The 270,688-nt window shown below is 45.1% G+C and overlaps 3 protein-coding genes across 4 annotated transcripts; 1 reads left to right on the forward strand and 2 right to left on the reverse strand.

Moving 5' to 3' along the window:
* Positions 1 to 8,015: 8,015 nt before the first annotated feature.
* ZZEF1 (zinc finger ZZ-type and EF-hand domain containing 1) lies at positions 8,016 to 153,571 on the reverse strand. Of its 2 annotated transcripts, none has more exons than XM_066576965.1 (55): positions 153,120 to 153,571; positions 143,526 to 143,670; positions 139,882 to 140,073; positions 137,256 to 137,427; positions 135,671 to 135,870; positions 133,623 to 133,833; positions 128,764 to 128,880; positions 128,503 to 128,681; positions 126,160 to 126,258; positions 123,882 to 123,973; positions 121,533 to 121,678; positions 118,568 to 118,682; positions 115,300 to 115,515; positions 114,263 to 114,357; positions 113,786 to 113,928; positions 113,285 to 113,418; positions 113,087 to 113,157; positions 110,390 to 110,504; positions 109,481 to 109,640; positions 105,644 to 105,765; positions 105,439 to 105,561; positions 103,821 to 103,990; positions 102,534 to 102,615; positions 100,834 to 101,035; positions 98,697 to 98,842; positions 95,442 to 95,682; positions 91,544 to 91,623; positions 91,337 to 91,421; positions 82,950 to 83,436; positions 82,426 to 82,590; positions 81,794 to 81,913; positions 74,426 to 74,587; positions 71,831 to 71,960; positions 65,715 to 65,853; positions 65,086 to 65,251; positions 64,179 to 64,441; positions 58,992 to 59,155; positions 57,221 to 57,356; positions 56,966 to 57,096; positions 56,518 to 56,795; positions 54,466 to 54,640; positions 52,829 to 52,961; positions 49,371 to 49,549; positions 47,102 to 47,221; positions 36,448 to 36,624; positions 35,255 to 35,355; positions 32,238 to 32,373; positions 26,069 to 26,428; positions 22,443 to 22,586; positions 21,065 to 21,233; positions 20,658 to 20,756; positions 15,027 to 15,192; positions 14,601 to 14,751; positions 12,145 to 12,216; positions 8,016 to 10,578 (listed from the first exon to the last, which is right to left on the reverse strand). In XM_066576965.1, the coding sequence occupies exons 1-55, from the start codon at positions 153,498 to 153,500 to the stop codon at positions 10,504 to 10,506; spliced, it is 8,832 nt and encodes a 2,943-aa protein (XP_066433062.1). In that variant the 5' UTR covers positions 153,501 to 153,571; the 3' UTR covers positions 8,016 to 10,503. The 2 variants fall into 2 exon arrangements, with proteins under 2 accessions (XP_066433062.1, XP_066433053.1); XM_066576956.1 differs by having other exon boundaries at positions 103,803 to 103,990.
* Positions 153,572 to 170,298: 16,727 nt separating this feature from the next.
* On the forward strand, positions 170,299 to 177,200 carry CYB5D2 (cytochrome b5 domain containing 2). Its single transcript, XM_066576976.1, has 4 exons — positions 170,299 to 170,604; positions 175,139 to 175,279; positions 175,565 to 175,748; positions 176,972 to 177,200. Exons 1-4 carry the CDS (start codon positions 170,328 to 170,330, stop codon positions 177,183 to 177,185), a joined length of 816 nt encoding a protein of 271 aa, XP_066433073.1. The 5' UTR covers positions 170,299 to 170,327; the 3' UTR covers positions 177,186 to 177,200.
* Positions 177,201 to 208,824: 31,624 nt separating this feature from the next.
* ANKFY1 (ankyrin repeat and FYVE domain containing 1) lies at positions 208,825 to 262,322 on the reverse strand. The gene is made up of 25 exons (XM_066576989.1): positions 262,242 to 262,322; positions 257,184 to 257,376; positions 247,629 to 247,747; positions 246,114 to 246,249; positions 245,124 to 245,247; positions 243,298 to 243,447; positions 242,835 to 243,000; positions 242,542 to 242,746; positions 240,598 to 240,666; positions 239,000 to 239,199; positions 235,915 to 236,012; positions 233,581 to 233,806; positions 233,336 to 233,434; positions 232,117 to 232,270; positions 229,561 to 229,729; positions 228,255 to 228,373; positions 226,011 to 226,167; positions 225,607 to 225,807; positions 216,937 to 217,113; positions 216,456 to 216,603; positions 215,085 to 215,175; positions 214,580 to 214,704; positions 212,273 to 212,419; positions 211,599 to 211,689; positions 208,825 to 209,739 (listed from the first exon to the last, which is right to left on the reverse strand). The coding sequence occupies exons 1-25, from the start codon at positions 262,249 to 262,251 to the stop codon at positions 209,607 to 209,609; spliced, it is 3,507 nt and encodes a 1,168-aa protein (XP_066433086.1). The 5' UTR covers positions 262,252 to 262,322; the 3' UTR covers positions 208,825 to 209,606.
* Positions 262,323 to 270,688: the final 8,366 nt, after the last annotated feature.

The raw sequence follows: 270,688 nt of genomic DNA on the forward strand, positions 1-270,688 counted from the left end.
CTATATATACTTGAGTATAAGCCTAGTTTTTCAGCATATTTTTTTGTGCTGAAAAAGCCCCCTTCGACTTATACTCGAGCCAGGCAAGGCTTAAAAAAAACCCAAAAAACTCCATACTTGCCTCTCAGCCAGAGTCTGTGTCTCCAGCGGCAGGCTGCTTGAATTCTCTCCGCTGTCAGCCCCCGCTGTCCTCTTTGCTCGGCTCTATCATCCCCCGCCGTCAGTGCTGTGTAAGAGCTGTGATTGGATCGAGCGTCAGCCAATCACAGCCGATGCTCGATCATTCACAGCCAATCAAGCTGCTTTAGAATTCTTCCTGCTCGGCTTTCATATCCTCTGCTTGTCAGTGCTGTGTAAGTAAGCACTGTGATTGGATCGAGCGCCAGCGATGATTGGCTGGCGCTAAATCCAATCACAGTGCATACTTACACAGCACTGACAGAGCCAAGCAGAGAGGACAGCGGGGGATGACAGCAGAGAGAATTCAAGCAGCTTGTCGCACAGACACAGACGCTGGCTGGGAGGTGAGTATGGAGGTTTTTTTTCTTTTTTTAACATAGTATATACTCGAGACAATAGGTTTTCCTAGTTTTTTGTGGTGAAAGTTATTGTCTCAGCTTATACTCGGGTCGGCTAATATTCGAGTATATACGGTAATTACAAAAGAGATTCCAGATAACCAACCACTTTGATATCAAAAGAAAAGAGCATGGAATTGTTCGACCAACTGCATGTAGATCAGTAGCACCAAGGGGAAACTCCAGCTCAGTCAAAGATAGAACAAGAAGTTTAAAAAGTACCTTTTATTACAACAATAATAAAAATATTGAGCATTAGGGCATTCACCACAATACACCAAAATGTATATATGCTATAACTAAGGGTGCTGTTCGCACTGAAAACGAATACCTTTATAATAAAAAAGTACTTTTTAAATTTCTTGTTCTACTTTTGGCTGAGCTGGATTTTCCCCTTGATGTTACTGATCAAATATATTTACAGGAGACCAATTCAAAATCTGCAATAAAAAAAGTTAAATTTTTGGGAGGGTTTTTCCAATTTTAAATGTGACTGTTGGGGGTTGAAGGGGTATTCCATCAATTCAAAGTGAAAGTTATATTCTTCATAAAGCTTGTCTTGTAAAGATGCAGGGATATTGCTTTACCTATGGTCTTTCCGCATCCGCTTAGTTCTCCATTGGTATCCAATGGTTACAACCTGTACGCTTCACTGTTTTACTAGTTAGACATACTCTGTGCTTTCAATATCTGTAATGACAACAGTTTGTAAAAAGTCGTGAACACGCACTCATTACTAACTGGCAATGGGGCATTGTGAGAGATTTAGTTTTTGCTCTCCCCAGGGGTCATTTTAAATAATGTGGAAATCTGACGTTGGCTAGAAAGCAGTAATGGCGCAATTTGGCAAAAAAAAAAAAGGACAATTTAGATGGTTATTTGCAATAATGGCAATAAGTGGAGCTGTTAAAGAAATTTCTGAAAATTTTGACCAATCTCTGCAATACTCCTTTAAACCCTTAATGATATTTTGGGCTTAAGGACGCAATGATTTTTGGCGGATTTTCTTCTCTATTTATCAAAACTCATAGGTTTTTTATTTTTCCGTCGATGTGGCCGTATAAGGGCTTGTTCTTTGCGTGGCGAACTGTAGTTTTTATCGGTGCCACTTTTGGGTACATTTGACTATATTGTAAAATTTTTTTTTATGACAGCAGGGAGAGAAAACGCATGAATTCTGCCATAGATTTTCTTTTTTTTTTTTTTTTTTACAGCGTTAATTATGCAGCATAAATGACACAATCCATTTCTTCTGCGGATCGGTACGATTACAACGATACCAAAATTCTTACATTTTTTTCAGGTTTTTCCACTTTTCTGCAATAAAAACCCTTTTTTCTGGAAATCTTTTTTTTCCCCCACTATCACTAAGTCCTGTAACTTTTTAATTTTTTTATGTACGGTGCTCTATCAGGGCTTATTATTTGCGAGACGAGTTGTAGTTTTTATTGGTACCATTTTGGGGTACATACGGCTTTTTTGATCACTTTTATTGCGTTTTTAGGGAGGCAAAATGCTAAAAATTTGCATTTTGCCTCAGTTTATCGCTTTTTACGCTTTTTTACGCTTATACAGCGATCATAGGCATTGGCACTACAGGACGCCAGTGTCTGGCATCCTATTGCCATGGCGACAGGTCGGGCTCTCGTGATAACATCGCGAGAGCCGGCTGAAGACACAGAGGGAGCACGCTCCCTCTGTGAACTCTTTCCCTGCCGCGATCTACTTAGATCGCGGCAGGTAAGGGGTTAACAGCGGGGGTCGCATCTCCGATGCCCCACCGCTGTGTCAACGGGATACCGGCTGTGACTGACAGCCAGCTCCCGCTGCGGGATAGCGCGAGATTATGTGTGATCTTGTGCTATCCCCAGGACGTAAGTTTACTCCCTGTTGCGGGAAGTACCCCGCTGCCAGGACGTAAACTTACGCCCTGGAGCGGGAAGGGGTTAATGAGTCAAATGGGGACCTATTTGTTCTTCATTTTTAATGGTTCCTGTTCACTTCGGTCATTTTTGGAATACAAAATATTGGTGAAGGGCTGTGATTGGCTGGCGCTCGATCCAATCACAGCGCTTAGTTACACAGCACTGATGGCAGGGGAATTCAAAACCAAGCCAGGGAGATGACAGCGGGAAGAAGTCTGAAGCAGCTTGCCACACCGCCGGGGAGAGCATTGCTCCGGGGACACAGATGCCGACTGAGAGGTGAGTATTGCAGAGTTTTGTAACCTATTATTTACTCAAGTATAGCTAGGCTTATACTCGAGTCAACACGTTTTACCAGTTTTTTGTGGTAAAACTTTTTGACTCGGCTAATACTCGAGTATATACGGTATATTAAAACTTACATTGGGAAATAAAGCCAACACTTAAGTATTGTTGCACAGGGTGAGAAATTTTACTTCTACAAAAGAATGAACTTTTAACCACAGAACAAGGATACAGAAAAGTTATTTCCTTGCTAATATGGATCAACATATTTCTTAGGCTTAAGGATATTCACCATAATTACATTAACCAGTAATGCCAGTATAGAGAACTACAGCTAGTAGTGTAAGCAAAACCAGTGTATAGTTATCATGTGACCCTAGAACTGGATTGACGGGGGCAGCATTGAAAATCTAGAGGTAAATTTATGAAACTACCTTTATCATGCTTATAGCACTTACAGGATCAGAGCTACAACCATTTTAAGTGGGGTTGGGAATATTGAATTTTCAGCTGTCATGTCTGTGTGCAGAAAGGGAAGGGGGGTTGGGGGAAAGCGGGAGAGAGCTTGCTTATCTAATCAAAGACCTAACGACCACTTGTCCAGGAGTGACTGGGTTACATGCTCTGTCCCTGATCACATGACGGTGACGTCATCACAGGTCCTTCATTGAGTGAGGAACATGCTCCGCCCCTGATCACATGATTGTGATGTAATCACAGGTCATTCATAGTTACATGCTCCGCCTCTGATCACATGACTGTGACATCATCACAGGTCCTTCAAGATTTTGACCAACTCTAACAGTCATTACAGGTCATTCAGTGAGTTACATGTGATGATGTCATTCACTATATATTATTAGTGGTGCATTGTGCCACCCGAAACACTGGTACTGTAAATACTAATACCTATCACTTCTCTATTGCTGACAATAGTATCTAAAAGTTTTTACTGGGAAATTTTTTTAACTTTTCTCCCTTTCACAAGGATTTAAAAACAAGTCTGCAAATCCAACAAGTAAATTAAGTGTGAAGGCACACAATTTTTCCATCTGTCCCTTGTACTTCAGTGATCGTATATAGATAGGTATTCAGCTTTTTAGCCCAAAGAGAGAGGTGTCTGTAGAGCTAGGGACCCGTCTATTAAGTTGTGCCTCGACGTGGCGGATGTGCACACACAAATTAGATCAAAATGTACACTAAGAACCTTGCATTTTTAAAGTTGTGAGTATATAAGGTTATGCAGAAACTAGGTTTGTACGAGTCCTGAAGCATGTGTTTGACACGGTAGAACACTGGCTGAAGTGAGCTGGTGATTGACTGCATAGATCACATCGCCCTGGTGTTCGTGACATCATCACCGATTCCCTGTATCTGGAAGTGAAGACTGAAGTTTCTGCGAGGGGCGTTAAACTGACTTTCTGCCCAGGGTGATGGAAAACCTAGAGCAGAATATGAAATGAAAGCTACACTCCGATTGGCTGCGATGGGCAACCAAGACCATTTTTCTTTTAGGCAATTTTCACAAACCTGGCCCATAGTATCCAAGATAGTATGAGTTCTTGCGTGGCAGACATTGATACCTAGTTCCTGAGGAAAGGGCCATTTACACAAGAGGATTGCCCAAAATTTGTTCAAATGAACAAAAATGCACGATAATTGTTACGTCTAAATGCAAAACAATTGTTTACTATTCGTTTACTTTTAGTTATCGCTTTCATTTCAACCTGCAGAAAAATCATTGCTCGATCGCTGAGTGTAAACGCTCCCCGCTCAGCCCTTCTCATAAAATTTAAAGTGCTAAGAGAGAAGCCAGAGAGAACCCAGTGATAATCAGCGGTGACCTGCCTAAGCGCCAACAACTAGCGGTGGCGTCGGCGCTCGTGCAGTCATTTAGCTGACAATCATCCCTGTGTAAACTAAGCACAACTCTTTCTCTTCGTGTTCATTAGATTACCGCTCGCATCATGACACTGTCTGGGCAACTGCCCAAGCACTTTTACACGGACCAATGAATAATGGGCAAATGAATGTTCATACCCAATCAGCCAACAATTGCAGGCAAAAAAAAAGTGCACTTGTTGGGAGAACATCACATGTAAACAGGGGATTCGCTGTTGACAAATGCAAGCTATACGACGACGAATGTCTGTATTAACGATAGTGTGTCCCCATAATACAGTAATTAGCACCAACCGACATATTATTGCTAAGGGCTCATTAATCTACCCATGTAAAACCTTTTACAGGAGTCTGCTTGTCATAAAGCATCATTATTGTACAATCTAGAATTTTGCAACTTTGTTCTTCATTTCCTCGCCATCTTCAAAATGTTGTCATCCATTAAGAAACTGCAAACCTAACACTGCTCACAACTGAGAGTTTGCTACATTGGCGGGATAGCTTGCGATCTGGGCACTGCTTTAGGATGCGGAGCAGCAGCGGGCATATAGCATTTAGTTTGTACAACGGTTAGAAATCAGGTTTGTTGTAGAGAGCTTATTAGAAGCTGCCTTTTCCATCATATATTAAAATTCCCTTTATTGGCAGCCTAAAATTTGTCATCTAACTTGTGCTGTGTGAAGGGAAGTAGGGGATTTGCAGCTTTGAAGACAGCCGTGTGTGGCAGTTTCCGGGACTAGAAAAACCCTGGCAACCTTAAAAAATGTAAATAAGAAAAAAGCCTGTAAAATACTGTCAAAATGTCTTGCTGTCCCCCACATTCGTACGATGACTAGTGACAGTCTAACGGCTGCAACATCCAATAGCTGCAGATTGTGGTGATGCGTCAGCCACAGGGATAAATCTAATCTAATATTAATGTGACTTGTTCTTGGCACCAGTCACTTCTATCTTTTTAGGTTTTGATCTTAATAAATTTTTCAGATAACATTAACAACTAAGCATGACAAAAATACTGACCATTAACCCCTTGAGTGGCACGCCCGGAAATTTTCCAGGACGAGCTCCACTGCTCATAGCAACATAGCCCGGAAGATTTCCAGGCTATGTCTCACTATGGGAGCTGCAGAGCACAATGCCACAAGCTGTGACAGTGTGCTCTGCCTGCACAGACCCACAGAGAACAAAGCAAGGGCTTTGAAAAACCAGCAGAAGATATTGCCGATATGCCGGCAATCTCCTGCTTTGTTTACAGGTTGCCATAGAGACCATCGGCTTGTCAGAAGCAAGCCGATGGTCTCTGTGGCAGGGAGAGCTAGTGCTTGGCTGTCAGAGGACAGCTAGGTACCAGCTCTTACAGCAGAGATCAGAGAAAACCTCACACCTCTGCTGTGTTAACCCTTTACATGCTGCAGTCTATGCGACTGCAGCATGTAAAGGGCTGTCACCATCGGACCCCCGGAATGTGATCAGGGGTCCTGATGGGTCCCTGTGGAAGTCCCCTAAAGGGACAAAAAAAAAAAAAGTAAAAAAATTATAAAAAAAAAAATTATAAAAACACTTGTCTCCCTTTACTTTGTAAAAAATCAAAAATACAATCACACATGTGGTATCCATGCGTCGTAATGACCCAGAGAAGGAAGTTAATACATTATTTAACCCCTTAATGACATGGCCCCTTTTTTTCTTTTTTCCCCATTTCTTTTTTTCCTCCCCCGTTTAAAAAAATCACAACTTGTCCCGCAAAAAACAAGTCCTTATATGGCTGTGTCAATGGAAAAATGAAAAAGTTATGGCTCTTGAGACGCAACTGCAAAATTAGTTGAAATTCAATGATTAGACCATTTTAAAAAACCTGCCCTGGTGGGCACGACAGGGTGGTAGGAAACCCGCCACTCAAGGGGTTAAATCAATATAGTCAGAAAATAACAGTGAGAAGTGACAATATAAATATGGTCATATAACAACAGTATAAAATGACAGTATAAATAATTGCTAGTGGTCATTGCCCATCGTGGGTTAATTCCCTATGCTCAGTATTATCATGCTTCAATAATACCGGAAGCGTTTAAAGACTATATTTACCTAACCACAGGGTCCCCTCCAAACCCCATTGACCCTTTATAAGAAATTCTCGTTCATCCAGTTCTAATCCTTCACAAAAAGGGAAACAAAAAAAAAATGAAAGAGAAAGGAAAAGAAAGCAAGAGAACACTAAAAAAGGGGAAAGAAAGAAAAGAGGTGAATAGCCCTGCCTCTACCTCCGAGACCCATTGGTCATTAATCCTTTTCCTATCTAATCGTAGAGCCTCTGGCCATTCAGGCTTCCCACTTGACTCTGGGTGCCTGGACCACCCAGTTTACCTTAAATTGGTACAGTTCCATCCGCGATGCCAACAGGCACATGCTTGAGGCCCCGGAATATCTTTTTAAGTCTCCTAGGTTATATTATAGGCCACGCAATCAATGTTATCTTTCGCCTAAGTGCCTACACATGGTTCTCATCCATATTTAACAACCAGCTGGTTCGTGTAGCTAAAATCTGAGAATTTCAAGATCGCAGGAATCTTTTTAGGTTTTATCAGTGTGAAACTAACCAATGTGAAGAGAGACTAAATTTTACTTCCAGATTCCCAAGTGTAATTATGTTCTTACAATACAAAGACCTTTACATGTACTAGTAGTCTACAGTAAAGAATTTGTTCAAAGTGTGGCAGAGTAAGCGGAGGATAACGGATAGGGTAATAGAGTAGTACTAATAAGGATGTATTTGTATTGTATACTTTTAAAGTGTCATACAGAATCCTACTGCACTGATGAGGGGCAAACACCCGAAACAGCTGTCTGTGTATGGATTCAGGCTTGGTTTTCAATTCCCGATCAGTTTAAAACTCAGACTAGTTCAGGTGAAGAACCGCCCATCAAACGGAGTGGATGAAGTTACATACTTTTCCATACTTCCTGTACAGTATGCCATTTGGAGAATGGACTCAGTGGAAGAAAAGGTATAGTTATAGTTTAACCACTGAAGTCCACAACTTCTGATAGTTTTACTCGTCGATGCTAAAATGAGGCAATAAACTTACTTTAATATTGCACAAAAAGACTTCCATCACAATGTAAAGCTCTGCTGTAAGAAAAAAAGAAAGGTGGGTCTGACTGACGATGGTTGATGACTAGCCTTCGACATATTGGTTTACTTGAGATACAGTAGGTAATTTATTGGAAAATACAATATTTACTTACAGGGTGTACTTTTATTGTTTTACAAGATAACAATGTGGAAAGCAAACCTCTCTTTACATGTATAATAAAATATCAAACATTTGCATTCACTATATTTTATTAGTGATTTTTTTTGTACAATATATTCCCATTATACTGAGATCATATGTATAACTTTTTACATGAGAAATTTATAATATAGTATATTTTTCTTTACAACCAAATAACAAAAATCTTCCAAACTCTTAAAAAAGAAAAACAAACAAAAACATAATAAAATTGGTTTGTAAAACAAGAGAATTTCAGAAACAAATCTTAAATACAGTGTGTATTTGTGTGTGTCTACATGTTAAATTGTATATCTTAGGCACATTTTGTTCGCATACCATTAAGCCAGCATTGTCTTCGTAATTGGAAATAGCCACATCAGAACAATTGATGTTTTTATGCATTGTTGAACAGTCATCTCATATGTGCTCTGAGCCAACGTGTAAATGACTCCAAATAATTGAATGTTAGGGTAGGGCAGAAGATATATTATTAGCAGGTAAGTGCAAACCATGCGTCTCCACTACAGGCAGGATGCCATGCACTGGCCAGTTTAGGTACAACCCAGCAATACCAACCTACAGAGTCCGTTCGTAGTCTCCAAGATACAAAACAGATTTATCTTTGGAAAATATTTCTAAGCAAATACCATCTACAGCCCGTAGACACATCAGGGAAAAAAACTGGAAATGTGGTTCAATAAAACCTTTTTGCAGTACAGACAAAAAAAATATGGCGCTAAAACACCAACAAACAAAAGTAGGTAAAAAAAAAAAAAAAAAAAAAATGACTACGATCTACCTACTGATAGTCTAGGTATTACAGCAGTGGCAACTGAATTGTATCACTTCAGGTCTCAGGGAGGTCTAGCTAGCTCCTAGGCTGAGTATTGCATTAACCCAAATTCGGACACTTTTGCTGTGTACAACTGGTAGGTCAAATGATTTTTCACCTATATTCTACAAAAAAAAAAAAAATATATGATAAATAAGATATAGGATGCATGACATTTAGTACATCCAAAGTTTTAGGTTTTCTACATCATGTAAACTTAGTATATGCTAAAACTAGGCAATGGAAAACAATATAATTTTAAGCCTGAGAACAAACTTTAGTGCCATCATGGATTACTGAAAGTGATTCATCTAATGTTACCCTTCCATGAATTAAATTTATAGGAAGCCATCTATTTTGTGCAAAACCTGAAAAAATTAGTCAGCACTACTAAAAACTGGCCACGCATGGAATTTTTTCCGACTATGGATATTGGCAGCTACTATATTCTGTACTGAGCAGGTAAAACCAGCTGCTGGGAGAAAGGAGGACGAAAGATGCTTGAATGTGAAAAAGTGGCACATATGTCACAAAACATACCCGCTACCAAGCCTCCTGCTTCACAATGGGGATGGACTAGCCTATTTGCTTGCTCTGAACAATCTAGATTATTGGCATGGCACAAGAAAGTTTCAACTGTCTAAAATAATATGGAATCCCTTCCATACTTCAGTTATCTCGAATTGCACTAGGTTACCGGAAACCCAGCATTGTTAAAAACTCTAGATCACCTGAAATATAAAAAAAAATTAAATAAATAAGATCCCGTGTAATGAGAAATTCAAGTATTTATTTTAGAGTGACACAAAGTGCCGCTAATTCTGTATGAGTGAGGGACAGTGGAGAACGTGAGCGGAGCCTGCAGTCAGCTGTGATGCATGCTTACTAAAAGAAAATACTGAAGACTAAAAAAACAGGTCCTCCCCAACATATCACAATGCTCTCTGGGAATACCATCATCCTGTAGGTTTTCTTACGTGATATGCTGTAGGCAATACATGTAGTTAGTACTATAGTTCCCTTGTTACATTAATTAAGAATTAACAGTACTCTAGGTATTGGCATGCAGTTCCTATAAACATAATGTTCTGTAGAAAACACAGAAAATGTTGATTATCCCTTTAACAGGAAAACAAGGCATACCTGTATTATCTGCAATCATTCAATGTAAATCTAATCACTAGCAATTAATATTGACCGGGTACAAATGAAGTCTGATGACCAGGATATAGGAGTTTCAACTGATATTGCTTAGGGAGAATTAAAGAAACCTAGTGCAAAATATATTGTGGCCCAAAAGAAATGCATCGGGTATCTGCTTTTAGTTTTCAAACAGAACAGGTGATACTTGGTTACTATGGACAATCCGCTGCTGCTCTCTGGACCTCTCCATGGTTTAATGTGACATCCAATAGCATGGAAAAGTTGAATTATCCTAAGTAAAAAGTGCTTAGCCATTTACCTCTCTATATAATATATATCATTTGACATCCCATCCCTATTATAGACCAGACCAACGACACACAAAGTAAAAATATTTAAGACCTAGTGTTGCACATTTATAGCAGTGGTGCAGAAAGAAAATCAAGGTGTTTTGAGTGCAAATGTTAATAGGCAGGTGCATGTATTGTCTTCAATACACATTTCCTATGTGGTGATCTTCAGAAGGATTAAGTGGAAGTTTCACAGGATATGCTACTGTGATCTCATTCAGTCCATACACTTGTTGATTTGTTTGGATAGTTGATCGCAAAGCTTATAGCAGCAATGTTTTTCAGTGCCTGCAAGTACAAACAAACAAAAGGACGGTTACATGGTGTGATCTTCTATTGGAATGAATGGTGCGAGATTTAAACTATACACCCCAAATCAATTCTGTTCTTGTGCGGCATTCAGAATGGGGTAAAACTGTAACTAGACATCGTGTTCTAAAAGAGTTCTATGTACAAAGTAACAAAAGGCAGTCATTCTCTTAGCATGAAGTGAAGGTAGCTTTGCAGAGTTGGAAGAAAACTACCTATTCGTTCTTTCATTCCTCTCGTGTAGAACAGTAATGTAAAGGTATTTTTAAAGCTTTCCCACATGATTTAACCAAGAGTGACTAATTATGATTTAACACTACACATCTCGTTAAACAGTATACTATGATGATTTTTCTTTTGTTTTTACATAGCCTCTTGATTTCCAATTCATTTCATTAAAGATATCTAGACAGAAAAATAAAGAGAGGGAAAACGAGGCGGCAATCAATTAAAAAAAGGTGTTTATCAGTTACAAAGACGGAAATGTGTAGTTTTTGTTTTAGACTGTATATATTTTGCACACAGTACAAACAACAACATTGTCAATCATGGCCTTGTTCCATTGATTGCTTTAAGTTTCCAATTGTGGGTCTTGCACTCGGTCGTGGACTTGGACAAGGGCTTAGCACAGAGCAAAGCAAAGAGGAGTGGCAAGATGATGCAAGGAAACATGGCTGTAAATCAATGTTAATAAACAACTGGTTACGTCTAACACTAAGGCCGTCTGCACACAGCAGAGCCGGATTCTGTATGTGGGTTACGGCTCTGACCGCGGTCGGCAACCCTGCGTACCCGTCGTCCTTTCTGTACCGTGGATGGTCGTGGTAAGTCGCCGGATGGAAAAAAATCGGTTGTGTGGCAATAGCCTAAGGCTCCATAAAAGTAGATCCTATACTGAAAATCATTGGCTATGCCTAGTTGATGTTTAAAGGCACCTTTACATGGTACAATTGTCAGGCGTGTAAGCAACCAACAGCCTTTCCAGTGACTATCACTCCTGGGCTTTCACACAGGAGCAATAGTCTGCCAGAGAATGGAGGCGGAGAGCATCGGAGATCTTCTGGCCATCCATCTCCATTCACTGCAAACAGGCAGTCATTCAGAGATGGAGCGACTCCTGTTTACACTGAGAGAGAAGTCACTTAGTAGTGGAGCTGTGTACACGGGCCAACAGCTGCTCATATAATTGCTCATTTGATAGATTATTGGGGTGGCTATCGGCCCGTGTAAAAGGTAACTTTGGCCCATTTCAGTGAATCATAAATTACTGGTGGAAGGTGCACAGTTTCTGCCATTCATAGAGAATCACCAAGCATATAAACGTTCTTTACAAGAGTAATATTTTAGGCATCTATGGAAGATTTCGCTCGTGTTGCATGACCCAATTGTGGTGCAAAATAACTGAAGTAAGAGCCAGTGAAAGGACCTACAAGTTCTGTATTTTGCTTCCAACAGTCAAAACTTTAATTCCTTAGAGAGATGATAAATTTTCTCCTGTAGCCACAGAGCAAGCTTTACATGTAAAAAAGATCCGGACAGACATACCTGTTCTGTGTAATGGGCGATATGATCATCAGTAGTTAAACTAATTAGATAAGCCTGTAAGCACCCCAGGTCCTGTAGTGATAAAACAAAGAATGAGACTTTATAGGTGATAGAGATACCAAACGCATTGTGTAAAACTGACATTATTGTACATTACAGTACAAGCATTGTGGGTGGGATTTTAAAAAATCCCATCCACACACCATGGAGAAAATCTGCAGCATAAACAGCGCTGTGGATTTTTAGTCTGCAGCATGTCAATTTCTGATGCATATTTTCACTCCTTCAAATCAAGGGCTGAAATCCAAAACAAATTCACATCAAAATCCACACCACTTTAGGCAGATCTTCTGCCACAGATTTGCTGCTGCAGAAAACCTGCAGCATGTAAACCCTAAAAAAGTGACAACCAATATGGCTGCAGCTGCAGTCTGCTAAATGACTGCCATGAGCAGAAAAAAATAAATGTCTTGAGTTTCCAAAAAAAGCAAAAAAAAAATAAAAAAAATCACAAACACCTAATTAACAAACATTAGCTACTGCTCTAGCTTTTGACTTACTAATGTATATACTGACCCAGATGTCAACGCTCTTCAGGTCCATAATCCCAGAGTATCTGTTGGCCATATTCTCCTTCCTTTGCCACTTTCTAAATCTCAACATAGATGAGCGAAGGATGATGAACTCCCATTTTCTCTAACTAAACTTCCCCTCCAGACTTATCAATTCCAATCAATGGCTCCACACTTGTACCGAGACAGCAGACTTGTGGGACTGGTGAAATGTATGTGTGATTTTGACGGAGAGGGCAGAGTCACAAGTCCTTGCCACCTCCAACTCAAAAACATCACTCAGATATGAACTTTCCTTAACCCAGAGTCATCAATAATGCTAGTGCATGCCCTTATCATCTGAAGCCTAGACAAACGCAACATTCTTCTCTGCGAATTTCCATCCAATGTTCTTGCAACAATCAAATCCACCCCCAACTCTGCTGCCCGGCTTTATCCACCTCTCCACTTTGCAAACACCTTCACAGGCACTCATCATTCAGAGAATCTAATTGAAGAGGTTTTCAATAACCTATCAGGCTGTTCACAATCTGTCCCCTCCATACATTGCTAACCTCCCCACTCAACCTCTGGTCCTCGCAAGACCTCCTCCACCACTCTCTTCTAGTATGTTCTTCATATAATCCTCTCCAGGATTTCTCTAGTGCTTCACCTATAGTCCGGAACTCACTACCACAACACATCACAATCTCTACCATCTTGGAAAGCTTCAAAAAGAACCCGATAACCTACCTCTTCAGAAAAGCCTACAGTAGGCCAGCTGCCACCACTATATGAGCACCTTTTAGCCTCACATGTCTGTAGTCTACTCCCTTTATAGATTGTAAGCCCTTGTGGCAGGGTCCTCTCTCCCTTTGCACCAGTTTGTTAATAATTTAGTAAATGTTTATGCATGTAATGTACTTAAACCCATTTCCTCATTTGTTCAGCACATGGAATTAACAGCGCTTTAACCCTTTCCAATCCAATTTCCCTGCAACCCCCACACTCCCCAGCTCTTATTTTGGGTGGGAAAGCACGTTACGGATTCCTTAAAAATACTCAACAGAAACACATACAAATGAACTTTCATGATGATTTTATTACAATTTTGTCTTCATTAACATTTCCCAATCCGGTGTCGGCCGTCATCAGACATTAAGATTTCCTTGCCAAGCACCGATGTTGGACAAGATCATGCTTCTAACAGTATGCAGGAAAGCGTTCCAATGTAGGAGGCTGTTCTGCACATATATTTTACAGTATATAGGACAGCGCATGTAGCATACACATGCAGAACAGCCTACAACATTGGAGAGCTGTCCTGCATAGTGTTAAAAAAACACGTGTCTGATATTGTTAGACTTCAGAGCTATGCAGGGAAATCTTAATGTCCTACAGAGCAGACACTGGATTGGAAAGTGCCAATACAAATAATATTATATAGCTACATTTTAAGAGGCACTTTAAACAAGAGCATTTATAGCATACTCAGTCTTCAACTATTAGGAACAATATGTTTCCAGTACCAGAGTTTGAGGGGAGTGGCTGAAGTCCCTGCCAGCATTGAGCTGAATAGGAGGACACTTGGTACAAACATTGTGAAGAAAAGGCTATTAGCAATTGCAGTAATGCCGTTTGGCTGGGAGCCGCTGACTGAGAACAACTGACCATGCTCCTCCCAAGTGTCACTATGAGTTTGCTGCCAGGCAGAGTTTACCTCCCCCCATTCCTGATACTGGGAGCTCTTTATCCCCAAATATAGGTGTGTTATAACTGCTTTTGTTTAAAGCGCTGCCTGATGTATGCTTTATAGATCCAAGTTTAGAAATCTTGTTTGAACTGCATTCAAATACATAAAGAGACTCCTAAAGCTTTGACTAATACCTCTGGTTATATACTTACATTTGCACAGTTCTCTGCAAGGAAGAACAATTCAGTGAGCGCTCGGTGTAGGGGAAGGAGGACTCCACAGATGGTACCATCTTGACAAGCTACATTTTCCATGGATGTGAATACTGGCCATAATGGCCTTAAGAGCCTGAGGTCACAATCTCTAACAAGAGTCAAAATAAAGAGGAACATCCAGTAAGCGTACGATTCAACATTGGAGTTGTGTCTAGTACTAAAACATGTCCAGCGCAGGTTTGAGTTGGTTTCTATCACCAACTCTTCAGCGTATATTACCGATATTCTACAGAGATCAAACTTGTAGTAAATAGGAGAATGGAAATCTAATTCTGCAGCATAAAAGTTGAAATGTCCAGCTGAAGCGTTTTACCTGAATAGAGGGCATCTCAAACAAAATGGTATATAGGATAGTTTCCTCACCTCATTTGACTAAGCTGTAACATCTTTAGTAGTAAATGAATTGCCTTTAATCTCTGGTGGCCAGTCTGCCGGCATGCTACATCAACCTGCCATTCCCATATATTGGACAGAGGAAGATGAGGGATAACTCTTTGGTCAGACAGCATCTGTTTTAAAATTTCAAATCCTAAAAGACATAATGCAAACTCTTATTTGCTGCACAGTTCACAGTCATTGAAAGTTACTAGTTAGATAAATGTCTCCAGCTGCAGAGCAGCATATGCAATGCCGTTAACCCTTACCCACCCACATCACATATGTAAGACAGCTAGCAGTTTGGGGAGCTGCCGTATATTTAAGTTCCTTCGTTCTCAGCGATCGCAGGCTTCCTGCTTCAGTGGATGTCCAGATAGGGTTGTTATAGTAACAATCTCTGGTCCAGGTGCTGAAGGTCCTAATAATGGCACCTTGATCAGAGGCTGTTAGTTTGTGCTAGACTCTCCTATACAGCAGGAACGCTGCGATCGGTGGGATAGGAGGGATCAGCAGTTATGACAACAGCAGGGCTTGAAACATTCAGACACACATGTGAATAGCACGAGATGGGGCCACCCGCTCCCCCGAAGCATCAAAGCTGCAATCGATGGGTCCCCACAGCAGCGATGAGTTACTACTGGATTTGAAACAATCCGGTCCTGACATTAACTCCCAGAGCAGAGGCTTTAATACAGTGATTGCAGTATGAGTGTCCCCCCTACAAAATGCAGGAAGGCAGTGATCACTGGGAACTCCCAATAAAGAAACAAACGCTTGCTTCCTGTTGCTAATCGACTTTCCCTGTGATTAACTTGATTGGTTCCTTCCCGAACCAATCAGAATTTGACGTGTTGCCCCCGACGTAACCAATTATGGTAATCACAGGGAAAGTTTGTTGCAGCACAGCAACCCCTTCCCCACAGCTACACTGTGTATATTTGGTCTCCCCTGGCAGATGTGATCTGTGAAAGGAGAGAAGATCAAGACAGTACAGCTGCTACATATAGAATTCTATATACTTTTTTCTCCTCTATATTATTAGTGCTTGTCAGGTAAGGATCATTTAAGTAGGTTCTCTACATTAAATAGCATGCTCATAGTATTTATGGCAATAGTATTATAGAGACAGTAAATTAAAGCCAAATTAAATGATATTTTATTGTTTGGAAAAATTAGCTAGTTCATTATATTTGATCGTTCATAAATGCCAAGTTAATCAATAAGAGGAAGCTCCCAATCCCTCCCTCCGGCAAGCACTGTGGCCTTTTCCTCGGCATGTGATGTTGTTCATCGGTTACATGGCCTAAGAGCAGAACAGTCCCATTCAAATGAATGGGATTGAGCTGCTATGCCAGGTATAGCCACTGTGAAATGTATGAGGCTGGTATACAGGGAAGGGCAGTGCTCACATGGCCACTTCAGACAGCTAATTGGCAGGGGTCCTGAGCGCCCCCCACCAATCTGATATTAGTGATCTATCCTGTGGAAAAGCCATTTAAGGCCTTTTAATGTCAAAAGCACAGAAATATGAACCCTGGGGTTTGGAGGGGCTTTTATAGATGAAAATTCTAGTGTTTAATTTAAAACCAAATATAATAAAGTCCAAAAATGAACCTCAGCACAAATACAAGTTGGAAGCCAAATCAATGCTGTTATTAGAGTGTCCTATAATGCGGCATTGAGAGCATAAAAAAGAAGCAGCCATTGCCAGTTCTAAAATATAGCTCTTCACGTATGTTATCCATCACTTGGTCATTGCAAAAAAAACACAGCGTGCGGAAACAAACCAACAATGCAAACTGAAAATCAAAGTGGTCCTCATTAGTTTTAGCCCGTGAGAAAATCACCAAGTCCATAAAGTATATATGGGGCACCCCCATTAGTAGCAAAATTATCTGTTTTGATAACAAATTTGATTTCCTCAGTGATAGGTTACCTGTGAGCAAAAAAAAAATGTACATATCTTTTAAAAATAAATAAAAAAATATGAATACACCATTTTTTTCAGCTATCTTCTATTAAAATTCTGAAAACATACCCCTCAAATACCACCAAGGTATCTACATTTGTGGGCCCGATTTTGTGTTCTGCCTCTCTGGGTCTCTACAAATTAAATATGGTGTCGAAGCATAAACCTTGTAAAAAGGAAAACTTAAAGGGGTTGTCCCGCGAAACAAAGTTGGGGTATACACATATTAATGCACTTTGTAATATACATCGTGCATTAATTATGAGCCATACAGAAGTTATTCACTTACCTGCTCCGTTGCTAGCGTCCCCGTCTCCATGGTGCCGTCTAATTTTCAGCGTCTAATCGCCCGATTAGACGCGCTTGCGCAGTCCGGTCTTCTCCGTGGTGAATGGGGCCGCTCGTGCTGGAGAGCTGCTCCTCGTAGCTCCGCCCCGTCACGTGTGCCGATTCCAGCCAATCAGGAGGCTGGAATCGGCAATGGACCGCACAGAAGACCTGCGGTCAACCGAGGGTGAAGATCCCGGCGGCCATCTTCGCAAGATAAGTAAGAAGTCACCGGAGCGCGGGGATTCGGGTAAGTACTATCCGTTTTTTTTTTTTTCAACACATGCATCGGGTTTGTCTCGCGCCGAACGGGGGGGCTATTGAGAAAAAAAAAAAAAAACCACCCGTTTCGGCGCGGGACAACCCCTTTAAAGACAAAATGTACATCATTTATTGAGGACCCCGTAAGCTGGTTAAGAAACAAAAAAAGGGTACGTATGGGATATCCCCCTTATTAGCTTTAGTAGCAGAATACTGGATCTGTTTTTCTCAGTAAAACATCACCTGTGTGCAAAAATACACATATATAAAAAATGCATGTTTTTAAAATTTTCAGGGTACATGAAGTCCATGAAGCCCTACAAATGGTCACCAAGCAGTGAACTGTAGCAGCGATGTGTTTAGGTGGACCCAACCCATGCCATGAGAACACCCCACACCAGTATGGACTCACTACCAGCCTAGACAGTGCCTGGTTGACAACTGGGGTCCATGGCTTCATGGGTCTGCGCCCCACATGCACCCCTACCATCAGCCTGAAACAATTGGTACCTTTATGCATTGGACAACGCCACATTTTGATATTTCTCTAGAGTCCAGTTAGCAACCTCACTCACAAGGTCAGGTGAGCTGGTATCCGGTGTGCTAACAGAGGTACTCTGGTGGGTCTTCTGCTGCTATATCCCATGTAAGCTAAAGCATGCTACACTGGCCTACAGGATATGCTTGTGGGGCCTCCTGCATCGAATGTGATTTATGACAGAGTCACTTGGCTGTTTGCATGGACAATTCTAGCTAGATGCTGCTGGTCGCGATCATTAAGCACCAGTGGGCAGCAACGCCTTTCATGATGTATCTCTAGTACATATGCAACACTGTGGATCAAGGAAAGTCAAACGCCCAGACAACTTTGGAAATGGAATGCCCCATCCATCTGCGGGCACGCATATCATTACTCATTCAAACTCCAAAAATTCACATCTCCTTCATGAGCACACTCACAAGTTAGAACCTCAGAATCTATACAGGTGTGGGCGTTCTCAAGCCGTCACCTGAGGCAACGTCACTCCATAATCAATTTACATACGGCTATCTAATAACTTTTGGCATGCCAGTGTATATGCAGAATACTTATTAAAACAGATGACTAAAAGAAAGCTTCTATTGTCCTTAAACAGTGGGAAAATCAATCAGAAGTTATATTTGGGTAACCTGAAGCATTCGAAGACTGTGAAATTTAGTCTGGCCATAAAAGGGATTAGAAAAAGTAAAGATGAATGTATTTAAATAAAAGACACCAAACCATCAACAGGTCATATATGGAACTTACTGGTAATGAAACTGGAGGCTGAGGCTCGTGACCTGTATCTGCATTTCTTCACATACTATAAAAAGTTGGCCTACTCTGACAGATTCACAACACCTCTTTACATACACAGACATGTGGAGCTCCAGATAGAGAATATACACAGTGTTAAAGAGGACCTGTCACCTCTCCTCTATTGTCCGTTTTAGTAAATACTTGTATGGCCAATGAAATTAAACATGCTGGAGTATTTCCTTAAAACTCTGGATTTTACCTTTTTATTCCTCTTGACACCTGGGTGTACCCATTTCCCTTAGCAAATGGATTTGTCCCTACAGCCTGGCACTGATTTGATTTAGACAATGCAGGGACACCAAACGCCAACTGGTAACACCCAGTTGCCAATTTATTCATAAGTGTCTTGGCTAGAATAACAGAGAAACAGCCCAACCGAAAGTGCTAAGAAAAGGAGTTTTTGCATTGTTATATGAAGGCGAAGTCAAGTATTTACTAAAACTGACATGGTCAGGAAAACGGATGGGTCCTCAAGAGCTGCACCACAAGTATAGTGACAAGTGGATTAGTTATTACCATTAGCCCTCCATGCACAAGGTAAGTGGGATTAATACAGAGAGCAGCCAGAATCAATATACTGTAAATAAGCCTTCTATATGACAGCGGTGCAGAGACCAGCTCTTCATGATTGCCTTTGGTTTTTTGATACCATACACGCAAGTTATTTTCAGCATTAGATTCGCTCAGTTAAGGGAGCCCATCCGTATCAACACACAAAACTCATTTAAACATTTCCTAGGATCAGTCCCTTTTACATATTCTGGTCTTCCAGGAAGATGCTTGATCACTAATTTAAGTAAATATCTGAAGACTCCAAAACATTATATACTGATTTCTGATAAAGGCAATACAAAAGCTTAAAATCAGTTAGTGATAAAATGGTGATAGCTAGGCATATTCACCTGAATTCTCAATGCAAACAGTAAATTCAGGCAAGAATTGTCAAATGCAGTTAAATCACTCACTTGCTCTAGTCCCTTAGTGACAATAGGGCAGTATATACAGGAGCTGCTCAATGATTGAGCGACTCCTGTTTACTATGAATGGAGGCGAGCAGCCAGACCGATCCCCTGCAGCTCCGCCTCCATTCACCTGAATGGTAGTCTGTGGGACGAGTTATGCACCCCACAGTCATCCTGTGTGACGTTACAAAAAAATAAATGATCCAGCTTCCATTGGAAAGATCAATTAAAATCAGTAAACTTTATTCAAAATGCTTCTTTAAAAAAATATACTGTGTTTCAAAAGATGACCATAATGCAAAAAAAAAGTTAAAAAAACAACTTTCTAATGCGTTTCTGGAGCTATACAGCACCCTTAGTCATAGCCTAAGGGTGCTAGTTGGTACCAGAAACACTTCAGCAAGTTAAAAAAAAAATTGTATGCTCTGTTACGCCTGGTCAAACATGCTCCACCCCTTTGGCAAAATTGGTTGGCGAGTGTTTTTTTTTTTCCTGTATCCCGTGTAAAGGGACCCTTTGCCTTCTATATTCATGGGAAGAACATTGATAAGGTGGGCGTCATGAGTAAACTGGACTTGTGAGCACAAAAGACAGATACATACATTTTGTCTCATTTGGCTATAAGTGACAGATCTGCTTTAACATTCTATTGAAATTGCTCAAATAGTTCATGTAGAGAAATAATCCAAAAAAGGCAGACCTCTTTCAGTAAACCACAAGTAACAAAGTTGATGCACCAATAAATGAATTATACGAACCTGTCTGAAATCGCCCCCTATGTCCAGCAGCAACTGTAAACTTGTACCCCCATTCTGTACAGCTCATGTCAGATGTAAACCGGTAGAACAAGGTATCGCCTAGAAATGTAAGGAAAATGTAAGAGATCGGACCCTCTGTACCGCACCCCACACTGCTGTCTGCAGGCACCAGCATTACATCTAACATACACACACAACCACAGCTCCAACATGTTCATAATAAGGCACTTTAATGCATATACAGGTCATGTCAAGCAAATTATACAGAGATTTCATAATATATATAACCAGTTGTATATATATTTTTTTTTTTTTTCTGTAAGGCAATTATTGAGAAAACAAAAATCATAAGCCCGAAGAGTTGTAGTAGTTACTCTGCTGGGTATGCGATTCACAAACTTACTTACCAGGAAGCTCAAAGTCTGTCCATTTTTTAGGCGGCCCACTAAACCTGTGCAGATCCTGTTTGAAGTCGGAGGAGCTAGAAATGACCAATTCATCACAACCTTCTTCTGTGTTACACAACGGGTCAAATTTGACTGACAGATAAATTGCTCCGGGGATGTGCACTTTGTCCTGAAGAATGACAATGCCAATTTACTAACACAATCACATTTTTTGTATTTCCAAACTGTTTGCATAGCCACATACCCAAAGAAGTGGTGCTAGGAGCATTTCATAAAAGGGTTGTGCCGTGTTTGAAAGTTAATCCCTATTCAAAGGAATGGAGATGACTTTCAGATTGGTGGATCCCACTGCTGGGATCCCCACTGATCCCAAGAACAGCGTCCTGAAGTGAAGGCAGCATCGGGTGCGCATGTGCACTGCCGCTCCATTCATTTTATTGTGCCCGTCAGAGAGAACAGAGTTCAAACACTTGGCTAGCTCTGTTGGTCCCAATGAAATGAATGGAGCAGCGATGCATATGTGCAACCACCGCTGCCCTCGCTTTAGGATGGGCTGGAGCTCCGTTCTCGGGTTTAGTGGAGGTCTGATTGCTGAAACTCCCTATTGTTCTGAAAGTTATTCCCGCACATGTAGGTAAGGGATAGTTCTCAAACACAGAACAACCAATGTAAGAAAATATGTGAGAATGTAACATTGTTTATCTATCAGATTTTTTAATAGTAACTCGCTCCCTATTCCATGGTGTCCAATAGGCGTATGAAAATCTCACTCTTTAGAGTGCTGTGAATGTGCACTCCCATAGAAGTCTATGACCGGGCACACGCACAGCGGTCTGAAAACAGGTATTCAGACTGCACCCGGACTTCAAGAGACACAGCAGGAACAGGGGCAATGGTGAGTATAAAAAAAAAGCATCTCCTGTCTTCCCGGCACCTCACCGACCACCACCATAACTTATGCTGCTGTTCAATGGAGTCACTTTTTCTTTAAGAATCCAGTGCGGATTTCATCCTCCATGCAGAAAACATCATGGGGATGGAAACCAGTAATGAACCTGGACAGCACCATATGGGAGAATATGTGAGACGGAGACTAACAGGGACAGAAACTGTGTGAGGTCTCCGTCTCACATATTCTCCCATATGCTTTTGTCCTCGTTTCCATTTGCCATGAAGAAAACCATGTGGGGATGGAATTGGTGCCGTTTTCACAAAACAATGTGAAACACGTCTAACCTAGAAATCAAGGCAAAACAATATATTCTGCCATGCTACACGCAGAGACAACCACACCGGCGGGAACTGCTTATACACATGCGTTTTTTAAAATTATATCCATCTAGATGGGGAGGAAAAAAAACAATGATAAGCCTTGTACCTCAAAAATAGTATTATTGTTGTAAGGGTGTTTGGATTCTCGGACTTGCACCGCGGTTCCCGGCTCTTCCATAAATTGACAAGCTGTAAGTGCTACTGTGCCCAGCATGCTCTCACTGCAGCCACCCAGCACCTTCTGCAAGATCTACAGGAAAAGAAAGGTAGGCTTTTACAACTCATCTAAAAGCTTTTCAGATTACAAGCAGCCCAGACTATTTGTCAGACAGCCCCTAGTGCTATTACTCAGAGATGTGATACTGCTAAATAGAATAGCTCGTCATTTAACGGAGGCGTTTTTGATAGAAACATGCCTCACATCTGGATGTGAATTGCACGATGGCGAGCACAATATTGGGCTAAGTTTCATGGCCTGACATCACGTTTGCCCATGTGTAGGTAGCCCAAGTCAGAGGCATAACTATAGTAAGTGCAGCCGCACAGAGACCATGGAACTTTAGGGGGTTCTTAAGCGCTCTTCCCTTTATAAGACGACCAGTACTATAAATAAAGCAATACTGTTTGGGGTCCCTACTACAAAATTTGCAATGGGATCCAACAGCTTCTACTTTAAAGAGGGCCCATCAGTTTTTTTTCTCTTTCATTTAAATTATAAGATCTATTAATTAAATATTAACATTATAAATTGGCACTCAAAAATATTTTAAAAGTCCCAAAATACTTGCTTTTACTTTACAGTATTAATGCAAGCTGTCCGACTCCACACAAGAGTCTGGTACAGAGAGCTGTGAGTGGAGTTTCCCATAATTCTCAAAGCCGCTTCCAATACGCCTCCATGACACAGTATTAGAGTTGAGAAATCTGGCAGCTCTGAAGAGCGGTATTTTGTGCAGTATTAGAGCTCCTACCCACTTGCGTTTTTTTTAAACGCAAATGTCAATGGCACTTCCTAATGTTAAAAACGCATCGAACAAAAATCGCAAAGCACCAACTTGCGATACGTTTTTAGAGCAGTTGTCCTCATCGATAAAAATGCAAATGGGCTGTAAAAGTCAGGCCCAATGCCCACATACTGAAATTTCACAGCGAGATTCCGCACACAATTTCCTCCGCTGCACATTGCCATAGGATTGCAAGCATGCACGCAATCCTATACAGGCATCCGCGATTTTGATCACGGAAAATCCGCGTGGTAATAAAATCGTGGCATTTTTTATTTCTGTGCGAGCATTGTACAGAAATATCCCCACTGACACGCTGGCTCTGCGAATGTGTGACAGAGAGAAGACACCGAACGGGTAAGCAAGAGGTCACTGTAGAGGCATGGGTGGCATCCTGCTGCAAGAATCTCGCAGTTGGAATCCGACCCAGTCGTGTACATAAGGCCTAAGGCTTCATGAAAAGATGAAAAAAACATAAGTTCTGAAAAATGTGTGAGAACATTTTACGCTGTAAACGCTGCTCTTCAGCGCTGTAAAGCTCTCAACACCTACAAGGTGCTTGAGCTGTATTGTTAACACCCTAACAGGAGAGTTTAAAAGATAAAATTGGAATACCGCTCAGGGAAGGATAAAAAGGGGATTTGAGAAGAAGCTTCTTGGCGTAGGAAGTCAACGTAATAATTCTGAACAAAGTTTTGCGAGGAACAGACTAATTGCATCATGGCATAATAACAATGTGCTAAAAGTCACTTAAACACCTGGGAAAGAAGATCCAGAGTTTAGACTACCATTAGATAAAATGTAGCTTTCCCAATTATTATATACAAGCTATACATCACCAGTATATAAGAATGGCCTGATGTCATTTACAAGGCACATCGAGAACTGTTTAGTCTATAGGTTCTAATGAAAATTTGTTTGGTTTGCATATGGTAAAACAAATACATATGCTTCAATGCACACAAATATTTGTACGACATTTTAAACAACTGCTGATTAAATTACTGACAGCTTCAAACGAAGTCCACAGTGTGGATAGGCAGCAGGGAAAGCAAGAAAAACTGTGATCCTGCTGTATACAGCTCTAGTGAGATCACATCCGGGTACTGTGTTCAGTTCTGGAGACCTCATCTATAGAAAGACATTGATGATATAGAACAAAAATACTGGAAGGTCTCAAGAACAAAATGTATTAGGAGAGACTAGGCTATGCACACTTTGTTCATTTTTTAACCCTTTTGCCCAAAAATAAATTTTTATAATTGGAATTAAAAATGTTGCACCGTTTCTCCTTCGCACTTGTAGTGCATAGCTATATATTGCAAGCTGGAGGACTTTCATTTACATTTCCCATAGAATAATAATTTCTTAGTAGAGATGAGCGAGCATACTCGCTAAGGGCAATTACTCGATCGAGCATTGCCCTTAGCGAGTACCTGTCCACTTGGAAGAAAAGGTTCGGTTGCCGGCGCGGGTGACAGGTGAGTTGCGGCCATGAGCAGGGGGGAACAGGGGGGGGGGGGGGGGAGAGAGAGAGATCGAGCAATTGCCCATAGCGAGTATGCTCGCTCATCTCTATTTCTTAGAACTCTGCAGTGTGCTGTAGCTGTGATATTCCTCTAGAAAATGTATCAATTAATTGATAGTTGTGTGTCATCACTCCCGTAATAAGACAGTGACAGACTGCAGTGACACACCCTCCCCATTGAGAAAAGGACGGATAATGCCCACTATCAAATTAATTCCTACATTTCCAAGAGCAAAGTCACTTTTACATGCACAGATAATCTTTCAAAGACTGAGTGATCTAATCGCATAAAATGTTAATAGCCATTAACACTATCATCTTCATTTGCATGTAAAAGGACCTGCAGGAGTTGTTTACAGAGCCCAGTGTGTGTTTAAACACACTCCCAGCTGTGCAAAAAGCTGCCATCACATTCCATTGTTCTCCTCTGGGCTAGTATAAAAATGCCACAGGGAGAACATCCTTAAGTCTATTGAAAGCGGAGCGAAATACATTCAAATGGAACATATTTGCTTAATCTGAACGTTGGATTTTAAGTGAACCAAAATCCATTGTTTAAACGAAAAAGTGCACGATGCCCACATTTACATGTAACGATATCGCTCATTTTCGGCCGTTTGGATGAATTTTGAGCGATAATCGTTGCATGTAAAAGGGCTTTAACAGTACAATGCAGTTTTAAGAGTAAGTGCTCCACTAAAGTTATTTATCAAAATACAAAATGAGAAATGGTGACAGGTGCTTGTAAACTATAAAATGAAATATTCTCTGTGTTATACTTACTGGCCTCATGTCCTCCACCCCTGTGCATCATACACTATATCTAGTCCATGTGTTATCAAGATACTGCGGTGAGCCGATTGTTCCCTGCCTCTTTTTGTATATGATGAAGTACAATAAAAGGCACAAAAAAGATCCCCTTGGGGTAAAATTACACTACTGCCACTAACGCTAGCATTTTACTGGCAATTGCTGGGCTGCACCTGGACTATGAATATAATCAGAAGCTTACACACAGACAAAAATCACAGCAATTACAGAAAAGTCTTCATTTTCTAAAGTCTGAAGAAGAAAAAAAAAAAAATTACAAAAACGCCCGCATGCTCCTTATTACGTTTTATGTTCACACTGCCCAGGTAAAGCAATGTGATACGGCTTCACAACAAAGGAGAAGTTCTAGAAGCTTGATGAAACTATTACCTTTTCCCACAGCTGCTTTTCTTCTAGGTGCATCAGCATGTTTAGGATATAGGTGATATGTGCCGGTCCGCTCAGCTCCAGGATGTCTTCATTCAGGGGAATACCACCGGGCCATTCTGCCAGCAGGGATGCCAGCACGTGGCGCGCATATATTACACCTGTAGCCTCATTCACATGGTACAAGTAATCCCGTACTGCCATTTTGCTGCGCGAGTCAAGCTCCTTGCGGAGGAGAACGGAGCTCTTGGTGCGCCTTTGCTTGGCATAGCTGAGCTGAAGTTCACTTTCACTTGTTACAATAAGTTTTTGAGTGACTGGGTTGGTCTCCTCTGTGGCTTTTTCACACTGCATTGGCTTCAGCTGCAAAAGAGATAGTTTCAAGCATCATGAGTTACTTTCTTTTTCATTTCTGGAATGTGTAGGTGCTTTAAATTACACGTGTGGGAAGCATGTATATGGTTTCTGCATGCAAGTTATTTTACTATGGTGAAGTAATTCATATGCTTCCTTTGAGCTGGAGAATATCCCTTTTCTTGTCTGTTATCATTGGGGGACACAGCTCTGACCTTGCGGTATAGCTTCTGCCACTAGGAGGCGACACTAAACATAAAAGGGTTAACTCCTCCCACTAGCTATATTTCCCCTGCAAGCATCGTGCTAGCTTAGTGTCTAGGAGGCAGGACTGTCTCTCCTACAGAGACTAATGTTTTTTCTTTTGCATTTTTTATTTTTTCTCCAGAAGATCAGGGAATAACAGGGAGGCAGGACTCTCCCCGTTAACCCGAGGAGGGTGAACAGAGGAGAACCCAACCCTCTGTTGTCTGCCGAGTCCCTCAGAAGACAAGGAGGCAAACTCGGCCCCCAAACTGAGCGTGACCCGCCAGCCATAGAGCCTCCCTTTCTTATGGTCCGGCATCCCCTGCCCTATCAAAGGCAGACGATGGTGTGGAGAAGCTCTGCTGGAGCCAGGAAGCCACCCTACCTCGGTCAAGAGGTAAGTATGCGGGTTTATTTTTGTTAGTCTGCCACCGTGCGGACCGTAACTGGTGCTTATTTTGCGGCTTTTGCCCCCACCTAGGGGCCAGTTTGTTGCCTGCGCTTGTATGGGCTGCGCGCCTGGTGCAGACTGCAGCTCTAGTGTGTCCCCTACTGTTTTTGATGTGCTGCCCGCGACCCCTGTAGCGCCGCCGACCGCTTGTGACCGCCTCCCGGGTTTTGCGTTTTGCTGCCTGCGGAACCCTCTGCGGTTCCGACTGCCCGCGCAGATCTTTGTGCGATCCATTGTGCCGCCCGCAGTTCTGGTGGGGCCGCCTGCCGCATCTTGGGCCGCGCCTTGATGCACAGCCCGCGGCTCCCTACGGGCCGCTTTAGTTCTGAAGCGGCCACCTGCGGTCCTTATGTGCTGCCTGCGGCTTTGGTGGACCCGCCGGCGGCCCTTGTTGTGCCGCCCATAGCTTCTTTAGCACCGCCCGTCGCTCCGGTAGGGTCGCCCGCGGCCTCTCTTGCACTGCCCACGGCTCCAGTGGGGCTGTCTGCAGCTTTCTGTGCATCGCCCGTGTCTTCTTGAGGCCACCTGCGGTCCTTGACTGTGCCGCCCGCAGCTCCGATGGGGGCTGCCTGCGGCCCTTGATGTGCCGCCGTGGCTCCAGCGGGGCCGCCTGTGGCCTCGGTCGGCCTGCCTGCGGCTTCTCCTGTGCCGCCCGAGGCTCTAGTGGGCCGCCGTGGCTTGTGGCGCTCGGCCGTCCACGGGGCTCAGGCTTGGGACTTCTGTGCGCGGGGATGTGGTCCCACCGCGCGGTCCTGGCTTGGTGCAGGCATGCGGTCGCTCCTTGGGCTGGTGCCATGCTGTTCCCGGCTGTGCTCCACAGTAGGTCAGTGGGGTACATGGCCACATGAGAGCCGCTGTGCGGCCTTTGCAGTGGGGTAATTCTGAAAATGCATGTAAAAATAAAGCGCGAGTTTCATGAAATATGGAACGTTATGTGCAGCGGCCTTCTGGCTGCAGTTTCCTGTGGATTGCTCTATCAGTACACAATGCTGAGATACACACTTTATTTTGTACAAAAAAAAACCCCACTGTCGCCGAGCGGACTTTTTAGTTCTCGAGGCACGGACGTATGATTTTCCCGCCGCGCGGTCACGTGGTTAGCATACGCTTCTCCTAGGAAAGATGCCGCCGCACGGCCACGTGTGTTTGCAGGGAGATGCAGCACCTCTTGCTGCATTTTCTGGTCGTTGCTGCTGTATGACCTATTTTCCACTGGGCGTTTGTCTAATTGCATTTGTCGCCGCCCACCGTGTACGCAGCTATACTGTACTGACTCCTGCAGTACCTTCTGTATAGAAAGAGTACTCGCACAGGAAGTCACTGGATCGCCCCTCATGTTTCCTCCGGACTGGGTCGAGCCTTGCCAGCTCCCCTATCGCCCCTCCTGCAGTTTCCTGCAGCCAGCGTACCGCAGCGTCCGTGCCCAGGATGACACGCGGACGGGGCCGACCAGAGCCACATGCCAAGTGCGCTCTCGCTGCAGTACAAGATACGTCAACAGAAGACATCTCGCCTTACTGACAACAGCGTCCAAACTGATTGTCAGCATTGCCTGGGCGTGCTGAGTCCTGTAGCACCTTCCATACACAAGGAGTGCTCATACAGGGAGTTCCTGGACTCATGGCTCCTCTTGTCTGCTCAGGGGCCGGGTCCAACATGGGCTGACTACTAGCTCCCCTGTATCGTCAGCCAGCCTGCCTCAGTGTCCACATCCAGGATGACACGCGGACTGGCCGGTCAGAGCCACATACTATATGCGCTCTCGCTGCAGTACGAGATTACATCCAGCAGAGGATGTCTCGTCTTACTGACAACAGTGCCCAAGCTGGTTGCCAGCATTACCCCGGGCTTCCTGAGCCCTGTAGTACCTTCCATATCGGGAAGAGCAGATACACAGGGACTCTCCAGATGCAGCACCCCCACATGTCCGCCCCGCACCGGGTTGAGCCTTCACTAACTATAGCTCCCTGGTTGCCCATCCTGCAGTCCAGGATGACACGCGGACAGGGGCGGCCAGAGCCACACATAAGTGCGCTCTTGCTACGATGAGAGATTACACTCAGTTGGAGAATATCGCGTCTTGCGGCACTGAGAGCTGTGGTACCTTCCATACCGGAAGGAGTGTGTGCTCAGAAAATCCTCTGAACGCATTGCTCCTCGTGCATGCGCTGGTCCAGGTCGAGCCATCCCTCATCGGCTCTCCGGGTGACTCTCCTATAGTTCCATGCAGCCAGACGTACCGCGGTGTTTGAGTCCAGGATGACTTGCGTAGAGGGGCGGCCACAGCCATGTGCTATGTGCGTTCTCACTACAGGACGAGATTACATCCAGCCGGAGAATATCTCGTCTTACAAACACGGGCTCGAACTGATGGTCAGCATGCTCCAGGCTTGCTGACACCTGTGGTACCTTCCTTCCAGAAGGAGCTCTTACACAGGGACACATCTCTCCTCATGTCTGATCTGGATCGGGTGGAGCCCTCCCTAGTGGTAGCTCTCCAAACCCCTCCCGCACTCCCCTGCTGGCAGCAGAATGTCTCGCTTTACAGGCATTGTTACTCAAGCCGACAGTCAGCTGTAATCCGGCCTCGATCAGACCTGTGGTACGTTCCTTACCGGAAAGAGTATTTGCACGGGAATACCATGCATGCAGCTCCTCATGCCGGACCAGATTGAGCCTGGCCTAACAGCTAGATACACTATCGTTACTTGCCTGCAGTTACCTGCACCCAGTCTACCGTAGTACAGCAACGTGTGCTCACTACATTTGGGATCCACCCAGAAGTCTCGTCCGAAAAACAAGATTGTCATACGGCCTGTTGACTTTTCTCCAGCCTTGCTGTGACCTGTGGTACCTTACAGATGGAAAAAGTACTATTCATAGGAACTCGGCAGACACATCGCGCCTCCTCCCCGATCTACAGCGGGTGAGCTTGAGCAACGGACCTTTACCTAACTGATATCTCTCCCTCGATGACCGCCTGCAGTTTCTACAGGAAACCTTACTGCAATCTGCGATTATAGGAGAGCCGCCCACAACCGCATACTGTGTGTGCTCTCGCCACATACGACAGGGAGGTTTCAGTCAGAGCAGCTCGTCCTTCGCACAGCCCAGTCTATGCATAGTGGCGATCTGGGGCCCAACTCCGGCAGCGAGATGGGGAAATATAGATACATCTGGAAAGTGCCCCTCCGGTCAGACCTATGACATGCTGATATGCTGTGAGCGCTCCCTTTTGGGCGGTCTCAGAACTGCAAGTCACCTTGGGTTTTTTCTAGGAATCTGGACGGCTAGTTCTATCAGCCGCGTACATTTGGACGTGGATAGCCTACAGGCATGACACCGGTTGAGACTGAGTGCCCTGCTGTCCCTGATAGGTGCAGAACAGCCCACGTTCCCCCTATATTGTGGATGGGCAGATGCGGCCCACAAGGAGAACTCTTAAGTCAGAGCAGTCTCTAATTTAGCTACTTGAGCATTCGCCACGGATCGTATAAGGAGGCTAACATGTCCAACGGAGTTTAGTTGGATGGATCCAGGAACACGCTGTGATCCTTCTGCGTTCTGCCTGCATTATTGCTTGCAGGAGACCGTGAGCCATGCTAGGCTTCTACTGTTGGCAATCCTTGGGGGTTGCCCCTTTCCACTACTGAGGTTACCTCAAAAAGGACCAGCGAGATTCCCGTATCGGTGTGCCCTTGCTGTGCTGCCAACTTCTTGTGCATAGTGGTTTCATGAGGTTGCACCAATAGGTTGGTACAGGGCCAGCCCGAGTTAACTAACTTCGTCGGAAGCCTAAGATTCCATGCAAGGGGTGCATGCTGTGGTCATTGACACAGGATTATGGGGTTGAAGGATCTTTTGGCATGAGTCCTTTTCGCTCTACAGCTAACCAAGTAGTTGACCGAATGGCTGGGGACGTACGGATATGTGGCATTAGAGCCAGGCTGCGCTTCAGCTATGCGACCTGGGTCCAGAGTTCAGATCTTGGGTCCTGAGTCTCCCACATTCTGGTGGTAGTCAGCTGCAAAGATGACCCCTTCAAGATAGTCAAAAGGTAGCCAGGAACCTTTCATCAACACGGGACTTCAAGCAGAAGCGGTTCTAGATGCTGCTGATACCAGGATCCACTTCAATCAAGTTTCAGGTGGGCACCTTTCTCGGTAGTGCCTCGTTCCAAGGAACGCTCCGGTGGCAAGTGGGTGCGGTCTGACTATGCAAGAGTACCTCTCTCAGGTAGCATTCTTCAGTCACGCTGCTGGTAATATAAGCAAAGGGGACTCCTTGCACTGGCTCTGCTCGCGGCAGTACAGGGTTACAGTGCCAGGCAGTTATAGCCTCAGGCCGTGTTATGGCTTATAGTACTCGAACGATGGGTGCCTCGTCGGATGCTCCTTATCGGGAGTTTTTCTTCTCTCTGGAGGATGGATGGGCCGGTTACTTGAGCCCCTTTATGTTCCTCTCTGAGCATGCTGGATGCCTAGGCATCCGTTAACATTAGTTGCAGTTAAGGAGCGTATTTGCTCCTTACATATACGGTTTCTTATATTTTCCCGCCCCCTTGGGTACTGCTCTAGAATGTCCCAAGGTCAGAGCTGTGTCCCCCAATGATAACAGACGAGAAAACTAGATTTTGTAAGAACTTACCGTAAAATCTTTTTCTCGTCTTGTTCATTGGGGACACAGCACCCACCCAGTCTGGTATAGGACTGTAACATATACTCCCTAGTGGGAGGGTCCTCGGTGCTGTCGCACACGGTGTTGGAATGAGTTGTATACAAACTGAGCTAGCACGATGCTTGCAGTGGGGGTATAGCTAGTGGGAGGAGTTAATACTTTTATGCTTCGTGTCACCTCCTAGTGGCAGAAGCTATACCCCAAGGTCAGAGCTGTGTCCCCCAATGAACAAGGCGAGAAAGATATTTAAGTTCTTACAAAATCTAGTTTTCTATACACAATGTATAAGATATGTAGACATATTATAAACCGTGAAGTGTAATGGTGATTGGGCTGTGCATACTTCTGGCTTTTTAAATAAGAGGATTTTCACTAAAACTTGGCGATTAAAAGCAATCTTATAAGCTAAGTTATGTAAAAATAAAGCAAAACAAATATACATACCAGGTTTTGTGGAATAATCATATCAGTTTCTGCCACATTCAAGACTGGCTCCTCTAATTTTTCAGATTTAAGGGGCTGCCATTTCCGTGCCACCTTCTTGACTTTCTCATCAACCACAACAGTTTTGCCATCAAATCTTTGAGAGGAAAAATAAAAATTCTAAAACTTTTATAAGGTCACAAAACACTTTAGCTATCATTTTTTTGCTAATAAAAACATATAGGTCACTGCTGGCGAACCTTTTAGGCCTCATGTCCACGAGGTTAAAATCCGCAGCGTTTCCGCGCCCCATAGGGATGCATTGGACACCCGCAGGTAGTAAATACCTGCGGATGCCATTTTTCCCTTCAGGCGCGGATCCGCGTGCGGGAAAAAATCCGGACATGCTCCATTTTAGTGCAGGTCTCCCGCAGGCTTCTATTGGAAGCCGTCTGGATCCGCGGAACACCCGTACCATAATTAAAACTCACCTGTCCTGGACGCTGCAGGTCTCCCTTCCTTCCTGGCCGGATCTTCTTTCTTCGGCCCGGCGGATGTGCCCGGCACGCTCCTGGCGTGCTGAGCACATCCGCCGGGCCGAGGAAAGAAGATCCGGCCGGGAAGGAAGGAAGAACCGCAGCGTCCGGAGAGGTGAGTTTATTCTTATTTTTTGGCCTCATGTCCGCGGGGCAGGAGGGACTCGCTACGGATTCTCCATGAAGAATCCGCGGCAGGCCTGATTTTTCCCATGGACATGAGACCTTAGAGAAAGAGTGCCCAAACAGCCACCCAAACCCACTTATTTACCGCAAAGTGCCAACATGTCAGGGGGCGGGGCTTATCGTGATGTATGATTTCTACCTCTATCATTATAAAACAGACAGGGCAGTTTCAAAATAGACAGGGATGAACGCTTTGTGTTTTATTTCCTAGCTGGAGCCCTGGAGTACCATTGGGGCGGATTTTGACTGGAAATCAGTTGCGTACCCGCAGCTGATTTCATACTATACTTTCTCTGTAGGCTTCCCGCTGTCAGCGCTCCTCAGCTTCCGGTTCCCAGTGGCCTGTAGTGGCCTCACCTGACCAGCGGCGCCACACCTGATTAGGCCACTGGGAACTGGAAGCCGGGAAGCGCTGACAGCGGTAAGCCTTCGGAGGAGGTAAGGGGAGCCCCGCATAGTATGAAATCAGCTGTGGATACGCAATTGATTTCTTGTCAAAATCCATAGCAATAGTGTGGATTTTAACTCTATTTTTGATGCAGAAATTGCCACAGAAATTACCGCTGCGGACATTCCGCAACATTTCCACCATGAGTAAACATACCCCAAAGTCAGCTTGAGGTATGCTGCCACATACAGAGTGGCCTCAGTAGTAACAGTGTCACCCACAGTGGCCTCAGTAGTAACAGTGTCCCCTATATCAGTCTCCTAGTAATAGTGACCCCCACAGTGGCCTCAGTAGTAATAGTGTCCCCTATATCAGTCCCCTAGTAATAGTGATCCCCATGAGCCTCAGTAGTAATAGTGTCTCCTATATTGGCCCGAGTAGTAATAGTGTCCCCCACAGTGGCCTCAGTAGTATTAGTGTTCCCTATATCAGTCCTAGTAGTAATAGTGACCCCCACAGAGGCCTCAGGAACAACAGTAACCCCCACAGTGGCCCTCAGTAGTAATATTAACCCCACAGTAGCCCCAGTAATAATAGCCCCCTCAGTAGTAATATTAACCTCACAGTAGCCTGAGTAATTATAGCAACTCCCTCAGCAGCCCCAGTATTAACTTTCAGTAGCCCCAGTAAGATAAAACCCCTCAGTAATAATAATATTGCCCACAGTAGCCCCAGTAATAGTAAATCCCTCAGTAGTAATAATATTCCCCACAGTAGCCTCAGTAGTAATATTATCCCCCCTCAGTAGCCCCAGTAGTAATATTATCCCCTCAGTAGATCCAGTAGTAATATTATCCCCTCTCAGTAGCCCCAGTAGTAATATTATCCCCTCTCAGTAGATCCTGTAGTAATATTATCCCCTCTCAGTAGCCCCAGTAGTAATATTATCCCCTCTCAGTAGATCCTGTAGTAATATTATCCCCTCTCAGTAGCCCCAATAGTAATATTATCCCCTATCAGCCCCAGTAGTAATATTATTCTCTCTCAGTAGCCCCAGTAGTAACATTATCCCCTCTCCGTAGCCCCAGTAGTAATATTATCCCCTCTTAGTAGCCCCAGTAGTAATATTATCCCCTCTTAGTAGCCCCAGTAGTAATATTATCCCCTCTTAGTAGCCCCAGTAGTAATATTATCCCCTCTCAGTAGCCCCAGTAGTAATATTATCCCCTCTCAGTAGCCCCAGTAGTAATATTATCCCCTCTCAGTAGCCCCAGTAGTAATATTATCCCCTCTCAGTAGCCCCAGTAGTAATATTATCCCCTCTTAGTAGCCCCAGTAGTAATATTATCCCCTCTTAGTAGCCCCAGTAGTAATATTATCCCCTCTCAGTAGCCCCAGCAGTAATATTATCCCCTCTCAGTAGCCCAAGTAGCAATATTAACCCCTCCTCCTTGTATTCAGCGCCGCTCTTCCTCTTCTCGGGGCTGATCCCAGGGTGCACAGTGACATCAATGTGCACGCTTAGAACGTTTCCCCGCTTGTCCTCTCCTGCAGAACTAAGGAAGAGAGGACTCAGGGGAGGAGGATACTGAGTGCACACCGACATCAGGGTGTGCGCCGGGATCAGCGCTGCCAGCAGCGCCGCTACGTGATCACCAGCAGGGAGTTGTGGCACGCCAGCTGGTAATCGCTATCGTGGTTGAGTAGCAGTTGGCTGTGTGTGCCAGCAGGGAGGGCTCCGCGTGCTGCCATAGTTACAGGTGGTGAAATATATGTGGTCTAAAAAGTCTTAAACACAAAAAAAAAAAATGTAACTATATACAGAAATAAATGAAAACAGGAAATATGAGATAGCAAAACAATATAATAGCAAGCTTCCATGAGCATCCAGTAATCCTGAAATAAAACGTAAATTCCTCATACATTACCTTGTGTGTACTTTTTCAAGGAAGGAATCGGTATTCTTCATTTCCATCTCATACATGGCACGAAGGATATGTAAAGGTACATTGTGGGACTCGTGAATTACCTGACGGAAACATGTACAGTTCATTTATTTCAAAAAACCATAAAGTGCATGATAACATCTAAGACATTTTATTTTCCTCATTTATCTCCATTTGATTTTTTGGTTTCCTGTCCACGGGCGTTTTGGTAAAACGCTGTGGGTCTTCCTGCAGCATTTTACCAGTATTTGTAAATGCCAGCTCTGCAACAAAGACCATGTATGGGCAGCTAGTGTACTGCACATGCCCGTGTACCACACGTACGCGGTCATGCACAGTGTGAGTTACGCAATTCCAACATGCTAATATGATTGGAACTGTGTAACACAATGTAACAAATTTCCTGCGAGTTACTACGTATGACACTGGTGTACTGCGCCTGTGTAATATGCAGTAATCATAAACCTGTGTGAGCCCGGCCTAATGCGTTCCCACTGCATATCCTTTACAATACATCTTAACCTTTTGCACTGCCAGGGTTTTTTTTGCACATTTTGTACCCATAATAGTCAGGACAATTTTCTCACTTGACATGTGCAAATAAAATCTAAAATTACAAATTAAAAAAAATTATAAATCATATATTTATTTTGCAAGATGTGATACAAACAGGCATGTAGGCGTACAGATTCCATATGGTATCTTGCAGCATATCGCTCCACATTTGCTGTAACTGATCTTCTGAGCGGATACAGATTGAAAGCTGTGCAAATGGTCCCACTGATCAGAAGACAGGACAGATGCTGTAGATTTTCCACAGCTATTACTAAGGACCCCCATAGTAAAATCCAAAACACTTAATCAGCTGTTCTCCTATTTATACCCCTAATTTACATGTATCCAACTTAGTTAATGTGTTTTGAAGATATTCTGAGCACTGGACAAGTTTCCCTCATCTCTCCTATGTAATACCAGAGCCAACACGAGTATATATGCAGTCCTCACACAAGGGAAATTCTACAGGCGTACTTCGTTATGTATGCGGAGAGCTGGCATACGTGTTGCAGAAAATCCACAGCATTTCCACAACGAAATAAACACACACTTACACTCCATATATGTTTGAGAGAATTGGTGCTAGAACTTAGTGCTCAGCTTGTCTTTTATTCCTTTACCTGAAAACATATTGTAGTAGCTTCATCAAGATCTTCTAAAGGATTCGTTTTCTGCTGCGTTGCGTCAGAGGGCGACTCCAAGTCTTTGTCTTGGGCCGGTTTCTCGGAATCTGATTGTAGTGTTTCAGACGCAGAATTTGCTTCTTTCTTTGATGAATACAGCATTATAGACAGTATCTGCACAGGCACAAAGAGAAAGGTTTAAAATAAAAAAGCCTATGAAGTTAGCTTTGAAGAACTAGAAGAAAATGTTGCGAATCTTCTAAACCCAGGTGTAACAAAGTTTTTAAAAGTTTTGTATTTTATCAATTTACATACAAATCCTACATTGATATTATGAAACTTTGATAGGCATGATCCATATAAGTGTCAAGTGTTTGCATAACATGAGTTACCAGTCTGCACAGACGTAGTTATAACTCTGCAGGCTTTAACCCTTTCCAATCCACTGCCTGACGTCCAAAGACGTTATGATTTAAGGCTGTACAGCTCTGATGTTGCAAGACGCCCGTCGAGGTTCTCTTACTGTATATTGCCAGCCTCTCTGCTGTTTGAGCCTATCCAACGTGTCACCTCATGCAGTACTGGCTTTAGCCAGCAGATAGCGCCGTTGTATAACAGCAGAAAAAGAGTAAGCCCCCTAGGAAAACCACGATACAAATTGGATTGGAAAGGGTTAAAGCTCACCTCCTCCAATAATCACTTGATTCAGAACGTGTAAGAGCTCTTCTAGACAAAACAAGTATTGTTCAAATAATTGTAAGATTGTGCAAAAATGAATGAGTCAGTGTAAACATGACCAAGGCCTGAACGATGAATAATATTTCATTCACTTATCGTTTGTCATTCATTTTGTGCATGCATAAAAATAATAGTTTGTAGTTTGCCAGTCACTGCAAGGAAAAGGCATCGTTCACAAACCATTCCCAGGCATTTCCCGACTCCCAATAGATGGACTGAACAAGCTCAATGAGAAAATGACAAAAAATGTTATCTATGAGTGTAAATGGTTTGTCATTTGACAGCAAAACAACTCGCTCACTTGTTCTAATGATTAACTGCTTCATGTAAAATGACCCCAAGTCTGTGCTGGTGATCTGAATTGTAGACCATATACTACACACTGCATAATATGCAATCTAAAAAGAAACTGGAATGCACATATAGGGAAATTTACAATAGGCGAAATGTCAAATTGTGACTGGTACCTGTAGCAGCCCACAGATATTTAAACAGATTACCCAACAAAAAACTAAGGCAATCGTCAGGAACTGCAAGAACACGGAAGCAGTCAGCAGTACTTTTTACAATGTAGGTAGCAAACGCCACATCAGAGAAGACAAATCCATTAGCAAACCTTAGCTAAAACATGGTAGCAAGTAAAGTATTTCATGATTTCAGCACCATATCAAAATTTTACTTTTAGCCTGGGTTCACACGGGGCAGAATCCTGGCGGAAATCTCGCGGTTTGGCCGCAGCGAAAAACCGTGAGACTTCCGCCGGCAGAAGCGCTGCTTCAAAACCCGCGGCGGTTTTGAAGCGGCACGGCCGCTCGCTCTTCCGCTGCAGCCGGCGCTCCCATAGAGGAGAGCGAGGCCGCAGTGGAGGACGAAAAAGAATGAGCATGCTGCGGCCGGCAAATCCGCGCCACAGTGCCCGTTTCTGCCGGCTTTGCCGTCCTGTGTGGACGAGAAATCTCGTCCACTCGACTGGCTAATTCTGCGATTAGCGGCCGCAGGCGGACTGGCCGCGGCGAAATTCCGTATGGAATTTCCGCGGCAAATCCCCCCATGTGAACCCAGCCTAATTATTATAATGTGTTAAAACAGATATTTTGGTATAACTTACTGTAAAATTTCTTTCTCGTCACGTTCATTGGGGGCCACAGCCTAGACCATGGGATATAGCCACTGCCCTAGGAGGCGACACTAAGCAAAAAAAGTGTTAGCTCCTCCCCGCTGGCTATATCCCCCCTGCAGGCACTCAGCTAATTAGTCTGTTTGCAAGCAGTAGGTAGCCAGTGGGAGTACATTTATACATATTGTGTTATATACATACCAAACATAAATCTGGCGTAATTCTTTGCCACCAAAAAAATGACCGAAGAACAGAGAGTTCCAGCAACCGCCTAAATAATAAGGGGTGGGTGCTGTGGCCCCCAATGAACGTGACGAGAAAGAAATTTTACGGTAAGTTATACCAAAAATATCTGTTTCTCGTCCGTATCATTGGGGGCCACAGCCTAGACCATGGGACGTTCACAAGCAGTCCCGAAAAAAACATATACTGGGTGGGCACTGCACGTGCGGTCAAACGACTGCCGCCTGCAGGATTTTCCGTCCAAGAGCGGCATCGGATGATGCGGCTATATGGACTCTATAAAATTTCGAAAATGTATGCACGGACGTCCAGGTGGCTGCCTTGCACACCTGGAGGGCTGAGGCTCCATGACGGACTGCCCAGGAGGCCCCCACCGCCCGTGTGGAGTGGGCCGTAACCCGAAATGGTGGCGAGCGTCCCGAGGCTCGATATGCTTCCGTTATCAGGGACCTTATCCATTTTGATAGGGTGACTTTTGAGGCTGCTAGGCCCCTTCGAGTCCCCTCCGGAATAACGAAGAGGGAGTTGGTCTTGCGGAAATCCCTTGTTCTCTTCACATAGGTTCTCAGCGCCCTTACTACGTTCAGGTGGTGTAGCAGTTTTTCCTTTTTGTGTACTGGATTTGGACAAAAGGAGGGCAAAACGATTTCCTCATTAATATGAAACTGAGAGACTACTTTTGGTAAAAACTCGGGTGATGGTCTTAGTACCACTTTGTCCTGGTGAAAGGCCATATATGGTGTTTGTATAGACAGTGCCGCTAGTTCCGAGACCCTTCGGATCGATGTGATGGCGACGAGGAATGCCACCTTCCAGGTTAGTAACCGCATCGGGATTTCCTTGAGCGGCTCAAACGGCTGGACCGTAATAGTGTCTAACACGAGATTGAGCTCCCAAGTTTGGACCGGAGGCTTAAACGGGGGTGTTGTATGGGCAACTCCTTGCAGGAAAGTCCGTACTGCCATCCTGTTTGCAATTGGTCTTTGGAACAGTACCGTTAGTGCTGATACCTGGCCCCTCAGCGACCCTACCCTTAATCCTACTTCAAGGCCTGATTGTAGGAATGCAAGAATCCTGGACACCGAAAATTGCATTGGTTGTAAACGCCTCTCCTCGCACCAGATGAAGAAGCGCTTCCAGACTCTATAGTAGATTGCTGATGAGGCTGCTTTCCTGGCTCGTATCATTGTCTGGATGACATTCTCCGCATAACCCTTCCTTCTCAATACCTCAGTCTCAACGGCCAGGCCGTCAAATGTAGAGACCTGGAATCCGGGTGAACAAAAGGCCCCTGGGATAGCAGGTCTCTTTGCTCCGGAAGGTGCCACGGTGTGTCGTACAGCATTTCTATGATGGCCGCGTACCAGCTCCTTCTTGGCCAATTTGGTGCTACCAATATCGCCGGTCGCCCTTCCTGCTTGATTTTTCCCAGGATCCTCGGTATGAGCGGGATTGGCGGGAATACGTATAGGAGTTTGTACTCCCTCCACGGAATTGTCAGGGCATCGGTTGCCGCTGCCTGTGGGTCCCGGGCTCGGGACACAAATGGGTGTATCTTGCAGTTCAACCGTGACGCCATGAGGTCCACATCTGGTGTGCCCCATTTCCGGCATATCGTCTGAAAAATTTCTGGATGCAGGCCCCATTCGCCGGGATCTATCCTTTCCCGGCTTAGGTAATCCGCCATCCAGTTTTCTACTCCGGGGATGTACACCGCGGATATTGAGCTTAGATGCCTCTCTGCCCATGTCAGTATGGCTGCCACCTCGCTCATTACCGACGAGCTCCGTGTCCCACCTTGCCGGTTGATATAGGCCACCGCTGTGGTGTTGTCCGTCTGAATGCGTACGCTTTTTCTCTTGAGACTGGGCCCGAAGTGTTGGAGCGTCCGGTAGATAGCTCGCAGTTCTAGAATGTTTATGTGAAGCCTTGCCTCTCTTTGTGACCACTCTCCCTGAACCGATTGGTCCCTCAGTGTTCCGCCCCAACCCGAAAGGCTGGCGTCCGTCGTCACTACTGTCCATTGCCTGGGGCCCAACGGTCGCCCTGCCTGCAGTCTGCCAGGTTTCAGCCACCATTTCAGTGACCCTCGGACCTGAGGGGTTATCTGGATCTGCCGTTCCAGGGTCAGCCGGGACCCATCCCAGCGTGACAGTATCAGGTGTTGTAACATCCTTGATCGGAACTGAGCGAAGGGGATTGCCTCGAATGCTGCCACCATCTGGCCCAGGATAGCCATGCAGTATCTGATGGTCAGTGGTTTCCCCTGCCTTAGGGACCGGACGCCCTGCCGGAGCTTGTGTGCCTTTGCTTGAGGTAGCCGGATCCGGTGGAGGCTGGTGTCGAATATCATGCCCAGAAATTGCAAACGTTGTGTTGGTTTTAGGCATGACTTTTCGTGGTTCACTATCCAGCCGAATTCTTGTAGGGTTTTTATCGTGACGTTCAGGCTCCTGACGTTGTCGTCCAACGATGGTGCTTTTATTAGTATGTCGTCTAGGTATGGAATAGCTTCTATACCTTCCGCATGAACTAGCGCCATCACTGCTGCTAGTACCTTCGTGAAAACTCTTGGTGACGTAGACAGGCCGAATGGCAGCGCCGTAAACTGAAAGTGCCTTCCCTGTGTTTCGAAGCGGAGGAATTTCTGATGTGTTTCCCGGATTGGGATATGAAGGTAGGCGTCCTTGATATCTATCGAGGACAGAAATTCCCCCGGCTGCATGGATGTTATCACGGACTTGACTGACTCCATCCGGAAATGTTTTGTCCTGACGAATCGATTCAATCTCCTTAAGTCCAGGACCGGTCTCACTCTGCCATCCTTTTTGGGTACTAGGAAAAGGTTCGAGTAGAACCCCTGCCTCTCCTGGGCTCCTGGCACTGGTTTCACAACCCCTTGTGCTAGTAGGTTCTGTACTGCTTGTTGTAAGTTGGCTACCCCTTCCGGAGAGGACGGCACTCTGGACTTGCAGAAAAAATTCCGTGGGAGGGTTGTGAATTCGATTGAGTACCCGGATGTCACAATCTCCTGTACCCACTTGTCGTTCACGCGCCTCCCCCATGTCTCCCAAAATTGGGAGAGTCTGCCCCCCACCCTGGTGACACTGGGTGGGGGCAGTGCCTCATGCCACTTTTTTGGTCCCGCCATTTTCGATGTTCCGGGTCGTGGTCGCCACGTCTGTTTTGTTTTAAATGAGGGGCCCCTCTTTGACTCTGCAGGGGTTCTCGTAGAGTGGGACCACTGCCCCGCCCCTGGGCGGGATGGAAAGCGCCGAAAGGGCCTAAAGAACGACTTCTTTCTTAATGGGGCCTTCTCCTTCCTTGCCGCCATTTGCGGTAGTGACGTGCTCTTGCCGCCTGTGGCATCCTTTATCATGACATCCAGTTTGGGGCCGAATAGCCTGTCTCCTTCAAACGGCAATTTCGTTAGCGCTATTTTGGACGCTGTATCCGCTGACCAGCTCTTCAGCCAGAGTGTTCTCCTTGTCGCTACCGATGCGGCGGACGCCCGGGCCACAAATTTGGCTGCGTCAAGCTGAGCTGTGCATACAAACTTATTTGCCTGTATGATATTATCTGTCAGCTCGAGCAACTCGCTTGGTGGAGCGCCTGCTATGATGTCTTTCCGTAATTGTTTGGCCCAGGCTGTGGACGCCTTACTGACCCATGCAGCCGCAAATATCGGTTGCAAGGCTGTGCCTGTGGCTTGAAACACTGTTTTTGCCAAGGTGTCCAGCTTCCTGTCTTGCGGGTTCGCTAGCGTCGCTACTTCGGCTGTTGGCAATGCTGTGCTCCTAGCTAGTCGTGACACGGGTGGGTCGACTACTGGAGGTACCGCCCAACTCTTTTTCAAGCCCCCTGGGAACGGGTAAGTAATTTCCCAAGTCTTCCCGGGTTGCCTGAATTTTTTATCCGGGTTCTGCCACTCCTTGTTAAGGGCTTCCGAGAAATCCGGGTGGTCCGGAAAGACCTGTCGTGATTTCCTCTGTCGTCTAAACGACACCGTGGACGGGGCCGTTTCTACTGTTTCTTCCGTAACCTGGAGGGTTTCCCTTACGGATATCACCAGGCTGTCCATTAGGCTGGCTAGGCGTGACACTTGCTCTTCGTCTAGTTCAGACATTGACGAGTCATCAGAGCGGTCGTAGTCTTCCGACCCACTGCCCTCACCTGCCGTTTGTGCCGTGTCATGGGATGCCCGAGAGCACGACGCTCGTGGGGACTCATGGTGAGCCCGGGCCTGTCTTGTAGAATATCGGGATCGCGACGAGTGCCGTGATCTATGATACGTATGCACAGATTCTCTGGAGCCGTGGGAGCCGCGAGAGTCCCCGGACCGCCTGGACCTGGGGGACCTACCTGACCTCCTGGTGCGCCGTGACCTCCGGGGGGAGTCCTCGCTACTGCGGGACCTCCTCCTCTTGCGTGTCCTCCCTTGTGCGTATTCCGAGGAGGACGCGTCGGAGCTAAGCTCTAACCGGCGTAAAATTGCCGCAGAGGATGAGGCCAGGCCGGAAACGGCAGCAGCCAGGGACCTTGCCCATTGGGGCTCGGGCCCTGGCTCCACAGGGGCGGCGGGGGGCACCGGAGTCCCTGGGGGAGCGCGTGCCGTGGTGCATCCCGCGCAGCGGGGGTCGGTTTGACCGTACGCAAATTTAACGCTGCATGTAGAGCAAGCGTAGTGCTTCACCCTCCCCTTGGCCGGGCTGGAACCCTCTGATCTGGGGTCAGACATGGTAACACAACACAATTTGCAACTGGTGGGTACCGTTTACAGGAATGCCTGCAGGGGGGGGGAGGGGAGGGCGAGGGGAGAACACCGCAAAGTGCCGCCTTGGGCAAGGCTTACCCGGTCTGGCAGCTGTTTGTGCGGTTCCCCCGGTCCAGCTGGAGCCTCTGGTCCTGACGTTTGAATGTTGTCGGGAGTCGACGCGGGTACACACACACGACCTCGTAGCGTTGGTGACCCGGCAGGCGTTGTGGCAGGGACTTGCTGCGGCGTTGTCACTGCTGCTGGTGCCCGAGACAGGAGGTGCTGCTGCTGTCCGGATGCTTCTCCACAGCAGAGGGACACTGCAGAGCCGGATGGCTGGATGGCTGCCGCTCAGAAGCGCTGCTGCCCCTCAGGCGGGCTGCTGCTCAGGCGGGCTGCTGCTCAGGCGGGCTGCTGCTCAGGAGGGCTGCTGCTCAGGAGGGCTGCTGCTCAGGAGGGCTGCTGCTCAGGAGGGCTGCTGCTCAGGAGGGCTGCTGCTCAGGAGGGCTGCTGCTCAGGAGGGCTGCTGCTCAGGAGGGCTGCTGCTGCGGGCTCGGGGAGCTGCACAGTGCCAGGCTCCGGCGTGCGTGTAGGCAAGCTGACACGCTGTGCTGCAGAGAGCGGCCATTCTTTTTCCTGGCTGCCCTTTTTAAGCTTGCCGCGCTCGGAGGGGGCGTGGCCTGGCCGGGAAGCGTCCCCGTGACCCGGAAGTGACGTCTTCCGGCCGTGACGACGGCGCTCCGCCCCCCGGAGCGCCGCGCCCGGAAGTGGCTTGCCGGCCGGCGCCCCGGCGTCCTGCCCTGCCCTGCCCCGCTCCGCTTCTATCCCTGCCAAGGGAGAAACTGCCGCCGCTGCTGCTTCTCTGCCGTCCGAGAGTTGTGATGCCGCGTATCCCAGGTAACCTGCGTCTTGTTCCGCTGCCGCCGCTGCGAGGAGGGAGTCCCGAGTGATTATTTTCTGGTGCTCTCATGTGAGGTCCCAGGTGGAATGCTGCCCTCGCTTAGTCCCAAACAGGGTATTGTTCTGGGGGCCACAGCCTGTCCACACGTCGACAGCTCCAGCAGTGCTTCCCCCTACGCGTCACCGTCAGACAGTGCGCTACTCCAGGGAGGGGGAGCCCTATGGCTGGCGGGTAACCGACTCAGATGCGCATTGCATGGTCGGGCCCCTTTTTCTTCTCTGGGTGAGACGCCGCAGTAGTGGTGGAGACACCCCCTGCCTGCGTCTCCCCCGGGAGGCCAGTAAAGCCAGGGAAAAGCCCCGACTCCCCGGATTCCCGCGAATAGCTTTTCCTACGTCTGCCTCCTAGCAGACACTAAGCTAAAGACTAATTAGCTGAGTGCCTGCAGGGGGGATATAGCCAGCGGGGAGGAGCTAACACTTTTTTTGCTTAGTGTCGCCTCCTAGGGCAGTGGCTATATCCCATGGTCTAGGCTGTGGCCCCCAATGATACGGACGAGAAAATAGTCCTCAAGGAACCTACTAAATAAACAAATAAACAAACAACGAATATATGTGTCTGGTGTAATGTGGACACCAGATTAGATCTATAGTAATATCAAACAGGAGCCCTAGATTTGGGCCGATAGGCAGATATATTGACAGATAAACTGAATACAGATATAACGATACCAGTTTATGTATACTGATTTGTAGTTATCCAGTCAACGATATCTGCATTATTTTGAGAGGTCTGAAGGCCTATCTAGCAGAGCTGGTTGGCACGAAATTGGGGAATGTTTGTGTTTATGTAGGTACCTTCTTTTTAATAATATTGAAAGTATCCAATATGTGATGTCAGGTCTACGGACCAATGTTCTGTCTAGGATATTATAATAGATTACAGAGCAGGTCAAATACAAATGATCACACTATTCTCCTAGTAGCAGCTCTGGTCATGTCCAACAGGGCTGTCCCTGCCAGAGTTTCAGTGTTAATCTAGATAACGCTGTTTAAATTATATCAGAGTATCTATATTGATCATATAATGATGCTGTGTTAGTTATTTTTATGATTCACTAATATATATATATATATATATATATATATATATACATATACATATATACATATACATACATACAACTTATGCTGATGTTCATGGTCTGGCATGGTCTCATACATATTCTATTAGAAATGTGGCGACCATGGAAGTGGGACAATGTTGTGGAGGCATTCCTGTGACCCCCTTGTATGCGGCCGAGCATTATCCTGCTGGGAAATCCCTCTTGGAAGCCGCCATGAGAGGAACACATGTGGCTGCAGGATGTCCTGAACATATCGCTGAGTTGTCATGGTCCCTTGTACCACCACTAGGGGGGACCGACTGTTGCATGTGATGGCCCTCCAGGCAGTCAGCAGTGGGGTCCGAGTGCCACTCCACAGCAAAAGGAAGGATTGAGGCACTGACCTCTACATCTTCAGACATGAATACGGTCATCGTCAGTGCCCAAACTAAACCTGAATTTGTTGCTGTAGACAACCCAGTCCTACTCTGTAGCAGTCCAGTTTCACCATTCAAGACACCGCTGCAAATGGAGTCCATGGTGCGTGTTAAAGGCAGTACATGTAATGGGCACCGTGAGACCAAATGTCCTTCAGCCAAGCGCCTGGAAATGGTTCTGACTGACACACGGGCTTGTAATGATGGTGCCACCTGTCTCTGGATGCTGGACAATGATTTGAGCTGCTTATGCTTATCAGGCGATCTTCTCTACTGGTGGTCTATTGAGGGCATCCTGAGCTGGTCTCCTTGTGTGCGTGCCCCCATGCATCCACTGGTCCCAACATCTTCTAACAGTCTGGTCAGAACGGCCCAGGAGGCAGGCATTCACCTTCTTGCATTCCAATACTGCACCCCCACTCAAACTCTGGTAACTGGATGAAATCTCTTTGATTGTGCTGTAAAGGCATCTAGTAGCCCTACACAAGAAAAAGAGGTCTACTACACACAACTTTTAGGGCCTCAGGTGGCAATCTAAATACGCCACTATTCCAATCATTTACATGTCTCCCTTAGACAACTCCTAGGTGCTTGATTTTTTTGACAAAGTGCATTTGATTTGGATTGAACTATGTCTTGATTAAAAACTGCGTAGCTTGATTAATACTAAATAAGGATGATTTTACATGTCATCATCTGGGTTATGTACTGAGATTGGTACTTGTCTGTGTGACCTTCACAGGCCGATTCAGACAGTATGGGGGACAAGAAGGTACCTTCACATGGCCTGATGAATGTTTTTGCCCGAACTGTCTGTGTTAAAGGCCCTTAAGAGGGGTTTTCCCGGGCACAAAATGTAAATTCTGAAAATGCTAAAATCTAGAAGATACAGCCAAGTAGCTGCAACCTGTACCTTTCATCTGCCGCTCTGGACCCTCTTCTGCATCCCGTGCAGCCGCCAAGTGAGATAATCAGAACCTGAACATTTGGCAACCATTTATGTCCCTGTCCATATGGCAATAAACATGTCTGACTGGCTAAGCATGCAAGTAGGGTTATAGGACAAATAAGAGGAAATTGCCGTCAGATGAAAGCTTTTCAGCCAACAGGAAGGTAAAGAGTATGGGCAGCTTATCTGGACAAACACTACCCAAAGGCTGAAGTAGGGTACATGGATGTCATAAATGGGAATTTCTCTGTCCAGATGAGACAACTCTTTAAGGGGGGGGGGGGGAATTATGAAGCAGTTCTTACAGTTATGACCGTCAGAAAAAAGAGGTTACATGTACTTAGATGTAGCATATGCATATCGCATTAACAGTGAAGTATTTCATGAGTATGGAACTGGTAATACCTCCAGATCACGAAGAAGCCACGTTTTACTGAAACCAGTTCCTTTACTACATTTTCTCACCAATAGCTTTAATAGTCCAGACTGAATGAATACAGACTGGATTTCTTCAAAATCGTGATTCTACAAAATTAAAAAGTAAAAAGGAGTCATTAAGTAGATGAATGTAACTGTATATATTAACTGTCTTATTACATATAGAGTTGTGCAGTTTAAGAACAATTACTGTAAACTAAGTATACATAGAACTAAAACATACCATTTCAACTATGCCACTAACACAGGTCTTTTAAAGAATTTTGTTCCCCCTTCTATGCAAAGCTCACTTTTAGGACCCAAAAATATAAATTCATAAAAATTAACTTTTAATAAATATTGCTTAAAAACCTTATGGACACACAAACAAACAAAAAAAAAAAAAAATCCACTATCCGGTAGGGAATGTGAAATTGTATCATACAGTAACACTTCAAGATCAGTATCGATCTTGGACGTTTTCTTTATTATGTCTTTTACGTCCAAAAGATAGCTCTTTTTTTGGGGGGGTTTCTTGGTTTTAATGTTCCAAAAAACCTATGCATTTTTTCCGAACCTGAACATGATGTCGTAATCAGCCGGAATCTACATGCAACTCATATAGTCCAATGTATAATAGACATGAGATGTTTTTATGTACAGAATAGACCTTGTAATTGCCCAGATGTTTTTATGTACAAAATAGACCTTGTAATTTCCCTACGCGGGCTCCTCAGGGGCTCAAGTATCTCCTGGGATGATTCCCTGGAGAAAGGGTTATCAGTCATCAACTGAGTATAGAAAATTGTTTATAGATTAGGACTATAATCCATTAGAGGCAATGAGTAAGTATAGGTAAGGTACTGTATTGAATTAGCACCCCACTATGAGGAGTGATCGCTGCAATAATACCTCTTAAGCTGATATGCGGTACTTAATAGCCTAATAATATTTCCTAGAGGAACAGTGCCCAGTTATCACTTAGAGTGATGTCTTGGTCAATACCCAGATAGTCTGCGCACTAAAAAAAGGTTCCCCAGGTAATACATCGCTGTCTATTAGATCCTTTTAGTAGGTGAGTTTTGATATACTCAAAAGCTATCAATAGAATAGCTCCCACCATGCTGGCAGTCCACCACCAGGACTGTCATGCTGCCGCTTGTTCTATTTATTTTATGATTTCATTCTGCTTTATCTGATCCTGATAGGGGGGGGAAACCTTACAACCCTTCACTAGGCTGAGAATTTGCCTGACTGCAGAAAAACCCTATTTAGGGCAATTACAAGGTCTATTTTGTACATAAAAACATCTGGGCAATTACAAGGTCTATTCTGTACATAAAAACATCTCATGTCTATTATACATTGGACCATATGAGTTGCATGTAGATTCCGGCTGATTACGACATCATGTTCAGGTTCGGAAAAAATGCATAGGTTTTTTGGAACATTAAAACCAAGAAACCCCCCCCCAAAAAAGAGCTATCTTTTGGACGTAAAAGACATAATAAAGAAAACGTCCAAGATCGATACTGATCTTGAAGTGTTACTGTATGATACAATTTCACATTCCCTACCGGATAGTGGATTTTTTTTTTTTTTTGTTTGTTTGTGTGTCCATAAGGTTTTTAAGCAATATTTATTAAAAGTTAATTTTTATGAATTTATATTTTTGGGTCCTAAAAGTGAGCTTAATTAAGTAATTGGGACCTTACTGCCTCTGTGAAGTGCCCTTCTATGCAAAAAAGCTACATAGGGATGGAAATCTGGCAGAAACAAATCGTGTTTAAAGGGCTCTGTCAAAAACATTTTAATATTGCTGCACCCTTTACCCGATTACCTGTCACACTTTTGAGTTCATTAGGTTTTGTGTCAGTCAGTTTGTTTTAGCTGGACAAAAAAAAGTGTCATCCACAGTATTTAAATGGGCTGATATCTGACGCAAAAGTTTGTCCCTCCCATAAACCGGCCCAGCTGAATGTGCAAGTGATCGGCTGAAGAACAAGCAAACACCTGCTTGTCACTTGACTTGATCATTTGTGCAAGCATAAAATCCCTTACTGGCTGGCTGCACATAGGGAGATATGCAGTCGACCACAGAGGTGTGAGGATAAACAAAATTATCAATTGACTGCCCCTTATAAAGCTGATCATCTGCTATGTGTGAATGGCACTGAATGAACACCGGTTGACATGCTTTTTCGACTGGCGCTTGTTAGAGCGGGTCAATTCTTGGGCCGTGCAAATGGGCACTTACCTTAAGAGTTTTATATAATCCCTTTAGCGCCAGTGACAGGACCCAAGTAGCTTCAACTGACTCAGCACAGCTGAGTAGCTGGCAGGAAATAGTGGCAAAATGTTGAAGATATTTCTTAAGATTTCGTTGAGTGGACTGCCCATCACAATCAGTGTTATGCATCAGCTGATAATCTTTCACTGGGGTGAGAAATGGACAAATATTATTAGGAAGACTTAGACAAAACCACTAAATCCCAAGTTTTTATTTCCTTGCTCACTGACCAAAATATTTAATGCATAGATTTTTGGTGAGCCAAATGTGTGCCAATACTTATTGGTATATTTGAAATTTGCTTTATTTGCAGTTTCCTAACATTAGATACTGTATGCTGTTCGGAGTGGAGCATAAAAAAAAACCAAAAAAAAACAGAGCGGGTAAATCAATTTTCACATAGCCCCTTAAGGTCCCTTTACATGCAAAGATGATTGCTCAAAATTTGTCAGAAACTGACAGTTTTGAGTGATCAATTTGCATTAGGTATAATGAGTTAAACAGCGCATTAGTCGCCAACTAGCTTCTTTCGCATGTATTTGGAGAGCAGCGGGTGGTCTTTTCTCTAAATACACCACCTTTGTTCTGCCATGGGCAGCAGGATGCATACAAAGCTATCAGCATTGCCCACGGAGAGCATGCAGTCCCTGTTATCAGGGACAATGGCATTTATGTTGAGCTGAACTCAGCAATGGACGAAGAGTGCACAGTAAGTGCACAATGGGCACACATTTACATGCAGCGGCTTTTGCTCAAAAGCTGTCGCTTGGACGAATTTTGAGCGATAATCGTTGCGTGTAAATCAGCTTTTAGCCAATACAGGATGCTTTGATATAAAAAGCTGCGTGGGTTGAGCATGCGCTGTTCCTCCCCACTGTTTTCCCATGTTTGCACTAGCTCTCCCTGTGCAATCAGTTCGTGCATGCACATTTTCCTGTCTTCCCTGCATTGGGGGTGAGTATGCGCAGAAAAGATTGCCTTGTATCTGCTCTGCAAACATCCCATACGCATCAACTGTGCATAGAAAACCACCATAAACACCAATGAAATAATTATATGAAAAAAAAAAGCCTGAAGGAGACATAGGTCACTTTTGGACAGCCATGTGTTCTGAAAATAGGATGACCCAGTCTGTTCTATGAGAAAATATGCATGAAAGGGTTATCAAGTACATTGAAGAAAGCACCTACTAAGTTTGAGCATGGTGGAGTCGAATAGAGGTTATGCCTGTACAAAGCCTGTAAGATAATACCTTTAATTGTTGGAATTCCCTAATATGTAACCGTAGGTGAACACATTTTAAGGTAACTTGACTGTGAAAATAAAATGTTTAGCAAACTTGTGTCCCCGTTCAGGATGTCCTCAATGTGCCAATGCAGCCAGTACCAGGACTAGATCCCATGGGATGTACAGACAATATTGCATTAGTTTTTTTAATTTTTGGATGTAGTCTTTGTTTTAGCTACAAATGATGCTTTAAAAACTGCAGTATGCAAGCTTGGCTTTTATGTGCACTTTATGAACATCCAAATATGTTCATTTCCCTTGCACCTTTTTGAGAAAAAGGTTGACAATTTTTATAGGTACTACACAGAATTTCCAGGTAGGCTTATAAATCTTAATGCCTATACCTTCTAAACATTTTTCTAACTACTAATGACCACCTGTCTGTGAGTGAGGAGTGACTGAGTTACATGTGATGAGGTCACCGTCAGTCACCAGGGCTCTGAACTCTGCCCCTGATCACAAGACAGTGACGTCATGACAGGTCCTTCATCCCTATGCACTAAATGAGGGATTACGGGTGGACTCCATTCCCCACAAACCCCCGCGGCCTCAGTTGCTATGGATACAGCAGTACTCAGTCTGGCAGTTTGTAGCTGGTTGTGAGACAGCTGGACACCTGTGTGGAGACTCCAATAAATGACACATCACAAATTTACCAACTCCAATCCCTTCCACTATATTACATTAGCAAGTGGCGCATTGCGCTACCAGAAGCACTGGTACTAGTCAGCTTCTAATCAGCAGTGGATCTGGAGGAGTATTTGATATGTACTGTGAATGTGAGATTATCCTAGACTTCTCCGCTGTATTTATTAGGTCAGTATATTTCTAAGGCCTTTTTTCCAAGCATATTAACTGTATAAAAATCTCCCTGTCTTGATCACCAGATCAATAGTGTTATGTGACCAGCAATTAGATCAGAAAAAATAAATATTCATTTTCAAATGATAACAAGAATTTATGAACGTAAAATAGACATGGATGTACGGGCCAGGGGGAGATAGAAGTCCATATAATTATTTCATTACGGCCAAAATCTAAATCTCTAATTAAAGCTTCACAAATGTTTTCCACAAACTACGACATTTTTATTCCTTAATGGCAGCTTTTCCTAAAAGAGGTTTACTATCCATCAGAACTGACTTCTAGCACAAAGCACAAACTATAACGTACAGCATTACAGCATGGACTAGTGGTAGGGGTACTGACTAGACCACAGTTGCACGTTCACTCCCAGAATCTCCTAGTAATGGAAAAGGCATGAAAATCTCCACAAATTTAAAGCATACCAAAATGTTTCACACAGCTTATGCTTATTTAGTAGCCTCCGTGTATGTCTCAATCTTGTAATATACTTTCATTTTTTTTTTCCACCGCCTATCATTAGGCATTCAACTTCTCTAGTAACTAGGGCCTTAGGATGTGTTCTAGCTGCGGGGAAGGGACTGTCTTGACAGACTCCGCTCCTCAGGACTCAGACTGCTCTCAGATCTGCAGTCAGTGTGTACACAATCTCTGCCTCTCCTGATCTTATCTTTACTTAACCTGCTATGTGAATTTATATTTCTATTGTAAGCAAAGCAGCATAATTCTTACTACATTGATCTTTATTAGCTGCTTTAATGGGTCTTGTGTGTTTGCATGGTCCCAGCAGAACAGTTATCTTTTTTCTTCTGCGGCTATGCAGACACACAAGACCTATTAAAGCAGCTAATAAAGATCAATCCAATAAGAATTATGCTGCTTTGCCCACAGCACACTGAAGACACATATAGGGGGAGATTTATTAAGACCAGTGTTTCATATCCTGGTTGGCTCATGATGTAAAAAGAGGCACACGGGGCTTTATATGTTAGTTGCATCTTGGCTCCTTCATGAGAGAAATTTACACCAGTTAGAATTCTCAATATCTGCTTAATATTTCAGGTAAGCTTTATTTACCTCACTGTAAATCATTTATTGTATTATTTTTCTTAGAATTCTGCAATATTAGAATCCGAATCCAGCAGTGAAAACACAAAATATAATTTTTTTTTCATAAGAGCATAAATATCTTTCTACAAAATTTCAGCTAAATAGGGAATACTACAGACTAATGTATAATGAGGTGAACATAATCATATAGTGAACAGACTTACCAGTTTTGCGTTTCCTTGTTTTGATGTCAACCACCACAGCTCTATTTTTCTCAGTGAAGTGCTTTAATATAATAACATCATGGGGCTCTTTGGCATTATCTACATATACAGATCGCGTTCCCATACATAGTACCTGCAGTGAAAAGTACATTTATATATGTAGGGAATAGATACCTTCATATAGCAATGTGCAGCAATAATGTGACAATCTAATTATAAAAAAAAAATAAGTCGGATCGCTTTCAATAGGTAAAACTAAATATTCTTGCAGGTATATCATCTTTTCATAGCTAAATAAAAAATATGAAATTACATAACTTTAACGATTGCTTAGGCCTCTTCATCATGCCTGACATAGCAAGGATCTAAATGTTTCTTACATAGAAAAAGTCAAATTAATTTAGATACTAACTAGTAGTTAAAGGGGTTGTCAGAGATCCATCTTTAAAAAAACCCGGGAATGAACCGCCAATGGGTGGTTGGTTGGTTGCGCAAGCAGGGAGGAAGGAGTATGAGCTCTTTATTATGTTCTGCACATAGCGGCCCAGGTTTTATAAAGAAACGGGATCTCGGACAACCCCTTTAAGTTGCTTATATTTCCCAATTGTACACAATTCTGTTACTACAATTGTTCTATTTACACCCAATACTGCATTATGAAAGACCAGCCAAGTGGTCAACAGTGAAGAGCTTTAATAACAATCGTTGCTCAAAAGTACATGTACCGTATTTGTTGGACTATAAAAGAAACAGATTTTAGCAACACAAAATATTGCCAAGACTATGTCTCATAGTCTGCTGTAAGGGGAGGCTTAGCAGTGCCAGACCTCCATGACCACTACCTTAATGATTGAGCGGTTCTGGTGGTACCCTGGCGCTGCAATGAGCAGTGGAGCAAGAGACATGTAACTTTCACTACAACTTGTGCATTGCTCTATCATATAGCTGCTGCCTCAGTGCCTATTCTACACCAGATCATCAAAAGAGCAGGCACTAGTCTAGAGCAGTTATTGACATTAACACATCCACTTTCTAAAACCAGGGAAACCATAATTAGTATGACATGTTTTCTGTTGCCAACGTGGGTGCATCCTATAGTTGTGTTGCCTCTAGACACAAAAATACAGCAACTGTAATGACTACAATTGAACATCTACAATAGGAAAGCAAATTAAATAATTTGCACGCCCTTAAAATGAATTTTTAATTCATCCAATGTATTCAAATATGAAAAAAGCAAATCTCCTATCATTTCATTTAATGCAGATCTGTAGGTCTCCATGGTTACAGACTACAAATAAACTCTTATTCAAGAAATGCGCACCGCACAAGGACTTTTAAATTTTGTAAAGAAAAATGCTAATTAACACAATGAAAAAAAATACTTGCTAAGCTGTATGTACCAATTTATTCCCTGGCCTTTTGGAAGAGGACGGTAATGTAAATGTGACTCTACATCTACGAAAAATATTCCCAATTTTGAAACACTAATGTGGAAATGTAAGCAATTTAAGCTGACCTGCACTACAGCTTACACATGGGAAGTTACTAGTTGGGGGCACACAAAGAAAGATTGTACAGAAGCATAACAAGTTCTAATCAAGTCCGTATATGTAATGTTTCTCGTTAGGTCTTACCTCTGGGAATCCAACCAAGACTAACAAAGTAAAGATATTTGTGTTCTTAAGCTGGTGAGGCAGCTGCTGCATACAGTGATCCGTGAAAGCGGTCATCACTTTGTGCCATTTTGGAGAGTTGTTTAACTCTCTCAGAATATCAGACATTGTACAAGCCCAATCAAGACCAACTTTGCTGAAGAAAAACAAGAAAAGATACTTAAAATCTATCCCATAAAACAGAGTTATTAGTGGAAACTAATTTAATTAACACAAACAATACATAGAATAAAAGGATTTCCCCGATGTTCCAGTTTCTGTATCCTCAACGGATATCCTGAGTGAAAGCTGCATACAACAGCTCATTCTCCTTGTAACAGCACATGCAGGGCTAATGTAATATTACATGGCACCAATTTAAAGGGAATGGTTTACACAATTTTTGTCATTTAAAAGAATATGAAACTTTTTTTTTTTTAATATATTTTCTGATAGTAGATTTTTAAATTCTATTTTCTGTACACAATTATAGAGGCTGCCAGTTTGCGTGATCTGTTGTTAACAGCACTAAAGGCCAATTTACACGGAGCGATGACCGCTCAAAAATCGCTAAAAAGCGATTGTTTGAGCGATAATCGTTGCGTCTAAACGCGCAGTCATCTGTCACTTTTCGTACACTGCTAGCTGATCCTTTACTTCCGACCAACCTAAAAATCATCATTCAGCCTTATCAGTAGTTCTTTGTGGGGAGTGCTGATAGCATTGTTTCCCGCTCAAGAACAAAAGAACTGAAAGCAGATAAGAGCCCTCGGGCTATTAACTGCTTTCAGCTAAGGCTTCATTTGCACACTTTTTTGCTATTAAGTAGCTGAGTAGCTACTTAATAGTTTATGCAAAATTATCGCTTGAGTGATCATCGCTCCATGTAAATGGGCCTTAAGACATATGCTCTTACAGCAGTCCCATGGGCCACAGACACAATGGGCAGGTAAAGCCCCTCTGGCTTCTATGGGAGAGTATATATATTATTAGGGATGAGCGAGTATACTCGCTAAGGCACTACTCGCTCGAGTAATGTGCCTTAGCCGAGTATCTCCCTGCTCGTCCCTAAAGATTCGGGGGCCGCCGCAGCTGACAGGTGAGTCGCGGCGGGGAGCAGGAGGGAGCGGGGGGGAGAGAGGGAGAGAGAGATCTCCCCTCCGTTCCTCCCGGCTCTCCCCCGCAGCTCCCCGCCCCACGCTGGCCCCCGAATCTTTAGGGACAAGCGGGGAGATACTCGGCTAAGGCACATTACTCGAGCGAGTAGTGCCTTAGCGAGTATACTCGCTCATCCCTATATATTATCTAAGAATACGTGTGCTACATTCCATCATTACCCTACCTGTGACGCTGAGAGGACTACTGAAAGGTCTTCTCTAGAGAACAGGAAGTGACACACTATTAGGCTGGGCTCACACGACCGAAGGGTAATACCCTGGGTAAAAATTGCAGCATTTTACCTGCACAGGGTACAGCGTATCTCTGCACATAATCGTGTTTTTGCGCGCGTATGAGAAGCACGTCATGCACTGGCTGCTGCTTTTTTTTCCCTACTTTTCTCTCAGGTTTCCAATATAACAGTGTATGTACTGTGTTCTGAACACACCCATAGAAAACAATAGTGCTGTACTCCCATAATACAATCTAAGATAGAACCTGCTGCATTATTTTTTTAAATGTGTAATATGCGCAATAAATACACTCACGTGTGAATAGAACAATGAAAATCAAATGCACTTTCATTGAAGTCACTCGCCATTATGCGTGCGTACATTGCGTGTATAATAGCGCAATTAAAATACGTTTGTGTGAACCTTATTGGTCAGTGTAAAATAATTCTTTTTTTAGATAAAATACAGATGGTAACATTAAAAATGTAAATAAATGTAAAAAAAAAAAAAAATCTTAAAAAATATGTTCAACATAAAAACTTGGTTTATACAATGGGTCACTTCCTGATGACATTTTTTTAAAACATCTTTTTATTTCAATCTTTTATAAAAAGCAAACATAAAAAAAAAATTATTGACAGACCTGTCCAGACATATAGCTCCCAGGCTGAAAAGCAGTTGGATTGTTATCCAGCCGTCAGGGAGAGCGCTCTCATCAGCTGCAGCATGAACACTCTGCCTAGACGACAGAATCTTCTTCACTGCAATATCCACCTCACACGGGTTTAGCCTAAGTATTAATTGTCCCAGGAGACCGAAGGTTAAATGGTAGGTTTCATTTAAATGGCCAGCATTGGATATAACAACTTGAAACATCAGTGGCAACACTTGTTGAAGGTTCACTATGGAGCTCACGGTCTCCTAGAAGAGAACTGAGAATTAGATGTGCATCTTGCATAGGATCAATGTGGAAATAGGAAATCGTGTTAATCCTCAAGTACACATATGGCAACTTATTCTGAAAAGTTAGGGACGCTGTAAATAAACTGCAGAACTGCATGAAGGCTAGTATAAAAAAAAAAAAGTCTTACCGATTTCAAAGGAGGCAACATGGCAGCTATAAGTCCCAAAATGCGTTCCTGAGAGCATTCAGCAAAGACTTGGTCGGGGCTTGGGATTATAGCCTTGTCAACAATATTTTTCTTGGACAAGTCTCCAGCAACTACACAGTAGGGAGATAAAATTCAAATGTGAATGTAGTCATTTCATATGTTCCCTTTTCACAACCAAGTGAGAACGCAGCGAGGATTAAAACTAATTACATTGTGTGTAATAAAGTAACCTACACAGATACTGCTCTTTAGGGTGTTCTGCATCTGCATCATTATTGACCTCTTTAGAGGACAGGTCCTTTTCTTGATATCCCCCTGAACAGCGGGCCTTGTTGAGGATAGGAATATTTGTGTCTGAATCCACTTTGCTCTGCAGAAAGAAAGCAAGAAAATGAACAATTAGCATTCTTCTTTAAATAAATAAATAATAATCTGTAGAAACACACAGTCAAGTCTTTTGACTGCCTCCAACTTATGACGTCGGCAGCACATAGGCCAAGAAGGAAGTAACATGTCATGGGCTGGCTTGGTGGATACGCAAGTTGTGTGATAGGTGGTCTGCTCACATATCACTCGTTGTCATGGGTAAAAGGGGTTGATTTATCAGAGTTGCAAAATAGGATGGCCAAGGATGGCAGTATTTCTCAAACAGCGCAGTTTGTGGACTGTTCAAGTGCTGCTGTGATGTGTATTAGGAGTGCGCAAATGGCCCCACTGGGAATAATAGACAGAAATTGCTGAGCATCACGCACCATTGATGTGAGAGGTGAACGTCTGCTATGACGGTGCCAACCAATATGCTCTAGTAGAGCAGGTCACCATATTGAACCAGGGGGCTACCAGACATGTGTCTATAACCATTCAGCGAACCCTACTGTGTATGGGGCTCCACAGGAGATGGATGGTTACTGCACCTATGCAAACAAAGGTGCATTAGAAAAAAAGGCTGCAGTTTGTGCATCACTATCAGAATTTGACCACTGCTGATTAGCAAAGGGTTGCCTTCTCCGATGAATCACATTTTCTGCTTCATAGTATGGATGGAAGTTGGCGTGTCAGGTGAGAAACATTACAGAACAAAACACCATGCAGCCATTGCTGGATGAACACAAATTGGTGGCAGCAGCATTATGGTCTGCGGAATGTTTTCATGGCATTCAAGTGAAAGGTACTCTGAACTAATCTGGTTATGAATCCAACATTGCAGATCATGTAAACCCACACATATTGTTGGAAGTGGTTGGAAGGGCATGAACAAGACTTCTAAGTACTTCCCAAGCCCGCTAGTTCCACAGGCTTGAACTCAATTGAGCATCTGTGGGAATTTCGTGTTTGCTCTGCAAATCCTCCCCGACGCATCAGCCAGCAACTGTAGCATTTACTGCAGTCAGCATGGCTCCAGATAGGAGACAACCTGACAGCACCTTATAGAGTCATTCCCAGCCCATCTACTTGCTGTCTGTGTGGCAAACTGTAAGGCCTCATGTCCACGGGCGGGTCGGGCTCCGTTGGCGGGAGCCCCACCGTGCCCGCGGCATGAGGACATTCCGGATGCGTGCGGGTCGTTCGGCGTCTCCTCCGTGCATGTGGAGAGGCCCGCCGGCCAGCACGACCCCCGCACATGCGCAGAGGAGATTTTGTTTTTAAAAAATCTCCAGCTTTCCCGCAGGACCAGCAGCACACCCGGAGTGACAGTTCCAGGTGTGCCGCAGATTGGATGGCTTCAATGGAAGCCATACACGCAGGTCCCATGGCAAAACGCAGCAGGCTGCCATTTGTTTTCCGGACCAGATAGTCCGGAAAACAAACCTGCATGCTTTAATTAAGCTGCGGGCGCCCATGAATTGCCTATGGGTGGCTTGAACTCCGGATCATCCACGCGGGTGTCCCACGTGGATCCCGGAATTCAAACCTGCCCGTGGACATGAGCCCTTACTCTGGATATTAGCTGGTGGTTATAATAATTTGACTTGATTCTGTAATTCTGGTAGATAAGCAAAAATACCTTTTTTTGCACAGTAGGTTTTACTGCGACATCTGGAGCCTGCACAGGCTTATTCAGCGGACTAACTTTATTGCTCTCAGTACACCCATCATTGGAAGACTCAATAGGAGACGGCTGCTGTTCATTACTGGTCCACATGGTGAGTAATGAAGACACTTTGACATCTACAGAAACATAGAAAAAATACATATTTTTTAGAAGGATCAATTTACAAAACTTACTATACTCACAGTGTTTAGATTTCACAGAAGAGCTCCACTTAGCACTGACATTTTAGCTATCCTCCTCCCATTTCATTTTAAGGTCCTGTGTTGATTAATGTAAATATTACACACACAGATAGAGTATATACTAGAGTACAAGCCGACCCACCTAAGTTTACCACAAAAACCTGGGAAAACTTAGTGACTCCAGTATAAGCCTAAGGTGGGCTTATACAAGAGGACAAGGGGACTCCCCGTGGGGAGTAGAGAATCCCCTGCCACAACTGTGACAGAGGATCGTGAAGCTCTCCCATTGCTTTCAATGTGGCTGCAACTGCTGCCGGCAGCCCCATTGAAAGCAATGGTCTGCCGGCAACCTCTGCAGTGATTTTCAGGGAAGGGCTTTAAATAGAAGCCCTTCCCTGAAAAATCATCCCTAGCTGTAGTAAAAAAAAAAAAAATTTTTATGAATTCATTGAATGGCCGAGCGCTGCCTATGATTGGCTGAGCGCTGTGACCAATCACAGGCAGCGCTCATCTGTTATTCAATGAATGGCTGATCGCTGCCTGTGATTGGCTGAGCGCTCAGCCAATCAGATGCAGCCCTTTCAGCAGGTGGGGATTTTAAATTTCCACCTGCTGAAAGAACTTTATTAAAGTTCTGGGATGACAAGCGGCTTGACGCGCCGAGCCCCAGGAAGCGGCAGAGAGGTAAATATATATATTTTTTATTTTTTACTACAGCTATGGATGATTTTCAGGGAAGGACATATTTTTAAAGCCTATAAAAAGGCTCTCAGAGGCTACTGGTGTGTAGTGACCTCTTTATCTGCTTGTGTAGAACTTGTTGACCACTAGATGCCTCTATGACGCAAAGATATTTTACCCAGTTAGGGTGCCTGCACACGAACGGAATTTCCAGCGCGTTATTTTAGGCACATTATCTGCCCCAGACCGCAGCCAATATACTCCTATGAGGATCCGCAGTTGTCCCCAGACGGACGGATTTGTATCGCGTTTTTTCACGAGCGTGAAAAAATCTGCGACCTGTTCTAATTTGGGTCGGATTCTGCGCGTGAAGCCTCCAATACAAGTGAATGGGTGCGTTTTTTCACGCAGTACATCCGCAGTGCAGCTGCGGATGGAGTCACTGGCTGCTATGACTACAGGAAGTAGGCATGGTAGGAGGCGTCCCAACACACAGCACAGAGCTTCACAGGAAAATTTGTAGAGGGAGATAGGTAGTATTTCTTGCCAATGCAGGATGTAAGAATGCAAAATCTGTAGTAATGTATTCGGCCGCCTGCAGACGAGCGGGTCGGATCCAGCGGCGAGAATTCTCGCCGCGGGACTCGACCCGAGAGCCTGCAGTGACGAGCGCGTACTCACCCGCGCCTGGCGGCCCCGGCTCTTTCATGTGCCGGCTGCGTGGCAGCCGGCGCATGCGCAGATCGTAGCCGGCGGCCGGATGAGTGCGAGCCCCGCACAAAAATAGGACATGCCGCGGTTTGTTTGCCGCGCGAGATTTCGCGCGGCCAAACCGCGGCCGTCTGCATAGGAGTGCGTATTGTAATGCACTCCTATGCAGACTTTCAGCGGCGGAAATCCCGCGGGAAATACAGCCGCGGGATTTCTGCCCGTGTGCAGGCGGCCTTCCTCTTGTGAATTTTTTTGCAGTGACTGAAATAAAGTCACGCTGGAGAAGCGCCTGAAAAAAGTTACATGGATCAACCATGCCCACAAAGACATCTGCTCACCGGGTGAAAGCATGTTGCCAGAATAATTTAACGGTGCTCGCACAAGCAAGAGGGACAAAACGGAGTCTGGGTGTTGGTTTTTAAGCTGTTTTCCAAGGAATGGGCAGTTCTCTAGGGGTTGGGTTTACAATAAGGGGTGTCTGCTGGTTTTTCTGCGCGTTTTTTTTCCGCAACACATCCGCGTGTGATTTTTCACGCATCCGCACCTATCCGCAAGCACATTTAGGTACCATACGCGCGTGAAAATCCGCTAGCGGAATCCGGAACGCTCGTGTGCAGGCGGCCTTAAGAGGAAAGGAGGGGGCGCATTATTGGAATGCGAGAAGCTGGATGGTCCCATCGACAAATTGCCCGCCACTCTGACCAGACTGTTAAGAGTTGTTGGGACCAGTGGATGCATGAGGACACCCTCGACAGAGCATCAGTAGAGAGGATCATCTGGTAGCGGGAAAAGTACGAACAGCTCCAACTGTTTTGTTGTCTGCTTTCCAGAGACAGGTGACACCATTGTTACAGGCCCAAGTGTCTGTTGGAACCATTTTCAGGCGCTTGGCTGAAGGACATTTGGTCTGGAAATGGTGTCTCACACCAGTCATTACATGTATTGCCTTTGACACCCATCCACCGTTGCCTCTATTTGCTGTGGTGTTGTGAACAAGGAATCTGAACCACTACAGAGTTGAACCAGATTTGCTTCAGGGACTAATCCAGGTTAAGTTTGGGCACTGACGCAACTATATTTGTGTCTGGGGACCTAGGGGTGAGCGCCTCAATCCTGCCTTTGCTGGAGAGCGGCACACTGCCGCCCCCCCCCCCCCCCCACTGATGGTGTGATGGTCTAAGGAACAATTACATAGGATAGTCAGTCACCAGTAGTAGTACGAGGGACAAAAACAGCTCAGCGATATGTTCAGGACATCCTGCAGCCACATGTGTTCCTCTCATGGCGGCTTCCAAGAGGCATTTTCCAGTAGGATAACGCTCGGTCGCAAACACAAGGAGGTCACAGGAATGCATCCACAACATTGTCGCACTTCTGTGGCTGCCAGATTTCTAATAGAACATGTATGAGACCATCTGGAACAAGTTGAAACCCTACGAGTTTGCACAATCTAGAGGCTCAGAGCAAATGTGGACCGATATGCTGCAGGATACATACAGAACCTGTATGCCTCCATGCCTGCCCGTATTACATCTTGCACCCAAGCTAGAGGCGGTACAACAGGGTACTAGAGCCTCCATGCCCACCCGTATCACATCTTGCAACCAAGCTAGAGGCGGTACAACAGGGTACCAGAGCCTTCATGCCCTCCCGTATCCCATCTTACACCCAGGCAAGAGGCGGTACAACAGAGTACTAGAGTCTCCATGCCCGCCTGTACCACATCTTACACCCAGGCAAGAGGCGGTACAACAGAGTACTAGAGTCTCCATGCCCGTCTGTACCACATCTTACACCCAAGCAAGAGGCGGTACAACAGGGTACTAGAGCCTCCATGCCTGCCTGTATCACATCTTACACCCAAGCTAGAGGCAGTACAACAGAGTACTAGAGCCATATAAAAACTCCTAGATGCTTGATTTTTTTATGACAGAGTATAAAATATTATGAAAGATCGATAAATAGATCTCTCTCAAAGTTCATAGAGTCGGAATCTTATTTCTTCTTGCACGGAACTTCAAACCCAAATCCTACCACATAGATGTAAAACATGACAATATGGCTGCTTACAGCCACCATTAGCAGAAGCTTACTGCATACTGTTTTATTAGGCTATTTTCACACTGGGTTTTTCTGATCCATCTGACATATGCACCAGGAAGGTTCTAGACCCTTCTCAAACTGCATGCAGAATTCCTGATGCAAATTCTGCGACATGTCAATTTTTTCCCCTACATGTCAATTTGAAATAAACTACAGAACAGATTGAGATGTAGATTTGCCGCAGGAACTATACGGTCTGCGTATCAAATTCCACTGCAAAAATCCACCGTGTCAACATACCCCTATTCCAGTGGTGGAATATTAAGGCCTCACCTTCCAGACTCTACAGACAATTGTATCATTCCAATTATACGGCAAGAGTTTGGTGAAGGCAGCTTCTTGTTCCAGCATGACTGTGTGCCATGCACAAAACAAGGATCATATTGACAAGGTTTGAGGGGTCTGTGCAGGACACTTGAGATTCTGCACACAAGAACTCCGACCTCAACCCCATCAAATAACTGTCATTGGGCGAGGTGGTCTGGTTTGCATTTGGCAATCCATTTCATTCCAGTCCTGAATTCACAAATGCTCTTTTGACTGAATGAGCACAAATTTTTAATAGACATACACCAAAATCTTGTGGAAAGCCTTCCCAGATAAATGGCGGCTGTTATAGCTGCAAAAAGGGGACCATCTATGTGTTTGGAATGGCATTTCCAACAAGCTCATACAGGTGTGATGATGAGGTGTTCATTTACTGGATATTAGGAAATTAATCATTAGAGAATTTTGAAACTATATCAGAAGAACAAACTGTCACTCAAAAAGGTGGACATTCACTTTAAAGTGGTTGTGCCATGATTGAAAGCTATGCTCTAGCTATAGGATCAGGCATAATCTTGGGATTAGTGGGGTCTTACCATTGGGATCCCCACTGATCTTAAGAAGAGAGCTCTGTCACATCCACCCTGTCCATTGCAGTCGTCCGCTTCAGATAACTGAGCACTTGACCCTGGTTTACGTTTGGCAATTCCATGGACATGAATAAAGTGGTGATGTACATTTAGGTCCTGAAGTTATGGCAGTCATACTGGACCCTATTCTAGGGACTGGTCAGACCTGCACCAATTTGAAAACTATCCCCTAACTTTCAATGATGCTACAACCCCTTTAAGGTCAAAAATAGGAGTGGGCTTTTTCAATTTGATACCAGCAGCAATTCAAGCCAACAAGCAATTTGAGCCAAGTGGTCATAAAAAAAAAATAGGACCTTTCCCTAAAAACCTTATTTCTGTTGCAGCTGTTTCATGACCACCACTGTTCCCAAAACTTCAGTCTTGCACAATTGGGATATTTTCTGGAGTTGATAGGCAAGAGACGCCCATTAAAATGCAGCAGTTGGGGGACAATCAAACAGGATAGATCAAGAGATTATACAAGTATAAGATATCAGTGAACTTAATAGAAACCATGAAGTAGCAAGGATTACCCCTTTCGAGTTAAGATTTAAAAATCTCACCCTTTCCTTTCTGCGATTTCATGAGACAACTTGCAACTAAATCCGTGCAATTAGCCTGCAAAATCTGGGCACTGGAAATGACAGCAGAATCAAGCTTCTCGCCTTCCTTTTCTTCTTCACTGGCCAGGTCTGACGAGTAGAGAGCTAGAGCAGTGAAGAGTAGCCACGAGTAGTTGTGTATATAAGGCTGGATTAGTCGCTGACGGTCACTGATTTTACTAGTGACTGTTGGATAGATGGTGATACTGTGGCTGGGCAAATGGCTGAAGACAAAAAAAAAGTAACAGGATTATAGTTGTAACCTATGCAAAACCAACAGATAAAAGGATCTTAAATGAACCCTGTTACACTTGCATTTTTAAAATATATAAATAAAAATAAATCTTGTATATTTGTATAGCCCCAACTTATTCCATAGCTTTTTTAGGTAATTTATTACCACTCATTAAGCTGGGTACTCATTTTACTGAGCTTGTAAGGATGGAAGGCCGAGTCACCCTTGAGCTGGTTATCTGAACCATGTGGGAATTGAACTCACAACCTTCAGGTCATGAGCAAGAGCTGCATTTCTGCTGTCTTAACACTCTGCTCCACACTTCGATTTCTGGCATACTGTGAATGACCCCTATATCTATTCAGACTCTGGAAGCCTGTCCTGATCTAGTCCTGCCCACACAGGTCACTGGAACGCTAATATACTTAATGAGTCGAGAACTTATGTGATCAGAACCAGGTGACTGTGGCTTTCAGTCTCTGAGTGTAAGCAGAAACCATTCCATATTAACTGAAGCAAACAGATCTGGAAACTTGAACTGAAAGATTAAAAAAGCTGCATAACTTTTAATTATTGACCTGTACACAGAACAGCCTTAAAACTTATGTCAAGAGAAATATAAAACTAGAGTACCCTTCAGGAAATCTCATGGCAGCATAACATCCGTAGCACAGATCAAAGTCATCGCATATATTGCAGTTGATTCTATGACCAATAATAAGTCCGTGGCAATGGTCACATGCATATTCCATATTAACCATTTCATGGTTATCTTCATGACCCTCAGGCTTTACTCCACCTGTTATAAACAAGGTATTAGGAATGTCAAAAGTTAAACCTTCCAAGAAATTTAAGTAGTTGAAAAGAGCAGCTAAATTAAACCAAAGTGATTTAATAACAACTAGAGATGAGCGAAGTCGATGCTCGTTCGAGTACTAGCATACTCGATGGTGCTCGTTACTTGAGCGAGCATCATGCTGTGTTCGAGAAATTTTTTTGACTCCTCCCCACATTACCACTTCCTGCTGTGACGCGGCTGGGAGGGAGAGAGCGGTAGAGAGAAGAAAAAATAAAAAAGCTCGACACCCGGCAGGTCCATTGCAAAAATGCTTGAGTCTCCCCTTGACTTCAATGGGGTTCGTTACTCAAATACAGCTCTCGAATATTATAAAAAGCTCGGCTCAAATAACGAGCACCCGAGCATTTTGGTGCTCGCTCATCTACAATAACCACACAAAAGGAAAAAAAAAAACACAACTAACCTAGGAAACAGGTTTTGCATAAATCCATGTCATTACACTGCAAACATCGGTAGCGACGCCATGGTGCAATCTTATCACATCCATCGCAAGATATTTCAATGTTCAACAGGTCACAGTATCTTGCAATAAACATGTGCATCTGTAGGCAATAAACGCGTGCTCAGATTAAAGACATACCCTATGCCATATATCGTACATCGCTAGACATTTCATGAACAAGAGAAAACGGTTGAATTTTAAAGCCTCAAATTATGTCCCAAATAAATGGAAAAAATTAGTGATCGGGGGGGGGGGGGATCCGTTAAAAAAAAAACCCCAAACAATAAAGAAAACAAAAAAAGACATTCCCCTTTGTAACTCTTTAATAAGCAGTATAATTTCCAAACAGCAGGAAAGGTGAACAAGTGGTCTGATCACGTTCAGACTGCTGCTTGGCAAATATGGCCAGTAGGTGGCTACACTATCTCCGTGTGCAAGATCAGACAATGTCACTGACATTGAGAGAAGAGAGTAATATGGTGCTTGAAACCAAACACTGGATTGTGGAACACACTATTTAGGTCCTTAACGACCACACATATGCCTCTTGACAGCGACTTTTAACCCCTTAGTGACCAAGCCTGTTTGCACCTTAATGACCAGGCCAAATTTTGCAAATCTGACACGTGTCACTTTAGCATGGAAAAACATCAGAAAGGCCAAAATTGGGGGGAAAAAAATTTAAAAATCGTCATTTTTTCACATTTCCAACTGCAATATCTCAAATATGTGCAAACATAATATAGAAATTTTTGCTAAGATTTATATTTCCATCCATTTACTTTATTTTGGCGCACATTCGAAAAACTTTCGTTTTTTTTTTTAACCATTTAGGAGACGTACAAATGTAACATTACTTTTCAGCATTTTGAGGAACACTTTGTTTTCCTACACCAATCCAAGATTGGAAAGGCTCATAGGTGTCAGAATGATAGATACCCCCATAAATGACCCCATTTTAAAAACTACACCCCTTAACGTATTCACTGAAGGGTGTCATGAGTATTTTAACCCCACAGTTTTTTTTCAGGAGTCAATGCAATTTAGAAGAGAAAAACTAAAATTTCATATTTTTGCAAATATGTCATTTTAAAGACAGGACTTTTTTCTATAGTACACATGAAAATTAGGATTTGCACCCCAGAATGGATACCCCTGTTTGTCCCGTGCTCAGAAACATACCCATTGTGGCCCTAATCTTACGTCTGGATGCACAATGGGGCCCAAAATGAAAGGAGCAACAGGTGGCTTTCGGAACAGAAATTTTGCTTGAAGGAGATTTAGGCCCTATTGCACACTTGTAGAGCCATTGAGTGACCAAAACGATGGAGAACGCCCACAAGTGACCCCATTTTGAAAAGTAGACCCCTTAACGAATTTATCTAGGGGTACGATTACTTTTTTGACTTCACAGTTTTTGAATGAATCTAAGCCAAGCCGAAATAAAAAAATTAAGATTTTCATTTTTTTGGTAATTCTGTCATTTTTTAAAAGCAGTTTTTTTGTACAGCACATATATGAATGAAGACTTGCACCCCAAAATGGATACCCCTGTTTGTCCTGTGCTCAGAAACATACCCATTGTGGCCCTAGTATTACGTCTATATGCACAATGGGGCCCAAAATGAAAGAAGCAACCGGTGGCTTTCGGAACAGAAATTTTGCTTGATGGAGATTTAGACCCCATTGCCCACTTGTAGAGCCATTGAGTGACCAAAACGATGGAGAACGCCCACAAGTGACCCCATTTTGAAAAGTAGACCCCCTAACAAATTTATCTAGGGGTATGATGACTTTTTTGACTTCACAGTTTTTGAATGAATCTAAGCCAAGCAGAAGGAAAAAATTATGATTTTCATTTAATGGGCAATTGTGTCAATTTAAAAACTGTTTTTTTGGACAATGTACATAGGAATGAACACGTTCACCCCAAAATGGATACCCCTGTTTGACCCGTGTTCAGAAACATTCCTATTGTGGCCCTAATCTACTTAAAGGAAACATAGCTAGGCCTATAATGGAAGGAGCACCCATTGGATTTCAGGGTACAACGGAATAAATTCCAGGCCCCCTTGCCCACATGTAGAGCCATTGAGCGGCCAAAACGATAGAGAACCCCCACAAATGACCCCATTTTGAAAACTAGATGCCTTAACAAATTCATCTAGAGGTGTACTGCGTATTTTGACCCCAAAGTATTTGAATGAAACTAAGCAAAGCAAAAGGAAAAAATTACGATTTTCATTTGTTTGGCAATTTTGTCAATTTAAAAACAGGGTTTTTTTTACAGTGTACATAGGAATGAAGACGTTCACCCCAAAATGGATACCCCCGTTTGTCCCGTGTTCAGAAACATACCCATTGTGGCCCTAATCTACTTACAGGACACATCGCTAGGCCCATAATGGAGGGAATGCCCGCTGGATTTCAGGGCAGAACTGAATAAATTCAAGGCCCCATTGCCCACTTATACGGAAAAAAAAATTGACTTCCTAAAAATAATCCCCCCCCCCCCCATCCCCATTTTTTGGCATTCCCTAAATATTAGATAAAGGTAATAATATAAACTGCGTTTTATGTCCGAAGACAGGGGTAATTATGGAGGCTGCTTGGGATGGGCACATGGGGCAAGAAAACCGGGTATCCCCCCCTTCGCTCATGTATTTTGGGTGGTATTTCGTAACTTCAGCGGCGGGTATGGGGTGTAAAAAGTGGCGCTCTGTGAGGCTTTGTAATTTTGCTGCGGTGCAGCGGTCTCACAGAGAAGGCGCTCAACAAGCTGCTCCTGGAACTGCAGGAAGGCGAGCGTTCCCGGGGCTTCTTGTAAATTACGGATTACTGGTAGCGATCTGAATAACGCCGGGCTCACGTAGCCGTAGGCGGAATCAGCTTGCCGAGGCCTGCAGCGGATTCCAGCTGTAAGCCCGGCTGTGACCCTGCGTACGGTTGCGTAATGTACTGCGCATAACTGCCTACTCACACAGGCGGTTTGTTGTTTGCATTTCCCGCGCCGTCGCTTAGAGATGACCCAGGTACCCGCAGCCTGTACACAATGTGTTTACATATGGGCTGCGGGTATATCCGCAGTCATACAGCACAATGGGCTCTAGGTCGCGGATATCCGCGGTAAAATATAGCATGCCGTGTTCTGTTTCTGCGAGTGGATTACGTAATTCCGACCCGCTAATTGGGGGGAATTGTGTAATTCAATGCATGCGATTGATCCGTGGATTACCACGGATCAAGCGCATGCAGAACCTGTAATTCCTCTTCGGTCATGTGTGACCGGCCTAATGTTAGTTCGCTACTTTATCACGTGACCGGGGACCGCTCAGCGAGGCCACCGGTAACTGCTCCAAGCACTCAGCGACCGTTGGTCGCTGGGAGCAAGGAGATTTAAAATTTCCTGGGCTCCCCGGCTCCTGCGAATGTGTCCGGCATTTTGCCGGCGGGCGCATGCGCAGCAGCCGGAAGGGTCCATGGAAGATAATCGCATCTGGATTCAAATGCGGAAGCCTCCGAGAAGATGTTTCATCTCCCCCCACCAATCGCATCGGTCAGGGGAGATAAAACTGCTACTTTTTAAAGAACTTTTACGTGATCGCCATTATGCATTGGATAACAGCGATCACGTGACCAGTAACCGCATGCCGCGGCTCCCCATGACACCTCCAGGCTCTTGGTTACCTTTGGTAGCCAGCAGCAGGGAGATTTTAATTTTCTTGGAGAATCTTTCACTTTTGCGCATGCGTCCGCCATCATGCTGACGGGCGCATGCGCCGAAGCTGGGGTAAGGTCCATGGATCAACATCCCACCAGGGAACAAATCCGGGACCTTGGGTATGTAATTTCATGCCCCCTTACGGATACGATCCATAAGGGGAGATGAAACTAACTTTTTTTTAACTTTTAACTTTTTTTTTTTTTTTTTTTACTTTTTAACTTTATATGATCACTGTTATCTGATGGATAACTGTGATCATATGACTGGAAACCACATACAGCGGTCCCCAGTCATATCTCCCTGCACTCGGCTATCTGTGACAGCCGGGTGCAGGGAGATTTTGAATTTGCCGGGCTCGCCGGCTTCTGCGCATGCATGCCACATCGGCATATCGCAGAAGCCAGCGGGGGGTCCCGACACCGGCCGGAGGACATCGGCGGACCTGAGGTGAGTATTTTCACCTCCCCTCATGGATCCGATCCATGAGGGAAGGTGAAACTTTAATTTTTTTACACTTTTTTTCACTTTTCCGCGATCGCCGTTATCCATTGGATAACAACGATCGCGGTACCGGCGACCGCTCACCGCGGTCCCCGCTGACATCTCCTGCCTCCCGGCTACCTACAGGAGCCAGGAGATTTTAAATTTTCCGCGCCGCCGGGCCTTCTGCTCAAGCGGCTGATGTAATGCCGCCTGGCGCGCATGCGCAGAAGGACGGCTACGGGGCCCGAAGCATCGGGACAGCGGGGAGCCGTGCCGCGGACCTCGGTGAGTAATTTCAGCTGCTCCGATGGATCCGAACCATCAGAGCAGCTGAATCTTTAACTTTTATTGCACTTTTATTTACTTTTTTGCGATCGACGCTATCCATTGGAGCTGAAGCTGTCACGTCCACAGCCCGAGGGGCTTTATTCTCTGCAGGACACATGTTTTTACGTCCTCAGAGAATAAAGCCCACTTCAGGAGGACGTAAAAACACTATGGGCTGGTCGTTAAGGGGCTTTATTCTGATGCAATTGCCTTTCTATGATACTGCATCAGAAGCCTGGCATAGGTCTCCTGTGCCAGCGGGAGCAGGTGCTCACCTGTCAGCTGACAGACTGGCACTTGCTCAAACATTGGGGACCAGAGATACCGCCGATCCCCACTATTTAAACCTGAGACCACAGCATGTAAAGGGCTGACAAAAGGGAGCCTCTGCTACCCATCGAACTCCTGCAATATGATAACGGGATCTCAATGGGTTGCTATAGCACCCGGAGGCTTGATTATGACGCTCAGACTTTGACTGAGCTTCATAGGCTTTATAATACACTACTATACTTCAGTATAGCAATGTATTAGAAGAATGATAAAAGATAGTGATTTTCTAGAATTAAAAGTTCAAGTATTAAAAAAAATAAATAAAATCATCCACACCATCTTTTTCCTTTTATCATGTAAAAGAAAAGCTAAAACAAATCCCTCCCCCAACTGCGTCTGTAATCAGAGAGAAAAATCTCACTACGTTATTTAACCCACACAGTTCGCGCCATGGAAAACAAGCTAATTTTTCCTATCTTGCTTTATAAAGCCAGCTGTCCACAGGCGATGCGGTATCCCGCGGCGTAGCTCCGCTGCAGGAGCTGCTGCCCGGGAGCAGGAGCCGCCAGCAAATCTCCGCCGGTCAACCCTATCTAATAGATAGGCTGACCGCGGAGAATGGGGGCAATTCGCCGCTCGTGGACAGGTGCCGGCGCTTTCCATAGTGATCCTATGGGAAGCATTGGCCGGCGAATAAACTGCCGTGGACAGAGGGCCTAAAAAGTGGAACAGAAAGTGTTCAAAACGTTGTAAATATCAACAACTACTACCAACAAAAAAAGTGCAAGTCAGGCCGGGCTCACACAGCTGTATGCGTATGAACAGCGCAGGGTTTTACCGGTGTGAAGCCAGTCTATTGCCACGTATGGCAGCGATATTGTACTGCGCATGACTACGTGTCTCACGCACTCTGTCATGTGCAGTTTTTCTGGTGTTTTTTGTTTTAATTTCCCATGCCGTTGCCCATACGCAATGCAATTTAGCAAAAACGAAATCCAAGAAACAAAATGGCAGTACATCATATGAAGACAAATGATATCAGAAAATGCAAAAAAAAACAACTCTCATATGGCTATGTAGACGGAAAAAGTTATGGCTTTAGGACTGCAAGGATTAAAAGGCTTTGTCACTAAGGGGTTAATATTAAGCAAACAGTAACATTTTTTGTGGCATTTGGCACAATTATACTGTAATAACAGATCTAATAGAAATAGCAAACAGAACTTTATTGCAGTAAAAGAATAAAATGGCAAAAAAAAAAAAGTATTACCTTTCTCCTCACTTCTGGTTCGGCCTGACTTATCTTTTCATACCAGGTTTCAAACATGCAATCTTTGCATTCTTCCAACCACAAAAGGTTCTGTCTGTAATCTGCTCTCTCGTCTTCCTCTTCCCATTGACTGAAATGTGAAATGAACATTTAAATACTTTACACTATTTCACACTAGATACAGCTGCAAATAAAAAAAGACTAAATTTGCTGGTACAATAGAAAAACAGAAAAGCAACTAAACGAAGAGAAAAAGGAAAAAAATAACCCACACACTAACAGCGGATTGCTAAACACCATCCATGTACTATGTCGTCGATGTTAGGCAATATCGCATTGGAAGATTCAGTGACCATTTCAGAGGACAGAACAAAGAAACAATTGGGTGAAAAACGAAGTGGGCACACTCCTACATAACTTTACAATTGGTCAGAAAGAACAGGAAAGCTAATTCAGAGTGGTAAGGGAGCAGTGCAGAGAAGACAAACTGAATACTACAGCCATAGATGAACAAGCAGGCAGAAAATGGAAAAAAAAAAAAAGGTCCGGTCAAGGGCCAGATCATGACTATAGGGGCCCGTTTACACGCAAGGATTATCACTCAAAATTTGTTCAAACGAGCAAAAGTGAGTGATAATAATTACATGTAAACGTGCGGCCGTCGTGCACCATTTATTCACTTTTCATTTATCGTTGAGTTCCAGCCTACATAAAAATGGTTGTTCGGTAGTTCACTTTTCGCTTCATTTAAATGGCAATTGTTCACTCTTGAGCGGCTAAATGACTGGAGGGGAGGGGTGTTTGTTTACCTTGTCAAACACAATGACTGCTTGTCTACACATGCCAGGAGAAGACAGCGTGTTTTCTTCACACTAATTAAAATCATGTGGGCTAAAAATTCCTGGTATAAATACCCACCCACCACATATCCAGTGTTTAGTTTAGCTAGCCAATGAGGGAAATAGAGAATCTCAAGCGATAAATGTACAGTACTATATGCAAAAAAAAAAAAAAAGTTAATTTGTTCAAATGACAATCGGTGCGTGTAAAAGGGCCTTAAGGACCATGAGTAAGGGCTTTCAGGCAGAAATGCATTGACTGAACCTCTCCACCCCCTTCCCACCCCCACTCATTTTCTGCCTGCTTGTTTATTGTGTATATGTCACGTATATTTGATGGCTTTAAAGGAGATGTCCCGCGCCGAAACGGGTTTTTTTTTTTTTAAACCCCCCCCCCCCCGTTCGGCGCGAGACAACCCCGATGCAGGGGTTAAAAAACCCACCCGCACAGCGCTTACCTGAATCCCGGCGGTCCGGCGTCTTCATACTCACCTGCTGAAGATGGCCGCCGGGATCCTCTGTCTTCGTGGACCGCAGCTCTTCTGTGCGGTCCACTGCCGATTCCAGCCTCCTGATTGGCTGGAATCGGCACGTGACGGGGCGGAGCTACACGGAGCCGCTCTCTGGCACGAGCGGCTCCATAGAAGACTACAGAAGACCCGGACTGCGCAAGCGCGGCTAATTTGGCCATCGGAGGCCGAAAATTAGTCGGCACCATGGAGACGAGGACGCTAGCAACGGAGCAGGTAAGTATAAAACTTTTTATAACTTCTGTATGGCTCATAATTAATGCACAATGTATATTACAAAGTGCATTAATATGGCCATACAGAAGTGTATAGACCCACTTGCTGCCTCGGGACAACCCCTTTAAGCTTGGGCATTGAACAAAGCACTTGAATTTTATTCATCTACACTGGATCCCTCCTTTTTGCTTTTCATATGGATCGTTTGGAGCTCCGGGACTATAAAAGCAGCTGAGATGAGCTAGCTGTTTTATTTGTTTAACTGCTACAGCCCTCTGCCAAATTTTTAAATGTCTTGGAAGTCCATTTGAGGACAGTGTAAATCTACTTTACATTTTTGCCATCACCAGTCTCATGGATATGGACTCCTAGCATCTGTAAAAGGGTTTGTCCAATTACAGACATTCATGGCATATGGCTGGAATCGGCACACGTGACGGGGCGGAGCTACACGATGACGCGTAGAAGGGGCGGAGCCAGAACGCTGCTGCTGCCGGAGAGACCCGAAGGCAGAAGACCCTTCTGCGCAAGCGCGTCTAATCGGGCGATTAGACGCTGAAATTAGACGGAGCCATGGAGACGGGGACGCCAGCGCAGGGAAGGTAAGTGAATAACTTCTGTATGGCTCATATTTAATGCACGATGTATATTACAAAGTGCATTATTATGGCCATACAGAAGTGCTTAACCCCACTTGCTTTCGCGAGACAACCCCTTTAATCTACTGTTGCCATACTTATTAATGGTGTTAATGGAAAGCGACTTCACAAGGACCCCCACTTCCTAGCCAGGATCCTTGTTTTCAGTATCTGTATAGGCCCCAGTGGTCCCCATCCAATGCTTCATGGGGAAGGCTGCCTGTTCTGAGGACAGGCCATCAATTCTTAAAGGCTAGATAACCTTTAACACAATCTTAATCCATTTCTATCTCAATGCAGCAGTCATTCCAGTAATCATTTAGATGTTAGTAATCAGAGTATCATTTGTTTTGGAGATAATCTATTTCTCACCTCACAACACTATCATGGGTACTTATGTTCTCCTGAGACATTGATAGCAGTAGTTCTGGGAGATCAATACTTTGAAAGAAGGGCAGATCTTGTGGCTCCCAGCTCATATCCAACATGTGCAGGAGTGCAGTCTGCACACACGATAATGCTGGAAGAATTGACCTTAGTACACAATGAAAAAAAGCAAAGCTTTTATATAACCATTATTAACATCCACATCAAGATCACGGCTAGAAAACAGCCCTAATAGATAACCTTGTGGCACGTCGAATATGAGACCAATATGCTAATTCTCCAAAATCTCACACCTTTTTGCTTTGCACAATTTTTGGTAGCATAGCAAGTGAGCCATTTCACTTGCACACTGATGGATAAAAAAAGAGGATTTTTTACTCACCGTAAAATCTCTTTCTCGTCTCGTCATTGGGGGACACAGCAAAGACCGTGGGATATAGCTTCTGCCACTAGGAGGCGACACTAAGCACAAAAAGTTAGCCCCGCCCTCTGGCTATATCCCTCCTGCCGACAGCAGGCTAATTAGTTTGTCATGCCAGCAGTTGGAATAGCCATGCAGGAACAGAGAGACAACAATAGTTAGTCATATGACACATCAACAAAAAATTTAACTGTAATGAAAAACACGCAGCACCATGTGCGACTTACAGAATCCGGAGTCCGACCAGGACCACCAACCGTGTCATAGAAAGAGAGAGGGGTGGGTGCTGTGTCCCCCAATGACGAGACGAGAAAGAGATTTTACGGTGAGTAAAAAATCCTCTTTTCTCGCTCGTGTCATTGGGGTACACAGCAAAGACCGTGGGACGTCCCACAGCCGTCCCCAAGGGTGGGTACAAATAAATCATAACCGCATGCGGTCAGTTTACAGCCGTCTGTAAAACCTTTCGACCCAGCGAAGCGTCGGCTGACGCAAACGTATGTAACTGATAAAACTTAGAAAAGGTGTGCAGGGATGCCCAGGTAGCTGCCTTACACACCTGTGATACTGAGGCACCGTGACTTACCGCCCATGACGCCCCCACTGCTCTGGCGGAATGTGCCGTCACCTGGAATGGCGGTGCCTCACCCTTGGCCCGGTAGGCTTCCACCACTGAACGGATCCAGCGAGCAATAGTCACCTTTGATGCCGCGAGGCCCCGTCTCGGACCATCCGGTATCACGAACAGGGAATCCGAGCGCCGGAAGGACGCTGTCTGGTCCAAATATGTCCTTAGAGCGCGGACTAGGTCTAAGGTGTGCAGAGCCCGTTCCCTAGGGTGAACCGCCTTTGGACAAAATGATGGCAGTACAATGTCCTCATTAATGTGAAAGGTAGACACCACCTTTGGGAGAAAAGATTGCACCGGTCGCAACACCACCTTATCCTGGTGAAAAACCGTAAAGGGTGGTTTTGCCGATAGTGCCGCAATCTCCGAAACCCTACGAAGGGAGGTAACTGCCACAAGGAAAGCGACCTTCCAAGATAGCAAGCGCCACGGTACCTCCGCTAATGGTTCAAACGGATGGGCCTGCAAGGCATCCAGAACCAGGTTAAGGTCCCAAGGTGGCACCGGAGACCGGAAAGGGGGTGCCGTATGAGCAACTCCCTGAAAAAAGGTGCGCACCGCCGACCTTGAAGCCAAAGGTCGCTGAAACAAAACTGACAAAGCCGAAACCTGTCCCTTAAGGGAGCTGAGGCTCAGGCCCAAGCCCAACCCGTCTTGGAGAAACGACAGGAGACGGGCCAACGAAAAATGCATCGGGTGCGCCCCTTTCTGCTCGCACCAGCGAAAGAATGTTCTCCACACCCGGTGATATACCTTCAATGACGACGGCTTCCTAGCCCTAATCATAGTCTGGATAACTGGGTCTGAGAAGCCCCTTGCTCTCAGTACCGCGGTCTCAACTGCCACGCCGTCAAACGCAGTGTAGCTAAATTCTGGTGGTAGAGGGGACCCTGAGAGAGAAGATCCTTTCGCAGGGGTAATCGCCAGGGCGCGTCTGCTACCATGTCCATGAGCTCCGCGTACCACGTTCTTCGCGGCCAATCTGGGGCTATGAGAATCACAGGTAGCCCTTCCTTCCTGATTCTCCTGAGCAACCGTGGAATGAGAGGAATTGGTGGGAAGACATAGGGGTAATGAAACCCCGTCCATGGAGCCATTAGCGCATCTGCTGCTAGAGCTCTGGGGTCCCTTGACCTGGCCAGATAGGCTGGAAGCTTCTGATTGAAGCGAGACGCCATCAGGTCCACGTCTGGCTGACCCCATCTTAGGCATACTTCCTGAAATACCTCGGGATGTAGCCCCCATTCTCCTGGGTCGACCTCCTTCCTGCTGAGGAAGTCGGCCGCCCAATTTTCGACCCCGGGAATGAAGACTGCCGATATCGCTGGAAGATGTTTCTCGGCCCATGACAGAATTCCCTCTACTTCCTTCATGGCTCCCCTGCTGCGGGTCCCGCCTTGATGGTTTATGTAAGCCACCGCGGTCGCATTGTCTGACTGGATTCGCACTGGAGTTCCCTCCAGCCGGTGCACGAAATGCTGCAAGGCCCGGAGTATTGCTCGCAGCTCCAGGACGTTTATCTGGAGACAGGACTCCTGCGTGGACCAGGTTCCCTGTGCTACCAGATCCCCCAGCGTGCACCCCCAGCCTGTCATGCTGGCATCTGTAGCCAGCACCTGCCACTGCAGGGGCAGGAACGACCTGCCCTGCTGGATACGTGGCGAGCCCAACCACCACTGGAGCGACTGCTGAACACCTGGCGGAATCCTTATCTTCCGCTCGAGGGATCGTGCTAACCTGTCCCACCTTGACAGTATCGCCCACTGCAGGGGGCGGGAGTGGAACTGGGAAAATGGAATCGCCTCGAAAGACGATACCATCAGTCCCAAAACCCTCATCGCATGGCGGATTGCCACCGGTCGCTGCGATAGAAGGGACCGCACCTGCCTCTGAAGCAGCTGACATTTTGCTTCCGGGAGAATCACTCGACCTCGTGCCGTGTCGAAGCACATCCCCAGGTACTGCATGCGTTGAGCTGGCACAAGAGACGATTTCTTGAAATTGATCAGCCAACCGAACCTGGTAAGCGTGTCCAGGGCAATCTGCAGGCTCTCCAGGTTGTCCCGCTGGGTCGGGGCTTTCACCAGAATGTCGTCTAGATACGGCATGGCAACAACCCCCCTGGAATGCAAGATTGCCATCACTGCCGCTAAGACTCTTGTAAACACCCTGGGAGCTGTCGCCAGCCCGAATGGCAATGCCGCAAATTGGAAGTGCTCTTCCTGTACTGCGAACCGGAGGAAGCGCTGGTGCGCCTGACAAATGGGGATATGTAAATATGCATCCTGGATGTCTATCGAAGACAGGAATTCCCCTGCTTCCAAGGATGCGATGACTGCTCGTACCGACTCCATGCGGAAATGACGGACCGCTACGAACCTGTTCAGCTTCTTTAGGTCCAGAACCGGACGGACGGAGCCGTCCTTTTTGGGGACCACAAAAAGATTTGAGTAGAACCCCGTGAAGTATTGTTCGGGGGGCACTCGCACCACCACCCCCTGTAAATAAAGAGAGCGGACCGCTCCGAGAAAAGCTGCTGCCTTCCCTGGGTCCCCCGGGGTTCTGGACCAAAAGAAGCGATCGTGCGGTTGTGAAAGGAACTCTATCGCATAGCCCTTGGACACGACCTCCTGTACCCAAGTGTCTGAGATCTGAGATGACCAGACCTGGCTGAATTGGAGAAGCCGTCCCCCCACCTTGTCCGAAACAGGTGGGGGCAGTCCCTCATGCGGAGGGCTTGCTTTTGGTACCCTTTGCGGGCTGGGGCCCCCGCCAGGAGGACTTTGGTTTAAAGGAAGGAACCTTCCTTTGTTCCCGCTCCTGTGGACCCTTCCTCTCCACCCTACGAGGACTCGTCCAGCGATAGGAACGAAAATGTCTGTGCTGCGGAGATGACCGCTTTGGACGGTTCTGCGGCAAAAGCGAGCTCTTTCCCCCCGTAGCCTCTGAGATTAGCTCATCTAGCTTGGCGCCGAACAGACGAGATCCTACAAAGGGCATACTGATCAACGACCCCTTGGAGGAAGCGTCCGCATCCCACGATTTTAACCATAGGGTCCGGCGAGTCGCCACCGATGCCGCGGAGGCTCGGGCCGCCAGCCTGGCTGTATCCATAGAGGCCTCACAGAGAAACATGCCCGCTTGTTCAATCTGGTGTGTAATGCCCACCAGATCCTCGGACGCTGCCCCTTCGAGGATTCCTTCTCGTAACCGCTTTGCCCAGTCAGTAACAGCCTTACTGACCCAGGACGAGGCAAACACAGGCCTAAGAGCTGACCCTGCCGCCTCAAAAACGGTCTTTGCTAAGGCCTCGACTCCTCGATCCTTGGGATCCCTGAGGGAGGAGGACTATGCCGTGGGTAGCACCGTGTGCTTAGCCAGGCGCGAAATGGGTGGATCCACTAGTGGTGGGACCGACCACTTCTCCACTAAATCCTGCGGGAAGGGGTATTTCCCGTCCAAGTAACCTATCTTGGAAAAACGCTTATTCGGTGCCTTCCACTCCTTAGATAGGACCTTGTCAAAGTCCTCATGAGGAGGAAAGGTTTTTGGAGAGCGTCTAGGCTGCCTGAAAGAAAACGATATTCCAGATGCCTGTGGTTCCTGTTCAGTGAGCTGAAAAGTGTCACGAACCGCAACCACTAAGCTCTCCACCATCGCAGAAAATTTTGGGACCTGATCCTCCTCCACAACAGAGTCTGAGGAAGATTCAGACCATTCCTCGTCCGAAACATCCTCTTCTGCCGACGAGCGCCGTGACCTAGTGCCAGAAGAGCGCAAAAGCGACGAGGAGGATGGTGATCGGGAGGGCCGCCGTGAGTCCGAAGGCCTGACCCGTTTACGTCTACGGCCACCCTCCTCATGTGAACCGGTGGCGTCCTGCGCTAACCTTTCCAAAATTGCGCCAGATGCCCGAGTGAGGTCAGACACCGCCATTGACAAGGAGCGGGCCCATTCCGGCTCGGCCACAGCTGGGGGCTGAACTGCGGGGGGGATGCCCTGCCCAGCCGCCTGTTTCGCAGGGGAACAATCTCTACAAAAGGGCTCAGCCTGTCCGCATGCGAACTTTAGGTTACAGCGTGAGCAAGCAAAGTGCGTTACTCTTGCTGTCCCTGGTCCAGCTTCCAGGGCTCTGGGGTCAGACATGGTGCTGGGGTTTCACCGGGCAAAGAAAACTGCGAGCTATCCTCTGCTATGACAACCGCCGGCAGGAGGGATACACAGCGAAAGAGGGGAGCTAGCCGCCAGGCAGAGCTTACCCAGGTCCTTGCCGAGGTCCGAAGAGGTCCGGGGAGCCGCTGGGTTGGGAGACTGCAGGTGCTGAAGGGCTTTCTTTTCCTGAAGCTTGAGCTGTGCAGCGTATAAGCTGAGCAGAAAAGGCAGCAAGGAGTGGAGCAGCAGGGAGGTTTTTAAGTCCTGGCGCGCTGTCCCCAATAGGCTGCTTCTCTGATGTCATCCCCCTTCACCTGTGCTAAGGGAGGCAGGGGGAGGGGCAGGGCGGCGTGCATTGCCGATAAGGCCACGCCCCCTACATGGAGTCAATGAAGGCAGCATTCTGCCGCACCCACGCCACGAGGCCACGCCCCCAGCGTGACACGGGCGTGGCCACGCCCCCACGGAGGAATCACCGTGAAGCCACGCCCCACACGTCATGTGGGCGTGGCCACGCGGCGTGGCCACGCCCCCTCCGCTCCCGGCATTGCCCGGGGCTGCACTGCAGCCCCTCCACTGAGCCCCTACATCGCAGGAACTCCTGCCGGGAGCCCATGCAGGGAGCCGGAAGACCAGGGCATCCTGAAGTTGTTGCTGCCGCCGCCTGAGGTGCCATGCCTACGAGGCCACGCCCCCCCGCCGGCTTGCCTGAAACCAGTGCCCTGAATATCCGCAGCCATACATAGCGGATACAACCCCCGCGAAAAGGAGCCTGTCCGCCTGCGCCTATGCCTGCGCCTCGCTGCAGCCCACAAGGTACGCATGCAAAAGCGACATACTGGGAGAGCCAGGGAAGGGAGAGGGGAGGGGAGGGGGGGTCGCCAGCACATACTTACCTCCTGCGTTCTTGCTGGAAGATAAGGCGGCTCCCCAGTTCCGGCAGCCTACCCCTGTAACATCGCCTGCCCATGGGAAGGGGATGCAGACCTCTGCACCAAACATAGGGGGGCTCACGCTGGCGGGCCACATGCGGATATATACGACCCGGATGTGCCACCTTTCCTTCTGAGGCGGGCCGGGCAAGAAGCAACCTGGACAAACCCGAGGTTGTTCGCCCTCCTCTCCGTTCGGGTTTGATGGGGAGCGTCCTGCCTCTCCGTCTAACCCTGGCCCTTAAAGCAGCCCTAACGGGCACAACCGTCCTCCTACGAGACACTAAGCTAAAAACTAATTAGCCTGCTGTCGGCAGGAGGGATATAGCCAGAGGGCGGGGCTAACTTTTTGTGCTTAGTGTCGCCTCCTAGTGGCAGAAGCTATATCCCACGGTCTTTGCTGTGTACCCCAATGACACGAGCGAGAAAAGGGTTTTTTCTTTTTAATCTAATTACATCAGTCAATATCTATTTTGACTGGTCTGTGGCTATATAGTCTCCCACACAGCAAGCTACAATGCACGGTGTGCTCTGACACCCTGCTATTACAGCCAGAAATATTTTTTGGCAGCAAACTGTGGGATTGGACCAGATGGATTAGCCTTTGCTAGTCATGCCAATCAATAAACTCTGGGTGCCCATGACAGTGTCACCAGCTCACCAGGTGTCCTTAATTGGACCACCTTCAGTAGGTACTAACTAGAGATGAGCGAGCATACTCGGTAAGGCGATATACTCGGGAGAGCATTGCCTTTTTCGAGTACATGCTGGCTCGTCCCTGAAGATTTGGGGAGGCCGCGGGGAGGAGAGCGAGAGAGATCCCCCCTCTCTCTCCTGATTCATTCTACAACCCCCCACTCACCCCCCCCCCGAATCTTCAGGGACGAGCTAGCAGGTACTCGAAAAAGGCGATGCTCTCTCCAGTATATTGCTTTACCGAGTATGCTCGCTCATCTGTAGTACTAACCACTGCATAACAAGAACACTCCACAAGAACTGACATTCTGGAGATGCTCTGACCGAGTAATCGTAATTTGGCCTTTGTCATAGTTGCTCAGATCCTTATACTTGGCTATTTTCCTGCATTCAAAACTTAAACTTCAAGAACAGAAGTGCTGCTTAATGTATTCCCCCTTTCCATAGGTTATGGCTGATCAATACATCTAAGTTCAGTACATCTAAATAAAATATTAAATCACAGTTTTAAGGCGGAAACGTACTTGTCATCAAGGTTGTTAAAACCTTTTACAGCTTTAACTAAAAGCACAACAAGCCTGTAGTACGACTCCCGGACTTCTCTATGCAGTTCAGCTCCACAGCCCTCCAAGTGACCAAAATAGCTTTAAAAAGAGGAGAAAAATAGTATATCCATTATCGCTAAATGATTACTTTTTAATAGTGCGATATAAATACCGAAACAATACATCACTACAAACAAACCATCAGACAATTTGTAGGAGACTTGCCAACTAATTTTAACAGAAGTCTAGTTCGGGACTGCTGGGATAGGGCAATACCATAAGGGCCATTTACATGGGACGATTATCGAGCAAAAGTTGTCCAAACGAATATGCGTGATCATAGTTACGTCTAAATGCAAAGTCACTGTTTACTTTTCACTTGTTGCTGTCTTTCAACCAGTATAAAAATCATCGCTGATTCGCTCACTTCTCGCTGCGCCTAGACACCCTCTGTTCAGTGCTTCCCATGCAATGTAAAGCACTGAGCAAGAAGTCAGTGATAGTCAGCGGTGATCTGCACGAGTACTAACTAGCGGTGACATCCGCTCGTGCAGATGGTTTAGCCAATAGTCGTCCTGTATAAACTCAGCATTACACAGAGGTATACTTACTTAGTGAAGTCATTTTGACAAGCAAGCAGTTCCAATATGAAGAGCACACACGGAGGCTGAAAGAAGTGAGGCTGCCCTAGAGTATCTAGACAGTCCTGAATTATTTTCAGCACTTTGAGAATGCTTTCAGCCTGGGCCCTCCTGAGGGCGAGGACCTGCAGAACACTTGTAGAAAGAAACAAAAATAATAAAATTGAACTTTTGCAAGCCTAAGATGTACAAATTAAGACATTTTAATGCCAACTACTTCTAACAAAGCTTTTGTTTAGAAAATAACTTTAAGTGTGCCCAACTTTTTAATTATTCCAATTTGCAGCCTCAAACACCTACACGAGCTTCACTTTTGAATATTGTAGGCGCTCCTATATTAGAAATTCTTTCCTCATAAAAGGATAATTAGAACACATTTATATGGATGAGTGATCTGCTTTGATCATTTTACGCTGGCATTTTTCATAATACCTTCTGCTAAAAGCCTTGAGGTCTAAAAATAACAAAAGTGAAGGAACAATTTCATTCTTTACCTTTCATGGGAAATTGTTGGATCCTTTACAAAATCTAAGATATTCTTCACAATGGGATACTTTTCCTTCACTGATGGCAATACTTTTGCTTCTTCCACGGAGCGAAACGAGAGCAGCCGTAGTCTTGCCCGACTAAATGGGGCCTTACGGGTAGGAGTAGGGGGAGGAGAGGCAGATTCCTCAGATTTTTCTGAGGTTTTCGCCTGTGTACCTGCTGGGGTTTCAGATTTAAACAGTTCTGATTCCTGCTTTTTGTGAGAGTCCTGATCAGGCACTTGAAACTTTCCAATTAGACCAGGATGAGGAGCTTCGGGGGAGGCATTCACCGGTGAGGCACTTGAAGCTTGAAAATCTGCCTCCACAATTGAACCTTTTCTTTGACTGTTTAGTAACAAATCTTCATCGGCAGAAATACAGCTGTCTAATGGTGGCCTTGATGTAGGTGTAAAACTCAGGAGCAAAAGACACTTCTCAATGCACTGCTTTGCTGTAAGAGAAAAGCATTATGATATAATTAGAAATACATTCAATCGGTAAACTTGAGAACAAGTCAATAATGGTGGGTTTAAAACTGTAAAAAAACTGCAGAACAAAAGTATGTGTCATAAGGCCTTGATGTTAATGTTCACATTGTGAGAACAAATGCACGTACATAACACAGATATTACTAATGCTCTACAGCTATTCTATGTCTGTTAAAGGGGTTCTGTCAATAAAAAAGAAAAAAATAAATAAATCAATACTTACCTATTCCTCCCCTGCCAGTCTTCTTACCGCAACCTTTACCTGACGATCTTCTCCTGTAGTCCCCCAGGTCACATCACTGGCGACGAAGCATTCATTTTCTGCAGTCTCCTTCCTGCAGGGCAATGTACTAGTGACATAACATTCACTACCTAGCGGGGAATGCCGAGCTATTGCCGAGACTACGCATGCACACTGCCTCGTGACAATAGTATATGAACACTCGTGGCGAGACAGCACGCATCCACAGTCTCTGCAATAGCTCAGTATTCCCTGCTAGGCAGTGAAGGTTACGTTACTAGTGACATAACGTACACTGACCTGCCGGAAGAAGGATGCAGAGAATGGACACTCCATAACAAGAGGAGGAGGATCCAGCCAGCTAGAGGTGAGGGGACCCGGGGGACTGCAGGAGCCAGGACATCGGTGAGGAAAAGGTAAGTATTGTATTTTTTTCTAATGACAAAACCCCTTTAAGTGGAAAAGTAAAAATCAAGCACAATAACAAAACAGCAGTTTATGCTAACTTATACACAGAAGCCAAAGTCAGTGTATTGGGCATATACAGTACTTCCATTACAGCCAGGACACTTCATGTGAAGCAACTGCTAGGGAGAAAAATTAATTAGCAGGTAACAGATCCAAATATCCAAAGATAATTTCATCTCAGTAAAGATAGGGGGTGGAGGAAGACCCCGTAGATCTGCTTTATGTTAATGGGTGTCTCAAGAGAGACCACAATTGCATACCTCCTGATGCACCAACATCATCTGATCAGTGGTGGTTACAGAACACACTGCCACTCCTGCCAACCACTAGAACCAAGTGGCAGTAACACGGTACCAGGTCAATGTTTTCTGCTGGTCCTCATGAGCTTTCTGCAGACATAGTCAACAGTGAAGCCACTGTCGTCAGATTAGTGTTATGCTAACAGTCTCTCCAGATACGCCACCTTTAACTCCCTTAGGGACGCGCTCTCCAGGATGGAACAGAATCGACTCATGATCTCCCTTCATACACACCCCGAACCAACAGGACTTCCACTGGCATGAGGAGAAACAACGTTTTGTATAGACTGAACATTGTTCTCAGCCATCCCTGTTTTGACCTCCTAATATGTTCCTGAACCAAATCTTCAGCTAGATCAGTAAAGAAGATACGTCTTTCTGGTTTTGTCTGTAATCGCATTCCAGTCAAGATTCTCCGCCAAAATGACTACGTACAACGCAACTCCGGGTATGTCAGTGCAGTCCACGAACAACGAGTGGCAGTCTACTTGTTTTTCCTTTACAAGTGTTGGTGTGTAAGATCTGATCAAGAGTATGGAAACCTCCACTTGTGTTATTGCAGTGAAGAATTATTTCTGGTTTGTAAGAGTCCTCCACAATAACATAAGGGAAGTGGTGCATTATGGGGAGAAGTACAACACCGCTTCCTGCTTCGTGCACATAGAACATTAAAGGGGTGGTCTCGTGAAATCAAGTGGGGTTCTACACTTCTGTATGGCCATATTAATGCACTTTGTAATATACATCGTGCATTAAATATGAGCCATACAGAAGTTATTCACTTACCTGCTCCGTTGCTAGCGTCCCCGTCGCCATGGTTCCGTCTAATTTCGGTGTCTTCTTGCTTTTTTAGACGCGCTTGCGCAGATCCGTCTTCTCCCTTCTTCTCCCTTCGGCTCCGCTCGGCAGCATCGGCATTTTGGCTCCGCCCCCTTGTACGCATCATCGCGTAGCTCCGCCCCATGATGTGTGCCGGTTCCAGCCTCCTGATTGGCTGGAATCGGCACGTGACGGGGGCGGAGCTACACGATGATGCGTACAAGGGGGCGGAGCCAAAATGCCGATGCTGCCGAGCGGAGCCGAAGGGAGAAGAAGGGAGAAGACGGATCTGCGCAAGCGCGTCTAAAAAGGCAAGAAGACACCGAAATTAGACGGAACCATGGCGACGGGGACGCTAGCAACGGAGCAGGTAAGTGAATAACTTCTGTATGGCTCATATTTAATGCACGATGTATATTACAAAGTGCATTAATATGGCCATACAGAAGTGTATAACCCCACTTGCTGCCGCGAGACAACCCCTTTAAGGAATGGTCTTTCGCGAAACCAAAGAAAGGAGTTTTTTACTGCCCTGGGTTTGCTGGGAAGAAATTCCTTTGGTATGAAAAGTCTTGTTTTGCAGCACTATGCCAACCACTGTTAGCCCGTTCTTCAGCAAGTGTCAGCGATTTCCATTGATGTAAAGAAATTGTCAATGGTAATATTTCAATAATATATTTGTTCCCCTCACGTTGCCTTCTTTACCCCAGGAAAGCCTTTCAGTGGATTAAGTAGCTGTAGTTAAAATGTCCTGAAGATCTTTATTCCATATTCCTTGTCCATATTATTGGGGGACACAGGAAGACCGTGGATATAGCTGCTACTAGGAGGCAACACTAAGCAGAATGTGTTAACTCCTCCTACTAGCTCTATCCCTCCTGAAGCCACCAAATCTGAACAGCCATCGCGGGTCAAAATTTAGGCTCCAGCTTTTGGGCCTACCTGAATTCTGGTACCTCGGCAGTCTGAAGACATGTTTGATAAGGGCCAGAAAACCCTCGTCTTCTAGAATTTACCATCGGGTCTGAAAATGTTTTTTCATTTGGCGCGAGGAACGTTATTTGCATCTAATGTGTTTCTCCCTAACCCATGTCTTGTTCTTCCAAGTGGGATTGGACATAGGGTTGAGTTCCTTGAAAGGTCAAGTGCCGGCCCCATCTATTCTCTTCCAGAGGCCGCACTTTTCTTCAGGAGGTCTCTCACTCTGCTCCACCGTATCGGTCGCTGACTACTATTAGGGATCTGAATCTCGTCCTGGACACTCTTCAATCTCATCCACCTGAGCCACTGAGTGAGGTACAGTTACGCCTATTGTGCTGGAAGGTGGTTTTCCTAGCGGGAATCACATCTACACTACCGTTCAAAAGTTTGGGGTCACCCAAACAATTTTGTGTTTTCCATGAAAAGTCACACTTATTCACCACCATGCGTTGTGAAATGAATAGAAAATAGAGTCAAGACATTGACAAGGTTAGAAATAATGATTTGTATTTGAAATAACATTGTTTTTACATCAAACTTTGCTTTCGTCAAAGAATCCTCCTTTTGCAGCAATTACAGCATTGCACACCTTTGACATTCTAGCTGTTAATTTGTTGAGGTAAGCTTGAGAAATTGCACCCCACGCTTCTAGAAGCATCTCCCACAAGTTGGATTGGTTGGATGGGCACTTCTGCTCCCACAACAGCTCAATGGGGTTCAGATCTGGTGACTGCGCTGGCCACTCCATTACCGATAGAATACCAGCTGCCTGCTTCTGCTGTAAATAGTTCTTGCACAATTTGGAGGTGTGTTTAGGGTCATTGTCCTGTTGTAGGATGAAATTGGTTCCAATCAAGCGCTGTCCACTGGGTATGGCATGGCGTTGCAAAATGGAGTGATAGCCTTCCTTATTCAGAATCCCTTTTACCCTGTACAAATCTCCCACCTTACCAGCACCAAAGCAACCCCAGACCATCACATTACCTCCACCATGCTTAACAGATGGCGTCAGGCATTCTTCCAGCATCTTTTCATTTGTTCTGCGTCTCACAAACGTTCTTCTTTGTGATCCAAACACCTCAAACTTGGATTCATCTGTCCACAACACTTTTTTCCAGTCTTCCTCTGTCCAATGTCTGTGTTCTTTTGCCCATCTTAATCTTTTTCTTTTATTGGCCAGTCTCAGATATGGCTTTTTCTTTGCCACTCTGCCCTGAAGCCCAAAATCCCGCAGCCGCCTCTTCACTGTAGATGTTGACACTGGTGTTTTGCGGGTACTATTTAATGAAGATGCTAGTTGGGTACCTGTGAGGCGTCTGTTTCTCAAACTAGAGACTCTAATGTGCTTATCTTCTTGCTTAGTTGTGCAACGCGGCCTCCCACTTCTTTTTCTACTCTGGTTAGAGCCTGTTTGTGCTGTCCTCTGAAGGGAGTAGTACACACCGTTGTAGGAAATCTTCAATTTCTTAGCAATTTCTCGCATGGAATAGCCTTCATTTCTAAGAACAAGAATAGACTGTCGAGTTTCAGATGAAAGTTCTCTTTTTCTGGCCATTTTGAGCGTTTAATTGACCCCACAAATGTGATGCTCCAGAAACTCAATCTGCTCACAGGAAGGTCAGTTTTGTAGCTTCTGTAACGAGCTAGACTGTTTTCAGATGTGTGAACATGATTGCACAAGGGTTTTCTAATCATCAATTAGCCTTCTGAGCCAATGAGCAAACACATTGTACCATTAGAACACTGGAGTGATAGTTGCTGGAAATGGGCCTCTATTCACCTTTGTAGATATTGCACAAAAAAAACAGACATTTGCAGCTAGAATAGTCATTTACCACATTAGCAATGTATAGAGTGCATTTGTTTAAAGTTAGGACTAGTTTAAAGCTATCTTCATTGAAAAGTACAGTGCTTTTCCTTCAAAAATAAGGACATTTCAATGTGACCCCAAACTTTTGAACGGTAGTGTATATGGCGGGTTACAGAGCTGGCTGCGCTGTCAGTCAAATCCCTGTTTCTTGCTTTCCATCAGCACAAGGTGGTGCTGCGTCCGGCCCCTTCGTTCTTGCCGCAGGTGGTGTCCTCGTTCTACCTCAATAAGGACATTGCCCTTCGCCTTGAGGACATACGTCTCAAGGACGAGTGAGTTTCATTGGACTGACTCCTTGATCATAGTCCTTGAGGGATTGCAGCATCAAAGGTGACCATCTCCAGATGGACCCGTATGGTGGTGGTCAAAGCTTACAAATCAAACGGAAAGGTGCCCCTGTTCCATGTGACTGCGCACTCGACGCGGGCGGTGGGGGCTTCTTAGGCGGTTAACCATGGGGCTTCGGCCCTCCACGTGTGAAAGGCAGCGACTTGGTCCTCCCTGCATATCTTTTCCAAATTCTACAGGGTGCATACATTTGCATTGGCGGATGCCTCCCTCGGTCAGAGAGTCTTGCAGGTGGCCGCTCACTGACTGCATGGGTCCTATTAGTAGGTAACCCACCCCTTTTGCGAGACTGCTCTGGAACGTCCCAAGGTCTTCGCTGTCCCCCCCCAATGATACAGACGAGAAAGCAGGATTTGGGGTATAACTTGGCTTTCTCGTCACATTCATTGGAGGACACAGCACCCACCCACTTTATGGTTACCATGTTTTTCCTGTTGGACCTTTTGTTTTCTGTGGTTGCATATGGCGTTAATATACGTACCATAGAGTTGATGCTTACATTGCATATTGTTGATTTAATGTTAGATTGTATTCCTACTGGGCTGCTCTTACTGCTTGCATATAAAACTGATCAGCATGTGCCTGCAGAGGGGTATAACTCGTAGGAGGAGTTCGCACTTTCTGCTTGGTGTTGACGCCTAGTGGCAGCAATTATACCCAAGATCTTCATTCTGTCCCCCAATGAATACGATGAGAAAGTGATTTTACGGTAAGTTATACCAAAAATCATGATTTTGTTGGCTTTGAACTCAGAATGGGACCAATCGCTCATCAGTAGTCAGATTCACACCTGGAAGATAATACTTTTGAAGAGTGTGATTTATCTGGTCCCGTATTTCACGAAAAGGCCCAAATTTGTCTGTAGCCCTTTGAACACTTCTTGACGACTTGCCATCAAATCTCAAAAAGTTCATCAGATCTTCAATTCTTCTTTTACTCATTGTGGCACGGAAAATTAGTGGACCGTATTTTTGCTCCACAGAATATGAACATTTGAGAAATTGCTTTTCAAGTGACCGGCAGTCCAATTAAAAGCTCAAATTCTACTGAATCACAGTTTTGCCACATGAACGATGAATTTTTTTATTTAAAAATTCTCTCTGCTTCCAAATTGGAGTACTTGACAATTTTTTCAATAATATCTTGTGTGATGTACAAATCAAAAGCACCCACTGGACTCTCCAATATATTCAAAGGGGGCAACTTTACCACGTTTGTTTGTGACTTGACAATATTGTGTCTTCCCATTTTGCATGGCGTCGGTGGATGTTTGCCCCACAGAAAGCCATCTTTTCCCTCATAGCAGGAATTTTTTGCAGCTTGCTCGCCTGGGACTTCACTCCCAACACTCCCATGATCGCCTTTAGGCTGGGTTCAGACAGGGCAGATTTGATGCGGTTTTGCTGCATTTTTTCCGTTGCGGTTTTGCCGCAGAACTGCTTCTGCGGCAAAACCGCTTCAAAGGTTATTTTTGTCTTGCGGATTTTCCGCAAGCATTTTTTTACTTTTGCCGCGTATTTTGGTGCATATTTTGCTGCGTCCATAGAGGTCTATGGACAAAAAAGCGCTGCGGAAAAGTCAAAAGAATTGACATGCTGCGTCTTGAAAAGCCGCACCGCAGCTGCATTTCCGCACTGTGGCTGTGCGGAAAAAATCCGTCCTGTGAGAACAGCTTTTTGCCCAAACACACTTGTACTGCATTGCACTGCAAACGCAGCGGTTTTGCCACAGTGCGGATATGCAACGGGTCTTCAGCAGGCTTTTGTGTGCTCTGCGATGACATATCACTCTTTTTCTGGTGACAGGGCTTTAAATACCCCACCTTCAGCAAGCGAGTGCTGTGATTACATCACGCTCGCCGCTGGCTCAACCAATCAGAGCCAGCACTCGATGAACCAATCAAACCCATTCAGTGTTATCATTCACTAAATGGCTGTGAATGAACACAGCACTTACTTGCTGGAGGCAGGGTATTGAAAGCCCTGTCACAAGAAAGAGTGATATATCAGCGCAGAGGACATGGAAGCCTGCCGCAGCACTGGCGACCAGCGCGAGAGACACAGACGACACCGACCAGGTGAGTATTGATGTGTTTTTTTTACGCGGTGTAGCTGAGGCTTATTTTTGGGGGAGGTCTAATATTTCAAGCCTCCCCTGAAAAATCGGGGTAGGGCTCATTTTCGGTAAAGCACGGTAGTCTATACTAAGGATCTATCAATCAAGGCCATCAATTCTAAAAAAACTAGAGAACTCACTCTAAAAGGGGTTGTCCCACTGTATCATTTCCATTCATTCTGGCAGAATACAAAAAGTTGAATTATTTTGGTATAAAACACCTATTAAAGACAATGCCACATTCCAAAGATAGATACCAGTGATGTACAGGATAGCACCCCTGCCACCCATATCATCTGTCTATCCAAGCCGCCCCTCTGGTGGTAGTACGCAGTGAATTTTGATTTTAAGCACTGCAGCATGACACTGTTCAGCCGGTGTAAATGTACTTTATTACCCCTCTGCTAGCTATTTGGGGGTGTTTGAAAGCAGAGCACGCACAGGAAGTGTCTGGGCCTACAATATCCTGCTGCCCCCTGTACATGGCTGGCTTTAAAATGACAGCCAGCCATGGGAGAGGGACAAAAGTACAACTGCGTATGCACAGTAACACTAGTAATAAATGCCATGAGGAGCATACCAGTGATAACTACCTTGATAATGAAGCCTCATGTTTAATAGGCATAAATACCAAAAATAATGAATTGTGAGTACATGCAATAGACAGGCAGGTTCTTGATTGTAATGTATGATAAATTGAGAAAAATATATATGATGCTTACCTAAGGTGTCTGGGTTAATCTCTGTTCCATCAACAACAAGTTTGTCACTTCCACCTGCATGCAGAGATTTCTGCTTCATTTCTAGCTGTAGATTACAATGTAAAATACCAATATATGAAATAAAATCACAACTTAAGTGAAAACTGCAGCAGTGCTGAAATGATAAAACAGTCCATATGTTCAAGGAAAACAGATATAAATGCTTACCATCCATATTCTAATCCCATCTGCCAAAGCATACACCTGTGCAAATTCTTCACTTAACCCAACATTGCCACCGCTGAGAACTACAAGGAATGCAAGAAACGTTATGATTATTTTACACCGCATCAGTAAACAAGAAGTGTTGTCTTTTAATTTGACCTTTATAAAAATAAGCATTCTGACAATAGATTCATTAACAGGTTTTCCTTCAGCAACCCATTGTGCTCATCCTTTACGGCCAAAGTAAGCTACAGTCAACTACATATTTACAACTATGCAATTGAAAAGAATGACTTATGTAATACATGGACAGGCCAGGTCCGCCAGAACAAGAGTTCTCTCTAGAATGTCCATATGCAATAACATGCACAATTTTGTGAATTTTATTTTTTTACAATAAATTGGGAATTCTCAGTTATTGCAAACCTAGTATTTTTTGATTTTTAAACTTGTAGTGATTCAAATTCTGCTTATATTGCATGGTGGCGTTGTACATATCTTAAAAAAAACCTTTGGAGTTTGATATTTGATAACTGTAGAATTCCGAAGAGGATAGGAACACAGCTGTAGGTGAAAAATTTGCTCAATATATCTGACCCCACATGTTGGACAGTAACATATTCTAGCATTCATACAGATTGGGAAAGTGTAAAGTAAGCCAGAGTGGGGTTTTAGGGGACAGCAGGCCAGGACTGCTGTTTAGTTTAGCAATCCTTCTCCTCAAACTCCATCCACCACCAGTTAGAATCAATGGATGCATTGGGCTGCAACCAGGGGCAGGGCAGAGTCCGAGTGTTAGTACCGTAGGCCTACTGAACTCCCTGTTCTGCATTCCCCAACTCACCCTTCAGCTCCTATTTCCATGTACAATGGGACGTCACTACTGATGGGGCAGGGCTAAAATCCACTTTACGGTTGTAGTAAAAATCTGGTTCATGGGCATTGCAATGGTGAATTATTCAAATTAAAAAGTTTCATGGGCTTTACTATTTATGACCTATTCTCGGGACTCAAGTTTCAGAGAAAGTACTGTGGTGTTTTCTGCTAGACAGTTATCGGTTTTTTTTTAGTTGTTATACGATTAGCTAAAAAGCATCAGATGAATACTGGGACTTCCTCTCTACTACGCAGTTCAAGTATAATTTACGTTGGCAGCCTGAAACATTTGAACGATCACTGCATTAGGTGCCTGACACCTTGTGATCAGTACTGCGGGGTACCGTGTGATGGCCACATCATTCAGGATCGGTTGAACCATGGACAGACATCTGACAGAAGATCACACATCATGTGAAGAGCTATAGAGCGAAAAGACTGGTGGACAGGCGCAACTCTGCAGAGAAGATGATGGGATAATAGGATGTATTATCCAACGTCTCTTTTATTAAGTGCCAGTCCTACGCTGTTTTTTTAAATATACTTAATAAAAGAGAAGTTAGATAATACATCCTATTGTCCCAGCATCTTGTCTGGAGAGTTGCACATGTCCACTAATATTTTTTCTTTCTATAGCTCTTCACACATCTGCAGTGCCCACCTTTGGTGGGTTCTCCTGGTTGGCAGCACCTCCACAGTTGGTTCATTCTTTACAACCCTTTCTAAGGCATTTTTGGTCTCTAGACATTCATCTGGGACAAAAGCCTCCGATACCATCTGGTTTGTTCCACCCCTCTCCTTTTCTACTAGAAGATCACACATCGGCAGGCCCCGTGTGGTTGATCCAAAAGTTGAGTGTCAGGTCTGGTATCTCAGCAAAGATGTACCACAGTAGACAAACTGAATAGTCAATACAACAGCAGCGAAGTTAGTTAAATTTCCATAATAGCCATGCGGCATACCTAGAGTCGAGTGGGGTTCAATAGACCGACAAGTGTGATACTGCATCATTGCCAACAATGCCATATAGCATCTCTGAACCATTCCTCCAAAATATCACCGACTGTCTGTCCACTGTCTCTAATACTAGGTCCTCCCTCTTTCTCAAACTTAACCTCTCTAAAAGTGACCTTCTTGTCTTTCCGCCTTCTAACCGACCTCCCCTCAATATTTCCATTCCAGTGTCTGGCACTATCATAACCCCCATACAGCATGCCCACTGCCTTGGGATCACACTGGACTCTGATCTCTCCTTTACCCCCAACATCCAATCTATGGCCCAAACACGCCACATGCACCTCAGGAATATTGCTAAAATCTGTCCGTTCCTCACCACTGACACGCTAAAGACACTCATGGTCGCCCTCATCCACTCCCGACTAGACTACTGCAACTTGCTACTAGCTACTCATCGGCCTCCCCCACAACAGACTCTCCCCTCTCCAATCCATACTAAATGCGGCAGCTAGGCTAATTTTTCTATCCAGCCGTTTCTCAGATGCCTCTGCATTGTGCCAGTCACTAGACTGGCTGACCATCCATTGCAGAACAAAATATAAACTCCTCACTCACAAAGCCCTCCATGGCGTTGCGCCACCGTAGATCGCTTCCCTCCTGTCCGTACACCACCAAGCCCGCACATTTCGATCCGCTACCACACTCAGACTAAACACCCTTCTAATACGAACCTCACATGCTTACCTACAGGACTTCACCAGAGCAGCATCCATCCTCTGGAATGCTCTAGCCCAAGGCTTATGAACAATTCCTGATGCACGAAATTTCAGACACGCCTTAAAAACGCACCTCTTCAGAGAGGCATACCAAATCCCCTGGCCTAATCCCCTGCCCCTCCCTACTGCTCCCCACACCTTCCACCCTGCTTATCGCATATACGACCTCTACCCCTGCACCTCCTCACCGCCCCACATCATTTGCTTCCTATTAATTGACTTCCACGTGTAACTCGCGTACTGCCTGTGTTCCCCTATGCCTTATCTCCCCCCTCCTTGTACCTCCTATATCACCCCCACCCCGCTGACTTCAAACTGATTGTATATCACATGTAATTGTTGTATTGTCTTGGTTCTCCCATGCTTGAAAGCGCTGCAGAATAAGTTGGTGCTATACAAATAAAGATTATTATAGGAGGTGGTTATCTGGAGTGCCATTTCCTGCTGAACCATACAGATTGCCAGGTACGCATCTGGCGTAAACGACGTGAAGCGGTAACCCATGGGTGCACGGTTAGGGTTCAAGAGGCAGGAGAAGTGGCAGTGTCATTGTCTGGGAAATGTTTTCCTGGTATGGCTTAGGACTGTTGCTTATCATACCACCATCCTTGAATGGTGAATGCTACAAGGACTTGGTAGCGGACCATCTGCGCCCCTATCTTTAGTAAGTCTTCTCAACCAATGTGCCATCTTTCCACAGGCCAATGCTCAATGTCATCAAACTTGGATCACTAGGGAGCGGTTGGAGGAACATCACAATGAATTCTTCACACTGCCTTGGTCCCCTAACTCACTGGACAGTAACCCCATTGAACATATATGAGATATGCTGGAAAGCAGTGAGGTCTGTTCCAACTTATTCACAAAACGTGCATCCCCTGACGGAGCTGCTGCAGCGGGCGTGGGTGTAGTGGAGTATGAAGGATGTTTGCAACCTTGTGGAATATGTTCCCCTGACATCGGAAAGCGGTGATCACCGAAAAGGTTGACAACCTGTTATTGAATAGATGTTCTTAATGCAGTGATCGTTCAGTGTATACAGCAATTAAAACAGAATTCCCAATCCCACCACTATTTCATAGAGGAAAACATGGTGACAAGCTTCCCTTTCACTTGACAAGTACACAATGCTTATTTCAGTCTGAGGCCAGGAGAAGCCTATAAATACAGGCGTAGCAGATCCACACATATCTCAGTGCTACAAGTGTTTGAGTTACTGTATAATGCAGAGGACAAGTATTGCAAGGGAACACTGATCCACCTCTGTATGTCAATACAATCAATGCATTCACCATATCTTTGAAGTTTTCCATACAACTGTGGTGTAAGATACACTAGTGCAGAAAAAGTGCAGTTCACAGCTCGATCAACCGAAGAACCCGCCACTACATCGTTCTTTGCCAGCTGTTTTCTAACGGCTTGTACCAGTCCTTTGAAAAGTTCAGAATTAGGGCCACAGAAATCCTGAGTAGGATCTGAGTTTGCAAAGTCAAGGAGAAAATTACGACAGTCATCTGCATGAGAGTTCTTAGTCTGGAAATAAAATAATAATGTAAAAAAGCATTTACATAACATTGCAGTTTAGCTCTATTTGACAACTATTTTTATGCACAGTGAATATATTTTGTCATTTGTCCTAGAGGGGTTGTCTAGGAAGCACATGTTTCTTTTAGCATATTTATAAAACAGACCATTAGTAGGTAACATATTATATTTGTACATTTTGTGGAGTCATTCTTAAGGTCACCTGCACACGAACGTGTCGGATTCTGAAGGCAGGAGCAAGCAGCAGAATCCGACACTGACAGCACCAGCACTGTGGTTGGCTGCGGCGTGCGCCATCAGAAATGCACAGACATGCATCAGACAGTACAGATTTGAAAAAAAAAACCATGTATCTTTCCTGCACAGTTGCTAGGTGATGAAGCGGAATCCGCAACCTGTACGCAATGTCAATTGTGGATGGGTCGCGGGTCGGACAGCTTCCATTGACTTCAAGGTTAGCCGCCCGTGCACATTCTGTATGAAAATAGAGCATGCTGCGATTTTTCCTCCGCTTGCAGAAACCACAATTGGTTTCTGCGATTGTGCAGGAAGAATCGATTTTGCATAGCATGCTATGAACAGCATTTGCTGCAGATGCCGACCGCGGATTCCGCAACGCAAATCCATTTGTGTGCAGGTGGCCTAAATCATTCGTATGACTTTGGATTAAATAAACACGACAAATGAAGAATACTATTTCAGGTGACCTTTGGCTCAATAGAGGAAAAAACTTGTTAAAATCCATACAGTGTACGTATAAATTGCGAACAGGATGATCAGCACCTCATTGTGAAGTGAGTCTTCAAAAAGATATTGCCTCTCCATAATGCGCATTTGTGGAGATGCTGCCAGAGGGACACAAGAGTCTTCCCTCTGGAGCAACATTGAGGTGTTAGGGATCGAACCCACGGCCTCGTACGTAACACAGATACACTACAGCCGGGAGACAACACAAATCAAAGAGAAACAGGTGTGCAGATCCCTCTGGCAGCGTCTCCGCAAAAAGCCATTAAGTAGTAATATCTTTAGAAGAGGCACTTCACAATGGGGTGCCGTTCGCCCTACACGTACTTTACTATATTTACGCTATACAAATATTACTTTTTTTTCGACTGTAAAGCTAAAGATCTTCTGAAAAAGTATTTTTCAAGTGAGAGCAGGACATGGAGGTCTCAGCAGTCAGACCCCAATGATCATAAAGTTATCCCGTACCCTGTGGATAAGGAATAACTTTATAACTTGGCACAACCCCTTTAATCATGAAAGCAAGTGGATTAGAAAGCTGAAGAACCTATGTTTCAATTCCTCAACATATCCTGGCTCTTCAGCGAATGATGATCCAGGTAATGCGTGAAGACTGAAAACCTGCACACCACAGGCCCTTCTCTCCATGAGAAGCGGATACAATTGTATCCAGTTACGGCAATGCTCTCTGAGCTACTCCAGCAGCGCCTGCTCAGATCTTACTGATGGTTTGCTACAAAGCAGCATTCAGGCTGTTTAATTCACAGAGCATTGTCTAGACCGCACACCACTGTATCCACTTCAGCCAAGTGCAATACTCGAAATGCAAACAATGGGTTCTGCATTCACTGACCGCAAAACAGTATCTTCAAAAAATAAGAGTAATTGAAAAAGATTAGAAAAATGTAGAACATTTCATTTGTTGTGATTAAACAATATTTTTATAAAAAACTGGAGAAGCTACTTAAAGTCTAAGTGGGGAAAAAAATTCCTTCCCTTCTACAAAACAAAAAAGCCAATGACAACAATCTAAAGACCCTAGAAACCTCAAACAGAAAGTTAAAATAAAAAAAGGAGTATATGGATGAGACAAAATTACTTCAGCCTCAGACCTGTTTTACACGGGCTACAAAATCGCACGACTTTGCAGCGATGCAACATCGCTAAAAAACCCATGTCTGTGAAGCTCATGGTTTCCAATGGGTGCTTTTAGGCTACAAAACATCTCATGTGAAAGAACCCATTGTAAACCATGGGCTTCACAGATATGCGTGCGATTTTGTAGCGAGTGTCAGGCCGGCCTAAAACCCATGTTCTTTGACAAACATGATCTATTACATTTGATGGGAAGGTATGATCTGTATTTTTTACTAATTAAAACCAGACAGTGAACACATTTTCTATTTTTGTGTAATCAGTTTTTATTTTCCACTTTTTTTCTATTGTCTCTACATGAATATTGGGGCTGCCATCTTGCCTGAGCTGCAGAGATAGGTTTTACACCAGCTTCATTGGCCACTCACACAATGTAGATAAGCTATGACCATCACATTGTGTTATCTTTCATTGTAATGCTGCCTGTGATAATAAAATGACTGTCTAGGAGGTTTCTCTACAGAAGAGAAAGTGTCAGACTATTATAAAGCTTAAGGTGCATTTACACACAAAGATGATCGCTCAAAAGATGGCTTTTGAACGATCATTTTGCATAAACTACTACTTGGTACTAATGCCTATTAGTACCAATAAGTAGCCTGTGAGCCGCCAGGAGCTGTATTCAGAGAAAAGACCACCCACTGTTCCCTGATTACATTCCCTTTGTTCTGCCATGGGGCTGACAGCTGAGAGAATGCAATAAGCGCTCCCCGGACAGAACACAGAGCGCGTTCCTTCTTACCAGCTGTTCTGCCGAACGATGGATTTCATATTGTACTGAAATCCATCGTTCGGCAGAAAAGTGAAAGATGGGCACATTTACATGCAACGATTATCGCTCAAAAGATGGCTTGTGAGCGCATTTTGAGCAATATTCGTTGTGTATCAAGGGGTCTTTAGTGATCCGTATAAAAAAAAAACAAAAGCAAGATATTGGGATTTTTTAAAAATACAGATTATGATATTGGAATAAAAAAAATGCAAAAAAGACTTTTATACAACAGGTCATTTTTTGATAACATATTACATTAAAGAGCAATCTATATACTGGTTGGTTTTACATAGAAGAAATCAATACATTGAAACAAATAAAATGAAGGTACCTCAATACAGCCTTGGTCTTGAAGGTTTGGTTTTGCTACCAAGATATTTTTCATGCACATTTGGTGACTAAATACAGATTTCCACAATGGGGAGCTAACCACTGAGGTTATTTTTGCAGATGGTAGGTCTGCAACAGCACCCAACTCTAAGAAAAAGAAATAAGTAAATACAATCAGGCACGAGCTCCAGCACTCGAATGTAACACTGAGAGGAGAGTCAAAAATCTCAATGCTTTGGGATGTATGTGCTTATTGAACTAAAAACTGCTCAATCTTCCAGCTGACTCTTAAAGTCGAGAAAGAACTTCAAATTTGGACTACTTAAAGTATCAGCCCCTTGTTTGTATGACAGTCTTGCTTACTATCTGTATCCAGTGGAACGGATTTTTCCTAGAGGGCTCCGCCTCAAACAGCAGCAGAAATCTGCAGAGGAGCTGTGGACTTCTGCTGTGGCAATACACCTTGTACACCTGCAGATCTTTTCAATGGGCAAATCACTGTGTGGATTCCCCAATGCAGAACCAGCATGAAGAAGTGTTAAGGCACTGTATTTCCACATACGGATTTGGAATCTATATGCTGGGGAAAAAAAACAAAAAAACCTCAAGCCCTATAGAGACTACTGCATAGATATGGATCGGTCACAGTTTGATGTGAAATCCTAAGGCTGGGTTTACACAGGGCGGAATTGACACAAAATTTCCGTGCAGACTTTGTGTAAAGGAAATAAAGATGTGGGAATTTTAGCACCCTATATGCTGCTCATTGATGTGTTTCATTTAGGCAATCCTAAGCCCGAGACTAAAGGCCCATTTACACTGGACGAGTGTCAGGCAAACGATGTCCGACACTCGTCCCTGTGTCTCCACACTCCTGCATAGGAGCTAGCACAGCTGGCTGGGTCATGAATCGACCAGCAGGGGGCGGGGCAGTGCAGGAGATTTCTTTCCTCTCGCTCCCCTGCCCTCTCCATTGAGATACACAGCGGCCGTTTGCTATTTAACACCGGCTGTTTAAACTTAATGATGAGCTTCATCGCTCATCTTTTATGTAGCATTTATGGCATCTTTTATGGCATCGTTTGCCCGACATTCATTCAGTGTAAATCAGCCTTAAGCAGCAAAGTGGATGAGATTTGCAAAAATCTCATCCACATGCTGTGTGTGGACAGTCTGTTGCGGCCAAGCCGCACTGAAACTGACATGTTGCGCGGAATTCAAAGCCACAGGATTTTAATTGTATGGCCGTTTCTACTGCCGGCTCTCTCCTTTCTATGGGAAAAGATGGCTGCAGCGGAACAAACTGCTTTCAAAAGCAGCACCAAAACCCACGGGACTTCCGCTGCAAAAATCCAGCAGAATTTCCGCACGGTCCCGTAGCGGGCATTACGCAAGATTTCTGCGTAACCCAGCCTAAGGCCTCCTTCCCACAAACGGATTTGAGGCCGCGTAATTCGCGGCGAAAATCCGCTGCGTTGCCCGCTGTTATTAGGTTCTATTGAACCTAATAGCACAATGCTCACGATGCGGAATTCCACCGCGGAATTCCGCACCGTGAAATCTCCCGTCCTCACCCGCGGCATGCTCTATTTGCCGCGGGTGTATGCGCTGACGGCTTCCATTGCAGTCAATGGAAGCCGTCCGTTCACGCTATCTCCCGCTGTAACACAGTGGAAGATAGCGTGAAAATGCTTCCCCGCCTACCGCCGCCGCGTTATATGACGCGGTGGGCGTGTCACATGACGCGGCGGCGGTGGGCGGTGAAGCGTCTTCACGCTATCTTCCGCTGGTAAGTATGGGGTCTCTGGGGGGCGCCGTGACGGGCTTCGCCGCGGAATATTCCTTGGCGGAGCCCGTCACGCTCGTGTGAAGCCGGCCTTACAGTCACATCCACAGGAAAAAAAATAAATAAATAAATCACAATACACTGTGTGAACATACCCTGAAGTTGCTTTCATAAAAGAGTACTTTGCTTCAGTATTCGTAAGCAAAAACCTGAAACAGGTCCCCGAGTATGGAAGAGGTGCAAATCTTTCCATTATACTTTTTCCTTTATGTTTCAGGTTGGATTTTGGCATACAAATACGGATATAAAATATGCATGTGTTAAAGTGGCCTAAGGGGCAGGAATATCTTACCACATATGGACTTCATGGCCATAGACCAAGATGCAAGACGTCCCAATAAACGTGCAACAAGTAACTGTAAATCTGAACTCCAAGACAGGGCGATGTCTGGCAGGCCATACGCAGTCACTGTAAACTTAAACCCCCATTCATTGTTGCTGCTGTCTGAGAAGAATAAAAACTGAAGTTGTGGACCAGCCTTAAACGTCACTTTCTGAAAAGTTAGAACACAAAAAAATAAAATGAGTACAGTATTACAATATATAAAATATTAAGAATGTACCAGAAGAGCCTAGTAAGGATATATGCAGATGGCATCAGATATGCAGAGAATTTAATTGAAATCTGACACAAATTTCTGATGTGAATTATTGGGGAAAGTCGGGATGTCTACACAATCATTGGATGGAGAGGAGTAGATGTTGGCCAAACAAACGCCCAGCCAACAGCTACCCCACATATAAGGCAAGCTTTAAAGGGGGATTTGCCCATATATCAATACAAGTTATATACTACTAGCACCACTGCTGTGCTGGGAAAAGAAGGGCTAGTTCTCAGATTTCATTAGTAAATTTTTTTTTGTTTTTTTACGATGGGGAAGAGGGATCAATACAGAAACGTAACATATCCCCAACAGAATTTTCTTAGGCTCTAATGTCCACAGGCGAATTTGATTTGTGCAACCCGCGTGGGAGATTCATAAATCAAGCTGCCCATAGGGATGCATTAGTATTGGCAAAACAATTTTAAGCATGCAGATGTGATTTTTTTCCCCCCAGCGTGCGGATTGCACACGCGGGAAGAAATCGTAGCATGCTCCATTTTTCTGCAGATCCTGCGGGACGGCTTCCATTGAAGTCAACCACAGCTGCCACTGTGAACGAAAGAAAGAAGATCCAGCCGGTACGGAGGAGACCTGCGCTGGATCTGGATAGGTAAGAAAATGTATTTTCCTGTCCATACTCACAGGCACGGCTGGATTCCACTGCGGGATTCAGCAGTGGAATCTGTGTGTGCAAGTGGACGTGAGGCTTTAAGTATACGTTCACATGTGACTATGTGGATTTAGGTGCAGATTTTGTGCTACAGAAAATCCGTTTCAATGCCACTAAATATGAACGTACCATTTAGCTTTAAAAAGGTTTTGCTGTAAAAAAAAAAAAAATAGTTTTTTTTAAAGGGAACCTGTCGTCAACTCCCTACAGCACTATAGCCTTGCGCATGCTATTTCCTTGACTTGTAAGGGAGAGCATGCACATGGGACTCTGAAAAGAACAGATTTCTGTGCGTGACATGATTTTCAAAGAGAAACACCGTGGCAAACAGGAGAGTATAAAAATTACATCACCTGACTCCCTATCACCTAACCCTAACAAAACTATAAAACGTAGTTTACGATGCTGTAGGCAGGTGATAGGTTCCCTTTAAACAGAAATCTATAAAAACACAATGGGAGCTAACTACTAAATGATTTATGCTAATTTTCAGGCATAGGAAATTGCTCTATTTTGAAGCACACAATTTTTTCGATACATTTTGCAACTTTTTACTTCTCTTGCAACTTTTAAAAAGTTGAGAGAAAAGTGAGCAGGATCAAGAAGGAGTGGCGGGCAACATCATCAATCTGACAGCTATGCTACTCTAATAACACACTGGTTCAAGACTGGCATATGACAACAAACTTAGTAAATTTCTTAGTTTAAATCATTTACCTTTGGCCACTTGTCAGTACCAACTTTGTGATCATAACGGACTTTGCCGCCTCTGGCATCTGTAAACTCCAAATAGTCATATCTGTACAGAAATATAAAATACATTTATTAACTGCTTAAGGACATTTTCCTTCCCCCCCCCCCCCCTGGTTTCTCCTCCCAATTTTCAAGAAATCATAACTCTTATTTTTGTTGAGTTGTACTTTTTCTCTCAGTGGTACAATTTCATGTACCATATAATGTACTAAGAAACTTTCAAAAATGTAAGTGGTGTAAAATAGAAAAAAATGCAATTTCCCGATCTTCAGGATATTGTGTTATTTTGATAGATCGTATATTTATGGACAGGGCAATACCAAATGATTGTTGGGTTTGCTTTTATTTTAAATATGGAAAAAGGCATTATTTGTTATTTTTAATATCTTTTATTTTTTACAATAAGTAAAACTTTCCCTTCCTTTCATTTCAAAGAACCGAGGTGAACTTGAACTTGCGGTCGCTTGATCGCTTATAGATTCTAATGCAATACCATAGTATTGCATTATACTGTATTCTGACAGGCAGTCTATCAAGATGTACCACAGGCACACTTCGACAGACATATAGTCATGGCAGCTCTGGCTTTGAAGGCCTCCCATACAGCTGTTAAAGACAGCCGGCACCCATTGTGTATGGAGCGGGATTGGCTCCCGGTCCATACAAAGCCAGCACCCATAGGGTGTTTATGTGCATCCTTTTGGGTGAAGAGACTATGGACCCCCCCACACATTTTAATCAAGCATAGAAACTGCCCAGCATAAAGAAAACACAAAATTATCAGTGGTTAAAATGTAACCTGCTGCTCAGCTGTCGCCCAGCCGGTGTTCTAACATGCAGAGTTGCTTTCTTGTCAGAAGCAACCAGCTTCAGACATTGCATAGCAGCCAGCCATACCACCCCAGGCAAAGTCCAATTGAAGTAAATGGGACCCAGCCTACAGTACCATACAGGACAACTCTGCACATTACAACACCAGCCCCTTTTATGGACCCTCCCCCTTCAGCTACTGATGACCCATCGTAAGGATAGGCCAGCAATTCAATCTTAGAACTGAGACCACGCCTTTAATCATTCATAACAATCATAGTTTGTAGTTAAATGTAATTGCTCATTTGGCGACTTGTGCATAGCTATCATAATGAAATGTCCATTCAATGCTCAGAATTGCTTTTCAAACCCTGATCATTTGTCTATGGCTTTAGAGAGTGAAACATGTAAATGCATTCATACATTTTTAAAGATAATAACCTCCTTTCAGTTTCACACTTGTCATCAAACTCCACCTCGAAGTAAGTGGCCCCTGGACAAAGAAAAACCGTTGTATCCCGACAATTATTTTCATAGTTGTGGGGGGATTCCATGTTCCAGGTCTGCAAAACCACCGGCTCTTGAACCTGATTCCAACTTTCCATTTCAATCTATTCATGAGAAAACAAAACCTTCTATTAAACAGGTGGAAGCGTCAAACTTTTGCAACGGACAACACACATCAACACATGTTATAAGAAGAGCAAAAATATAATAGTGATAAGGGTTCACGTAAAACACTCTTTTTGGCAAATACATCAAATGAATCCTTCAAATAAAAAAAATGTAAAAAAAAAAAAGAAAAAACTCTGAAAGTATGCTTTTCATTCATTTCCCTTCTACTTTCATTTTTCAGCACTTTAAACAGATCCATTTTGGTCTTGGCCCTCTGTGCATGCTCAGAAATAAAACCAGATACGAAAATGGAAAGGAGAATAAAAAAATGGATAAAAACAAAAACTAAATTAATAAATGGAATGGGAGGACTGGAATACCCGGAAAGGTATTGGGATCATTTACCCTGGAAAAAAAAAGCTTATGGGGCGATCAAATAACTCTGTATAAATACATGAGGGAACAATACAAGGATCTCTCCCATGATCTGTTTATACCCAGGACTGCGACGGTAACAAGAGGGCATCCGCTACATCTAGAGGAAAGTAGGTTTCATCACCAACATAGAAGGGGGTTCTTTACTGTAAGAGCAGTGAGACTGTGGAACTCTCTGCCTGAGGACGTGGTGATGGTAAATCCATAGAGGAGTTTAAGAGGGGACCAGATTTCTTTCTAGAGCGCTATGATATTACAGGATATAGACATTAGGTGACCAGCGGGGTTGATGATCTCAAATGTTGATCCAGGGATTACTCTGGATGCCATTATGGGGTCAGGAAGGAATTTTTTTCCACGGAATGAGGTAAATGGCTGTTTGGGACTTTTTTTTTGCCTCTCTCTGGACCAACAATGGAAGGGGTTGAAACAGGCTGAACTAGATGGACATTGTCTTCATTCAGCCTAACATACCATGCTAGATTGGTTTCCATTATTTTCCATCTCCCATTGCATACAACATAAGGGGAAAAAAAAAAAAAGCTGACCAGTCATTCAGTTTAAGCATGCTTAAAAACTGAAGACCACATTGTTCGGTGTAAACCGCAGCTGTTCAGTACTGAACTGCCATTGCTTACAGTGAATGAAGAGGGACAGGGGAGAGAACTCTCCTCCAGCTGCACCGCCTCCCTGCTGGCCGCGATACAGCAATACTTGCTTCTGCGCAACAGCACGGGAGCGAGTATACTCGGGGGCGAGTGTCAGGCATCAATTGCCTGACATTCGTCCTGTGTAAATGGGCCTTAAGAGTCACTGTATCACAACCAATGCATTAAGAATAACAAAAGTTTTAGTTTTTTACAATAAGAACAATTCTAACAAAAATTTTCATTCAAGCCAATAATGTCAATGTGTCAAATGGGTGGCACTTCATATGTACAGTATATGAACACAATCTAAATCACGAGTCTGCCTAAGCTGGGACTAAGGATATTTAGAAATGGATTACCTTGTTGGCACTATCACCAGGATCCCCGCAAAGGGTCTTCATTAACTTCATTAAGTTACTGAAATTTTGAAGTAGTAAACAGTGTGGAATATCAAGAGAGCAAAACTCCAACATGTATGTCATCTGTCAAAATCAAATGCAGTGTTAGTAAGCAAAACATTGCAAACCTAAAATCATTAGGCCCGTATATGTGGCTCCTACTCACAAGCTGACGTGTTGACAAGGCAAACACAGAACTGCTCAGTTTTTCAATGATCACCTTCCCATTGCATTCCTTCAACAAGGGCTCCAGAATGTTTGTGGTGTTTGTTAAGAAAAGGTCAACATCTAGAAAACATTGTAAAACAATCAGAACTATCAGAGCAAAAACAGTTGATTTAGGTAGACACCCTGCAACACTGGTTTATGATGTTGTAGTAGTAATGATGCATACGACACACAGATGTCTTGAAGAGTATTAGGAAAATTCACTTAAAAGGGTTTCTTAAAAATCTGTTCTTTATGCCACAAAATAATAAGTCCCATACTCGCCTCTCCCAGCTCCCTGCATATCTCCCACGCCAGCGACTGGTGTATCTTGACGCCACCGGAAGCTAGGGGTTTGACAGGCCTTGGATGCAGGAACTAGTGTAGCTTAACTCCACCAGAAGCTAGGGTTTGACAGGGCTTGGATGCAAGAACGCTCCTGTCACACCCCTAGCTCTCGATTGGCTGACGTGTCAAAGGTCCTGGCAGCACACTGTGTATATAGATTAGGCTGCCATGGACGGTTAGGGTTAGGGATTATTTTCCTTTTAGGTTTACATTATTAGTTGTAAATACTTCCATGTTACAGGCGTAACATGCAAGAATTTACACTTAATAATGTAAGGCTAGCGCAGCGGCGGGACGGGAGCAGCGGTGGACGCAGCGTGAGCACCAACAGCAGCGGAGAGACCCCAGGCCATGGAGTAACATCCGCAGCGGCGGCCCAGAACGCAGCACAGGAGGGAGCCGGGACAGTGCAAGCCATGACAAGAAGGAGCCGGAGCAGCATAGCGGAGACACGTCAGCAACAGCGGCCTGGGACGCGCCGCAGGAGGGAGCTGGCAGCAGCATACATCAGCGGCAGGCCGGGTCGCGCCACAGGGAGCAGCAGCAGCAGCGAAGGGCCACGGAGACTTACTGCAGCAGCGGGGAGCTTCAGCCAGGACCTGCAGAGGAGCAATTAAAGCAGCCAATGAGATAGAGGGGGCGTCACCTGGCTGTCACTCTCTTCTCCACTAGTACTTCCTGGTGGCGTGAAGATACACCAGTACCAACAGCCTGTGTATGGGACATCACAAGCTGCTGCAGCCAAATCACATACCTCAACATCCGAGGTACGGAGATCTGTGATTGGATGCAGCAGCCTGTGATATTCCATACAGAGGCTGAAAACAGCAGCTTGTAAAGACAGACTGGAAACAAGGGACGGAGCTGTGGTGCAGGAGATGAAGGGAGTCAGGAGAAGTGAGTATATTGGCTGTCTATTATTTTATGGCATGGAGCACATTTTTAAGAAAAATAAAATTATGCCCGACAACCCCTTTATGCCTCCTTCTCACGGGCAACAAAGTAGCGTGACTTTCTGGTGTTGCGACAATGCTATAAATCGCCTGTATGTGAAGCCCATGCTTTCCTATGGGTTCCTTCTCATTTGCGATGTTTTGTAGCATGCGACATTGCGAGTCAAAAACCTAGCGGAGTTCGCGATATGAACGCGACCTGCAATGTTTTGTAGCCCATGTTTCCCTATGGAGCGGTCCTCTCTGTTGCATCGTACAAAAATGCGATTTTCGTGCAGTGTGATGCAACTTTGACAGTAGGAAATCCTACTGTCAAAGCCCTAAACTAAGCCCTAGCTGCAAAAAAAACCAAAAACACAACACATACATTCCATAGAAACGCTGTCCGGCTTCGCTGCATCTTCTCCCTGGTCCCCAGGACTGGTCTTCAGCATCTCTTCTGGCCGGGAATTGGAAAATCCCCGCCTCCAGGAAGCATTGCCTCTGATTGGGTGAGGGTCGCACGACTTTGTAGCGCCACAAAAATCACGGTATTGCCGCGAGAAAACACCGTAATATCACACAGTCCACTGACGCGATATCACTGCAACATTCTTGTGTTGCCCGTGTCAAGGAGGGCTTAAGGTCAGTTTTATAAAATGGTCTTAGCCCAACGGTAAATCTTCCGATTTGAACTCAGAACAGCATAGACTCGTAAATGAGCCTGTAAAGCGCTTATTTGATAAAGTTTGCCCTTTCTTTATTTTGCAATCTGCAACAACTGGGTATTAATATGATCTGAGAGAACAAATGGCTAGATATGAATGTATTTTTTTATGAATGGTTATAAAGTAAAAGTATGCCAAAAGTGTGTCTTACTCGTATCCATTTAACAGATTTACATGAAGATAGACTGGCATGCTATTCAGCACTGTAGAAAATGTATACATAAATCACACTTGATACAAATCTGTAAAGCAACTCCCAACAGGTCGGATATATTCATTATAATACTCAAGCACAAAAAAAGAATATATATCACTTAGGGCACCATTACACAAGCACCAATAATACAGGTCTAATAGCACTAATTGCCAGGCAGGATCAGCCCAGCAATTATGTGGAAATAGCAAGTACTAGCTGTGGCTGACGGAGATCATGTAATAGCTAGTGCTTTAAGAATGCTTCTTTCTGAACCTTATTTGTAATTATTTTAATTAATCGAAGTGAATATTTCTTGCACAAAGCAGTAGACATATGATTAAAAATTGTAAAAATTTCATATAGGACAAAAAAACCAAAAAAAAACAAAAGGCTTCCTTGCTTAGATTTTCTAGAAAGCCCACAACTCTCTTTACTCCATTAGTCCACTTTGGGATTTTGGAGTGGTAAATAGACCACAGTAGATCTAGTGATCTTCAAAAACAGTGTGTTCTCAAAAACAATGTTCTCTGTTCCGTGAATACAAGGTTGTATTGTTGGCCAGAAGGTGGTGCCGATCTGGTAAAGAAACACATTGCCTGAATCCCAATAAAGAATGGTTCATCCTCCTGCACCAGTCCTCCTTCCGTACCGCGGGTTTTCATTCACTATTCTGCATTAAGATTCTCTTGTCACTTTTCAAACGTATCGAGAAAGGGAAGCTGTTCCGCTAGACTGGCGGCACCTCCCACAGTCCGCCAAATTCACTACAATTTATGCTAGAAGCTGGCATAAAGTTAAGGCTCAAATCTATGCCTGCTGATAGCAGGTGTAAATTTTCATTTATTGCTCACAGAGAGGAAAACATGCACCAGATATAGACATTAATTAACCAGAAGGGTTGATGACTCGAGGATCTTCAGACTGCTGGTCTTGGAGTCAGGTAGAAACTTTCAAATGTTGATCCAGGGATTATTCTGATTGCCACTATGGAATCGGGAAGGATTTTTCCTCCCAAAACAGGGTAAATTGGCTTCTGCCTCATTGGGTTTTTTCCCCTTCTTCTGGATCAACAAGGGGGGGTGGAAACAGGCTGAGCTGGATGGACATTTGTTTTTTTTCAGTCTTGCATACTATGTTACTATATTTATTAATAGGTGTCCTCTTATTAAATTTGTGGCATCTTACTCCAGTGCACATGGGTTTAAACCTGGCATATGAACCACCAATCTTAGTAAATCCCTCCCAAAATTATTAGCTGACATTATGACCTGCCATTTTCTTGGGTCAGTGAGGCAGGCACATAAAGAGTCTTCTTAGATTTAGCTCCTACGCCTTGAATTTCTCAAGTAAGCAGTTTTCAAAACTCTGTCAAGCAAATCTGATATCATCCAATGACAGTGAGCATTGAAGACAACCCACTTGACAGATTCAGCATCTGAAGCTTGCATTCAAATGGAATTCAAAAATGGGTAGTAGCAGTAGAAAGAACAGTTAACCCATGGTGGAGCCAGCGGGACCACAGAAAAACTACGCAGTCTGCCCTACTGAGCCAAGGACAAGACAGGCCTTGTTAATGAGAGATCACAACTTACATTTGACAAGTAATTCTCTGGCCACTAGCTTGGACACTGGATCTTCTCCTTTTAACTGGCAATAGCACCATGACAGAAGACTACCTTGGACTGCCCAAAACAAGGAATGTAGATTCGTGCCACATTCTCCCTGGGAATCATGCAGGACTAGGGTCTTACTCTGCAAACAGAAGAACAAAATCCATCGTCAACTGAGATGTTCTTAGGTACAACAATCAGCATAAGGCCTCCTTCCCACGAGCGTGACGGGCTCCGCCACGTAATATTACGCAGTGAAGCCCGTCACGGCGCCCCCCAGAGCCCCTATACTTACCTGCGGGAGATAGCGTGAAAACGCTTCCCCGCCCACCGCCGTCGCGTCGTGCGACACGCCCACCGCGTCACGTGACGCGGCCGGCAGTGTCGCGTGACGCGGCCGGCCGCGTCAAATGACGCTGCGGCGGTAGGTGAGGAAGCGTTTTTTCACGCTATCTCCCGCTGGTTACAGCGGGAGATAGCGTGAACAGACGGCTTCCATTGACTGCAATGGAAGCCGTCAGCGCGTACAGCCCGTCCTCACCCGCAGCAAATAGAGCATGCTGCGGGTGAGGACGGGAGAAATCGCGGTGCGTAATTCCGCGGTGGAATTACGCATCGTGAGCATTGTGCTATTAGGTTCAATAGAACCTAATAGCAGGGGGCCACGCAGCGGAATTTTGCCGCGAATTTACGCGGCGTAAATCCGTTCGTGGGAAGGAGGCCTAAGTCTACTTAACAAAGGTGTTGCCTTAAAAAACAAGTGTAACAGATCACCTTAATACTTTCGCAGTGAGCAAATATTGACTTTTCTTATATTACACCTGATTATACAGTAAACGATTTTATTTTCACACAACCTAAAAGTTTTATAAATGCGAACTTAGCAATTACCTCTCTCAATGCCATCACCAAAAATTTGTCCATGACAGAAAGCACTTGACTGATGTCAAAATCTGGAGAAATTTCTGTATCTTGCAGCAACAGCAGTCCATTGGGGTCTTGCTCACTGAATAAAAAAAAAAAAATATATATATATATATGTATTTATTTATTTGCCAGAATCACTGAAGCACATTGGCTTTCTTCCACATGTCCATAGGTTGTAGTTCTGTAGCTCTAATCCAGTGTGGGAGGGTGGGGATTATTCAATTTTCTTTTTAAACTTTTTTTTGATAGTTTACACATACATTTAAAAAGGCAAATTTGAGACCCAAACGCTAAAGCTGGCCAAACACATTAAAGTTCACCGAACTTGTTGACTTTAGTAGGCTAGGGCATCAGAGCCTCCAAGTGCTCTAAATTTATGTGAAAAACCTAGTCAGCGCAAAACAGACTTAACAACATCATTATGATAAAAAGTGAAGAAACACTTTAAGCTAAATGCTTTCCTTAACATTCAGCTGTTTTTATTACTATTTTAGCTTATCACAATAAAATGTCCAACACAAGTCATTCAAAAAGGGTCTACCAGAAATTTTCATAAACTGTCACTAGATATTTGTTCTCTTATTTCCGAATACACTGCTCAAAAAAAATGAAGGGAACAGTTAAAATCACTCATCAGACCGCGAACGATAGACTCAAGTTGAGAAGCTTTACTGATAAAAATTGTGTCATTTATTGAGAACAAACTGACGTATCAAGGTCAATAAAAACTATAGATGGGGGCTGGATTCCAAATAAGCCAGAAAATCAGTTTGCATGAATTTCATCATGGCAACTCATAATGTGACTCAAGCTTGACAAAGACCCGTGTTTGTATTGGGGTCGAAATGCCGCTATTCTTATGATCATGAGGTACTGATTTAGCATTCCAATGGATGCCTAAAAATCTTTTTTGCACCTGAAAACCTGCTGCCTAAAACTCTTTTGTTATTTGGACTATATACGTGTGGGATCTGGATTCCATCCTCATTTAGGCGTGCAGTAATCTCCTGAAGAAAACAAAACCTCGCCCCCCAAACAGGTTGTGGTGAGTGCTGCTGGTTCTGTTTTACTATTTTGCAGTACATATGGATGTGGCATCCTGGAGGTACAGGACTACCTGTGCAACATAATTGGGCTGCCGGTACCGCCTATTGCTACCAGGAGTGACAAGGACACCAACAAAATACAAAACTAAACAAGAAACAGGAAGGATAAGGAGAGCTCCAGTTGACCATTGACATGTTTTTGAGGTCATTGTAAAGCTTGAAAATTATGCCAAAATCATGTCCATAGCACTTACAGAATCGGGGCTACAGCTATTTGAAGTGGAGTTGGGAATACTGAATTTACAGCTGTCATTTTTCAGTGTGCAGCGCACAGCAGAGGGGCAGACTAGAGGCAGCAGAGTGGATCTGTGATCCTCCTGAATATCCTTCTGTCCCAGTGGAGGGGTGACAGGAATTTTTATTCATGCTCTATCATCGCCGATTTTCACATATGGGGTTTTTACGTTAAAAAAAAAAAACAAAAAAACTTTTCCCCTTACACAAGGCTTTAAATGTTTAAAAAAAAGGGTAAAAAAAACACAGTTGGTATTGCCACATCCATAACAACCCGTACTACAAAACAGTACATTTTTTTTTTTACCATTTTGTTTAAATTAACCCTTTCCAATCCAATCTGCATCCTGATTTTCCTAGGTGGCGTACTCTTTTTCTGCCGTTGCACAACAGCGCTATATGCTGGCTAAAGCCAGTACTGCATGAGCTGACACATTGGATAGGCTCCGAAAGCAGAGAGGCTAGCAATATAAAGTAAGAGAACCCCAATGGACGTCTTCCAACATCAGAGCTGTACTGCTTTAAATCACAATGTCTTCAGAGTTCAGACAGTGGATTGGAAAGGGTTAATAGTTTTCTGATCATTTTGCTTCCCCAGAACAGAAATAAAAAATGATTATATACACACATCAAAATGGTACCAATAAAAACTACAAGTCTTCTCACAAAATGGGCCCAATACAGCTCTTCTTGAAAAAATACTTCTGGTCCTGGAATGTGGGGACACAGAAGCAGTTTTTTTATTTTATTTTTTTAAAAGAAGTGTTTATATGATGCGAAAGTGGTGAAACATAAAACCCCAATAAATTTGGTGTCATTATTAGATCGATTAAATAGATTTTCTTTTGCTGCGGGGCAACTGAAAAAAGTTAATAAAAGTTATTTAATACATTATAAGTACCAAAAATTGGCTGCTACAGAAACTAAAATTCACCCTGTAAAATACAAGGCTAAATTGACGAAAAGGAAAGTTATGACCGTTGGAAAACAAAACGGGATACGATTTACAGGCTCTTAAGGCTAAAATTAGTAATGTCACTAAGAAGTTAACAATTCACTTAAAGGCAACTAAATTCTGCGCCAAATATATTTACATGAGACATTCAAAAATCAATAATAAAGTGACATTTTCGGGAAGGTTTTTCCAATCGTAATGTGTCTATTGGGAGGTCAAGCATTTCCTTCATTTTCTAAGCAGTGAATCTGATAGGATGTGGGCTGCACTTTTACGGGATTCCAATTGATCTTGAGAGGTCTGGATTATTCAGTGACTACTTTCAATTGAAAATACAATACATATGAAAAAAATTTAAGTTGTCACCTGAAATAAGTGCAGAGAGACTGGAAAGTGATCTGAGCCGATTGTGGCTGCTTCTCTTCGGTAATTTTCTTCTACGGAAAAATAAAATTATTAACTACACAAATCTGAAATCTGTGATGAATTTATACAAATACAAAAATGTCTATTTCTTTAGCCTGAAATAGTGTTCAGAGTGAGGTCTTTCAATAGTATTCTTACCATCAAAGAGAACAGTCGATCGCGTCTTGTGAGACGATCAGGAAAAAAAATGGCAGCTCCATTCAGTAAAGTGTTAGTAATTTCTTGTTTGAGTGCTTTGGAAGACGTAGAGGAAAAGTCCATGTTGTCCATAGCTGAAATGAAGCAGTACTGAGGTATTTAAGTAGGCCGTTAACAGATGTCCGAAGTAATCAGGTTTTACAAGAATTTAGCAGGGTCTTTAATTTTACCCCTTTATATAGAACTTACATATTTTGTAGCGCTGACCATCCTCACTTACATTGAGGCCTACATCTATATGCACCTATTAGTAGGTTATTGGAGTGTGGCAAAAAAAAATTCTATGCAGATTTTGTCACTGCTGCTTATGTATTACCCACCCCCCATTCATTACAGTCCCCTCCTGTAGTATCCTCTCCATTAATCTCCTCTTTCTGGTGGTACTATCCTTTGCAAGAATACTGAGAAAACTGGAGAAATCTGAGAAAAAAAGGAACCTACCATTACACAGGTGAGTATATAATTCCTGAGCATACTGGACTGGGTTAGAATTGGGGGTGGACGTTCCTGTAGTGAGCACCCCAGAGCAGCTCTGAAGCAGCTGCAGCAGAATAGTCTGTGCAGAGATACATTCTTCTCTGGGGCTGGAAACAAAAACAGATCCTAAATTAATATATCTCTATCCATTATCAGGGTAACAAAGAAAGAAAGCAAGTTCTCCTACTATTCCCTAAGTGCCATTGGTTGTAGCAATGAATTCTGTAATGTGTGTGGATATCCTTCTTATAAAAGGTGCAATGGATAAGTATACTTATTGCATTACTTTGTGTGGCAATATTTGAAATCAGACTATTGGACTACAGATTTGCTAATAAAATCTAAAACCATGTGCACAGGGCAAATTATTACATGCCCTGCTGGAAACCGAATAAGCGAAGAAGACATAAAAAGAAATGTTTAACCATCAAATATAAATACCTGTCCTGTAATTTCTTATAAAACTTCCAGAGGAGCTCCAAGTCAAGGCCTGATAAATCAAGAAGTGACCTGTGCCGTGATCTATTGTCTTTTTCCTGCACAAAAAAAAACAAAACAGGATTATTATATATAAATATGGAAAAAACACCACAGTACATTTGATACACATAGCAGTACCAAAAGAGAAGCAGCAAGGGGCGCAATAAAGTCACTTTCGACTTCATATAAATAAGGTTCATATGCTACAAAAAAAAAAAAAAAGGAGCGCAATAAACATACTTGTAAACCTCATCCTGCTAATTAAGTTATGAAGTATCTAAAAAGCATTGACCCTGCCTACATCCATGTTGGATGGACCTCGATGAGGACAGGATGTGAACACAACCAACATTCTTTTTCTGCTTCTACATTCATAACCTCCAATGAGTGATAAACCTCAGGAAGCAGTTTGATACAAAATCCTCACGATGCGCTGACCTACATCAATGAGATGAACACAAGTTCTGAGTGCTGTACTAGCGGACCTGTGATGCCAGGATACCAAAGAGCAAGTCAAGCGACCACTGCAAATCAAGCCAGCTCCTTCAAAGATGGGGCTTTGCGATTTGCTTACATTGGGAAAAAAATGGCAGTAGGAAGACACTGGACAAATTGTCTTTACTTCCATCATTGCACTGATGTCCAAAGGGGATTTTATAAAAAAAATTAAAGCCTTTACCATTCATCAATCGAAATGATCAATGGATCCAACAAGACATCTAATAAGTCATGTCAGATGGACTGTACCAGTTCTGTCTGAGATAACCCTTCTTATTTATGTGTCTCTCTCTGGTTTGGCTGATATTTCTAGTCATTTCGAGGGCAAATCCTGCAATAATACATTACACATACATACATATAATATACATACATTGTATGATTAAACAAATATAGTAATTTATGTGAAACCCAAACCTAATTACAGATTAACAGAAATGTTATAAGACTTTAACTATGACACAAAGGTCAGGAGCATATGAGGATATACTAGAACTCACCATATCATGTGCCAGCTGCTGAACAAACTGCAATGTTTTAAGGATCAGCGTCATACCGCATACATCTTCAGATGCCAAGTCTTTACACTTCAGACACATGACATTTATATCAATTTTTGCTTCCACTGGCCTGCGGTAACCAAAAGCACCAATTCCTTGAACACCCAAACGCTCTGCGGTATCTTCTCGTGTGCACAGGAATTTCACCATCCAGTACTAGAAGAGAGATGGAAAGCTGCAATTTAATATGCTTTAGAAAAGACGTGCCATGAAACTAATAAAACAAATGTCCCCCCAACTGAAGTATGACCCATGGTTAGTGATTTTTTGCAAATCTTTTTTTCCCCTCAATAGAATTTTTAATAGGAAAGAAAAAACACCTAAAAATGCATGTGAGCACTAAAGCCTGTTTCATACTGGCTACAAGTTCGCACAATTTTGTAGTGATGCAACATAGTTATAAAATGCATGTATATGGAGTCCTATGGGTTCTTTCAGGCTACAAAAGATCTCGTGTGAAAAAAACCATTGGAAACCCTGGGCTCCACATACATGGGCTTTGTAGTGATGTCACATCGCTACAAAATTGGGCCATTTTGTAACCCGTACGACACTGGTCTTAAGGCCAATTTCACACAGGCGACTGAGATATCAGGTTGTGAATCACGGCCCGATATCTTGCTCACCAACATGCGATTTTCTATCAAAATGTTACACATCACTTCCGGGAAGTAGCGCTCCTCCGGCGCGGGATGACAGCCGCGGCGTAGAATCGCAGAGTGTCTCTTATTGCTTTCAATGGGGAAACCTTGCATTGCGTGCACCTAGTACGCGGTTTGATGCTGCCACTGGCTACATTGAAATCAATGGACGATGTAAGATTATGCCCAGTGATAAAACATGCAGCATTTTTTTTTTCTTGCATCGCATTGAGAGGGGGGGGGGGGGGGGGGTAGAAAATCGCTCAAGTGTATGACCCCATTCAAGGGAATGTGGTTCATATCCGTGCAAGATTTGTGCGTCAGGCAACAAACAAGTCTCGCACGAGAATCTCGGCCATGTGAAACCGGCCGTTAGTGTGGGGGTGGATAAGGGGTGAAGCACACCACTTATAAAACACTTGTGAAAAACCCATGAAATTCATGGCTTTGAAAATGCCATGAAAAACCCTGTGTGAAGAAAGTCTTAGACCTCATGTCTACGGCACACGCGGATTTCCGCAGCGGATGCACTGTAGGTCATTAATAAATTTATTTTTTTTATTACATGTGGGAGATCGCAAATTGTGGTGTTTTTTTAACTCTTCTTATTGTACCATTTCTCATAAACAAAGATCATTCCCATACATTGCAATACAAGTTTGTTAATCAGGTATCATTTACATGTCCAACATTTGAATCAGGTTAGACTCGAAAATAATTTTCAATGTAAATGTATTCCGTTACATTCATTCAATATCACTGAAAATTGGTATCACACCGTTTGATATTTATATATGTAATGATAACGAAAACTTATCAACATCTGTAACAGACAACAAACAACAAAATAAAATAAAGGTGGACATTCAAGGCGTGTCTCCATGCATCCTCTTGACTCCCTATTCTTTAGGCCTATGCTATATCATACCAAGGCCTGAGCCTTCCATTTGCCTCTTGGATATATCTTCCTCATATTTTTAGTTTACCCAAAACGTTCGCCCTGCTCGAGAATGGTACTAAGATATATTACTGAATGGGCGCATTCATTCAATCTCGTTTGGATCTAGGAAAGCTTGCCATTAAAAAAAAAACAAAAAAAAAACAAAAAACCTTTGCGCTTGGAATTCTGCCCACCTTTCTGCCTGTGATCTCTCCATTTTTAGGAGGTATTTTAGCTTTTGCAATGTATCAGATATCGTTAGTAAATTGGCTTCAGGCCAACCCCCTAACAGGCATCTTTTACTTGTTATAAGGATAGTGTGTATCATATTGTTTTTTGTCTGGTTAAGGAGGGAGTGGAATACATGCGCTTGTGGGGTCAATGTTATGGATACACCTCTGATTTCCCGCACCAGTGATTGGCCTTCTGCCCAAAATGTTTTGATTTGGGGGCAATACCAAATTCCATGCAGAAAGTGTGTTTTTGGTGGGGAGCATCTAGATCATGACTGATGGGTTTCCAGGATGCGGAGGAATGTTGAAACCAGAGATCGCTGCATGTATTATTTTGAAACAAGTTTCCCTCTATCGTTCGTTATAGCTTTTTTTTTTTTTTTTTTTTTTAAATCGAGATCCACCCGTCAGTCAGTTTTTGAGATATTTCCAGGTCTTGCAGTTCCAGTTCCCATTTTCTAAACAGAGATATGTTATCTGATACAGCCCATCCTTCTCTAAATCGGTTATATAAAGCAGATATAAAAAGTGCCTTTGTGATGATGTTCGCATAAAAGTGACAATCGGGTTAGCTACCACTTCTTTAGAGACATCGGTAAGTCTGGCCTTCAAAAAGTCTCGCAATTGCGTGTATGGCAAAAAGTGTGATTTAGGCAAATCCTATGAATTACATAACTCTTCAAATGTTTTGTATCTAGGTTCCCTATGATGGAGATGATGAGCCTTCATAATTCCCTTACTACGCCATAATTCAAACATTTTATTATTGTCTTGCCTTTCTTTAAATTCCGGATGTCCCCATAGATCCATATGTTTGAACAATAGCCCATAGTTTTTATGGGATATTTTCCAAGCAGCTATAGTGTCTTTAGCCATAGTAGAGTATTTAAGGGAGGTTGAAAAAAACATGTGCAAGAGAGCATTCCGGCTCCAAGGGTGTAAATTTGAGACATCTGTAACCAGTCAAGAGAGTGTCTGATAAGACTAGCCACATTATATTCCCGGATATCTGCAATACAGCTCAGCCCACAAACCACAAGCCCTCAGGCAGCTACGTCAATGGTATACAGAGGTGGTAAAAGCAAAAGTGAAAAAAGGGGTTAACATGCAGCACAAATTTGTTGCTTTGGTGACATTCTTTACCACTTTGATTTGTCACAAACCTACCTCCCCATTTGAAAAACCATTGTGGATTCCAAGATGGAGGCATTCAAGATTAGATCACCTTTAGCCAAATGGATTTCATTTAATATTGGCATTTGCTAACTTTTCACACTGGTATTTCTATAATATTTTGATAGGTCTATCTATCTTTCTCGGTACAGAAATGAAATGTTCATCAGTGTGATTATACTCCTTTTTAAATATATACATCTAGATGTATTTCTATTCACCTTTGCGGTTTTACATTGCTGCATTCTCATTTCCACTTCATCCCATTCTTCTTCAAATTCGAACCAGGCAACAGGCTCAGACTCCTCACTATCGGGGGACTGCTTGCTATTATTCCTGGGAACAACATACTAGGTAATTACACAAATACAAAGTAGAAGGACATAATGTCTCCATGTAATGAGAACAAGCGGAAGAAGAAAATAAATATTCCAGAGCGATACTTGATTTTACACAAATGTTCAATGCAACTGAGGCTAGACTTGTGTCTGCCCAAAGTGTGATTCATCAGTTGGAAAGTTCCAGCTGTAGTGGACTCAAAATACAAGCGTACGGTATGATCGGCCAAATGCAGCCATCCATTTGCCAGTTTTCACACACTGAGTGGATTTTTTTTGTCCCTAAGGCCTCATGTCCACGGGGAAAATCGGGCCCGCTACGGATTCTACATGTAGAATCTGCAGCGGGTCCCTCCTGCCCCGCAGACATGAGGGCTGAAAATAAGAATTTAAAAGAATTTACCTATCCGTAGCGGGCGGGGAAGGTCAGCTGTTCCTCACGGCCGGATCATCTTTTTCGGCCGGCGGATGAATTCGTCACGCAGGCGGCACGTCGCCGGCACGTCGTCGACGTGCCGCGCGCATGCGCCGGGCACATCCGCCGAGCCGAAGCAAGAAAGATGCGGCCGTGAGGAAGAGAAGACCTTCCCGGTCCGCTCCGGATGGGTAAATAGTTTAAAATTCCTATTTTAGGTCTCCCGCGGATCCGGACGGCTTCCATAGGCTTCAATAGAAGCCCGCGGGAGCCGTCCCCACGGGAGACCCGCACGAAAATGGAGCATGGTCCAGATTTTTTCATGCTCCATTTTTTTTTTTAAATCCCTTTTATTGACCATCCGCGGGTATTTATCTACCCGCAGGTGGTCAATGCATCCCTATGGGATGCGGATCCGCATGCGGGAGATCCGCTGCGGATCTTAAATCATATTTTGCCCGTGGATATGAGCCCTAACTGGCTGCCTGATCAGCGTTTTAGTCTTTCGTGCTGCTGGTAGGATCTTTCATACAAACACTGATTATCATCATTTTATGTCTATGCCCTGTTTTAAAAACGTGAAATGTCATTTAACCCATTAAGGACCAGGCACAGTGAATTTACGGCGCCTGGCCCTGGGCTTAAAGCACCGCTGATAGTAAAATTACGGCGGTGCTTTAAGTCTCCTGCTCTGCAATCAATCAGAGGTAGGAACGGGTTATAATCGGTTAGTAACAGCTGTTAACCCAGAGAAGAAGGCAGGAGGGGTTTTTAACCCTTTTTGCCTTCGGCTTTCCCGAGTACACAGTGCTCAATGAGCACTGTGTACTAGAAAGTGAAAGTAAACTGTAACTTTCACATCGGGAGCTGGGGGGTGGTGTCATGTGACCGCCTGGGTTCCCTGCTACAGCAGAGCTGGAGGGTCACACTAGACCCTGGGACAGCTCTGCCAGTGACTTATGTCACTACAGGGGTTGTTTTACCCTGTAACTGGGGCTCCTATGGATGCCCCTGCTACAATGGGAAAGTGTCAAATTAAAAAAAAAAAGAATGTCCCCCAGAGGTCTTATATGACATAATGGGGGACACAGATAGTAAAAAACATAATTCCATAAATAAGTAAACAAAATAACAGAATAAAACAATATATACATAAGAAAGAAAAGAACATGAAGCAGACGCCAAAAAAAACATCGTATGTGCCCTGTTAACCAAAACCATACATACTACTGTGTTTCCCCGAAAATAAAACAGTGTCTTATAATAATTTTTGTTCAAAAAGGTTTAACTTTTTTACATGTATATCTGCCTGGACAGTATTTAAATTGACTTTTTTAATTAACTGTTAGCAGGGCCTAATTTTGGAGTGGGGCTTATATTTCAAGCATCCTCAAAAAGCCTGAAAAATCATTTTGCAGCCTCAAAAATTCTGGAAAATCATGCTATGTCTTATTTTCAGGGGATGTCTTATTTTCAGGGAAACAGGGTATATATCAAAACGTCCAAACTAAATAAAGGAACCCATTCCAATACTTTATTTTAGCATAAATATACTAAATAAAATTTAAAAAACCCTTAATGTTAAAAAAATAAAAAATCTTTTTTTAGCATTTTACCCCCAATAAAACTAAAAAACAGAAAAAAAAGGGTCAGTGAAAAAGATATTTAGAAAAAAAAAATAGTCCTATATGTGTCACAGAAAAAATAGCAGTAAAAATAATTTTAGTAGCTAAAGGAAACAAAATAAGGCAGTAAAACCGCCACATGGATCAAATCCCTAAAAAATGTCTGGACCTTAAAGGGGTTGTCCCGCGCCGAAACGTTTTTTGTTTTTTTTCACCCCCCCCCCCCCGTTCGGCGCGAGACAACCCCGATGCAGGGGTTAAAAAAGAACACCGGAGAGCGCTTACCTGAATCCCCGCGCTCCGGTGACTTCTTACTTACCTGATGAAGATGGCCTCGGGGATCTTCTCACTCGGTGGACCGCAGGGTTTCTGTGCGGTCCATTGCCGATTCCAGCCTCCTGATTGGCTGGAATCGGCACGTGACGGGGCGGAGCTACACGGAAGCGGCATCCAGCACGAGCAGCCCCATTGAAAAAAGAAGAAGACCGGGACTGCGCAAGCGCGGCTAATTTGGCCATTAGACGGCGAAAATTAGTCGGCTCCATGGAAACGAGGACGCTAGCAACGGAGCAGGTAAGTAAAAAACTTTTTATAACTTCTGTATGGCTCATAATTAATGCACAATGTACATTACAAAGTGCATTAATATGGCCATACAGAAGTGTATAGACCCACTTGCTGCCGCGGGACAACCCCTTTAAGGTACGAAACAGCTTGGTCCTTAAGGGGTTAACAATGTGTCTACATATCAATCCCCCCAGTATCCCTTACAATAAAATAAAAAGTACTCAATTATAAGAGAAATTACCTCTCTTTCACAAAGTGCCTAAAGTCTGATAATTTCCATGAATCATATTTTTCAAATCTTTGGAAATGCTCTTCTGCGTGGAATTTTTCTGAAGAGTTGTAAGCAAATACCAAGCCACACTTGGCACCAATGGCACCTCTGCGGACCTGACAGACAAGAGACATGAGCTTAATAAATTCCAATTATCATGTAACATAACATAATTGCAAACAGCTAAAAATGGCCTTGCTGGAGTCTGGAAAGGGAAGGGCAAAAATAAAGGAGCTGCCACAAAAAGTCTACATTGTCTGGATTACTGCCTCACAATGTAAAGGGCTTGTCCCACATCTAGAAGTTTGGTTGCAGGAAGCAGACAGCTCTGAACATTGCACTGTGACCCAAGTTGGAACTGCAGCCTGAGTCCTATTGAAGTGAATGGGACTCAGCCTGCAGTAACCAAAGTGGCCACTAAACAATGTACGGAGCGGTCTGCTTCCTGCGGTGAAATAGCTAAAAAGTGGGACAACCCCCTTAATAGTTAACGATAGACCAACTGGTTCGCAATGCCCTCTATAAATATGCTACTTCGCTAAGGCAATGGAGGAGATTTAATAAGACTGGTGTTTTATATGTCTGTCTTAATCAAAAGGCCATTTGAGTAAAAACATTTTTGTAGTTTTTTTTATTCCTGCTTTCCCTTGGAATCCGCAAATGAATCAAGCCCTATGGGCGGCTTGATTTGCGGATCCAGCAAATCCGTTCCGCTCGTGGAACATTGGGCCTAAGGCTATCAATTCGGTACTTATGCATTCAGTATTTAAACAGCAACAGAACATCTCTATCTGCTGTTCATAGGAAAATCTAGTGACACCATAATGGCTAAATATACCCAGATAAGTAAATGACATGCTTGTGGTGGGTGAATCACAGAGCACACTTGTTATTTAATCCAAACTTGGAATTTTCTTGGGTTCTAAACTAACCTTAAATGGACAACACTAAAAGCGGGCGAGGTTTCACGGAGCCTTCCAAAGAAAAGCAATCTCTCGTGCCAAATTAAATAAAGCCCTGAGCTCATAGCAAAACGGTGTGAAAATCTTTGAAATCTTATGTAACAAATCTGATCACAACTAATGTGCAAAACGAGCCATTTACACTGCACTTCATCCGATCTAAATAGAAGACAGTCTTCACAAAGAGGGCAATTTTAGGCAGTGAAAAATGCTATTTTGCAATATTCACACAAGATTTGCATCGGCTTATGCCCGATTTCACTGCTCTACTCTTCTGCTTATTTTTCATGTGGTCCCCCATAACAACATGCATTAAAACACATTGCATTTGCATGCAACTGATCAGTTTTTTGTGTGTTTTTTTTTTTTAACAGTCGTAGAACTAAAGCCCACGGACGGATTCCTACCACACGAAAAGCGGTGGAAATCCGTGGTCCCGCAGCTATTAGGTTCTATTGAACCTAATAGCTCAGTATTCACGCTGCAGAATTCTACCACGGAATTCCGCAGCGTGAAAGAAATCACACCATGTTCTAACTGCCACGGAAAAACGCACGGCCAGCTTCCATTGTAGTCAATGGAAGCTGCCCGTCACGGGATACTTCCGCTGTGTGCACAGCAGAAGTATTGCATGATTACGCGAAACCACCCACCGCGGTCTGTGCCACCGCCCACGCGTTCTACACTGCACATGCGCGCCGACTTGCCGAACGGGACTCGCGCTGCGGATCCGGAGAGGCGAGTATGGGGTCTAGGGGGGGGGGAACCCCGTGTCAGATTCCGCTGTGATATTCCGCTAGCAGAGTCCGCCAGGCCGTGGGCAGGAGGCCTTAAAGCGTTTAAAAAAATCCTGCAAAAATAGGATATGCAGTGACTTTTTTCAAACGCAAACTACTAGTCTAAGAGAAAAATTGCCTGTATGAATAAAGACATTTAAATGAATGGGATCCTCTCTGTGCAAGTTCTGTCCCTCCCTGGATCGTCATCCTTCAATATTCATCTTTTAGATATAGGAAAAAAAAAAACATTGAAGAAACTAGAAATGTGCCACGGTATGGCCAGTAAGAAAGCCTCAATTAGGTTTCATGTACATTTTTCTGTAAATTATGTAATCATGCAAAATAAGGCAGTCATAATAGAATACCAATTATTTCCTATGGAAATTGCTGTGGCCTAGTTTTCATCACAGTTAAAAAATTCTGTGAAAGCCGCAAGTTCATGTGACTGCCATCACAGAAAATAGAATAATTGAAATCAGTTTCCTGTGACTAAGAAGCAACTTTTAGTCGCTGTGACTCCAAGACTATGACGAAAGCTTTCAAAAGGAAATCTCCTTGATGTATATATTTAGGCTTACCCTTATCCTCATCTGTGTAACCTGAAAAGCCGAATCAGATGCAGAAGAAAGGATGATGCTAGCCCTTGTTTTCCCGGTCTCTGTAAGGAACCCTTAGGAAGCAAAAAACATGAGAACGGATGAGTATGGATACCGTCCAAAAGTGTCATGATTTTAATTTACAAAAGTGCATAATTCTGAAATTGAAACAATACATCAGAAAGTAGAAGTTGTAAATGTAATGTAAAAGAAAAAATATGCTTGGTACCGTGTTTGCTTACTTTTCCTCTGGCTATCTTGTAGATATGATACTTTCTAATGGCTCACAAAAAGAATGAGGTTTTCAAGTCTACTTCGGATTCTTCATAGGGCTTCTAACGAGAGAGATCCGAAGAATTGTGTGTATGTACACACACGTAAAATAACACAGACACAGTGTGATCAATTGCATTTAATACAGTAATAGAACAGGATAAGAGGAAGAGAAATCCTTTAAGGGGTATGCCAGTCATAGGTCATTTTTTCAAGTTTTCACTGATCCACTGAATGAGCGAAAACTGATAGATTGGTGGGGGCCACACTGTTGACACCCCCACTGATTCCAAGAATGGGGGGACCTATGTTTTCCTATTTCATAGTTGAAGATGCCATATCCCATTTTCTAAAATGTAGTAGAGCAATGGAGCTGCTGGTCACACATGTGCAGTGGCTCTGTTCCTCACAATGGTGCAGAAATATTAAAGAGCACTGTGCTCAACTATCTCTTTCTGCCCCACGTAAATAAGGGAAGAGGCGGGGCAGCTCCATCTATTTCCATGGCGCATACAGAGTTAGTTGAGCACAGTGCTTCGCCATTTCTGTATGTCCTATAGTAAAATGGAGCAGTACTGCTCCCTCCATTTCTATGGGACAGGCAGAGATAGCCAAACGCTCAGCTATGTGCCCGTGTCACAGCGAGGAATGGAGCCGCTGCTGCGCATGTGTGACCAGCAACTCCATTCCCCACTACACTACAAAAAAGGAAGCCTGCATCTTCAACTGTGAAATTGGGGGGATGGGGGGTCATGGGTACCCCCATTCTTGGGATCAGTAGGGGTCTCAACAGTGGGACCCCCACCAATCTGTTAGCTTTCACCCATCCATATCAATCAAAATGAAAGGAAGTCCAGGCAGCATCAAACGGTGCATTTAAAAGTCCTCCATGTAGGATGAAATCTTTATTGCACAACGCAGTCCCTTTGCTTGATACATTTGGATCGAGGGTCCTGGTCCGTTCCCCAGGTGTGTATTTCTGAACACCTCCCCGCATTGCTGAATCTGGGAGTGCTGCTGGATTTGCTTTGTTTGCTTAGTTTTCACCCATCCAGTGGATTGGTAAAAACTTGAAAATACGACATCCTATAAACAGGAATAACTAATTATTCCACAGATATGGACGGCCTTTAAATGGATGTTGGTCCACAGCTTTGGTGCCCTCACTCTCTGGGTCAGGTCTCTTAGATTAGAAAGCGTGCCATAAAACCCTGACAAATATTTAGTTTCCAGATAGACCAGGCAGGTGTTTGGTCCATCCTCGTGTAGGATTGATCGGCCCACATACCTCAGACGGGACAGTTTAGAGCCCAAACACATAAAAAAATCTATCATCTACAGCTAGGCCTTCAGATGCAACCGGATCTGCTCAGCCCAACAGAGGAATGTTTATACCAACTTCAAATTCCCGAGAGTTAGAATAATCTGAGAATGAAATTTATGACCATCTTTAATACGCTGAACACAGGCCTAAATATTTGTCAGAGCTTTATGGCACGCTGTAAAATCTGAGAGATCTGGCCCAGAAAGAGTGAGGGCACCAAACCTCTGGGGAAACATCCTTTTAGAGGCGATAAACCTCATCTATGGACTAATTAAGGATTTCTCTTCCCCTCATACTGTTCTTTTATGGTTTTAAATTCAATTTATCACACTACGTCTGTCCCTTTATGTTCATGAGTATATAGGATTCTTCAGATCTGTTTTGTTAGAAGCCTGATGAGTTTTCCTAGGAGAATCCCGAATAGATTTGAAAGCTTGCTGTATCATCATTTTTTTGTTAGCCATAGAAAGGATATCTACAAGATTACTTTAACTTTTTAAATGTAGTGTAAATATGCTAGGATAAAATACTACAAAAAGTGTGTACATAATAATCACACATATATACATCTTCATACATTTACATACGCACGCTTGAACTTTTATGGAGAAAAAAAACAAAAAACAAACCACACAATAAGCAATTGCTAAAATAATTGCACACCATCGCCTGTCCATGGTTCCACCAACAAATTTTCTGGTCCCGATTTGTCCTCTTTCCCTTTGACATCACAAGCCAGTAAGGTAAATTGCAATGGTCTTCCTGGAATAAAGATTAAAATAAAATAAATCAGACTGCAAACCGTGAACCTTTTCCTGTAAAACCAAACAATTCTAAGTGTTATACGCTATCTATGCAATGCTCAGAAGAGTAGATACTATTCCTAAGCAAAGTACCCCGTCTATTCATATTACATAGAAGTACCCTCAAAACTTTGGTTCATATGCTGAAAGCTATTAAAAGTAGATCACGAACACTATGCAAGTACCCGTTATAGGGGCTTTCAATGGCTAAACCATTAATGACCTATCCTCAGGACAGGTCATCAATAGTATATCAGCAGAGGACCGCCATTCGGGATTCCTAGTGATCAGCTGACTAACATAACTGCAGCAGCAGCTTTAGTCCATTCGAGGCACAGCACTATACACTGTATATTCACTTAAATGGAACTGAGCTGCTGTCATGTTCATAGAACACATGACCTGACAACAAATACCCGAGAAAAGACCACGGTGCCCACCCGAGTGCCGTGACCTCTTCAATGTGCTGATCAGCAGGGATTCTGAGCAGTAGACCCGCAGGTCAACTATTAAACTATACCTAGGACAGATTTAAGGGGGTTTTCCATGACTAAATAATTAAAGTCATTGCACGTACCCCTAAAGGCCCATTTACACGCAAAGATAATCTTTCAAACGATTGAAAGATAGAAAGTTTTAGCAATATTTTTGCCACTGATGACCATTAACACTTTATCATCTTCCTTTGCATGTATAAGGACCTCCAGGAGGTGTCTGCACAGCTCAGCGTGTGATTAATCATATGCCCCGCTATGTGCACAGCTGCATTGTTCTCGTCACGGGTGCATGCAGAATACAATGGCATCTACTGGCTCCCCACTCAGATAAGAGCCTGCAGTCTACTGACAGATAAAGCAAACTGCTTAATCTCCAGCAGCTAAAGGATGGATTTTAAGTTTACCTTAAAATCATGAACCAAACGAAAAGTGCCCGATGCCCAAGTTTACGTGTAACGATTATCACTCAAATTCAGTCATTTGAATGAATTTTGAGTGACGATTGCTGCGTGTAAATGGACCTTTAGAGTACACATTCGAGATGAGCGAGCATACTCGCTAAGGACAATTGCTCGAGCGAGTATTGTCCTTAGCGAGTACCTGCCCGCTTGGAAGAAAAGATTCGGGTGCCGGCGCGGGTGAGTTGCGGGAGTGAGCAGGGGGCAGCGGGGGGGAGAGAGGGAGAGAGAGATCTCCCCTCCGTTGCCCCCTGCTCTCACCCGCCGCTCCCCGCTCACTCAAGTAATTCTCTTTAGCGAGTATGCTCACTCATCTCTAGTATACATATCACAGGATGAGAACCTAGGGATTATTAGTCAGTTGCGCTTTGCCCAACAACAGATAAAGCCATGAGTCAATGGAATATAGCAAAAGTTAAAGTTTTTATTGTAGTTATAAATACTTGTTGGATTATAACACACTGCAATCAAAGATCAACTACATTTACATATCTGGTAGTGGCTCATTACTAAATGACCAAGACTCAGATACATAAAAAATGGCCATCAGCTAAATGCTCCAACACATCCAATCACTGAACAACATAATAGCAATGTTGTAGTCCAACACTAAGTGGTTGACTATGACCTTCGTCCCGATCAACAGAATGGGTATGGCAAACCTTCTGTTCGCGAGCAATAGCCGGGGAAATAAGGATCAGGTAACTTCAAATACGGCAATATTTTGTCTGCAAAGCTCCATTGAAATCAACAGGAGCGTTATACCGCGGCGTTTAAAACACAGCGGTAAAAAGCTCTTGTGTGGGAGTGGCCTAAGGGCTCTTTAACGTGGGTGTACTGTAACTGCTTATTACGCACGTGGTGAAGAGAGCCAATGAAAGTCAACAGACTTTCACTGATCCATGGACACTGCGTATCAATATGAGGAAAATGCATTGCATATGGGCAGCGTGTCCATACACATCAGAGCGGGGAATTAAAAAAAACAAACAAACAAAAACACACACACACACACACACACACACACGCACGCACGCACGCACGCACGTCCATGATCACGCCATTCGCAAGCATGTGCAGTGTCATACACAGCCCATACGTGGTCTCTGCTGGCAGAGCATATGGGCTGTAATGTGTACAACACTGCAGGAGAGCTGATAAATCTCCATCATTCCCACAATTAATCCAATCTGATATTAATAACAATATGCAGAAGTTTGGGAAAAGAGGGCAAAAAGGCCAACGTACCATATTTATAGAGAAGACTAATTCTAACAGATTCCATGGAAGCGATGAGAGAAGAGGCTTTGTACTGCACATCGGCGTCATCCATGATGGTACAAAGAGACGTAATCACTTTAGCTACGTTCCCTCTTGCTAATGCAAATGCTAGGAGATTTAAATCCACGTCTGGTGCAGGGCAGCAGCTGAGGAGAGAGGAAAGAAGAATTATTACATGGAGATGTTCTAGCCAATAATCAGTTATCTGCTATAGAAACTGCTTATTACCTTGCTGTCCTCATTAGGAAGCTGTTGACCTCTTCAAGAACATTTGAGGATAAGAAATTTGGGAACTCTGCAGTACCCTGTGTTAAGGAAAGTGGTGTCATGTGTTGCAAAGCCTTCCTAGAAAATAAAACAACCTTATGAAACAATCATATTAAATTTGCATAATAACCCCTTAAGGGCACGGCCCTTCCCCACATCTCCCCATTTTAATTTTTTTCTCGTAACTCCTTTATTCATCCATCAGCGTCGCTGTTTAAGGGCTTGTTTTTTGCAGGACAAGTTGTATTTTTCAAATGGTACTATTTAATGTACCATATAATGTACTAAAAAGCGTTTAAAAAAAATTCTAAGTGGAGTGAAATTAGAAAAAAAAAAAAAAGACATTCCGCCATCTTTCAGCACATCTTGTTTCTATGGTGCACAAACTGCAAAAAAATGACATAACTTTATTCTATGGGTCAGTACGATTACTATGATGCCAAATTTATATATATTTTTTGCTGTAGTACTTTTACTTTTTTCAAAGACATTTAATTTTTACAAAATTATTTTCTGCCATCTTCTGCGCGCAACTTTTTTATTTTTCCAACTACGTAGTTGTGCGAGGGCTCATTACATTACATCAGACTGCAATCTGACAGGCGGTATATTAATCCACCCAATGGGAATGGCTTGATAGGCAGTTTGCCAAGGCAGCCCAGGGGCCTTTCAGAAGGCCCCCGGCTGCCATGAAACCCGCACAGCTCGCAGCGGCATTCAAAGGGTTAAGGCCTCATGTCCACGGGGAAAATCAGGCCATGATGAATCCGTAGCGGGTCCCTCCTGCACCGCGGACATGAGGCATTAAAATAACAATTACTCACCACTCCGCACGCTCTGGATCTTCCCTTCTTCGCGGCTTGATCTTCTCTCCGTCGCGGCCGGATCTTCTTTCTTCGGCCCGGCGGATATGCACGGCACGACGGTTGTGTGCCGCGCGCATGCGCCGGCACGAAGAAAAAAGCTCCGGCCGCGACAGAGAGAAGATCAAGCCGCGAAGAAGGGAAGATCCAGAGCAGGTGAGTATATTCTGATTTTAGGTCTCCCGCGGATCCGGACGGCTTCCATAGGCCTCAATAGAAGCCTGCGGGAGCCGTCCCCGCAGGAGACCCGCACCTAAATGGAGCATGTCCATTTTTTTCACGCTCCATATTTTTTTTAATTCACTTTTATTGACCATCCGCGGGTACTTATCTACCCGCCGGTGGTCAATGCATCCCTATGGGGTTCGGATCCGCGTCCGTGTGATCCGCTGCGGATTTAAAATCCTCTTTTGCCCGTGGACATGAGGCTGATTGCAGCTATTGCCTGCGGGTATCAGCTTGCTGCACGTAAGCTGCTTTTGAATTCGCCCCACTGTCATCTCCCTGCTCGGCTTTTAAATCCCCCGCAGTCAGCGCTGTGATTGGATCGAGCTCCAGCCAATCACAGCCAACACTCGATCATTCACAGCCTGACGGCAGGGGATGACAGAGCTGAGCAGAGAGGAAGGCAGGGGATGACAGCGGGGAGGATTCTAGCAGATGCCGGCTGGGAGGAGAGTATGGAGGTGGGTTTTTTTAACCCTGCCCTGACTCTAGTATAAGCAGAGGAGGGCTTTTTGCTCACAAAAAAGGGGTGGGAAAACCCGGCTTATACTCGAGTATATACAGTATTTTGCATGCTCTGTGTGTGCGAGGCACCGTTCAAGTAATATAAAGTTAGTTACGTGCACAAAACTCCACGTGTGTAGCATGCGAAAAAATGCTCCCATTTGAAATGCTATAAATAATATAAAGTATAAGCTGCCATGCTCCCTCTAGTGGTCGCTGCAGGATTTAAAGGAACACAACCTATAATGAATGATGAAAGTAAACAGGAGATATTCTTGCCCCCAACTATTAACAGTCTACAGTATTTTCTGCATGATATTGAAATAACCAACGTTGTACATGTCCTCAACATTACTGATGACCTATCCTCAGGATAGCTCATCAATAAGTGATGGGTAGAGGTGTGTTGCTTGGGACACCAGCCAGTCAGCTGTACTCCCGGGACTGCAAGGTATACGGCTCTAACCTGCTCCATACACAGTGAAAGCCACTGGGATTCCCAAGGATTAGAGCCCCGCTGATCAACCAATGATGACCTATCCTGAGGATGTGTCACCAATAGTGTAGAAGCAGACAACCCCTTTAATCTGTTTGTCCTATTGCAAATGGGAGAGGCTCCTGCTGCAGTCCATTGTCATAGAGAATAGTGAGGGGAAGGGGGTGGGAACGTGGATGATCTCCTTGGAAACCGCTTTTTTAAAATTTTTCTCAGTCTTAACTCGAATATAAAACTAAAAAGATATACGTTAATTCACACTGCGCCTTCACACTGGTGAGAAAATGGCGCAAGATTGCACAAATCTCACACAAATATGAAGCCCATTCTTTTGAATGCTTTCACTCACACAAGTGATGTTCTCCTGCATGACACCGCAATGCTATGCAGGAAACACATCGCAGCATGTCCTATCTTTCTGTGAGATCGTCCATGATCTGCAATGGGGCCGGCGGCAGCAGCAGCACCGACCCCATTGAAAGCAATGGGAGAACTCCGCAATCCTCTGCCGCCGCAGACAATTCCCCTCATCCCCGCACTGATGTGAGCCTGTTTTCACATAAAACCACCTTGCATCCATGGGGCTTTCACATGGATAGCGAGAGCGATATCTGGCTGCGATTCACGGCCAAATATCGTCCACGCCAGTGTGAAGGAGCCTTTAGGGGTAATGTGTATAAAAAGTAAAATAAACTTTTTATATACGTTACCCCTAATAGAACAAAGGAAAATAATTTCTGTGAAAAGGGGTATTTAAAAACCTTATAGGTCATGAAAAAAATATAAAAGCAGCAATTTCTTTGGTAGTCCAAGAAAAATTAAAAATAGGGCCATAAAACCACTAAAAAGTGTTTGGGCTTTTAGGATTGGTCATTAATGGGTTAGTGTCTCTATTGCAGTCTTCAACTTAAATCACTCATCTGCCATTAAAATTAAGGCCTGGATATATAGTACGCATATTTGATTTGCATAACATGAAAATACACACAGTATCCCCACGATGCAAATACATACAGGTGCCAGCAGCGCTCAGCAGATGGATTTTAGATTATAAACCTGCTAGGCAAACTAATCTATGGGACAAAAGTAAAGGTTCTGTTTGCACCTGCAATAGTTATTTCCTACCAGCTTTCCTTTGCTTCCATGGTCAGTATAGTATAGGGTGTTACGCTATTCTAGCCATCTAGTAAAGAAAAAAAAGACAATGTTGGGGGGGGGAGGGGGGAGCTAAAAGAGAACACAGCAGACCACGATGTATCATAAGTATGTGCGTCATACAAGTCATAGAAACTTGGTATAAACATAAATGTAGCCTTAGAGCCAGAACGCAATGTAAGCAGACCCTGGGATCATGGCATTCCATCACAGGTTTCGGTTTTGATCATTGAAAACCGCATTGAGATGAAAACCTGGACCTAACCATAGGCTTTCATTACTAAGCGACCAATAAGGCGTCCGTTTGAGTGCATGTACGTCCCTGTGGCAGACTGAATAGAGTCAATCCTGTAGACTCTGATTTGAGTGGCCATGTACATGCGGAACTACTACTCCAATCTACTCCTCCAGAGGATTTCAGGACCCTACTCATAATCGTTGGGGAGCGGGCGTTACCCACCTATCCGGAGGCAGGCATGCTTCGCTAATCACAAAAGCAGGCCCACTTCTCAAATGGTACATATAAAAAAAAAAAATATATATATATATATATATATATATATATAAATAAATAAATAAATAAATAAATAATCACAACACACCAGCCTGCCAGAGCAGAAGCCACTGCTCCTTAGCAGCTCTCCGCTATTGCTTATAGAACTACGTCTCCAGCCACCTAAGGCTGGTCTCACACAAACTGATTTGAATTGCAGATTCTGCAATCGCCGTCCGCACATATGATACACTGTAATACGCGGGTGCATTGCTTTTCACTGTTTTACTGACACTTGTGGTTAGGAATTGCAGATTCCACGAGCGGAAGAAAAATCACAGCAGGTTCTATTTTACCGCGGATTTCATGCGTATGAGCTCCATTGATCTCTATAGATGCGTTCAACCTGCAGTGCAGACGCAAATAACACAGCGTATGGACGCAGATTTGTACACACGTTGCTAGGAAACCAGATACAAATGGTATAAAAGAAAGCAGGAATTTGTGGGCAGACAATGCAGGACTGGAACAACCACCCCCATCCAGACTGCTGTCTGAAACCACCGCTTGTTCTTCCGGGCTCTTCCTCCACAGGAAGAAGTGGTTGTGTTTTTTAAGAGGTTTATACTACTTCTAAAATAAGTAGTATAAATCAGTATCCCGTCCTGAAAGCTCTCAGAACATCTCACCACGACGGCACAAGAGAATCTTGTCTGAGTGATAGAAGGGTGTTTTCAGGGGGTCGGGTTGCTTTCTGATGTCATTCCCTGCTTGCGATCCTTCTTCCATACAGACTATGCGCTGTCATAGCTGTACACCCGCTGGGAAAACCGCACACGCATGCGACCATACACAATTCTCTTCCGCAGGTCTTCTGCTGCGGATATCTGACCCGTTCGTGTGAGGCCGGCCTAACAAGGCACATGAACAGGCGTTGCCCATGTATAATAAATCCCTGTTTATCATGCATCATAAGGTGATGTGTGCGATATTGCTGAGGCCACCTGATCACAGAATATGCAACTGCAGTGATTGACGACAACTAAATTCAACCTAAAAGCAAAAGAAAGGTAATGGTACATACTGTGTGTGCAGCTGGACAGCTTGTGCAAGAGCCGGGTTCGTCTCCATGGACGTTGTTACAAGTGACGTCAGCAGGGAAAGATACCAAACTGCTGAAGCATCGGAGATGGAGACTGCAGACTTCTTTATCTTTTGGTACCCCACTGCTCGGAGTCCATGAATCCTTGTATCACAGCCATCGCTCAGACATCGCTTAATATTTATCTGTACATCTGTACAACAGGGAAGGCAACATTTAGACCATGCCATTATGTGCCCCTTCTACATGTACATGTGGAAACGCATGATAAATGCTTGCAACAAAAATACACAAACGGGAGGAAAGGAAAACTATACGGGGAAACAGAAAAAAAAGAAAGCAAAAGGTTTAAACTTTAACCCTTTCCAATCCACTGTGTGACGTCTTCCTACATTCTGATTGAAGCTTGTACAGCTCCAACGGCAGAAGACGTCCGACAGGGTATTCTTACCATCTATTGCCAGCCACTCCGCTGTTGGAGCCGCGCGCACGCACGCACGCACACCCACACACTTTAGCCAGCAGATGGCACCATTGTATAACAGAAAAAAGAGAAAGCCTTTTAGGAAACCCTGAATCCAAAATTGGATTGGAAAGGGTTAATCATATGGCAAAAAGGGTTATAAAAGTGATCTCGCCGCAAGCAATCAAAGTACACTGGTTATATCAAGGAAGTGTACAAATCATTGCTTCCTCAAGAATCCGGCTTTTCATATTACCACGTGAAGACAGGCTATTGTGAAAGAGCAGGTAGGAGTTCTACTGTTAACGGTTTAACAGTATTTAATTCAGCAGTATGCATTACATTAACGGGTAACAAAACTCAGGCAGCTACAGTATTATAGTCTTTTCTTCATACTTCATTTTGTGAACAAATGCTGCCAACATATACCCCGAACGTATCGATAAGGTCGCTTGCACAGTGTAATCCGACAGTGATATTTTCATAGACACTGAGCCAGTATGCATCAGCATACTTTACACTACACCGGAGTCTACTGTACTTTCCCATACTGATGGAGACCATCAAAAGTATTGTTGACCCCGTTTCAGGTTGAACTTCGGTTCAGCACAAACCCAAACCTCGGGCGGTTTGTCTCGGCTGAACCCACTAAATCTCCGACTCCTATTACCATTCCTCTACTCAATGGTTAGAACTGCTGACTTGCAGCACTGCAGTCCTAGGTTCAAATCGGAGCAAGGACAATGTCTGCTCAGTCAGATTTGACTCCAGGACCCCAGTGCTGCAAGGCAACAGTGCTAACCACTGAGCCGCCGCGCTTCTTTTGCCTTCCTACTCCTCCTTCCTTAGGAGGTGGTGGATGAAAAGGGGAAGAAAGACAAAACACAGGAAGAACATAGAAACTCCATGTAGAAATCATTGGGCAGATTTGAAACGAGGACCCCAGCACTGTAAGGCAACAGGGTGAGGAGGACTTTCATGGCTCTTCAAAAGAGTTATACACCAGTTGTAGCTGTGAAGTTCCAGTTCAAACTAACAGAGCCAAACTTTTTGCCAAATTTCGACGAAATCAGCCAAAACTGAACTTTTCAAAAGTTTACTCAAAAATAGTAAAGAGGTCAAAACTTATGGAAGACAATGGCCAACATATGCCCCAGTATGTCTACATAGTAGCAAACATCAAAAGGCTTCCAACACCGGTATGTATTGGGGAATACTTTGACGGAAGCAAGAAAGAAGTGTGAATAGAGCCTTAGACATATAAAGCAGAGTACCTGTTAATCAAAAAAAAAATGAAATTTAGACAGTGCTCCAGCATCCTCATGTGTAGCACCTCTATATAATCTCTGTATGTGCTATGGAAATATCCAGCCCCCAGTCTCTAAGACAGTAAGGAAGACGCTGTTAGACAGTTACGATAGTCAGGCATTTTAGCGCTACTGGGTTCGCTAAGCAAGTCCTCCTCCTTGTACTTCTGTTTTACAGCCTGACGTAATCCTTCAAATCTCTGGAAATAGCAAATAAAGACATGAAAAAACCAAGCAGTTGATTTACTGGACTGACTCACACATCTGACTTATGTTAGCATTTTCCAGCAATGTCACATAGCCTGTAAGAAGGCTGGGAATGTGGACCTCTCGAACCTCCTGCAGATTGCTTGGGTTCCGTCCTACTGCCACACCAATCTGTTGGGGCATATAGCTCTGGTCTGCAGCGCTCACAGCGACTGACAGGTGCCTCAGTACAACATCAGGCTTCATTCGCAACCTGCGGGACATTAAAACAATAGCAGAAAAGAATAATAGTTGCAAATTCTGAGGTAATTGCATAAATAGACCAATAGAAAAAAAACTGAATAAAAAAAAGTTACACATGCAATACAGAAAACACTGGTAAACCGGTTTTTAGGTCTGAATTTTAGAATGGTGCTTGTTGTCTTGTCATGTACAAGACAAACCTTTTGGAAAAGTATCTTTCAGTGATATTCCAGGCATATAAAACTGGGACCAAACATCATAAAACAATCATAAAACAGTCAATATACTTTTCGTTACAATAATGCTCAGCGTCCCCCCTTTGTGGGAAGAGAGTCTCTATACAACTTGGATTTTAGCCATTTAAATTTGTCTCTGAGCTTACAGGTCCAGTGGGCGTTCCCATCAGTGATTGACAGCTATTTCTGTCCCACACATTTGTCAATCACTGATAGGACCGCCCACTGGACCTGTAAGCTCAGAATGAGAAGCAATTAAAAGGAATAACATTACATTTTTCAATCTGGTGTTGGGCCACCTTTGGACTCAATAAGTGCGGTGACCCTCCTAGGCATACTTTCCACCAAATTCTAATAGATGTGTGGAGGGGATTTGCTTTCATTTCATCAGATAGTGATCCAGGGGATGATAGATATGCATGGATATGGAAGTCTAGTTCGTCCCAAAGAAGCTCAAAGGGATTGAGATCCAGATGTTCTACTCCTCAAAGCCCTAACACTACGTGTTGTAGGACATGGTGCTCGGTCATGTTGGTAGAGGCACAGACCGGTACCAAAAAATGTCATAGGGTGGGTAAATGCCACATTGTTTGGAATGTTTCTACACCCATTGGCGTTGAGGATGGACCTCACTATAACCAATGGCCCTAGTCCTGGCAATTTCATTGTTTCTATACTGAGATAGTCTTTTTTTATACCTAATGCTCACACATTTCCTCACCTAGCAGCACAGGATTGGTGAGGGGCCCAATACTGTCACCAACACAGTATCTGCTCAGCTCTCCCTGCTCTATAGCATGCTGCTCCACAGACAGAACTGCAAGTTCACACATTTAACAGGTTCCCTTTAACACAAAAAAAAAAGTCTATGACAATTTTTTTTTATTCTGTTTACTCAGCAGAAACCTGCCTTGGTTTCCTTATTTATCAGCTTGCTTTTATTTTATAGGTTGTGTAAGATTCCTGTTATTTTCTTGGACAGGTAACGCTATATTAATACAAATAACAGATTTAAATCCAACAAACCTAAAAAAAAACGACAAGACAAGCAGGGCATACCGTATGTATGTGTTTGTTCTTCTTTATTTTAACCATTAGTAATAAAAGTTACATTTTAAATATTATTAGTTTCAAGGTCCACATAATAAGCTTCGCATACCGTATCCAGTGAGAGCGGGCACTGCCGTCCGACTGCCAGTACGAGGTTGTCTCCCCATTAGTCATCTTGTCTATATCGGAGGAGTTAGATGAGGTTTCTATGCTGCTGTAACACTTGGTTATGGTTTTATATTTCAGAGACTCATCATTGCCGCTCAGAACAGAAGACAATTCTGTAAAACAAGTACATATTGCACAGATATTACTATAGGAGAAGTAAACTAAATCTGATGTGCGCAGTCAGTCAGAATGGGCAACTCCACCGGCTGGGCACCTACTTCCAGGCCAGTGCCGTCTGGTGTTGCAAAACTAAATATGACCATCTAGAAAAGCATTCAAGACGTTGCTAGGATATTCTGTGTTACAATTATTGCAAGATGGGCTGCACTTTAACTTTTATCAAGCTCCAGCTCTTCCTGGAAGATCTCTACCCTTAAAAAGGAACCTGTCATCACCTTTGAGGTCCATACAAATACCTTAAGGGGCTCAAAGGTGATGGAACGAGGGGAGTCCAAAGAGCTGCTTTTTATACCCACTGGGTCTCCCGTCCCAGTTCTGTGTCCCTGTTAGGTTGGCAAGCGGCAGCATCTCGACTCTTTTCTGCATGCGCACCTCCTAAAGAGATGAATGGGAGATGCGTGCATAGAAAGTCAAGCTGTTGGTACGTACTAACTTCACAGGGACACAGAACTGGAACAGGGCGCCTGGCGAGTATAAAACACAGCTCTCTGGACTTCCCATTCTCTTACCTTTGAATCGTATAACAGTTTATGGTACTCAAAGGTAATGACGGGTTCTCTTTAACATCTGAACTCCTTGTGCTCTCAGTGCTAGTCCAGTGGAACAACTAGATCACATCATCCAATGGTTGTTACTGTAGATGTAAGCTCCTATAAATGAAAAAGTCAGATCAGTCTACAACCACTGGAGGATATGGCCAAGACAGCAACCTAGTGAGACTCCTTTATCATACAATTCTCAAACTCCAAGTCTAGTCCGAGTGGTCAAGAAAACCGCCCAAACCTTGGTCAGCAACATCTAACACAAGTGAGTGTATGGATCATGAGAACGCAGGGACACCCGGCCACAGGCAATCTGACTCTTTGCCACAGGGGTGAACTCCAATGTTAACCCCTTAATGACCCCCCCCAATTTCCTTTTTTTCCTCCCCCTTTTAAAAAAATCGTAACTCCTTTACTTATCCATCGACGTAGCTGTATAAGGGCTTGTTTTGTTTTTTTTACGGGACAAGGTGCATTTTTAGAAGGTACTATTTAATGTACCATATAATGCACTAAAAAAAAAATTTAAAAAAAAAATGCCTTTTTAAAAATTCTATGGAGTAAAAAATGTGAGTAAAGTGAACCCACCCCCCGCCCCAAAAAAACCAACTTCCGCCATCTTTCGGTACGTCTTGTTTCTACGGCGCACAAACTGCAACAAAAATGACCTGATAACGTTATTCTATGGGTCAGTATGATACTACAATAACAAACTTATAGTTTTTTGTACTACTTGTATTTTTTTTAAAAGACATTTTTAAATTAATTTTCCGCCGCCATCTTCTGAGCACAATACATTTTTACAGACATAGTTGTGCGAGGGGTCATTTTTTGCAGGACGTCCTGTAGATTGCGTTGGTACTATTTTGAAATATATACGACTTTTGATAGCATTTTTCCTTGGAGACAGGGTGACCAAAATAAGCGTATTACTGTCATTTTCTTTTTCTAAGTTCATCGTGCGGGGTAAATAATGCGTTAGTCGGACTCTGATAGATTGGACATTTACGGACGCGGCGATACCAAATTTGTATTTCTGTTTTATAATTTAGATTCTTTTATTGTAAATATGACAAAGGGGGGTGAACTTTTATTACTAATTGTTTATTAAAAAAAACACAAAAACACAACAACAACTTTATTGTTCTTATTTTTACTTCTTTTTTTTAAGTCCCCAGAGGGGACAACAACTTGCGATGCTTTGATCGCTCCAGCAGTATGATGTAATGCCATAGCATCACATCATACTGTGATCGGGCAGGCAGCCTATCAAGCCACACCACGGCGATGGTTTGAAAGGCATTGTGCCAAGACAGCCGTAGGGTCTTTCAGACACCTGCGCGACTCCCTGCGAGGGGAGTTAAATGCCACTGTTAGAATTCACAGCGGCATTTAAATAGCTAGTAGCTCCAATCAGCCACGTGGCTGAGCAGAGCTGTTGCCGCTGGGTGTCAGCTGTAATAAACAGCTGGCGCCCGTGCTGTATGAAGAGAGGTCACCCCGCAATCTCCCTTCATACATACCCCCACGCTGCAGAATGTAACTGTACGTCCTGGAGCAGGAAGGGGTTAAACTGTACATTTATGTAAAAAATGTAATTACAAATTCTTATAGAATTTGCTTATAGGACATTTTTTGATGTTCTCTGTTCTGTATCAGTGTAAAAAAATAAGACAATTTAAACAAAATGCATTTAATAAAACTTTATTACATTGATTTTAGTTAAATAATCTATAATGAACTAAATACAAAACTTTATGTCCCTCTACATGGGCAACGCATGAGTTAGTTTCTGTAATACGATACAAACAGAGAACAAGCAATATGATGAAACACAGAACTCACCTTTCTCTTTAAGAAGCCTTTCAAGGTACTCCTTGAGAACAGAGGACCTCATGGTACATATATTATTACAGCACTCTAGCATAGGATAAGGGATCACAGTACTGGAAATACGGTTTCGATGCAAAAACTGCAGAGTCTTTGAAGAATGTAAACTGAGACGATCTTTTGATTTGGAGAAAATGTCAATGAAACCTGAAAAATATGGAAATATAGGAGACCCAGAATGAGCACTACCTCGTCTTACAACGTGTACTAAAGCCATTGCCTTCGGTGTTGACTCAGTGGCTAAGGATGGCTTTACAATAGACAACTAGCATCCAAGCAGTCGCTACAGCGAGTTGGTGGTTTTCAAAAGACTGCGTGCGAAAGAAAGCGAGAAACACACGCAGAGCCACTTCCTGTTCTCCGTCTTATGTGTTACTAGAGACGGCCATCACTTGACAACAGGCAGTGGACAGTAAATAAGGATGGAGTAACCAATACTTTAGAATGATTTTTCAACACAAAAAAGTCATTTTACGTGAATAAAATAAGTTGCATTTTTGCTACTCATCACATTGGCTACCTCATAAACACAAGCTGCTTGAAAAGTCAGTGAGCATTTAAAGTCATGCTGCCTTTTGCACAATTGATAAGAGATATGAAAATTCCACATATATGCATTAAATGGACTATATCACTTACATTTTGTTTACTAATTAAAACCAGATAGAGATACAAATCCCATATTTTCTAATCTGTTTTTATTTTCTGATTGTAGATTTTTTTATTCTATCATCTATACATTTCACAGGATGTAGAGAGATGCTTTACAGCAGCTTCACAAGAAGCTGACCCATTGACCTGTGTGGGAGACTGTTTTAGGCCTGTTCTGTGACCTGTGCAGGAGTCGTTGTGCAGGGAGGGGGAGTAAATAAGTCACAGCTGATCAGCCATTATCAATGGCGGATCCTGTGTTATCTATATATAGGCGTTTACCTTTTAGTGTAGTCCTGCCTATGATGTTCGTAAGAAAAAAGTTCTCTCTATATATCAGGAAGTATCAGAGTATTATTGGGCTCTGTGGTCAGTGTGAACAATGTAGGATTTTAGGATTTTTTTTAAATATACATTGTTCCCTAAAATTTTAAAAAAGTTATTAAAAATAGATTTAACAAAGAAAATGTGATTTATAATACATCATTTTCTGAGGACACATTCCATGTAAAGGCTATGGACACGTTTGGGGACACTTATTTTCATTTAAATGCATGTATTTTGGGCTGATACTCATTTGCGCATTGGGGTTTAATTAAAACTTGTGCACAGTTTGTCTTCTGCAGCTTCTACATGGCAGTGTATATAGGACAGCGCAGTCTTGGGCTGGGCTCACATGAGCGGGATTTAATTGCACATTATGCACACACAGTACATGGTGAATGGAGTTATAGGGATCGGGGGGCCCGGCCTAAGTCTGAATAGGAGATCTGTCAGCGAGGCTGGAATGATGGCTTACTTTCCCCCTGCATTCTTCTGCATGTTCTTATCAGCTAGTATAGGGCCACAACAAATGGTCCCTTTTACACGGGCCAACAAACGTTTAAACGACTGCACGAGCGCTGACATCACCGAGAAGATCATTAGCTTTCGTGCAGAGCGTTTAGACTGAAAGACTTATTTCTGGATTCTACCTCAGCGCTTCACCTTCTATGTGGTAGGGAACATTTACTCGCAACGCGAAGCTGGCAATTCCGCGATAGCTTTTTTTTGCTGACTGGAAGTCAGCAATAAACAACCGCAGATGAATAGTAGCAGTAAGCGTTTTTTTCTGTTCGTTTGAACGAATTTTGAGTGATAATTTTCAGTTTAAATGGGCCAAAAGTTTCTTTCTTGTGGTCAAAAATTAGCTGATATAAAAGTCCAGAAGAGAAGAGATTAACCCTTTCCAATCCACTGTCAGACGTCTGAAGACATTCTGATCGAAGGCTGTACAGCTCCGATGTCGGAAGATGTCCAGCAGGGTATTCTTACTGTATATTACTGGCCGCTCAGTTGTCGGGGGCCTCTCCAGCATGTCCCATTCAACAGTCCTGGCTCTAGCCAGCAGATGGCGCCATCGTATAATGGCAGAAAGAGATAACATCCTAGGAAACCCTGAATCTAAAATTGGATTGCAAAGGGTTAACACCTTCAGTCCAGCCTCATTGACAGATGTATTGAGACTAATGCCCCGTTTAAACGGGATGAGCTGTCGGACAAGCAATGCCCAACACCTCGTCCCAGTGATGCTCGCTCCTGTACTGTTACACAGGAGTGAGTATCGCTGGCATCGCCCTAAAAGCGCTGCCAGCAAGGAGGCTAACCGGACCAGGTAACGTTCTTCCACCCCACGTCCATTCACCGTGAGCAGACAGTCGTTCAGAAGTGACCTGTTTACACTGAAGGGTGCGTCATCAAGCATCTGCATACAGAAATTGAATTCTAGTTCATTACCTGCATGCATTACACAGGCTGACTATCGCTCAAATTCAGGCGGTAGTGCTGGAATTTGAACAATTTTGAGCAATAATCGTCCCGTGTAAACAGCCCTTTAAGCTCTGTTCACATCTGCGTCTAAGGCTCCGCTAAGAGCCTCCAGCGCAGATCCGGTATGAAATGCTGGACAAAACAAATTTTGCATGCAGAACTTTTTTGTCCAATAAAAATGCCGGACGGGTGCAGGAACCGTACAGACCCCATTATAGTCAATGGGGTTCCCTCATCAGAGTTTGGTTCCGTTCATCCAGGAGATTTCATTTTCCTGCTCCCATAGTGTATCAGAAAAATTGAATCTCTAGCATGGAGGAGAATGTAATAAATAATAATCATCATCTTTATTTGTATAGCGCCAACTTATTCCGCTGCGCTCTTAGGCATGGGAGAAATGCAAAACAATACAATTACATGTGAAATACAATCAGTTGAAACAAATGGGTTGGGGTGGTACAGGAGGTGCAAGGGGGTGGGGAGGAGCGCGGCATGGGGAACACAGGCAGTAGGGGATTTCATGTGGAAATCAGTTTTTAGGAAGCAAACGGGGTGGGACGGTAGGGAGGTGCAGGGGTAGAGGTCGTATGTGATAGGCAGGGTGGAAGGTGTGGGGAGCCATAGGGAAGGGCGGGGGACTAGGTCAGGGGATTTGCCACGCTTCCCTGAAGAGGTGCGTTTTTAAGGCACAACTGAAATTTCGTGCATCAGGAATTGTCCGGATGCCTTGGAGTAGAGCGTTCCAGAGGATGGGTGCTGCTCTGGTGAAGTCCTGGAGGCGAGCATGTGAGGTTCGTATTACAGAAGTCTGACTGTGTTAGTGGATCTAAGTGAGCGGGCTGGGTGGTGTACTGACAGGAGGGGGCTGATGTATGGTGGCGCGGCACCATGCAGAGCTGTGTGGGCGAGGTTGAGGAGTTTAAATAGCCTTAAGACTGCAGTTTCTGTGAGCAGTGATATGTAGAAGCTGCAGAAGACAAGCAATGCAAAATTCTTAATTACAGCCTACTGCAAAAAGGATCGTCAGCCCACGATACATGCATTTAAGCGAAAAAAATAAATTGTTCCCCAAAAGGTGCCCATAGCTTAATGTTTCAGAACTTGCAGCAAAGTATAAAAATATAATGTAGCAATATTACCTGGTGTGAGAGAGCAAGCTTGCAGCTGTCGGATAACATGACTCAACTCCCCTTGAAGATTAGCACCACTGGAGGCCTTGATGGCTTCTAGCATGCTCTCCAAGTCTACCACCTCATCTCCTTCCGCGTCAAACTGCGCAAAAGCCTGAAAGAGATGCCCATGATTAATCCCATGTGGAAAGTGTTCTCGGCAACAGAATAAGAAAAATGAGTGTTAATCATGGGGAGGAATGTTTACTGCACTGCATTACTGTATATTACCGTGGCCATGAATAACCTCTGACCACACACCAGACCTCATGGCCTCTCTAGGGGGATATAAAGAAACACTCACTAAATAAGTACAATATGGATTCTAGTAATATTCACTACAGGCACGTTCAATATTATATACAGCAGTCACGTCTGATAGCAAACGCACCAAGATTGGCGCACAACAGAATCTTCACCTTTATGTATAGAGAGAGCGCAATGTACCGTACATACCTGGAGGTTCACACAGCAGACCTGGTTAAAAGGTTTCTTTAACATTAAAAACATCTTAACCCCTTAGTGACTGGCCTATTTTAATGTTTTAAAGACCATGCCATTTTTTAGGGTTTTTTTTTTTCTTTTATTATAACATTCTAAGAATCAAAATTAACTTAATTTTCCCCTCAAAGCAGGCATATTAAGGCTTTATTTATTTATTTTTTGGGGGGTAAGTGGGGGGCGGCTGAAGTAGGGGGGCGCAGCAGGAAGTGTAATTGAAGGCTTTGCTCCCATTGAAATCAATAGGAGCTAGACCCCCTATTGCACTTCTAGCTCCAACCCCAATGCAGACAGAGCTATCAACATTTGGCCCACTGCAGTGCATGCAGGGGCTGAGATCAGCTGATTGCTGGGGTCCTGAGCAGCAGACCCCTGCCGATCAACTATTGATGAATTATCCTTGTGGATAGGTTATCAATACTGCAAGAAGTTAAATGCTCAGAACACCCCTTATGGCGGGGCTCACATGAGCGGGTCGAATTCTGCGCGCGGAGCCCTACAGCGGATTCCATCTGCGAGCCCGGTCGGGGACTCTGTGTACAAACCCCTAATGTACTGCGTATGACCGCGTACTCACGCAGGCAGTCGTATACAGTCTAGTTTGTGTATTTCCCGCACCATCGCTTAGTGATGACGCGGGTACTCGTAGCCCATACACAGTGTTAACTGCGTATGAGCTGCAGGTACACCAGCGATCATAGAGCACAATCGGCTATGTGGTAAAATAGAACATCCTGCGTTCTATTTTCCATGAGCGGATTACACAATTCCGACCCGCTAATATAAGCGGAATTGTGTCATCCCATGCATTTGATTGAACAGTGTACTACAGCGGATTATACGATCACAGACTCCGCAATTCAAATCCGGCCGTGTGAGAACCTTACTCTTGAGATGTACGATGATCACACCCACCTAGAGCTAACAATATCAGTGTTATTGGTCATTATTTAGTGTATACCCAGCCTGTTCTACCCCACAGCCATGAAGTTAGAGACAGAGGATTTGGAGTGCAGCCATTACTACAGCCATAAAACAAGCAAATACAATCCGCCTAGATATGAAGCAAGCAGCTCCAACCCACCTAGATACGAATGGCATCTTGCCAGGTGCAAACAAGGTTCACCTGCAGGTACACACTAATATAAAGAGTAGGGTTCCCTGAGCCGGCACAAAGTGTAAAGTACAAGGCAGGGTCATGTCCATCTTATCACAGCTCACTCCTACGGAAACATATCAGGACTGTAAAGTTCTATGGTGGCAAAGGTCTCTGTAGAGCGGCAGCCTGAGGAGTTCCCAGGACGGACCGGTGTAGACCTTGGTCTTCATGGAAGAGCGCTGCACCGCTATCACTTCTCCAAAGATGTAACCGTTCTCATAAGCTCAGTTCCTCCTCTTACGGGAACATGACATATTTCAGCACTGAGCGATTAGCACAACACAAGGACAGTTTCTGCTTTATACCTTGAGGACGCTTGCAGTGTTGACACAAGCAGTGAATTCCGGCTTGTATATTATAGCTCTCTTCATACCTGCGTAGTCAATACTGTATTTGCATTGCCCATAAAGTAAATATGCTGGAGCTTCCTTTCTTACAACTCTGTTGTGTGTTCCTCTGTTACCCCTCCAAGAAAGGAGTCTCCCTGCAGCACTGATTGGACAATGGTAGACTGCGTGAACACGCCCCCAACTAGTAATACCTGGTTGTCAGTTCTTTCACAGATTTCTAGGAGGATTAACAGAGGATCAGTGTCAGGCTGTCTGCACACGACCAAGTTTGAATTGTGGAATCCGCGACTGTCAAACCAATAGCGTTAGCAGTGATTGGCTGAGCCGCGGCTCAGCCAATCGGAGCCAGCACTCGATGAACCAATCAATGGATGGCTGTGATTGGTTTATCAAGCGCTGGCTCTGATTGGTTCTCAAGCGCCATGGCACAGCCAATCATAGCCAGCTGAGAGAAAACTACAAACAAGTGCTAGGGACCTGCAGAGAAGATGCGGCGGAGTGAACAGCGGCTGTTAGGTGATGTATTTGTTTTATGCAGTTGGGGCTTATTTTAGAGCTTTTACAGCAGGATTTTCTACTGTAAAAGTCGCATCGCGATGCAACAGAAAGGAAGACTCCATAGGGAAACATGGGCTACGAAACATCGCAAATCGTGGTAATATTTAGCAACCTGCGATTTTTTTCTTTTGCAATGTTGCAGGCTATAAGACATCGCTAATGTGGAGGAACCCATAGGAAATGATGGGCGTTACGTACACACGATTTGTAGCACTGTCGCATTACGAGAAAAATACCATGATTTCATCGCCCGTGTGAGACCGGCCTTAAAGGCAAAGGAGAAAAAAAAATGCGCAGCACTAAAATGCCATCTGTATACAGTCTATGTGCGGTCCGTTTTCCTTAAGAGATGCAAGAACAAAAAAAAGAATTGGGTACATTCGGGGGTTTTTTTCCAGACATGAAAAACAAACGGCACCCCAGATGCCAGTAGAGATTATTTTACGGATGACGTTTATGAGATATGCACTTAGTTTATGGAGGGAAGGGCTGGGCTTTCTCATTGGCCACCAGCCCGCTACAAAAGTCCAAAGTACAGAACACAAATGAAGAGAATCCCGTCTGTATTCGGATATCGGATTAACCAGAACCTGCTTACCACAAGGGATAATGCAATATATAAGGGAATGGCACAATTCCTTAAGATACAAAAAGAGATCATTCCCGTCTTGATTAGCAGTCTTCTAGTTTTATGCAAATAAAGTTCTAATACACTATGTGATACAATATATCTCCAACTTGTAGATATTGCCGACAGGCTGAAAACCCATCCCTACCTAGCCCTCGTCTCAGCTGAGAGGCGGATATACCGGTATCCAGTCCCAGCAATGCTCTGTGAGCGCAATACAGCTGCTGCACAAATCTCTCCAAGAAAGTCAATTCAGACATTTCCGTTTTTACCGCAAGGAAAATATTCGTTACCCATAATGCATCCCAGCAGGAGCACAAGCTTTTAGCTCACAGAGCATTGTATAGACTGGTCCGCTAACAGCAGGATGAAGTATATGGGCAGCTGCTGCTTCTGACAAATGAAGGTTTTAGATGGTAAGGAATTGAAACACGAAGCAGAAATGCATTAGATTGCCTGTGAGTTACAGCGTATCACACAAGCATACAGCGCACACGTAATACGGGGTAATCTCAGGGGTGTTAGAGCCCAAAACGAAGAGAAATCTGCAGCACAATCCACATGTAATAATATGTGAATTTTGCAGAGAAGCTATTGCTAAGTTTTCCATAAGGCTAGTTTCACATGGAATATCACCGCAAGAAAATCGCATTAAAAAAAAAATTGCATATGTGCTCATGCATTGTCTGAGCGCGATTGATCCCTTGTTTTGGAAAAACATCGTACATCGCCGCTGTCCGCGATTTTCTTACACAATAGGAGTTTCGAATGTTGAAACTGCATTGCGCAAAAAATCATAAGTTTGTGTGTTGATATGTGATAAAACAAAGGCTCCTTAGGGAAACATGGACAAAAAAAAAGGCCCAAGTGATGTCATTTTTGTCACAACCCAACAGGGTGCACAAAAAAAACACAGTGAACACGGATGCTGATGTGTGTCCACTGCAGGTTTTTTTTTAAATTAATCCACAGACGTTAAAATAAATCGTACGCACTAGTACGGCCTGCAATTTGCATGCGAGTGCGACGCAATGTGATTTTTACCATTAAAACTATCGGAAGCAGTTGCGAATTTTTCACATGCGTTTAAGTATAAAGATGTGACGCGTTTTTTTGTTTGTCTTTTTAAGGTAAAACTGCATTGCGCTCACACTCAGAATTGAACGCTTAAGAGTGCGATATCGGTATGAGTTTCTTAGACTGATATCGTGCTCGCCTGTATGGATACACCCTAAAAGAAACTGCCACTGTTGCCCATACCAACCAATCACAGTGCATCTTGCATTTTACCAATGCAGTTTCAGAAATGAAAGCTCAGCCCCGATTGGTTGCTTCCAGGGAATTTTGAGAACTGAAACCTAACATCCTCATGATGTCATGTGCAGCAGGGGAACGGGAAGGTCAGTCAGAGAAAAAGAAAAAAAAATTATAAATATATAAAAAAAAAAAAATCACACGCACGCACGCGCACACACACCTTAGTACCACCTCTCCTGTAAGCCCCTAACCATTGAAGTGAATGGAAGCCATCCGTCCCACGGCCCTTCCGCAATCATCATTGCAGAAAGGCGTCGGGATTCACGTCATCGCGCATTATCTGTACTGGGCGTGCGCACCAGCCGATGCTTCCGCAGTACAGATAAAGAAGAATCCAGACAGGTAAGCGGGGGTCACCAGCCGGGCACAGGGTCGGATCCCGCATGCTGGATCCGACCGTCGTGTGCAGCAGGCCTTAGGCCTAATGCTGACAGCTGGATCGGATCCCGACTGAGATTCTCTGAAATAGGACATGCCGCGATTTTGTTATTACGCGAGTTTTCCGCGATCACAATCGCGCTGTCTGCATAGGATTGCATAAACCAATGCAATCCTATGGCAGCGTGCAACAGCGGAAATTCCTTGCAGAATCTCGCAACGGAATTGCCGCCCATGCGCATTCGGCCTTAAGTGGGTTTGTTTAAATAATGTTACAGAACAGGTTATGAGAGTTCACAAACAGAATTCATTTCTAGTATAAGGCCTCGTGCCCACGGCCGGGTCGGATTCAGACTGCGAAATATCGCAGCAGAATCAGACCTGGTGCCCTGGCAGTGACCCCCAGAGACCCATACTCACCTGTTTGGATCCGCCACAATGATCTCGCCAGGCAAGCCTGCACGGTGCAGGGCATGACGTGGATCCGCAGCGACTTGCTGCAAGACGGATGGCTTCCAGTGACTGCAATGGAAGCCATCCGTGCAATTTTCTGCAGCAAATAGAGCATGCTGCGATTCTCACCCACGAGTGGAAAAAATGGCAGTTGATTTCCACCCGTGGGCAGGGGACAATCTTTTAACATAGCAGGTCTATGGATGGACATTGCTGCGGAATTCATGGCGAGTGTCTGGATGCGAATTCCACAGCAAAAATCTGTCCATGGGCATTGGGCCTAATAGAAAAAGTTATACAATTGGGGAAGAAACTTTCTGTATCAACTCATGATTTTTATTATGTCATTGAATGGGAACCTTCATTGTTTACTCCCCATAGGATAGACACCTGCAGTCATGTGATGATCATACAGGTAGCTCATTACAGCACCGTTATCAGATGACCCTGCCCTGTGAGCCGCACATCCCATCTTATTTTTCACACTACTTGTGGTAACTGGTGAAATTCTACTCAACTCCATAAGCGTGGTTTCATGCCTGTGTTGGGGATTCTGCTATCCTGCTCCTTTCGGAGAGCAGGAAAGGGGAATCCCAGTGGCTGAACGGTTCTATCTCTAGAAAGAACCAAAAAGCGTCGGATGGACCCATTGACTATTATAGTGTCTGTCCACTTTCCACCCATGTTCCCGGGTTTTGGGTGGAAGAAAAATTAGCTTCCGGTATTGTCAGCTGCAACCGTGATGGAACCTCCGGCTGGAGCTTCCGTCACAGATGTGACACCCCCCCAATCCCCGCAGTCTTCCACTACCGTTCTATCCTCTCCCAGCTGCTGACCATTGTAAATGAAGTCTCTCCGTACAGCACTGTAACCGAGCAGCATAACTTACGGTTTGTTTCTATCCTTCACGTCTTTCAGTTGCTAAAGGCCTCAAGGCAAACACCAGTAGAGAGCACACATCTTACTAGTCAGCAGGCAGGACCGCGACAATGGCGGCGTTACACGGAATAACTAACATCCGAACAATAGTGTTCTGTGTAAATACAGCAACCAGCAGTGATCGGCAATAATTTGCTCATTCGTCGCTAGTCATTTCTTTTCAGCTCACTTAGGGCTTCTACCCACTAGCGTTTTTTTTAAACGCTGCGATATCGCTGCGTTTTTTTCAATAGGACTTTCTAATGTTAAAATCGCCTCGCACAAAAATCGCAAAAGCACAAACTTGCGATTTTTGTGCGATGCGATTTTAACATTAGAAAGTCCCCTTTAAAAAACCGCAGCGATATCGCAGTGTTAAAAAAAACGCTAGTGGGTAGAAGCCCTTAAAAAAAAAACTAAATCACCCTAAAAAGAACGCTGCACGTTCTATTTTCATGCGTTCAGCAGGTTTTTGATGCACGACATCACCTACAGCAATGATGGGGTGTGTAAAAATGTTGCAAAATGCGTCATTTGTAATTGAACAACTTGCAAATAAATTAGCATAGGGAATCCCTATGAAGTATATCGGCGAGCAACTAACAACCAAACATGGCTCTGTGTAAAAGCAAACAGACGACTGTCTTCGTACGCGTCGACTTTTCTGAGCGACTATGTGATAGTCGCTCCGTGTAAAGGTACCCTTCCAACTAATGGAAACCACTTATAGGCTCACGCACATCGCACAGCCACCTGTACTTATCCTACAGAGCAGAGGCGACACATACTATGTCCGTAAATACGGAGGCCTCCATGTAAAATCCGGGAAGTAGCGCAGAACATCCTGCAGCTCTAAGGAAGTCCTATTACAGGGCAGCAGCCAGAACGCTGAAAGTGAGAAAATTTACCAATTACACGCAGAGATCATCGCTCAAAATTTGTTCGTACTAACGAATGAGTGATAATTATAATTTGTGTAAATGCCAGAAAAAATAAAAAATTATATATGGGGTTGAAGATTGCGCACAACTTTTAGCAGCACAATTAAAACTTCGTGTGCGGGAGACGGTATCGACAACGTCTAGCTCCAGGCGCTGCCTCGCGGTATCACATCCACCGATTGCCAATGGCATCACTAACGAGACTGCAACACCGTCGTCGCAAAAATATCCAAAAGTGTTACATTTTAATTGACATGAATGTCCGCTACGCACCGCTGTGACTCGCCTGTGATTAGGCTCGTTTACGTTAAGGCCGTCGCAACATTTTTTACAGTGGCATTTCAAGCCTCGCGCTAAAAGCTGTAAAACACCTCTGTTGTTTTCAAGGGGGCTTCTCAGTCGATTGTTCTAATGCCGCCATTTTCGTGGGCTGTCTGTTCTGTTTCGATGTTTAAGCGTTCGTAAACGCAATGTGTCCCTCATTGAAATCATTGGGGAGAGTTTTCAATGCGGTCAAAAACACGGTAGAATGTGTACAGCGCTGTAACGCGTTGTTTGAACGCACCAAGAAAGTGAAAGTGGTGACATCATCTACTTGCTTTGCCTGCTTTGTTACTGCGCCAAAAGAACAGCAACGCAGGCGAATGTTCGCACTGAACACCGCACACAGCGACTCTGCCCGAGTAAAAATGCTGCGTTTACCATCACCTTGTGAGAGCAACCTAAGGCTGGGTTCCCAGGCCTTGGCCACACCGAAAAGCCATGAGATTTCCGCGGGAGAGCCGCAGATTCAGAGCCCGCAGCATTTTGCCGCAGGTTTTGGAGTGAATCGGCCGCTGGCATTCTGCTGCGGCTTTCTTTCACCATAGAGAGGAGTGAGGCCGCAGCGGAAAAAAAAAAAATGGACATGCTGCGGCTGCCAAATCCGCACCGCATCGCCGGTTACGCCCGGCTTTGCCACAACAGATTGTCCGCCCCGTGTGGATGAGATTTTTGCTAAATCTCGTCCACATGGCTGGCTAATCCTGGGGCTTAGGAGCCGCCGGATTTGCCGCACAGAAATTCCGCACGGAACTTCAGTGGCAAATCTGTCCCATGTGAACCCAGCCTGACATTTAGACTGCCGCTCATTGACAGTCATACGACAAGGCCGGACTCACATGAGCGTATCTGGCAGCGTGTAGAGAGATATACGCAAGCGGCACACAGCCAATTCGCAATGACACTGGGTACGGGCCGCACCATGTACCGCATGTGTAATACAGGCCAAGATAGAGCATGCTGCAATTTCTCTTGTGCACGCAATATACACAAATCGTGTGAGCGGCAACATGGCCGCCGATGTGACATTGGTAGTGTATTTTGAGTGCAAAAATTGCGCCCGTAATACACAATTACCGTGTGAGACAACCCTATTTTTGGGACGTCCTACACGTAACACCTACCATTGCTGGAGGATCTAGTGAACCCCGTACGGCGCCCGCCATCTCACACGCGATACTCGCAGCAGGACGTCTGCATTGCCCTAAAATTGCGGCCCAGCTGCAGGATTTAACCTTTGCATTTCAAGGTTTGGCTTCCACAGCGCCATTCCATACATAAACGGACACGCTGCGAATTGAAAATCTGCAGCATTTTTCTTTTTAAATGCTGCGGATTCGTTGCAGAAAACTTCCACACCGCGTGAAGGAAATTTCTAAAATTTCCACATCCATGCGCCTAGGAATTTCCACAGCGGTTCCACTAGCGAATATTCGGAGGCGTTTACTGCGTGAAGGCGCTCAGCGTACGTCTACACAGCAGAGTCTAAAGAGGATTATTCCGCGCAGTTTCCGCCCCTAAGACTGAATCCCTATCTGACTGTTTCTGCGGCGGTTCGGCACGCGGATTTAACCCTTGTGAATAGGCCAAGTCCCTGGGCAGAATCTGCGATACGGAGCGGCATTGGGAAATTGTCACTTTTTTCAGCAGGGGAAGAAACGTATTTGGTAAGGCAGCGACAACTATTGGCATTCGCCAAAACCCGCCACGCCAACACCCTAACTCTACCATTGGGAAAAGCAGATCGCAGCGTACACTTCACTGTATGTCTCCACACGGAAAGCGCGTCTCTCTGCGCGGCGTTTGCATCTGTTTACCGTAAACACCAGGAGTAAACAACTTCTTGGGGTGACATGCGGAGGTTGGCACAGTCATGCCAGCACAGGCTGGAGGGCAGCTGCCAGGCAATGACATACATGTCGTGAGTCATGAGCACGGGGATGTGATCTCTCCCCCAGTGCGGTGCCAGTCTCCCCGCAGCAGGTGGCACAAGCCGTGGTCTACCTGCAGCCCGGTGCCCCCCGCGGCCGGCAGCCTCACCTCCTCGCACTCCTCCCGGCCGCTGGCTCTGCTCTCCAGCATCTGGATGAACTGCTCCCGGCTCAGCGCCTCCTCCCCGCGGCTCAGTCTCTCCTCCAGCCAGCGGAGCAGGGCGCTTTGGTGCCGGGACACCACCGACTCCGGAGCCCCCACCTCCCGCAGCCGGGCCGCCGCCTCCCGCAGCCGGGCCTGCTCCAGCAACACACCGGGGGAGGGCGGCAGCGGCGGCGGGGAAGCCGGCCCGGCGATCCCCGGCTGAGCAGGACTCTGCTGGCTGGCCGATGCTCCCGTCGTCCTGTCCCCGGCTGCGGTCCCGGACTCCTCTTGCTCCATCCCGGGCTCATCTTCGTCTCCGCTCCCGGCGCTCACCACATTCCCCATGACGATAGCGGCGCCGAGCAGCTCTGAGTGTCCGCAGGGCCTGCGAGGCCCGAGCCACCCCCGTGCTGTCGGCCTGGTCCCGCCCCGGAACCCGCCCCACACTGACGGCTCAGGCCTGACACCTGTCAGCAGCCGCCGAGCGTGCTTACTGCAGGAGCTTCCTCATCCGGCACACGGGGGACTGCCACTCCCTGCACACCGGCGGACTGCAGGAGACCGCAGCAGAAGTGGCCGCAGCTCAGCCCCGTGTACATAGGGTGGCCGCATGTCATTCCCGTGTACATAGGGTGGTCGCACCTCAGCCCCGTGTACATAGGGTGGCCGCATGTCATTCCCATGTACATAGGGTGGCCGCAGCTCAGCCCCGTGTACATAGGGTGGCCGCAGCTCAGCCCCGTGTACATAGGGTGGCCGCATGTCATTCCCATGTACATAGGGTGGTCGCACCTCAGCCCCGTGTACATAGGGTGGCCGCAGCTCATTCCCATGTACATAGGGTGGCCGCAGCTCAGCCCCGTGTACATAGGGTGGCCGCAGCTCAGCCCCGTGTACATAGGGTGGCCGCAGCTCAGCCCCGTGTACATAGGGTGGTCGCACCTCAGCCCCGTGTACATAGGGTGGCCGCAGCTCAGCCCCGTGTACATAGGGTGGCCGCAGCTCAGCCCCGTGTACATAGGGTGGCCGCAGCTCAGCCCCGTGTACATAGGGTGGCCGCAGCTCAGCCCCGTGTACATAGGGTGGCCGCAGCTCAGCCCCGTGTACATAGGGTGGCCGCAGCTCAGCCCCGTGTACATAGGGTGGCCGCAGCTCAGCCCCGTGTACATAGGGTGGCCGCAGCTCAGCCCCGTGTACATAGGGTGGCCGCAGCTCAGCCCCGTGTACATAGGGTGGCCGCAGCTCAGCCCCGTGTACATAGGGTGGCCGCAGCTCAGCCCCGTGTACATAGGGTGGCCGCAGCTCAGCCCCCTGTACATAGGGTGGCCGCAGCTCAGCCCCGTGTACATAGGGTGGCCGCATGTCATTTCCACGTACATAGGGTGGCCGCACCTCCATCCCGTAAAGATAGGGTGGCCGCACCTCCGTCCCGTGTACATAGGGTGGCCGCACCTCCGTCCCGTGTACATAGGGTGGCCGCACCTCCGTCCCGTGTACATAGGGTGGCCGCACCTCCGTCCCGTGTACATAGGGTGGCCGCACCTCCGTCCCGTGTACATAGGGTGGCCGCACCTCCGTCCCGTGTACATAGGGTGGCCGCACCTCCTTCCCGTGTACATAGGGTGGCCGCACCTCCGTCCCGTGTACATAGGGTGGCCGCACCTCCGTCCCACGTACATAGTGTGGCTGCACCTCCGTCCCGTGTACATAGGGTGGTCGCAGCTCAGCCCCGTGTACATAGGGTGGTCGTAGCTCAGCCACGTGTACATGGGGTGGTCGCAGCTCAGCCCCGTGTACATAGGGTGGCCGCACCTCAGTCCTATGTACATAGGGTGGCCTCACCTCAGGCCCATGTACATAGGGTGGCCATACCTCAGTCCCGTGTACATACTGTGGCCGCACTTCAATCCCGTGTACATAGGGTCATCGCAGCTCAGCCCCGTGTACATAGGGTGGCCGCACGTCAGCCCCGTGTACATAGGGTGGCTGCACGTCAGCCCCGTGTACATAGGGTGGCCGCACTTCAGTCCCGTGTACATAGGGTGGTCGCAGCTCAGCCCCGTGTACATAGGGTGGTCGTAGCTCAGCCCCGTGTACATAGGGTGGCCACAGCTCAGCCCCGTGTACATACGGTGGCCACAGTTCAGCCCCGTGTACATACGGTGGCCACAGTTCAGCCCCGTGTACATACGGTGGCTGCACTTCAGTCCCGTGTACATAGGGTGGTCGCAGCTCAGCCCCGTGTACATAGGGTGGCCGAACGTCATCCCCGTGAACATAGGGTGGTCGCACCTCCGTCCCGTGTACATAGGGTGGCCGCACCTCCGTCCCGAGTACATAGGGTGGCCGCACCTCCGTCCCGTGTACATAGGGTGGCTGCACTTCAGTCCCGTGTACATAGGGTGGCCGCACTTCAGTCCCGTGTACATAGGGTGGCCGCACTTCAGTCCCATGTACATAGGGTGGTCGCAGCTCAGCCCTGTGTACATAGGGTGGTCGCAGCTCAGCCCCGTGTACATAGGGTGGTCGCAGCTCAGCCCCGTGTACATAGGGTGGCCGCACGTCAGCCCCGTGTACATAGGGTGGCTGCACGTCAGCCCCGTGTACATAGGGTGGCCGCACTTCAGCCCCGTGTACATAGGGTGGCCGCAGCTCAGCCCCGTGTACATAGGGTGGCCGCAGCTCAGCCCCGTGTACATAGGGTGGCCGCAGCTCAGCCCCGTGTACATAGGGTGGCCGCATGTCATTTCCACGTACATAGGGTGGCCGCACCTCCGTCCCGTAAAGATAGGGTGGCCGCACCTCCGTCCCGTGTACATAGGGTGGCCGCACCTCCGTCCCGTGTACATAGGGTGGCCGCACCTCCGTCCCGTGTACATAGGGTGGCCGCACCTCCATCCCGTGTACATAGGGTGGCCGCACCTCCGTCCCGTGTACATAGGGTGGCCGCACCTCCGTCCCACGTACATAGTGTGGCTGCACCTCCGTCCCGTGTACATAGGGTGGTCGCAGCTCAGCCCCGTGTACATAGGGTGGTCGTAGCTCAGCCCCGTGTACATGGGGTGGTCGCAGCTCAGCCCCGTGTACATAGGGTGGCCGCACCTCAGTCCTATGTACATAGGGTGGCCTCACCTCAGGCCCATGTACATAGGGTGGCCATACCTCAGTCCCGTGTACATACTGTGGCCGCACTTCAATCTCGTGTACATAGGGTCGTCGCAGCTCAGCCCCGTGTACATAGGGTGGCCGCACGTCAGCCCCGTGTACATAGGGTGGCTGCACGTCAGCCCCGTGTACATAGGGTGGCCGCACTTCAGTCCCGTGTACATAGGGTGGTCGCAGCTCAGCCCCGTGTACATAGGGTGGTCGTAGCTCAGCCCCGTGTACATAGGGTGGCCACAGCTCAGCCCCGTGTACATACGGTGGCCACAGTTCAGCCCCGTGTACATACGGTGGCCACAGTTCAGCCCCGTGTACATACGGTGGCTGCACTTCAGTCCCGTGTACATAGGGTGGTCGCAGCTCAGCCCCGTGTACATAGGGTGGCCGAACGTCATCCCCGTGTACATAGGGTGGCCGCACCTCCGTCCCGAGTACATAGGGTGGCCGCACCTCCGTCCCGTGTACATAGGGTGGCCGCACCTCCGTCCCGTGTACATAGGGTGGCTGCACTTCAGTCCCGTGTACATAGGGTGGCCGCACTTCAGTCCCATGTACATAGGGTGGTCGCAGCTCAGCCCTGTGTACATAGGGTGGTCGCAGCTCAGCCCCGTGTACATAGGTTGGTCGCAGCTCAGCCCCGTGTACATAGGGTGGCCGCACGTCAGCCCCGTGTACATAGGGTGGCTGCACGTCAGCCCCGTGTACATAGGGTGGCCGCACTTCAGTCCCGTGTACATAAGGTGGCCACAGCTCAGCCCCGTGTACATAGGGTTGTCGAAGCTCAGCCCCGTGTACATAGGGTGGCCGAACAACAGCCACGTGTACATAGGGTGGCCACAGCTCAGCCCCGTGTACATAAGGTGGCCACAGCTCAGCCCCGTGTACATACGGTGGCTGCACTTCAGTCCCGTGTACATAGGGTGGTCGCAGCTCAGCCCCGTGTACATAGGGTGGCCGAACGTCATCCCCGTGTACATAGGGTGGCCACAGCTCAGCCCCGTGTACATAGGGTAGCCGCAGCTCAGTTCCATGTGCATAGGGTGGCCGCACCTCAGTCCCGTGTACATAGGGTGGCCGCACCTCAGTCCTGTGTACATAGGGTGGCCGCACCTTAGCCCCATGTACATAGGGTGGCTGCACGTAAGTCCAGTGTACATAGGGTGGCCGCACTTCAGTCCTGTGTACATAGGGTGGCCGCACGTCAGTCCTGTGTACGTAGGGTGGCCGCACGTCAGCCCCGTGTACGTAGGGTGACCGCACCTTAGCCCCGTGTACGTAGGGTGGCCACACCTCAGCCCCATGTACATCGGGTGGCCGCACGTCAGTCCCATGTACATAGGGTCGCCGCATTTCAATCCCGTCTACATAGGGTGGCCGCATTTTAATCCCGTCTACATAGGGTGGCCGCACGTCAGCCCCGTTTACATAGGGTGGCCACACGTCAGCCCCGTGTACATAGGGTGGCCGCACGTCAGCCTCGTGTACGTAGGGTGGCCGCAGCTCAGCCCAGTGTACATACGGTGGCCACAGCTCAGCCCAGTGTACATAAGGTGGCCGCACGTCAGTACTAGCTATACCTCAGCCTCATGTACTAGTATCGGCTACACCTCAGCCTCATGTACTAGTACCGGCTACACCTCAGCCTCATGTACTAGTACCGGCTACACCTCAGCCTCATGTACTAGTACCGGCTACACCTCAGCCTCATGTACTAGTACCGGCTACACCTCAGCCTCATGTACTAGTACCGGCTACACCTCAGCCTCATGTACTAGTACCGGCTACACCTCAGCCTCATGTACTAGTACCGGCTACACCTCAGCCTCAAGTACTAGTACTAGCTATACCCCAGCCTCATGTACTAGTATTAACTATGCTTCTTTTACTAGTACTGGCTACACCTCAGCCTCATGTACTAGTACTGGCTACACCTGAACCTCATGTACTAGTACTGTCTACACCTCAGCCTCATGTACTAGTACTGGCTATACCTCAGCCTCATGTACTAGTACTGGCTATACCTCAGCCTCATGTACTAGTACTGGCTATACCTCAGCCTCATGTACTAGTACTGGCTATACCTCAGCCTCATGTACTAGTACTGGCTATACCTCAGCCTCATGTACTAGTACTGGCTATACCTCAGCCTCATGTACTAGTTTTGGCTACATCTCAGCCTCATGTACTAGTACTGGCTACAGCTCAACCTCATGTACTAGTACTGGCTATACCACAACCCCAACATATACAAGTAGTGGCCACACCTCAGCCTCATGTACATGTACTAGTTATACCACAACCTCAACATATGCAAGTAATGTCTACACCTCAGCCTAGTGTACTAGTACTGTTTATACCGCAGCCGTACATGTACAAGTAATGTCTATGCCTCAGCCTCATGTACTACTACTGGTTATACCGCAGCCCAACATGTACAAGTAGTGGCTACAAAGCAGCTCTACAGCAACCGTACGAGTAATGTCTACACCTGAACCTAAATGTACTAGCACTGGCTATACCACAGCCATACATGTACCAGTAGTGCCTACACCTCAGTCTAATGTAGTCATCATTTGTACATGTACTACTAGTGGATATACCACAACCGTACAGGCTAAGGTGTACATGTAACAGTACTGGCTATACTGTAAATGTACAAGTAGTGGCTACACCTCAGCCTAATGTACATGTACTGCTACTACTGGCTACCATACATGTAAAAGTAGTGGCTACAATGCAGTATAATGTATATGTACTACTATTAGCTATACCGCAGCCATACATGTAAAAGTAATGGCTACACCTAAGCCTAAATGTACTGGTTATACTGCAGCCTAATGTACTAGTACTGGTTATACTGCAGCCTAATGTACTAGTACTGGTTATACCGCATCCATACACATGCCTACACCTCAACCTCATGTGCGTGTACTGACTATACTGCAACCGTACATGTACATTAGGCTAAGATGTACTAGTACTGGCTAAACCGCAACTGTAAATGTACAAGTAGTGGCTACAACGCAGTGTAATGTACATGCACTACTGGCTATACCGCAGCCATACATGAACAAGTACTCACTACATCTCAGCCAAATGTACATGTACTAATACAGGCTATACTGCAACCCATACAAGTACAGTCATTACACCTTAGCAAATATATACATGTACTAGTACTATAAATGTACAAGTGGTGGCTACATCTTAGCCTAATGTACATGTACTAAAGCTGGCTATACCGCAGCTGTACAAGTAGTGGCTACACCTCAGCATCATGTACATGTACTACTGCTTGTTTTACAGCAACTGTACAAGTAGTGCCTACACCTCAACCTCATGTACAAGTAATGGCTTTACTAGAAATGGGTTTATCAGAGGGGTTTTTCCAGGCAAACACTATTGATGACCTATCCTTGGGCAGTAATCTGATCACGCAGCTCACTTTCAGTGCAGTGGGGCTAGGTGTCATGGGGGATGGAAGTGATATGTGTCATAGCGTGTCACTGCCTTTGTAAAATGAAAAAAAAGGTGCTGGTACCATGTTAGCCAGTAGAGCAATATGTGATTGTTCTCAGTAAGAAAAACCCAGTAATCTTGTAGATATGATACCTTTTAATGGCTAACAAAAATACATGATCTAGCGAGCTTTCAAACCTCTCAGGATTCTTCCTCAGGCTTAATGAAACACATCTCTACAAATGTACACATATAAAAAGGCACAGATAAAGCGAGACTAATTTGGGAGTACAAATTTATGGCCATTTTTAATACATCCAAGAAGGAATGAACTTCAGAGCGGGGTTCTTGCATCAGTGGAGAATATGAAAAGCATGAAGGAGGTCAAGAGGGATGTCCTTAAAGAGAGCATCCAGGGGTGTGTGAAGACACCTGGGGAGGGAGTGGGTCAGGGAATGGCATCGTGTCTCCCCAAGGAGAGCACCCAGGAGGGGTGCTATTCTCAATGTCAGTGCCTTTTCATATGTGTATATTTGTACAGATCTGTTTCATTATGCTTGAGAAAGAATCGTGAGAGGTTCGAAAGCTCGCAGTAACATCATTTTTTACTTTTTAAAAACTTTTTATTCACAGACCACTGTAACTGGCATACCCAGAGGCCATAGCTAACCATGGGGACTCAGCGATTACATTGTGAGGTCCGATGAGAGACAGAGGAGCTTCCTCCCTGTGTCAGCCTGTTACACGTCGTAGTCGTGTTGACCTCAGTATGTAAAGGGTTAAACAGTGAGGCTCAGAGGTTTCTCAGGTCTGAGCAAGTGCCAGGTTGTTATCCAAATGCCGAGTTCCTATGCCAGGCTTGTGATGCAGCACCATAATAAGGCGATTGCATCAGAATAAAGGCCGGTGTATGGGTGATTGTTAAGGGGTTAAAATAGCTGAAGTCACAGAGCCTCTGAGGACAATCGAAAGTTTGCTTGCTTAGTAGGTGGAGACCTGAACTTTAACAATTCTGCATAGATAGTAGTAATCAGCTGGTATGCACAATATGGTTATGAAACTCATAGTTCTCTGGCTCAAAGTCTTACAGTGCACTAAGATTCTAAACAGATTATGTATAATGAGTAATGATTGTCTTAAGCCTTCATGGACATAAGAAATAAGGATGGCCTACATAAGGGTTGCTATGAAAATAAATTCTCCTGATGTAATTTTCTTTTTTATTGATAAGCAGTCAGATATTTATCAAAATTCCATGTTCATTCTCTAAAATCACGTAATACATGTAAGTGCCGGAGACCAGAGTTTAGCAGTTCTTGAAAAAGAAGGAAAATTAAAAGTGTTGTTGCAATAGCAGACCCCATCAGGTGGTCAAAGGTGCATTAGGCTGACACATGGCACACCACACATGAAAAGCAATACAGCTCTGAATCATAAAAAGAAAATTTTCAAGGTTTAAAGCAGGGGTGTCAAACTCATTTTCACCGAGGGCCACAACAGGCTTATGGTGACCTTCAAAGGGCCGATTGTAAGGCCGCCTGCAGAAGGCCGGGTCGGATCCCGCTGCGACAATTCTCACAGCGGGACCCAACCTGTGATGTACCAGCATGCGCAGAACGGAGCCAGCGGCTGGGGAGTGACATTTCTGTGCGGGGCTCTGCAAGCCCCGCGCAGAAATAGAGCATGCCGCGATTTGTTTTCCGTGCAAAATTTCGTGTGGACAAATCATGGCCGTCTGCATAGAATTGCGTTTTCTAACGCAATCCTATGGCAGCTTCCACGGGTGGAAATACTGCGGGAAATCCCACCATGGATTTTCCGCCCGTGTGCAGGGGGCCTAAGACTGTATAGTAAGGGCTTGTTCACACAAGCGTATTTGCGTACATAATATGCAGTGAATAGAAGCCATTGATGTCAATGTGTTCATTCACATGATGTATATTTTCACACAGCATGACCTATTTTGTTGTGTACTGCGCACCACGATAGGCCATTGAAGTGAATGGGCCGCGCAAATACGTGGTGAATGCGCAGGAAACCTATGTATTCACTGCATATTTGCGCACCACCTCAGTGGGCCCATCTGCATTCTTTTTTGCGTACGCAAATATGCAGGCATAAGCGATTTTCTATTGCGCAAATACGCGGCGTATTTGTGAGACCAAAATTCAATTACACCTCTGTGAATGAGCCCTAATAGTGACCCTGGTAGTGGCCCCAGTAAAAATAACAACCCCCACAGAGGCCCAATTAGTAATAATAACCCCCTCAGTAGTAATACCCCCATAGCAACATTAACCCCCCCTCAGTAACAATATTAACCCCCCTCAGTAATAATAATAAGCACCTCTCAGTAATAATAAGCCCCCCTCACTAATAAGCCCCCCTCAGTATTAAGCCCCCCCTCAGTATTAAGCCCCCCCTCAGTATTAAGCCCCTCCTCAGTATTAAGCCCCTCCTCAGTATTAAGCCCCTCCTCAGTATTAAGCCCCTCCTCAGTATTAAGCCCCTCCTCAGTATTAAGCCCCTCCTCAGTATTAAGCCCCTCCTCAGTATTAAGCCCCTCCTCAGTATTAAGCCCCTCCTCAGTATTAAGCCCCTCCTCAGTATTAAGCCCCTCCTCAGTATTAAGCCCCTCCTTAGTATTACTAATAAGCCCCTCTCAGTAATAAGCCCCCTATAGTAATAATAAGCCCCCATCAGTAATAATAGTAAGCCCCCCTAGTCATAAGCCCCCCTCAGTAATAACCCCCCCAGTAATAAGCCCCCTATAGTAATAATAAGCCCCCCTCAGTAATAATAAGCCCCCCTTCAGTAGTAATAGTTCCCCCCCCAACCCATATACTTACCTCCTCCTAGCTGTCACCGCCGCTTCCCCTCTGCTCGCGCTGAGCCCAGATACACACTGACGTCAGTGTGTGCGCTCGGGACGCTTCCTCCCCGAGTCCTCTCCTGCGGAACTGATGAGCAGGGGACTCAGGGGAGGAGGATCCCAGCTGCACACTGACGTCAGCAGTAATAGCGCCATTACCAGCAGGGAGCTGCGGCACCCCAGCTGGTAATCGCTGCAGTGGTGAGTGGCGTCGGCACGCCATGGGCCACATAACATGAGGCAGTGGGCCGGATTCGGCCCGCGGGCCTTGTGTTTGACACATGTGGTTTAAAGGGTAAATAAAATGCATACAAACTTCTGACATAGTGATCGGGAGGGTCCTGGTGCTGAGACCCCCATAATGAGTAAAGTGAACAGGCAGAAGCGCTCATCTGAGTGCTGTACCTGTTCACCTGTCTCCCACACTATTGGAGCAGTGCATGGGCTCTATAGAAAGTCTATAGAGGCCTTACACTGCTTGCAGTGACAGGGGAATGGCGACAGTGCTCAGCCGTGCGCTCCGAACTTTTTTTTTAGCAATCGTTGGGGGTTTCAGCACCTAGATCCCACCAACTAAAACTTCAGATGTCACTTTGACACGTCAAAGGACTGTAAAAAATGTAGTTATCCTTTGAAGTGGTCTTCCGGGCCATAAAAAAGTTAAACCGGCTTAAAATGAAGAAAAAATTATTATTCACCTATCCCGGTAGCTCCATACCCAGTGCTGCAGCCACGGTGCCCGCCGAATCTGGGAAAAGTGGTGGGCAGTCACACGCACAAGATATGGCACATGATTTTAAGCCTGTATAACTTTTTTTATGGCTCGGAAATCCCCTTTAAGGTAAGGTTTGTAAAATTGGTTTAGTAGGCTGAATTAAAATGATGGCTATTACAACATAAATTTTAAAGAGGTTGTAACAAAACTGAAGGTTATCCCCTATCCACAGGATAAGGAATAACTTGCCGATGGAAGGGGTCTGACTGCTGAGACTCTTCCGATCTCCAAAATGGGACTCCTATGTCCCACTCTGACTGCGGGAGTAGCTTCTCCCCCCTGCAGTGATGTCACTGTAAATGGAGCACTGGCTCAGCAAGTGTGGTCAGTGCTCCATTAACCCTTTCCAATCCACTGTCTGACGTCTTCCTATATTTTGATTGAAGCCTGTGTAGCTCCGATGTCGGAAGATTTCCAGCAGGGTATTCTTACTATATATTGCCGGACGCTTTGTTGTCGGGGCCTCTCCAACATGTCACATACTGCAGTACTGGCTCTAGCCAGCAGATGGCGCTATTGTATAATGGCAGAAAGAGAAAGCCCCCTAGGAAACCCTGAATCCAAAATTGGATTGCAAAGGGTTAACTTCAACAAGGCTGACAGAAATGCCCAAGCGGTTGTTGCTCGAGTATCTCAGCGCTGCCATTGACAGTAAATAGAGAGCTAGTGCACTTGCGTGACCAGTGCTCCATTCAGTCGCCTCGTCACTACAGGGGGTGCTGTAACCCAGCAGTGAGGACGACAGGGGACACGGGTCCCCCATTCTGGAGAATGGCAGGGGTCTCACCAGTAAGACCCCCACCGATCAGCAAGTTATTCCCTGTCCTGTGTATAGGAGATAACTTGACACTTTGGTGCAACCTCTTTAAAGCACTACCAAATCATGCAGAATGAATCTAATCGGTGCTACAGATTCTCAATTGTTCTCACCCTTGGGTGGGGACACATTGAATAAACTGCTTAGAATAGTTGTCACTTCTACTTGAATACAGTGATGAAGAATGGAGTTCAACCAACCACGGATAACGCCTAAATAATAGAGGAACAAGATATTTTAGCAACCAAAGCTGAGATGGTAAACTTTACTCTTGCATAAAAAGAAAATATATTAAATGTGCTATTTATATATTATTAACATAATATTTCCATAATACAGTAATAAAATGCTTAAATAACACCAAAAAAGTGAACATGAGCCCCTGGTACACAGTGCTCTGATATTGTCACACAGTGCTCAAATAAAACCTTCATACACAGCCCAAATAATACCGACATACAGAGCCCAAATAATACCGACATACAGCTCCCACTTGAGTTCCATAATATGTCCATATAATACTCTCAATAAAAGGTCTACATAACAGTATAATGCAATACCCACATATTATCGTGCCATACAAGACCCAAATAGCAGTGCAAACAATGTCTATATACTACCCAAGTGTCCACATGACACAATACCAATCTTACATAATGTTATCATGCAGTGGTCGCATAATGCAGAAAATGATTATCTTAATATAATATTGTCAGGACTCGGGGTCCGGGAAACTGGAAGTCCCTGAAAATACCCACAACCCCTGTCCCTACCTACTTGCCCCCCTGGGCTAAGCCCCAGGGCGACAACTGGGCGACGGTCCCTACACTCACTAAGGAAGGGGAACACTGGGACTAACAAACGGACAGACACTGGAACAAACAACAGCAAGGAGAGTCAGACAATCCGGGTCGGCAACGAGAGGGTACGCGGTACAAGAGGGTCAGGCAAAGGCAACGTCAGGTCAAAAGCAGAGAGTCAATATCAGGAGTCAAAACACGGAGTACGCTGGTGTAGCAGGAAGACCAAACTAACACTGGCACTGGTCTGCAGACACAAGCAGGTATAAATGCTGTCAGAGCTCCCGCCCCAGCAGCTGATTGGGGCGGGGAGTCTGACAGCAGCTGAGTGCACCCAGCAGCACTGGGGAACCCGCCCCCAGCCCTGCAGGAGGAAGGAAAGGAGACACATGCCTGGTTGCCATAATACTGAGGATACGACGCGGAGCAACACCCACCGCGTGCCTAGCAACCCGGCAGCGAGGAGGAGCTCGGCGGCCAGGGGAGGTGACGAGGACCGGGGCCTCCCTGCGCCGCACAGCAGCCGCACGTGTGACAGGACTGGCGGTGCGGGCATGACGGACCCGCGAACCGCCAGTCCTTACAAGTATTCTGTATTTCCTTTGTAGGATAGAAATTCCTAGGTGAGTTATCAACACAGAACGAGAACCAATGGAGTGCCAGAGCCTTTCAGGGTGGTAGTGGGTAGTCTATATCAGTAAAACTCCCCAACAATCAGTAAATTATCTCCCACCCTGTGGATTTATTTTTGTATTTATTGATGTATTTAAAGTGCCACTCTGATGAAATTTATTTTCCATTCATTATATAACTAGCCCCCAGTATATTTGTCAGCTAGTATTACCTTGGTTAGTTATTACTTTCTGTCTGAAACTTCCTGGAGTCCTTCTCTTCAGGTGGTCACGTAAACTCATTCTGACCCGCTCAGATTTATTTGACAAGAAGTGAGTTTTTCAGTCAGCATAATTCCTGTGGGATGGACTCTACCACGCAAGCTCCTCATGGGAGGGACAGAATCTCCTATCACAGTAACTGCTGATGATTGGAGGTTCCTGTAACACAGTTATAATGAAGGAGATCACAGCTCATCCTCCTGAAGGGATATTCCCAAAATTGAATTCTATCACCTATCCACAGAATAGGTGGTAAAAGCCTGCTAAGTGGGGGTCTCACTGCTGAGACCTGCACCGATCCCAAAAACGGGAGTCCTGTGGCCCCCTCTTCTCCTCGCTGCACCCATGGTGATGTGGAGATTCAGTAGAGCAGTGGTTGAGCTCCATTCATTTTAATGGGGTTGATGGAAATAGCAGAGTACAAGTGCTCAACTATATCTGGGAGTTCCAGTAAAGATAAATAGAGGCACTGCACGTGCTCGACCGCCGCTCCATTCAATCTTCTCCTCTCTGTAGGGGGTGCATTGATCCTGCAGTGAGAAGGGGACACAGGACCCTTGTTCTCGGGATTAGCAGGGGAATTAATGGTGAGATCCCTATCTATCTGAATTTCATTGGTGATAATCAAAGTATTAGTACTGTATATGAAAGGGGTATACCCATCTTACCCAATCATGGCTGAGACAAAAATACCTGTATACCACAACTGGCTGAGGCGAGATATCTGTATGCCACAGGTGTCTGTTCTACACTGTTTCCATAACTCCCATACAAGTGAATAGGAATTACGGAAACACGTAATACAGATGGTTCAGCTGTTTCTGTAATCCTTGGCTCCAGTGGTTGCAACATACAGACAGGTATTGTTATCTTAGCAATTATTAGTAGAGATGGGAATGCCCTCTTGAGAAAACAAACAAGAAAAAAAAAAAACTGCTCCAAAGGATGTATCCTGCTGCTGGGTATGGCCTCTTGTTTCAGTGATTTGAAGTAATAGGGTTCCCAATTTCTGTACTTAACAAGGGCTGGGAGCTTTGGTATTTGGGAAAAAATAACTAATACCTGATGTTTATTATTTCTGCAGGACACATTTTGTTACACATTTAACCCTTTCCAATCCACTGTCTGACATCTAAAGACATTCTGATTGAAGGCTGTACAGCTCCGATGTCGGAAGACGTCCAGCAGGGTATTCTTACTGTATATTACTGGCCGCTCTGTTGTCGGAGGCCTCTCCAGCATGTCCCATACTGCAGTATTGGCTCTAGCCAGCAGATGGCACCATTGTATAATGGCTGAAAGAGAAAGCCCCCTAGGAAACTCTAAATCCAAAATTGGATTGCAAAGGGTTAAAGTGCATCTACTAGAATTATCTTTTGTAACACAATGAATCAAAGTTGCAAATATTATAACCATCAACATACTCTCTGCTGCACAATAGATAGAAAAAAAGAGGTCAGCACGTAAAAGGCCTCTATGAAAAACTTTTTAATTTTATTAAATAGCATAATATAAGACATCACACTACAGAAGAGACGAGTTCCCAAAATATGAAAGAAAGGGAGGAATTCAGCAGGTCATGTTAGTAAAGACATGTAAATGCAGAGAAAATCCAATGCTATACATATTCACATGTATAAAACAGTAACAAGATCATGAACATATCAATAACACCAACTTTTTCACCTGCGCCCGACACGTGTTTCGCTCAAGCTTCCTCCGTGTTTTTTTATATTGAGACTTTTGCATGCTGACCTCTTTTTTTCTAGAATTAAGTTTTGTCACCTATCCATAAGATAGGTGATAAAAGTCTGATCGGTGAGGGTCTCATTGCTGATCCCAAGAATGGGGACTCGTGTCCCCCTCTTCTCATCAACTTGGACTCACTCCTCAGATTGAATGGAGTGATGGCTGCACATGTGTGGCTGCTGCTTCATTCATTTCAATGCGGCTGATGGAAATATCCAAGCGCTTGTACTCGGCTATCTCCAGCAGTGCCATGGAAAGAGACCCCCACCAATCAGACTTTTGTCACCTATCCTACAGATAGATAATAAAGATCAATTCTGGAACTAACACTTGAGGCTACAAAATCTCGCTACAAAATCATTGCTACAAAGTGAAGCCTATGGTTTCCAATGGGTTCTTTCACATGAGTGATGTTTTGTAGCGAGATTTGTAGCCCGTGTGGATGCAGCCTTAAGGCTGGGTTCACACGGGGCGGAATTGCCACGGAATTTTGCTTGCGACTTTAATCCAGGAGTTAGCCTGCAAAGTGGACAAGATTTGCAAAAATCTCATCCACATGCTGCGGCCGATCCGTTGCGGCCAAGCTGTGCTGAAATTGACATGCTGCGCAGAATACAAAGAAGCTGCATGTCAATTCTTTCCCCGTTTCCGCGGCGGCCTTTCTCCTCTCTTGCATTTCACCTGTGGAAATCTCGCGGCATTTCCGTGTGCTCATTTCATGAGATTTCCACGGGATTTTAGTCCTGTGTGAACCCAGCATAATGTCGCTTCCACACGGGCGACAGTCATATCACTGCTACAAAATCGTTGCGATATCGCTGCTATGTACACACGATTTTGTAGTGTCAGTGATGCTTTTTTCTTGGGAAAAATATGGCACAGCGCTGCTGCTACCTGCGATCTTCTCACACTATAGAATCACACGATTTTGTAGCGAGAAGGTTAATAGGACTTTCTAAGGTTAAAAAAAAAATAGCATCGCATGAAAATCACAAGTTGTGCTATGCGATGCAATAAACAAGGAGGCTCCATAGGGAAACCTAAGCTACAATACATAGCGAATCGCGGCTGTATTATAAGGCCTCGTTGACATGGGCAACACGGCATCCCTGCAAGAAAATCACAGCGATATCACATCACTGGTCTGTGCGATATCACTGTGGTTTCTCACGGTGCCCTCTGTCACCTATCGGACCCCCGTGGTGTGCTTGCAGGGTCCCAATGGGTTGCTATGGCACCTGGAGCCTTCAATGTGGCGTCTGGGTCTACCAACTATGGTGGCTTATCATCTTATAAAACCTATGGTTGAGCTTCATACGCTTTATAACATACTGCTATACTTAAGTATAGCTATACTGTCCCCTAGTGGGGCAAAAATAAAAGGCTAAAAAGTACTACAAAAATTAGCAAAAAAAATTTAAAAACTAAAAACATCAAAACCCCACCTTTGCACCTTTACTATGTAAAAAAGGAAATTAAAACAAAGTCATAAATCTGGTATTTCTGCGTTCATAACCCAACCAGTGCATGCCTTGAAAAAGAAAATACAAAAAACATGACAAAAAAAGCGAATTTTGCTTAGATTGCCAAACAAAAAATGGAATAGAATGCAATCAAAATGCCATATGGATCAATAAATGGTACCATTAAGGTGCAATGTCCACGGGCGGATTTGATTTGCGGAATCCGCATAGGAACACCCTCGTGGGAGATCTGCAAATCAAGCCACCCATAGTGATGCATTAGCGTACGCAAAACAATTAAAGCATCACAGCATGCTCCATTTTCTGCGGACTGTGGCGATGCTGTGGATCCATGGGAAAGCAGGAGATTTTGGGGAAAAAAATGCACTGTACATGCGCGGGGCGCATATCTGCCGGGCAGAGGAAAGAAGATCCGTCCGGAACGCAGGAGACCCGCACTGCATCTGGACAGGTAGGAAAACCGTCCATGATTGCAGGCACAGGCAGATTCTGTGTGGAATTTTGCAGTCAAAATCCGTGCGTGCCGTGGACATTGGGCCTAACTCATGCTGCAAAAAAACCCTCACCCGGGAGTTGCGGTGTCCTGTGGCGGTTCTCCACTGCGGGAGCTGCCGCCTGGGAGCAGGAGCCGCCAGACGGATCTCTGCTGTCAGCCTATCTGACAGATAGGCTGACCGCGGCAAATCGCAGCATGCTGCGATTTGCCGGCCACGAGCGGAGAATCGCAATGATTCTCCACTCGTGAACTGGGGGGAAGCACTCTCCATAGCAATGTTATGGAGAGCTTTCACTGCGTTCCCCACGGCTGGATTATCGCCACGGGGAACTCAATGAAAACCCACCCGTGGACAGGAAGCTTAAGTTGGCCATTAATGTGCAAACATGCGTGGTAACTCTGGTTACATAGAGTTCATATGGGAAGAAACATGCTGTGAAGTTCCCAGCCAGACCTTTTTATGCCGCAGTTAGCAGCGAGCGTTTGTTAGTCGTCTCTCTCATTCGCTAGAAAATTCGCATCCTTGCGTTGATAAATGTGGTTTCTTTTAAGCTTGTAATTGATATTGTCGCCACTAGAGGGTGCAGTAGGAAAAGACAGAATGCAGCACCGTATCGCCTCCCTGTGTGGCACCCGGAAGAGGTTCCGAGCCGCCGGCAGCACTGATGCTGGGGTATGTGGCCGCCGTTCTGTCTCTGACGGCAGTGCTGGTGCTGCGGACCGATCTGTGGTCCTTCCTGGCGGAGGTCCCTGGTCTGGGCGCCGTCCTACCAGAGACATGCGGGGTGCAGGCAGGACGACTGCTCACGAGGGACGAGCTGTCCGCCTACCACGGGGGGCCTGGGAGCCCTGGCTTGTACCTGGCGGTGCTGGGGCAGGTGTTTGATGTGCACGGGGGCAGCAAGCACTACGGCCCCGGGGGCTCCTACAGCTTCTTCACAGGTACAGCACCTGATCATCAGGAGACCCTGGAGAGACTAGCAGAGGGGATTCCTTTAAAGGGGACATGTCAGATGATCTGCGCCACCCAAATCACGCCCAGCAGAAAACCCCGAAGACTCCTTCGTCACAACGAACTGCGCTCTGCGCCATTTTCACAGGAGTGTAGTGTAACACATGGATCCGTAGTAAGAAGGTCTTAGCGATGACGTTACCATGCCTTCCATAGCATGCTATGGAAAAGCAATCCTTACTGTACATGACCAGAAACTAACAGCGGTTTCCGCTTGCGGAGGACACATTGCAGCATGCTCCATTTTTGCTCGGATTCTGTGCGGACAGCTTCTATTGAAGTCAATGGAAGCCGTCTGATCCGCGCCCTTCCGCAATTGACATTGCGGAAAGGTCGCAGATTCCGCATCATCACCAAGCTATGACGCAGGAAAAGCAGGAGTTAAAATATAAACAAAAATCTGTGCTGCCCATGCCCGATCGCGAGGCGTGCGGACCATCCGCAGTACAGAAAGTAGAAAATAAAAGCAGGTGTGCGTGGACACCGCTGCTGCCAGAGCGGGATTCCGGATGTGGAATCCAACCCCCCGTGTGCGGACGGCCATTCATGTGACGCCCTCCTTAGGCAGTCTGTGTGCTGAATATGAACTCTAGGCCAGATTTCAGCTATAATTAAGCTAGTCTGCCGTAAATTATAGTAAGTGTGACCGGCCCCATGCCATCATGCGCCCCTTTTTTTTTTTAAAAAAACAAAAATGTTAAATTCACAAAAAGTTGCATATTTTTGCACACAACACGCTTTTTTTATGCAACATTTCTGGGCTAAAGCGTTAAGTAACTGGTCGTTTCTAAAGAGTCGTGGGTAGTGGCTACTGGGCAGCACAACTTTAGAAGAACATGGCCACTTTTTTCAAGAAGTGGCACCACTGCTGCCCACAGTTTGCCTTGCAGTGAAAGCTTCTATACTGCACAGAACCTATGGACTGCTGAGACACGGTTTTAGAAGAAAGCGGCCATGCTTTCCAGCCCCTGGACAGCCCCTCTATATGAAGTCTGTCAGCAGATTTATTTACCCAAGCTCTCAGTGGTTGGTGGGCACTTATCACCATGTGATACCTACCTTTATACCGCTCAGAGTTTTCACTGCAGAGAAAATGACCGTTAATCCGTTCTGCATATCCCGAGTGTCCAGCAGGCTCTCTGGAGCCCAGTCTTGTGCGGACTCATCACACACCACCGCAACGCCTCCCTGGGTGGTGATTGATGATTCGAGGGGTGTGCCAGAATGAAACTGCTTTGAATGGCCACAAAGTTCGGTGTCACATGTTTATAAGTCCTCCACAAGCCCTGTCAGTGGTGTAGTGGTCATAAATCATTTGATGGACTTTAAGGCCTCATGTCCACTAGCTAAATGGAATTGCGGATTCCGCAGCGGATTTCTGCCGCGGTATCTGCAGCGGATTTTGCCCATAGGGAATCGTTGGCCATCTGCAGTCCATTAAATTTCACGCACGGGAGAAAAAACGCGGCATGATCCATTCTGCCGCGGATTCCACGCGGATCGGCAACATTGCTATCACATTGATAGCAATGTGTGCGGATATCTGCCTGCAAAAAAAATACCATTTAAAGCAAATCCGCGCGGATTGTATTTTTCAAGTGGACATGAGGCCTTAGACCTCGGCTGCGGAATCCGCAATTCCATTTAGCTAGTGGACATGAGGCCTTAGACTTGTGAACGAATCACCAGTCCTCATTAATGTGGCCACAGCTCTCTGTAACGAGGTAGCCGGCCAGTATTTCCTACTGTCTATGGTTATGAATCTCCTGCTGGGTCCCCTTTAACAGATGGGAGTCATGTAAAGAGGACTCGCCCGCTCTCCTAACTTGTCTGTTTTAGTAAATGCTTGTACTCTTCTTGAAATAGCAATTCTGGATCATTTTTCTGCGTTGTGCTGCTCTTTTGTTATTCCTCCTAGAAATTTCTGAATAAATTGACAACTTGGTGTTACTATTTGGGGGAGGGGGAGAGGGGGAAGTTCCTGATAGTGTCAGTGTGCGGGGATACATCCTATTGGTACGGGCCAGTGGTAGCGCCCAATTGTTAAGCTATTCATACTTTTCCAGGAGGAATAACAGAGGAACGGTATAACACAGAGCACCAAGAAAAACTGCTGAAGAATCATTTTATTGGAAATACAAACATTTACTAAAACATGCCAAGTGCTATTTAACTTTTTTTTTAAATAATTGCGGGGTATATTTCTGTAAGGCTCTGATCAAGCTGTGTCACTGTTTCGTTTCCTTGAACTCTGGCCCTTTTGCTGACTTAAGCTCTGTTCGTGTGCGTCACCATTTCCATTTGTAATAGAAGCTATAATGCACTGCTGGATCGGTCATAAAACGGACACCACTGTTGCCTGCCAGCAGATCGAAAGAAGTCCCAACTGACTCCACCTTAGGCCTCTTTCACACGAGCGATAGTGATATCACCAAGATTTTCCGGGGGGGGGGGGGCCTCAAATAGAAGAATGGGACGGGTCTGTTATAAATCAGTGGAGTCTGTCAGCATCCTGTAGAATCTAGAACCCATGAGACCTGGAAGGCAGAGGCTTTCTGCCGTTATTCTGGGACTGGACTGATTGGAGAGGCGGTTGTGACGACTGCTATTGTTTGCAATCCATTCGCAGAGTCCCTGCTGCTCCCCGTTCCTTTATGTTTAGCATCTATACATGATGAAGTCAGATCTGGTGATTGCAAGTAGTCAATTCAAGGACCCAAAATGGCACAGATTGGCAACTCTAAACATGTGACATGATCTCCCATGGATGTCACGTCATCAGGTACAGGAAGTACAGAGACTGGTGGGTCAGGAATTGTGTGTTACAGTTTGTTTGTATGTTTCAGGCTTGGGCATAGGCTAGTTGTGGATTTATATGATTGGAGTGAGTTGCTCCATGTCCTGAAGGCATTTCATAAAAGTATAAAAATCAAAGTAGAGAACCTAATAATCAAATCAGCCCATTAAGGACCAAGCACAGTAAATTTACAGCTTGGTCCTGGGCTTTAATCCCACCGGATAGTAGAAATGCAGCGCGGGATTAACGCCTCTGCAATCAATCAGAAGTAGGACAGATTGTCCGCTGTTAGACACAGCTGATAACCCAGAGGAGAAGGGAGAAGTGGGCTTTAACCACTTCTGCTTTCTCCTTTCCCTAGTACACAGCACTCGATGAGCGCTGTGTACTAAAAAATGTAAGTGTTTCTTCCACTACGTGAGCCTGCGGTCATGTGACCGCCAGGATCTCCTGGCACAGCAGACCCTGATCAGCTCTGCCAGTGACTATTGTCACTACAGGGGGATGTTTTCCCTGTAACTGAGGCTCCTATGGATGCCCCAGCTACAGTGGAAAAGTATGTAATTATAAAAAAAGGACCATGTGAATGTCCCTAAAGGTCTTTTATGACGTCACGGGGGACATAAATGGTTAAAAAAAAAAATACATAAATAAGTGTGAGACGGTGACCGGCAAGGTGCTGGAGGGCAGGTATGTGTCGCCTAGGATGCTCTCCTATGCTGCCTTGGGGAGCGCTTGGGCAGATACGTGCCACCGAGCAGCCTGGGCTCGGTGGAGGAAGCTGGCAGTATAGTGTTAGTAGCATTAAGCTACTAACACGTTGTAGTAAGTAAGTGGCTCCAAGCCGCATAATCCGGGCCGGCTTTTCCTGGAGTGACCAAAGTGAAGGGTGGGATGGTCACTCCCACATACCAGGTGGGGCTGGTACCAGGCCATATAAAGCCTGGGCCTACAGGGCCTAGGAGCTGAGCTGAGACCTTTGCAGGTCTGAGAGTCCTGGCTGGCTGTGGGCAGGAGCCATTTGTTTACCAGTACGTAGACAGGGACACTACCTGTATAGTAAGTGCTCAGACGAGCAGGATTTACGTTATGTTTGCCTGATGTTAAGGCCTGTATTTTGCTTTTGTTTGCTTGGAAATAAACCCAGGCAAAGCCTGGACTAAAGACTTTATCCTATGTGTCACTGTCTCTGACTGCTTATGCCCAGGTTGCTACCGATCCTAAACGCTAACCCCTCACATAAGTAAAACATAATTACTGAATGAAAATATATGCATTAAAAAGAAAATAACCCAAAGCAGATGCCAACCAAACCATCGCCGTATGCACCTTGTAATCCAAAACCATACATAGTATATATCAAAACGTCCGAAACAAAATAAGGAACCAGTTCCCATACTTTATTTTAGCCTAAATTTACTAATTAAAAAAAACTATAAATGTTAAATAATTTGTTTGGCTATTTACCCCCCAATAAAACTAAAAAAATGGGGAAAAAGTCAGTGAAAAATCGCCCTATATGTCACGGAAAAAGAACGCAGCAAAAATAATTTTGGTAGCTGAAGGAAAAAAACTAGGACAGTTAAACCCCCAAATGGGTAGAATCCCTAAAAAGTGTCTGGTCCTTAAGGGGTTAAAAAATGACTGTATTTGCTTCTTTTGTGTAGCAAGAGATGCCTCTCGAGCCTACGTGACCGGTGACTTTACAGACGGTGGCTTGGTAGATGATGTGTCTGAATTATCGCCCTCGCAGATGCTACACCTCAACAACTGGCTCAGCTTTTATCAGAAGACTTATGCGGCGGTTGGTAAGTTTTAAGTTGTCAACTTGTCCGCAGTGCGACTGCTGGCTCGTCCCTGAAGATTCGGGAGGGGGGAGTCAGGGGCGGTGGCGGGGGGAGAGTGAGGGAGAGCTCTCTCTCTCCCGATCCCCTCCGCGCCCCCCCCCCCCCTCCGAATCTTCAGGGACGAGCCAGCAGTTACTCGAAAAAGGCGATGCTCTCTCCCGTAAATCAGCTTACCGAGTATGCTCGCTCATCTCTAGTTACCACCTCATGGACACAAGACAGTACTTATTGTCCTTTCCTTTTAAGGTAAACTTGTAGGACATTTTTATGATGAAGATGGGAATCCAACCAAAGCTCTAGAAGACGCATTAGCAGTCATTGCTGTTGGGTTAAAGTTAAAAGAAGAGAGACATGAAGAGAACAAGCAATTTCCACCTTGTAACTCCGAATTTAACTCTGGTGTCAGCAGAGTGTGGTGCTCCAAAAATAGGTGAGTATCAGTCTAACGGCCCCTTCGGACAGCAGTATTCTGCTTATTATTTGTGAGCCAAAGCCAAGAGTGGGTCCAAAATAAGAGGTGCAAATATTCCCACTACACATTTCTTCTGTATATTCTATTCCTGGTTTTGGCGTACAAATACTGCCCAGAATACTGCTGTGTGACTGGGGAATAAGACCAACTACAGACTGTACGAAATCCAAACTACTAAATTTGAAGCAAATTTGCTTTATTTGCTGTGGATTTAAAGGGAACCTGTCACCTGCCTAAAGCACCATAAACTAGTGCTGTTAGGACAGGTGACACGGAGCCTGTGCTGTACTTTGTATAATCCCCCGCTTCCTGTTTCCCATGGTGCCCACCACTGAAGTCTGCGCACCGGCTAAAAATCGGACTTATTTCAGAGTCTTGTGTGCTCCCTGTCCCATAGACTTATATAGGAGAGCGTGTGCATGAGACTTTAAAATGAGTCACTTTACATCAAAAATACATCCCCGGCTCCCTGTTACCTGCCCTAATCGCACTCGTTTATGGTGCTATAGACAGGTGACAGGTCTCCTTACAGACATGCTGCAGATTTCACTAGTCCACAAAATTAAAATAGCTTTTGTCACATGATAAAAAGGTGGTGATGCTATAAGTACGTTTGTGTTGAACTCAAATTTTGTATCATCCATAGTATCCAAGATAAACAAAATTTATGATTCCAAGAAAACGTACGCAGCTATTGAAATTCTAAGTGCTATCATGTTACCTGAAATATTCCTTGGTTGACTTTCTGAAGTATGTTGCCTCTGGAACATCGCGTTTAAGACTCCAATAGTAGTCAGCCAGCACACTTGGGCTCCACTTTCCCTGCTAGTGGTTTTCCCGATTTTGAAGATATGTATGTCCAGGACTGAGTGTAACTGTAGAAGGGGCTCAGTATCCACCCTCCATAATCTCATCATCATTTGCTTTGTTGATGAGGCCTTTTGAATAAATAGTTGGGCCATGGGGATCTATGACCATTCAGTAGAGCCGTGGCAGGTCCAGGCATTACACATGTAATAAGGACGTTAAACAATGTTTCTGTATTGTGCCATGTGAAAGGCGCCTAAGGCTTTGTTCACAAACTGTTGTTGAATCATGATTTTTGAAAAATATTGACAAAAAACACTTCCGGCTGCGTTGATGTTCTTATGATTTAACTGATTTTTTTTCTATGTTTTTAGTGGTGGAATACAAAGAAATTGGGTTGGTGTCCCCAGAAAATTGCATATAGTTGGATATGATGGATATCGCTGTGTATGTGTCAGGACTACTGGTCCTCCATCAGAAAATCCAGATTCTGAAGAGCATAACGACCGGGGCGATCTAGATAACCCTTCTCTGAAGGAATATAAAGACTGCAACCCTCTGTTTGACTGGTGCTTGCTTAAAGAATAAATTATGGATTTACAAGTTGCTTTAAACACATACTTACCAACCTTTGGAAGTGGCCTTAAGGGAAATTTAAGAGCATAGTGTGCACAATTTTAGGTCATAAGCCATGCCCTCTGTGTAGGACACACCCTATTTTTCTCCCCCAAATCCTCCATTCTTAAAGAACATTTTTACTCCAATTTCCTACAACACCGTATATGGAAAGCCTTTAAGCCATTTTTACACTTTGGCCCGGCTACGGCCTGCTAACCTTAAGAAGTCATTTTATACACTCCAACCACTAGCTGCTCAGCTGTCAGAGCTGCAGGATTGTTTGCCACTTCTGCGAGCCGTGCCAACTGTTCCATAAGTAGTGGGGTTGCCAAAAAGCATTGCACTTCAAGGGAGGGGTGTGCTGCCTTCTGGGACATTCAGGTAGGTACTTTCAGTGCAGGGAAAACTGCTAGTGTTTCCAAGAATATGGAAGATCTCTCTTTTTTCCATGATAGTTGGCAAGTAATTTCTAAACAGAACAAACTGTGCGGTCATTAAAAAGATTGATTCAAGTTCTTCCGTGAAGAGCTGGCAGACGACTATTACCATTATTAGTTTTTGTAACCACTGCAAGGATCCCTCTATATACCCGGTGGACCAAAGAGAGAAGCAAGACTGAGCATGTTTGATCAGGTGGCGCTATTCCAACATTAGTCCTGGGGATAGAGAGTTTTTTTTAATAAGTGTAAATAAAAAAACCTTTAGGGCTGGGTTGACACAGGGCGAAATTTCACTGCGGCAAATCCACTTGCGGCCGCTAATCCCTGGATTGTCAAAAATCTTGTCCACACAGGACGGCAAATCCGGTGCCGCAAAGCCGGTGCTGCGGCACGGATTCCCCTACTGCAGCATGTCTATGTTTTTTTTCTTGTTGCGGCACGCTCTCCTCTATGGGAGCGCTGGTTATAACAGAAAAGCGTGCGGCTAAGTGCTGCAGTTTTGAAGCAGCGCTTTCCCGTCGGAAATCTTGCGTTTTTTCGCTGTGGTAAAACCGTGAGATTTCCGCCAGGAATACGTCACATGTGACCCCAGCCTTAGAATTATGGACTCAATGGAACTATAAACATTACACAACACCTTTAAACCTACAAGTTGCTATGTCAGATTGTAAAGACGTGTATCAATACTGGCATATCATACTCATGGTGCCGCAGTCTCTGCTTCAGTGCTGTGTGTGTCATATTTATCAGCAGGGTATGTGCCTTCTTGATGAATGTCGTGTAAGCCAAAAACAAAGCCAGTTTTCCTATTTTTCTCCTTCAGCCCTTGTGCTGCTTTATTGATTTGCATACTCCCAAGGAGTGCTACTTGCTATATGTCATACATTGGTCAGTGGTGTTGCTATAAGGGTCGTAGTTGTGATTGGGCTTTTTACCACAATGGCAGGCTGGATACCCTGTCCCTGAAAATCTGGCATGCACTAATAAACTTTAACACCTAACCATGTCACTGTCTGACAGGCCGCATAGCATGTATAGTGCACCCGACTCCTTTAGGCTCCTGTCTCTCCGATCCATGTAGTACTCAAAGCCAGGAAACGAGGGGAGGAGTGACGCACGCTATACATGCTATGTGACCTGTCAGATGGCGGTATGAATAGGTGTTAAAGTTCATTGTGTATGTACTGGAGTTTCAGGGCCAAATTGTATGGGAGGGTCACAGGGGGCATATTGGGAGCAAGGGAAGGCATTAGTACTGTATGGGGCAATAGCACTATGGGGGTCACCGAGAGGAGCATTTAAAATAATTGCAGAATGTAGAGTGGCCAGAGACAAGTCATGGCTGGAAGGAGTCCTCATGGCGATCTGTACCCAGATAAAGAAGAAAAGGAAAATCAGACGACTCAATTCAGAGAAAACATCATCTGTGATTTGAAGTTCTCTTGTGGAATTGATCCCGTTGCGAAACACTAGAATCTTCACTAGACCTCATTCTGGAACAATGTTTCGTAAGCAGAATAGCTAAGCAGTGCTATAAAGACAAGCCTCCCCCCAGCTAAGGCAGCTCTCACATGCGCTTTTTACCGCAGAGTTTTGATTGTCGCAGTACAATGCCCCCATTGATTTCAGTGGGGCCTCACAGAGTATTTAAAATTGGAGATGTAGGACAAAGAAATTAATGAAAAACGCCATTCATGGTTACAAGTTGAAATTTATTGGAAATTTTTATGAAACACTTTCATTATGTGGGCAAAATTACATAATTAATAGCTACATTTATGGCAATTTCAAGTTTGGCGCTTTTTCTTTGCCTGCTGTTTGTATTGTATCGCTGAAACGTCTCTATTTTTGGTCAACTCGTCTTTAAGAAAAAAATTTTAAAAAGTGATCTAAAAGTCCAAATGGTTTCCAAATGGTGTCAATATAAACTACGGGACGTCCCGTAAAAAATCAGCCCTCACACGACTCTGTCAACGGAAAAATAAAGTTATGGCTGTCAGAAGGTGACGGCAGAAAATAGTTAAAAAAAAGTGATATAACAAAAAAAACCTATATAAATTTGGTATCATGGTAAAGTTATGTCATTTTTGGTGCAGTGTGTACGCCGTACAAACAAGACGCACTTAAAGATGGCAGAATTTCATTTTTTTCCATTTCACTCCATGTAGATTTTTTTTTAAGTTTCCAGTACATTATATGGTAAATTAAATAGTACCATTGAAAAATACAACTCGGCCCGCAAAAAAACAAGCCTTCAGAGAGCTACATTAATGGTTAAATAAGGGAGTTATGGTTCTTTAAAAGGGCGGGGGGGGGGGCACGTCCTTAAGGGGTTAATCCAATTTCGCACGTTGCTGGCACAAGTGTTACAAACAATATGCAGTGCCCTTGTTTCGTCTTGGTCTCTGATTCGACAACCAAAATAAGGGCTCCTTGCGTTTTACTTGTGCGTTTTTTTAAACGCAATTGTCAATGGAACTTTCTAATGTTAAAAACACATCGCACAAAGATTGCAAAACACAAACTTACGATGCATTTTTATTTAATATGTTTTTATTAAACATTTTTCCAATTAAACAGGATCTCTGTTCACTTACCGAATTTGCAGAAATAATCATACATTTATATTGAGCTGTCTATCAGATTGCATAGTGCTTCCATCGATAGGTCCATTATTGCTTTTGAATTACTTTTCATTGCGTTTCGGTCACAGTATGTGCGGCAGGGAAGAGGGGAGAGGGGGTGTGTACAGGGGGTGGGGTGAGTGTAAGGTTAGGGGCCTTGTTTCATTGAGTGAGATCTGCTTTATTTCGACAAGGATTTATCGAGCATCTTTCCATTGAGCAGGGTTTCCGCTTACACCTAGGACATGCACTAAGGGATACAATATTTAGGGTGGACACCCACTGGCGATATTTTCTTTCTTGCGCTGCGATAGCACGGGAAAACTCTCGCCTTGCAGCGCAAGAAAGACGCCGAAATAGAACCGGCATATCGCTAGTGTTTTCAATGGGGCCAGCGGCAGCATGCCACAGCTGTGTCAGAAGTGCAGAATGATATTGCATTGCTTTCAATGGGATTAGCACTGCTGCCGATCCCCTTGAAAGCAGTGCTTTCTTGCAAGCCCCGCAGTATGATTGTCGGGGAAGGGCTTGACATATAAGCCCTTCCTTGAAAATCATTAATAAGTGTTAAAAAAAAAAAAGATTACTCCCCTCTCCGCTGCTCAGACTCGTCCTCCGGCTGGCTCCCCTTCACCACACACAAAGCAAAAGTTGTCAGGACAGTTCACACAAACTCGGCATTCGAAAGGAGAAAATTAGATCACCAAGCTATAAACAAGCAATAATGCACAATGAAAATGTAAGTAAAGCCGAAATATTCACGTATGGCAGCGAAACCACCACCTGTAACCTCTTCTGTAGAACACCTTGCTTCTCGCTGTTACTGCTATCAGTGGATTTTCCTTTCCATTACATTTACTGCATTACAATTCTCCTCAATTGACACTTGTCAAATAAAAACTAGAGCTAATTATCTATTTTGTCTGTCATTTCCGTTTTCAGCAGCATCAAATCCATACAAATTAGCTACTTTTCTTCAATTTACATTTAGTTGTTGAATAATGTTTTCGAACGCTGTCTGCTCTATTTTTTGTTGTGTTTTTGCGCTTTTTAATGCTCCTCATTACCCATCACAATGATGGGGTATGTTAAAAAACGCTATCAAACGCAGTAGCCCGTGTATAAAGATGGCGGTAAAGTCGCTACAAAATGCCATGATCAAAATAGCGCTTTTTTGTCGCTGATGTATGTGAGAGTTACCTTAGCACTGCATTTAAAACGCTGAAGAAAGTGGTGTATGTGAGGCCATTTTGTCATGATTTTTATCAACGTTTTCAAATGCAGGTTACTGCGTTTGTCAGCGTTTTCTAACACACCCCATCATTGTGATGAGGTGCATTTAAAAAGCGCAAAAAGGGGCCACAATAGAGCAGACAGCGCTCAGAAACGCTGATTTCAAGCGCAGATCTGCGAGTCCCCATTGAAATCAGTGGGAGCGTTGAACCGCGATTACCGCATAAAAAGCGCATGTGTGAGAGTGGCCTAACCCCTCCTGGTACTTGACAGGCTGTGAAGTAGAGAACTAATCTGCTAGGCAAAGAATACCAGTAATCACTGGATAGACTGGAACAGAAAGATTAATAAAGCAAGTACTTCCCTAAAAGGGAAAACGTGTTTGTAATGGCAAATAGAATAGATGAAGGAAAATACCTCCTGCAGCTAAACTCGCAGATTCCCAGCTGAAGGTAGGACGCCCTATTGCCACTCAGAACGCGATGCAAGAGTGAGTGAAAACGCATGATTATGAAACCAATGATTTTCAATGGTTTCATTCTTATTTGCGATGTTTTCACTCATGCGATGCTGCATGAAAAAAAATTGCAGCATCTTCTTTCTTTCTGCGATATCACCCATTGTTTCTAATGTGGCTCCAGCCCCATTGCAAGAGAACATTGTGATCCCCTGCTGCGGCTGTGACAGTTGCAGCGGCGGATATCTTCAGCCCCGCAGGGATGCAAAGCTGATGTGTCCAGGGGTTTCCACATGTTTTTAGTGGGGCTGGTGGCAGCAGCGCCAGGCTTATTGAAAAGAATGAGAGAACATCACGATCTCCTTCCGCGGCTGATGGGGATAAAGGGAACCCCCACAGTGATGTGAGACTGTTTCCATGTGAAAACGCCTCACATCCAGGGGTTTTCAAAAGGGTTTCAAGGTTGATATCGGGCAGTGAATCAGGGCCTGATATTGCTCTCGCCAATATGCAGGAGCCCTAAAACTAATCTTTGTATAGAAGCACAGTGGTACATATCAACAACATCAAGATCTCAAAACCGAAACTCTTATTGACTTTCCAAAGCAGTAAAATAAGAACCTTAACAATGATTACAACAACCAGGATTAGAAGCACAAGCTGTAGGAACATATGCACAACTCCAGAAACCATACCACCCAACCCTTTGAACCAATTGGCTGGGTTTAAATATGATAACTAGAGATGAGCGAACGTACTCGGATAGGCACTACTCGTCCGAGTAATGTGCCTTATCCGAGTACCTCCCCGCTCGTGCTGAAAGGTTCGGGTGCCGGCACGGAGCGGGGAGCTGCAGGGGAGAGCGGGGAGGAACGGAGGGGAGATCTTTCTCTCCTTCTCTCCCGCCCGCTCTGCCCCGCTCCCCGCTGCGACTCACCTGTCAGCAGCGGCAGCTCCCGAACCTTGCTGCACGAGTGGGGAGGTACTCGGATAAGGCACATTACTCAGACGAGTAGTGCCTATCCGAGTACGTTCGCTCATCTCTAATGATAACCATTCTGGCTATGCCAGTTCCTCCTCAGATAAAGTTTTACGGTATAGCTCCTTTACCTTCCTGGCTTGTTCAATGTCATGTGTGATTTGCAATGTTCCTGAAGGATCAATGTAATAACAACAGGATGGGCCGACTGTTTGACATAACCCTCCTTGTGATGCTATAAGATAGTCTATTACCACAGTGTGTTGATTAGTAACTAGAGATGAGCGAGCATGCTTGTTTAAGGCTGCTACTCGATTGAGGACTGTGTACTTGCCCGAACAGCATGCGGGGGGTGGGGGTGACAGGGGGAGAGTGAGAGAGATCTTTCTCTTCCACCTGCTGGCCTCCGCCGCCGCCCCCCCCCCCCCCTGCATGCTGCTCAGGCAAGTACCCTTCCTGCCTTCTGCTTCCCCAATATACAGTGCTCAATGAGCACTGTATGGGCAAAGTGAAAGTAAGATGTCTTTCACTACGGGAGCCTCGGGGGGGTCATGTGACCTCCCCTGATTCCCTGCTACGGCAGAGCTGGAGGGTCAGACTTAGACCCTGGCTGCTCTGCAGGTGACTAATGTCACCACAAGGGTTGCTTTCCCCTGTAACTAGGGCTCCTATGGACGCCCTAGCTATAGTGGGAAAGTGTCAAATAAAGTTTAAAAAAAAAGTGAATGTCCCCCAGAGGTCTTATATGACGTCATGGGGGACACAGATAGTAAAAAACACAATTACATACATAAGTAAAACAAAACAACAGAATAAAACAACAATACATACAAAAGAAAGAGAATAACACAAAGCAGACGCCAACCAAAACCGTCGCCGTATGCGCCCTGTAAACCAAAACCATACATACTATATATCAAAACGTCCGAAATAAATAGAGGAACCTATTCTCATACTTTATTTTAGTGTAAATATAAAAATAATTTTTTATAAAACTATAAATGTTAAAAAAATCATTTTTTTAGCATTTTACCCCCAATAAAACTAAAAAACCGGGAAAAAAGTCAGCGAAAAAGATATTAAAAAAATAGTCCTATATATCACAGGAAAAAAAGCGCAGCAAAAATAATTTTGGTAGCTAAAGGAAAAAAAATGGAGCAGTAAAACCGCTACATAGGTAAAATCACTAAAAAGTGCCTGGTCCTTAAAGGGGTTGTCTCGTGAAATCAAGTGGGGTTCAGCACTTCTGTATGGCCATATTAATGCACTTTGTAATATACATCGTGCATTAATTATGAGCCATACAGAAGTTATTCACTTACCTGCTCCGTTGCTAGCGTCCCCGTCGCCATGGATCCGTCTAAATTCGCTGTCTTCTGGCGTTTTTAGACGCGCTTGCGCAGTCCGGTCTTCTCCCTGGTGAATGGGGCCGCTCGTGCCAGAGAGCTGGTCCTCGTAGCTCCGCCCCGTCACGTGTGCTGATTCCAGCCAGAGCCCACGGTGCACCATGGGAGAAGACCCGCGGTGCATCGTGGGTGAAGATCCCGGTGGCCATCTTGGTAAAGGAAGAAAGAAGTTGCCGCAGCGCGGGGATTCGGGTAAGTAATAAACTCTTTTTTTTTTTTAACCCATCCCTTGGGTTTGTCTCGGTCCGAACGGGGGGCCTATTGAATTTTAAAAAACCCCGTTTCGGCGTGAGACAACCCCTTTAAGGTACAAAACAACCCGGTACTTAGGGGGTTAAACGAGCGTGCTCGCTCATTTCTATTAGTAACCAAAATTAACTGTTTAGTGTAATCGGTCTGAACTTCAATTGCATCAAATTGTGTATCTGTGATATTATCAAAGATCTATCATATGTGTGTTTCTCAGTGAACTCAACAACATACCTATGGGTCCACCCAAAGCTGCGCCCAGTCTGAGACCAGTCTTTTTGTTGTGTGTCATTCTAAAAGAATGCAATGCTATAGGCAGACAATCTAGCCAAGGCCTGTTTGTCTCTGCCTTAGACCATGCAATTTTTGTTTTCAGTGTTCCATTCAAGTGTTCCACCATACCACTGCTCTGAGAGTGATAGGGAGTGTGGAATGCTTGTTCTATTCCCAGTGCTAGGATCACCTCTTGGCACACCTCAGATGTGAAGTGTGTGCCTCTATCACTTTCAGCATACTACTTCAGACAGAATTTTCTTTGCAATCGTTTTTACATTGGCCTTGGCACAGGGCCAACTCTCTGGCCACCCTGGAAAGACACCCACACAAATGGGGACATACTCATAGACCCCAATTTTAGGAAGCTGAATGAAATCAATTTTCAATCGCTGAAACGGGTACAAGAGCTTTGGAGTACATTTAAGTGTGACCTTAACAGTTTTCCCAACGTTATGGCAGGAACAGATGACACAACCTTGCATAAACCTGGCGGCAGCCTGATGGAATCCCAACACTACACAATGTTGATTCATTAGACTCACTATTGCCTTCTTGGATTGATGTGTAGGTCCATGTGAGAGGGCACAGTGTGAAGGACTCTAGGTAAGCACAACCTAGACCCCACCCTCCAGAACCCATCCCAGAACCCACAGTGCATAGCCCACTCCGCTTTCACCTATACTGCAGCCTGGTCCTATAGTTTTTTCAGAAGCTGCACATCTACCTTTCCCAACAGCCTGCACTGTGCAAACACTAGCAAAAGGCACATGGAAAAATGAAATTCTGCCATCTTTGGGTGCGTCTTGTTTTTACAGTGTACACACTGCAACAAAAATGACCTAATAACTTTATTCTATGGGTCAGTACAAATACTACGATACCAAATTTATATAGTTTTTCTTTGCTGTACTACTTTTATTTTTTTTTCAAAGATATTACATTTTTTAAAATTATTTTTTGCTGCCATCTTCTGACAGCCATAACGTTTTTATTTTTCTATCGACATAGATGAGTGATGTCTCATTTTTTGCAGGACATCCTTTAGTTTCTGTTTGAAGCATTCTGGAGTACATACAACTTTTTTATCGCTATTTTTTTTTTAAGATGGGGGTGACCAAAAAAGTGCATTTCTGCTGTGCTTTCTTTTTTCCTGACGACTTTCATTGTGCGGGGTAAATAATGCATTACTTTGATAAATCGGACTTTTACAGACACAATGACACCAAATATTTACTTTTTAATTATTTAGATTCTTTCATTATAAATATGGCAAAAGGTTTTGTAAAATTTGTTATTACTTTTTTTTTTTTTTTTTGTTCAATAAATTTTTATTGGATTTTAACATTAAGGCAAAACAGTTACATTAACGTGTTAACGATATTAAACATGAGCAGAGCACTCATGGCTCCATGAATGTTATTGCAATAAATTCCTATTCAAACAGAGATGCGTTTTGCTTGAAATTTGTTATCTCCTAAACAGTAACATATGAAAAGACAGGGGTTTAGGACCAGGGGGGTAGGGGAGAGCGGGAAGAGGGGGGTCCAGGTATTGGGTTCAGTGGTATAGAGGCCAGCCTTGGTCATTTGGTTTTATGTGCAAGAACCTGTTTGTAGCCATCTGGTGAATGAGGGTGTCTCCCGTATATCTATCCACAATGCCCAGGTCTTATAGAAATTATCGTAACCCTGGGGGTCATCAGTTAGCCTCAATCTCTCCATCCGGGCTATTTCGTCCATTGCCCCCACCCACGCGTGTCTGGAAAGCTCCCTGTCCTGTTTCCAGAACCAGGGGATTGACAGGCGGGTTGCCAAAATGAAGAATTTTAAGAGGCCTTTTTTGAGGGACAGGGTGTTGGGGGCAATCGACAAAAGCGCCAGCTCCGGTGTCATGTCCAGAGTCTCCCTGCACGTACTCTCGTACAGGTTTTTCATTTGGTGCCAGATGGATGCGACCATGGGGCATTCCCACCAAATATGAAGCATCGAGCCGGTCTCTGCTTTGCAGCGCCAGCAGATGTTCGAGGTTGATGGGAAGATGGTATGTAATCTTTCCGGGGTCATCTAGATAGAATTTTGAAATTTAGCTCCTGGATTCTGCTCGCAATGGACATCTTGTGTGTGAGCTGGAAAGCCCAAGACCAGAGCTCTCCGGAGACCGGCCGGCCTAGCGCCTCTTCCCAAGCCCCCACCCACCTGGGGCGATGGTCGCCTAGTTTTTCGTCTAGTAATTGGTTATATAGCAATGAGACTGTGTGTCTGGGCGTTTCCGAAGCGCAACATAACTTCTCGAAGGGGGTGAGGTTCGCTGTCCAGCCCCCAGCAGGTTTAATTCTCTCCAGGTAACTACGGATCTGGAGAAATTGCATCCATGAGCCCGGGGGAGAGTTCGTTGTTCCTCTAATGTCTGCCATGTCCCGCAGCCTTCCAGACTCCAACACCTTCCCTATCCTTGCCTCCACTCCGAGTGGCATGAACCTCAGGTTGCGTGTGTGCCGTGTTGCTGGGAGTTGTGGGTTTCCAGCCAGTGGTGTGAGAGGCCCTGGTATCGACACGTCACCCCCCCCCCTCTCCAGTTCATTAGGGACGAGATCGTCAATTTCTCTTGTGTCCTCAGGCCGGGGACCCAGAACACCGCCCGCTTCTCGATGTCGTTACCATCATTCTCTATTTGTACCCGCTGTTTATCAGATCTATGGTGAAAGAGGTCTAATATGAGGGTGCCGATTGTCGCTTTATGGTAGAGACGCAGGTCTGGGAGTCCCGCCCCCCCCCCCCCCCTTCTCTTTTTGCTTGGTTACGCTTTTGTAGCTAAGTCTCCTGGATCCTCCTTTCCATACGAATTTAAGGATTTGGCTACGTAATTTGTCGAAAAAAGCTTTTGGAGGGTTACATGGTGCGGTCTGAAATATGTATAGGACCCTTGGGAGGATATCCATTTTGATCGCACTCATCCTGCCAAACCATGATAACGGAATACCTTCCCACTTCTCCAGGTCCTTCTCAAGGGTTATAAGGAGGGGTTTGTAGTTTAGTTCATAGGTCGCGGTCGGGTCTGTCGGGATTTGAATCCCTAGATATTTGATTGAGACCTGCTTCCAAATAAAAGGGAATTCTGAGGACAGGTCAGCTACGACTGTCTGAGGTATTGAAATATTCAGAATCACCGATTTTTGTGCGTTGACTTTGTAATTGCTAATTTTTCCAAACGCGTTAAATTCCCGGATAATGTTTGGGAGGCTGACGCGGGGGTTGGTGACGTATATTAGGAGGTCGTCCGCGAAAAGTGATATTTTATATTCTGCCTGCCAGACCTGCATTCCTTTTATTGAGGGGTTATTTCTGATGGCGTTTACCAATATGTACAGAATTGGCGACAGAGGGCACCCCTGTCTCGTACCATTTTTGATCTCGAGGGGAGTGGACAGGTTGCCATTCACCCTGATCCGGGCCGATGGGCTGTTGTATAATGCCAGTATCCAGGATAGTGCCCTTGTCCCCATCCCCACCTTCCCCAGTGTCGCCTCTAGAAATCTCCAGCTGATTCTGTCGAACGCTTTTTCAGCGTCCACCGAAAGCAGACAGAGTGGGACTCCCTTTTTCTTGGCCCGATCTATCAGGGACATGGTTTTAGTGGAATTATCTCTTGCCTCCCTCCCGGGGACAAATCCCACTTGGTTGTTGTGGATGAGACGCGGGATCGAAGGATTTAGTCTATTAGCTATTATTTTAGAAAAGATTTTTATGTCGCAATTGATCAGTGATATTGGGCGATAGCTGCCACAAGACAGGGGATCCTTCCCGGGTTTGGGGATCAAGACAATATGAGCTTGTAAGGCCTGTGGGGGGAATGGACACCCCTGGGACACTGAGTTAAAAGCCTGCATCAGTATGTCCGATACCCAGTCCCCACATGCTTTATAAAATCTCGGGGAATAGCCGTCTGGGCCTGGGCTCTTTCCTGGCTTGATGTCCGCTAATACTTTTGAGAGTTCTTCTGAATCGAAGTCCCTCTCTAAATCCCCAGCTTCGTCTGACGAAAATCTTCTGGGAACATACTGGTCTAAATACTCCTCGAGCTTCTGTGCGTGTTGGGTGTCAGAGATGTCTCGTGGCTCAGGGATGTTATATAGTTTTGAGAAAAACCGTCGAAATTCCTCTAATATTTCTTTTGGGGAGTGAATTCACCTACCTTCCGCTGAGTTTATGGAGTGTATGTGGGGGTAGGGCTCTGGCTAACCATCTGCCACTTTTATCCCCATATTCATAGAATCCCGCTTTGAGCTTGTCCCTTCTGCATAGGGCTTTTTGATCGAGGATGTCTAGAATTTTATGTCGAGTCTCAGAGATTTCCGCTTGGAGGGTGGAAGATGGGTGAGTCTTGTTGGCCAGTTCTTTTTGTTGGAGGTCCTTTATCAATTGGGTAAGCCTAGCTGTTTGTTCTTTTTTAATCCTGGCGCCGTGTGAGATGAAAACCCCTCTCAGGACGCATTTTAATGCCTCCCATTTTAGCGGAGCGGGTGTGGGGTCTAATTCATGGTCTATCCTGAAGTTAGCTATTGTTTTTTTGACGTCATTCATGCAGACAACGTCTTTGAGTAGGTTGTCGTTTAGATGCCACGTGGGCGTCCTCAACTCCGTGTCCCCCGGGCCCAAGGATGCAAACACTGGGTTGTGGTCGGACCACAGCAGGATGTCCAGGGAACATTGAGGGTCCCCGTCTAGTAAGCTGTGTGAGATGTATATGTAGTCGATCCTGCTATAGGAGTTATGTGCCATGGAGTGAAAGGTGTAGTCTCGCTTACCCGAATGGAGAGTGCGCCAGAGATCTATCAGGTCCATATTCATGAGGATTTCCTGAACCTTTCGGGTGGCTAATCTTGAGAGCGCTGAGCGTCCTGTGGAGGAGTCCAACCGGGGGTCCATACACATATTAAAGTCGCCTCCCAGTAGGATCGGGGTTCCGTCTGTGAAGTCCGAGAGGCTCCGGAGAGCCCCGGCCGCGAAGCTCACTTGTCCTTGATTAGGGAAGTACATATTAGCGATCGTGTATATTTTACTATTGATAGACACCTTGAGAAACATATACCTCCCATCCTCATCCCCTTCCTGGGATATTACCGTTGGGGTTATAGATTTATGGAATGCAATAGAGATTTCACAGGTTTTAGTCTCAGGGTGGGTGGAATGGAACCACAGGGGATAATATTTGTTCCTACCACAGTCCGGTGGGCCCAAGCGTGGGAAGTGCGTCTCTTGTAGCAATGCAACCGCGACCCGTTTCCTGTGGAGTCTGTACAGCACTTGGTTCCTTTTATTGGGGCTGTTAAGCCCCTTTGTGTTGAAGGAGCATATATTTAGTCGTGCCATCTGGACGTATTAAGAGAACGACCTGCTGGCCAGTTAATTTTTGGGGACAAAGTCCCGCTCGTGTACAGTACCTGGGGTTGGAGGCGGGGAGGGGCGGGGGACACACATGAGGGAAGGTGGGGGGAAGGACGACAGGGTAACATTGGTCCACCTGGTAGCCACTTGAACATTACAAACTTAAAGCCTAGGGTGGAAAACAAAAACTAGCTATCGAACGACTAACGTCTCTACAGCAAGAACTTGCTGCGGTCCCTAGTGGGGGAGCGGCTGAGTCGGGTCGAGTCTCTCGGACGTAGCTCCTCTCCTGCACGGCGACTGAAAAGAAAAAAATTGGTTGTGTGGTGGGCATCCAAACCTTGATGTCGTGTGTATCCTGGCAAGGCGGGGAGATGAAAGGAGAAGAAAAGGGAAGAGGCATGGAGAGAAAAGAAAAGGAAGAAAGAGAGAAAGAGAAAAAAAAGAAAAGAAAAGAAAAGAAAAAAAGGGGGGGGGCCTGAGGAATGTGGGTGATAAATGGTATCCTCCAGCGCGCATGATGTTGACGGGGGAGGGGGGAGGGGGGGGGGGAAGTCGTCCCATGCTGCAACCTGAGGGGTTTCGTTGTCGTGAGTCCTAGATAAGCTGGATGAGCCGTTCCGACGTGGGTCTCGTGTTCGAGAAGGAATGGGCACGCGGATAGGACTCTGTTCCAGTGGGTGTAGGGTGATAAACCTCGGTGGCTTGCTTCCTTGGGTAGTGATTCAGAGCCTGGCCTTAGGTACTGCAACATCAGGGGGGGCTTCTAAAGATCTTGAAGAGTGTGGCAGCAGGGTGAGATAAGAGCAGGTTGAGTCTGTTTTGTGGTTCCCAAAGATTCCTCGACGAAAAGGAAGTCTCTCTTGTCTAGGGATCTTTTGTCTTTCAGGAGGCAGGGTCTCGTGATCGTTGATCTCCATCCTTGATGTTTTTCTTTCTTCTGTTGGGTTGTACTGTCTGCCATTGACTTTTGGGTGGGGGCTGTGTCGGGGAACTCGTCTTCTGCCACTCCGGGAGCGAGAGCATTGGGAGCCCGAGAGCCGCAAGGAACTTAGGTAGGTCCCCGAGGGATCTGAATATGGCTGTCTCATTTCCCATGCCGGCCACCAACTGGAAGGGGTAGCCCCAGCGATAAGGGATGTCCCGTTCTTTCAGTATTGTCAGTAGGGGCTGAAGTGCCCGGCGTTGCTGTAAGGTTCTTCTTGACAGGTCAGGTAGTATCAATAGCTCTTTGTCCCTGACCTTGACTGGGCCTTTAGATCGAATCTGGCGCAGGATTTCTTCCTTCTCTTTATAAAAGTGTATCCTGCAGACCACATCACGCGGTCTGTCTGGGTTTGTTGGTCTGGGGCCTAAGGCTCTGTGTATTCTGTCAATTTCAATCGGTGTGTTTGAGGTTCTGCTCAGGAGGTCCCCGAAGCATTTTTGCGCCCAGGTCTCCAGGTGTCTGCTTTCGATCTCCTCGCTTAGGCCTCTAATCCTTAGGTTGTTACGCCTGTGGCGATTCTCGATATCGTCTAGGTGGGTGGCGAGTTCTGATATCAGGCTAGCGTGTTCGCTTAGGATGTCGTGATGCTCGTTCACGTGATGGAGTATTTGTTCTTGCGTTTCCTACGTCTCTCTTACTCGATGTACCATCTGCTGGATTTCTTTTTGTAGGGATTCGAGTGCTGCTGTTTGTGACGAGGCGAATCAGGCGAAGAGGTCATCAAGATCTCCCTTGGTTGGGATGGATCTAAGGTGCTCCTTCCAGTCCCAATTATCGTTTGAGGGATCATTAGCCTGTGTGGGGGTCCCGCTTCCCGATCGGCCGCTTGTCATTGTGGGAGGCTGTGTGGCCGGTTTCTGCTGCCTTTGTGGGACTTTAGTCATGTTGGCATATGTAGGGGGGGTGGGAGGTATATCTCTGTAGTCCCCGGTGTGGGATGTTTGCTCTTGTGATGATCCCCTGCGGTCTGGGGCTGGTCTGGGTGGCAGGGGTGTGTGGGGGTTAGGGTCCCCCTGTTTCTTCCTGGTGTCAGGCCGTTGGTCTGAGTTAGGTGTTGGGTCACTGCCTCCCCATATTGTGGGTGAGGGTCCGGGGGAGGCTGCCCACTCCTCATCCCCTTCAATCATGGGCTCATATGGCCTAGGCAGGTCCTTTTGGCCCTTCTTCGTCCCCTCTACCTGCGCGGCTACTGCCCTGCGGACAGGACTGTGATTTTTGAAGATATAGGGGTCTTTCTGGCCTCCCTTCCCCCTGGTTGGTGTCTCACCGGGTCCCTGGAGGCTGCTGGGGGCGTCCGTTCCGGCGCTTTGCGGCCTCGCGCCTTGCTCCTCCCTCACTTCCGGTATTGTGGTGGGTGAAGATGGCGGCCAGGCCCGCACTTCCGGCAGGATTCTCCGGGCTCGCGACTCCGCTGGCGGTGAGCGGTAGGCCTCGGTGGATGGTGAGTGAGGCACCTTGTGCGGCGGAGAGCCGATGTGCGCCGTTGTGGATGTCTGGTGGGTTCCCTCTATTACTGTGGGTTTCGGGCGCGGCAGCGGGGCTTCGTCCGGCGTCATCTTGTTGTCGCGTGGGTCGTCCGCTCGCTGTGTGGGAGACCTGGGGTTGCGCTCTCCGTCCTGGGGCCTTTCGCTGACGTCCAACTCCTCCGATTCCTCTGTACGGCGTCTTCTCCCCTCTCTGTCCTTCGTCCGCTCTGCCGGGGGCCGATTCCCGCCTTCGTCCTCCTGCCTGCAGAGATCTCCGCCGGCTGTTATGAAGCGGTCAAGGGGCCCGGAATCCTCCTCTCTGCTCCTGGTGAGGCTTGTGGCTCTTCTTCTCCTCACCATGTTCGGGTTTGGTGTGGTTAGGGGGTTTGGATGCCCTTTTTTAGATGTTTTGAGCCGTGGGGAAAACGGAGCTGAAGTGCGGCACGTCCTAGCTCTCCATCGGCCAGGCCACGCCTCGTTATTACTTTTTTAAAATAATTAGTAAAACTTTTTAAACTTGATTTTAACTTTATTTTTAGTCACCAGATGGAACAAGAACTTGCGATGCTTTAAAGGCTCCTGCAGTATGAACGCATTATACAGCGTTCTAACAAGCATTCTATCAAGCCGTGCCATTGACACGGCTTGATAGATATTCAGCTATGGCAGCCCGGCTGCCACGACACCTGCACGGCTCCCTGCGATCTCATTGCAGGAGCCGTATGGGACCCCAGAGCATCAGCTGGAGAATTTAAATCCTGCTTACAGAATTGGCATTTAAAGGATTAACGGTTTTGATGAGCCGCGAGGCTTAAGGGAGCTGTTGCACGCGGTGTCGGCTGTAAGAAACATCCAGCAGCTGTGATCTATGGAGTGAGATCGCCCCGCGATCTTCCTTGATACATTTGCAAAACGTGCAGAAAGTAACCTTACATCCTGTGTCATAAAGGGGTTAATAACATCTTTAAAGTGCGTTTGGCCTGGCTAGTGAGATTCTCAATATATAAATGTAGATCCAAGGAGACCATCAATAACACCATGATTTTCGAGCGCTGTCATCTCTATTTTGCCGCGTTTATGCGCTTTTTCGTTCAATAAATTTTTATTGGTTTCACAAAATAAGCAAAAAAGGGGAAAACATTTGTGATGTCTCAGTATGCTGTTAGATGAGTTTAACAATGAAACTTAATAAATCTTAAAGGGGTTGTCCCGCGGCAGCAAGTGGGTCTATACACTTCTGTATGGCCATATTAATGCACTTTGTAATGTACATTGTGCATTAATTATGAGCCATACAGAAGTTATAAGAAGTTTTTCACTTACCTGCTCCGTTGCTAGCGTCCTCGTTTCCATGGAGCCCGTCTAATTTTCGGCGTCTAATGGCCAATTTAGACGCGCTTGCGCAGTCCGGGTCTTCTTCTTTTCTCAATGGGGCCGCTCGTGCAGGATGCTGACTCTGTGTAGCTGCGCCCTGTCACATGCCGATTCCAGCCAATCAGGAGGCTAGAATCGGCAATGGACCGCACAGAAGCCCTGCGGTCCACCGAGGGAGAAGATCCCGGCGGCCATCTTCAGCAGGTAAGTAAGAAGTCACCGGAGCGCGGGGATTCAGGTAAGCGCTGTGCGGTGTTCTTTTTTAACCCCTGCATCGGGGTTGTCTCGCGCCGAACGGGGGGGGGGGGGGGTTGAAAAAAAAACAAAAAACGTTTCGGCGCGGGACAACCCCTTTAACTGGAAAAGTGCACTACTTCTCTGTGAAATTTTGTACGGTATACAAACAGGGGGGGGGGGGGTAAGATGGGAAGGGGTAGGGGGGGTTGATGCGGGGGGATCAGTTGGGGACTCCAGGATTATTGTATAGTTTGGTCGAGTTACACACAGGTCCCTGAGTGTAACCAACTAGCGAATAAGGGTGTGCTCCGGATGTCTATCCATGTTGCCCATGTACGATAGAATGTGTCATGACCCGACGGGTCGTCCGAGAGCCTCAGTCTCTCCATGCCTTCTATTTCATCCATCGCCCCCACCCATGCACTTCTAGGTATTTCTATTCCTTGTTTCCAAAACCTGGGAATCGATTGCCTCGTAGCAATGATGAAAAATTTCAATAAGCCTTTTTTGAGTGAGGGGGCGCCGTCAGGCGAGATGGACAAAAGTGCCAACTCGGGTGTCAGGGTCAGAGATTCCCTGCTCACCTTCTCGTATAAGCACTTCACGTCCTGCCATATGGAAGTGACCATGGGACATCCCCACCATATGTGGAGCATTGAGCCCACGTCCGCCCTGCAACACCAACAGGTGTTCGGGGTCGATGGAAAGAGGGTGTGTAGTCTCTCCGGGGTCATGTACCACTGTGAAAGAATTTTAAAGTTTAGCTCCTGTAGTTTGCTGGCTATGGACATCTTATGTGTGAGTTGGAACGCCTTGTTCCAGAGCTCCCCGGGAAATGACCTACCCAAGGCCTCCTCCCACGCGCCCAACCACCTGGGGAGATGATTATCAAGCTTTTCCTTTAGTAGTTGGTCGTATAGCAGTGAGACTGTATGTCTGGGTATTTCCGAGGCACAGCATAATCTCTCGAAGGGGGTAAGGCTCTCGCTCCAGCCCCCCTCTGGTTTTATTCTCTCCAGGTAGCTGCGAACCTGAAGGTATTGCATCCATGAGCCCAGGGGGGAGCTCCCGTGTCCCCCCCCAGATCCACCAGGCCTTGTATACCCCCAGAGTCCACCACGTTCCCCACCCTGGGCTCCGTCCCCGGCGACAGGAACCCCAAGTTATGGGAAGATATTGTTGCTGCAAGCTGTGGGTTGCCCACTAGTGGAGTCAGGTGCCCCGGGACCGACATCTCGCACCCCCCCCCCACCATGCCCCCAGGAGTGTGTTCATCAGGGCTTATGTCTCCATTTTTCCCCGGCTGACCTTACCCGGAATCCAAAACACTCCCCTCGTCTCTAGGGTGTTGTTTTCGTTTTCGATTTGTACCCAACATTTGTCTGTTCTATGGTGGAATAGGTCTAGTATGAGGGTTCCTATTGCCGCGTTGTGGTATAGGCGAAAGTTCGGAAGTCCCCCGCCTCCTTTCTCCTTTCGTTTAGTTAGGCTCTTATAGCTGAGTCTCTTAGATCCTCCTTTCCATATGAACTGAAGTATTTGACTGCGTACTTTATCGAAGAAGTCTTTTGGGGGGTTACATGGTGCAGTTTGGAAAACATACAATAACCTAGGGAGGATGTCCATTTTAATCGCACCCATTCTGCCGAACCATGATAATGGCGCTCCTACCCAGCTTTCTAGGTCCCTTTTAAGGGTCAACAAGAATGGTTTGTAATTTAATTCGTACAGTCTGGATGGATCAGTTGGGATCAGGATCCCCAGGTATTTAAAGGAGTCCTGTTTACAAAGAAATGGGAAGGCTGAGGTCAAGTCCTCCACGTTTCGTTGCGGAATAGAGACGTTAAGAATGACGGATTTTTGGGCATTGACCTTGTAGTTGTTAAGTTTACGGAATGTCTTGAACTCTTGTATAATGTTGGGGAGGCCAATGCAAGGGTCAGTAACGTAGACCAGAAGGTCATCCGCGAATAGTGAGATCTTATGTTCTTCCCTCCCCACCTGCACGCCCCGTATGGAGGGGTTGTTTCTTATGGCGTTGGCTAAGGTTTCCATCACTAGGATGTACAAGGTGGGGGACAGGGGACACCCCTGCCGCGTACCATTTTTGATCACAAAAGGGGGGGGGGGCCAGACCACCATTGACCCTGACTTGTGCCGAAGGATTATGATATAGGGCCATGATCCAGGAGAGCGTCCTGGGCCCCACTCCCAACTTTGCAAGAGTCGCCTCCATGAATCTCCAGCTTATCCTGTCGAGTTTTTGCGCTTTTTAAACACAACTCATTACCAATCACAATGATGGTGTGCGTTAAGCATTGCTGTCGAACACTAACTTGCGACCAAAAACTATGGTAAAAATTGCAGTGTTTTGCTGACGCTGTGTGTTAGAGTGGCCTTACAGTGTTGAGTTCACCCAAATTTGTGAAATTATACATAAGTATGCCCCAGTCCTTCATACTGATGCGGTATTGGCGCAGTATTATATGGTAACAACAAATGTATAGCCAAAACGGCTCCTACACTGAGTCAGCTGTTATCCCTAAGTCCATATTCTAATATTGCTAACAGTATTGTTACAAATGCTTCTGCCGTCTCACACCATGTTTCTTCAGTACATCAGGGTGATTTTCTACATTGCATGTTTCAGGAATTGAATGAGTTAAATGCCCAATTCGAAGTGAAGTTGTGATTACCATCGTAAACTTCAAAATAGGGAGGAATTTTGGATGCTTGTTCTTACTACATGTGTTGGTCTGACAATTTTGCATCAAGTGAACGACTGCCTCAGTTCAGACTGTTTACACTGAACAATACGTCGTTCAGTTTTCTGCATGAAGAAACTTAACGAAGAGCGAGAAGTGAAAGACTTCTTGTTCATCATTCAGTCGGTGCATGAATTTACACTGAACGATAATCTTTCAGATTCTCACTGGATCGTGGGAATCCGAACAATAGTTTTTTCATGTAAAAACAGCTTAAGGGCTGAGACTCAGCCTGAAATGCGGAAGCTGTTACTTGTCTGTATATCTTCCTGACATTTTACATTTTTGACAATAAACCAGTGTTTTTTATGGGTGGTTGTCTTTTTTCATTTTTCCCTATGCATGGATGAGTCTTGACTCGGACCATACGCTTTGATGTGAGGTAGCTGAAATCCTTCTCCATTTGTCTGATAGTAGGAAAGCGGTAAATTTGTCCAAATCTGTGTAGTAAAGTGTGATAGTTTAGGTACAAGTATAGGAAATAACAAGTAGGACTGTTTATCCCTCAAATTAGCTTTGTTTTGAATTTTGTTGATAGCATAAAGGCAGTTTAATGTTAACCATCAAATAAAGTAGACTTGGTTTACTAATTGGACAAAAGGAGTCTTTTGCTAAAAACTACATCTATTCCTTGATTTAACATATGATTGCAGATATTATATATTCTTCTGAACTTTAGATGTTCAGAATCAGTTACTGACATTACATGGGGGTTCCTTTTTTGTTCTTTATGCTTTTCTCCTCTGCACCTATTCTCTTTCTTAACCCTTTCCAGTCCAATGTCGGGCCTGCCCCGACATTATCATTTCCCTCCACAGCTCCGATGTCGGGGCAGGCCCGACACTGCAGTGCAGGAGTGGATCTGCACCCGATCGTCAGACACATCCGGTGCAGATACACTCCTGCACTGGTCCTCATCGAGGACCCCCGAGGAGACGGCAGAAAGGGTTTTTAACCCTTTCTGCCTTCTCCTTTACACATTACATAGCGCTCAATTAGCGCTATGTAATGCACGGAGATTCCGGCCGGCGATCATGTGACCGCCGGTGTTACCTGACCCCCGGCGGTCACATGAACGCCGAGCCGGGAGCCTGCACCGTGGGGGGGGGGGGGGGGGGGGGCTGCTTACCTGACCGGTGTCTTCCGCATTCTCCCTTCTGTCTCCAGGCTCGGCGATCATGTGACCGCTGGATGCCACCTGACCCCAGCGGTCACATGATTGCCGAGCCGGGAGGCAGAAGGAGAATGCGGAAGACGCCGGACAGGTAAGCAGGATCTCCCACGGTGCAGTGAGCACCTGCACCCTCCTGAACTCTGTCAGTTCAGGAGGGTGCAGGGAAATGTATTTTTTCTCACCCATTCTCCCCAGCTCCAATTTATTTGGAGCTGGGGAGAATGGGTGAGAAAAAATAAATGGATTGGAAAAGGTTAAAGGGCTGTAGTACTAGGCTATCTTATTAAATCACACAAATAGGTCTTTTGAGAGTTTGTACTGCTTCTTTACACCATGTTTGTTGGCCAATGCCACTAGGAGGTGTGACATTAAAGGACCAAAAAAAAAATAGCTCTTCATAAGTAGGCTATTCCCACCTATCGGCACCGCACCCAATGCCCCACAAGCAAGGCTTGCCAATGGGGGAAGGAAAGGAAGATTGTCTGTAGCTCTATGATGTTGATGGACAGGCAGGATATCAGAGGGTTTCAGCAACATTGAACCATGTAGTAGACGAACACTATGGCCCAGCCCAGAAGCCTGGCATCTGTGGTGATGACTAGTGAGTGGACAGGGAGTAAAGAGAGACCTGGGAGGATCAGAGGGGAATGAAGGAACCATAGGAGGACTTGATACACTTGTGTGTAAAGATGGAAGGGATTAGTCTAGAGACAGCAGTTTCAGGTGGAGAGAATAGCTGTTTGGAGTGGAACTGAAAAAGAACCCACAGCGAAGGCACGAGACATGACTTTGACTTGTTAACTATCCAGCCGAAGCAAGAGAGCATGTCCATGGTGAGCTTGAGGCTCTTCAAGTTCTTGGACAGGGCCTTGATGAGGGATGTTATCCAAGTATGGTATGACTAACTCCCATGGATCTCAAAAAACCCCCCACAACCACCACCATGGTTTTCCTAAAGACAGATGGAGCCTTAGCTCACCTGAATGGCAGCATAACAAACTGGAAGTGTGCAGACTGAACTACAAATTGGAGGGATCACTGACAACAGGGAAAGATGCGGATATGCAAGCAAACATCCTGAATGTCCACCCATAAAATAAATTCCTGTGTCTTTATTGATGCTATCATGGAATGGACGACTTACATTTGAAAATGCTGTAGGTACACATACCGGTTCAGTAACTTCAAGTCCAAGCTGGGATGGACCGAAATGTCCTTGGGCACAACAAACTGATTCCAGTAGAACCCCTTGAACCTTTTATAGTGTGGGACTGGAATGATAATGACGTGATCGAAGAGCGAACAAAAAGCAGAGGGGGATCAGGGAGGATGGGAGTGAAAAACAGCTGTGGGGAATAAAGTAAAACTATTTTGTAACCAGTGGAGACCACTTTTCTGACCCAGGTGTCTGGGACAATAGACAACCAGACCACCGCGCTCATCAGGAGTTGTCTTCCCACCCAAGTGGGAAACTCAGGTGGGGGCACCCCTTCATGACAAAGCGGACTTGCGAGTTCCTGGCTTCAAGTACCTGACCTCTGATAAAGTGTTTAGGTTTAGGTTGAGGGAACTTTTGCCACTTGTGGCTTCGGAGATTATGTCATCAAGTTTGGGGATGAACAAACAAATCACTTAGAAGCTGCAGCGGCATTCCAGGCCTTAAGCTTTCTTTTACACGGGCTACAAAAATCGCAAGAATGTGAAGTCCGTGGTTTCCAATGGGTTTTCACATAAGATGTTTTTGTAGCCTGAAAGAACCCCTTTGGAAACCATGAGCTTCACATACATGCGTTATGCAGTGATGTCGCATCGCTACAAAAAAAATAAATAAATAAAATCGCACAATTTTGTAGCCCGTGTGAAAGAGGCCGAATAGCTATTATATTAGCAGACACCTGGGATGAGCATGTGCAGAGATACTTTCCCACGTGCACGATCTGGTTGTAAATATCCACCAGCTCAGCAGCTGGGGCTCTGGACAGAGTCTTGTGCTTTCGTTATTTTGGCCAGGTGGAAACTGTCTTAAGAGAATCATGTGGTGGCAAAGGCTAGATGAAGCACAGAGCCTGCAATTTCAAAAGCAAATTTAGTGGAAGCGTCAAGATGTGGGATCTTTAAGTGAAGCTGCATCTAACAAATGTAAAGTGGTTGAACAGAAAAGGCAGCACATGGGGCTCCACCATAGGGAAAGGAGGGCCACTTTGAGACAAGTCTTCCACGTTTAGGTCTCAGAAAACTTTTATCCAGGTATTTAAACTCCCTGGACACAAGGTCATCGAACTCAGGGTGGTTACTGAATGTCTTGAGGGAATAACTGATCTGCCTGAAGAAGATCTCTTATGTAAAGGCCATGTCCAAGTTGTAGAATTTCACAGATGGCTATAATAGGGCTGTCAACCATATCCCGTTTCCTGACAGATTGATCTGGATCAGATTCGGATTTAGATCCTGAGTGGGATAGTTCCCCTGAGAAGAGCTGGTCATCTATGGACAAAGAGTGATCCGAGGTAAGCCATGGGGATGAGGAACGAGGCAAGGACTCCTGGGCACATTTCAGAGTTCTGTCATGCTGTGATTTCTCTCTGGATAGTTCCAACTTGTCCTGGGAGGTGGACTGAGGACTAGAGGAGACTGGGTGTGAGGCAAAATGTTCCTTGGCTGTAACCATGGATTGAGAGATCTTTAGTTCCACCACTGGACAGACCAGTGCTGAGAAAGGCTGGAGGCTGCTCACCCTCTCCCCCCCCCCCTTCCTCCTGGCAGCAGAAGGCTTCAGTCAAGTTGCCAGTACCAGGGATGGCCTAGCGGTGTGTGTAGAGGGAGCAGTTAGCAGTGGGCCAGTGATAGACTAGGAGGACCTATAGAACTAAAAAATGCAGAATGTTAGAGAAAGGGTTCCAAAGAAAAAGGTGGGGGACTATAGGTGGAGGGGTGTATCTATAGGAGCAGGAGCTTCCCAAGATGGCTAGAGGGGACAAAAGGGGAACAACAGAGACAGGAGAGAAGGGGCCAGGACCTAAAACGGATACACCTGTACTAAAGCCCAGAAGTGCTTCTGTTCACTAAGGGCGCAATGTGAGGAAGGGGGCAAAGGGGACATGTTATTTGTATAGTGCTAACATATTCTGCAACGAGACCCATGGTGCGGCATAACTGCGTCACACCATGATCTGGTAGGTGGGCAGGAACTGAATGGTCCAGGTCTTCAGTGAGCGAGAGGCGACAGTGGCAGATTTCCAAGCAAATCGCTTTATTGCCAATGCTCCATTAGATTAAGAGGAGAGTTGATCCACACTTTCTTGCCTTTATGCGTTTGGTTCTGGAGATCTGCCTTTTCCCCTTCTCGAGTGCACGGGGCGGAGGAGTTCCATGGTATCATGCAAATCGAGGATGCGATTGCATCCGAATTCTCTGAAAACATACCAATCCCACATGACTTTCTGCGTGATGTGGGATCCCTGGATTACATTTCAAAATTATCATGTGGGCCCCCTTAGCTTTCTGGAATCCAAGCTTAGTATGCGTAATTTTCTATTTCATATAGATTATCTTTGACAATTCGGGTTGGCTAGGACACTGGCTTCTCTTTCTTTCCCCTTCCTTTCGTGTGTGTCTGATTTACGTTGTCTTTATCTTTGTTCTGTTGTGTGCTTCCTTATATGTTTATCTGAAAAGTCTTGAGAGATATAAATTGGCAGTACAGAAGTTATAGCCCTTTTAGATGAGCAGATTCTCGTTTAAACGAGCGAGTGACATCACCGCTATCTCGTTGATGCACTTCTGCAGTCTGTTTAGACAGGCAAATGCATCACTGGCTAGTTGAACCAAGACTCATTCAATCCCTGCATAAGTGAGTACAGGGACTGAACAATTGCTGTTTTAAGTGAATGAGCCAACAATGATGCAGAAACTGAATGACGAACAAGAAGCAAACAATTCTCATTCGCCGTTGGCTTGTATTTAAAATGATCGATTACTGTTCACTTTCAATTTGAACAATTTTTTTTGCATGATAATAGCTCTGTCTAAACGCAGCATTAGAGGACTAAACAGATATTTTTGGTATAACTTACCGTAAAATCTCTTTCTCGTCGCGTTCATTGGGGGCCACAGCCTAGACCATGGGATATAGCCACTGCCCTAGGAGGCGACACTAAGCAAAAAAAGTGTTAGCTCCTCCCCTCTGGCTATATCCCCCCTGCAGGCACTCAGCTAATTAGTCTGTCTGCAAGCAGTAGGAAGCCAGTGGGAGTCAAATTATACATATTATGTTCTATACATACCAAAACATATATCTCTGGCATAATTTTTTGCCACAAAAAAGACCGAAGAACAGAAAGTTCCAGCAACCGCCTAAATAATAAGGGGTGGGTGCTGTGGCCCCCAATGAACGCGACGAGAAAGAGATTTTACGGTAAATTATACCAAAAATATCTGTTTCTCGTCCGTATCATTGGGGGCCACAGCCTAGACCATGGGACGTTCACAAGCAGTCCCGAAAAAATATATCTTGGGTGGGCATTGCAAGTTCGGCTGTGCGGTCAAACGACCGCCGCCTGCAAGATTTTTCGTCCAAGAGCGGCGTCGAATGATGCAGCTATGTGGACTATAAAATTTTGAGAATGTATGTAATGAAGTCCAGGTGGCTGCCTGTGTGGAGTGGGCCGTAACCCGAAATGGTGGCGAGCGTCCCGAGGCTCGATATGCCTCTGTTATCAGGGACCTTATCCATTTTGATAGGGTGACTTTTGAGGCTGCCAGGCCCCTTCGGGTCCCCTCCGGAATAACGAAGAGGGAGTCGGTCTTGCGGAATTCCTTTGTTCTCTTCACGTAGGTTCTTAGCGCCCTTACCACGTCCAGGTGGTGCAGCAGTTTTTCCTTTTTGTGTACTGGATTTGGACAAAAAGAGGGCAGAACAATCTCTTCATTAATATGAAACTGCGAGACTACTTTTGGTAGAAACTCGGGTGATGGTCTTAGTACCGCTTTGTCTTGGTGGAAGGTCATATATGGCGTTGGTATAGACAACGCCGCTAGTTCTGAGACCCTCTGGATCGACGTGATAGCGACGAGGAATGCCACCTTCCAGGTCAGTAACCGCATAGGGATTTCCTTCAGCGGCTCAAAGGGGTGGTCTGTAATAGTGTCCAACACGAGATTAAGTTCCCAAGTTTGGGCAGGAGGTTTAAACGGGGGTGTTGTATGGGCGACTCCTTGTAGGAATGTACGTACCGCCATCCTGTTTGCAATTGGTCTTTGGAACAGTACCATTAGTGCTGACACCTGGCCCCTCAGCGAGCCTACCCTTAATCCTACTTCAAGGCCTGATTGTAGGAATGCAAGGATTCTGGCCACCGAAAATTGCATCGGTTGTAACCGCCTCTCCTCGCACCAGATGAAGAAGCGCTTCCAGACTCTATAGTAAATTGCTGACGAGGCTGGTTTTCTGGCTCATATCATTGTCTGGATTACATTCTCCGCATAACCTTTCCTTCTCAACACCTCAGTCTCAACGGCCAGGCCATCAAATGTAGAGACTTGGAATCCGGGTGAACGAAAGGTCCCTGGGATAGCAGGTCTCTTCGCTCCGGAAGATGACACGGTGTGTCGAACAGCATTTCTAGGATGGCCGCGTACCAGCTCCTTCTTGGCCAGTTTGGCGCTACCAATATCGCTGGTCGTCCTTCCTGCTTGATTTTTCCTAGGATCCTCGGTATGAGCGGGATTGGTGGGAATACGTATAGGAGTTTGTACTTCCTCCACGGAATTGTCAGCGCATCGGTTGCCGCTGCCTGTGGGTCCCGTGCTCGGGACACAAATGGGCGTACCTTGTAGTTTAGCCGTGACGCCATGAGGTGCCCCATTTCAGGCATATCGTTTGAAAGATTTCTGGGTGCAGACCCCATTCGCCGGGATCTACTCTCTCCCGGCTTAAGTAATCCGCCACCCAGTTTTCCACTCCGGGGATGTACACCGCGGATATTGAGTTTAGATGCCTCTCCGCCCATGTTAGTATGGCTGCTACCTCGCTCATCACCGACGTGCTCCGTGTTCCCCCTTGCCGGTTGACATAGGCCACCGCTGTGGTGTTGTCCGTCTGGATGCGTACGCTTTTTCTCTCGAGACTGGGCCCGAAATGTCAGAGAGTCCGGTAGATGGCGCGCAGTTCCAGGATGTTTATGTGAAGCCTTGCTTCTCTTTGTGACCAAACTCCTTGAACAGATTGATCCCTCAGTGTTCCGCCCCAACCCGAAAGGCTGGCGTCCGTCGTCACTACTGTCCATCGCCTGGGGCCCAAAGGTCGTCCCGCCTGAAGCCTGCCAGGTTTCCGCCACCATTTCAGTGACCCTCGGACCTGAGGGGTTATCTGGATCCGCTGTTCCAGGGTCAGCCGGGACCCATTCCAGCACGACAGTATCAGGTGTTGTAACATCCTTGATCGGAACTGGGCGAAGGGGATTGCCTCGAATGCTGCCACCATCTGGCCCAGGATAGCCATGCAATGTCTGATGGTTAGTGGTTTCCCCTGTATTAGGGACCGAACGCCCTGCCAGAGCTTGTGTGCCTTTGCTTGAGGTAGCAGGATCCGGTGGTGCCTGGTGTCGAAGATCATGCCCAAAAATTCCAAACGTTGTGTTGGTATTAGGCATGACTTTTCGCGGTTCACTATCCAGCCGAATTCTTCTAAGGTTTTTATCGTGACGTTCAAGCTCCTGATGTTGTCGTCCCACGATGGTGCTTTTATTAGTATGTCGTCTAGGTATGGAATGGTCGATATACCTTCCGCATGGACTAGCGCCATCACTGCTGCTAGTACCTTCGTAAAAACTCTTGGCGAAGTAGACAGGCCGAATGGCAGCGCCGTAAACTGAAAGTGCCTTCCCTGTGTTTCGAAGCGGAGGAATTTTTGATGTGTTTCCCGAATCGGGATATGAAGATAGGCGTCCTTGATATCTATCGAGGACAGGAATTCCCCCGGCTGCATGGATGTTATCACGGACTTGATTGACTCCATCCGAAAATGTTTTGTCTTGACGAATCGATTCAACTTCCTTAAATCCAGGACCGGCCTCACTCTGCCATCTTTTTTGGGTACTAGAAAAAGGTTTGAGTAGAACCCCTGCCTCTCCTGAACTCCTGGCACCGGTTTCACAACCCCTTGTGCTAGTAGATTCTGTACTGCTTGCTGTAGGTTGGCTACCCCTTCCGGGGTGGTAGGCACTCTGGACTTGCAGAAAAAATTCCGAGGGAGGGTCGTGAATTCCATTGAGTACCCGGATGTCACAATCTCCTGTACCCCCACTTGTCGTTCACGTGCCTCCCCCATGTCTCCCAAAATTGGGAGAGCCTGCCCCCCACCCTGGTGACACTGGGTGGGGGCAGTGTCTCACGCCACGTTTTTTGATCCCACCGTTTTAGCTGTTCCGGGCCGGGATCGCCATGTTTGTTTTGAAGGAGGGGCCCCTCTTTGACTCTGTCAGGGTTCTCGTAGATTGGGACCACTGCCCCGACCCTGGGCGGGATGAGAAACGTCGAAAGGGCCTAAAAAAGGCTTCCTTTTTAATGGGACCTTCTCCTTTCTTGCCGGCATTTGCGGTAATGACGTGCTCTTACCGCCCGTGGCGTCCTTTATCATGTCATCCAGTTTGGGCCCAAATAGCCTGTCTCCTTCAAAGGGCAATTTTGTTAGCGCCATCTTGGACGCTCTATCAGCTGACCAGCTCTTCAGCCAGAGTGTTCTCCTTGTTGCTACCGATGCGGCGGACGCCCGGGCCACAAATTTGGCTGCGTCAAGTTGTGCTGTGCATACAAACTTGTTTGCCTGTATGACATTGTCTGTCAGCTCGAGCAACTCACTTGGTGGAGCGCCTGCTATGATGTCTTTTCGTAATTGTTTGGCCCAGGCTGTGGATGCCTTACTGACCCATGCAGCCGCAAAAATCGGTTGCAAGGCCGTGCCTGTGGCTTGAAATACTGTTTTTGCCAAAGTGTCCAGCTTCCTGTCTTGCGGGTTAGCTAGCGTCGCTACTTTGGCTGTTGGCAACGCTGTGCTTCTAGCTAGTCGTGACACGGGTGGGTCGACTACTGGAGGTACCGCCCAACCCTTCTTCAAGCCCCCTGGGAATGGGTACGTAATTTCCCAAGTTTTCCCGGGTTGCCTAAATTTTTTGTCCGGGTTCTGCCATTCCTTGTTCAGGACTTCCGAAAAATCCGAGTGGTCAGGAAAGACCTGCCGTGATTTCCTCTGCCGTCTAAACGACACCGTGGAAGGCGCCATCTCTACTGTTTCCTCCGTAACCTGGAGGGTTTCTCTTACGGATATCACCAGGCTATCCATTAGGCTGGCTAGGCGCGACACTTGCTCCTCGTCTAATTCAGAAGCTGACGAGCCCGCTGAGTGGTCGTAGTCTTCCGACCCACTGTCCTCGCCTGCCGTTTGGGCCGTGTCCTGGGACGCCCGTGAGGAGTCATGGAGAAACCGGGCCGGTCTCGCAGAATACCGGGACCGTGACGAGTGCCTTGATCTATGGTACGTATGCACGGATTCCCTGGAGCCGTGAGAGTCCCTGGACCGCCTGGACTTGGAGGATCTGTCTGACCTCCTGGTGCGTCGCGATCTCCGGGGGGAGTCCTTGCTACTGCGGGACCTCCTTCTTTTGCGTGCCCTCCCTCGTGCGTATTCTGAGGAGGACGCGTCGGAGCTGGGCTCTAACCGGCGTAAAATTGCCGCAGAGGATGTGGCTAAGCCGGAAACGGCAGCGGCCAGGGACCTTGCCCATTGGGGTTCGGGCCCTGGCTCCACAGGGGCGGCGGGGGGCACCGGGGTCCCTGGAGCTGCGCGTGCCGTGGTACATCTCGCGCAGCGGGGGTCGGTTTGACCGCACGCAAACTTAACGCTGCAAATAGAGCAAGCGTAATGCTTCACCCTCCCTTTGGCCGGGCTGGAACCCTCTGATCTGGGGTCAGACATGGCAAGAGCAACAGCTTCCCGGTATCGGGGCGGCTACGTACTGTTACAGGAAACACGCCTGCAGGGGGGACAGGGAGGGGTGGGGAAACACCGCAAAGTGCTTTGCCTTGGGCAGGGCTTACCCGGTCTAGCAGCTGTTTCCGCGGTTCCCCTGGTCCAGCTGGAGTCTCTGGTCCTGACGCTTGGATGCTGTCAGAGGTCGACGCGGGTCCACCGCACGGTCTGGTAGCGTAGGTGACCCGGCAGGTGTTGTGGCAGGGACTGTTGCGGGGTAGTTGCAGCTATTGATGCCCGAGACAGGAGGTGCTGCTGCTGTCCGGGTGTTTTTTCTCCGTGGAGGTCTGGATGGCTGCGATGCTTGCCCTCTGATGGTCAGAAGAAACATGCAGTGCTGGGCTCCGGGGTGCAGGCAGAACTAGGTTCAGCTGCTGAGAGCAGTCAGACCCCTGTCTGCCTGCTCTTTTTAAACTTGCCGCAGTCGGAGGGGGCGTGGCTTCCCCCGGAAGTCCGTCCGTGACCCGGAAGTGACGTTTTTCCGGCCGCCCGACGGCGCCCCGCCCCCCGGAGCGCCGCGACCGGAAGTGGCTTGCCGGCCGGCGTCCCAGCGTCCTGTCAGCTGCCCTGCTTCAGCCCTTGTCCGGGAGAGATGCTGCTGCTACTGCCTGCTGCTGCTTCTGCTGAAGGTACCGTGCCCTGCCACTGCCGCCACTGCTGTCCGTATGGAGTCCCGATGGGGTCTTGTCCGGGGGGCCACAGCCTGTCCGCGCGTCGACCACTCAAGCAGTGCTGCCCCCTATGCATCACCGTCAGACAGTGCGCACTCCAGGGAGGGGGAGCCCTATGGCTGGCGGGTAACCGACTCAGATGCGCATTGCATGGTCGGGCCCCTTTTTCTTCGCTGGGTGAGACGCCGCAGTAGTGGTGGAGACACCCCCTGCCTGCGTCTCCCCCGGGAGGCCAGTAGAGCCAGGGAAAAGCCCTGACTCCCCGGATTCCCGCAAATAGTGTCTGCTAGGAGGCAGACGTGGCTAAGCTAAAGACTAATTAGCTGAGTGCCTGCAGGGGGGATATAGCCAGAGGGGAGGAGCTAACACTTTTTTGCTTAGTGTCGCCTCCTAGGGCAGTGGCTATATCCCATGGTCTAGGCTGTGGCCCCCAATGATACGGACGAGAAATTTATTTTTGGCACTGTGCTGCTTTGAGAACCATGTGGCTGAAGTGTGAATACTGCCTTGTCAAGCTCTGTCTATTTTTCATTATGATGAAAATCTCCTACTTAGAAAAAAAGGGGCATAACAAGCTGTGTGCGAGTGTGCAGCACGTATGCAATGACATGCGTACTTGCTGTGTATGGACCATCCCCATACACTATCTTAGCATGTATGCGTGCGTAATATGTGCCAAGATAGTGCATGCCACATTTTGTTTTGCACGTGTATTTCTCAAGCTTTGTGTGAGAGGCACAGTTAAAGTCTATGGGATATTGGTACTGCTTATTACACACACAAAAACTGCAGTAAGCATACGCTCATGTGAGAAAAGCCTAATATGCCATTTTTTTCTGCTAAAAAACAAACAAACGTACGTCCATGTAGCTTGGATATTTAATTTGTATAACAAATGATTAGCTCATAGGCTCAACATCTTTTTCTTATGACATGTTAGTGTTTAAAGAATTCCACAAGTGTTAAATCTATTACAAGGGGCACTTGATATTATGAGGATATAAGAAACATTGTGCAGGTGTGTAAGAAGTACAATTAAATTATCGGGAAAGGTGATGACAAAATTATAGAGGCCTTTGATAAGTTGGTAATAAGGATGTTGAAACCAATTTTTCTTCTTCATGATATGGGCATACTAAATAAGGAAGGTGCTATAAAGATTTCATTATAATGTTGGTTATACAGCTTATAATTTAAGGCCACACTTTTATTGGCTTTCCTCAAAACTGAACCCTGTATTACAAAACGTTCCATCTTGTATATTCACCCACGGTTTATGGGGACACACAGCACACATTTGACAGGCAGAAGACATTATTTTAAGATCATGTAAATGAGTGGTAATCTGAAAAGCTCTTGAGGAACAAGAGGAAGAGACGGTGGATATGATGCATTGATCTTCAGACCATACTATGACGTGAGATCAACGTTGCTTCTTCCAAACTAGTACATAATTTTACTTGACTTAAAAAGGAGTCCAGTTAGTATCTAGCAAAGCCTATACATGTACAATCAAGTTGTTTATACTGGAATATATCATAATATGGTCCTTTGTCCATGATGAAGTGCAAATCTCTGCAGCTCAACCCAGCAGCCTTTTAAGCTGCTGTTCTTCATGTAGCAAGAATATGCTGCCAAGTGTACTAAGACACCCCACCCAGAGTCAAAACATCAAAGCATATGTTGCAAACTCGGACCGGTTTATTCAAGTCAAACTTGATGATGGGAATCTCCTTTGTTGAGCACTTATGACATAAGAGTCGTCCACAGTGTCGACTGTAAGAAGAGAAAACAAAATATGAACTTGACAATCAGACGTAGGCAGACATTACTTCAAAGCATGATTATGTTAACAATAGGAGAGCAAAAGTGGATTTAGTAGCATGACAACCTCAGTTTTTGGAGTTTGGTTAGGGTTCTGCTCAAATGAAATGTGTCATCAGAAGATTTCCAATTTTATAAGCAAAGTTTTTTATAATTAAACATGTTTTGAAGAATTTTTGGTTATCTTTTTTATTTTTGAGGTCTTTATATTTAAAAAAAAAAAATCCTAAGATTCTGCAATATTCACATTGATCACTAAGCCTAATAATAGTCAGACACTTCTTCTGTAGAGATCACTTTCCAGTAGTCATCTCATTATCATCACAGGCAGGATTATAAATGATGCATTATACCTACACAAACACCACATGATCTACAATAGGTGATAGTCACAGCTCACCACCTCCCCTTCCCTGCACGTCAGCATGACTACAACTCTTCCCCATTGACGTCAGTGGGTTCTGCTGTAAAGCACCTCTCTAAATGCTAACTACAGCTCATGCAAGATGGCAGCCCCCAGAGTTTAAGTGTATAAACAGTAAAAGAAAAAAAATCTACAATCCGAAAATAAAAACAGATTACAAAATTACAGCATGTTTGAATATCTGGTTTTAAAGTAAGATTGTTTCCCATGCACCACCTGATTGATCCTCCATACTACTCTGCGTGGTCTTTCCACCAAACCACCATTGATAATATATGGAGAAAAGACCAAGGCAACAGAGATATCCAATAATAAAATGCAGCCTTTATCTCATCTGTTAAGGCCCATTTACATGGGAAGAATGTTGGGCAAACGATGCCCGACACTCGTCCCTGTGTGTCCTCGCTCCTGTGCTGTTACACGGGAGCTAGTATCTCTGGCTCGCTCACAGAGCGGCCAGCAGGGGGGCGGGGCTGCTGCAGGAGATTTCTCGCCTCGCTCTCCTCTGCCCCTCTCTATTGACATAACATAGCGCCATTCAGTACTGAACAGCTACTGTTTACACTGAACGATGATCGTTCAGCTCATTGTCCATAGTTTATGCTGCATAAAGGATGAGCTGATCGCTTATTGTAAATAGCAGCCGTTCAGTATTGAACAGCCGCTATGTTGTGTCAATGGAGAAATACAAAGCAGCATGTATTTACCTTACGCCTGACTGACAAAAGTCCTGCATGGCTGAAACATGCGTGCTTTGTATTTTTAATGGGTGAGATAAAAACGGCATTTTATTATTGGATATCTCTGGTGCCTTAGACTTTCTCCATATATTACTAACTAGTAACTACTATGAAATTATAGTAACAGTGTTTCTGCTGGCGCAATGCGCCACTTACTATTATAATATAGTAAAAGCTATTGAAGTTATAAGCACACGCACTGCTGTTTTAGAACCTGTGATGACGTCACCGTCATTGCGCATCTAGGGTGTTTGATAGATAATGGATAGCTCTGCTACATGCACATCTCACACACAGCTTTGCTACATGCATGTCACACACACACACACACACACACACACACACACACACCTCTGCTACATGCATGTGAACCCAGACTCCTCCCACAGAGGTGACTTATCACATAACAGTGACAACACAGGTCCTGTAAGCACACGGCTGCTGTCCAGCTCTGCAGGTTTTTAATAAAGTGAAGAACCTGTGATGACATCACCGTCGTGTGATCAGAGGTGGAGCATGTAACTCATTCAGGGACAGGTGATTTTAATCAGCTAAAAAAATTATATAGGCAATATATTCCCTTGAAAGGTTGTAAGTAATCATTTAAAGAGAATTGGTTATCTTTACGTAAAAGTGGTCCTTCTTACCAGTGATGCTTCCGTGTTGTAACACCGAACCTGGCTGCACACTCATAGCAATTGGAACCATCGCACCATGGAGGTTCCTGCGTTAACATGTCTGGGAAAAGAAAGGTACTCTGGTAAAGACATGCAAATCGGCCCATAAATCTAAACCAATCTTCTACATGAGTAGTCTAATTCTAGTAATCTGATGTTTAGAGAGATTAAAAACAGAAAGAGAAGAGAAATTGGACTGGAAACAAGCAGGTTGCATAAATCGCACATTTCACCCCTCACACTTGTGCAGCTCATGACAAGAGAATACTAGGCTTCATACTATACCAGCCACTATTCATTTCTTTTAAAGCGCCACTCCGGCAGCAACACATTTTTCTATTCTAGCCGTGTGATCATTATCAGTAAGTGTGGCAAGAGTGTCTGTGTCCCCCTGTAGGGATCACGTAACAGCATAATGAAGACTGAGAAACTGACTACAAAATTAATCTATAACCCCAAGTAGATCTGAGTTGGTCAGAAGTGAGAACTCATAACCATCTGGGGAAAAAGAGGCTGGGAGATTCAGATAGAAGAAATAATTAGCCAAAGTAACACTAACTGATACCTATATACTTAGGGAATGGCTGCATAATGACTAAAAAAATAATCCCTGGAGTGGCCCTTTAAATATTCGTATAACTTGCCTAGTAGTCTGAAGAGAAGCTGTTTTGTAGCAACTTGATAGTTAAATATGTTGATCCCTTGGTTATTGTTGACTCCGAGTCTGGCACCAGCTTTCACAATGGCTCGGCAGAGGTTGGCATTTCCTTTCATGTAGGCCAAGAGGAGAACTACGAAAAAAATTCAGAAAGCTGCGATTAAAAATAGATGATAATACTAATAGACGGATTAAGTATTATTTCAGGAGATGATCAGAACGAATGACATGAGGCAAAACGGCTGGTCAGTAGGGTTACACATTCCTGCCAATATTTCTAGTGATGCCGTCTATTTATCCTCGACTTGAAATGGCTCTCAACAAACAATAGAATATATTCGACTGCAAAGTGTATGGATATAAAATATCAGCCATCTCTAGTTGTGTTACCACGCACAGTGGGGTAATATAAAATATCAGCCATCCCCAGTTGTGTTACCCCGCACAGTGGGGTAATATAAAATATCAGCCATCCCCAGTTGTGTTACCCTGCACAGTGGGGTAATATAAAATATCAGCCATCTCTAGTTGTGTTACCCCGCACAGTGGGGTAATATAAAATATCAGCCATCCCCAGTTGTGTTACCCCGCACAGTGGGGTAATATAAAATATCAGCCATCCCCAGTTGTGTTACCCCGCACAGTGGGGTAATATAAAATATCAGCCATCTCTAGTTGTGTTACCCCGCACAGTGGGGTAATATAAAATATCAGCCATCCCCAGTTGCGTTACCCCGCACAGTGGGGTAATATAAAATATCAGCCATCCCCAGTTGTGTTACCCCGCACAGTGGGGTAATATAAAATATCAGCCATCCCCAGTTGTGTTACCCCGCACAGTGGGGTAATATAAAATATCAGCCATCCCCAGTTGTGTTACCCCGCACAGTGGGGTAATATAAAATATCAGCCATCCCCAGTTGTGTTACCCCGCACAGTGACGAATTATATATCTAGAACCTGGACTTCTTTTATGCATTTCATTTCATTTCTAACATAACAAAACCTATCACAGTTGTCCTCTATGTGTTACATGCCGTTTTCATCTTACACATTACTGAAAACAAGAAGAAAAGGCTGGTGGTCATCACCACACAATAATATCCATTCCTGCTGCCAGCTGAGAACACACAAGGCAATGGTTGGCGGTGTAAAATGACTGGTCTAACCCAAAACCATTATGGTAAATATAAAACATTTGGCTACACATATGTGCACACACATTACAACTAGTGAGCCTGGCCCGTCCAGCATAGACATGGGGTGGTTTCACATTTGCACTGGGGATTCCACTTTCCTGCTGCTTTCAGGGAGCAGGAAAGGGGAATCCCTGCAGCCGAACAGTTCAGTCTTAGGACATAATCAAACAGCCCGGAGTGGACCACATTAACTTTAATGGGGAGGAAGATTTTGTATTACACGACGACCATTCAGTTGAAAGACAGTCCTGTAATAGAAGGATGACTCAAAAGCCTGCGGCTCTCTTCTGTCTTATACAGCAGGGTCCCACTCTATGATGTTCATACGCTCTAAAAGGACATCTGAACAGCAGTTGTCCTTAATCCCCTTAAAGGGGTTGTCCCGCGCCGAAACAGGTTTTTTTTTTTTTCCCAACAGCCCCCCCGTTCGGCGCGAGACAACCCCGATGCAGGGGTTAAACAAGAACACCGGACAGCGCTTACCTGAATCCCCGCGCTCCGGTGACTTCTTACTTACCTGCTGAAGATGGCCGCCGGGATCTTCTCCCTCGGTGGACCGCAGGGCTTCTGTGCGGTCCATTGTCGATTCCAGCCTCCTGATTGGCTGGAATCGGCACGTGACGGGGCGGAGCTACAAGGAGTCGCTCTCCGGCACGAGCGGCCCCATTCAGAAAAGAAGAAAACCCGGACTGCGCAAGCACGTCTAATCCGGCGATTAGACGCTGAAAATTAGACGGCTCCATGGAAACGAGGACGCTAGCAACGGAACAGGTAAGTGAATAATTTCTTATAACTTCTGTATGGCTCATAATTAATGCACAATGTACATTACAAAGTGCATTAATATGGCCATACAGAAGTGTATAGACCCACTTGCTTTCGCGGGACAACCCCTTTAAGGGTATACTACTACACGGTGCTATCCAATGATTGCAGACTGTTGCAATTCCAGTTTCAGTGTGAAGATATTTGGGCTGCCGATTAGGTAAATGTGGATATAAAAAATACTAGTGAATGCAGAAAGTTAAATAAATCCAACAAACACTACATGTGTGTTACCGCATTGAAGGTACTGTCAGTAAAAATGTAATCACCAGTGTTTCCTTCTGAATCCGGTTTATCAAGTGGGTATTCTGGCATACATTCCAGGAAGAGCTCAAAGATGGCAGCTGCATTCTCCTTCCCATACTGCCCCAAGATGTGCATTGGAGATTGGCCCCTGTCAAAATTAACGTGTTAGCAGTTATAATTAGCTATATTTAAGTTGTTTGTCATTCACTGTGGAAATTCAAAATCGACCTTGATATCAGAGTATGGCTGATCGCAATCAAGCAGATCACTTTTCAAATTTCAATCATGCGCAGAAAAAATTAAAACTATAAATCTGATTTGCTGCCATGTTCAATACAGACGCTGTGATAAATCAGTTATCATACATGATACCTCGCATGCGTACGCCCTGCTGTGGACCTCACACAATGGCATTGTGAGAAAAATGTGGTTCAAATTTAGTCATAGATAGGTAATTAATTTCAAATCAACCATAAGCCCCTGAATGTGATCATCGACAATGTTAGTTAACACAGATTGACTGCTTACCTCAAGTTAAGTGCCTCCGCATCAACATTACATTCTGTTAACAGACAGCGAATATTGTTCAAGCGACCGTGCATTACTGCCAGATGAAGTGCTGTAAAGAAGAACAAGACAGACTGTTGATGGATGTCGGGATTTGTGTGTCCAGCATGAATGCGTTCTATATCTATGTACTATCTACAATAGTAATAACCAAAGTGTTCAGCAGCTAGGCTTCTTATCCATCATCTACTTGTCAGAACTCTTGGTATTGAAGCTCCGTGACTATAAACTGGTTGTAGCTTCAGGATTTGGGACAAACCAATATCAGGTAAGAATGTATACACATTTATAACAAGTATTTATTTTTTAGATTTTGGAATTATCAACATATTAAAACAATCTTGAAATATTCCAGTTATCACACTGGCCACTAGAGCAGACACAGTATTGTCTTCTTTAGCTCAACTGTCAGCTGTGCTGTATAGACTTGGACAGAGTGTACAGCTGACAATTGAGCTGATTATCCTTAGAGGCTGGTATAGTTATTGTATGGTTAGAAGTCTATAGAAGACAGGATTACAACACTCCACACCACCTATAATGCTCAGCTTGCATATTACCTGTCACTTCCTAGTCTCTTTCAAAGTATGTAAATGTGGCAGCATATAGGGGTGCAACTAATTATTCAACATAAAAACAAAAGCTTTATTGATCCATGTAGCCAATTCAGGCAACGTTTCGGACACACATTGGCCTTTATCAAGCCATCTGACCAGACAAGGAGTCCATGCTGAAAAAGGACATGGACTCCTTTTCTGGTCAGATGGCTTGATTAAGGCCAATGTGTGGCCGAAACGTTGCCTGAATTGGCTACATGGATCAATAAAGCTTTTGTTTTTATGTTGAATAATTAGTTGCACCCCTATATGCTGCCACATTTGCATACTTTGGATGATGTTGAGGTTGCTAGTTCACAACCTTTTGTGGCTATTGCATTTTTTTTGTATTAAAGAGGTTCCTCCCAACGGGGAGTTTTTTTTGCCAAGCAGTTAGTGCTACGGGTTCCTATTTTATGACTTCCTTGCCTCTTTGGGATTACTTCATCACTTGCTGAAGACTATAAGAGTCTAGGACATTTTTCGGTCAATTGACTCTCACTCATTTCACGTGTCATGAAGCACACACACACACACTTGTTGTAGTTAGGGCAAATGGACATAATATGGATAAGTCTTCTTAAGACTCTCTGAGTCAGCATGGAGAGCCATTAAGCAAGAGTGGCTCCCTCTCTCTAGCGAACCTACGTATAACAACTGATTGTCAGAGCCAGACCAGCAGAAATTTAGAGATGGGGTTCTGTTCATTAGAGATCATTTTAACTACTGCAATTACCATTATTCCCATTTTCATCTGCAGCTCCAAAATCAACACCGTTTTCCAGGAGGACAGAGCAGATAGTGGGGAGATCTTGTTGTGCTGCAAGGTGAAGGGCAGTCTGGCGATGTTTTGTCAGTTCATTCACCTTGGCACCTGCGAGAAGCTAACAGAATAGATGACAGACATTATTAATATAGACAAATATCAACAAAATGAAACTATACAAAGTCTTGTGTTATATATGCTTTGCAGAACTAACAATACTATTGGGGTATCAGCATTTAAAATGGCTGGTGATTAAAACGGATGATCGCCGTTTTGTTTCTCATTTGAGGATTATTTCAGGTTTTCTTGTTTGTACTATACTTCTATTGTATACACTCAAAATTAAAAAAAAAGTAAAAGTACAATTTTGAAAATCTAAAAATGTCTATTGCGCAGATAATGTACATGTGTAAATCTCACGATCTCTGAATGCAGACATTTCGGTACGCACCAGGTTGCGGACAATAATCTCAGAGCCTGCCTGCACAGCCAGATGCAGAGGAGTTAATTTGGAAGCATCTTGCACTCTTGAATTGACATTGGCTTGCACGCTAATCAGGAACAGCACACTCTCAATGTCAGAATTCTGCACCGCCACATGCAGAAAATTCCTTCCTTTGTTATCCACCTAAGAAAAACAAATGCACATGGAGAAACAGTCATTAAACATTTTCAGTGATATAGGCTACATCTCGTACAAAGTATACTGTTATAACTATGCTACTTTGGGTTGGTCACATCTCTGCTGGGCATTTTGCCTACCATGTAGTCATCTTCTGACTTTCCTTCTTGTTAGTGGCCCTGCAACAATAAGGCTTGTCACAGGGCGTCCCACTGCTGGCATCCCACCAGCAAATGTTCATTTCCCTGCAATGCCAGCATAGGGGAATTCCAAACCGGAAAATGAATCATCATGCAATGTCCATTGAAATCAATGAGCAGTCTATGTAATGCATGAAAGTACTGGGATCTCCAGACACAGCCACTATCCATTCTAGCTAGAAGACGAAGGGAAGGACCTGAACAGGGGATCCTAGTCTAAGAACTCAGAATTTCTTAACCAGTTCACTGAAGACTGTTTTCCGACCATGGACGTTACCTTAAGCAATGCGTTGATTGATAACACATTAATCATAAAATATTACCAAGATTTGTAGAGCAGCAATAGGGATAGAAAGAGACTAGAGATGAGCGAGCACCAAAATGCTCGGGTGCTCGTTACTCGGGACGAAATTTTCGCGATGCTCGAGGGTTCGTTTCGAGTAACGCACCCCATTGAAGTCAATGGGCGACCCGAGCATTTTTGTATATCGCCGATGCTCGCTAAGGTTTCCATTTGTGAAAATCTGGGCAATTCAAGAAAGTGATGGGAACGACACAGCAACGGATAGGGCAGGCGAGGGGCTACATGTTGGGCTGCATCTCAAGTTTCCAGGTCCCACTATTAAGCCACAATAGCGGCAAGAGTGCCCCCCCCCCCCTCCCAACAATTTTTACTTCTGAAAAGCCCTCATTAGCAATGCATACCTTAGCTAAGCACCACACTACCTCCAACAAAGCACAATCACTGCCTGCATGACACTCCGCTGCCACTTCTCCTGGGTTACATGCTGTCCAACCCCCCCCCCTCCCCCGCACGACCCAGTGTCCACAGCGCACACCAAAGTGTCCCTGCGCAGCCTTCAGCTGCCCTCATGCCACACCACCCTCATGTCTATTTATAAGTGCGTCTGCCATGAGGAGGAACCGCAGGCACACACTGCAGAGGGTTGGCACGGCTAGGCAGCGACCCTCTTTAAAAGGGGCGGGGCGATAGCCCACAATGCTGTACAGAAGCAATGAGAAATATAATCCTGTGCCATCGCAATCAGGAGCTGCACACGTGGGCATAGCAATGGGGAACCTATGTGCCACACACTATTCATTCTGTCAAGGTGTCTGCATGCCCCAGTCAGACCGCGTTTTTTTATAAATAGTCACAGGCAGGTACAACTCCGCAATGGGAATTCCGTGTGCACCCACAGCATGGGTAGCTCCCTGGAACCCACCGGCTGTACATAAATGTATCCCATTGCAGTGCCCTGGACAACAGAGCTAACGTCAGATTAAATGCAGGTGGGCTTCGGCCCACACTGCATGCCCCAACCTGACCGGGGTTTTTAATTCATAGACACAGGCAGGTACAACTCCCTATTGTGAAGTCCCTGTGGACCGACAGCATGGGTGGGTGCCAGGAAGCCACCGGCGGTACATAAATATATCCCATTGCATTGCCCATCACAGCTGAGGTAATGTCATGTTTAATGCAGGTGGGCTTCGGCCCACACTGCATGGCCCAGTCAGACTGGGGTTCTTTATAAGTAGACACAGGCAGGTACAACTCCCTATTGTGAACTCCGTGTGGACCGACAGCATGGGTGGCTCCCTGGAACCCACCGGCGGTACATAAATATATCCCATTGCAGTGCCCAGCACAGCTGAGGTAATGTCATGTTTAATGCAGGTAGGCTTCGGCCCACACTGCATACCCCAGTCAGACTGGGGTTCTTTAGAAGTGGACACATGTAGTTACAACTCCGTGTGGACCGACAGCATGGGTGGGTGCCAGGAAGCCACAGGCGGTACATAAATAAATCCCATTGCATTGCCCAGTACAGCTGAGGTAATGTCATGTTTAATGCAGGTGGGCTTCGGCCCACACTGCATGCCCCAGTCAGACTGGGGTTCTTTAAAAGTGGACACATGCAGTTACAACTCCGTGTGGACCGACAGCATGGGTGGCTCCCTGGAACCCACCGGTGGTACATAAATATATCCCATTGCAGTGCCCAGCACAGCTGAGGTAATGTCATGTTTAATGCAGGTAGGCTTCGGCCCACACTGCATGCCCCAGTCAGACTGGGGTTCTTTAGAAGTGGACACATGTAGTTACAACGCCGTGTGGACCGACAGCATGGGTGGGTGCCAGGAAGCCACTGGCGGTACATAAATATATCCCATTGCAGTGCCCATGACAGCTGATGTAACGTCAGCTTTAATGCAGGTGGGCAAAAAATTAATTGGATTACACTGTAGGCGAGGGCCCCAAAAAATTGGTGTACCAACAGTACTAATGTACGTCAGAAAAATTGCCCATGCCCAACCAAGAGGGCAGGTGAAACCCATTAATCGCTTTGGTTAATGTGGCTTAATTTGTAACTAGGCCTGGAGGCAGCCCAGTTAAAATAAAAATTGGTTCAGGTGCAAGTTTCAACGCTTTAATGAGCATTGAAACGTATAAAAATTGTTTACAAAAATTATATGACTGAGCCTTGTGGGCCTAAGAAAAATTGCCCGTTCGGCGTCATTACGTGAGGTTTCAGGAGGAGGAGCAGGATGAATATTATACACAGATTGATGAAGCAGAAATGTCCCCGTTTTGGATGGTGAGAGAGAACGTAGCTTCCATCCACGGGTGCATAATACGTATTGCTTACGTATCGCTGCTGTCCGCTGGTGGAGAAGAGAAGTCTGGGGAAATCCAGGCTTTGTTCATCTTGATGAGTGTAAGCCTGTCGGCACTGTCGGTTGACAGGCGGGTACGCTTATCTGTGATGATTCCCCCAGCCGCACTAAACACCCTCTCCGACAAGACGCTAGCCGCAGGACAAGCAAGCACCTCCAGGGCATACAGTGCGAGTTCAGGCCACGTGTCCAGCTTCGACACCCAATAGTTGTAGGGGGCAGAGGCGTCACGGAGGACGGTCGTGCGATCGACTACGTACTCCCTCACCATCCTTTTACAGTGCTCCCGCCGACTCAGCCTTGACTGGGGAGCGGTGACACAGTCTTGCTGGGGAGCCAGAAAGCTGTCAAAGGCCTTAGAGAGTGTTCCCCTGCCTGTGCTGTACATGCTGCCTGATCTCCGCGCCTCCCCTGCTACCTGGCCCTCGGAACTGCGCCTTCGGCCACGAGCGCTGTCGGATGGGAATTTTACCATCAGTTTGTCCGCCAGGGTCCTGTGGTATAGCATCACTCTCGAACCCCTTTCCTCTTCGGGTATGAGAGTGGAAAGGTTCTCCTTATACCGTGGGTCGAGCAGTGTGTACACCCAGTAATCCGTAGTGGCCAGAATACGTGTAACGTGAGGGTCACGAGAAAGGCATCCTAAAATGAAGTCAGCCATGTGTGCCAGGGTACCTGTACGCAACACATGGCTGTCCTCACTAGGAAGATCACTTTCAGGATCCTCCTCCTCCGGCCATACACGCTGAAAGGATGACAGGCAAGCAGCATGGGTACCCTCAGCAGTGGGCCAAGCTGTCTCTTCCCCCTCCTCCTCATCCTCCTCATGCTCCTCCTCAACGCGCTGAGATATAGACAGGAGGGTGCTCTGACTATCCAGCGACATACTGTCTTCCCCCGCCTCTGTTTCCGAGCGCAAAGCGTCTGCCTTTATGCAGAGGAAGAGGCATAGCAGAGGAATGGTGACGCTAATGATTGCAGCATCGCCGCTCACCATCTGCGTAGACTCCTCAAAAAGTTTCCAAGACCTGGCAGATGTCTGCCAACCAGGCCCACTCTTCTTGAAAGAATTGAGGAGGCTGACTCCCACTGCGCCGCCCATGTTGGAGTTGGTATTCCACTATAGCTCTACGCTGCTCATAGAGCCTGGCCAACATGTGGAGCATAGAGTTCCACCGTGTGGGCACGTCGCGCAGCAGTCGGTGCACTGGCAGATGAAACCGATGTTGCAGGGTGCGCAGGGTGGCAGCGTCCGTGTGGGACTTGCGGAAATGTGCGCAGAGCCGGCGCACCTTTCCGAGCAGGTCTGACAAGCGTGGGTAGCTTTTCAGAAAGCGCTGAACCACCAAATTAAAGACGTGGGCCAGGCATGGCACGTGCGTGAGGCTGCCGAGCTGCAGAGCCGCCACCAGGTTACGGCCGTTGTCACACACGACCATGCCGGTTGGAGGCTCAGCGGCGCAAGCCAGCGGTCGGTCTGCTCTGTCAACCCTGCAGCAGTTCGTGGGCCGTGGGCCTCTTCTCTCCTAAGCGGAGTAGTTTCAGCACGGCCTGCTGACGCTTGCCCACCGCTGTGCTGCCACGACGCGCGACACCGACTGCTGGCTACGTGCTGCTGACACATCTTGATTGCGAGACAGAGGTTGCGTAGGAGGAGGAGGAGGAGGAGGGTGGTTTAGTGGAGGAAGCATACACCGCCGCAGATACCACCACCGAGCTGGGGCCCGCAATTCTGGGGGTGGGTAGGACGTGAGCGGTCCCAGGCTCTGACTCTGTCCCAGCCTCCACTAAATTCACCCAATGTGCCGTCAGGGAGATATAGTGGCCCTGCCCGCCTGTGCTTGTCCACGTGTCCGTTGTTAAGTGGACCTTGGCAGTAACCGCGTTGGTGAGGGCGCGTACAATGTTGCGGGAGACGTGGTCGTGCAGGGCTGGGACGGCACATCGGGAAAAGCAGTGGCGACTGGGAACTGAGTAGCGCGGGGCCGCCGCCGCTATCATACCTTTGAAAGCCTCCGTTTCCACAACCCTATACGGCAGCATCTCCAGGCTGATAAATTTGGCTATGTGCACGTTTAACGCTTGAGCGTGCGGGTGCGTGGCGGCGTACTTGCGCTCCAACACTTGCGCTAGCGACGGCTGGACGGTGCGCTGAGAGACATTGGTGGATGGGGCCGAGGACAGCGGAGGTGAGGGTGTGGGTGCAGGCCAGGAGAAGGTAGTGCCTGTGTCCTGAGAGGGGGGTTGAATCTCAGTGGCAGGTTGGGGCACAGGGGGAGAGGCAGCGGTGCAAACCGGAGGCGGTGAACGGCCTTCGTCCCACCTTGTGGGGTGCTTGGCCATCATATGTCTGCGCATGCTGGTGGTGGTGAGGCTGCTGGTGGTGGCTCCCCGGCTGATCTTGGCGCGACACAGGTTGCACACCACTGTTCGTCGGTCGTCTGCACTCTCAGTGAAAAACTGCCAGACCTTTGAGCACCTCGGCCTCTGCAGGGTGGCATGGCGCGAGGGGGCGCTTTGGGAAACAGTTGGTGGATTATTCGGTCTGGCCCTGCCTCTACCCCTGGACACCGCACTGCCTCTTGCAACCTGCCCTGCTGCTGCACTTGCCTCCCCCTCTGAAGACCTGTCCTCAGTAGGCGTAGCAAACCAGGTGGGGTCAGTCACCTCATCGTCCTGCTGCTCTTCCTCCGAATCCTCTGTGCGTTCCTCCCTTGGACTTACTCCAATTACTACTACCTGAGTGATAGACAACTGTGTCTCATCGTCATCGTCCTCCTCACCCACTGAAAGCTCTTGAGACAGTTGCCGGAAGTCCCCAGCCTCATCCCCCGGACCTCGGGAACTTTCCAAAGGTTGGGCATCGGTCACGACAAACTCCTCCAGTGGGAGAGGATTCGGAACCATTGCTGGCCATTCTGGGCAGGGGCCCGAGAACAGTTCCTGGGAGTCTGCCTGCTCCTCAGAATGTGTCATTGTAATGGAGTGAGGAGGCTGGGAGGAAGGAGGAGCAGCAGCCAGAGGATTCAGAGTTGCAGCAGTGGACGGCGCAGAATTCTGGGTGGTCGATAGATTGCTGGATGCACTTTCTGCCATCCACGACAGGACCTGCTCACACTGCTCATTTTCTAATAAAGGTCTACCGTGTGGACCCAATAATTGTGAGATGAATGTGGGGACGCCAGAAACGTGCCGCTCTCCTAATCCCGCAGCAGTCGGCTGCGATACACCTGGATCAGGAGCTCGGCCTGTGTCCACACCCTGACTTGGGCCTCCGCCTCCCCTACCCCTCAGCATGGTGTATTACCAGTAGTGCAGAAACAGAACGCTGTAATTAAATGTGCCGCTTATTGGCCTGTGGTTGGAGGCTGACTTCGCTTACGGAACGCACAGCAGAGGCAGGAAAGAATTTTGCGCAAGCCTGCTGTAACACTTAGTTGGCTGCGTATGAATTAGGACAACTACCCCCAGCAGAGACGCAGTACAGTCAGGACAGTCACAGGCAGCCCAAATAGATTTTTTTCCCCAAATTTTTTTGGAAAAGCCCACTGCCTATATAGACTGGATATGTCTTTCACTGTCCCTGCCTCACCACCACTACTGGCCGTGGACTATGTAAAATTACTGCAGACTGTTTCACTCTGGACAGGATGACAGCGGTGATGTAAGAGGCAACGCAGAGCCAGGAAAGAATTTTGCGCAAGCCTGCTGTAACACTTAGCTGGCTGCGTATGAATTAGGACAACTACCCCCAGCAGAGACGCAGTACAGTCAGGACGGTCACAGGCAGCCCAAATAGATTTTTTTCCCCAAATTTTTTTGGAAAAGCCCACTGCCTATATAGACTGGATATGTCTTTCACTGTCCCTGCCTCACCACCACTACTGGCCGTGAACTATGTAAAATTACTGCAGGACGCAATGCTCTGGACGCAATGCTTTGCATGGCCGATATACAAAAAAAAAAAAAAAAGTGCAACACTGCAAAAAGCAGCCTCAACAGTACTGCACACGGTCAGATGTGGCCCTAAGAAGGACCGTTGGGGTTCTTGAAGCCTAAAATCAATCCTAACATTCTCCCTATAGCAGCTCCGGCATCAGCAGCACTTTCCCTGATCTCTGTCAGAATGCATCTGTGGCGAGCCGCGGGAGGGGCCGATTTATATACTCGGGTGACACCTGATCTCGCCAGCCACTCACTGCAGGGGGGTGGTATAGGGCTTGAACGTCGCAGGGGGAAGTTGTAATGCCTTCCCTGTCTTTCTATTGGCCAGAAAAGCGCGCTAACGTCTCAGAGATGAAAGTGAAAGTAACTCGAACATCCGTGGTGCTCGCCTCTAGTAACGAGCATCTCGAACACGCTAATACTCGAACGAGCATCAAGCTCGGACGAGTACGTTCGCTCATCTCTAAAAGAGACCATAGCATCCAAGTTAATGGCCAAGTTGCAATCAAACATCTTATTACTGATGACCCAAGTGTAACATCTTCTCTAGCTGCTTCTTTATTATAATATCAGATAAAGAATACCCACGCAAATATGTAATCCTTAGGATAAAAGTCTGATCAGTGAGTTTCTCACTGCTGATACCCCCACCAATCCTAAGAACAGCAGCCCCTTGTTCTCCTCTCTGCACCCCCTCCAGTGTGGAGGAGATTGAATGCAGCAGCAGTTGCGCATGTGCAGTGCTGCTACATTACATTCGAAGTTCGGATCTATCCCATTAAGCCCGAGGAAGAACCTTGAGAGGTTCGAAAACTCACTATAACATCATGTATTTTTGTTGGCCATTGAAAGGCATCATATCTACAAGATTACTTGGTTTCTCTTGCTGGGAACAATCACATTTTGCTCTACTAGCTAGCATGGTACCAAACTTTTTTCTTTTTGCCATCAGCCCTAATGAAATGAAATTCAACCTCCTCCTCACTGCAGGGGATGCGGTGAGGACAAGGAGCCACTGTTCTCAGGATTGGTGGTGGGGTGGTGGTGGTTGGGGGGGGAAAATCGCCACTGAGACATCCACCAATCTGAATTTATCTCCTATTCATAAGGATAAGTAATAAGTCAATTTTGTTAAAACCGCTTTGAAAATAAATCTACAATTAGAAAATAAAAATCAGATTAGAAGGAATTAAAAATCTCTAGTATCTGCAATTTGTTAGTCAAGAAGAAAATCTAGCTGATATATTCCCTTTAAAAGGTTTGTGCCAAGACTAGAAGTTATTCCAGGCTAAAAGGATAACCATCCAATTGGGGGAGGATAGACCACGGAAACCATAACTAATCACAAGAACGGAGGTCCTGAAGGTTCCTGGATGAATAGAGCTGCAGTTGAGCATGTGTGCATTGCCGCTTGAACTCCAGCAGTTTCACTGAAACTAATGAAGCAGCGGCACATGTTTAATTGCTCCATTCATTTGGGGGCCTTCAGGACTCCTCTCATCATAGGTAGAGATCCCAGCAGTTGGATCCCACCCATTAGTTAACTCCTATCCCATGGATAACTTCTAAGCTTAGCACAACCCCTCTAAAATCCTTCATGGAACCTAATAATGCGTCTGTAGCACAATAACTATCCCCTTATTTTCTTTCACTGTATAACCCCTTTTATTACCTGCTCAGCTGCTCCTGGTTCCCGCTTTAATATGGCCTCCGCAGCTTTGTTGTTTTTGAATGTCATGGCACATGCAAAAGGTGTCATACCCTGTCTGTCCCTCACATTTAGCCTGATCTCGGGGTGCGAGATCAATAATTGAATAATTACACGGTGCTGATTGCTGATGGCAACATGCATTGGAGTTCGTCCTTCTGCATCCTGTAATAATAGAAAGGTAGGGACTTAATATTGCAATGGCGAAAAGGTCAAATCACAATTTTTGCTCTAACTTTAATCAAAATTAATTTATTGATCAAAGCAATAATATTAGGCATGTTGGACAAAAGACTATTGGTTTACCGTGCAACTTCCACTGACTGCTGATTGTGTATAACAACAGCAACTCACGTTATTGATCATACCTGTGCATTCACATTGGCACCAAACTCCAAAAGGCACTGAACAACTTCCTCTAATCCCCAACTTGCTGCCAAGTGCAGAGGTGTCTGTCCATCTCTGGCTTCCTCTTCCCCTTCTCCATTTGGTCCTGGTTTTCTTGGACTGTTTACATCACAGCCACTGAAAGAGAACAAGAATGTGGTGGCAATTAACTCACTTGCTTATATACAAATTCATGATGGATAATCTAGATGAAAGACAATAGAGTAAAGCTACATTTACACGCAACAATTATCGCTGAAAATTCGTTCAAACGATGGTTTTCGAGCGATAATCATTGATGGAAATGCTTCCATCTTTCACTCTTCGGCTGAACAATGATTTTTAGGGGAGCATAAAATCCATCGTTCTCCACGGGATAATCCAGATCACATACTGGGATTTGCAAACAGCTACTGGAGGTTCATTGCATGCAAATGAAGCTGATAAAGTGCTAATGGACATTAGTGCCCATTAGTACTTTATGCAAAATGATCGCTGGAACTGTCAATCTTTCAATCCTTTGAAAGATTGTCTTTACGTGTAAAGGAGCCTTAACTCAACAGAATGACTTCCTAGTCTGCCATCCCGATCAGCAGTTTACAAATGGGATTACTGCTAAACATGTTTTTTTTTTTTCAAATCGGCATTTTCATCTCCTGGAAATTTACGTTTAGAAAGCCCCTTTTCATAAACCTTATTAAGAAATGTTGTATTATAGAGGGGAGTTCTCCATTCAGGACCCTAATTTATTAGGCAGAGTGGTAACAGAAAAGGTTTTTGGCTCTGGAGAACTTGGTACGGTACACCTGTGCGCTCCATGGATAACACACTTATTTCAGTGTACAGCTTGTAACGCTTCAAATTACTTGCGGTGCAGATCTTGGAGTTAGTACCAAGATCTGCAGATTATAGTTGATCGCTGAGATCATTCTAATATAAGGGCCCAGAGTGCACATTATTAACAATTCAGACCCTATGAAGAGGTCCTGTCACTTTTCTGTAAACACTAATTAGATGCTCACACCTTCATATAACGTTTTATTCCCCCTGATTCAATATCTGAGAACTAGAGGCCCTGTTACATGGAATGAATGTCGGGTCCTGAAGCATCTTGACAGCTGTCCCTGTAATCACCACTCTGCCTTTACACAGGAACGATGATCGCATAATGAATGGAGGTGGAGCAAGAAGGGGATTGTTCTGACCCATCCGCCTCCATTCACAGTAAACAGACAGATTCATAGATGAAGGACTGCCTGTTTAGGCCGAACAATGCAACGCCAGACCAAAAATGATTTTGTCTGCATGAAAGATCAGATCAGCGATAATTTAATGATTGCCGATTGTTCTTATGACTGAGGGCTCTTTCCCACGAGTGCACATCGGCCGGCCATTTTCACGGCTGGCCAAGATGCGCTGTGATCTGATGCATTGGATTCCAATGCATCAGATCACGTGGGCGTATTCCTCAGACGTAAAAAACGCCCGGCCAAGCCAATATAGCGCCAGGCGTTTTTAAGACGGGCCCAAAAGATAGTCCTTGAACTATCTTTTGGGCCAGAATACGTCGGCCGATGCATGGGCTCCTGCTAAACTTCCTCCCTCTGTTCTTCTCCTCCTCCCTTCCCCCGTGCAGGCTTACCTCTCGTCCCTCCACACTCGTTCTATGCAATGGGAGGGGGCAGAACGTGGGCGCAGCTAAGCACCAGTCCGCCCCGCCTCCTCCTATTGATGGCTATGAGCAAGGGGTGGGACTTGGGCAGAGCTAAGCACCCACCCCCTCTACGACCCTTGTCCATAGCCCTCAATGGGAGGAGGGGCGGAGCTAAGTGACAGTCCGCCCCGGCCCCCTCCCAGTGCACAGAACGAGCAGGGAGGAACGAGAGGTGAGCCTGTGATGGGGAGGGAGGGGAAATGGGTAATGGCCTGGTGAGCTCAGCACATTTGTGCCGGCCTCACCATGCCATATGAACGGGTGCACAAATGTTTGATTTGTGCGCTCGGTCACCAGTTTTTTTCTCCCTCAACGTAGCGTATATCGGCCAGCCGTGAAAACGGCGGCCGATATGCCCTCGTGGGAATAAAGCCTAAGTAAAATTAAAACTACTCAAATATAATTTTACACTTTTTACAGACTGTGAATATACAAAGAAAGACAATAAAACAATGAGTGCAAGAACAGTGTAAGCAGTGTACTAAAGTAATAAACAACACAATAATCTAACCTGCGTATAAGGAAGCAAGCAACCTGCTCTTTGTTCTCGTCGATGGCTCTATGTAGAAGAGTCTGTAGACAACCACTTGGACCTGACCCCCAAAATGTTGCATCGCATCCATGTCTTACCTAAGGCAGGAAAAATAATGACATTTGTTACACATTACTGTAAGCACACTGTGCTACTAGGGCACTTCTAGCATATGTACATGCTGCAGCGTATATATTGGGAAAGAGAGCGAGGGAGGGTGGATAAAAACCCTTTCCAAAAAGCAAAATGTACACTTATTGCGGAGGTTGTCTGGGAATAGACATTCCTTTTTCATAATAAAGGGTGATTGTTCTCAGTGAGAGAAGCCATGTAATCTTGTAGATATGATACCTTTTAATGGCTAACAAAAATGCATGATGTTGTAGCGAGCTTTTGGGTCTTCTATCAACCCTTCATAAGGCTAAAATGAAACTGGTTTGGATGGGGTATAATATATATATATATTATATATAAAAATATACAAATGCAGAGAGTACACCCCTCTTGACTGAAATACAAATGTTCACACACAGAAATTTTAGACTGTTTTGCATTCAAAACTTAAAACACCAGACAAACTGAGCTGATAGATAAATACTTAATCACTCCACTAAGCTCAGAAATGTGACAGTTTTATGATGCATCTTATCTCTCCTCTAACATGCACATGGAAGGAGATGCAGCACCACATTCTTACAAGTCAAGTTCTGAATTTTTATGAAATTAAAAAAAAAAAAAAAAAAAAAATGATGGGAAGAGGACATTCCTCTTGACTTCCTTCAGACCTTTCATATTTTCCACTTATGCAAGAATCCCAGGGCGAGGTTCGTTCCATTCTTGAGGGTATCAAGCATGGCCATAAATTTGTACTCCCAAATTCTTCTGTGATGCTGTGACTTGAAATTGCCCTTCAGTAGGATAACTCATCTGCTCTTTTCATAATAGAAATGGTATTGTAATCCATAAAGAAATACTGTAAAACCTCTTTGAAACAACCACACAAAATTGTACTGAAGAGCTTTCTTATGTATGGTGGGTTGCGGGTGTATGAAAAGAATATGGCCAGCATGCCTAATATGTGGTGGAACTGAAAATCTGTAACATGAAGTCTATCATCTTTGTTACTAGTTAGCAAACAGAAACTTGAAGTTTTGGCCATGCTAGTCATATGAACGGTTTAGGTCACCCAGAAAAATAGTGACCTAGGATAAAAAATATTTTATTGCTCAACTCAACTAAATTAAAATGCCAAAAATAAACAATTTTGAGGAACTGAATTATTTACCAATGTTGATGCAATATCCTCCAGTTCATTTTCCAATGCAATCCACAGTGGAGGGTTTCCTTGTTCATCCGTAACGGACATGTCCGCCCCCCGTGTGCAAATAGCATCAACCACTAAAGGAAGCTGGTTTTTAATGGCTAGCTGAAGTGCAGTTTCACCATCTTGGGTCCTAAAATGAAAACATGTAATAAGAATCATCTGTGGATCAGTTACTGTTGTTTTCAGTATCTGCTACTGAAATACAAGTACACATTTACTTTTTTGTGACTTTGTGTCATTATTTTCACGTTACCAAAGTGTTTGATAATCTCCCAGATCAAAATGTAGCAAATGTAAAAGGAGTAATATGACCCGATTCATAAAAGATCACATAAGTTATAAACTAGTGAGTAACAGACTAGGCCAGTGTGTCCTAAACTCCAGTCCTCATGACCATCCCTAACAGGCCATAATGTCAATGTCTGAGGTGCTAGGAATTCCATCACCTATGCAATACTATGGAAATCCTGAAAACAGGACCTGTTAGAGGGTCACGAGGACTGACGTTTAGGAAACACAAGACTAGGCAAACTTTAAAGGGCTTATCTAACTTGTCTAAAGCGCTGCAGAATAAGTTTGAACTATACAAATAAAGATGATTATTATTAATAAAGTTTTTAAAGTTCATAGTCTGTCATCAATAATTGATCGGTGGGGGCTGCCGATGAGCTGATTGAAGGGGCCACGCCACTCATAGGAGCAGTACAGCCTCTTCAATGTTTACATCAGAGCATGATCATGGTCGTACACAGAGCCCCGTATTATTCCTATCAGGCATTCTGAGTATTATAGTCTTGTCCCATTCACTTCAGTGGGACAAATATGTAGCATTCAGAATGACTGATATAAATTATACAGGGTGAGGACAAACCGATTCCTGCTTGGAAGCAAAAATTTAAGAGGCTGCAGTACTTGCCTGGGCACCACGGCCCCTGCGCAGCAGACCCCCACCTATCAGACACTGATGCTCTATCCTGAGGATAGGCCATCAATTTTAAAAGGTTTGAAAAAACCCCTTTCAGACTGACGGGATAACACCAACAAGATACAATATAAAGATAATCAGGACTATGCTCTGAATCATGTGGCAAGCAATAATAAAACTAACCTGCTCTACGGGCTCTGCAGAAACATCTCGTACTCATCATTTGCAAGGTGGGACGACCCACATTACACATGACACTGACAGCCTTGAACGGGTTAGAGGGCTTGGGGTCCCAAACCTATCCCACTATTGCTAAGTGGCCAAGATAGCGCAGCTTCCTGTGTTATATTCTACAACAGAAATCCCCCTCTGGGTTTATCTGGAGACTTCCAATGTATCCGTCTTTACCTGTCAACTCCCTCTTATGGGTCCCTTCGGCACTTCAGGCATCACCTCAAAGCCTACTAATGCATCATTCTCTACAAATATAGGATACGGTTACATTTGCTGGCAAGCTTAATTCCTACCAATTTCCTCTCCAATCTCTCCACCAACTTTTCTCCTTTCCGGCAATGAAAATTTTAGATACACACAAATTAAACTTCTGTTATCTCCATATTCAAAGGGCCTAATTTCTCTTATTTACTCCTCATCAAACAGTGTTGCCCATCATACTTCTCCCAGCTATGTAAACATATGGGAAGTGGACCCAACTGGTATGCAGGATAGGGCAGCCAAAGATGATGCATGGAATATACTGTAATTTCATCTTGATACATTAACACTAAAATAGTGGAATCCACATCTGCTGATATATGGTACTCACACAAATATCTCCATTGTTCCTTGCTATCCAGCCAGTTGTTTTAGGTTTTAGATACATGTGTGGTGGACCTGCCATATATATTACACTTGTGGTGATGTTTATCCGGCCTGCCCTGCACCGTATTTCACACCCTTCTCAGTCAAGACCTGTGGGGAAGCCCTACTGCACTACAAATCCTCGAGCTTTCCTCCAGCAGAGTCTTACTAGTGGCCAAACAAATAATAGCTCATGCCTGGAAGAAACTACATATTCCATATTCAGAGTTCCTTACCGGATAAGAGAACATCATGAGTAATGAACAGCTCTAGTATCCTCTCCTATACTTAGCCTAAGTTTTTCAAGTTCTGGTGCCCGTGGATAGCTCATGTAGGTTTGTCAGTTGCCAGCCTTTAACATGGACAACTATACAATGCAGCAGGATACCCGCCTCTTCCATTCCCTTTTTTCTCCTCTGCTTTCTCTCCAATATCTTTAATCTCTTATAATTTGATATTTTATCTTAAATTAGCCACACATAAGACCTACTGTGTCTTTATTTTTGAAGTCTGTGTTTATACAACATTGATATTGGTTAAGTTTCACAATTGCACAATTTGCTAAAAATTCAAGTAAAAAACATGACAGTACATCGAAAATGCATGAAGACAAGAGCGAGATATTGGACAAAATAAAGCAGCATGAAGCCTAAATAATGTGTCGCTATTACTATCATCAATTGTACTCCATGAGCAATTCAATTACTAGCCAATATTAAAGTTAACCTTACCTGATATTTATATCGGCTTGGTGTTCCAGTAGGAAGAGAGCACTCTTACTGTCTTGTCTCCGTATTGCCATGTGCAGCAGGGTCTGTCCATCTGACATGGTGTCATTGATTGAGGCGCCTGATCCAAGCAATTGTGCAGCAATGACATGCATACCTATAAGTAGCACCAGGATTGTTAGAGTTGCCAATAAATAATGATTGAGTAAACCTTTTACTTAGTACTTTATCCCCTAAAGGCCAATTTACACGCAACGATTATCTCTCAAAATTCGTTCAATCGACCGGAAAGGTGAATTTAAAATCCATCGTGCAGCCGCAGAGAGATCAAGTATCTCTCAACAGACCGCATGCTCTATTTTCCACGGGAGTCAGAAGATTACATTGTATTCTGCTGGCAGCCTGAGGAGAACAATGCAGCTTGTGTACAGCTGGGGGTGATTTGTCACACCATGGGCTCTGCAAACAGCTCCCGGAGGCCCTGGATGCAAATGATGATAAAGTGTTAATGGACATTAGCGTCAATTAACACTTTATGCAAAAGATAGCTAAAACTTTCAATCGTTTGAAAGATTATTTTTGCGTGTAAATGGGCCTTTAGTGACCAAGTCTGTTTACACCTTCATGACCAAGTGATTTTTTAGTTTTCTTCACAAATCACATTACAGGTGCCATAACTTTTAAATTTTTCCATTGACGTTGCCGTATTAGGGCTTGTTTGTTGCAGGACAAATTATATTTTTTATAATTGCAGAATTTTTAGGTACATATAATGAATGCACTGTACAACTTTCATAAATTTTTTTTAGGGACATTTGGGGGGGTGGGGGTGGAAATGTTGCCATTTTTTTCTTTGGGTTTCATTTTTCCGGGGATATTAAGTTTATATGTTTTGCTACTTTTGTACACAAAGAGCAATTAAAAAAAAAAAATTTTTTTAAAGATGTAATTTTGTGTTGTCGCATTCCAAGAGCCATAGCACTGCTGTGATCAGAGCCAACTCTAGATTGCGAAAGTTAGCAATCAAAAACAGCTGATAACGACCAGGTATGGACCGGACTCCGACTCCCGAGCCTGTTGCATACATACTTCAGGACCACAGGATGTTTATAGTCATCCAGTGGTCCTAAAGTGGCTTAAGGTTAAAGGACATTAAATTGCATTTCCAGGTATCATGCTGTGCCTCCCCAGGCGACAGATCATCTTTAATCCCATCTCTTACCTGTCCATAAAGCCAGTGCTAATACAGTTTGTTCTCTTGAGTCCTTCAGGCTGAAGTCGGGAATGATTTGAAGATTATTTGTTGCATGCAGAGCATTGGCTTTAAGGAAAAACAAAGAAAAATTATCTATACATAATAATGCACAGCAATGAAAACAGGAAAACCATGCTAATAATAAGTTTGAAAAATGGAACATTGCATACTGAAACGCACTTCTCATGCTCACCATAAGGGGGAGCTCTCACCTTTCTGTTCTAATATGACAGTCACAACATCTGGATGGTTGTAGGCTATTGCCATATGCAGTGGCGTTTGTAAATAAGTGCTGGAGGATGGACTGGTAGGTGGAGATCCTTTAGGAACAGGGATGGATTCTTCTGTCTGTAAATTTGGATTAGCTCCTTGCTGTAATAGCTCTGTAGTAAGGCTGGGAAGCCCATGTCGACAAGCTGTGTGTAACGGTGTCTCCCCCTAGGATGAGAACAGCATAACCATGAATTACGGCTCTGCTCATATTTCACTCAGCATATAAATCAGCTTAAAGATAAAAAAAAAAAATAGTTAATCCTGCCACCGGAATGAAGAAAACCTCAACACAATCCCAGCAGTGCCTATAAGTCAGTAGGGTCCGTTATACCACAGGGTCTGGCACAGTCATGGGGCTATTCCAAATAAGACACAAGTTCCGTATTTATGCTGCCTGCAATATGCGGTTATGCTAAAAAAATACAGCAATTAACTAACATTTCATCAATAACTATCAAAATAAAGACTATTTGACCACTGCATGTCACTATAGCTGGCTATACACGGACACAGGTCAGCCAAACCTGCCAGTTTCGGCAAGACTGTGGACTATCTATTGTGTATTGGGGTGTTTGGACTCCCCTAATGGAAGATGTCACAGGGACAGAAGGGTCGGGCATGCTGGATTTCAACATGCCTTAAAATGATTGTTCTCATTGGAGATAAGTTGCTCCTAGAGGTGTTTGGCAGCAGCTTATTCCCCTCGCTGAAGCTGAGCATACAAGTGTATGGGGAGTTTGGGAGAAATAACTCTCAGCCAAACAAGCATTTGGCCAACAGCCATTTAAAGGTGCATGTCCACCTTAAAGGAAATCTATTATCAATTATAAGCACCATAAACTAAGCGCTCATGCCCACGGCCGTATGCGTAAAATACTGTGGATCTCCCTGCAGCGTTATACCCATTTTGCTGCCATATGTTCCAACGGCTGATACTGCATATGGCACTGTGCTTGCCTGCGTATCACACGGACATGCGCAGTTTGATTTTGATTTTTTTTAAATTCCCTGCTTTGTTTCAAAGCGGGAATGCGTTTGTATCGCATATGGACAGCATATCATACGCAGCCCCAACAAATGTATAAGGCTAACACTGTGTGGTACGCGGAGAAATAGAGCATGCTGCAATTTAGGTCTCTTGCACATAGATATGAAGTGTCCACACGACGGTGTGCATGGATCAATGAAGGTCCATTCACTAACATTGACTCCATTCACGGCGTATCACGGTCATGAGCTCTAAGAGTATGTTTTAACGTAGCGTAAATGTTGAAATTTCATGAAAAATTCCTTAGTATTTCTGCATTCAAAATAAAGTCAAAATCTATTGTTGCAGATTTACTCATAGAACGTACAGCTCTCACCTCTGAAGTCTTTGTGCCGTCAGCGCACCCCTTCACTCGGCAGCCCCTAGTGGGTGCAGCACTGCTGGTTAGATGATGCCACTTGTGTATCACCTGACTCACAAGAAGCCACCGGGTACCAGGTGAAAGGGTGCGCTGACAGCATGAAGACTTCAGAGGTGAGGTGCGGATTTTGACACGGATTCGGAAATGTTGCTGTGAAATTTGCAGTGGAATTTTCCAGTGCGGAAATTCTGCAGCATTTCCTCTAGGTGTAAATGTACCTTTACAGTGCTTATAGTTTAGATTAACAGGAGTGGCTTTTGACACTTACCCAGTCCTCCATTCCTGTGGTGTCCCACAACAAAGTCAGTGCAGTCATAAGAAGCTTGACACTTTTTCAGAAGGCCAAACCCCCGGACTCCTGTAGAGATGATCCTTCTAAAAAGGCTGCGCCCAATCTGACTTTGCCAGAGGACACCGCAGGAATAGAGGACTGGGAGAGAATGACGCAAATCTCCCCAGACCTCACATCACCTAAACTATAAGCTCCATAACTTATATTATAGGTGATTGCAGGTTGCCTTTAAGTTACAAGTCTGAACAAATACATTTTATATGCAATTACTAAATTTACTTAATGACTAACCTAACACTGTCAACATACACAGTGCTATTAAACGAGTGTGAGCAGTTGCTGTTAATTATGTTTTTACTGATAATTGTGGGTTAAAGTTGCAAATTTAGGTGCAGCATGGCAATTCACTGCAAATTGCAAATGCCATCGGCGCTGGTGTAGTAGCACCTATACGTATAAAAGTTACCATAATTAAATGGCACATAAAACTTCTTTCCCAAATACACCTTCAGTTATTGCCATAAACGGCTATGCTAATCTATGCGCAACACGTTTTACAAAACAGAACTTACCCATTTATTTTTATGATTGACTTTAGCCCCATGGGTTGCCAAAAAAAGAGCAGCAGCCTCATTTCCTGCCCCAGCAGCTCTTTGTAACAAGCAGTTACCTAGAAGAAAGGTACATTAAAAAGGCGTTTGAGTAACATTTTTTCAAGTCATGCTAGTCATGCAAAAAAATAATTAACTAACCTATACTCACCTGTACTGGGTTGTCTGCAGCTCCAGCGCCAAATTTCCGTTCTCAGGCTGCAGTCAGCCGGTTTACAAAAGTCACATGCTGCTGCAGCCAATCACGTTCTGTTCGCAGACTGAGACTGCATCTTGTAAACAGACCTGGTGGGGAGACTGCAGTTGCGGCACTGGAGTTGCAGGGACCCAAGTTGGATGGGTATACGTACACCAGTTTATTATTTTTGGGTATGGCCAGCACAAATCAGGAAAAAAAATACTTGGAAAACCCCCTCAGGGAAAAAATATAAAATACAGTACCATTTACACGGAGCGATGATTGATAAAAAAAAATAATGGCTAAAAGGCGATAATCGTGGAGTCTAAATGTGTGCCCATAGTACATGTGTCGCACTGCTAGCTGATCTTTAAATTCAGTGCAACCTAAAATTCGTCCTTCAGTCTTATCAGCAGTTCTCCACGGGTAGTGCTGATAGCATTGTTTCCCGCTGGAGAACAAAGGATCTGAGCGCAGATAAGAGCCCTTGGGCTATTAACTGCATTCAGGGAAGGCTTCATTTGCATACCTAATTGGTCTTAAATAGCTGAGTAGCTACTCAATAGTTTATGCGAAATGATCGCTCAAAGCTGTCTTTGAGCGATCATCGGGCCGTGGAAATGGGCCTTAACACAGGTTCAAATTATGCTTGTAGTATGTTGTGTGAATGGTTATTCATTTGTACAATTATTTCTTGTCAACAAGCTGTTTTTGTCCTAAATTAAAGAGATTTTGAAGGTTACCAATGGTTCTCTCATATACGTTTACAGCATCTCCCATTCTGGACGTCTCACATAATGTATACAGAGAGCCTGCAGCACTCCACTACTAGTGGAGTATACTAAATAGGGGTTTTATTTACCAAACATTTTTTTGATGTTTTGACCCACAAGGTCAAACTGTACTAAAGTTATACTATAGATTACACTAAATCTCCAACTAAAACTGGAGTGCTACAGTGTCTTACGATATGTTGTGTGGAGTCCAGCAACCTGGATCTTGTACTGCGGAGCACTATGAATGTTTCATTACAATCAACTAGATAAAGTAGTTGTGCCGTTTCACTTTTTTTTTATTGTATTCTGGAGGACTTGATACAGCAACTTAAAAAGTTTATCAAGACTGGTTTTAACTTAATACTACCATATCTATTCATGAGTACATACACATACTAAAATAGAGAGCTTTAAATACAGCAATAGGCATTAAAACAAACTTTCAACCCCTCCCCGAAATCCACCATACATGTAAGGTGGATAGGGGACATCAGGGTACTTCTGCATTATGTCTACACTTGGAGCTAGGGGTTGACAGGGGTTAGCTGGGAGGTAACATTGACAGCAGACACCAAGCCACAACAATCTGGAGTAATTGGGTTTCCAGCTATTTAACCATTTAGAGTATGACCAGACGGGGCAGGCAGAGTGCCCACGGCAAATTTGAAATGAAAGATCCACATAAAAAAATGGCACCAATTGATGCAGATTTTGACGAGGAATTCAGTGCAAAAAAGTCACCCTCTCATTTGAAGAGGTGGAGCGTGCAATTAAAATCTGGTGCTATAATTGACAAACTGTGGACTTAAATTCCATCACCGCAGGTGAACTTCCGCAGCTATTTTTTTTCTGTAGGATGTGAATTGAGATTTTTAAAAATCTCATCCACTTTGCTAACTTTAAAAATGCCACTGATTTTATATGTAGAGGATCTGTTGGGAAAATCCGCCATGTTTGGACATACACTTACATGCCCTGACATAGGGCAGGAGCACCTTCTATCCCCTGAATGGCGCCCCTGAGAGTGCCATTAGGTTTCCATGGCCAACATTGTGGAGGTCTCCAGGTTTGCCATGGATGTCTTCCTAATAAGCCCTGCCTGTGGCAGCACCTAATAGAAAGTGATTCAATATACACTATATTACAATACTCAAGTATTGTAACTATCGATGTACAAGTTACTACAAGTCCCTTACGGGCGCAAAAAAACTAAAAGAATACTAAAAAAATACTAACAGTTTAAAAAAATATAAAAAATTTCCCAGTTGTTGCATAGAAAAATAAATTTGGTCATCCGTAAAATTCCCATTTATTAAAATATCACATTTTGACCACAATGTGAATGCTGTTAAGACAAAAATACACAATGACAGTATTTTTGGGTCATCCTATCTCCCAGAAAAAAAAAATTGAACTAAAAGCAATCAAAAAGTCATATATAACCCCAAAATGCAAACAATAGAAACTATAGATCGCCACATAAAAAAACAAGCTCTCACACAACCTCAGACAAAAAATTTAAAAAAAAATATAGGGGTCAGCATATAGCGAGAGAAAGCTATTTTTTTTCTTTACAAAAGGTACATTATCTTATATAGTGCAGCATAAAATATATTCAAAAAATGTATATTGCTACAATCCTACTACATAAAGATTACTTCTTTTTAATGCACTCTGAACACTATAACACCCCAACAAAAAAAAGCTGCAATTGCATGCTTTTTTCCCCCTATTTACCCGACTTGGAAATTTTTTAAATTACTCCAGTAGATTATAAGGTATGTTAAGTGGTAACTTTAAAAAATACAAATTATATTGTTAAAAAGTACCCCTAATGTGGACATGTTTTCAAAAAAAAAAAAAGAAACTAACTTTAGGTGGGGATCAAAAACGATTCAACATGTACTTTTAAAGCTACCTTTCTGTGATAAACCTCCCTGAAACTGCAAAAGAATGTCTGGATAATACAATTAGTTAGGTCTATAGTAAGCAGAGCATCCACAAAGAGAATGATGAAAACCCTTGGAACCAGACGCTTCATTCCGGATCTGACACATTAGCTCTGCAGTGAATACAAACCTCTTGCGTTTACCTGTTACGGTGTCGGTGGCATCCGTGTTGCTGCCACGTTTAATCAGTCGGGCTGCAAAGCTATTTTCATCAAAGGATGTTCCATTTACAACAGGAACGTCATCAAAAGGGTTGACAGACTGGTCAGAGGACACTGTAATATACTGGACAGCAAGCCACAAAGCCGTACTTCCTTCATGATCCTTTAGTTCTAAATCTAATCTAACAGAAAAGTCATTGTGAAAGCCTATCCATTAGTCTGTAACTAGAGATGAGCGAACGTACTCGGATAAGCACTACTCGTCCGAGTAATGTGCTTTATCCGAGTACCTCTCTGCTCGTCCTGAAAGATTCGGGACGCGCTGCGGAGCGGGGAGCTGCAGGGGAGAGCGGGGAGGAACGGAGGGGAGATCTTTCTCTCCTGCCCGCTCTGCCCCGCTCCCCGCTGCGACTCACCTGTCAGCAGCGGAGCGCCCCGAATCTTTCAGGACGAGCGGAGAGATACTCGGATAAAGCACATTACTCGGACGAGTAGTGCTTATCCGAGTACGTTCGCTCATCTCTATCTGTAACCTAACGGACGTTATAACAATGTCATCAAACAGAAAACAGATGATGTATAATCAGCTGCATCACTCAATCAAAAACTACATTACCAACAGCCCTCTGCTGTAGACCACTCATTTGTATCCACCAAGGGCAAGAGTTACCATGCAGAGGTACTATACTATGGACTTCAAAAAAGGTAGGTCTGCAGCTCCAGCCTAAGAGTGGTTTTACATGGAACAATTATTAGTCAAATAGTTGCTCAAGTCACACGGCCAACAGGGTGACGAGCGATAATTAGTCACTCGTCGCTTTATTTCAGCTCTCCTAAAATGTAGTTACTGGTTGCCTGTTTATCGTCTGGTGTAACAGGCAGTTGTTTCTCCTTCCACAACTGGTCAATAACTTTGCAGCGAAGTATGCGCTTTAACGACCGCAAAGTTCAACAAGTGAACAATTATTGCTCTGCGTAAAAGCACAAAAACAACAGTCGTTCATGCGCTAACTCACTAAAGTGACCATTTCCAGTGACTATTCGAACGACAGCTGTCCTACGTAAAGCCACTCTTTCATACGAACTAAAAAAAAAAAATGGATGCTTATACGGTGTGGCAAAACCATGAACTTAAATCATATATAGTACTTGCAAAATGGTATTACTGGTCTACATCTGAGCCATTTCACAGAATAGAACCTGGATTTAGTCTGCAATGAACCAGTTAAGGGTCATTTTACATTTGCTTCCAATCAACAAGACTGGCACTGCTCTACTGTACCGTTACAATGAATCTGCATGCAGTATGAACATTCATACAATGGTTTTTCCCACATACAGAATCATCACTGGCAGCAGCACATACCCCGCTTACACAGGGAGACATGCAGCTGGATTTTTACGGCTGCACAAAAGATGCGATCGGCCGACAAACCAGCATTTGCTCGTTTGTCAGCTGATCATGTGCAGTTTTCAAAGGGTTCAAAGTCCAGCAAATGAGTATTCATACAAACATTTGTGTCCACTTGTTGGCCTATGTAAAAGGACATTAAATAGGATCCTAATCGCTTATTACTTACTGTTTGCACTGCAGCAGCTGGTTAAAGACATACTCATTTCTAGAAAGAATAGCTGTATGTAGAGGAGTCCTGAAAGCAAAAGGGAACAAGAATAATTTGTAAAAATCCATTTAGCTGTTCTTCAGGAGTGAGAAAAGTACTTTTAAATGGATTTTCTGGGACTAACATACGGATAGGTGATCAATAGCTGATAGGCAGGGGTCCTGAGCGGCAGACCTCCCCACCAATCATCTGATTGAAGAGGCTGAGGATAGGTCATTAGTATCTTAGCGTCTGCTGTTAAAGTTACTGTACTTACAGTACAAACTTAAAGAGACTTTGTGGTCCTGGGACAAAATTTGACGTGTGATGGACATATGGAGTAGAATTACTTGGTGCCCGTTATTTATGCCCCTTTGCAGTGAATTCACCAGTTCACAGATCCTACGTCTGTCACCCAAGATGGCCACAAATTTACGGTGCTCTTGGATTGGACAGCATTGTTCATGTGAGTAACTGCATAGTCCTCATGACATTTCCCATTTTGTCCTTGGACAAAAAGGTCACTTTACAATGCACACCCTGTTTCATTCATCATTATGCATTTTCCTGTATACATTTCATTTGGTAACAATGAAAAATACAGAATTTCATACTTCAGATTATTTACGAATAGAGCCAAATGGGGAATTGAAGGGATTCCTCACCAGCAATTAGCTATACTGATCTGCAGTTCTGCCCAGTCTTTATGTCTAATTGTGCATTAAGTACAATAGTCAGTCAGCATAGATATAATGATAATTACCGACTAAGCTCCCAAAATCAAGCACATATAGCTGATGACCCAGCCAGCACATGGTAGCAATATTGGGCTTTTCTGCTAAAATAGGTCTTATGCAGTATAACATTCCATGTACTGCACTAGCTGAAGTTAAGCTACTAAACATAATACATACATTTAAAAGGCTATGGAAATCTTTGTGCATAAAAAACAATATAAACATATCTTTACTAAGTCCCTACATAAAAATTATGCATTTTTAGGGATCTTTTTGCATTGAGTTTTCCGTCTCATGTATTTACAAAACCTTTGTTTGCTGGCTCTACTACATTCAAGTTTTTGGCTCAGGGGAGTTCCCAGCACTGATCAGCTGGTCTCTCTCACAAAATATGCAAAAGCTGAACTCCCCCTCTCCTCAGAAGCTGTGTAGCTTAACCACACCCACACCCACACAATACTACACAGCTATCTTTCCATCCATCAAGAATTCACCCGGAGTGAATTACAGCCCTCTGTCACAGTAGTTTTCCCTGCTCTCTGTCCTGATCTCCTCCACCATCCCCTGGAACTATCATATAGCCCTCTGTAATAGCTCAGAGGAAAGGCAATTAATGCACATTCACAACAGGAAAGCAGGCAAGAGTATCATCTGCTAAAATTTCAGTCCTCCGGTCAGCTGTGCCTTGGAAAACGATACAAGCGTAGAAATTAAATCTCATTTTTAATGAAAGCCCAATTACAGTACGTTTTCGTTTCCAGAAACATGCCAATTTAAATTTGAAAAAGCAATAAAGTGCAAAGGTGTAAATAGCCTTTAAAGAGTAAACTTACTCCCTTTTTTAAGTGATTGATTATATGCTTTTAGTAAACCGTTAATAAATTGGAGTTGTATTTTTCTTTAAAGGGGTTCTCGGTTTTGGACAATTCCTTCTTGTTAGACAGATCCTAACGGCCATGACATGCCAGCAATCAGGCATCATACAGTGTCCATTCAAATCAATGGGATGTCTGTGTAATGCAGGACAGGACATGTCCTTCAGAGAAAAAAAGTGTTCTTTGCAACCGATCTCCACTCCGGCTAAAAAAAGGACAAAGGACACTCTTCTACTAGCACAGAATTTTCTTAACTAGTCAACCCCTTTAACTAGCTCCAAAAAAACCCAGCAAAAGTATAAGTCGCCTACCTTCCTTTACTGTCCTGCATGTTGGGATTAGCTCCTGCATGCAAAAGTGCCTCAGCAATTTGAGCTAAATCAGACATCACTTCCAGAGAGCGGTCCTTCATTGTGCAAGCTGCTACAAGGTGTAGTGGAGTCTCTTGCTCCCCAATTGTAGCAGCATTGACAAGCGAACCATTTTTAATTAGGAAATTGGCAGCAAACTTATCATCTGTAAAAAGAAAAAAAAAACATGTACCTGTATTACATATAAGAACACTGGTATATATATTACTAAGAAACAAATACAGTCCACTCACCCCTCTGGATTGCTTTGTGCAACAGACTCCAACCTTTCTTGTCTACCATATCAACATCTGCCCTACTATTCACCAAGGTCGTGGCTATACCCTCTAGCTTCCTAGACAGGGCAAGATCCAAGGCGAGATCTCCATTTTGGTCCAGCTCATTCAATTTTGCAGGCAACTGAAAAGAAAAGTTTGCCATTGGATTGTCAAACAGAAATGTCATGAGGTTCTTGCTTCAGAACTATTGTAAAATTAGAGACTACATTAATAATATGCAGATGTGTATTGTATTGCCCTGCAGACAGCGGACGGCTATCTGATGAAAAAAAAACCATCAGCCCCTCCTCTGTTCTGAAATTAAACAAAGAAGAGTAATATTTCTTATATCTATTGCAAACACTGCAACAACTTTCATTGACTTTGTGTCCATGTTTTATTTTGGCTATAATTCCGTATGTTCTTGATGTTACCATACCTGGGAATCCATCTCTATCAGATACAAAAAAACAACATCTTCTCTTTCCACTTTAATTGCTTTGTGTAATGGGAATTGAGTCTTTGATTTAAACATTTTGTACAAGAGCTGGGCACTCATTGAGCTGAAGTCTTCCTTCCTTAGGTCATCCTAAAAACACAACAAAACAAAATATCAATTATACCAACTTGTCTATTGTAAGGTACTCATAATTAGTAAATTGGCACTGCCTTAAATACGTATGCCACACTGTAGAAAACAGTGGCACTGACAGAATGGTGTAGATGGATGAATAAGTATAAGTAGACCTGTAAGCAGCATGTCCTAGTAATATCACAGATAGTAGGGAGACTCTGACCCATTGAGACTACCCGCGATAAAACTCTGACCCAATTCCGGGGTTAGCGGCTGCAGGTGGATTTGCCACAGCGAAATTCCGCAGGGAATTTCCGCGACAAATCCGCCCTGTGTGAACCCAGCCTTAAGGTGCAGAGATTAGCAGCAAATTATTTTCCTCCCATAAGGTGGAACCCCCATGGATCGGACTTGTTTTACCAGCACATGCCACAGATGCTTGATTGTCTGTATAACCCCATTGATAGTAACAAGTCAGTGTGTGTCCGTGTGCAATATGTTGCAAATACAGACAGTAAATGGATGTGAAAATCGCAACCACAGGCTGCCGAACAAATCCATGTCAATGGATGCAGATTTTCACAGTGGATTTTACTTCTTTCAATGAGCGTAGTGAAATCCGTGGAGAATTTCACAATAAAATCCACATATATTACACAGAGTTTACTGTGGATCCACTGCAAAATCTGCAATAGATTGTTTCCATTCAATTTATGTGCCATGTGGACCTCGCTGATCAGTGTATATAAAACAATTAAAGAAAAGGCTAGCTTATACGTTTCCTTTCATTTGCTACAGCTTAATCTACAACTGCTTTTTGTCATCACTTGAGTGGAGAACAGATTCCATTTGAATTTACATATTTGTTTGTGTCTATATATACTGTATATACTCGAGTATAAGCCTAGTTTTTCAGTACATTTCTTTGTGCTGAAAAAGCCCCCCTCGGCTTATACTCGAGTCAGGAAAGGCCTAAAAAAAAAAAAAAAAGACCCCCATACTCACCTGCCAGCCGGCATCTGTGTCTCCCGCGGTGGTGCGGCAGGCTGCTTGAATTCTCTCCGCTGTCATCCCCCGCCGTACTCTTTGCTCGGCTCTGTCATCTCCTGCCATGAGCGCTGTGTAAGTAAGCGCTGTGATTGGAGTGAGTGCCAGCCAATCACAACTGGTGCTCGATCATTCACGGCCAATCAAGCTGCTTTAGAATTCTCCCCGCAGACATCTCCCTGCTCTGCTTTCAAATCCCCTGTCATCAGTGCTGTGTAAGTAAGCGCTGTGATTTAATCAAGCACCAGCTGTGATTGGCTGGCACTCACTCCAATCCCAGCGCTTACTTACACAGCACTGACAGAGCCAAGCAGAGAGGACTGTGGGGGATGACAGCAGGGAGAATTCAAGCAGCTTGTCGCACAGACACAGACACCGGCTGGGAGGGAAGTATGGAGGTTTTTTTTTTTTACCTAGTATATACTCGAGTATAGCTCGGCTTATACTCGAGTCAATAAGTTTCCCCAGTTTTTTGTGGTGAAACTTATTGTCTCGGGTTATACTGGGGTCGGCTAATACTCGAGTATATACGGTAGTTTATTTTTTACAACTATATTTAGAAATACATGCAATAAAGTAGCACTGACAATAAAAACAAATTAAAAACACCCCGGCTGTTTGTTAGAAGTTTAGTATCTTCATACCCAGTGACTTGCAATGATCTCGGCACAATAGTTCAGCAGGGTAGTGGCGTTGAGCTCTTCTGCGGTCTGGTAGAAGCGGATACAGTTCCTCACATTCACCAGTGACATGACACCCTTTTCACACCTGCCATGAAGACAGAAGACTTACATCAACACATAAATAAAAGTCATCGTATTTACATTCCGGGGAAACAAGATATTAGTTTTACATAAAAGTGGAAAAATCAATAGACTCCCTTATCACTAGAGATGAGCGAGCGTACTCGGAAAAGCACTACTCGCTCGAGTAATGTGCTTTATCCGAGTATCGCTGTGCTCGTCCCTGAAGATTCGGGTGCCGCTGCGGCTGACAGGTGAGTCGCAGCGGGGAGCGGGGAAGAGCGGGCGGGAGAGAGGGAGAGAAAGATCTCCCCTCCGTTCCTCCCCGCTCTCCCCTGCAGCTCCCCGCTCCGTGCCGGCACCCGAATCTTCAGGGACGAGCACAGCGATACTCGGATAAAGCAAATTACTCGAGCGAGTAGTGCTTTTCCGAGTACGCTCGCTCATCTCTACTTATCACCCCAAATGTAGCTGAGATATAAACCACTATTATGCCATAGTAATAACGTGATTAACCCTTTCCAATCCAATTTGTATCCTGGTTTTCCTAGGGGGCTTACTCTTTTTCTTCTGTTCTACAACGGCGCTATCTGCTGGCTAAGGCCAGTACTGCATGAGGGGACACGCTGGATAGGCACCGACAGCAGAGAGGCTGACAATATACAGTACGAGAACCCCGATGGACGTCTTACAACATCGGAGCTGTACAGCCTTAAATCACAATGTCTTCATACGTCAGACAGTGGATTGGAAAGGGTTAAAAATTACCACAGTTGAAAACATGATGTTCAGATTACTTTACATCAATCATGTCGGAGTCAAGAGACGTGGAACCAACTGAAAGACAAAATACAATAATGTTCTAAGTAATATGTAAACTACTGCAGCCACCTTTCTCGCAGGAGCTGAAGCTGAAATTTATTTGCGAGTTTCATCAATTCTGTTAAGTAGACATCATCTTCCCGCAAGTCCAGCTCATCGGTATAGATCCAGCGAAGCATTGCCATGGTCACCTCAGGGTTAGAATCTGAGGATAGATCAAGCTTTTGTAAGCAATATTATATCCAGTGACATCAGACAGAAGCATTTCATAATCAATTTTCAACATCAAAGACAAAAAGCCATTTAAAGGGGTTTTCTAGTAAAATACTATTGATGACCTACCCTCAGGATTGGCGACGGTCTGTTGATCAGGTGCCCGCTGTCAGAGCCGTATAAGGTATGGAGTGGAGGCTGCTGCTCCAACCTATAAACCAGCTGGCACTTGTAACCGCAGGCTGAGATCTCATTAAAATTAATGGTCGCTGCACCTGCAGTTACAAGCACCGGCCACTACACAGGGCTTCCGCTCTGTACCCCTGCGTAGAGCAGTGCAGACAGCGGGCGCCTGATCAGCTGGGGTCCCAATAGTATTTCCCTGGAAAATCCATTTAATATCTATTAAATATCAGACAAATTTAAAGAGCTTCTTCAGTTTTATTACTATAAGTTAGTCTGTACATCTACAGGCTTTGGGGCACCATCCCTATTCTCATAAACCATAGATTTCCATATTATCCTTTTCGTTTTAGGCTGCTTTCACACGGTCGATAAAATCGTGCGAGATGCAAAAATATCGCACGAATACAAACCCATTTCTTGTGAATGGAGTGATTTTTTTCCAGCACTGTATCACGGTACAGGGGAAACAAATTGCGACATTTACCATCTTTGCATGTTTCTTGTATCGCCCATTGTTTTCAATGGGCAAGAAAACAGATCGCATGGTGTGTGATGTATACGCGAATGCAATGCGAGGTTTCCTATTGAAAAACTAGAGATGGCCTAACAGGGTTCTAGAGCCTCCCTTCAAGCTTTCCACAACAAGTTTGCTTTTTGCTCTGATATTGTTATTACTTATATCAACGTTATAATCACACATAAAAAAGATTCATTCAATTCCAAGCATTCCTTCTAGGGGAGGGATTGTTTTTTTGACAATGAGCGTATGTAAAATTTCTGGTACAACCACAGCCAAAGTTGCACCAAATTCACTAGGAGGCATGCACCTCTTAATACATCTGGTGCATTTTAATCTGACGTACCTCCGTTTAAAAGGGTTATCTGGCTTGTAAGAATTGATGGCCTATTCTCAGGCTAAGCCATCAATATCTGATTGGTGAAGTCTATGGCCCGGGGTCTCTGCTGATCAGCTGATTGAAGGGGCTGCAATGCTCATTCAACCGCTGCAGCCTCTTCCATGTTTACATGCAAGTACGATCAGGTTCATATTCGGTAATGGTAGCGGCCATCCTGAGTACTGCATTCCCTTCAATGGGACAACACTGTAGTCAGTCCTGGTAAATATCCCCACGGAGAACAGCTAAAGGAAATCTAACATTGCAGAGCAGAACTCAGTTTCCTTACCGGACAGGTTGAGTTCCTTTGTAGATGCCAGACTTGCCAGACTCCAGGCTTCGCTTCTCGCAGCCAACACAAACTTGTGAGCGTTGATGGTCTGGTCTCCAACTTTTATTTTCAGGTCACTGAGGAACATAAGGAAAGCGAATTAAGACCTGTGTGATGTCTTATCTCTTCACGAGAATAATCATTTTAAAACTGCTCATAGTTTCTTCAGCTGTCTTAAGAATTACATAGTATTTCTAGTGCCTAAAGGTATTGCCCCACCATGAGGGTATACCACAAGAATATGCCATCTATCTGATCAGGGGAGTGTTTCAACCAACCCATCACTGCCTAGAACAAAGGGACTATCGCCCCACTCAATACATCATACGCATTAATGGAATATAGGTCTTTTTTTCCACTGAAGGGATTCTTCCACCAGCAACATTTATCATCCATCCACAAGATATGTATAAACAGATGACCTCTGGGATCCCCAACTATCGTGAGAACGAGGTCCAATGCGTGAATGAAGCTCTGGTCATGCATGCACACTACAGCTACATTCACCACTTACGGGACAGAGAGATCAGTCCAGGAAGCAATGGCTCTGATTGGTTCGTCGAGCGCTGCTCAGTCAATCACAACTATCGTATTGTTTCATCAAGCGCTGCATTGGTTGGCTGGCAGCGCTCGATTAAACAATGAGATAGCTGTGATTGGTTCATCGAGCGCTGCATTGATTGCCTGAGCAGTGCTTGACGAACCAATCACATTGTTTAATCGAGCGCTGCATTGATTGATAGGCTGGCAATGCTCGAGAACCAAATCAGAGCCATTGCTTCCTGGAGGCAGGATTTATGAATCCCGGAACCAGGAAGCAATCTTCTGTAAGTGGCTGAGGACTGCAAGCAAGCGCACCGGAGCTCCGGAGACCAGTGGGAGGACACTACTGCACATGAAAGAGCTGCGGGAGCGGGTGAATTCCGCACTGCTCTCTGCAGGCGCTTGCGTCAGGTCCCACTGCGAGAATTCTGGCAGCCGGATGCGACCCGGCCATCTGCAGGCGGCCTTAGGCCTCATGTCCACAGGCAGATTTTTGCTGCAGAATCGGGAGCAGGCATCCGCCTCCGGATTCCACAACAATAACCCTCCATAGCATGCTAGGGAAAAACAACTCATCATACACACGAGCAGAAACAAAAAATTGTGGTTTCCACCTGCGGATGAAGAAAAAACAAAAAAACAAAAAAAAAAACAAAAACGCAGCATGCCCCATTTTACTGCGGTTTCCGTCTGAACCGCAGCCCGTCAGCAGATTCCGTGGGAAGAGCAGGAGATTTTTTTTCTTTCTTTAAATCTGTACTGCGCATGTGCGCCAGGCCGGCACGTCCACACACATCGGCAGTACAGAAGAACAGACAGGCACGCGGGGTTGTTGCCCGTGGTCAGATTCTGTGTGGGATCACGCATGTGGAATCCGCTTGTGCCGTGGACAGGAGGGCTTAGGCCCCCCGGTCCACGGGCGAGGCGGAATATCGCTAGCGATATTCCGCCACTGGAGAACAGGGGAGAGAACTGACAGCTCTCTGTGGTGAGCCTATCTGACAGATAGGCTCACCGCGGAGAATCGTGGCAAATCACAGCATGCTGCGATTTGAGTCCTGCGAGCGGAGAATCTCTGATTCTCCTCTCGTGGACAGGGGACTGCGCTGTCCATAGCAACGCTATGGAAAGCGCACGCTGCGTTACTCGTGGCCGAATTATCGCCACGAGTAACGCAATGCAAGATCGTCCGTGGACATGATGCCTTACAATGTAGCTAATTCAGTTTGGCTAAACCAAAACATATCAGGAAGTCAGTACACATTGTGTGATTTGTTAAGCAAGTATTGTTTTATAAGCTTATTTGTAGCAAAATTCCAGACTTATAATATGCACAATACAATGACAGATCATTCTGCAAAAAAAATACAGAGGTCATACGAGGACTCCCGACAGTTAAACAATACAGGGCTTCATACAATGAATGAATAAATGAATGAATGCAATCAGTGAAGGAACTTAACTGTCCAAAAATCTGTTAGAAAGCAGAAACTGCCTCGACTGCAGGGAAATGCTTCCTACTGGTATCCTGTGATAACGGCCTCTTTCCCGCTATTGTACACAGGAACTAACGAAGCAGTAAATCAGTAGTTATACTGGTTAGTAGTCTACAGCAACCTGCTGACTTCATCTATGAAAGAAACCAGTCATATGACTAATTTCATTGGAAAGCTGAAAGTCATGCAAGACCATATATAAAGTTCCTACCCTGCCACATCTGGTTTACTGATACCAATCACCTGAAATGCAGTGCATTTATCTATGGGAAGAATGTAGAACAGGTATAACCAAGGTGGTGAATATTATAGAATGAACCACAAAATCTCTTTGAGATGATCATCCAATAATACACTGAGAAGTGATCTTCTAGGGGATACCTGGTATGCAAACTATATAATAAACTGAAAACTGTTGAGTAAGAGCCCGGCAAGAGGGGCTTGAAACGTGTAAAAGCTTTCTTTATATTTTTATCTACGGCTCCCTAGGAAATGTTTTTAATGAATTAAAAATAAAAGTCAATTTTTACTCCCTTTTTCACAGCCTTTTACATACTGTGACCGCAGCATGTAAAGGGTTAAACACTGGGGATTCACGGCGTTTTCATCCGAAAGCTGAGCAGCCACTCTTCCTGGCATGGGAGAACAGCTCTGGGCTAAATGCAGCGCTGTCAAAAAAGACAGCGCTGCAGAATAAAGCCACCTAGCAGCCGCCATCAAAAGACATATGGGGGATCGTTAAGGGGTTAATCATGACAAAACAAGTCATGTATCACTCAGAGATTAATGTACAAGTGTACATATAACAGCCAAATCAATTGTTAAGTTCAGCCTGGATAGCATAAGTCATATGAGAACTATAATAGTACGCCCATCCGGATATAACTATAGAAGGAACCAGTATATTGTACACTGCCCAGGGGCAAAACATTGAATGTATTGTATACCGCCCAGAGACTAGATAATTGCCTCTCAGAAAGGATTCTAAAATTGAAGTAGAAACCAGGGAGTAACAATGCCAAACCACAAAGTTACAAGTATTCATATCAAAGTGATATTAGCAAATTACCCATCCATAGAAATAAGGACAGATGCGCCAAAATACAATCACCACAAGGCAAATGTGAAGGCAGCTTCATCATGGTGATTAGCGTAGGTGCTGTGTGCAAACTTATGTCATGGCTACCATTTATAATGGGAGGCATGATGCGGTTACAGATCCGCCGTACATACTGAGGGATCAAAACGGTGACCAAAAGACCCAACAAATAATGGGAACATTTGGGGTTCTGTCATGGCTTCTGACATTTTGACTGCTGCACCATTCCTTCTGTCAAAAGTGAGATGACCCAGAAGAATACCCTGAATGTCAATGCGAACATACATACATGTATATGTATATGTATATATATACACACACACACACATATATATACATATATATATATATATATATATATACATATACATACACACACACACACACGCACGCACGCACGCACGCACAGCTATTTGTGCAATTACTGTTACTTTATTACATCCCAACAAGGATATCTCATCTACAGAATCTCAGGTGCCGGGCCCTCTTTAACATCACAGTGAATTGTAAAAAAAAAAAAAAAAAGAAGAATACAGTAGTAGGACATAAGTATACAGAATGTTTTGTGTCAGCAAAAGCTGTGCAAAGTTTACTTGAAGCGCGCCAAATACAAGAAATTGGCAAAAAAAAGTTAGCAGAATTTTTGCATGTTTTATATGTTGGATCATAATCGCTGAAACTTTGGCACAAATCTTGAAAAAAAAAAAAGCCTCTTTCCAGAGTTTAGTGTGTGAGCTTCTGTCATCTGTTAGACACTTCTACCAAATGTGCCCCATTCTCCCTATGTACGTACAATTCCCAAGGTTGTATTCTGGTCATTGAAAAACTGACCATTAAAGATGCGATTTTAATGCGTGATTGTCATCTGTTTTTCACACTCATTACAAAAATTCTTAAGGTCCTTTTTATTTTTTTTTATTTGGTTCCCATAGTGACGAGCATTAAGATCGATCCAAATGAAAAATTGCAAATGTGACTTAAACCATCCAAATGAATGAGCTCTTTTTCCATGTGTGTTCCGTCCTTCTCGGACAGAACCTGCAGATTAAAGACACCTGTGGGAATACAGCCTGGAAGGTATTAGATATAGAAATATGGCCGTGCTCCCTGATCCTCAGTCCATCACAGTTCTGAGAACTTTCTGACCCAGGATTTCATGGGGAGCAGACACATGCCAACGAGAGTAAAGGGACACAGCAGTCAGAAGAGTAATTGTTTCAGCCTTCAATGGGATGCTTAGCATCAGGACCCAATCAAAACTTTTGCAATACCTCTAACTTGTCAGAAGTTTTCTAAAATGACATGTGACCCTTTATCGAGCTGCCAGAAATACAACTTATATGTTTTCTCTCCATTTAAAAAGGGGTTACCCCGTCCGGATAACGACTGTTGGATGGTGCTGTGGAAGGCTCTGTTCAGACTGCATAGTGGGTTCCCATCCTCAATCAGTGGCACGTTGGACACCAATCGGCCTCACCGGCTTTTAAGGCTTCTGCCGAGGCGTGCGTCACTTTGCTGGAAAAACAAATTGCGCTGCATGCAGTATTATTTATTCCCATTAAAAATTTGCAAGTGAAGCCCCTGCTGGAGCCTGTGACACGTGTGAACCCAGACCAAGACAGCACTTTCCCAGAAGCATCATTACAAGGGAAGCAGCGAGCAATGGCGGTTTCCATTAAATAAGTAACTTCCATTAGCTATGCAAAGAAGATAATACACGCAGCATCCTCAGTTATCTGCAGCGAGGCAATGTATTTTACGGATACGATCCCTGAGAAAGCCCGAGACAATGTGAGGGATTTAGATTCTGCCTTTCACAGAAGTCCACAGTGTGAGGTCTACGTGGAGCTGATGCATTACAACTAGAATAAAAGGTAAAAAACAAGAGGTTCTCAGGAAAAATAGGATCGCGATTTTAGAAGAGACTTTAACATGTATCCAGCGCTGGAAATGCACTTCTGTAAAGGAGAAGGACTATTAGATCTATGGGTATATATAGCATGCCCGGTAGATGGGCAGTGAGCCATCATATCATACAGAGTGACAGTCAGGTCTTTGATGGGATCGGCTCAACTGTATTTTTTATTATCTCGGAAGGAAATTCTGTTGCAATAAGTTACATCTCTGTTGAGGGAAGGAAAGAGTTGCATATCTTCCATTGAAAGGGAAGTTGCAGCCAACAGCAGTTCTGGTATGACAAGATCTTTTCTATGGAAGCCTTGGCTTTCATTTAGATATTGTACGCACAATGATGTATGAAAGGAGCACTATAAATAGTACTGCTAACTGTACGTATAAGTACAACCGCTAACATGTACAGAGGTATCAAAGCTTGACTTGACTCTTAGGGCCCATTCAGATGGGCCAATTGTTGGGGGCAGAGGCCAAGACATCATCGCTCTGTGCTGTCACACAGAAGGGACCCTCGCTCAGTGAATGAAGGCACTGCGGGCTGGAGACCTTCCTGGCAGACAGCTTCAACTCACAGTAACCAGGCAGTCACTCACAGATGAACCACCGCCTGATTACACGGGCCGATCGGCGTTTAGTTTTATGGCTGCAGAAACCATACAACAAAGATAAGCGAATGAATTACCATTAGTCGTTCACTCGCTGCAGGCATTTACACTGACCGATTATCATTCGGATGCCTGCAATCCAGGCCACTCCGGTGATTCTTATTTTTTTCCCCCATTCACCTCCCCCAGTATACATAAGTGAGCTAGTGTTACCTTAGTTATTCCCTTCTATCTGAAACTTTCTCCTCTTATGGTCATGTGACCAGCTGCACACAACTGGGTCATATTCCGCACGCGGGAGACCGTAGCAGAATCCAACCCTGTGCCCAGCCAGCATTTTCGCATACCTGACCATCTGACGGTTCTGTACTGTGGATGGTCCGCATGGCAAGCCATTAGACACGCGCAGTACAGTTTTTTTTTTTTAATCAAATTCCTGCTTTTCGCCTCGCAACTACGCAGGTACCCTTTACCTTTCCACAATGGAAGCAGTCTGGATGGAATCCGCACTGAAAGAACAAGCTGCGATGTTTCCTCCGCGAGCAGAAATCGTAATTGATTTCCGCTAGTCTACAACAAAAAATGCTTTTCAATAGCATGTTATGGGCGGTATTTGCTGCGGAATCTGGAGGTGGACGCCTGCTCCAGATTTTGCAATGCAAATGCAGCCGGTCTTTATGTGTAAAGTTTCTAGCCAATTACTCAATCTGTGTTATGTTGGTACTGATGATGATCCCACAGCTTCTGTCACACAGGTATAATAGAGGAGATCACAGCTCATTCTCTTGACTGCATACCTATGGACTGTAGCTTATTTAGAAGACTATAAGAGGTAATGAAACTTTCCCTAACAGGCAGAAATAGTAGATTCCCTAGCTAATGCTGTGCTGATGCATCATGGGATTGATTTGAAAGCATAAGGAAAAAATTTCACTTTCAAGATGGTGCCTGATAAGCATCAGACTGCAATACACAGAAGAGACTTCCGGAGTGTGACAAGCAATCAGGTGAGGGGGGCAGGGATGGAAAAATGTGTTTTCAGTGGAGTGGCCCTTTAATCCCTTGATACTTTTGGGCATCCATGTGCGCCCTCCAGCATTGAAGTTTGTATGGAGCGGGATCAGGAATCGATCATACTACATACACAGCGGGTGCCAGCTTGTTTCTCACAGCTGACACCCGCCGGCAACAACCACAATTATCGCTGCTGCTGATCACAGCTGTTAACCTTTTAAATGCTTCTATCAGAGTTCAGGGCCCCTGAACAGCCCCCTTGTGATGAGATCGTGAGGTGATGGTTCCATTGTCATGGCAGCTCGAAGTCTTCTGAAGGCCCCCAGGGCTGCCAAGTATTTGTGCCTCTTAGAATGGGCAAAATCCAAAACATATTTGGTACCATTGCAACCATAAAAGTCCAATCTATCAAAATAATGCATTATTTATCCTGCTTTCGCTGGCCCACAGAATAATGTTATTATGTTATTTTTGGCGCAATGTGTGCGCTGTAAAAACATCCCAGCTAATAAAACTGCATTTTTTCCGTTTCACTCCATCTAGACATTTATAAGGCTGTCTACGGGTGATTGTTCACTGCGTTATCCACGGCGATAATCCGGCCACGGGTAACGCAGGGAACGCTTTCCATAGCGGTTTCCCTTTTGTTTTTTGAGTTTGATTTTTACAGCCGTCACCGTGCAGTAGAAATATTATGTTAAATTCACGGTACGATTACACCAATACCAAGTTGATATTTTTTTTTACCTTGCAACTTTTACCCACACATGAGAAGCTTTTTTTGTATTTTTATACATAGTAAGGCCTTAGTCACACGGGCATTTTTTCCCGCGATTTGGGGGGCTTAAAAATATAAGCCCTTCCCGGAAATTCATCCAGAAATGTGTAAAAAAAAAAAAAATTATATATATTACACACACACACACACACACACACACACACACACACACACACACTCCCTGCAGCCGGAGTTCAGCCGCGGCTGGCCGTTCTCCTGAACTGCTCTGAGTAGTATTCAGCAGCTGGGGATTTAAAATCCCCGCCTGCTGAATGAGCTGCCTCTGATTGGTCCCTGCGCTGAGCCAGAGGCAGCACTCACTCACCCATTCATGAATGGGTGTGAGTGAGAGCTGCCTCTGATTGGTGAGGCTGTGACCAATCAGAGGCAGCTCATTCAGCAGGCGGGGATTTTAAATTCCCAGCTGCTGAATACTACTCAGAGCAGTTCAGGAGAACTGCCGCCGGCCGCGGCTGAACTCCGTCTGCCGCGACCAGGTGAGTATATATTTTTAATACTTTAAATATTTTTTTTGTCCAAATACGTCAGTATAGTAGTGCATTAGAAAGCCTAAGAGGTCAGCCAGAGGCTAAGCCCCATAGCCCACCGTAGCTGGCTGACCCGGAGACTATATGCAAGTCTCCAGGTGCCATAACAACCCATTGGGACCCTGCGGTCATATTGCAGGAGTCCGATGGGCGACAGAGGGAGCCCCCCTGTCAGCGTTTTACTTGCACAGGACGAATTGGTTGCGGCGTGTAAAGGGTTAAACACAGAGGATCTGCCGTTTTTCTGGACCCGGTGCTAGAAGCAAGTGCTTAGCTGTCATCTGACCCGGCCGGGCTTCTCTTGCAGCTGCTGTCAAAAGACAGCGCCGCGGATTAAAGCCCCTTAACGTCCGCCGTCAAAAGATGTATGGGTGGTCCTTAAGAGAATAATGTGCTACTTGGCAAGGGGGCCGACCCTTATGCTGCCTAACAGATGTCTGTACCCAACTTTGCAATCTCAGGTCCTGCAACGCTTACAGCGGATTGAGATAAATTCAACGGTTACAGCGCTTGGGCTCAGACAAGGGCACCAATGCTGCTACAGATGAGAGGGAGGAAAGCCTGGCAGCTACGAACTGACGTATATTTCTGTAATTTATGGTGGAGGAGGGTAAATAGGCTGAACTGGATGGACATATGACTTTTTTCAGCCTTACATACTATTAGAGATGAGCGAGCACCCAAATGCTCGGGTCCGCGTTATTCAAGTCGAGCTTTTCGTAAAATTCGAGAGCTCTACTTGAGTAACAAACCCCATTGACTACAATGGGAGACTCGAGCATTTTTGTATGTGGGACGCCGGGTGCCGAGATGCTTTTTTTTTTCTTCTTGGTTCTCTCTCTCTGCCAGCACAAAAATTTGCCATTGACGCGCGCACTGCGGCAGGGAGGGACCAAAACAGGCACATCACAGCGGGGAGGAGCCAAAAACTGGGGCGGGGGTCGAACACGGTGTGATGCTCGTTCCAGTAACGAGCACCATCGAGTACGCTAATACTCGAACGAGCATCAAGCTCGGCAGAGTATATTTGCTCAGCTCTACATACTATGTTACATATGATAGTTTATTCTGGAAAGTCATCCAAAAGTTTATTATGGCCGCCTGCAGACGGGCGGCGAGGATTCTCGCTGCGGGACCCGACCTGAGCGCCTGCAGAGAGCAGCATGTCACTCACCTGCTCCCGCGGGCCCGGCTCTTTCATGTGCCGGCTGCCGGTGCATGCACAGAGCGGGGCCAACGGGCGGAGAGTGACATTTCTGTGCGGGGCTCGCATGCCGCGATTTGTTTGCCGTGCGAGATTCGGGCGGCCAAATCGCGGTCGTCTGCATAGGAGTGCGTTTGTTAACGCAATCCTATGCAGGCTTCCAGCGGCGGAAATTCCGTGGGAAATCCCGCGGTGGAATTTCCGCTCGTGTGCAGGCGGCCTATATCATGAAGACTCATGAAGTCGCGTTGTTCATGCTGAAATAAACAAACAATGAAAGACATACCCCCCCCCCCCCCCCCCCAATCTGACCTGTACTGCTCCTGTTGGTACAGCTGAGCCACGATAGCCAGAAGGCGGCTGATGAAGGAGTCGTCGGAAGCCTCTTTGTTTGTCTGGGCTGCTAGAAGGGTACATTTCTTCTCTGTTTCTACCAATTTCTGTTGTAATTTGACATATTCCTGGCGTAGAAGTGCCAAGTGCTTCTGCAATTTGCCCACTTCCTCTTTAATAGAAAAATAAATGAAATTTCACATTAAATAAGAAATCAGTTTGACCGTATTGCAATTCTTCATACAGCTTTGCTCTACAAGTCCCACAAAAAACATGCAAATGATATGCAGTGCAGTTCCATTAATCTGCTATGGCCAGGGTCGGGCAGATGCCAGTTTATCAGATGTTCTGGGTGAGCAGTGTACAAGGCCCCCTTCACACAAGCATATGCATATTTGCACATGTCCGAGTTCTGCATATTTGCGGCATCAGTATATTTTACTGTAATTTTTCTATCAACAAGGAAATTGCATTTATGTGCGGCAAACTGATTGAAAAGGCCAAATAGTCTATTGGGTTCCGGATTTGTTCCTTTCCCTGCGTAACCAAGCAGTGTTTCACGCATCCCCTAGCTGCTATGCGCGTATTTGTGCATCCCTATTGACTTCTATGGGGACTTTTGGTGCACAAATGCACCAGAAAATAGAGCAAGCTGTGTTTTTTTTGCACGCCACAGAAAAGTAGAGGAAAAATACGTGCAGGAAAATATGCCATTCTCTATGTACTGCATATGCAAGTTTTGTGTGTGTAAATATACCCATGTGAAAGGGACTAAATATATAATATTTAACTAAAAAGGGCAGGCAGACAGAAATAAAAAGCTAAGAAACTATGCCGCTATCACTTTGGCTCATTACCGGTCATCTCTGCGCAGTCTTGTAACAAACGTGCACCAGAAGCAGGGCCTGAATAGGGGATACCAGAACTCTACTGCGTACCTGAGAAGCAGGGATGTCAGCCACCCACTTTATGCAGAATTTATAATAATGTGCAGAGGACAAATCTGCTAGAAGACCCAATGATCGTCTGGGGAATCAGTGAGCAGTTACAGTGGCATCTCTCAGGGAGCTGCAGCTACATAACGAGATTGGCCCAAATCATCATCACTCATTAGAATTACTGCCCAAGTAACGGCTCTCGCTTCCTTGCGGAGATCGGATGGCGTTCTCACTTCTACTGCATCATGTGACAGGTCGCACATCTCAGTGTTACCAGGGTGGACAATTATTAAAGGGCCACTCCGCAGAAACTTTTTATCTCTCCCCGGGTCGCTGCAGCTACACGGCGCCTACAGGGTGATATACGTCCGAGGATACTAATCAGTTTCTCTGGGCACTTTTGAGTTTATTTACCAGTTGATCGTGATGCTAGATTGATTTTTGGCTGGTCTTGTAGCCAGTAGTGCTTTGTTAGCGCAAGCAATAGGGCTCTCTGCGTTCTTTTTGCACTCACGTATTACGCAATTCTTATATGATCAAAACAGCGTAAGGCAATGTATTTGATTGCCTGCGAGTTATCGCGTATTGCTCGTGTGAGCCCTTAGTGTTAGGTTTCTGTTACGGGGGCTCAAATCTTAATTCCTACCTACTCTGGCCTTGTGAAAGGCACATCACTGCATAACTCAGAGAACTGGCCATTCAGGAGTCTGGGAAAGCTGGGGCCCACCCCATTGCGGCAGAGACATTACTACAAACTTTACAGATGAGATCAGCTGATGAACTTATATTCTCATTTTATGTAACTGTGAAAGGGACTAATTTGGCGCTTTTTTCTGAAATGTTCAGCAGCTAATAGTTGGCTATATAAAGACCATTCCGGGTCCAGACAGCGACAACGGTGCGGACCCTCTGCCCACCGTCACCATGACACGCTGTAGCCACAGATGCAGAAAATAAATACCAGCCAGCTGAGCAGAAAATAAAAAGATGACATTATGGTCAACGGGATCCGTTGGGCCAGGGGATTGCCCTTTTCTACTAGCGTAATGGATCGGGAGAACGGATCCCCCTGACGCAGACGTGAAAGGGCCCTTAGACAGATGGACACATGGACCATCCTAATCCCTGAAGTTACTCATCCCTGTATTATGCTACATTGCATCATCACACAGAGAGCAGCAGTGACTGAAGGGTTGAAGAGACAACGTGCGCTCCTAATGTATACAAGAATTGCTTAACTTGCTCTTAAAAGTGAGAAGTAGGCGCCTCTGATCTCCAGTACTGATAAGCAGTCATACTGCCAGCCGTTTAAATGAAAGAAAGCTGCTCTGCGATGGTTGGCTAAACCTGCAGTCGGTCCGCTAAACCGTCTCCTGATCCGGAGGAGGTTCTCACTCGTATCGTAATTAGTGCAGTGTAAGAGCTTGCGGTGAGGCTCGCTCTACTACCCCGTTTTCCTGAAAATAAGACCTACCCCAAAAATTAGCCCTGATTTTTAATTAGCATCCAGGCAGTTATACATGCAAAATAGAAATATTTTGGAGGAAAAAATATAAGACCCCAGCTTATTTTCGTGGAAACATGGTAGTAGTAGTCAGTACTGGTTAGAGTAATATTACTGTTAGCTGTTTTGGTGGTCTGTAGTCATAAATAAGAGCGGTTTTTAACCAGTTTGGGTGTTTTTTGCTGTCAGCCAGGAAGGAAGAAGCCCCCTGGGCTAATGTACTATTACTACACACTGCAGCTAACATGGCACAGCTCAGGGTATTTGTACGGACTGTGACTGCCATGCCAGAAGCTCAGGGTATTCCTACATACTGCAACAGACTTCTTATAATTCAGGGTCTTCCTACCGACTATGACTGGGGTGCCACGGCTGGGGGTCTTCCAACTGATTATGACTGGTGTGCCATGGATCGGGGGGTCTTCCTACAGACTATGACTGGGGTGCCACGGCTCAGGGGTGTTGCTACGGACTATGACTGGGGTGCCAGGCTCAGGGGTGTTGCTACGGACTATGACTGGGGTGCCACGGCTCAGGGGGTCTTCCTACGGACTATGACTGGGGTGCCACGGATCGTGGGTCTTCCTACGGACTATGACTGGGGTGACACTACTCAGGGGTGTTGCTGCGGACTATGACTGGGGTGACACGGCTTAGGGTCTTACTACGGACTATGACTGGGGTGCCACGGCTCAGGGGTGTTGCTACGGACTATGACTAGGGTGCCACGGCTCAGGGGTGTTGCTGTGGACAATGACTGGGGTGCCACGGCTCAGGGGTGTTGCTGTGGACAATGACTGGGGTGCCACGGCTCAGGGGTGTTGCTGTGGACAATGACTGGGGTGCCACGGCTCAGGGGTGTTGCTGTGGACAATGACTGGGGTGCCACGGCTCAGGGGTGTTGCTGTGGACAATGACTGGGGTGCCACGGCTCAGGGGTGTTGCTGTGGACAATGACTGGGGTGCCACGGCTCAGGGGTATTGCTACGGACAATGACTGGGGTGCCACGGCTCAGGGACTTACTACGGACAATGACTGGGGTGCCACGGCTCAGGGGTGTTGCTGCGGACTAAGACTGGGGTGACACTGCTCAGGGGTGTTGCTGCGGACTATGACTGGGGTGCCACGGCTCAGGGGTGTTGCTGCGGACTATGACTAGGGTGCCACGGCTCAGGGGTGTTGCTACGGACAATGACTAGGGTGCCACGGCTCAGGGGTGTTGCTGTGGACAATGACTGGGGTGCCACGGCTCAGGGGTGTTGCTGTGGACAATGACTGGGGTGCCACGGCTCAGGGGTGTTGCTGTGGACAATGACTGGGGTGCCACGGCTCAGGGGTGTTGCTGTGGACAATGACTGGGGTGCCACGGCTCAGGGGTGTTGCTGTGGACAATGACTGGGGTGCCACGGCTCAGGGGTGTTGCTGTGGACAATGACTGGGGTGCCACGGCTCAGGGGTGTTGCTGTGGACAATGACTGGGGTGCCACGGCTCAGGGGTGTTGCTGTGGACAATGACTGGGGTGCCACGGCTCAGGGGTGTTGCTGTGGACAATGACTGGGGTGCCACGGCTCAGGGGTGTTGCTGTGGACAATGACTGGGGTGCCACGGCTCAGGGGTGTTGCTGTGGACAATGACTGGGGTGCCACGGCTCAGGGGTGTTGCTGTGGACAATGACTGGGGTGCCACGGCTCAGGGGTGTTGCTGTGGACAATGACTGGGGTGCCACGGCTCAGGGGTGTTGCTGTGGACAATGACTGGGGTGCCACGGCTCAGGGGTGTTGCTGTGGACAATGACTGGGGTGCCACGGCTCAGGGGTATTGCTACGTACAATGACTGGGGTGCCACGGCTCGGGGTCTTACTACGGACTATGACTGGGGTGCCACGGCTCGGGGTCTTACTACGGACTATGACTGGGGTGCCACGGCTCGGGGTCTTACTACGGACTATGACCGGGGTGCCACGGCTCAGGGACTTACTACGGACTATGACCGGGGTGCCACGGCTCAGGGACTTACTACGGACTATGACTGGGGTGCCACAGCTCAGGGGTGTTGCTGCGGACTAAGACTGGGGTGCCACGGCTCAGGGGTGTTGCTACGGACTATGACTGGGGTGCCACGGCTTGTGGTCTTCCTACGGACTATGACTGGGGTGCCGTGGTTCGGGGGTCTTCCTATTGACTATAACTGAGGAAGACCCCAAGCCCTGGCACCCCAGTCATAGTCCGTAGTAAGACCCTGAGCCGTGGCACCCACGGACTATGGCTGGCATGTGATGCCTTGGAGTCTTCCTACGGACTGCAGCTGCCCGCACTGGCTCCACAGGTGTCCCCCGGAGCTCAGCATGTCCCGCTGCCCCGGCTTCAGTGCATCGCTGTGCGGCCGCAGTGACAGGTGGGGCGCTTGAGGACAGTCTCTGCCTCCCAAAGCCCGACAGTACAGCGGAGGGACCGGGGTCACCTGACCCCGCTGTGACAGACGGCTGCACTTCCGCCCTCTGCTACCGCACGCTACAGACGCCTTGGCACTCAGTTACTGCCACCTCCCCCTGCCACAGAGCACCCCGAGGTTCTTCCAGGGCCACTTCTTTACCTTCCGCCATGATGGATCCGCCCGGCTGATATCGCGAGAAGAGATGGGAAGTAAGGCAGGCAGGCGGGGGAGGTAGATCCCGGGGCGGCATATTTGGAATTTCAGCCGCACTTAAGCGGCGCTGCTCATTAGAGCCACCTGATTGGCTCTTCGGCACCACGTGACTACACTGCGTGCACGCGGATTGCCAGCCGTGCACAACACACTACAGATGAGCAGCCGTGCCCCCCCCTATACACATAGCCTACATATATATATATATATATATATATATATATATATATATATATATATATATATATATATATATATATACATAGCCTATATATATGTATATAGCCTATACACACACACATAGCCTATATATATATATATATATATATATATATATATATATATATATATATATATATATAGGCTATGTGTATTGGCTATAAATATAGGCTATGGGCTATGTGTATAGGCTATATATATATATATATATATAGGCTATGTGTATGGGCTGTATATATAATGTATAGGCTCTATATATATTTATATGTAGGCCCCAAACTTTTGAACGGTAGTGTATATATATAGCCTACATATATAGCTTATACACATAGCCTATATATATATATATATATATACATATAGCCTATATATATATATATATGTATATATATATATATATATATATATATAGCCTTTACACATAGCCTACATATATATAGCCTATACACACACACACACACATATATATATATATATATATATATATATATAGCCTATACACATAGCCTATATATATATATAGCCTATACACATAGCCTATATATATACACATATATATAGCCTATACACATAGCCTATATATAGCCTATACACATAGCCTATATATATATATATAGCCTGTACACATAGCCTGTATAGATAGCCTATACACATAGCCTATATATATATATATATATATATATATATATATAGCCTATACACATGGCCTATATATATAGCCTATGAACATAGCATATATATATATAGCCTATACATATAGCCTATATATATATATCCTATAAACTTACACTATCTATACAGGCTATGTGTATAGGCTATATATAGGCTATGTGTATAGGCTATATATAGGCTATGTGTATAGGATATATATATAGGCTATGTGTATAGGCTATATATATATATATAGGCTATAAATATAGCCTATGTGTGTAGGCTATATATAGGCTATGTGTATAGGATATATATATATATATATATAGGCTATGTGCATAGGCGATATATATATATATATATAGACATATTTATAGGCTATGTGTATAGGCTATATATGGGCTATGTGTATAGGCTATATATAGGCTATGTGTATAGGATATATATAAGCTATGTGTATAGGCTATATATATAGGCTATGTGTAAAGGCCATATATATAGGCTGTGTATAGGCTATATATATATATATATATATATATATAGGCTATGTGTATAGGCCATATATATATATATATATATATAGGCTATGTGTATAGCGCCTTTACACATAGCCTATACACATAGCTTATATATATGTATATACAGCCAATACACATAGCCTATATATAGCCTATACACATAGCATATATGTATATATAGCCTATATACATTGCCTATATATATTTATAGGCTATATATATATATATGTATGTGTATATATATATATATATATATATATATATATATATAGGCTATATGTATATATATATATATATATATATAGGCTATGTGTATAAGCTATATATGTAGGCTATATATATACACTACCGTTCAAAAGTTTGGGGTCACATTGAAATGTCCTTATTTTTGAAGGAAAAGCACTGTACTTTTCAATGAAGATAACTTTAAACTAGTCCTAACTTTAAACAAATGCACTCTATACATTGCTAATGTGGTAAATGACTATTCTAGCTGCAAATGTCTGGTTTTTTGTGCAATATCTACAAAGGTGTATAGAGGCCCATTTCCAGCAACTATCACTCCAGTGTTCTAATGGTACAATGTGTTTGCTCATTGGCTCAGAAGGCTAATTGGTGATTAGAAAACCCTTGTGCAATCATGTTCACACATCTGAAAACAGTCTAGCTCGTTACAGAAGCTACAAAACTGACCTTCCTGTGAGCAGATTGAGTTTCTGGAGCATCACATTTGTGGGGTCAATTAAACGCTCAAAATGGCCAGAAAAAGAGAACTTTCATCTGAAACTCGACAGTCTATTCTTGTTCTTAGAAATGAAGGCTATTCCATGCGAGAAATTGCTAAGAAATTGAAGATTTCCTACAACGGTGTGTACTACTCCCTTCAGAGGACAGCACAAACAGGCTCTAACCAGAGTAGAAAAAGAAGTGGGAGGCCGCGTTGCACAACTAAGCAAGAAGATAAGCACATTAGAGTCTCTAGTTTGAGAAACAGACGCCTCACAGGTACCCAACTGGCATCTTCATTAAATAGTACCCGCAAAACACCAGTGTCAACATCTACAGTGAAGAGGCGGCTGCAGGATTTTGGGCTTCAGGGCAGAGTGGCAAAGAAAAAGCCATATCTGAGACTGGCCAATAAAAGAAAAAGATTAAGATGGGCAAAAGAACACAGACATTGGACAGAGGAAGACTGGAAAAAAGTGTTGTGGACGGATGAATCCAAGTTTGAGGTGTTTGGATCACAAAGAAGAACGTTTGTGAGACGCAGAACAAATGAAAAGATGCTGGAAGAATGCCTGACGCCATCTGTTAAGCATGGTGGAGGTAATGTGATGGTCTGGGGTTGCTTTGGTGCTGGTAAGGTGGGAGATTTGTACAGGGTAAAAGGGATTCTGAATAAGGAAGGCTATCACTCCATTTTGCAACGCCATGCCATACCCAGTGGACAGCGCTTGATTGGAACCAATTTCATCCTACAACAGGACAATGACCCTAAACACACCTCCAAATTGTGCAAGAACTATTTACAGCAGAAGCAGGCAGCTGGTATTCTATCGGTAATGGAGTGGCCAGCGCAGTCACCAGATCTGAACCCCATTGAGCTGTTGTGGGAGCAGCTTGACCGTATGGTACGCCAGAAGTGCCCATCCAACCAATCCAACTTGTGGGAGATGCTTCTAGAAGCGTGGGGTGCAATTTCTCAAGCTTACCTCAACAAATTAACAGCTAGAATGTCAAAGGTGTGCAATGCTGTAATTGCTGCAAAAGGAGGATTCTTTGACGAAAGCAAAGTTTGATGTAAAAACAATGTTATTTCAAATACAAATCATTATTTCTAACCTTGTCAATGTCTTGACTCTATTTTCTATTCATTTCACAGCGCATGGTGGTGAATAAGTGTGACTTTTCATGGAAAACACAAAATTGTTTGGGTGACCCCAAACTTTTGAACGGTAGTGTATATATATATGTATATATCTATATATAGGCTTTGTGTATAGGCTATATATATAGGCTATGTGTATAGGCTCTATATATATAGGCTATGTGTATAGGATATATATATAGAGCCTATACACATAGTCTATATATTGCATATTTATATAGCCTATACACACAGGCTATACATATATATAGCCTATATACATAGCCTATAAATATTTATATATACATAGCCTATATATATTTATATATATAGGCTATGTGTATAGGCTATATATATATATACCTACATATGCTATGTGTATAGGCAGTACATATATATAGGCTATACACATAGCCTTTATATATAGCTTATACACATAGCCTATAAATATATATATATTTATACACACATATATAAATATAGCCTACACGGATAGCCCATATATATAGCCTATACACATAGAGAGAGAGAGAGAGAGAGAGAGAGAGAGAGAGAGAGAGAGAGCATATACACATAGCCTATATATATATATATATATATATATAGCCTATACACATGGCCTATATATATATATAGCCTATACACATGGCCTATATATATATATATAATATATATATATAAATAGCCTATACACATAGCCTATATATATGTTTGTATAGCCTATACACATAGCCTATATATATATATATATATATATATATATATATATATATATATATATATATATAGCCTACACGGATAGCCCATATATATAGCCTATACACATAGCATATATATGTGTGTATATATATATATATAGCATATACACATAGCCTATATATATATAGCCTATACACATGGCCTATATATATATGTTTGTATAGCCTATACACATAGCCTATATATATATATATATATATAGGCTATGTGTATAGGCTAAATATATATATCTATATATAACATGCTATGTGTATAGGATGTATAGAGACTGACTATATATATATAGGCGGTGTATAGGCTATATGTATTTCTACTGACACGCGCAGACATAACGTACAGATATTACATTACATGACATACATAAAGCATGGATTATAAACACCCGGTAAACCTGTTTCATCTGTCAATTTGACCTGGCCTCCGTGAGGCCCCTATAGCAACGGGGCCGATACTTCCGGGAATTCCTGGCCCTGTTGAAATGGGGACCGCACAGAGGCCAGTTCGCCGGGTGTTTATAATCAGTGTTTTATCTATGTTCTATGTAGGTATGTCAGGTAATGGAATGTTTGCATGTTATGTCATGTGTGTTTGCATATCTGTAATGTGTGTATGTAGGAAGCGGTTTCACGGGTCGGGCACCATTTACATGCCGCTGCGGCTCTCCGCTCTGCAGCGCCAAGGCGGCCCGACCCGTGAACAGGTACCAGGGACAGTATTTTAACATGCTACAGTATAGATTAAAAATCTGTGCTGTATTATGTTTTAAAACTTGTTTTCAAAGTTTTTCTCTGCACACATCCACTCATGCTTATCCACCATCACTCCAAGCATCCACACACAGACACACACTCTGCTCCTCACACAGCCGCCCGCCCGCTCACCCACTTACACACCCACAGACAGGCGGCAGCCGGACACTTCCTGGTTGCATCACCGCGAAACCTCACTGACGCGGTGAGCAATCAGGAAGGATCCGGCTGCCTGCAGCACCTGCCGGAAAAGACGATAGCCGGTGTATAAGATGACCGCCGACTTTGGAGAAGAATTTGCTGTGTAAAAAATTTGTCTTATAGGCCAGAAAATACATTACATAAGATTTAAGTATTTTATTTTTCTAGCAAATGTACAGGTTCCAAATTAGCACAAACTGAACAAACCTTTGCAAACACATACCAATTGTCCAAATAAGATGTCTGTATCTATTACAGCTGTGGTGAAGAAAGCAGGGACAGTATCTAGCCGATAGAGGTTTAGAGACGTATTAGCCAATAACTAAGCAAACCCCCGGAATTAAGCCAATTACAGGGTTAACTTTTTTTTCTTCTTTACAGGACAGCTGATACGTTTTTGCCAGAATACCCCACTGCTGTTACAGTTTCCGGTGCTCACAATCAGCGGAGAGCCTGAAGGTCCTAATGTTGGCTCAGAAGGACGCTTAAAAGCTGGTAATGGCCCATCACATGCTTTGGAACTATATAAAGGGGACCTGATGGAGCAATACCATGAAGATTATCAAATTGCATGTGATGCTGCTCACTGTCCCTCATTACAGTGGGTTCAAAGTTTGTACACTAAGCTATTTAACCCCTTAGTGACCAAGCCTGTTTGTGCCGGAGCGAAATTTTTAGAAATCTACCAATGTGTCATTTAACATGTCATAACTCTGTAAAGGCTTTGTTTATCCCAGTGATTCTGACATTGTTTTTTTGTCCCCTTGTTGTACTTCATTTAGGCCTTGGTCACACGAGCGTTTTTTGGTCCGATCTGCAGACGCTCTTGCGATCTGCAGATCTATAGACCCAATGCATCCCAATGGGATCGGTCACATGTCCGCTTTTCATGCGGATGTGCGATAAATTATAGGACACAACGATTCGCAGAACGCGCCTATCTGCGTTCTGCGCATCGTTGTGATCTATATATGCGCACAATGGGGCCGGCGGCAGCAGCGCCGACCCCATTGAGAACATATACTTAAAGATCTTTCTCCTCTGCCACACCTGTAACAGCTGTGGCAGAGAAGAACGATGTTTGCCCATTGAATTCAATGGAGCCAGCAATACAGCCGGCTCCATTGAAAGCAATGGGCTACCGCAAGCGCTGGATGAATTTTCGGGGAAGGGCTTAAAATATAAGCCCTTCCCCGAAAACCATCCTGAAAATGTGTAAAAAAAAAAAAAGTATACTCACCTTTTTCCTGCAGCCGGAGTTCAGACGGATCTGGCCGGCAGTTCTCCTGAACTGCTCTGTGTAGTATTCAGTAGGCGTGGATTTAAATTTCCCGCCTGTTGAATGGGCTGCCTCTGATTGGTCAAAGCCCTCACCAATCAGAGGCAGCTCTCACTCACCCATTCATGAATTCATGAATGGGTGAGTGAGTGCTGCCTCTGATTGGCTGAGGGCTGTGACCAATCAGGGGCAGCTCTCAGCTGTCATTCAATAGCTGAGAGCTGCCCCTGATTGGTCCCTGCACTGAGCCAATCAGAGGCAGCACTCACTCACCCATTCATGAATTCATGAATGGGTGAGTGAGAGCTGCCTCTGATTGGTGAGGGCTGTGACCAATCAGAGGCAGCCCATTCAGCAGGCGGGGATTTTAAATCCCCGCCTGCTGAATACTACACAGAGCAGTTCAGGAGAACTGCCGGCTGGACGCGGCTGAACTCCGGCTGCAGGAAAAAGGTGAGTATACCTTTTTTTTTTTTTACACATTTTCAGGATGGTTTTCGGGGAAGGGCTTATATTTTAAGCCCTTCCCTGAAAATTCATTCAGCGCTTGCCGGCAGCCCATTGCTTTCAATGGAGCCGGCTGTATTGCCGGCTCCATTGAATTCAATGGGCAAACATCGTTCTCCTCTGCCACAGCTGTGTAGCGGGGCCGTTTCACTGAAAACGCTGCTAGGTGCAGATTTTTCAGCGAATCGTCGGCCCCGGTCATGCGATTTGCGGATGCAAATCTGTTATGCGATCCGAAAATCACGCGAAAAAATGCCCGTGTGACTGAGGCCTTAGGTGGTAAAAATAGACTGTTAGAACTTGTGTATATTTATAAAAATTGCAAATATTGGCAAAAATTTCAATAAACTCATTTTTTTCACATTTTCAGCTGTAATATCTCAAATATGTGCAAACATACTGTACAAATCTTTGCTAAGATATATATTTCCATCTGTTTACGTTATTCTGGAAGCACGTTTGAAAACCTTTTTTTACTATTTAGGAGACGTACAAATTTAACATTACTTTTCAGCATTTTGAGGAACACAGTTTTGCTGCACCAAACCAAGATTGCAAAGGCTCCTAGGTGTCAGAATGATAGAGACCCCCACAAATGTCCCCATCTTATAAACTACACCCCTTAATGTATTCCCTGAGGGGGTCGGGAGGATTTTGACCCCACAGTTATTTTCAGGAATTAATGCAATTTAGATGTGAAAAAATAAAAATTCATATTTTTACAAATGTCTTTTTAAAGTGTTTTTCCTATAGTGCACATGAAAATGAGTATTGACACCCCAAAATGGAAACCCTTGTTTGTCTCGTGTTCAAAAACATACCAGTTGTGGCCCTCATCTTATGTCTGTATGTACAACGGGGCCCAAAATGGAAGGAGTAGTCGGTGGCTTTCTTAACAGACATTGTGCTTGAAGATGTTTTAGGCTCCATTGCCCACTTGTAGAGTTCTTGAGCGGCCCAAACCATAGAGAACCCCCACAAATGACCCCATTGTGAAAACTAGACCCCTTAATGAATTTATCTAGGGGTGTAATGCCCATTTTGCCTGTAGCAGCAGCCACAATACATACTCGAGTATAGCAGCTCCGAGTGTAAGCCGAGGTACCTAATATTACCCCTAGGCTTATACTCAAGTCAATAATTTTCCCCAGGTTTTTGGGGTAAAAGTTGGTACCTTGGCTTATACTCAGGTTGGCTTACACTGAAGTATATCTGATTACATGCAAAATGCCTAATGAAATAAGAGCAATCGTTGCATCCCCGCTGTGGCTGGGGGAGGCCAACTGTCATTAGCAACAGTCTCCTGCAGTAGATGGTGTTGACTCAGATCTGTAGGATGTAAATGTAAGTCCATTCCAGAAAGCTGCTTCCCAACGTATACATACATTTGCGTGCTGTGGTGGGAAGGGGTTAAAAGGGTTTCCTAGGACTCCAGTACTGCCATGCACAGTGAAGTGGTGATCTGCCTCTCAGAATCCCTGACAACCAGCTGATGACGAGTGCGCACCGCTGCCACTTCAGTCTATGCCAGACGCAGCACCGTACATTGTAGAGTGGATACACCTGCCATTGTAGCTCCATCTCCTTCCCTTTAACGCAACAGAGCTGCTCTGACCATGTGACCAACGAAGGTGACATCACAG

The sequence above is a fragment of the Eleutherodactylus coqui genome, chromosome 1 (assembly GCF_035609145.1).
Source record: "Eleutherodactylus coqui strain aEleCoq1 chromosome 1, aEleCoq1.hap1, whole genome shotgun sequence".
Lineage (NCBI taxonomy): Eukaryota > Metazoa > Chordata > Amphibia > Anura > Eleutherodactylidae > Eleutherodactylus > Eleutherodactylus coqui.

What these genes read in the sequence shown, in the direction of transcription:
- ZZEF1 (XM_066576956.1), bottom strand. Translation starts at nt 153,500, where the DNA reads ATGGGGAATGTGGTGAGCGCCGGGAGCGGAGACGAAGATGAGCCCGGG. An exon ending in GGCCATGAAGTCCATATGTG is followed by an intron (nt 98,843 to 100,833) that starts GTAAGATATTCC and finishes TCTTTTTCTTAG; the next exon opens with AGTTGGGTGCTGTTGCAGAC. An exon ending in ACAATAATACTATTTTTGAG is followed by an intron (nt 21,234 to 22,442) that starts GTACAAGGCTTA and finishes GTCATTCTTCAG; the next exon opens with GACAAAGTGCACATCCCCGG.
- ANKFY1 (XM_066576989.1), bottom strand. An exon ending in AGGATATTGCATCAACATTG is followed by an intron (nt 228,374 to 229,560) that starts GTAAATAATTCA and finishes TTCCTGCCTTAG; the next exon opens with GTAAGACATGGATGCGATGC. An exon ending in AACCAGGAGCAGCTGAGCAG is followed by an intron (nt 217,114 to 225,606) that starts GTAATAAAAGGG and finishes TGTTTTTCTTAG; the next exon opens with GTGGATAACAAAGGAAGGAA.
- CYB5D2 (XM_066576976.1), top strand. Translation starts at nt 170,328, where the DNA reads ATGCTGGGGTATGTGGCCGCCGTTCTGTCTCTGACGGCAGTGCTGGTG. An exon ending in CTCCTACAGCTTCTTCACAG is followed by an intron (nt 170,605 to 175,138) that starts GTACAGCACCTG and finishes TCTTTTGTGTAG; the next exon opens with CAAGAGATGCCTCTCGAGCC. An exon ending in GTGTGGTGCTCCAAAAATAG is followed by an intron (nt 175,749 to 176,971) that starts GTGAGTATCAGT and finishes CTATGTTTTTAG; the next exon opens with TGGTGGAATACAAAGAAATT.